Source organism: Sarcophilus harrisii, chromosome 1 (assembly GCF_902635505.1).
Source record: "Sarcophilus harrisii chromosome 1, mSarHar1.11, whole genome shotgun sequence".
NCBI lineage: Eukaryota > Metazoa > Chordata > Mammalia > Dasyuromorphia > Dasyuridae > Sarcophilus > Sarcophilus harrisii.
The window spans coordinates 268914842-269197967 of record NC_045426.1 but is presented as its reverse complement, the minus strand read 5'-3'; the positions used below and the strand labels follow the sequence as shown (position 1 = coordinate 269197967).

General features: G+C 35.2%; 2 protein-coding genes across 2 annotated transcripts; one reads left to right on the top strand and one right to left on the bottom strand.

The window, feature by feature from the left end:
• Window positions 1-49305: 49305 nt before the first annotated feature.
• BRI3 (brain protein I3) lies at window positions 49306-87169 on the top strand. Its single transcript, XM_031941666.1, has 3 exons — window positions 49306-49523; window positions 52146-52245; window positions 86668-87169. The coding sequence occupies exons 1-3, from the start codon at window positions 49328-49330 to the stop codon at window positions 86798-86800; spliced, it is 429 nt and encodes a 142-aa protein (XP_031797526.1). The 5' UTR covers window positions 49306-49327; the 3' UTR covers window positions 86801-87169.
• A 773-nt stretch (window positions 87170-87942) lies between these two features.
• BAIAP2L1 (BAR/IMD domain containing adaptor protein 2 like 1) lies at window positions 87943-210669 on the bottom strand. Its single transcript, XM_003761491.4, has 14 exons — window positions 210302-210669; window positions 185230-185305; window positions 170367-170453; window positions 122878-122939; window positions 122697-122768; window positions 119311-119448; window positions 118700-118852; window positions 117134-117301; window positions 116326-116473; window positions 114151-114358; window positions 111766-111843; window positions 110804-110984; window positions 92060-92100; window positions 87943-90059 (listed from the first exon to the last, which is right to left on the bottom strand). The coding sequence occupies exons 1-14, from the start codon at window positions 210350-210352 to the stop codon at window positions 89984-89986; spliced, it is 1539 nt and encodes a 512-aa protein (XP_003761539.2). The 5' UTR covers window positions 210353-210669; the 3' UTR covers window positions 87943-89983.
• Window positions 210670-283126: the final 72457 nt, after the last annotated feature.

Below are 283126 nucleotides of genomic sequence, written 5' to 3'. Positions count from 1 at the left end.
TAGTTAATTGTAAGTTCCACAAGGAAACTTATCTTTTCCATCATTAATTCTTAAAATCCCTTTCCTTACTAACAATATGCTCTCCCAATTCTATTTCATATTTACTCTTCCAGATGTCTATTGTTAATTCTTCACATGACCAAATCCCAATATGTGGTGCCTACATCAATCTCAACATTTGGTGCCAAACCCCAAGCACCTCATTTAGAATTAGGAATTGCTGCCCTGAACACATCAACGTTGTCTTTTTCTTTCTTGTAACTAAAATTCTTTGAGGGGGCTAAATCCCTTTTAGGATTTAGTCTGCCTGTCAATGGAGTATTCCCACCAGTTCCATAGGGAACTTGTCTTTAACATCATTAATTGTTAAAACCCTCTCCCAACTCTATTTCATATGCACTATTCCTGGTATCTATTTGCCTATTCATTTTGTCTGTAATCTCTTCTCATAAATAAAGATACTTCTGCCAAAGAGAAAGGCCATTGAGAATTTGTCACATAACCAAACCTCAACATTCTGTGTCTACACACAGTCTCATCATTTGATACTTTCCTAAATCTCATCAGTATGACCCTCTCATTTTATAAGGAAGAAAGAAACAAGCATTTATTAAGCATCTATGTGCCAGGCACCATACTAATCACTTTACAAAAATTATCTCATTTGATCCTCACAACAACTCTGGAAGGAGAGCACTAATATCTCATTTTATAGTAAAGAAAACTGTAATAGACTCAGTAATTTGCTCAGGGTGACATTGCTAGCATATATCTCAAGCTAGATTTGTATTCAGGTCCTCCTGACAGGCCCAGAATCTTATCCATTGCATAGCATAATGTTGAGGACTCTTGTTCTGGGACTGTTTCTTTTTTGAAGAATTAAGAGCTCTGGAATTACTTGACTCCTTTTTGCTTTGAGAAGACACTTCTGAAAAATCCCAGAGATGAGAAAGAAAGGAGATGCTGGTCTGCTTAATGGCTGTCTCTCTTATTTAATTCTTTTTTGTTGTTGTAAGTTTGCTTTCTGCCTTTTACTGATCTTATTTCTGAAGGCAAGGAGAATTTGGATTGTTGCTAGATTCCTAGATTCTTGAAACAGGAATAAACTTTTGTCCATTTTTAAAGCCTTTTTGTTGTTATCTCATAAATTGTCTTTGGCAAATGTGAGTTATGAGTCAGAGTTCTCTGGAAATGTAAAATGTCTGCTCCTAAAAGACTTCTGATTGATACTGTGAGATATTTAAAGGGATTAATGTATACATAAGTTATCTATCTTTTTTTGAAAATAGATAGATTTTGAAAATAAAGAGACAATATAAATTCAAGGAAAAGAAAGGGATTAATCCAAAAAATATGGAAGCAGCAGGATCAAGTATAGTTTTGGAAGAGGAGGGCAAAGGGAAGAGAAGACAGAATTAAAAAAACCAACAACCACCTAAATAATTTTAAAATTGTAAGCCCAGGGGAATAGAAGAATTATAGCACTAGGCAAGGTCCACAAATTTTTTAGATTGAGCAGCAATTAAATTCAGTTCAATTTCCAACATAGATAAGTCTTGGAATCATAAACTGAGATGTAAACATAGATATCATCAACTTAAGTGAAAATCTCCTTCCTCAAAGGGCTTTTTTATAATCATAATTATGTTTACAAATGTTTAACAACCTGCTCCCTCCAAAAAAAGAACATATGTTCAACATACTTTAAAGCTTAATGTGTTGATATTTAACAACATGCTTCCTCCCAAAAAAGAATGCATGCTCAACACACCTAAAAGTTTAATTTTAATTTTCGACAGTGGAAACTAAAGAACTGATCCCTGAGGGTAGCAGAGAGAAGGCTCTAATAGAGATCAGTTTAGCTCCATGGTCTGGCCCTCTGGGGAGGTTGTCCAGTCAGAAATTCAAGTTAGGTCAAACCTCTAAAACCTCTGGGCAGCCTCACTTTGCCATATCCTGTCAGAAATCAAATCTGAGGTTAAATTTTCCCTATAAAATCTATTTATGGGCTATCCCAAGAGCCTACCCAATGCAGCAAGCTGTCTACCCTTCTTCTGTTCCCCTTCCTCCCTGACCAGAAAAAGGTGCCCTCCAGAGGTGTCCACTCCATTTTAAACTGGAAAATTAATCTATTCAGCTTTTGTATTCAACTTGAGACTGAGCTCTCTTGATTAGTGGGTAAGTGAAAACTGACTTAATCCTCTATCTCTTGCTGGCCCCAGGCTATGTATGCTTCAGATCCAACACAGCTGTCTACCAGCAAAGCAAGACCTACTGCATTCTTGTATTTTACCAGTTTCCCTTTCAACAACCCCCACATCCCCAATCCCTTTCCACTTCATGTTTTTACTCTGGGAAAGGAAATAAAATTAATTCAACAGTTGCTTCTGGTAAAAGTGTTACACTGTGACTTCTCAGACCAAAATAAAATTATTTTACACACACACACACACACACACACACACACACACACAGTATGTTATAGTATTCATATAATCTCATATATATATTTGGTATATATGTGTACACATATACATGTGTGTAGATTCACGTCTGCATGTACATATATACATACATATATGGCATTTCCATTCAAATGTAATTTCCTTTTTTGACAAGAGCAGTCTCACTTTTTTTGTATTTGTATCTCCAGTGTTTAGTACTTGTCTGGTATGTAGTAGGTGTTTAATAAATGCTTATCCATTCATTCATTATTTGGAAATGTTAAAAGTCTGTTTATTCCCCTACTCATATAAAAATGTGAATAGCTAAATAACAGGATCAGAAGATGGGGTCAGCTAACCATGGGGTCACTCCTACTCTTAAATGGAAACCCATAAATACAAGATGAGTCATTTGAAATTAGAAATTAAAAATTTATTTCTAAATGTGTACTCAAGAATTTCTGTATTCAAGTTAAGATACTAAGAATTAACATAATGAACTTCTCTTAAGCAACCAAAATTTTGTAGTTCCTTCTCTTTGTGGAAATTAGAAATATGATCATTTCATTAGTCTTAATGAGGAGACTCAAAATCCTCTTCAAATATCTCTTCAAAAAGGGAAAAGTTCACATTAAAAAAAAAAAAAAAAAAACTTATCAAGAGCCTTATAAAGTTCTGAAGAAAATTGGCAGCTTTCTAAGGAAAGATAGTTCAATTGTCTACTTGGACTGTCTAGCCGAAATAAGACATTATCAAGGACTGGTCCAATGAAATTGGACCAATTTATTCCATACTGATTTCTTGCTATAATTTCCCTATCTAGGTTGTGAACTCTTTTAGATCAGAGACATCTTATTGAACTCCTTTGTGTTTCCCTCAGTGCATATCAGAATAATTGTAATTGTAATTATACTCCATCCCACCCCCCCCCCCCCCCCACACACACCTATCCAATCAGGTGTTAAGTCTTATTGATACTCCCTCCATATTCCTCAGATACTTCCTTCCCCACCTCTCCTAATTACTTGGCCACCACCCTAGTTCAGGTCTTCTTACTTCTCACCTGAACTATTGTAATTGGTCTTTTTTCTCTCTATTTCCAATTTATTCTACACATAATGAACAAGTAAGTCCTAATGCATGTCTAACTATTTCATTCACTTGTCAATAAAGTCCAGTGGTTCCCTATTACTTCTAGGATCAAATACAGACTCATCTGTTTGGAATTTAAAATCATTTACAACCTGGCTTGAACGTACATCTCTAGTCCTATTATATAGAATGTCCCAAAAGTCTTAGTGTAGTTTTAAGCTTTAATAGTTTAATTATCACCACGACTTAAACCTGCACCAAGTCTTTTGCCTCCTCCCCCTTACTCTCCATCACTGCCTCCTCCTGATGGAGGGAGTTTTGTATCTCAGTGAAACTATGAGCAAGTTTATCAAGACAGACAGGTGATAGTGAAGGTTTCTGACAAAAGGTAATCCACTAAAGGAAATACCAAAGCACTCCAGTATCTTTGCCAAGAAAACCTCATGGACAGTACTAACGTGGTAGAACATTAGAACATGAGCCTCTCAGGTCAGAAGGTGTTCTATACACTAGTAGGGAAAAATGGAATTCAGCTACAAGTAGCTCTAGCACTAATGAAATGGCTGACCCAAAATCTTAAGCTTCAAATGTATCTGGTGATGAAAGGAAAGTCCTATGCTGTAAAGATCAATATTTCACAGGCAATTGGAATGTATGATGTGTGAACCAAGCTTGGGAAGACAGATGTGATCAAACAGGAGGTGGAAAAATTAAATGTCAATATCAGTGAATTTAAACAGATGAGTGGCTGATTTTAATTTATATGATCACTGCATATACTATTCTGAGGAAGAATCATTTGGAAGAAATGGAAGATCCCTCATAGTTAATAAAAAGGGGGAGAAAAGTTGTAAAGGGCTGAAACTCTTGAGTTAATGCACTGAGGCCAGACAACTGAACACTTAAGGCTAATTACTAATTGGACAATATAAGCATATGCTTAGAAAATGGCCTTTCCCACTATTCTGTGCTGTCTCGATACAGAGAATTGTAGGAAGGACTAGGGGGTGGAGTAAGACTAGCCAGGGTCACTTCTGGGCGGGAGACTAAGAGGAGAAATTCTCGTGGAAATTCTGCGTCCATCCAATTCACTCCTACCTCTAAAGACTAAGAATAAAGACCAAGGACTTTTGCTTATCCTGACTCCGGCTGATTCTAAGGTATCCAGGTTGCTAACTCAGTCTTCACAAAAAAGCAGTATTGAGCTAATATCTCAAAAATAACAATGATATCTGTTCAAATCCAAGGCAAACTTCTAGGAATAATAACCAAAAAAAGATATCACATTCATCACTGTGGCTTGGAATACTAAAGTAGAAAATCAAAAGATAAATGGAATTACAGGCAAGCTTGGCCTTGGAGTGCAAAATGAAGCAGGGCAAAAAAAAAAAAGTGTCCGCTATGACCAAAAAGTGTCAAGATAACTTTTTAGTGATAGCAAACACTTTTTCTTTCTTTCTTTCTTTTTTAATTAAAGCTTTTATTTTTCAAAACACATGCATGGATAATTCTTCAACATTAACCCTTGCAAAACCTTGTGTTCCAATTTCCCCCTTCTTCCCTTACCCCCTCTCCTAGAAGGCAAGTAGTCCAATACATCTTAAACATGGTAAAAATATATGTTAAATCCAATACATCTATACATATTTATACCATTATCTTGCTGTACAAGAAAAACCAAATCAAACTGGAAAAAAATGAGAAGAAAATAAAATGCAAATAAACGATAACAAAAAGAAGGGAAATGCTATGTTGTGAACCACACTCAACAGAAGACCATTGGAACTGGTCTGAATCATCTCATTGTTGAAGAGAGCCATGTCCATCAGAACTGATCATCATATACTCTTGTTGTTGCCATGTACAATGATCTCCTGGTTCTGCTCATTTTATTTAGCATTAGTTCATGTAAGTCTCTCCAGTTGTCTTTAAATTATCCTGCTGGTTGTTTCTTATAAAACAACAATATTCAATAACATTCATATACCATAATTTATTCAGCCATTCTCCAATTGATGGACATCCACTCACTTTCCAGTTTCTAGCCACTACAAAAAGGGCTGCCACAAATATTTTCGCTCATGTCAGTCCCTTTTCTTCCTTTAAGATCTCTTTGACCTGTAAGCCCAGTAGTAACACTGCTGGGTCAAAGGGTATGCACAGTTTAATAACTCTTTGGGCATAGTTGCAAATTGCTTTCCAGAATGGCTGGATCCATTCACAATTCCATCAACAATGTATCAGTGTCCCTGTTATCCCCTCCAACATTCATCATTATTTTTTCCTGTCATCTTAGCCAATCTGAGATGTGGGTAGTGCTATCTCAGAGTTGTCTTAATTTGCATTTCTCTGATTAGTAATGATTTAGAGCACCTTTTCATATAACTAGAAATGGTTTCAATTTCTGCATCGGAAAATTGTTCATATCCTTTGATCATTTATCAATTGGAGAATGGCTTGAATTCTTATAAATTTGAGTTAATTCTCTATATATTTTAGAAATGAGAAATTATCAGAATCCTTGAATGTAAAAATGTTTTCCTAGTTTATTGCTCCCCTTGTAGTTTTGTCTGCATTAGTTTTGTTTGCACAAAAATTTTTTTTACTTAATCAAAATTAGCTATGTTGTGATCAATAATGATCTCCAGCTCTTCTTTGGTCACAAATTCCTTCCTCCTTCACAGATCTGAGAGGTAAATTATCCTATGTTCTTCTAATTTAGCAAATATTTTTTTCAACAACCCAAATAACAACTCTACACATGGATATTATCAGATCATCAAAGATTTGTGCAATCAGTTAAAACAAGACCTAGAGCTGACTGTGATTCAGATCATGAATTTCTTATTAAAAAATTCAGACAAATTGAATAAAATAGAGAAAACTATTTAGGAATGACTTAAATAACATCCCTTTTGACTATGATGTGAAGGTCATAAATAAATTAAAGGGATTAGCTCTGGTAGATAGAATGCCTGAAGAATTATTAACAGAAGTTTTGAATATTGTACAGGATAGAGTAATCAAAAAAAAATTCCAAGAACAAGAAAATAACATGATTGTTTGATGAAGCTTAACAAATAGCAGAGCAAAAATGGAAAGAAAAACAGAAAGAGATATACAACTGGATGCAAGGAGAGATAAAAAGGTTTTCTTAAATGAGTAATACCAAGAAACAGAAGAAAACAATAGAATGGGAAAGACAAGAGATCTTTTGAAGAAAATTAGGAATGTCAAGGGAAAGTTTCATGAAGAATGGACATGATAGGAACTTAAGAGAAGGAGTGTAATGTCAAAAGAAACTGAGCAAGACAGAGATTAGAGACCAATTCAATAGTTTATTAAATGGAGAGAAATACTGGGACCAATGGATCCCAGGGCTAGACAAGAGTATCATCTCAAAGAGTCTAACCCCAAGTATCGGGACAGCAAGCCTTTTATGGAACAATGACATAATGCAGAGACCTAGGTGGGGATAGCCTCATAGATGGAGGTTACTGATATTCTAATGACATTAAGGAATGTCTATAACACCTTTATCTCTCTCTTTTTTTTTTTTTTTTAAATTTAATAGCCTTTTATTTACAGGATATATACATGGGTAACTTTACAGGATTAACAATTGCCAAACCTCTTGTTCCAATTTTTCACCTCTTCCCCCCCCCCCCCACCCCCTCCCCTAGATGGCAGGATGACCAGTAGATTATAACACCTTTATCTCAACCATTAAGAGGGGACGGTCATAACCTTAAGGCAGAATGCGAAATAGGACAAATGGAGGAACTGGTCACCCCATTAAAAGTGACCTTCGGCATTACAGGAGAAGAGATTTAAAAAAAAAAAAGCTGTCAAGAATACACAAAATACACATATATGGGTTGATGGAATCTTAGCTAGGCCCAATCCCAATATCCTGACTCTACAAAAATCTCTTACCTTTTTCCTTCCAGATCTAGCTTGGCTTAGCCCCAATATCCTGTTCACTATGCATATCTTATCTAAGATATTCCTAATCACAGAGATTTTTCCCATGAGGTTGTCCAAATATATCTAAGATATTTCTGATTTTACTACTATGCCCAATTCTCCTGTTCTTTCTTATTTTCCCTTTTCTAATAATCCCTTGCTTTTACTCTGCTAACTTGTATGCAGAATTCATCATGCTAAATGCCAGGCTGGATGTATCAAAAAATGGAATTAAAGTTTCCAGGAGAAATATCAATGATCTCAGAGATGCAGATGATACCACTTTGATGGCAGAAGATAAAGAGGAATTAAAAAGCCTCTTGATAAGAGTGAAGAACTATAGTGTAAAAATGGCTTGAATCTTAACATCAAAAAACCAAAACAAACCTAAACCTAAATTCTTGGCAACTGCTTCCTTTACTTTCTGGCAAATAGGGGGAGAAGAAAGTAATGTCAGATTTTATATTCTTAGGGCTTAAAGATAGTGTAGATGGAAACTATAACCATGAAATTAAGACTCTTGCTCCTTAGAAGGAAAACTATGGAAATCTGGATGGGATACTTAAAGGCAGAGACATCACCTTACTGACAAAGATCTTTGTAGAAAAAGCAATATTTTTTCCAGGAGTAATGTATGATTGTGAGAGTTGGAAAACTGCGCAGTATGTAGTACACACTTTCAAATTATGGTTCAGGAAAAGATATTTGAGAGTCCCTTGGACACAAAGGAGATCAAATCAGTCAGTACTTAAATTAATTCAGGCTATTCACTGGAAGGTCAAAAACTAAAGCTGAAGCTTCAATAATTCATAATGAGAAGACAGGACTCATTGAAAAAGACCCTGATATTGGGAAAGATTGAAGCCAAAAGGAAAAGGGAATGACAGAAGATAAGATAGAATCATTAAAACAATGAACATGCACTTGGACAGACTTTGAGAGATAGTGAGGAATAAAAAAGTCTGGCATCCAGTGGTCCAAGAAGAGTCAGACATGATTAAATGACTGAACAGGAACAATAATAAGACTTTTGAGATATCCTGTGTTTTACCCTAATCCACAAATTGTAAATTCAAGACAAGCTGGCCTTCTTACTGTTATGCCAAAGTCCCCTTTTAATGGGGTGACCCAGTTGCTCCAATTGTCCTATTTCATTATTCTGCCTTAGGTTATAACCGTCCCCTCTTAATGTTTGAGATAAAGGTTTTATAGACATTCCTTAATGTTTGACAAGATAAAGGTTTATCCATTTCAGATGTCATTAGAATATCAGTAATGTCATTGTTCTTGTTATTCCATAAAAAGCTTGCTGTCCCGATACTTGGGGCTAGACTCTTTGAGATGATAGTCTGGTCTAGCCCTGGGGTCAACATGGATCCATTGGTCCCAGTATTTCTCTCTATTTAATAAATTATTGAATTGGTCTCTAATCTCTGTCTTGCTCAGTTTCTTCGGCATTACATTACCTTTCTTAATACCTGATAATACACCTCCTGTCTCCATGCTTTTGCATAAATTGCCCTCTGTGCCTAAAATGCACTCTTTCCTTACCTCCTCATCCCTTTAAGAATCCTTCATTTTCCTTAAACCTGAGCTCAAGTGCTATCTCACAAGTAAGGAAAAGAAGGAAGGAAGAGAGGGAGAAAGGAAGGAAATGAGGAAAAAAGGGAGGAAGAAAAGGAGAAGAAAGCAAGGAGTGAAAGGAAGAATAAAAGGAGGAATGAAGAAAGGAAGAAATAAATACTTATTAATTGCATACTACCTGTGAAGTACTGTGCTAAGTGCTTGGGATATAAGTAAAAAGAAAAATAGTCCTGGCTCTTCCTGATTCCCCCGGTTACTAGTTTATCCCACCAAAAATTACCTTGTATTTATTTGGTATATATTTATACAGAACAATTTTCTTTTATTAGAAGCTTAAAACTACACTGACTTTAGGAACACCATTCTGTGTGTATACATGTTGTCCTAAAGTAGAACTTTGAAAATGATATAACTATTTCATTTTAGTCCTTAATATTTAATCCTTAACATTTAATAAAGTAGCTTGCACATACAAGTAGCTAATAAATATTTCTTGGTTGATTGATTACACCCAAACCCTGTGCTAAATAAATATGATTGTGAATGATTTAAAAAAAGTAGCCATACCTCAGACACTTAATACTTCCTAGCTAAAAGGAAATACTTCCATTTCCTTACCACTGTGAAAAGGGCTGCTATAAACATTTTTGCACATGTGGGTCCCTTTTTTTCCTTTTTGATCTTTTTAAGATACCGGCCCAGTAGAGATACTGATGGATCAAAGGATATGCACAGTTTGATAGTCCTTTGGGCATAGTTCCACATTGCTCTCCAGAATGGTTGGATCCGTTCACAACTCCACCAACAATGCATCAGTGTCCCAGTTTTCCCATATCCTCTCCAACTTTTATCATTATCTTTTCCTGTCATCTTAGCCAGTCTGAGAGGTGTGAAGTGGGTATGAGATCAGATTTGAACTAGTCTTTGAACTCATCTTCCTGACTCTAGTACCAACACTGTGTCTGTTTGAGGCAGTAAAGTGTGATGGAAAAAATGCTGAAAGGCATCAAGATTTGAATCTTAGTTTCCCATTTATTGGAGGGGAATCATAGGAAATGATTTCAAGTCTCTGATCTTCACTTTTCTTATTTGCAAAGTGAGGGTGGTATTTATTTTACCTTAAAAGTTTGTTGTGAAGATTAAATAGGTTAATGGAGTGAAAATAATTTTGCAAATTGTAAAGCATTCTATCCAATGCACCAATTATTGGTGTATGTTAAAAAAAAATATATGGTGATGTAAAATCAGGAAGATTCATCTTTCTGAGTTCAAATTTAGTCTCAGATACTTAATAACTGTGTGATTCTGTTTCCTTATCTATAAAATGAGCTGGAGAAAGAAATGACAAACCACTCTAGTATCTTTGCCAAGACAACTCCAAATGGATTCTGTCTGACATTACAGACATGACTGAAAAACAACAAAACACTTATAAATGTAAAATTATTTTTTTCATTCTCTGTGCCTAAGCACTTAGACACACAAGCTCTTTCCAGCAGGTCTATTAACAGCATATAGGCCCCTGAAAGATAATACAAGATTAAAATATTCCCTAACTAATCTGCCATGAACCTTGAACATGTTTTCTATATAATATCCTGGCTTCCCTTATAGTTTTTGCCAATATTTGAACAGAAGATAGATTATGGGGGTGGTTAACAAGGGTAGAAGAGGAAACAGGATAAGTGGAATACATATATGTGACAGCATGACATTTTAAATTATTCTGTACTATCAGTGAATTAGCTGGATTTCCAAGCAATTGAAATTTAACACTTTACCAAATCTTTCCATTTTAAACTTTTTTTGGAGAAGAAAATAAATCTAAAGTATATTCCTATCTTCTTAAAATATGTATACTAATCATAATTCAACTTTTTGTTGATGATTCAGGATTTTTGAGCATTAATTTCAATAATTTATATTTGGAAAGCACTTTATTTTTTCTTTTTCTCCTTATTAAATTTGTGTCAAATTATTAACAATAAAAACACATGTAGCATAACAAAAATGAGATCACATGTAAAGCCATAAGTTTCAGTTTAGTTTATTTACAAAATATCCCTATTCAATTTAGCAAAATAATAACAATGCATCCAGATTGCTTTCGGATCCTTTTTTTGGAACATATTTATTTAAAAAATTCTTTATATAATCATAGTCTACTTTCTGATTCTTTATATTGTTTTATATCAATCCATTAATATTTATTTATAGTCTACATATTTGTCATTTCCTTTAGTGCAATCATATATCATAATGTAAATATTTCATAATTTATTCAGCTGTTCACTATCCTTTGGATATATTTGTTGTTTCTGGATTTTTGCTATTGCAAATAAATCTCCTTTTTTTCCCTGAATCCTTTAAAAAAAAACAAACAAACTTGTATTTTTATACTTGTATCTTTATTTTCTCTTTTTTATACTTGTATTAAAAAAAAGTCTTAGTATATAACTCTACCAGAACAGGACTTATTGACCTTTATTGCATGTCACAAATCTCTTGAGCAATGGTATAATCTATGGATCCTTCTTAGAAGAATGTTTTTAAGTGTGTAAAATAAAATGCATAGAGTTATAAAGGAAACAAATTATATTGAAATACAGTTATTAAAATGCACATATTTTTAAAAAGTCTATGGACTTCAGGTTAAGAACTGCTGCATTAGAAGGATCACAGGGTCTAAGGCAGGATTTCTTAAACTTTTTCTACTAGTGACCTCTTTCTTTTCGATTGAAGTTCTACACAGGGGCAGCTAGGTGGTGCAGTGGATAGAGTGTCAGTCCTGAAGTCAGAAGGACCTCAGTTCAAGTGTGACCTCAAACACATAATACTTCCTAGCTGTGTGACTTTGGGCAAGTCACTTAACTTTAATTGCCTCAGCAAAAAAAAAAAAAAAAAAAAAAAAAAAGAAAGAAAAGAAAATTTTATATAACCCCCAGGTACATAAGTGTATACAATAGTTATACAAATCAAATATGTACTAATAATAAATCATAATTTTGTGACCTCCACATTCAGTTATACAACCCCATATAAAGTGATCAAAATCCATACTTCAAGAAACTTTGGTCTAAAGGATCACTTTTAGAACTCTTATTATTAAAATAAGAGACATTACTAATTCACAATTCCAGCAGCAATGTAATATTGTATACTTGTTTCCCCATAGTCCCATTAACTTTTGAATTTTATTCTTTTTAACCATCTTTGCCAATTGAAAGAATTCTTTTAATTTGCATTTCTCTGGTTATTAATGACTTTGAATAGTCTTCGAGGTGATTATTGACATTGAGAACTACCTATCATATCCTTTGAGTCTTTCTCCTTTAGGAAATAGAACTTATTTTAATAAATTTGCATCAATTTCTTATATATTTTGGATGACAGATCTTTGTTAAATATATTTGTTATAAGTTTTTTTCCCATTTCTTTACTATACCCTTGTGGGGTTTGGGTTTTGAAGGTGGGCCAGAGAGAAGAATGCTAATATGTCAAAAGCTTGGAAGAACTCTGTGGTCCTCATGGCAACACAGGTTAGTGAAAAATTATGTGAGATAGTGGCCAGCATTAGAAAGAAGGGCCCTACCTAGAGAGGAAGTGTTAACAACAAATGGGCATAGCCCATTAACCTCAGATAATGGTTTTGCTGAAGTGTCTTTTGAGTACAAGCTGTCCCATGTCCTTCTTAGCTGGAAATATTCTGAATTCAGATCCAAGAATTGACTAAACATCTCTTTAGGTAATGGGATATGATTCACTGCCAATTCATTTTTCAGGGTCCCTTTCATGTATAATGCAGCACGGTAATATAATTTCTCCCCCATGTGCCATAGAGAAGTTATTATTATTTAATTGTTTTGATGCGGTTCAGTAGTAATTTGGCACCAAATGATGGGGTTTGGCTAGCAATCCCTAATTCAGAATACAAGACACAAGGGGCAAAGCACATGTGAAGAATTCACAATGGCTTTCTTTTTGCCAAAAGATACCTTTATTTACAAGAAAAGTTACAGACAAAATGAAGAGGTAAAATAGACACCATAAGTGGGACATATGAAATAGAATTGGGAGAGCATATAGCTATCAAGAAAAGGGGATTTAACAATTAATCACTGAAAAGATAAGTTCCTGGAGAAAGAGAATACACCATGAGGTGGGAGTATCCCATTGACTTATAGGATAAATCCACTGAGGACTTTAGCATCCTAAAGAGTTTGTTAGCTTCAACAAGGAGAAAGGCACCATAAGGAGGGGGTGGAAGAACACCAGGAGTGATGGGCCAATCCCAATAGGGTTTCAGCCAAGTTGTCTTAGGCCTTTGACAGATTTATAGGGGGAATGTAACCTTGAGGGGTTTGACATCATAACTTGGCTTTCTGATTGGAATCAGTAAGGTGGGATTTCTCAAAACCTCCAAAGGGCTGGGCCTTCAGACTGAACTAATCCCCATCAGTGCCCTTCCCTGCTTGCCTCAGGGATTATTATAATCTTAATTATTTTATTTACTTTTTTTATTTGCTGAGGCAATTGGGGTTAAATATAATCTTAATTATTACGAATAACTTATCATTACTTTGGGCTTTTTCTGCCAAATCCCATCTAGTAACCAAGACCTCATCAGTTTTAGTTGCATTTGACTCCTTGGGGTTTCCTTGACAGAGATACAGGAATGATTTGCCATTTCCTTCTCCAGCTCAGGAAACTGAGGCAAACAGGGTGCAGTGACTTGTCCAGGGTCACACAGCTGATAAGTGTGAGGCCAGATTTCTGACTTCAAGCCTGAGACTCTTTGCACAGGGCCATCTTCACTCACTGTGTCCCATCATTGCTTCTAAACTTTATGCCCTCTTTTGCTACTGCTTCCTTCTTTCATCATTTTTTTCTTCTTTCCTAGTCATTTTCTCCCATCCTTCCTGACCATGCCCAGGAGTTTAACTTTTGTAATCTTTGTTAATCAGTGAGAGTATTCTTCCTGTTCTGGAAGTTGTCTGCTGACCTCTAAGATATTCCCCTTTCAGGTTCACACTCTTTCTCTTCTGGCCAACTGCTGTCCTCATACTAGGAAGCTTCAGTCAGTCAATCAACAAACATTTATTAAGCACCTATTATTTCCAGACACGCCTAATATTGATATTCCCTAATCTCCACAACCATTTCATTTTCCATGAGCTTTTCTTCCATCTAACCTCAGCCATTCGCAAATTCATTCACACTCTTGACCTTGCCATCACCCACAAATCCACCACTTCCATTTTCATGAACTTCCTCTATTTGATCACAATATGTTGTCATTCTACCTTAACCTCTGCCTTGCAACCCCAAACTGGGTTCTTTGTCTACACTGGGGCATTTCTTTCTCAGGACATCCATCTTGCAGGAGTGATGGGCCAATCCCTACAGGGTTTCAGCCAAGTTGTCTTGGGCCTTTGACAGATTTATAGGGGGAATGTAACCTTGGGGGGTTTGACATCATAACTTGGCTTTCTGATTGGAATCAGTAAAGTGGGATTTCCCAAAACCTCCAAAGGGTTGGGACTTCAGACTGAATTGATCCCCATCAGTGCCCTTCCCTGCTTGCATCCTTTCTTCCCCATCTTGACTCCCAAGTGAGCCAGTTCAGCTTTGCACTATCCACTTTTCATGAGTCCCCTGCCCTCTTATCATGTTTCCGATCTTGACCAGTAAAGGCTCAGCCTGGATCACTCCCATCATCTGCTGCCTTTGCTGCTGAATGAATCTGGAAAACACAAAACGTGTTACGGGGTTCACTACAGATGTATTTTATACAACCAAAACTAGGTCCTCATGATTACAATGCAATCCTCTTATATCTCTTTAATTACCTCACTGTCCCCCTCATACAATGATTCTTCCAAACCTTTCTATCCCTCCTGGAACTTCCCATGTTTCCACTTCCCTCTTCTTTCCCTGTCCCTCCTCATCTCACATCCCCAAGATGCCTCCTGCTGATGGCTCCTCCTTTATTCCTGTCTCACCTGAAAACGTGGTCTGTCAAGTTCACAAGTACAGGTACCGCTGTAGCTAAATCTAGATAAGGGCAGCTAAGTGCTACAGAGGGCAGAGCCCTAGACCAGGAATCAGGAAAGCTCAGCTTCCCGAGTTCAAATAAATTTTTTTGGGGGTGGTTGTTGTTTTGGTTAAGTGACTTCTCCAGGATCACACAGCTAGTAAGTGTTAGGTAATTTGAGGCCAGATGGGAACTCAGGTCCTCCTAACTCCAAGGCTGGTGCTCTATCCACCGGCCCTCCCTGAGTTCAAATCTAGCCTCAGACACTTGTTAGCTGTGTGACCTCTGGGCAAGTCACTTAACCTGTTTGCAAATGAGCTGGAGAAGAAAAATGGAAAACCACTCCAGGATCTTTGTCAAGAAAACCCCAAAGGGGTATATGAATGTTATGGAATATTATTATTTTATAAGAAACAATCAGCAGGATGATTTCAGAGGGGCCTGGAGAGTCTTACATGAACTGATGCTCAGTGAAATGAGCAGAACCAGGAGATCATTGTCCACAGCAACAAGAATATTATATATTGATCAATTCTGATGGACATGAGATGATTCAGGCCAGTTCCAATGGTTTTGTCATAAAGAGAGCCATCCGCACCCAGAGAGAAGTCTGTGGAGATTGAGTGTGGATCATAACATAATATTTTCATTCTTTTTGTTGTTGTTTGCTTGCATTTTATTTTCTTTCTCATTTTTTCCATTTTTGATCTGATTTTTCTTGTGCAGCATATTTGTGGAAATGTGTATAGAAAAATTGCATATGTTTAACGTATATTGAATCACTTGCTGTCTGGGGAAGGGGGTGGGGAAAAGGGAGGGAAAAATTAGAACACAAGGTTTTTGTAAGAGTGAATGTTGAAAATAAAAAGCTTTAATTAAAAAAAAAAAAAAGAAAAACAAAAAAAAAAATCCCAAAAGGAGTTATGAAGAGTTGGACATGACTGAAACAATAGAACAATAACCCTAGATATATAGATTAATAATGGTACATATATGTGTATATATATGTGTGTATGTAAATATGCAGATATCTATGTATTTGTATCTATATATTTATGTGTATATGTATATACACACTTTTTTCTGTTTTTTTATCTCTCATATGGTTTTTCCTTTTTGCTCTGATTTTTCTCTCCCAGCATGATTCATAAAGCAATGTATATTAAAAATAAATAAACTTACTACAATAAAAAAAGGATATATATGCATAAAGACACATGGAGGTATATTTGTGTGTGTGTCCAGAGTCAGGCCCTAAGCAATGCTTGACCCAGCATAAAGTCAGAGGCAAGTCCCAGCAGTGTCAGTGCCTGACACAGAGATAGTAAGCAGCTTTTTTGGTGATTGTGTTCATGTTCAGGGAGTGCAACTCAGACCCCAGAGGCAACAGAATGGTTCCTTATATCAGAGACACTGATATCAGCAGAACTGGCATTAGCATAGCACTTTAGTTATTAGAATCTGGAACTGATGGGGTGCCTTCATATTACTACCAGTGGTCATTAGACATCTCACTAGGGATATTTAGAGGAATATTAGGTTCATATTTCTACATGGTAGCTTGCTTTCTTGTGATAGAAAGGAGGGGAAATGATCTGTGAAGGAAAAGGAAGAATTCCCTTAGAAGGAGCTTCTAGAGGAGCAAGGATATGATATTAAAATATTGACTGGTGGACTTAAGAACACTAAATAGATGATCATACAGGGTAACTGGGACAGATTTCATACAAGTCAATAAAGATTTCTCAATACCACACTACAGATGACCTTGACTCATGATGATGAGTGGTGACTTTGCATAAGTGTAATCATCTGAGCTATATTTTTGACATACAAGCTTTATTCCTGCTCATGATCTTTTTACATTGAGAAACCCACTATGAATTACAAATTTTGATATTAGTCACAGGACAGATTGTTAAGATTCAAGACTCTGACCCTTCAAAAGGGGAATGGTTAGCCTGAGATTTCTAGTTTTTATTCCTCCATATTTGGTCATTTCCTTTTTAAAGATCTCCTAATGATTTGTTTTGATCATCTTTATTTTAGCTTTTTTTCCCTTCTTCAGTGCTGCCTGTGTTAGGTTTCTTATATTTCTGGGTCAAATTTGTCCAGTAATCCCTCTAAAGTCATTTATATGGTAGAAGATCCTCTAGAAGACTTTTAGGACTTTACCACCTAGGAGTGGGATGTGATGGGAATAATATCCTATGGCCTTACTCCATGAAGGAAAGGCTAGTTTTTACTTAAAAATATTGAAACAGTCAAGATTTATTTGGCTAAGTCTGTTGATATAGCTTCCTGGTCATCCGAGTACAAAAACATCCAGAAGGGGAATGCTCCTCCCTTAGGATTTGAACCACATACCACTAAAATGAGCAATCATGCTAGAACTTGAGTTATGACTAGATGAATCAAGGCTATATTCTTAGTGACTGTCGCTTCCCTGTTCTCAAAGTCTGTCCTCTGCTATGGCTAATTAAACTTTCTTTTGCTAATTGTTGAATGACTTATGAGTGTCTCATTTCATTCCAGTCTTGGAGATGAACCCACCAGATTGGCCTGGATAGCTCTAGCTTGTTACATTTCCCAACGTTTATTAAGACAATTTAAAGCACAACTTTCTCTCTAATCAAAATTTTTTATTTGCCATTTTGAAATTCTTTTCACCTTTTGGTTTTTCTTTCTATGTTTAAACCTATATTGGTTATCATATTATTCTTTTGGGAGCAAACACTTTATCATGAATGATTCATAACATTTTCATTTTCATACTGCTTATGGTTAGCACTGTCTTTATAAAGTTAAAAAGAATATTGTTTAATAGTAAGGAGATTTTTCTATGTGCCGGGGCTGAACCTAGCATCTTATGACATGATTATGTTATGATTCTGAGCTTATAACACGATTATTCTTTTTTTTCCATTTTAAAAAAATAATTTTTTATTTTAAAAATATATATAAAGATGGTTTTCAACATTCACCCTTGCAAAACCTTCTAAAATCTAAATTTTTCTCCTCCCTAGATAGTCAGTAATCCAAAATAACAGATTATTATTATTTTTTTAAATTAAAGCTTTTTATTTACAAAACATATGCACGGGTAATTTTTCAACATTGACCCTTGCAAAATCTTTTGTTCCAAATTTTCCCCTCCTCCCTCCCATCCTCTCTCCTAGCTGGCAGATAGTCCAATACGTGTTAGATATGTTAAAAAAAATATATGTTAAATCCAATATAAGTATACATATTTATACGTTATCTTGCTGCACAAGAAAAATCAGATCAAGAAGAAGAAAAAAAAAAAACCTGAGAAAGAAAACAAAATGCAAGCAAACAACAACAGAGAGAGTGAGAATGCTATAACATGATTATTCTTTACACTATTCCTTATTGCCCTCATTTCCCCCCCAACTTGCTTTCATATTACTGTCCCCCCAGGGGCACTTAACACTTAACAGCTCTGTGTTCATTGCCCATTATGCAGTGTTAACTAATTTAATCAAACAATTTCACTTTTTCTCTAGTGTAGCACCTCAAGTGCTGACTCAAAATGACTAAAAAAACTTTTCTTACAGGGAAGGAAAAAAAAAACTTATTCACTGAAGAAACTTGCAAATCATTTAAGGACTGAAAAATCATCATAGTTCCTGTACCCAGGATTCACACATCTCAGTCTGGATCAATGCAAGAAAATAATTCACTTTGTTTCTAAGGGAAGAAAATAAAAATGAAGCCACAAACTTCTAACACCTAAAATTTTGTGTTAATATTTACAAATTCTGAGCTAGACATAGAAGTTAAAACCAGAAGTACATGTATAGAAAGATTCAGGTATTTTAAGTTTGTGATCCAGACACCAAAAATCTATTGACAAAAAGATTTATGCTGGATATCTGGCAAAATGAGACTGTTTATGAACATTCAAATATTTCAATCAAATAAATACATTCAAAATATTTTAAAGCATCTATACAATATTATGTACTGTGTGTGTGTGTGTGTGTGTGTGTGTGTGTGTGTGTGTGTGTTAGTAGGGCAAAAACAAAGAGGAATGATAATACTTGTCCTCAAAGAGCTTACAATAGATTAATTAGTAATTAATGCAGGGATATGGGGGTTGTGGGAGAGATGAAAATTATTATAAGACAGAAAGAGTTATAAATAATCAGAATAAAGGTTATTAAACAGGAGTTAAGCAGGTAAAACCATGATATCAATGAGAAAGTGTTTTGAGAAGAGGGTCAGAGTTTATACAAATTTACCTCTTATTCTTCCCTATAAAAATACCACTTATGTCAACATTTGTGCATAAAGTGAGTATACTTTAATTTGTAGGAATGCTGGGATGGTCCTTTATGTCCAGTATACATTAGTGTTTGCTAAAACAGTGAGCTTCTGGCTAAAGAGTATAGTGTTTATTTTATCTGTGTTATGTATTATCTAGCACAATTCTATGTAAGTATGCTTTTTTTTTTTTAATTATAGCTTTTTATTTACAAGTTATATACACAGGTAATTTTTCAGCATTGACAGTTGTAAAACCTTTTGTTCCAATTTTTCCCCTCCTTCCCCTGACCCTTCCCCAAGATGGCAGGTTGACCAATACATGTTAAATATGTTAGAGTATAAGTTAAATACAATATATGTATACATGTCCATACAGTTATTTTGCTGTACAAAAAGAATCAGACTTTGAAATATTGTACAATTAACCTGTGAAGGAAATCAAAAATGCAGGTGGGCAAAAATATAGGGATTGGGAATTCAATGTAATGGTTTTTAGTCATCACCCAGAGTTCTTTCCCTGGACGTAGCTGATTCAATTCATTACTGCTCTATTGGAACTGATTTGGTTGATCTCATTGCTGGGGATGGCCAGGTCCATCAGAACTGGTCATCATATAGTATTGTTGTTGAAGTATATAATGATCTCCTGGTTCTGCTCATTTCACTCAGCATCAGTTCATGTAATTCTCTCCAAGCTTCTCTGTATTCATCCTGCTGGTCATTTCTTACAGAACAATAATATTCCATAACATTCATATACCACAATTTATTCAGCCATTCTCCAATTGATGGGCATCCACTCAGGTTCCAGCTTCTGGCCACTACAAACAGGGCTGCCACAAACATTTTGGCACGTACAGGTCCCTTTCCCTTCTTTAGTATCTCTTTGGGGTATAAGCCCAGTAGTAGCACTGCTGGATCAAAGGTTATGCACTAACTATGCTTTCTTAATAAATATTTTTTGAAATCTGTTATGAAATTAAGAACATTCAGAAAGGATTAAAAGTCCTGCTTGACTTTTGAGTGTTATGTAGAATAGATAACTTGTTGATGGCTATTTCTTAAAGAAGCGTAGTTACAGAGATGCAATTTATCAGAGAAGCTCATTGTAGCAATAAGATTGTAAAGGGCTGAAATTCTTGAGTCGATGCACTGAGGTTGGACAACTGAGCCCTTAAGGCTAATTACCAATTAGACAATACTCTATGGGCATATGCTTGGGGAATGGCCCTTCCCACTATCCTGTGCTGGCTTGATAATTGGTGTATACAGAGAATTGTAGGAGGGACTAGGGGGTGGAGTAAGACTAGCCAGGGTCACTTCAGGGCAGGAGACGAAGTGAAGAAGTCATGAAGATCCTGCATCCATCCAATTCACTCCTACCCCTAAAGACCAAGAATAAAAACCAAGGACTTTTGCTTATCCTGCTTATCCTTATCTCTGGCTGATTCTAAGGTGTCCTGGGTGCTAGCTCAGTCTTCACATTAGACCTCACATGACATATTTACATCCATCATTTTCGTTTAGGAGCATGATATAATTGCTTATGTAAGTTAGTTGTATTCAGTAATATTATCCTACTTCAGAAGAATGTATACTCTTTTTTTTCCTTTCTAAATCTTATAGCTAATGTCTCTTGCTATGATCAAAAATGAAATCATGAATACTTCCTAGTTGTGTGACCCTGGGCAAGTCACTTAATCCCAGTTGCCTCAGCAAAAAAAAAAAGAAAGAAAGAAAGAAAACAATTATGAATCTGTAGTGCAACAATAATGATGAGAATACAAATGCACATTAAGAAGCTAACCTTTAGATTTAGAAAAATTAGAAGTGGCCAAAAAGTGTTACTAAATTCTATAGCAATAGAATATTTACATTAAAGCAAATAAAGAACTGACCTAGTCAGGAAGATCTAGCTTCAAGATCTTCTCTGACACTTTGTAATCACTGCAGTCAGTCACCTTCTAAGAGCTCCAGGTACCTATTGCTAAGACTATTAAGTTCCAATCAGTTGTTAAACTGTATTGGAGGAGGGAGTTTCCATGTCTGACCTCCAATCTTCCCACCTCTGATCCTGAATTCAAGTTTCCACCCCTGAAATCCCAGACTTCTGATTGATCAGTATTCATTTTTTCTTATTTGGACCTAGTCCCACCATACCACTTATGGGTTGTTTTCTTTCTTTCTTTTTGTTTTCATTCTCTTCATTTTTATTAGTTATCTACTATATCCAAGAAATTATAATACAAAGATAAAAATAAAAAATATGTCTATTTATGTCCATTTTTATGGATTTTAAAAAATAATAGCTTTTTATTTTATATATATATATATATATATATATAGTTTTCAACATTCATCTTGCATATGTGTATGTCTACATATGTCCATCTCTTCTTCATTTTTTAAAATAGTAACTTTATATTTTCAAAATATATGTGAAGATAGTTTTCAACATTTGCCCTTTGCAAAACCTTGTGTTTCAAATTTTTTCTCCCTCCCTTCCTCCTTCCTTATACATCAAGTAATCCAATATATGTTAAACATGTGCAATTCTTCTATACATATTTCCACAATTAACATGCTGCACAAGAAAAATCAGATCAATATTAGGTTCACAAGACACAATAGTCAATGACTACAGTAATCTAGTGTTTGATAAACCCAAAGACTCGAGCTTCTGGGATAAGAACTCGCTATTTGACAAAAATTGTTGAGAATATTGGAAATTAGTATGGCAGAAATTAGGTATCGACACATGCCTAATACCCTATATCAAGATAAGATTGAAATGGGTTCATGATTTAGACATGAAGATTGATACTATAAGCAAATTAGAAGAACAAAGGATGGTCTATCTCTCAGATCTGTGGAGAAGGAAGAAATTTGTGGCCAAAGAAGAACAAGAAGAACATTATGGAATGCAAAATGGATCATTTTAATTATGTTAGATTAAAAAGTTTTTGTAGGGGCAGCTAAGTGGTACAGTGGATAGAGCACCAACCCTGAAGTCAGGAAGATCTGAGTTCAAATCTGACCTCAGACACTTAATACTTCCTAGCTGTATCACCCTAGGCAAGTTACTTAACCCCCATTGCCTCAGCGAAAAAATTAAAAGTTTTTATATAAACAAAATCAATACAGACAAGATCGGAAAGAAAGCAGTAAACGGGGGGGGGGGGGGAATTTTTACATTTAAGAGTTTTCATAAAGTCCTCATTTCTAAAATAGAGAAGTGACTCAAATTTATAAGAATATAAGCCATTCTCCCATTGATAAATGGTCAAAGGATATAAACAGACAATTTTCAGATGAAGAAATTAAAACTATTTCCAATCATATGAAAAAATGCTCTAAGTCACTATTGATTAAAGAAATACAAATTAAGATAACTCTGAGGTATAACTAGACTTTCTTCAGATTGCTTAAAATGACAGGAAAAGATAATGATGAATGTTGGAGGGGATGTGGGAAAACTGGGACACTGAAGCATTGTTGGTGGAGTTGTGAACAGATCCAACCACTCTGGAAAATGAAATGGAACTGTTCCCAAAGGGTTATCAAACTATACATACCCTTTGATCTTGCTGTGTTTCTACTGGGTTTATATTCCAAAGAGATCTTAAAGTTGGGAAACGGACCCACATGTGCAAAAATGTTTATAGCAGCCTTTTTTATAATGGCAAAGAACTGGAAACTGAGTAGATGCCCATCTATTGGGGAATAAGTTATGGTGTATGAATGTGATGGAATATTATTGTTCTGTAAGAAAAAAACAGCAGGATGATTGGATGATTTCATAAAAGTCTGGAGAGACTTACATGAACTGATGCTAAGTGAAGTGAGTAGAATCAAGAGAACATTGTACATAGCAACAACAAGATTACACGATGATCAATTCTGATGGACACGATACTTTTCAACAATGAAGTGATTTAGGCCAGTTCCAATGGACTTATGATGAAGAAAGCCATCTACAACCAGAGAGAGAACTGTGGGAACTGAGCATGGATATCACCACATAACATTTTCATTCTTTTAGTTGTTGTTTGCTTGCATTTTGTTTTCTTTCTCATTTTTTCCCTTTTTAATCTGATTTTTCTTGTGCAGCATGATAATTGAGGAAATATGTATAGAAGAATTGCATATGTTTAACATATGTTGGATTATTTGCTTCTAGGGGAGGGCATGGGGAGAAGGGAGAGAGAAAAAAATTTGGAACAAGATTTTGCAAGGGTGAATGATGAAAATTGCATATATTTTGAAAATAAAAAGCTTTTAAAAAAGAAAAATCAGATCAAAAAGAAAAGAAAAATGCAAGTAAATAATAACAAAAAAGGTGAAAATATTATGTTGTGATCCACATTCAGTCCTGACAATCCTCTTTCTGGATGCAGATTGTTCTATCACAAGTCTATTGGAATTAGCTTAAATCACCTCATTGTTGAATCTGGGCTATTTTCTATATCAAGGTTGTATATGGATTCTACTTCTCATTCTTGCTTTCCACAGTATTTGGAATATCTCCATGGTGTAATGAATAGAGTATTGGAATTGGGGTCCAAAAGACACAGACTGGAATCTTGCCTTGGATACTAGCTAGTGATCCTAGACAAGTCACTTAATGTCTCTCTGCCTTAGTTTCCTCAAAGGGTTGTTGTGAGGGTCAAAAGAGAGAATATGAGTGTTCCAAAAGTCTTACTTAGGTTTTAAACTTTAACAGCAAAACTAAGACTTTTGGGGATACCCTGTAATCAAGAGCTTTGCATTTAAGTCACACACACACACACACACACACACACACTATTATTAAATCAAAAATGCTATTTTTCAAAAAGGACATATCAATCACTTGTCTATGACTTTAATCATCATTCCCTCTGGTTTTCTCACCCAAAATACTCTTTCTTGGCACACACTACTTTATAGTCATTGTCTTCCTTGCTCCTTGAGGTCAGGTACTTCATTACCTGTTTGTATTTGTATCCCCACTGTGTCTAGCATGATGACTGGCACAGAGTAAGTGCTTAATAAATGCATTTTCATTCATTCATTTATTGAACAAGTCTGATGTTGTGGATGAATGATTCTTTAGAGAGCAATCTCTCTGACCCATTGTGATTTGTATAGCTTGTTGAAATTTTTAAAAATCCTTATCCTGTTAGTCTTTAAGCATTGATGTCAACCACATTAGATGCCTCTTTTTCTTTTGGACTCCGGTAATGATATAGTTCAAGAAGAAATAAAAGGGACCATTTAAAAATTACTTATCATTTTTATTATAATTGCTAAAAATAACATTTCAATAGATTAGCAGTCTTATTCCTGTGGGTATTTTCTTCACATATAAAATCACAACCCATACATACCATATACCATACATTCTGAGCAATGCTTGTGTTTATCTTCCCATATTTATTCCATATGGTATCTTCACAATGTGCTGAAGGTTTTCCTCTTTAATGTGTATTATATGTTACATATATAGCAATGTAGCCCTAGAAACTATCTTTCAAGGAGTCTCAGCTACTTGAGAGAGGAGCTATCTTTGGTCAGATTCTCGCACTCTTTGGTATCACTTTGTTTTGCTAATTTTAAGAATGCCTACTCTTAATTTTTTTTACCCAAACAAATCAAAGAAGGAAAAAAAAGATCTAAAAATGTATAGTAGCTCATTTTGTGATGGCTAAAAAATGGAAATCAGAGGGAACTTTTCCACCTATTGAGTAAGAACTAAGCAAATTATGGAATGTAATGGAATATTATCACACAATAAGAAATTATGAAATGTACAATTTCAGAAGAAACTGGGAAAACCTTTATGTATTGATGCTGAGCAAAACGAGCAGAACTAGATGAGCAATTTATACAATAATTATATTATAAAGAGGGGGCAGTTAGACGGCACAGTGGATAGAATCTGGCAACAGGAAAATTCATCTTCCTGAGTTCAAATCTGGTGTCAGACACTTACTAGATGTGTGACCCTGGGTAAATCACTTAATCCTGTTTGCCTTGGTTCCTCATATATAAAATGAATTGGAGAAAGAAATGGCAAATCATTTTATTAATTTTGCTAAGAAAATCCAAAATGAGATCATAAAGAGTCAGACATGACTGAAAACAACTAAACAATAACATCATGTTCTAGAGAAAACATTTTGAAAGATTGTAGTAGTCTAAAAAATGCAAAGATAAGCCACTAGTCAAAAAAAAAAAATGAAGATGAAACAGACCATTGATTTTCTACTAGAGAGGAGATGAATTTATAATACAGAAAGAGACAGGCATACATTTTTGAACTTTGGTAATTATTGGAATTTGTTTTGCCAGTTGATATGTAATGAGGTATTTGTTTTTCAATGTGTTTTCGTCCCTTAAAACACAAGGGGAATGTGGAAGATACAAATTAATTTTATCTTATTTTATTTTTTGGGGGGCCAATTTAATAGTTTCATTAACAAGTCCAACAGATTATTAAAAAGAATTATAAATTAATAAAAAAAATTTGTGACGTGAAAAATAAAAATAATAAGCTATTATTTGTGGGGAAAAAAAGGCCTTGTGTAAAAACAGAATTTGAACTCCGTCACAAGAAGCCAGTATTTATAGAAGAGTTCAGGAAATGACACTGGTCCCTCCATCCCATTATTATTTCTGATAGTGATAAGGGTTGCTTTAAGGGAAAGCAAAATGATTGTCCTACATGATCAAAAAAGATTAGAGAAACAATATTTTTTATGGTTTTCCTCCCATTAAATTGTTTATTCTTGTGCTGAGATGGGAAGAGAAAATATAAATAACAGCAGTTTCCACACCCCTTACTTTGTTAGTGAAGTGAATGTCTTATTACACTGAAACCACTTCCTTTGGTTATCAGATCTTTTTTTCTGCTTAACCCCTTGAAGCTTTAAGGTTAAAGGCTGGATTTACCATGGTTGCCTCAAATGAATATAAAATGGAGAAAGTGAATATATAACAGAGAAATAGCTATAACAGAGAAATAGATCTATGGAGAGAAATATCAGTTGGTTGAATTTTTGGACAAAGAATAGCAGCTGCACATCTTGACTTCATCTCAGTTCACATAAGATTGTTAATACCTTTCTTGTGCTCCTAAATATTTACAAATATATTCCCCTGTTTTTTTGGGGGAAGGAAATAGTCCAAGAAATGCTCCCATTGAGCAGTAATGAACTGAACTAGCTATGCCCAGATAAAGAACTCTGGGAGATGACTAAAAACCATTACATTGAATTCCCAATCCCTATATTTATGCACACATGCATTTTTGATTTCCTTCACAAGCTAATTGTACAATAATTCAGAGTCTGATTCTTTTTGTAGAGCAAAATAATGTTTTGGTCATGTATACTTATTGTGTATCTAAGTTATATTTTAATATATTTAACATCTACTGGTCATCCTGCCATCTAGGGGGGGGGGGTAAGAGGTGAAAAATTGGAACAAGAGGTTTGGCAATTGTTAATCCTGTAAAGTTACCCATGTATATATCCTGTAAATAAAAGGCTATTAAATAAAAAAAAAAAAAAGAAATGCTCCCATTTTCTGATTTATACTGTGTATTTATTATCAGTGCTATTTTTCTCTAGACAGCAAAAATTAGTAAATATAAAGCTGGGTTTTAGAAATGGGAACATTATGACTGACATTCACCAAACTTAACTGTCTTTTACATAGTGAATACAATAAATGTTTGTAGAAAAGATGTCTATTGAATGGATTATTAATTTATGAAATTATGAAACAGGGACAGACATCCTAATTTTTTGGGTACTTGCTGGGAAAGACCATGACTGGCAATGGGAAACAGGGCAGCAATCACACTTAAGTTGAACATAGAAAATATGGAAGCATAAATCTCTTAAAGACAGAGGCAAGCATCAAAAAGTGGTATAAAGGAAGACAGCAGCATGAGGACAGGGAATGAATGGTTAAAGAAGGCAAGCAGCATGGGGAAGGGGAGGGGGAGAAGGAGAGGCAGAGGATATTGCTCATAGTTGTCATGGATTAGAGTTCAAAGTACTTGTTGGAATGGGTCTGATGTCTTAGGCCATTGGTCTGATGGTTTGGATCTGTTGTGGTGGAGATGGAGGAATGCTGGAAAGCAAGAGCTGGAAGTCTTATTTTCATAGGATTTTTTTTTTTTTGGGGGGGGGAAAGAATACAAAGCTCTTATTTGTACCCACCTTGAGGTTATTTCATTAACACATCCAAATCACCTTTCAGAGGTTTCAGTAAAACTTTGTCATTACAAAGTTATCACTACACTTTTGATGTTCTGCTGATCTGGAGCTGTGGAGGTCTGGATTAAATATTATGGGATCAGAAGCTTGACAAGCAGCATCTAGGTAGTTTCCCCTGATTCAGCATAAGTTGTCTGTATGATACAATGGAAATTTTGGTTAATATTAGTTAATATATGATGCAGTTTATAAATTTTGCTAGTTTGATTTTTGGGAAAGTTTGTTTATTACTTCCAGGTTCCTCTTGGTAATCTTATTTCCAGCTGTTGCTCAAACTATCTATACTGACTAGAGAGGGAAAGGATGGTAAGGGGAACAAGAACAAGGTATATATTTAACACAACTATCCATGGGAACTGGGGACAGGGATGAAGAAAAAAAGAGGCATGTGTTTAAAAAAGGACTCCCCAGGCCAAATCTCCTTTGTATTTACCTGACTCTTGGTTAATAGAAAAGAGGGAGAGAAGGGGAGAAAAAGAGAGAGAGACAGAGAGACAGAGACAGAGTCAAAGAGAGAGACCAAGAGAAAGACAGAGAGACAGAGAGAGACGGGGATGGGGAGGGGGCGGGGGGAGAGAAACAGAGACAGAGACAGAGAGAAGGAGAGAGAGAAGGAGAAAGAGAGGGAGGGAGAGACAGAGACAGAGACAGAGACAGAGAAAGGGAGAGAAGAGATGTGAATGATTGGATCTAAGTTGCTGTCATGTACAACTAGAAAGAACTACATTACCTGACCCAAAGCAAGGTAATTTAGGGAAAAACAAGATTGGGAGCAAGTATCTTGTGAAATTAGGGAAGGGATGCTCCAGGGTGAGAAAGGAGCTGAGTCATGGTGGTAAAGCCCAGAGTCAGAAACACTCCCACAAAGGGAATAAAGGAGTGCTTATAACTTTCCTACATATATGTTTGTTTCCTGTGACATTTTCTTACATTGTAGAAAGGAGTTTTTTGCTCTTAATATAAGCTGTTGTTGGGCCTTCGTTTTTTCAAGAAGATTCAGGAAATGACAGTGGTTCCTTCATCTCAGTATTGTCTCTGATAGTGATGCCAAGGGAAATGAGGGTGATCTTGACTTTCAGGTAAATTGGATTTCAGTGATCTAGAGGAGAGAATGAGACTGCCAACTTTGCAAAACATGAAATGTAGCGCTATTATGAAGGAGGGCTGCTAAGAAAAGAAGAAAAGAAAGGCATTGATTTTAAAGATGTGGTCTAAGAAACAGTAGCCTTTGATCACGAGTGTTGGGAGTGAAGAGTTACCAGCAATAATCCCCGAGGAGCAGGACTGTTTATGAACAAAATTATGAAGGGGAAGAAATTTGTCTTTGGAGATGCTGGGTTCCTGTTTCTATAGACTCTCAGCAATTAATGATTTCTCTTCCCATTCTTCAGTTGTCCAATGTTGTTAGTATTATTAGCTTCCTTCTTCCAACCCAACAGCCAGTCCAAACCTGTTCTCAATAAATGAGAATCTGTCCCATGGCTTCATGTGAATTGTTGTTATTTTTATATTGCCTTATATTTATAAAAATGCTTTTATCAAAATACTTTATGAAACAAGTAGTACACATATCAATAAACAGGTAGCTCAGGGACTAAGTAGTAGAGTCAGGCAATCCCTAAATTCAAATCTTCCCTCAGACACTGGCTGTGTGATTCTGGGCAAGTCATTTAACCTCTCAGTTTATCCCTTTGTCTGCAACATGGGATTAATGATAACATCTACCTCACAGAGTGGTTGTGAGGATTAAAGGAGACAACATAAACACATCATTTTGCAAGCCTTAATGTGATATATAAATATATTATTGTCATATCATCATCATCATTAATATTACACTATTACAAGAGAGCCTCTTAATGTTTTCCTCTGATGCCCTATTGTGGTGTGGAGATGACCTTTCCTTCTCAATGGATATGCCAGGGGAACTCCGATCTTGGTAGATTTTACCTAACTGCAAAGACTTTGCAATGGATAGATTTAATCCATCCTGTCATCCTCAATCTAACATGTTCAAAGAGTTGACCACCAGGGGATAAATATTTTTGGCCACAGCAACTTATGAAGATGTCTACAAAGGCACAAAGCATGTTTCTTCTTCACTGATGGAGAAAGTACTCATATAAATAAAATCCAAAAACTCTGAATTATTGAAATAAATTTAATGTAAGGAAGCTGATTGAAGTCAAAGTACCAACTGTCCTAAGGGCATTTGTATTTCAAAATCTTAACTCAGTTGTCAATTTAAAAGGTTTTAGTCCCTGAAAAGTAGTAGTTCTTAAGCCTTTTTTTTTTTTTTTTTTTTTTTTTTAATAAATGTCATCGGCTCCTTTGTCAGTTTGTGGAAGCCCGTGGATTTTTCAGAATAATATATTTAAATGTATCAGATGAAGTAGGCATCTTCAGATAAGATGTGAAAAATATTTTTTTAAGAGACTAGAAAAATATATTTTTTATTATAGAGACTATAATTTTATATTATTGAGAATATATATTATATATTATTTTTATTATATTATATATTATATTTCTATATATCTATATATATTATAGAGAATATATATAAATATATATTTATATAATATAATATATATTATATTATATAGACTATAAATTTATATTATAGAGACTATATTATTATAGAGACTATAAAAATATATTTTAAGAGACTAACTGTACTTGAAATCATATTATGTGGTTATATTATGAATAAAAGTTAGTTCTGTTTGGGGATCCTTTTATTTGGAGTACTCTGGGTTTTTTAAATAATATTCTGCTTTAAAAAAAACAAAGAATATTCTGCCCTTTTAAATCTTATCCTTCCATCACCAAACTATAGAGGGGAAGAAATGCCATTGGTTGGTGCCCTCTTCTTTTGTTCCTTTAGTATCCCATGTCCCCATACTCTCTTTTGTCCTTTCTATCCTCTGGGAATGTCTTTGAGCTCTCTTTCCCTCTCATCCTTTGTGGAATGGAACAGGCCCATGTTTAACTCTATATTTACTTTAATTTCTATCTACTTTTCCTAGTCTCTTGGAGATTAAAGACATTAATAATAGTCCTTTATTATATTGACCCAAAATATTTCCTACTCTGTTTCATTATCATTTGTGTAGGCATACATGAAATAAAATAGGAAAAACACTGTTTCATTAGCCCCAACCATTCCCTTCCCCCAACAATCCTGAAATTTATAAATTAATAATTATGGCATATGGCTGACAAAAGTTCTAATATAGGCTGTGTTCCAACATCAGGATTATAGTACAAATCCCAAAAGCTTCCTTAGAATAGTCTATTTTTCAGATAAGCTAATTTCCAGGAATTACTCATTCAACAAATATTTATTGAACATTCACTGTGAGCAAGATACTGTGTCAGGTGCTAGCTTCAGGAGATAGAAAGAAGTCCAACATAATCTCTAACCTCCAGGACCTTATCATCTAGTTGGGAGATAAGACAAGTACACAGTGACCAGGAACAAGGATAGTAAATAAGTGTCACATGAGTGGTACAAAAAATCAGTAAAATAGAGTTCAGAGAAAGTAGTTTTTTCCAAGAAATATTTCTTTGAGCGGGGGAAGAAAGAAGGAAAAGGAAGTGCACATACACATATACACACACACTTATCTCTCATGTGATACTCAAAAAAGAAGGAATAAATGTGTGAATAATACATTAAACATTAACCTAAAATGAAATTATATTTACATATACATATATATATATAGTCTTATTTGATACTCACAATAACCCCACAAGATAGATGACTTGTCCAGGGTCACAAAGCTGGTAAGATCCTGGCTACTAACTATTTTTGTACATGGTAACGACAGGATTAGATATACACATAAGAAATATTGTTACTGTAACAGTATGAAGGATAAATTTTATTTTTATATTTTTATCATGGCTTTTTGTTTTCCAAATATATGCAAAAATAGTTTTCAACATTCACCCTTGCAAAACCTTGAATTCCAAATTTTTCTCTCTCCTTCTCTCTCCTTCCCCCTCCCCTAAACAGCAAACAATCCGATATAGGTTAAACATGTGTAATTCTTCTAAACGTATTTCCACATTTATCATGCTGTACAAGAAAAATCAAATCAAAAGAAAAAAAAAAACACGAGAAGGAAAAAAATAGCAACAAACAAACATCACAAGACTACTTAAAAAATGGTGAAAACATGCTTGATTCACATTCAGTAGTTCTCTCTGGAGGAGGATAGCTCTTTTCATCACAAGTTTATTGGAAATGCCTTGAATCACCTCATTGCTGAAAACAGCCAAGTCTATCACAGTTGATCATCACATAATCTTGTTGTGTACAACGCTCTCACTTCACTCAGCATCAGTTCATGTAAGTCTTTCCAGGCTTTTCTGAAATCATCCTGCTCATCATTTCTTATAGAAAAATAATGTTTCATTACATTCATATACTGTAATTCATTCAGCCATTCCCCAGTTGATGGGCATCCAATTCAGTTTCCAGTTATTGCCACTACAAAAAGAGCTGCTACAAACATTTTTGCCCATGTGGGTCTTTTCTCCTCTTTTATGATCTTTTTGGGATATAGACCCAGGAGAGAAACTGCTAGTATGCACAGTTTGATAGCCCTTTGGATATAGTTCCAAATTGCTCTCCAGAATGGTTGGATCAATTCACAACTCCACCAACAATATATTAGTGTCCCAGTTTTCCCACATCCCCTCCAACATTTATCATTATCTTTTTTTGTCATCTTATGCAATCTGAAAGATGTGAAATGGTATCACAGAGTTATCTTAGTTTACATTTCTCTTATCAAGAGTCCTTTAGAGCATTTCTTTCATATGACTAGAAAAGTCTTTAAATTATTTGCCTAAAAATTGTTGGTTCATATCTTTTGACCATTTTGGTGAATGGCTTGTATTCTTAAGAATTTAAGTCAATTCTCTATATATTTTAGAAATGAAACCTCTAACAGAAACACTGGATATAAATTTTCCCTCCAGCTTTCTGCTTCCCTTCTAAATCTAGGCTGCATTGGGTTTTGCTTATATAAAAACTTTTAAATTTAATATAATCAAAATTATTCATTTTACATTTCATAATGTTCTCTAGTTCTTCTTTGGCCATAAACTCCTCCCTGAAGGATAAATTTTATTTATTTATTTATTTATTTTTATTTAATAGCCTTTTATTTACAGGTTATATGCATGGGTAACTTTATAGCATTAACAATTGCCAAACCTCTTGTTCCAATTTTTCACCTCTTACCCCCCCACCTCCTCCCCTATTTGGCAGGATGACCAGTAGATGTTAAATACATTAAAATATAAATTAGATACACAATAAGTATACATGAGCAAAACGTTATTTTGCTGTACAAAAAGAATCAGACTTTGAAATATTGTACAATTAGCTTGTGAAGGAAATCAAAAATGCAGGTGGGCATGAAGGATAAATTTTAGAGGAGCAAAGAGTACAATTTGTTAGCAATATATTGCAATAATATGGGGGAAGAGGAAGAGGCAATAAAAGTATATAGATAGGATGGATGGTGTCAATGGGAATTGAGAGGAGGGCAAGAATTCAGAAAACATTGCAGAGGTTAAATTAGCAATTTGGGATACTGGCAGGACATCTACATGGTAATGTTCTATAGGCAGCTGGATATTAGGATCTGGAGGTTACAAGGGAAGTCTGGAGAGAAGTCATCTTCACAGACTTCATGTTTGAAGCCATAGGAATGAATAAGCCTCCAAAGACAGAGAATGAGGAAAAAGAAGTGGGAAAAGAAAATATCTTTGATGATTAGTACTCACTTTCTCAAAGGTGGGTTAAAAAAAAAAAAAAAAGCCAGTGAAAGAAGAAACACATAAGATGTTGAGTTGCTAAAGATTAGACTAAACTAACTAAACTAAGTTTTTACTTGGAAAAACTGAGAGAAATCTTTAGATGTATTGCAACCTAGAATGAACGTATTATTTGGCTGACTATATATATTCTCTGTAGTGAATCTGAAGCTTCTAAGAAGGAGAACGATATAATAGAAAGAACTTTGGATTTATCATCAGAAAATATGGATCCAAATTCTGGGTGATATTGTGTAAATGGTTTCATCTTTCCTCCCTCAACTATAAAAGATAATGGGTTTAGTTTAGATGATATTTTGACTAGTTACCAAGTTATGAAATATAAACTTTAAGGCTAAGGTTTAACAAATTCTTTCTCTCCTCCCCACCCTTTTTAAGAGGCAGATGGGGGTTAAGACTTGCCCAGGTAGTATTAAGTATCTGAGAGCAGATCTGAACTCAGGATCTCTTCATTCCAGGACTGGGTCTCTCTCCACTGTGCTATCTATCTGTCCCTGACAAGTTCTCTAAAATATTTTTTCTTCTACCATGACGATTTCATTTTTTTAATGTAAAAAAAAATTTGACTTTATAGTTTCAAAAATAGGGGATTTGAAAAGTTGTTATTTTTAGGGAGAGTATTTAGTTAACCTCCTGGGGGTAAGGAAAACAGAACATTTGTCTGAATTTTAGAATACACTTGAAAAGACAATGTTCTGAACTAGTGTGTGAGAAATGTTATGGTATACTATCTTCTCCCCGCCCCCCAAAAAAATCTGCTGGAGAGAGTATAACTAAGTAAGAATGAGTCAGATGGAGCTGAGAGGGAGTTACCCAAGAAGAAGCAGGAAGATAGAAGAAGGGGAGGGAAATTAATTGATGGGCTTTCATGCCTAGCCTGACTGATCTCTAAGGGTCATTTCCTAGGGAACAAGAAAGTGTTGATAAGTCAGTTACACTCAACAGCTGATTGTTATTGTTTAATTGTGTCTGACTCTTCCTGACTCCATTTGGAGTTTTCTTGGCAAAAATATTACAGTGATTTATTTCCTTCTCTATCTCATTTTACAGATGAAGAAACTGAGGCAAAACTAACTGATTTAGTGGGTGTCTGAGACTGCATTTGAATTCAGGTTTTCCTGGCACCAGGTCCGGTGCTCTATCAGCTCTGCCATCTGGCTGTCCAAGCTGATGGTGATAGAAGGAGGAAGAAAAGAAGAGAAAAAAAAATAAAAGAAAAAAGGATGTCAGATAGAACGGGATGTAGAGGGAGTAATTGTGATGGTGTGGTTTGCTTGTGTTGGTGAGCATATATATCCTGGTAGAGTCTCGGTCCTATTCCTCCTGGATAATAGTCATTATCCATGTCCTTCTGTATATGAGCCAGGGCTTGAATTGAGCAGGTGATTGATATATATGTCAAAGGTCCCCCAAGTTATTTTCAGAATAGGGACTTTTAGCTTTCTCTGTTTTACACCTAGTTTCCAAGGATCTTCAGGTTGACAGAAAAGACTTTTCAGGTTCAGTTGGATTATGAGGCAATATTGTGTGCACTGCTGGCCCCTCCTCCAGCCTTTCCTTAGTCTCTTATCTGCCATGGGCTTCTCATTAGTCCTCTAATTTATTGCTTTCCTTTCTGACCTTCATATATGTCACAGCCTGCCTTCTGCTGGATCTTAAGGGAGCTTTTCGCCCAGTAACATTATTTTGCTCCTTTCCACAGTGGGTAAGAGTCATCACATCTGAAGTTATAAATGTCCACAGTGCAAGGTAGGCTAGGAAAGAGAGGTAGGGGAGGAGAGAAAGGGATTGAGGGACAAAAAAAGGGTTTTAAGAAACTTGACATGGGAGAAGGAAATTAGGGAAGGAGAAAAAAAAGAGATGATGACCATTCTGTCAAGATAGAGCAGTACAGAAAAGAGTAAATTTGGAAGTTTCTGGGGGTCCTAATTATTCTCTAGTCCTTTCAATCCCTTGCTCTCCTGCTTCCTTCTTTTTTTGGGTTATTTTCTCTGAAGGCTCTTCCCACAGTTCTACTCTAACCCTAATTCCAAGCTTTCTAAATTTTTTGTTTATAAAATAAAAGTATGATGAGACCATGTTGTTGTCCATATTTTGATGTTGGGGTCAAAGTACAGTGTGCTCCATTGTGGTTGATCAGTTCAATAGGAGCATCTAAAAAGTGGGGTATCAATAGTCAGTTTGAATATTTGGTTTGGAGATATTTTGAGATTTGCATATTCCTAATTCTGCTTTGCCCTTAGAACACAGAGCCTTCTTTGATGAGAGTGCACTACGCTTGATAGTAATGTGCCATCTTCTGCCATGTCTCACAATCAGTACCAAAGTTCTTTAGTGAGATCTTGAGTGTCTTTGTACTGCTTTTGATCTTGTGTAAGCGCTTGCCTTCCCCCAATTTCCCTAAAAGTCTTGTAGGTAAATGTATGTTTGTCATTCTGGCTATGTGACCAGCCCATTGGAGTTATACTCTCTGCAGGAGAGTCAGAATGCTTGGCAGTTCGGCTCAGGAAAGGACCTCAGTGTCTGCTACCTTATCTTGCTAGGTAATCTTCAGACTCTCCCTCAGACAATTCAAATAAAAACAGTAAAGTTTTCTGACGTCGAACTGGCAGACTGTCTGGATTTCACAAATATACAATGACAAAGTCAGGCACAGAGATTCAGTAGAGCTTTAGCTTGGTAGGCAGCCTAATACCTCTTTTCTCCCACACTTTCTTTTGGCTGAGCTAGCTCTGTCAATGAGTATGTCAACCTCATTATCTATGAGCATATCCTTAGAAAGTAAAATGTCAAAATAAGTGAACTTATTCACAGTATTTAAAATTTTTCCATTTACTGTAACCAAGGTTTACTATATAACATTTTGGTTAATGGAAATTTTGGTTAATACTAGTAAACATATGATGCAGTTTATAAATTATGCTCCTTTGATCTTTGGGAAAATTTGTATATGACTTCCAGGTTCCCCTTTGTTATCTTATTCCCAGCTATTGCCCGAACTCTCTATATTGACTAGAGGGGGAGAAGATATTAAAGGAGATCAGAACAAAATATACTTTTAAAAAATAATTATTTTTCCTTAAAGCTTTTTATTTTTAAAGCATATGCATGGATAATTTTTCAACATTAACCCTTACAAAACCTGCTGTTCCAATTTCCCCCTCTTCTCCTCACCCCTTCCCCAGTTCTTTTTGATGATTTCCTGTAAAATAGTATCTAGGCTCTTTTTTTTCACCATAATTTTCAGGAAGTCCAGTGATTCTCAGGTTATCTCTCCTCGATCTATTTTCCAGGTCTGTTATTTTTCCAAGTAAATATTTGATGTTTTTTTTCTAATTTTTCATTTTTTTGGTTTTGCTTGACTGATTCTTGATATCTCAATGAATCAATCATTTCTATTTGTTCAGTTCTGATTTTTAGTGAGTTGTTTTCTTCATTAGCTTTTCTTTACTTCTTTTTGTATATGTCCAATTGAGTTTTTAATTGAGTTGTTTTGCTCTATGGAATTTTTTTCCATTTCACTATTTTTTTTTTTTTTTTAGTGAGTTATTTTCTTTCCAATTCACAAATCCTACTTTCTTGGGAATTCTTTACCTTTTCCAATTCATAAATTCTGTTTCCCTGCACTTCTTGGGAGTTTTTTTTTTTTTTACCTTTTCCAATTCACATTTCAGGAAGTTGTTGCTCTCTTGCATAACTTTTCTTTCCTTTCCCCATTTTTCTTCTAATTCTCTTTTAAGGTTTTTAATAGTCTCTTCTAGGAGAACCTTTTGTGTTGGGGACCAATAGTTGTCTGGAGACTGTCTGCTATTAGTCTCCTTGGGGTTGAAAACCTGCTCTCTCTTTCTGTATAGAAGCTATCAATAGTCCTTTTGATTTTTTTACTCATTTCTTTAAAAGCCTGTAGGGTCTGCCTTCAGGGTCAGGAGGTTACCAGCTTCCTCTGCAGAACAGGGATAGGTGTATGGATGGGTAGCTGTCCTGCCAACCGGCTACAAAGAGCAGCGAGGTATGGGAGTGCTCTGGGAAAGAGTTCCCCACCGGAAATAACTCAGGCTCAAGTGCTCTGCAAAGAATCCTGCTGTGCAGCTTAACAACTGCCCTGGGGCTAGAAGCTGAGCAGTGAAAGTGTCACTATCCCAAGGCCAAAGAGCACTGTGGGGCTGTGGGTTTTAGGGCTGAGCAGTGAATAGTCCAGCAGGGACCAGAAGTGTCCCTGCCCAGGGAAGCAGGGTCGTGCTGTGAAAGTTCTATTGCCCCAGGCCGAGCCCTCCACTGTGCAGATTAGAGGCTGCCCCGAGCTGTGCCCTGCTGCCATGCAGATTTGAAACTGCCCCCGGAAAAGCTCCATACTGCAGGATGTGGCTGCAGGGATGTGTTATGGTTTGAGCTGAGTCACTTCTGGTTTTGGGTGGTATATATATACCACCAGATTTTGTTAGGTTCTAGCGTTTTTTAAGAGAGTACCTTCTATCTTTGGCTTTAATTTCTCTGCCGGTTTACTGCTTTATAATTAAGGCAGAGCAGTTAGCCTATGGGAGAGTCATCTTTAGCCGCAGAGGTCACCTCCACATCTGGTCTGCTCCAGAATAGTGTCTCCCTGCCTGCGCTGGTCTGTTCCTGGCCCCTCAGGACAAACTTTCCTGGCAATCTTCCAGATTATCTTCAACTGGTGAATTGTTGTGCTTCTAATCTTCTTGAATTTTAGCAGTCAAGCTATCTTTGAGGCTGAATTTAATAGTTGGTCATGAGGGCATGAGAGCTCCTTAGAAAGCCGTGTGTGCCGTCTCTGCCATCTTGGCTCCACCTACACAATATATACTTTTAATGCAAGTATGTCCTAACTGAGAGAAAACCTCTGTTTTCTCAGTGTGGATTGTCATGCCAAAATTATCACAAATGGTAGAGAATTAATCCATACTTTGTTACATCTCATTCTCAGAGACTGTGGTGAGTGTATCCTTGAATAAAAATTAGCACACCAGCTCTCCCTCCACTTTAGCCTTGGCAGGTAGTCTTTTTCAAGTTATCATCAGTGAGGTAGCTGACCTTGAGGCTGTTTTCTTTTTTATTCTATTTTATTATAGCTTTTTATTTACAAGATATTTGACCCTTGCAAAACCTTCTGTTCCAACTTTTGCCCTCCTTCCCCTCATCCCCTCCCTTTGATGGCAGGTAATCCCATACTTGTTAAATATGTTAAAGTATATGTTAAATACAATATATGTATACATATCCATACAATTATTTTGCTGCACAAGAAAAATTGGACTTAGAAATAAGGTAAAATTAACCTGAGAAGGAAATAAAAAATGCAAGTGGACAAAAACAGAGGGAGTGGAAATGCTATGTTGTGATTTTCACCTTGAGGCTGTTTTCATCCTTTTTGAAGGCATCTGACAACATTGAGGAAACTATCAATCTAAAAAGCATGAGAGCAAACTCAAGACCTGCTTCACTCCATTAGAAACTGGAAAAGGGTGAGATGAAAGCTTCTCCTGGCATTTCTCCTTGAGTTATCAAATAGCAAATACCATGTTGACTGTTCCTTTGCCCCTTCCAAAGCCACACTGACTCTCAGGTAGATGATCATCTTACAGGTGAAGGATCAACTAATTAAGGAAGACTTTGGCAAGAATCTTGCCAGCAATGACTAAGAGAGGCCCCCATTACCTTTCCTTTATAGAAATAGACAATGAAAGCATCCTTGATACCCTCCCCTTGCCATATAACCAGGAGATTTTAGTTAGTCTCTGTATGAATAATGGACCCTCTGTCTTATAGATATCATCTGGAATGGAGTCAGTGCCAAGCTCATAGATAAAGAGTTAGAAAGGACCTTTGAGATCATCTAATGCACTCTTTCTTTTTTTTTTTTAAACAGATAATAAAACTAAGGCCCAAAGTAACATGCCCAAAGTTGCTCAAGTAGGTCTCTGTGAAATAATTTGACCAAAAAGGCTTTAAGTTTTTGTTATTTCATACTGTTATATGAAATGCTTGAGAGAAATCCTAAATATTATTACAAATGAATACCTTAAAAAGAAAGGAAATAAGGACTGAATACACAAGTACACATTGTATTAGCTAACATAACTAAGAAGTAGTTTATTACACATCTCTCAGATTGGCTAAGATGACAGGAAAAGATAAATGACAAATGTTGGAGGGGATGTGGGAAAACTGGGACACTGATACATTGTTGGTGGAACTGTGAACAAATCCAACCATTTTGGAGAGCAGTTTGGAACTATGCCCAGTTATCAAACTAGGCATACCCTTTGACCCAGCAGTGTTTCTGCTGGGATTATATCCCAAAGCCTTAAAGGAAGGAAAGGTACCCACATGTGCACAAATGGTTGTAGCAGCCCTCTTTGTAGTGGCCAAAAACTGGAAACTGAGTGGATGCCCATCAATTGGAGAATGGCCGAGTAAACTGTGGTATATAAATGTTATGGAATTTTATTGTTCCATAAGAAACAACCAGCAAGATGATTTCAGAGAGGTTCAGAGACTTACATGAACTGATGCTGAGTGAAATCAGTAGAACTAGGAGATCATCATACATGGCAACAAGAAGACTATACAAGGATCAATTCTAATGGATATGGCTCTCCTCAACAAGAAGATGATTCAAATCAGTTACAATTGTTCACTGACAAAGAGAGCCATCTACACCCAGAGAGAAGACTATGGGAACTGAGTGTGGATCACAACATAACATTTTCACTCTTTCTATTGTTGTTTGCTTGCATCTTGTTTTCTTTCTCAGCTTTTTTCCCCTTTTTCATCAGATTTTTCTTGTGCAGATAATTGTATAAATATATATGCATATATTGGATTTGATATATATTTTAACATATTTAACATATATTGGACTACCTGCCATGCAGGGGAGGAGGTGGAGAAAGAGAGGTGGAGAAAATTTGCAACAGAAGGTTTTGTAAGGGTCAAGTGTTGAAAAATTACCTTTGCATATGTTTTATAAATAAAAAGTATTAATAAAATTAAAAAAAATTTTTAAAGTAGTTTATTAAACCAAAGGAAATGAAGGCTCTTTCCTTTTGGCATTTTATTTTGGTCTGGTGGCTCCTGAAAATTCCATAAGAACTTTGAAAGCTGACTTTGATGCTATTAATGGAAAACAAGATATACATCAGGTTTGATTTGTTTTTAGCCTGACCATCTTGGGACAGGTGGAGACTGATAAAAGGTTTAAAATCAGAGTATCTTCTGTAATTTAAAATAAATTTCAATGAAATTCTGCCTATGAGTAGGGTTTACAGAGGTATTAGAATGATGCATTAATGAGGACTTTAGTTCATGGTGTGAGAAATGCTGAAAAGTTGGATTTCCACAGTGTTACAAGTCTCAAGGTAGTTTGGGATAGTGGGTCCCACTGACCAAAAGGTTTTCAGAATGTGAGAGGGTAAGGAAGGTTAGGATTCACAGAACAATTAAGTGATCAATAGAAGCCTTGAGCCAACACGGAATTGGGGAGCTAGGAAGGGCACAGGTGAATTCAGCCAATCAGAAAGAGTCTTGTGGTTTTGAGAAAACCATAAACTTAAGATAATAGCCCATCCAGCCCAAATTAGTTGAGGTCAATGACAGGACTTGACCAAATCATTATTATACCTGCTTTATAGGCTAATTAAATATTAAATAACACACTCCGGAGGAGGAATTTTTTTTGCCATTTGTTTGGGGGACATGTTTTATACATATTGAGGGGAAACATGTAGTGGGCATATCAGAAAGATTGTAACCTTGATAAAACAGACCATGTTTGGGTCTTTGAAGGGAGGGGCTGCACCACTCCAAGTACAAAGGTTCTCCCACTTCTGTGCTCAAGACTCCCTTTTCCAGAAGAGAAGTGGGGCCTGCTTCTGGCCAGAAACATTAAGATGATTCCTTAAGATCCTTCTTTAATACATTTTCCTTGATATCTGATTTTCAGTGTCAAGAGTGTTATTTCTAACAATAGCCAAATCTGTGGACTTTTCTTCCCAAGTACAGAGATTCACTCTTTCAATTTCAATTCACTCTTTCAAAATAAAGCCTTAGATACATACTTGGATTACACTGATTTTATCAGGATCTTTTTCCTGTGACAGTTTAGGAGTATTTCAAACCCCCAAACAGAAGCATATTTAGAGATCACTTGAAGTTCCAATTCCATGACTCTTTGATTTTGGGACCAAATGGGAGATAAGGGAACTAGTGGAAAGAAGAAGGATGTGTCTTCCCTAAAAGAAAAGTTATTTTAAAGAGTTTTCTTTCCGTTTACATTCCCTGCTTTATAATCTCCTGAGTCTATAGAGAGCTCTATATTCTTGTTATGGTGGGGATGGGGAAGGGAGGTCTGAGATAACAAGACTGAAGTATTTAGAAATGAGGAGCATAGGTAAAATGTACTATTTCAATTCTATTCACAAATAACACAAAGCCCATTTATTTCCTTGGTTCAACATACTGAGTTGAGAGTAATTGGTCATCATTGGAATATCTCAACGTATTCCTTTTAGGATAGAGACAGTGCAGCTGCTTGAAAATGTATTTGTCCCGAAACTTAGTATTCAAAGATTTATTCTTCTAAGATTAGCTGTGTTTTGGAAAGTGTTGCCTAAGATCAATGCTTATTATGTTGAGGTATGGGCAAATGCTTTGTAGTTTATATAGACGAGTTTGTTGGGTTCACATATTGTATATCAACAGGATTTCATTTGGAATGCTCTGGACCAAAACAGAAAACTATAAAGCAAAACACAAGTCATGATTGATAAGCTTTATCATGTATCTATTTCACTTGGCATAAAGATGGATTTTTTTTTCTTTGTAAGCATATGACCAATTCACAAAATTTTTACATAAAATGCCTAATAAATACATTGTTATTGTTTGGTCATTTTTAGTTGTATCCAATACTTTGTGACCCTATTTGGGGTTTTCTTGGCAAAGATACTAGAGTGGTTTGCCATTTCTTTCTCTAGTTTATTTTATAGATGAGGAAACTGAAGCAAACAAGAATAAGTAACATTTTTCAGGGTCACATAACTTGAAAGTGTCTGAAACTAGATTTGAAAATGAGTCTTCCTGACTTCAGGCTTTGGCTAGAGTACCACAAAAATCAATAATATAAAACATGAACAATAATTAGATTAGCACTGATATGTGTAAAGCAGACTCTTAAGAACCCCTGTGTCCTTTAGTATTTTGCAAATATCTCCTTGTGTAATAATTGTAATTTAGTACGTTGGTAAAAAGCACTGATTTGGGAGTCAGAGGACCTGAGTTCAAATCCAATTTCTGTTATTACCTGTGGGGCCAATAATTTAACTTCTCTAGGTCTCTCCTCTATAAAAAAGAAGTTAGACCACACATGCCCCCAAATTCTAAATCTTGTGATCCTAGATTGCATTTCCTCTGCAGCTATTACAATCACATTCATGTGATGCTAACTTCTTGATTTGTGCCCAAGAAATTCACATGATGGGTCACCAGCAATTCACAGAAGTAGGCAAAAGAAGAAATGATCCCTTTTACTTTCCCCTGGCTGAACTTGAGAAGATTCAAAACCTGTTATTGTTATCTAGAACTTGAGAATAATGTCAAACCATTTTCCCCATAGTTTTCATAGTTTGAATGCAAATTGGCTGGATGTGACCAATGTCAAAATTCTCTATAATATCCTTATCAAGCTGCTGGGAATTATATATAAGTATTTCTTCCCCCCCCTCTCCTCCCCTTATTAAAGCTTTTTATTTTTCAAAACACATGCATGGACAATTTTTACAAGACTAAAATCTAAAATTTAAAATGGCAATGGGCCCATGATTGAAAATATCTGTGTGTTGCTGGAAAAATAGGAAAAAAGAAAAAAGATTCTCTAACTGTGGGGGTAGATAAGGTAGACCTTAGGCCCAAACTCCTTATTTTCTCAGTTAAGGGAATATGTACCTCAAGCAATTTCCTGATCAATGTGTTTCCCATTCAAAGGATGGGATTACATAGATTTAGATTTAGAATGGATCTTAAGAGTTCATCTAGTCTACTTTCCTTTAGAAAAATAAAGCTCAGAGAAATTCGGGAAATTGCCTTATGAGATTGGAAAGGGAGGGTGACTTCAAATGCCACATTCTTTCTATTATACTGTCGACCAACAATCGAGCATCAATCATTTATTATTTGCTTACCAATATGCTAGCCATTGTTCTAGATGCTGAGGATAGAAAGATCCAAATGAAAATTCCAAATGAAAAACAAAGTTCTCAAAACAGGGAAACCATATGTACATAAATAAATATATATGAAATAAATACAAATTAAATGTAGCAGTGATGGGGAGGACACCAAAATTTGGGGAAGATCAGAAATAGTGTCATGCAAGAGACACTCCAGCAGTTTTAAAGGAAACAAAGTATTCTTAGAGGGAGAAGAGAGGTGGGAGTGACTGCATGGCCAGGCAAAATGGGAGATGATGTTTTAAAAAATTTTTTTTTTCAATAGCATTTTATTTTTCCAAATATATGTCGAGACAATTTTCTTTTTTTTTAATTAAAAAATTTATTTCCCCAAATTTCATGTAGAAATAATATATATATATATATATATATATATATATTTTTGTTATACATGTACATTCATTTTTTTCTACATATTTCCTTATGAAAATCATGTTGGGAGAGAAAAGTCAGAACAAAAGGGAAAAACTATTTGAGGGAAAAAACCCTCAAGAAAAAAGAAAAAATAAGTGAACATAGCATATGTTAATTTACATTCAATCTCTTTAGTTCTCTCTTTGGATTTGGATGACATTTTCCATCTAAATTTTATTGGGATTGTCTTGGGTCACTGAACTGCTGAGAAGCAAGTCCATCATAGTTGATCTCTAAACAATCTTGCCATTGCTATGTATAATGTTTTCTTGGTTCTGCTTGTTTTGGTCAGCCTTAGTTCATGTAAATCTTTCCAGGTCTTTCTAAAATCAGCCTGTTCATCTTTTTTTATAGAACAATAATATTCTATTACTTTCACAAACCACAATTTATTCAATTATTCCCCAATTGATGAACATCTACTCATTTTCCAATTCCTTGCCACCATGAAAAGAGCTGCTATGAACATTTTGCACATGTGGGTCCTTTTCCTTCTTTTACAATTTCTTTGGGATACAAGCCCAAGTAGAGTCACTGCTGAATCAAAGGGCACACACAGTTTTATAACTCTTTGGGCATAGTTCCAAATTGCTCTCCAGAATGCTTGCATCTAAAGATAGTTTTAAACATTCATTTTTGTAACACAAAGTGTTTCAAATTTTTCTCCTTCCATTCCTTACCTCCCCCTTCCCCAAGACAGCAAGTAATCTGATTTAGGTTAAATATATGCAATTCTTTTTTTTTCTTTTTTAAATTAAAGCTTTTTATTTTTCAAAATATATGTATAGATAATTCTGCAACATTAGCCCTTGCAAAACCTTGTGTTCCAGTGTTTCCCCTCTTCTCCCACCCTCCTCCCCTATATGGCAAGTAGTCCAATATATATTTAAAAAAATTTTTTTTTATTATAGCTTTTCATTTACAAGATATATGCATGGGTAATTTTTCAGCAATGACAATTGCAAAACCTTTTGTTCCAATTTTTCCCCTCCTTCCTCCCACCCCCTCCCCCAGATGGCAGGTTGACCAATACATATTAAATATATTAAAGTATAAGTTAAATACAATATATGTATACATGTCCATACAGTTATTTTGTTGTACAAAAAGAATCAGTCCAACATATGTTAAACACGGTAGAAAAATAAGCAATTTTTAAAAATGTATTTCCATATTTGTCATGTTGTGCAAGATAAATCAGACCAAAAGGGGAAAAACCACAAGAAAGAAAAACAAGCAAATAAACAAGCAAAAAAAAAAAATCCATATTTAATCTCTATAATACTCTCTGGATATGTATCACATTTTCCAATTGAGAAATGAAATAGGAAGAAGACCAGTTTGATTGGGCTATACAGTATGGAAAGGGAAATAATGCATAATGAAGTTGAAAAGATATGTTGGAGTGAGGTGGTGGAGGGCTTACCAAAGAAGAGAAACATATTTGATTCTGTAGGCAATAGAGAACCACTGGAGTTTACTGATTAGAGGACTAACAAGGTCAAATTTGTACTTTAGGAAAATCATTGGCAAATCTCTGTAGGATATAATGAAGAGGAAAAGGTCTTGAGGAAGAGACATTGATTAGAAGATTATTGCAATGGTCCAGGAAAGGGGTGATACTTGAACAAGGGTGATGACTATATAGGGGATGATTTGAGGGAATGGATTTGAGAGGTATTATAGAGATAGGAAAGGTAAAATTTGACAACTGCTAAAATATGTAATATCAAAGAGTGAAAAGTCAGAGAGATGCTGAGGTCATGCACCTGGGTGTTTGGAGGGATGCTAATGCTTTTTTTATACGGAAGTCCTCAGGGTGCCAGGTTTTAGCTCTGGTAGTTCTGTAACTATAATAGTGCACATTTTTTTAAAAAAAGCATCAAAATCTGGAAGAAAGTTTAGTATAACAGACATTACACTGGTGCTGCATTCAGAGAAGCTGGGTTCAAGGCGCTCCTCTGACACTACTTATGTGATCTTGGGTAAATTATTTCATTTTCTTGGGCTTCACTTTTCTCATCTATAAAACAAGGGAGTTGGACTATGTGACCTTAGCAAAATTTGATGCACCAAAAGGGAAGGTGGCTTGCATAGGAGCTGAGATCTAGTGACAGAAGGAACATTACCCTTCATCTAGTCTAACTCCCTAATTATATGGAAGATTAAATTGGAGAGGTTAAATTGCAATTTCCCATTTGGGACTGGCAATGCTAGGTGACAGGCAATTACCCTGCAAAGGGACAAACCAGCTTTCGTGATCATGATGATGAATTATCTTCATAGTTTATATCTGTCTACTTCACATCAGCCTAAGATTCTTTGGGGGGCAGCTCCGGAAGTCAGGTTCCTCAGTCACTTTAATTATGTCTAACTCTTTGTGACCCCATCTGGGATTTTCTTGGCAAAGATACTTGAGTGATTTACCCTTTTCTTTTCTAGCTCATTTTACAGATGAGGAACTGAAGCAGAGTAATAATTGTCTGAGGTCAAATTTGAACTCAGTTCTTCCTGTACTCCAGTGTCACTGAAGCTACTGGTGTGCAAACCAATCAATAAGCTTTTATTAGGCACCTCACTATGCGCTTAATAAATGTGCTAGTTCCTGAGCAGATCAATAAAAAGAATAAAACCCCCCATTCTCAAGTAGCTTATGTTCTAACCGAAGAATCAACAAGGACATATATGAATTTATATAGAATAAATATAAAGAGGCAGGCTACAAAGTAGTTAAATGCTAAGTCCTTTGGGAGAGAGGACACTTTACATTTGGGAAGGATCAGGGAAGGCTTTCAGTAGAAGGTGGTGTTTGAGCTGCTTCTTGTGAGTAACATAGAACAGACCAGTTTGGAGTAAGTGTTCAGCTATGTTCCAGATAGGCTGGGGCCAGATTGTGAAAGTCTTTAAAAACTAAACAGAAGATAAACCCGGAGGACAGTATAAAGTAGGGGGAAATAGTTGGAAGGAAGGAAACACACTCAGTGTCTAGCGTCGGCAGGAGTTCCAGGACTGGCTGGATTGCAGTCTGGCCTCCCCATTCAGGGCCTCAGTGCAGGGGAAGCCTGGGGAAAAGTACTGCCCCTACCTCCAACCTGGGAACTAGAGACCTCCCCTCCCTCCTCTCAAGTTAATGTGCTTTTGGGCCAGGAAGAGCTGTGCTGAACTCCAACCTCGGAGGCCCTGGAGCTCACAGCAGGCCCAGATCTGAGCGGCCCCTTCTGCGAGGAGCTTCCCTCACCTACCCTTAATCCCGGGAGAGGGATGGTCACGTATCTATTTTTGCATGGGAGAGTGGACCCTTAGAAAAGGAGTCTGGCCCTGCCTATGGGATAGGAGATGTGGGCCATATGGGTGCATGGGGCTTGGATTAGGTGAACCTTTTTACACGTGGCCCCAGGCCCTTTGCGTGATTGTGCATGGAGTATGTGTGCGCCCCTGGGGAAATCACAAATTATGTGAGTCACAGATTTAGAGTTGGAAGAGAGCGCGTGGTTCCTCTCAGATAAGTCCCTTCATTTTTATACAGGGTGCAACTGAGGTAAAACCATTTGCCCAAGATTACACATTTAAAGACATCTAGGGGGACTTGAACAAAGATCCTCTGACAAGGGCTGGCCGTCTTAATGCGGGATTGGGGATCCTAGGAAAGCAAGACCGCGCGAGCCTAGGCTTGAGGTTTGGAGTTTGTAGGGTGTGGAGCATCCTCGTCACGTGTGTGTGTACTTGGGGACTCTGAGGGTGTGTAGTTTTGTGCACTGTGAGTTGTTGTGTGTGTAGGTCTCCTGGTCGCGGGGGGTGACTACCGGCACCCCGGGCATCTTCGCCAAGGGTCTAGAAATGATATTGTGGGGGGCGGAAAAGGAACCCCTCAGGGAGCCAGCCAGCACGGGGCTTGTTTGTATCCGTCCGTGAATGGGGGTGTGGCCGTATGGGGGGGGGGTGTGTGTGTGCGCGCGCGCGCCCCTGTTAAGGTGGGAACCTTCCAGGGGACAGGTTCCCCGCGGGGTGGGGGCTGATTGGGAGAAGTGTGAGGGAGGCAGCCGTGCTCCAGCCTTGGGGACGCCCTCACGGATTTGTGGGGAGAGCCCTCTGGGAGTGGGGAGGCACGTGGGCCGCGCGGGGACCGGAATGGGGGGGGGGGCAGCTTCTCCGCGGGGCTGGGGGTGCATGTGACTGCGGTGGCGGATGCCAGTCCCTGGGAGCAGCCGGGGGCGTGCCCCGGGGACATCACCTGCCTCGGGGGGCGTGCCCCGGGGACATCACCTGCCTCGGGCCGGGGGGGGGGGGGTGGGGGCTTGAATTGAATCAAGGGTCCCGCGGGAGAAGGTGAGTGAGAGGGTGTTCCCATGGCTTGGGGTCGGCTGCTTTCGGTCGGGAGCGGAGCGGAGGGAGAGAAGACCGACTCTTACTCCCCCCCCCAATCCCACCCTCACTCCCGTCACTGGCGGGGGCCGGGGGAGGGAGGAGCCAACAGGTGGAGGGGAAGAAGAGCAAGTGGCCGGCCGACGGCGCGGCTCCTTTAAGACTCTCCTCGTTTGCTCCCGCCCCCTTTTCCCCTTCCCCCAGCTTAGGCGGGCGAGTCGCCGCGGCGGGGAGCCGCGCCACGTGACCCCCAGTCTTGTGACCCGCCTGGGAAGCGGGAGCTGTAGAGCAGCCGGAGCGCTTGGGCTTGGGGGTGGGAGCGAGCACCTCTCGCGCGCTCCCGCTTTCTCTGCCCAGCCCCGCCCCGCCCGGAGAGGGAAAGCTCGCGCGCGCGCCACTCCTCCCTGCCCCGTCTCTGGAGTTGGGAGGGCTCCCCAGCCCCCGCGCGCCACGCCTGCCCCTGCGCGCGTGCCTGCCGGCCGCGCGGCTCGGCTTCTGGCACTGCCCCTTCGCCGCGGGGAGGGCGGCGGAAGAGCCGGAGCAGGGAATCCCCCTCGGGTCCGGGCTCGGGGGGCGGGCAGCGGCGTTCGGGCTTTCCCTTTGCTGCAGCCTCGGGCCGCCGCCGCGAAGTTGGGAGTTCCGAAGCCCGGAGGAGGACGAGGAGGAAGCGGCGGCAGCGGCGGCAGCGGCGGCAGCCCGGGACTCGCTGGCCGCTGCTCACTTCTTCCCCTCCCTCCCCCTTCATTCCGCGCCCCCTCCCTTTGCCCCACCATGGATAACAAGCCTCTGCTGCAAGAGCGACCACCTGCCTACAACCTGGAGGCCGGCCAGGGCGACTACGCTTACGGGCGGCACAACTACGGGGCCATCCCGGGCGCCCCTGCCCAGCCCGGGCTGCAGCCGGGCTTCCAGCCGGGCTACCAGCCCGCGTTCCAGCCCCCGCCGCCTTACTCTTACAACGCTGCAGGTGGGTCGCCCTCCCTGCCGAGCCGGGGATGCCGCCGCCGCCGCCGCCGCCGCGGGTTCTGGGTGCGGGGCAGCCGCGAAGTTTGCGAGCCTCTATCCCCTCCCCCCACTAAGCTAGAGTGGGTGGGGTCTCAGTTGGTGGGTGTCGGGCTGCGCGTCGGGGGGGGGGGGGGGGGGGGGGGCCCGGGAGAAGAAGAACGTGATGGTCGGGGGACGGACGCTTGCTGGTGCGCATGGGGGCGAAGGGAAAGTCGGAAACTTGTTCATTTTTTAGACTAACTTCAGCCCTTCTCTTCTTCCTCTCTTCGGGGATACTCGGGCTTCAAAGTTCCCTGTTTTGGTGCATCTGGAGTTGCTAGACCTTTCTGCCCCCGAGCTGCGTTTGTCCCTTCTATTTGCAAGAACCGCAGGCGGCCCGGGTGCCTGAGGCCAGAACTCCTTGTCTGGAAGCTTTCCCGGACGCCGGGGCTCTGGCTGCTTAGGGAAGAAACTTTGAAACCTTTTGGGGGTGGTAGAAGCAGATCCTTGGAATGATGCCCCCTGTTACTGAATAGTAGCTGCTTCTCAGTCTCCAATACGCTCCAGTCTCTCGCCCTTATGTCTAGTTTGCCGGCGAGACAATTTAAGCTGGTTAAGGATTGCAGACCTCATTCTGGGCTAAATAAGAATACTTCTGGATTGCTGACGTCACTTGCTTCAAATGGGAATTATTTATTAGCAAAAGGGTGAATAACACTGCTGGCTGGGAGAAGATCTGCTTCAGGTGCCGGCGAAGGAATTACTCCTAACAGTCCTAAAGCAATATTGAGAAACCAATGTGGGTGCTTGGGCCTAGGTGAGGTGTCTCACTTTGGAAGCACTTGGAGTAAGATTAGAGTTAACAAGTATTTCCTTACTGGGGCTTTTTGGCCTGTTTTCCTCCCCTCTTTGTCTCTGAGACTGGGAGTTAATATTCTCCGGAGCTCTTGGAAGAAAGAACTCCTCCTGGGCAGTGAACTCTCTAAGGGGCAGATCCAGATTGTCCCTGTTAGTTGTTCTCACCGTTACCAACTTACTCCCACTTCGCTCCTAAGAAAAGGAGGGAATCTCAAGATCAGCTCTTGGCAACTCATCTTCCTTTTCAACCCTGGAAGTCTATTTGGTGGAGAGGGGGATGAAATTGTTTGGAGTCGTTTTTATCTGCTTCTGGGGATTTTAGTTAGTATTTGTGTTGTTTCTGATCTGCCCTGGTTTATTGAGAACTGGCACTTGCCAAGTACAAGAATCCCTTATGTCTTTCATCTGGGTTGTTCCACTGACAGCAAATTTCGTCTTTATGTCTACATGGAGTTGATGGCCTCTATAAGTTGGTGTAGTTGGAAAAAAAATTCACCTGGTGGCCAACCTTGTAGTGACAAGGCTTTCCAAACTTAGCTGGGCTGTTCCTTCGAGGACAGCCTGTTAACCCAGCCTTAACAGCTTGAAAGGCCCTGCCAGACAGGGCTTGTGCTCTCCTGGCAGCCTTTGATAAGACAAGGTCACTCTCCGTGCCACCCTCAGAGTAGGGCTTTAGTAGAGGCTTTGCTTAATATGGTAACTATTTTAAAGGATTACAAAATGTGCAAACTTCATTTGAGTCCTGGGTTTGTAGTTTCAACATATTTACATCCTTGAATCCAGGGTTTGTGCATTTTGGTCCTCTCTCTCTGATGATGGGGAAATAAATACTTGTGCTTTTCTGGCACATATGTGCTCTATGAGACTAACTTTCTAATTTCCTTAATTTTGCTTGGAGATTTTAATTGTATATATGGTTTCCTTTTTAAGTCCTTTAAGGAGAGAGTTAGATTGTGAAATTATTAAGAGTTATCTCAGTCGTTGGCTTGAAAGAATGCACTTTTGGAGGTGGCTGTCTTCCTCCTTCTTCACCTTGTTTTTAGTACTCAGGTTACTGTTTAACTTGAAAAGTGAACCTGAAGTCAAACTGGTAAGCTTTACTGACACATCCTCTCACCATTTGAATGCAAATGTAAGATAAACTTTAGGCTACTGGTTAAAATTGTGATAAATGGTCTTTGAATCTAGCTAAAGTGAATTTTTTAAAGGTAATTCCTCTTGTACTGTTGTACTAAACCTGAATATGCCTTAAAAAGTAAGTTAACCAGTTCAGTGAAACCTGTTAAACTAGCTCAAATGTATGTGTTGGAGTGCATTTGAAATTTAGATAATACTTTTTTTGCTAATATGTGATAATTAGTGTAATGGTGTTTGTACCATCTACCCCAGAATTGTGAGGAAAGTGGCTTCATACATCTTAAATCAAGATTCACATCTAAGTTGTTACCATTGTGATTTAAATGTTTCACTTTGAAATTAAGTGTTCATTATTACAGACTTAAATAACTATCTTTAGACCTGGTGATAAATATTATACAAACCCAGGTGATTTCCCCCTATTGTCCTGTTTTTTGCTATTGAGATACTGTACAATATGCATATTGTGAGACATCTTTCTTTAGGAAACTGCCATTTTTGCTTTTTATTTACTTTCTCAACTAAGGGTCAGGGAACTTACAATTGAGTTTTATGAAATTTTTTTTCTTTCCTCTTTCCTTCTCTTGGATATGATGCTTGTTCCTGACAGGTCGGCCTGCATATGCACCTGGATCCTACAATATTCAACCACAAGGTGTGTTCCAGCCTTCCAGTGCCATAGTAGTTGTTGGAGGTTGTCCAGCCTGCAGGTATGGTAACTCTATCTACATTGAATTATTATTATTTTTTAAATTTTATATACATCTGGACCCTTTCTACTTTCCCAGTTTTCTTAGTTACTTCCTTTTGTGCACTTTGTGATGTGGTAACACTGGCTGCCTTCCTATTCTTTGAAAATGATGCTCCATTTCCAGACTGCAAAGTGTCCTCCATATTTGAAACGCATTTCTTGCTTACCTCCTTGCTCTTTGCTTCCTTTGGAACTCAGATCAAATCTCACCTTCTTGAGACATTTCTCAGTGTTGTTTTCCCACCTCTTCCTTAACCTCCCCACCCCATGTGTCTTTTCTCTGAGATTATCTACCATATGTTTCTTCTTCTGTCTTCCCCCCTCCTTCCCCCCGCTTCCTCCCCCCCTCAAGAATTGTCTTCTCCCTCCTCCAACTATGAGCTTCTTGAAGGCAGGGATCATGATTTTGCCTTTATATTCTCAATCCTTGATATTATGTCTGGCACATAGTTAACACTTAACAAATATATATTGGTTGACGGTTGGCTAAAACCAATTTAAACACATTCACACAAAATCTAACAGACCAGATTATTTGGGATATAGGAAGACAAAGGTATAACTATAATTTCAGTTGGTGGATGATCTGACTCCTTGTTTTGAGAATATGCAAACCATTTAATGTAAGCTACTTCAACTTCTTTCTCTGTCTCAACATTACATTTTCTTCGTCTTAGTGTCACTCTTCCTTTCTAAGGTTTACTTATCTGTATATGTTTGTAAATCCGTTTTTTTCCTCTTTTAAGCAATTCCAGTCCATTAATTTATCCATCCTCTTTCTTGTAAAATGATTCTACCTCCACTGATTCTTCTGCCTAAAAATAGGCTCAGGTGTTCCTTATTTTCTTCCCTCTCCAAACTTTCTTCTTGACTCTCTTTCCATTTATTGCCTAGCTTATGTACACTTCCTGCTGTTGCTTCCTCAACACCTGATCCTTCCACTGCTTGCATTCTTTCTTCTGCTTTCATCAATCAACTGAAATAGCTCGCTCAGAAATAGCCATTATTATCCCTACTACCAAAGCTAATAGGATTTTCCTAGGCTTCATTCTTTTTGATTTCTCTGCAACATTTGATACTTACTATCTCTTCCTTTGAATTTTTATTCCTTGGTCTCCATGACACCCTTTGGATTTTTCTCTTTTTGCCTTTCTATTACTGTAGTCTCTCTTCAATGACTCCTTATACTTCCTTTAATTCTGTTTTCTATCTTTTTGTCTCTTTACTTTTTCCTCTTAGACAAATTCATCTATTCAGCTATTGACTCCTAAATTGATAGTTCTGAATATTAGTCCTTCACATTTTCATGGATGGTTAGCAAGAAAACCAGGTAGAAATAGCCTTGGGCAACTCTCTACCTCTGTAAATCTCTTCAGGAAATTCCTATGTTTATTAATGGCACCACTATTTTCCAAATGATTTTGCTCATGAAACATCTCTTTCTTCCTTTCTATTCTCATTGGTAGCTTAAATGAATCTTATGCTAATTTCTTGGAAGTGTATCATTATCTTAACTAGTCTTCCTGACTTCCAGTCTTTACCCTACATAATCTACCCTCTATGCTAACTTTTCTGGTTTTGTTACTCCTTTAGTCAAAAATCTTCAATTATTTCCTTTCTTTAGAGATTCAAGTCCAACTCTTTAGTATTACATTCTAGGCTTGCTACAACAGTCTCTTGTTGTATATAATATCTCTTACATTGACAGCTTTATCTTTTATTATTTTCTTAAACATATGAAATCTATGTGCTAGCCAATTAATAGTCACTCTTTCTTCAACGTGCTTGCATTGTTCTGCCTTGATTCATCTGTGTGCTTTTTCCTTTCTCTGGATTGCCTTTCTTCCTCTCTTCTGATGCTGTCTCAACCATCTATCTAGTTTAGATGCCACTTTACTCTCTGAAGGCTTTTGAACACCACATGGAGGTTAAGCCATAACTTCTTTCAACACTTTTTTTCTCTTTTAAAATTTTTCAGTTAAGAAAGCATTTTTCCCCCCAACTCTCATCCCTTTTCTGTCTCTTCCTCTCCCCATAGGTAGTGAAGAAAAAGAAAACAAAATCCTTATGGCAGATATTCATATTTAAGCAAAATAAGTTCTGATATTGGCCACATCCCAAAATAAGAATCTAAGAATCTTTCTTAAGTGCATCTTAGAATCTATTACCTCACTGTCAGGAGATGGAAAAGAAGTATCCTCATTAGTCCCCTGGACCAATATTAGGTCATTTCATTATTTTTCTAAGTGGTTTGGCTTTACCATGTTATTTTTATAGAAATTGTTTATTTGGTTCTGTTTGTTTTGCTTTGCATTGATTTATATAAGTTTTCCCCAGTTTTTTTGGGGGGACTTTTAGAATTTCTTATGATTTAATAGTATTCTATTATAGTCATATATCTTAATCTGTTCAACCATTACCAAATGGTGGACACCATGTTGGTTTTCAAGTTTTTTGTTAACACCAAAAAAAAAAATTTTTTTAAAAATATTTTTGTATATGTGGGTTCTTTTTTTTTTTTTTTTAAATCTCTTTGGAATATGGACTGATAGTGGTATAACTGGCTCAGTATACAGTATACAGACTTGTGAGGCAGAGTTCCAAATTGTTTTCCAAAAATGGCTGAACCATAGTGACTCTCCCAACAGTACATTAATTTGTCTATTTTTATGCAGGTTCTCTTAACATTTGTCATTTTCCTTTTATGTTAACTTTGCCAGTCAGATAGGTATGTAAAGATTTTTTTATTATTATTATTTTTTATTTTTGATTCACCTAGATACCTCAGAAAACTTAAAAAAGCTCATAAGCTTTTTTTTAAATTAAAATTTTTTCATAAAAATGAAGAAATATATTCAGGTGAGATATGTTTAGGAAATAAATATTCTGACTCATTTTTAATTAAATTCAGAGGGAGAATTAAATATGATTGTAACATATGATATGTTACATCATAGGAGGTGTCAGTGACTTTTGGAAATTATTCCTTTCTTTGGAGAAATGTAGGAAACCCCACTTTACTGTGATATATTTGTTTTGAACAAAATCCTAAAAAAAATTTTTTTTTAAATGATTAGAAATACATACCTGCTGGCTCCTTTTTGCAATATTAATACTAACATTACTCAAGCAAGGAATTAGATGCAACATTGGAAGCACCCTTTCCCCCAATAAGGTTATATTATTCAGTGAAGTTATATTAGTAAACACAGATATAGAGGTTTAAAAAAAGTTTATGGTAACACCCACTATTTAAGGGAAGTAGGTGAATTGTTTTTTATTACGGTGATTGTGTGGGTTAAGAAGTTGTCTTTGTAGACCCAGGAGACTTAATGTAGAGGATGGGTGAAATGAGGTAGACCACAGTGTGGTTCTGTTATGTGATAAGATACTTCTTTGAATTTTCTATAGATCTGAGTCAAATGGAGGCATTGAACTATTGGTATTTATATTTTAATGGATCTGTAAATCTCATCAATTCAGTTACTCTCTCAATTGATGCAAACCCCCACCTATGCACACCTATGTGGATTTAGAAGGAGCTGGTAGCACAGTGGGTACTACTCTAGACCTGGAGACAAGAAGACCTGAATTCAAATGTAGCCTCAGACACTTGTTAGCTGGTTATCCTACACAATTACTTGGCTTCTGTCTGCCTCAGTTTCCTCAGGCTCACAAGCTAGGTGTTCTTGATTCCTTACTACCTTCTTCCCACCTCCAGTATCTATTCTGTCCCTCAGATCTGACGATTTCACCCTTGCAGCATCTCTAGTTGGCCTTCCCCCTATCTCCCAGACTGATACTGCTCTGGGGTAGGCCTAATCTCACAACTAGGCTGACAGTACTTTGCTAGTGGATCTTCCTAGTTCAGGTCTCTCCCCATTCCTTCGTTCCGTTAACCAGAATGATTTTGCTAAAATGCAGGTCCAACCTTGTAATCCTTCCTACTAAATAAACTAGTGGCTCCCTTATGGACTCATTTGACAGATGAGGACACTGAGGCAAACAGGGTTGTTGCTCAGGGTCACACAGCTAGTAAGTGTCGAAGGACAGATTTGAACTCAGGGAGAGGAGTCTTTTTGAGCCATGGCACTGCTTCATCTAGCTGCCCAAGGCTTCCTTTAAGTCTCTTAAAACACATCTTCTATAGGAAGCCTTTCCCAACCCTTCTTAATTCTTTTTTTTTTTTTTAATTTAACTTGTTTGTATATATAGTTTTAATTTGTTGTCTCCATTAGATTATAAGCTCCATGAGAACAGGGATTGGCTTTTGCCTCTTTTTTTGTATCTCTAGCACATAATAAGTGTTTATTGATTGACAGCTACTCTCAAAGTTGATGTGAGAATCAGATGAGATAATAATTATAAAATGTAGTTTTTTAGCACGAAGTAGGGATTTAATAAATATTTTTTTTCCCATATGTCTTTCAAAGAGGAACTGCCTAATGTCCTGGAAGTCATTCTCTAGGACTTGTAACATAAGGAGGCCATTGTAGCAGTCAGACTGTCCATCTATTCACTACAAGATTGGGCTACTTCCTTTTTCAAACCAACATTTCCAATAAAATATTTTTTATAAGTTAGTATAATTGGGAACTATACCTCTGCATTATGTACTTACAGGTTAATTCTGACTGTTCTATTGAGATAGAAAAGTTTGAGAATGAAGTTCAACAGAAAGAGAAATACTCAGGTGAATGAATAGTATCGGGGAAAGGACACCTCTTGTTCTAGAAAGCTTTTTGGGGAATGCTTGTAGGACATATGATGATGAATGAATTGAGGGTTTATATTAAAGACCTGGCGTTTTCCCTAAGGGAGAATACATTCTAATATAAAGTAGGATAAAGTTGAACAGTATACAGTCATTCTGGGTATATATGATTACATTAAGATAGTCAAATCATTCATATACAGTAATGGACTTGATCTAAGGTGAGGGCAATTTGAAATTGCATAATCCAATTAAATTCTTGTTTGGCTTTGAAATAGTTAGAATTCTATCAAGTACTCATCCATTTTTAATTTAGACCCTGCCTGAGGTTAGTGCTGGTCTACAAATCCCTGAGATTGAGGTGTTGGTGGTAACCTTCCATGGTACATTTCAGAAGCTCAGAAGAGGGTATACGGAAACATAATGAACTGTTGTGGATCCATTGCATATGAGATGTTTATGCTACATTCAGTTCAAGAGATCTAAGAGGCATTTAGTAGACTAACTCTGGAAAGAAGAGCACAGGGCTATGGGAGCTGATAAGGTAATCAAGTGTCACTATATAAAGTGCAGGAAAAGAAGGGCCAGGATGGAATGATGCAAATAAAGAACTGGGGAGAGGGAGAGAAGTTTGATAGAGAGTCTCTAACCTTAAGAGTCAGGAAGAGTTCTTTAGACTTTTCCTTTTAGAAGGAAATATGTCAGAGGTCAAAAACCAAAGCCAAGATCTCTGGGTCACTAGTTGCTTGCTTAGTTAAGAAAGTTGCCTTCCCTCATGTTCTGAAGGGATGAGAATGAGTTCTGGCTCTCCTAAGTTTGTCTAGTGATTAACCTTACCTGTAGGGATCCCATTCTGTAGGAATTAGTGTATTGATCACTGGCAAGTCCCTTTGACTGATTACTCCTGAAATTTGTTGGGACTGGTCTTGAGAAAGAATTCTTGAGTAGCTTTTGGAGATTTGGTGAGTCCTATTAAGTCAAATGTCAACTCAAATGTTGTTTTTAACTTATTTTGACCTTTTTCTTGTTTAAGATTCTTGAAGTTCAGACCAGCTTTCAAAATTTCCCTGCTTGTTTGTGTTTGTTTCTGGCCCTCCTGTTCTCTTTTCTTCGTTTAAAAAAAAAAAAAAAAGCCTTAATGATCACTCTCTACTCCCCCGTTTTTTTTTTTTTTGTTATCACATCTTCCTAACAGTCCTTCCTCATTGAAGAGGAAAGAGAGAATGCCCTTAAAACAAGCATGCATAGTCCGGGGGGAATGATCCCCACATTGGCTCTGACCAAAAATGTGTCTTTTAGTCTGCACCTTGTCAAGAGATGAGGTAGCATGCTTCTCTCTTAGTCCTCTGGTACTGTGGTCCCTCCATTGATCAGAGTTATGAAGTCTTTCAAAATTTTTTTTCTTTATACTTCTTATTATTGCATAAAGTATTTCTTGGTTCAGTTGATATGTTTTCCCATGTTTCTCTGAAATTGTCTCTTGCCATTTCTCTTTTTTTTTTTAATTTAATAGCCTTTTATTTACAGGTTATATGCATGGGTAACTTTACAGCATTAACAATTGCCAAACCTCTTGTTCCAATTTTTCACCTCTTACCCCCTTCCTCCCTCCCCCAGATGGCAGGATGACCAGTAGATGTTAAATATATTAATATATAAATTAGATACACAATAAGTATACATGACCAAACCGTTATTTTGCTGTACAAAAAGAATCAGACTCTGAAATATTGTACAATTAGCTTGTGAAGGAAATAAAAAATGCAGGTGGGCATAAATATAGGGATTGGGAATTCAATGTAATGGTTTTTAGTTATCACCCAGAGTTCTTTCTCTGGGCGTAGCTGGTTCAGTTCATTACTGCTCCATTGGAAATGATTTGTTTGATCTCCTTGCTGAGGATGGCCAGGTCCATCAGAACTGGTCATCGTATAGTATTGTTGTTGAAGTATATAATGATCTTCTGGTCCTGCTCGTTTCATTCAGCATCAGTTCGTGTAAGTCTCTCCAGGCCTTGCTGAAATCATCCTGTTCTTGCCATTTCTCATAGTGCAGTTATATTGCATTATATTCATATAGCACAATTATCCCAATTAATGGACACCTTTGCTAATATGAAATGAGCTGCTAAACATATTTTTTTGTACATTTGGGCACTTTTCCTCATTGATCTCTTTTGGGACATCGAGCTCTAATAATGATATTAGCTGGGTTAAGGGTTATGCATATAGTTAAGTTTTGGGGCATAGTTCCAAATTGCTTTTAGAATGAGTGGAGCATTTTACAACTTCAGCAATGGTGGTTTAGTGTTTCTGTTTTCCCAAAACCTCTCCAACAGTTGTGATTTTCCTTTTTTGATAAATTTTGTCAGTCTAATGGGTGTGAGGTGGAAGCTCATTTTCTTTAATTTGCATTTTTCTAATTGTCTGATTTGGAACACTTTTTTCCCCTTTAGTATGGTTCTTGATAGCTTGCATTTGAAATTGTCTGTTCACATCCTTTTCCTGGAGAATGACTCATATTCTTATAAATTTGATTCAGGTCTTGAACTCTTGGATATTAGACTGTTATGAAAGAAACTTGTTGCAACATAATTTTTTTTTTTTTTTTACCTCAGTTACCTGTTTTTTTTTTTTTTTTCTTCTAATTTTAACTGTAGTAGTTTGAATAGTTTCTTAAAGAATTTTGAAAGCTTTGGTGGGAGGTTTGTATTGGTTAGCTCCTATATTGTTGGAGATAGAAAGCATTTCTTGTACTTTTCCTTCATATGCATTGGATTATATAATCTTAGAATAATGAGGGTTTGTTAAGAATCTGATTTTATTTGATGAGGGTATGATAGTTCTGTTGATTCTGAGGGAAGGTATAATCTATGCATACATTTTAGACTGATAGCTTTTAGGAAGGCATCTCAAATCCTTATACAGGTCTCGTGCAATTCACAAAATATGTGTTCTTTTAGTCAGATGATTATGTAATTGTATTAAGAGATTCTTATGAAGAAAAAATTTTATATTGACATGAAAATAAGTGATACATATTTAAAACAAACATTTGAATCTTATGTTCTAGGTAATCAGACTGAGTTGCTCTGTATCCTAATCTTAGATAATTAATTAGCCCAAAGGTCATTTTGACATGAAAGAGGAAAAGTTACTCATTCCCCTCATTTTAACCCCTTTCCTTATTTCCTTTCACTTTTAGCATATTTCAGTATGGTTAGCTTTTCATTGAAATATGAGTGTGTATGTGGAGGAGGAGACTACTATAGGAAAGTGAGGGTTGGTGTCCCCTCAGAGAACCTAAAGTAATTAGGTGAGCAGAAGATAATTGGTTGTTTTTGGTTTTATTGTATCCCTTTTCCCATTCTGAATAGTCTTTATTTTTATGGTTTGAAGATGGTATTCCTAAAGTTGTGTTACAAATACTTAGATTATTATATTTCCTTTTTTTAAAAAATCTGAAATGAATCTTAGTTGACAGACAAGTCATTTTCCCTGTCAATAAATAATTTTTTCCTAATCATCTTTGTTAAGTTGAAAGTAATTCTAGTATAACTTCTTACTGTAGTAATGGGGTTGAATAATAGTATTTTTGTTATTGATCAGCCCTTTTAGTTGTGTCTGACTCTTCATGACCCCATTTGAGGTTGTTTGGGATTTATTGGTTTTCTTTTTATTAGTGAAGATGCTGGAATAATGATTTGCCATTTCCATCTCCAGCTTGCCTAGAGTCACCCAGCTAATGAGTGTCTGTGGCCACATTTTGAGCTCAGAAAGGAGTTAGACTCTCCTAGGCCTAGTACTCTCTCCCAATAGCATTTTGTGTAGGGCTTTGCTGTGAAGTTAAACAATATCATCTGTTCTTGGACTTGCTGCCACTTGGAAAATGTGATTGGTGGTGGGAGGGTGACAGCAGTATTGGGTGGCCTCTTTCCTAATCCAATAATAAGCAAGATCAATTTTGGTTCATGTTAACTGCCTGCTCACACTTTCTCAGAGGTCTCCTGGCCAGACTTTGGTCACTAGATGCAATTCAGCCTTTTTAGTTCTCCCTGAATGCAGAGAGAGGGATAATTGGGAATCACCCAGCTTCTGAAACTAGCAGAACCAATAGAATCTTTTCAGTTGAGAGGCTTTGCAAGAACAAGTTACTTATTCTAGAGATCTGAACTTCTAAGTTAGATGTGGTATTGCTCTTTTTGAGGTCATAGCATCATCAACTCTTAAAAGGTCAGATGACCCTTTTCAACTACAAAGTGATTCAGGCCAATTCCAATAGATTTGTGACGAAGAGAGCCATCTGCACCCAGAGAGAGGACTATGGGGATGAGGGTGGATCACAGTATAGTATTTTTACTTTTTTTAATTGTTATTTGCTTGCTTTTTGTTTTTTTTCCTCTTTTCCCTTTTAGATTTAATTTTTCTTGTGCAGCATGATAATTGCTGAAATAGATATAAAAGAATTGCACATGTTTAACATATATTAGATTATTTGCCCTCTAGGGGAAGGGAAAAATTTGGAACACAAGGTTTTGCAAGGATGAATGTTGAAAATTGTGTCTATGTTTTGAAAGTAAAAAGTTTTAATCATAAATAAAAAATTGGGAAAATATTTTTACACTGTCAGATGAGGTCATATGGGGGGAACTCCTTTTTTTTTAATTAGTAGGTAGGGTTCACTTATCCAAATGTAGCATATTAAAGCATATTAAATAAAGCATATGTAAAGCATATAAAGAAAGCAAATAAATCAATAAAACTTTTTTTAAAGTAACATCTACAATATTAATAACTAGTAGCATATGACTACTTTAGTATTTATATGAAAATCATTTAAGAGAATGAAGTAATCACATATTTAGTGATGTGTTAAATGAAAATATGTAAAGGAAATAGGAAAGCTTTCATTATCATGATATTCAACAGGAAATATCTTCACAGATATATAATCAGGTAAAAATGTGGAAAAATTTTTAAAAATTGTCATCTGACCTAATATTTGTCTGAATCTAGGTTTATAAATAAGTATTTTATTTGGCTTGGGTATGATTTTACATATGGGTTATTACTGAGTTATTTGTGTTCGGGGTTTGAGAACATCCTCTGTACTTTATTACTTTTAATCTATTTGGTCTGTCTACATCTTTCATTACTGTGCTAGTATTTTGTGAGGAAAATTTCATTCGCTAGGACCACATCCTTGACAATTACATCCTAAGCAAGACCCTGCTCCTATCTGCCCAAGCTTGGTTTTTACTAAGGTAATACTATACTAAAAACAGCTTATTGATTAAAATCCAAGTGATTTGATTTGTATGCTAATTCATTCATATGGTGCTTTATGTTTGTATTTTAAGCAAAATTTTTGAAATTAAATAGCATAATACAGCAGTTTTTATTTGCTTATTTTATGTGCATGTGTAAAAGATATATGTATACATACACATATATAATACATAAGTATTAACAAGTATGAATTTTGTTTTACTTTAGGTTTTTTAGCATACATTTATATCTAAATTACTTTATTGTGTTTTTAAATTACAAAGTTCTTTATAAGTAAAGGTTTTAAAACATAATTAGAATATTTCACTAATTTTGACATTATTTCCTTTTACCTTTCCAAATTGAGTGATGCTTTTACTATAACATGTTTCTTTGTTTCTTTTCTTTTTTTCTTTTTTGGCTGCTGGAGGCAGTTGGGGTTGAGGCACTTGCCCAGGGTCACACAGCTAGGAAGTGTTTAATGTCTGAGGCCAAATTTGAACTCAGGTCCTCCTGACTTCAGACACCAACTAGCTGTCCTTAATGTAACATTTGTTGTGGGTTTTTTCTGGCCTTCACAAAAACAGATTGTTAGTGTGCTAAGGAATAAAGAATCTATGTTAAGATAATAGGCTTTATTATGTCAGATGTAGGTAAACAGGGAAGATTTCTAAATTTTTTTCTTTCAAGTCTTCTATTAATTTTTTTAGCCTGGTATTGATAAAAAATTTTTTCCTCTGCATTTGTTAAATAAAATTATAAAGAACTTAATATACAATAAGATAAAAGTTTTAGTACTGAAGGGGACCTCAGATCTTGTCAGTCTACTCTGCCTTTCTCTTCCATTTTACAGTTGAGGATATTAAGGTCCAGAGTCTAGCCTACACTGTAAATGTCAAAGGTTGGGTTCCAACTAATTTTAATGACTTCCAAATCAGTCTTTATTCACTGCAGTATGTAATTTTCCATTTTTTAGTTGACCACTTGTTAACAGAAGGGAAGAAGGTATATTTTAATTATTGTCAATGTTGTCAAAGTACTGAATTTAGATGACCAAAGTGTTATATAGCCTCTATTCTCTTGATTGGAATTTCATTAATATAGAGATGTGTTTATTTGGTATTTAAATTTGTTTCCTTTCAAAGCTCTTAGGAAGTAGCAGCTTAATTTTTATCACTATCCTATGAAGTAGGTGAATTGGTGAGAAGTCTTGAAGTCTCTTCTTTCTCTTTTTTTCTGTTTGTTTCTCTCTCTTTCTTACTTCTCTTCTCCCCCCTTTCCAGTCCCTTCCCTTCCTCTTGCTCTCTCCTTAACTGAGCAAAGGTACCTTGTGGTTTTGAGGGTATTTAATGTTATCCTCAAAAGGTATACTTAGAGCAATCTTTTGGGATCAATTTGTGCTCTTTCAAGCCTCAAGCAAACATGGGTGTTTTCTTTTGCCAAATGAATTTGTGATACTTAGAGATTGTACTTTTATCTGTACATCAGTAGCTTTCAAAGATATCTTTGGGGAAAATGAAGGATATTTTACCAGATTAGCCCTCATATAAGCCATTGGATTTGTGAAAATGTAGCTCTTGTGGCTGCAATGTAATGTCATTATTTCCTTACATGAAAGCTAATTCATTATATTGTAATATATATCAATGTGTGTAGCCTTATTATTATTATTGCAGTCCTTCATTTATAAGTACTCTGCAAATGACTGGGTCTCTTATGCCCCAAATTGGAAGAAAAAGTTTCTGTTGGAATATATATTTTTGCAGATAGAACAGAACTAAACTCATTCCTACTGTCTCCTTTTGACCTATTCAACTCAAGATCAGGTTTTGTACTTGGTTAATAAGTTTTGTACTCAGTTAATAAGTTATCCCATTTACTTTTTTAAGTTCACCCATTTTTTTTTTTTCCTTTTCTGTATCCCATTTTCACTAGTTCATTTGGCTCCCGCTTCTGAGAAAATGAGAAACATAGAAATTCTTTCTTTAATAAGATTTTGATACTTGAAATCTCCTAGGGATGTTTTAGTTCATATAGATAAAAAAAGGTTAAAGTTTATTTTATGTTCATAGAAGATCTGCCCTTTCTCCCTAGAATGTCTTTCTCCCCTCTACTCCCAATCAATTTCCTATTCTGTAAAATTGGGGATAATAATAGCATCTCTCTAATAAGCTTGTTGTGAGGATCAGATGAGATATTTGTGCTTGTCAGAGAATCTGGCATATAAAGTTGTATAACTCATTTCTTCCTCCTTCCCTCCCTTTCTTTTTCTCTTCTTTCCTCTCTTCCTCCCCTTCCCTCTTTCTTTCTCTCCTCCAGAAGCCTTTTTTCTAATGTTCTTGGGTCTCATTTTATGCATCTTTTACTTGTAAACCTTAGATCTAACGGAAACATAATTCATCACCTGAATTAGACAACTGTCAAATTATTGTCTTGAGTCATTTCACAACTCTCCCTTTATTTCTCAGAGACCACCTTAAAAATGATCCAACCTGTTAATTGAAGGAAAACAAAATCAATTTAATAAAGAAACTCCTATATTCTTTTTATTCAGTGACTCCCTAGTTTAAAATAACAAAATGATAAAAAAAATCTATATTCCAAGATAACAGTTTAATAAGTTGAAAAGGAATTTTTTTTTCATGTAACCCCTCTCTTAATAAGTTCATGATAAAACTGTTGATTTGAAGACCAGTGAACAATTCATATGGAAGGCCTGTCATAACTATTTCTAAATGGGCATACCTGCCAATGTGGCCAAAATAATGGTCTCCAAATCTGGGGGAAGGAGGGGTAATGAGTCCAATTGCTTGCTGGGCATTTCTTTCTGATGGGTAGTGGGGTAAGGGGGAAGTGAGAAAGAGAGTCTGTGTTTGTAAATAATAGCTTCCCCAGACTTCCTCTTTTCTTTAGTCTTCTTGACAGAAAAATATCATCTCAAGTTCAAGTGTGGTTTGATGGAGAAGCTTTCTATGTTAACCAATCAAATGGAACTTCTTCCGTTTCCTAACAAGGCTATAGACTGAAAACCAAAGCAAAAAAATCATATCCCTTACTGTTGGCCTTGGCAAACTTGACTCTTCACTTCCTAGGAGGTTAGAGACTGAAGGACTTTGAAAGGGAGATTAGAGAGAGGAGGATGGGAGACATTTTGTCCTTGATGATTGCTTACACAGTTGTCTATTTATGACTGATAATGAGGGGCAAAGGGCCAGTTGTGCCTGTGGCTTTCCTCTGGAACAAAAAGCTCAGACCAATTCTCAAAACTTGGCCCCTTTAAGCCCTCCAAGACATTTAGTGCTTTATAGAAATACAAGGATCAGCTCATCTAGATAGGCTTTTTTCTTGGAGATTGTAGCTAAGACTTTAATTATGAAAGATATTATCTTTAGATGATTGGCCGCCCTTTGAAAACTTTCTAGTTGTTAATTCCATGCAGAGAAAATTATATATATGTGTGTATGTACATACATATATATTAATGATATGTTAATGAGAGTGATATGATAATATCACAATACAACATAGAGACCAGACTAGGGATTTCATTGCTTTAGGATACTCCCTGGAAACTTTTACTAGTGAATCTACAGTTTTACAAGTTTTTAAGAGCTGCCTATGATAATATAGATTTTAAAAATCTATACAAAAGTATATTAAAATTCAAATGGTTGCAAGAAAAAAAGTAATCCAGGGTGATTGACCTATTTGGCCTTAGGATATAAATTACAAATTCTAAATTTGCTCTTGTAGTGAAGAAAGCATTGATTTATGTTAAACCCTATAGAGGCTGTATTCTTGTTAATGAAGAACAACCAATAATAATATATTGCTGAGGGGGGAGGGGGGAGTTCTTTAGTGGTTTGACACTCTTTGTTAAATAGCTCCTGCTTCTTCCCCCCTGTTTACTTTTCAGAATAAACATAAACTCTACCTTCCTGATATATGCTGCCTTCTAGAACACAAATCATTCCTGGTATTCTTTCTAGGGAAGTTCAGCCAAGAAACTCAATAGGAAAATAAAAATTTCCAAGAGTAGATTCAAGCTGACAATTATATCCCAAAATGACTCCTGGGGAATGGAGGGATGATTTTTGTATATGATCATCTCATGAATCTTTGTACTACTTGATATTTTTACATTATTTTAGCTGTTGCTACAATCTCTGAATAAAGTTTAGTTTAAAGGACTTGGGCAGATTTGCAAACTCAGGTTAGGGAGAAAGTAGCTTTTGATTTCTGCTCTGCCTCTGAGTTTGGATGACCTCAATCATCCAATGTTTAAGTTAGTAAACTTAAAAATTTTTTTTTTATTATTATAGTTTTTTATTTACAAGATATATGCATAGGTAATTTTTCAGCATTGACAGTTGCAAATCCTTTTGTTCCAACTTTTTCCCTCCTTCCCCCCACCCCTTCTCCCAGATGGCAGGTTGACCAATACATGTTAAATATGTTAAAGTATAAGTTAAATTAAATTAGTAAACTTTTAAGTTAGATTTGGGAAAAGATAGAGCCAAGTCTTTTAGGTACCAATAAGAAAGGCTATCATTTTTTAAAATTTTATTTATTTTTTAAATTAAAGCTTTTTATTTTCAAAACATATGCATGGATAATTTTTCAACATTGACCCTTGCAAAACCTTGTGTTCCAGATTTCCCCCCTTCCACTCCCTCGCCAGATGGCAAGTAATTCAATATATGTTAAATATGTTTTTAAAAATGTTAAATCCAATATATGTATACATATTTATACAGTTATCTTACTGTACAAGAAAAACCAGATCAAAATGAAAAAAAAAATGAGAAAGAAAATAAAATGCAAGCCATCAACAACAAAAAAAAGTGAGAATGCTGTGTTGTGATTTACCCTCAGTTCCCACAGTCTTCTCTCTGGGTGTAGATGGCTCTCTTCATCATAAGATCATTGGAACTGGCCTTAATTATCTCATTGTTGGAGAGTCACATCCATCAGAATTGATCATCTTATAATCTTGTTGTGAATAATGATCTCCTGGTTCTACTCATTTCACTTAGCATCACTTCATATAAGTCTCTCCAGGCCTCTTTGTAACATTTTTATTTTTATTATTTTTGATGATATTTTATTTTTTCAAATAACATGAAAAGATAGTTTTCGGCATTTAACTTTGCAAAACCTTGTGTTCCAATTTTTTCTCCTCTCTTTCTTCCTCCTCAAGACAGCAAACAATCTGATATGGGTTAAATGTGTGCAATTCTTCTAAATATATTTCCGTTTCATCATGCTGACCCAAAAAAAAAAAAAAAAAAAAAAAATCAGATCAAAAGGGAAAAAAATATGAGAAAGAAAAAAACAAACAACAACAAAAAAGTGGAAATCCTATGCTTTAATCCACATTCAGTCTCCATAGTTCTCTCTCTGGATTCGGATGGTTCTTTCTATCACAAGTCTATTAGAATTGCCTTGAATTACCTCATTGTTGGAAAGAACGAAGTCCATCAGAGTTGATCATCATATAATCTTGTTACTGTGTACAATGTTCTCTTGGTTCTGTTCACTTAGCATTAGTACATGTAAGTCTTTCCAAGGCCTGTAATTTGTAAAGCTCTGCCACGGGTGTCCTGTGATTAATTGGTTGAATTCAGATTAGATTATCAGCTTTTACTTCTTAATATTTTTTGAGGAAAAAATGACTGAATCACCAATTGGGCATATATATGAAAATAACCATATTTGTTTGGAAGAAATTGATGCAAAAGGCAAAGTGCTTTGGAGGGAACATTACAAAAACAAACCAGAATGCTTTTATATAGCCTGGTAATCTAGCTCTATAAACGTTAAAAAAACAAAACAAAACCAAAACTATATGTTATGGGAAACCTGACACCTAGGAATTTTTATTTTTAGGGAGAGATGTGATTTATTTTGATGTTTGGGTGAGTGAATGACCTAAAGTTAAATAGAGGGCCAAATATTGACTTAGAAAAGGACAAATGAAATTTCCCAATTACATTTTAATGAGATAGTGGGGAACCATCAGAGTTTGACACCTATGATCTAAAGAACTTCAGCTCTTCCTTAGGCCCTTATGATCTTTTAGTCAGATACTTGGATGTATTTTTACTTAATTTCTCCTAGTGGGCTCTAAAATCAAGTGGTTCTTAACTTTTTTTTATGTACTCCTTTGGTAGTCTGGTGAAATTCATTTCACCAGATTTCAGAAATCAGTGATTTCAGAAAAATGTTTTAAATCCCTAAAATAAAATATTATAAAGGAAACCAATTATATTGAAATCTACTTATCAAAATTTTGAAGGAGTTGGGAGCAGGGGAAGGAGCAAGTGCATGGACTCCAGGCTTAGAATCTTTGCTCCCAGGAAAAGTTAACATTAGATGTGATAATTCTGCTTTTTATGTTCTGACTCAGGGAAAGAGAGGGATATGGTAGGGATGTATGTGTTTTTTGTGTGGGAGAATCCCTATTTTTAGCCCTCCTCTTGGGGAATAGTAGCAGCAACATAGACTTGGTAAGAAGATTGTAAAGTAATAGAAATACTATTCTTATTTTCTAAATGCTTACAGAGTATTAGGTAAGATTGAGGAAGCTCAGTAGAGTGGAAAGGAGACTTTCCATATTTCTGCCTTGTGAAATTTTTGTTAATCCTTCAGTGCAAAATTGAGATGGCACTTTATGAAGCTGTTTCTGATCCAGTTAGAAGACCTGTTCTTTCTCTAAACTTTTCTTATAATCTTTTTATATGTACTCTTTTAATATTTGAAGTTATTAATTTCTTTCTTAATTGTATCCTGTTGATTTCTATAGATGTGCTCCCATTTTAAAAAATTTGGATCAGTTAATATTTTGTTAATTTTATTTAATTTTTTTCCATTATTATGAACATTTAACAAACTTGAAAATTTCATGAATAAACATGGACATTTCATTAAATGGGGGAAAATTGTCTGTAAAACTTGAGTTCTGTTATATACAGGTCCCGAAAATCTTTTGGGTTTTCCCATCCTTAGTCCATACCTCCTCAGGCCATACCACATTATTAGTTAATTAAAAAGAGAAAAGTATGTTAAATATGACATTGTAATAACAGTATGGGCAGCTATGGGGCAGGGTACACAGAGTGCCAGGTCTGAAGTCAGGAAGACTCATCTTCCTGAGTTTACATCTGGCTTCAACACTGCCTACTAACTAAATAGAAGTATTCCTGTTTAGAAAATGTGCCTCATTCTAGTCTGTCATTTCTGCCAAAAGGGGCGGGGAATGCTTTACCATTAGCCTGTGCTGAGCAGGAATTCTCCCATCTTTCCCTTGGTTTTCTTTAGAGTTGTCATTGTATAATCAGGGGTCCTCAAACTTTTAAAATAGGGGGCCAGTTCACTGTCCCTCAGACTGTTGGAGGGCCGGACTATAGTGAAAACAAAAACTTTCTTTTGTGGGCCTTTAAATAAAGAAACTTCATAGCCCTGGGTGAGGGGGATAATCATCCTCAGCTACTGCATCTGGCCTAGAGGCCGTAGTTTGAGGACCCCTGGTATAAGTTGTTCTCCTCACACTTGCTTACTGTATTCTCTGTTATCAATTAGTATAATTTTTCCCCAGGCTTTTTAGATTCTTTTTCTTATTATTCTATTTCTTATTAGATTATTAAATCATTTCTTATAGTACAATAATATTCAGTTATATTTATGTACTTGTGTCCATCCCTTCCCAATTTTAGTTCCCACTTTTCATGCAACCTTTTTTGTTTCCAGTTGTTTGTTCCAGTGAAAGTTCTGTTGCATTTTTGTACACATAAGTCCTTTCCTGTTGTCTTTGACATCTTTGGAATATATATACTTTGTGAGTAATACTTGGATTAAGGGGGTAGGTAGGTAGTACTGTGAATATAACTAGATCTGGAGTTAGGAATGCTCAAGTTCATATTCTCAGACATTTGTTATGTCTGATTTTAAATAAGCCACTGTTTGCTTCATTTTCCTCATTGTAAAATGGGGATAATAGTATCTACTTCTAGGAATGTTCTGAGAATAAATTGAGATAATTTTTGTAAAGGTAAAAAACCTTAGAGCACTATATGAATCTTTAGCTCTATTGTCCTCATCCTGGGAGTATTATAGTGGTTTAGTGAATTTTGGGGATACTTTGGAGATTTTAGTCTCAAGTCACGTGATCATGTCTGACTTTACTCTGAACTTTTTGAAATGTGAATTTTTTAAAAGTTTCAGGTAATGTCCTCTTTAGCTATAAAAAGCCCTAGTATGATTATAAGCATTTTCTTTTAAGATTAGTTACTTATCAACAAGATCTTCTGTGTTGACTGAAATCAGATCCAAAGGAGCATTTCTCCTGATCACTTCCTCTTCTTTCTAAGAGATGAATTTGTCAGATTTTCCACTTGTAGCAGAATGAGGCTTGTAGTAATTGTTTGATAGTTGAAGTTCCTCATCACTGATATATTTTGCTTCTTTCAGTTTTGTGATATCTGAGAACTCATCAGCTATTTTCTCCATTGGTTGTAATGCATTCCCACATTATATCAGTTTGGTTTCTTTCTCTTTGGAATCTCATCCAAAAAGTCTCCATATTTCTTATCAAGTTAATAGATTTCCACCTAAGTATATATGTATGTATATGTATGTGTGTGTGTGTGTGTGTGTGTGTATATATATATATATATATATATACTTCTTATTCTGCATCTGTAGACCATGATCATTTCTAGACCAAGAAGTGGGAGAGCTATTTTATCATTAGTCTTCTGAAGTTATTAGTTGTTGTTTTTCTTCAGTGTTGTTACTCTAAAAATAGTTCTTTTGGTAGTGGTCATTTTACTCTCCCCATCAGTTTGTTCATATCTTCCCAGGGTTCTTCAAATTTTTCTATTTTGTCATTTATATATCTTCTTGATCTTGATATATATATATATATATATATATATATATATATATATATATATATATATACACATACAATGTTGGGTTGGTCACATATAATCCCTTTATTTTACAAATTAGGAAATTAAAGTGCTTTTCCCTTCTGTCAATTGTTTAAAAAAAAAAAAACTTGTAAAAGATTTTTGTTGTTGATTTTTGGATTGGATCTGTAACCTAATTGTTTCTTTGGTTTGATTTCTTTTTTGACTGATTCTTGATTTTACTGGTATAAGGAGCTCTCTGTTAAAAATTTCCTCTATTCTGCAGATGAGAATACCTACTCTTAAGTTATAGCTTTTCTTGGGACACTGAGAGATTTTGACTTGCTAAGAGTAACAAATATTGTGGGAGTCAAAAATTGAAAATTAGATCAAAGAAAACTTTGAATATTACAAATAGAGAAAAAGCTTTATGGAAAAAGTGGGACTGGAGTTGGGTAAGATTTTTATTTGTGAAAAGGAATAGAAAAAAGGTGCTGTTGTAGGAGTGACAGCAATAGAACAATCTTAGTGCTTAAAACTGAGTGTGGTGTGCATGGACATTGAGATGATCTAGAGCAAAAAAGATTTTTGTTGGGGAGTAAAATTAGATAATTTAAATTTAAGCTTTAAGGTTTCAAGGATTCTTTCATTAGGATAGTTTATTACAGGATGATGATATTGTTTTAGTCAAGTCTTTGGGACAGTCTTTTTGGAATATTGGACATGGTTTTAGAATACTTGGACAGCATCTGGTGGGCCTGGGGAAAGAATTAGTTCTTTGAGGAAGCCTTTTTAATGTTATGTTCTTGTTATAGAACTGAAAGTACCTAGTCCTATTATATACTACTTCTCATTCTGCTGAATCTTACAAATTTATAATTAGAAGTCTTTAGTTAGGAGAAATAATGTCTAAATTTTAATTGAGAAATAGCTAATAATTTAGGGGGTTGGCCAATTCTTTGGCTCACATTGCAGGGCGGATTGATTGTATATACTTTAACTGATTGCATTATAGACACTCAAATATTTATTGAACATATGCTGGTTAAATCATTGCTGACAGATGGTAAAACTAAAGTGATGACATTGGGTATCCTGTTGTTTTCACTTAACTTTAACTACTTTGTCCTTCAAAAGTAGTTTCTACTCTAATTGAATTTTTACCTTTTGCTCATATTTATATCAAGCATTTGTAAAGCTTGCTGACCATTTTTAGTTAATAAGTACAAATTCCTTGTTATTTATTAAAAGTACTAAACTAAATAAAGTGCACAGAAAATTTAGTTAATATCTTCAGTTCCCTGCCCCCCCCCCAAAAAAAAAAGCCCAAAGTATCCAAGACCCAATATCTTTGATTTAAAAGAATTAAAGAAGAAAAAGAAGATTTGAAGGAATAATTTTTTTAAATAGCCTTTTATTTACAGGATATATACATGGGTAACTTTACAGCATTAACAATTGCCAAACCTCTTGTTCCAATTTTTCACCTCTTACCCCCACCCCCTCCCCCAGATGGCAGGATGACCAGTAGATGTTAAATATATTAAAATATAAATTAGATACACAATAAGTATACATGACCAAAACGTTATTTTGCTGTACAAAAAGAATCAGACTCTGAAATATTGTACAATTAGCTTGTGAAGGAAATCAAAAATGCAGGTGTGCATAAATATAGGGATTGGGAATTCAATGTAATGGTTTTTAGTCATTACCCAGAGTTCTTTCTCTAGGCATAGCTGGTTCAGTTCATTACTGCTCCATTGGAAATGATTTGGTTGATCTCGTTGCTGAGGATGGTCTGGTCCATCAGAACTGGTCATCATATAGTATTGTTGTTGAAGTATATAATGATCTCCTGGTCCTGCTCATTTCACTCAGCATCAGTTCGTGTAAGTCTCTCCAGGCCTTTCTGAAATCATCCTGTTGGTCATTTCTTACAGAACAGTAATATTCCATAATATTCATATACCACAATTTATTCAGCCATTCTCCAACTGATGGACATCCATTCAGTTTCCAGTTTTTAGCCACTACAAAAAGGGCTGCCACAAACATTCGTGCACATACAGGTCCCTTTCCTGAAGGAATAATTTTTAAGGAAAGGAGAAAAAAATGCTAAACAGATTATTGAAAAAGCTTTTCAAAGAAGAACTTCATGTTAAGATTGTCTTCTTAGCCAAGGAATAAATAGTTAGGACTTGTCCTGTCTTGACTTAGAATTTGTCTTGTATTATAGGGGACAAAGAAATAAGGCTTGTAAGAACAGGTTGAGATGGAGATCAGTAGTTGCTTCTTCAGGGCAAAGGTATTCTCTACATGCTCTGATACTTTTGAATACTGTCTCAAGGTTTTTAGTTGGTAATAAATAAAAGGGAATTGACTGAATTATTCTCAAGTTTTCATTCCAGTTTTAAAATTCTGATTCTCTAAAGAGAACAGTATTTAAAGTTTAAATCTATAGGTTGTAAGGATGCTAAATGGCAAAATTCATATTCTTTTGGCTATGTCCTTTTCCACCTGTTTACTAGTACCATTAGAGAATTTTGTTTTAATTTGTTGTAACTGTATTGGACCTGAGAACTCAAAACATTTAACTCTTTGCTGTAGGGAGTTAAATGTTTTTCTTGGACATGTTTTGCCTTTGCCTTTAATTTCTGCAATTATTTTGTTGTGTCATTTCAGTCCATGACCCTGTTTGGGTTTTCTTGTCAAAGATACTGGAGTGATTTGCCATTATTCCAGTTCATTTTACAGATGATGACACTGAAGCAGACATGGTGAAGTGATTTGCTCAGAATTATACAGCTAGTGTCTAAGGTCACATTTGAACTCAGGTCTTCCTGATTCTATCAACTGCCCTTTCTGAAGTTATAGGGGATTAGTAAAATTTTTTTTTGAGTGGAAATAATTTCGATGATCTCTAAGGTTTATTCCAACTTTAAAATTCTATGATGCTATTATCTATCCTCAAGTCAAAAAATAAAAATTCTGATGTTATAGTATATGAGTATTTTTTTTTTTTATTTTGGATGTTGAAGGTTATGTGGGAAAATTGGGACACTAATGCACTATTGGTAGAATTGTAATCCATCTCTTCTGGAGAGCAATTTGGAACCATGACCAAAGGGCTGTAAAACTGGGAAGAGAGAGAAAAGGATTGAATTGGGAACTCAAAACTTTAATAAAAAATGTTTTTTTAAAAATTGAGGAAAAAAGAATCCAATATGGAAGAGTGTCATAGATTTGGATCTGAAAGGAACCTTAGAGGCTCATTGTACAGATGATGAAATTGAAGCCCAGGCTATTGATTTGTCTTTCCCTTACTTTGTAGTGACAAAGGTCAGATCAGAACTCAGGTTCTATGAATCCAGATTTCTTTTTGATGGCCTATGCTGCTTTCAGTTCAGTCCAGCAGCATTTATTTTTTATTTTATTTTATTTTACATGACCAAACTGTTATTTTGCTGTACAAAAAGAATCAGACTCTGAAATATTGTACAATTAGCTTGTGAAGGAAATAAAAAATGCAGGTGGGCATGAAAATAAGGATTGGGAATTCAATGTAATGGTTTTTAGTCATCTCCCAGAGTTCTTTCTCTGGGCGTAGCTGGTTCAGTTCATTACTGCTCCATTGGAAATGATTTGGTTGATCTCGTTGCTGAGGATGGCCAGGTCCATCAGAAGTGGTCACCATATAGTATTGTTGTTGAAGTATATAATAATCTCCTGGTTCTGCTCGTTTCACTCAGCATCAGTTCGTGTAAGTCTCTCCAGGCCTTTCTGAAATCATCCTGTTGGTCATTTCTTACAGAACAGTAATATTCCATAATATTCATATACCACAATTTATTCAGCCATTCTCCAACTGATGGACATCCATTCAGTTTCCAGTTTCTAGCCACTACAAAAAGGGCTGCCACAAACATTCGTGCACATACAGGTCCCTTTCCCTTCTTTATAATCTCTTTGGGATATAAGCCCAGTAGTAACACTGCTGGATCAAAGGGTATGCACAGTTTGATAACTTTTTGAGCATAGTTCCAAACTGCTCTCCAGAATGGTTGGATTCGTTCACAACTCCACCAACAAGCATTTATTTAAAAATTTTTTTTTTAAATAACTTTTTATTGACAGAACCCGTGCCAGGGTAATTTTTTACAACATCCCTTGCACTCACTTCTGTTCTGATTTTTCCCCTCCCTCCCTTCACCTCCTCCCCTAGATGGCAAGCTGTCTTATACATGTTAAATAGGTTACAGTATATCCTAGATACAATATATGTGTGCAGAACCGAATAGTTCTCTTGTTGCTCAGGGAGAATTGGATTCAGAAGGTATAGATAACCTGGGAAGAAAAACAAAAATGCAAGCAGTTTACATTCATTTCCCAGTGTTTTTTCTTTGGGTGTATCTGCTTCTGTCCATCATTGATCAATTGAAACTGAGTTAGATCTTCTCTGTTGAAGAAGTCCACTTCCATCAGAATACATCCTCATACAGTATTGTTGTTGAGGTATATAATGATCTCCTGGTTCTGCTCATTTCATTTAGCATCAGTTCATGTAAATCTCGCCAATCTTTTCTGTATTCATCCTGCTGGTCTTTTCTTACAGAACAATAATATTCCATAACATTCATATACCACAATTTATTCAGCCATTCTCCAATTGATGGGCATCCACTCAGTTTCCAGTTTCTGGCCACTACAAAGAGGGCTGCCACAAACATTTTGGCACATACAGGTCCCTTTCCCTTTTTTAGTATCTCTTTGGGATATAAGCCCAGTAGTAGCACTGCTGGATCAAAGGGTATGCACAGTTTGATAACTTTTTGAGCATAATTCCAAATCGCTCTCCAGAATGGCTGGATGTGTTCACAACTCCACCAACAATGCATCAGTGTCCCTGTTTTCCCACATCCCCTCCAACATTCCCCATTATCTTTTCCTGTCATTCTAGCCAATCTGACAAGTGTGTAGTGGTATCTCAGAGTTGTCTTAATTTGCATTTCTCTGATTAATAATGATTTGGAGCATATTTTCATATAGCTAGAAATGTTTCAATTTCTTCGTCTGAGAATTGTCTGTTCATATCCTTTGACCATTTATCAATTGGAGAATGGCTTGATTTCTTATAAATTAGTCAATTCTCTATATATTTTGGAAATGAGGCCTTTATCAGAAAATTTGACTGTAAAAATGTTTTCCCAGTTTATTGCTTCCCTTCTAATCTTGTCTGCATTAGTTTTGTTCGTACAAAAACTTTTCAATTTGATATAATGAAAATTTTCTATTTTGTAGTCAATAGTGATCTCTAGTTCTTCTTTGGTCATAAATACCTTCTTCTTCCACAGGTCTGAGAGGTAAACTATCCTCTGCTCTTCCAATGTATTTATAATCTCATTCTTTATGCCTAGATCATGAACCCATTTTGACCTTATCTTGGTGTACGGTGTTAAGTGTGGGTCAATGCCTAGTTTCTCCAGCAGCATTTATTAAGCACTTATTAAGCCAAACAAGCAGGTGTGGTGCTAGAGATACATAGAAGGAAAAAAAAAAGAAATAGTTCTTTCCCTCTAGGAGCTTACATTCTGTTGTGAAGATTGCAAAGGAAAAGCTTGTCAGAATACTGTACAGGAGAAAATGTTGTTAGAAAAATCCTGCTTGATTATATGATTTGTGTTTCAGTCATCCTGTGAAAATCCCCAATCATCATTTTATAAAGATGGCATAATGACTTGCTTCTTTGGGGGATTTTAAGTAATGTATATGGGGCAGCTAGGTGATACAGTGAATAGAATGCCAGCCCTGGAGTTGGGAATACTCATTCTTCTGAGTTCAAATCTGGCCTCAGACATTTCCTAGTTGTGTGACCCTGGCTGGGCAAGTCACTTCACTCTGTCAGTTTTCTCATCTGTTGTAGGAGCTTGAGAAGGAAATGACAAACCAATTCAATATCTCTGCCAAGAAAACCCCAAATGGGGTCGTGAAGATTTGGTCTGAACAAAGAGAAGTAGTGTTTATGTCAATTAGTGGTAAAACTTGTAGTGTAGGGTGCAACTAGAGGCTAACCTGTGATTACTTAAAATAATCCTCAAAGCACTCGGTGTTGGGAACATAGAAGTAGACTAATTATAAGCTGTTTTTTGGTGTTAGGATTGGACCAGGGTGTTATGTCCCCTCTCCCCTCCATAAACGTGGGTTAATTTTTAAAAAATGCACGTTATAAACCTACTTCAGGGAGAACTTATAAAAAAGGAGCCAGATTTAGCATCCCCACCCGTCTTTTTTTTTTCTTTTTCTTTTTTTTTTTTTTTGGTGGCTAGTTTGTGCCCTAATTTCTGGTGGCCTCTTTTAGGAAAAGAACTAGAATGGTTGGCATTAATTGAAATTGGTATTGATGAAGTTCTGGATTTATAGGGGAAAATATCCTTGTAGCTTTAACTTAGAGTGATTAGGTGTCCTAAGCAATCTTTTTTTTTTTTTTTTTTTTTTTTTTTTTGGACAACCTGGGATATTTTCCAGGGGGACCCTTTGTGAGTCATCATATTTTAGCTAAGACAGTTTTTATAGTATCCTTCTTCATTAAATTAAGACTTTTTTCTGGAGGAGGCTTGGGAAGAAGCAGCACCTCTCCTTGAACATGTGTGGGGTTATATTGTCCTACTTGCTTGGTTTTCTTTTTATTGTTGCATTTCTAGTGCCTTGAAGAATGTAGTAAGAAACACATTATAAGTAGTACTGGATAAATGTTTGCTGTAGGAAAAAGCTTATATTTCTCTAGTCTTTAATGTTTGTAAAGCTCATTATATGCATTATTTTACTTGATCCTCAAAATAATTGTGCAGTTGTTATTCCCATTTTACAAATGGAGAGCTGAGACTCATAGGTTAAGTGGTTTGTCCGAGAAGGTTGCATAGCTATTTAGTGTCTGAAGAAAGATTCAAACCCATTATTTCCATACTCTGTATTCTGCTCCACACATCTTCTGCTGCTGAGAAAGGAAAGAGTCCTGGTTTGGAATTTGGAGATGTAGATTTGAATTCTGGCTTTTATTACTTGGGAGCTTTGTGACTTTGTAGAAGTCACGGAACATCTCTTTAGTCTTCAGTTTTCCTGTCTGTTGACCATTTTTATTGTAAACCTCAGAATGATGAAAAGGTGAGAAACTCCTCAATCCCAGCAGATTCCACCCTTGAGTCCAAATTGTCTCGTTAATAAATAGTTATTTATTAAAATGTGCTCATAGGACAAGGAGTACTCAGTGCAGAGGATGCCTTACCTGGATAGATTAAGTGCTAGGTAGAGTAAAGAGAGGGAAGGGGGAGTCCCTTTGGTTTGCCTGAATCTTTGCTAAGTAAAGAGGTACTTTGAACTTCTGTTCTGAGAGGTGCTACGTTGATGTGAATGGATGATATGAGGTTTAAAATTTTAAACTGAAATGTAGTTCTTGTGTCTGGTAAGATAAAACTGAATTGTTTCAGTTTTCTTTCAGTAGCTATTTTGAGACCTAGCTTATGGTATTAAGTTTTTAAGGCTCTTGTCAGATCATGGCTGAATTTGTTTTCACATTAATGAATGAGTGAGTCAGTAAAAGTTATTAAGCTCTTACTATATGGTAGGTCTTGGGCTGAGCACTGGGGATACAAAAAGAGGCAAAAAACTGCCCTGATGTAATGGTTTGTTACTTACATTTTATTGTAAGGAATATTCCTGAGTCACCATTGGTAGAATGTGTTTGACGTATTTTTCCTGATGGGGAAATGAGAGGGGGCTAGATTTGTGCTGACACACACTTTCTCAAAAGTACCCCTTATAGTGTCTTCCCTCAAACCATGGGCTGTTTGGAATGTGGTATATTGCAATGAGACAAATTCTAAAGCTGATTGATCTTTTTTGGGGGTGGAACTCATGAAATTTTGGTTGGCCAGTTTAATGTTTAGACCAGTAGTCTATTATTGAGTAGTCAGATGTGTAACTTCCTTTATGAATTGTATAGAATAGTACATAGAGAAGTCTGAGTCACTGCCCTTGCTGTCATGTGATTTTTCATAATAGTTCTGCCGAGCAAGATGTACACATCCTCCTCTTTTCTGTCACCCAGCCAAATGACTGGTTTCTGTAGGCAATGGTAGAGGTCAGAAATTGTGGTTGTACAGCATTTCACAAGTGAAATTAGGGAGGTATGAGAAGTGCTTTTTGCTCTTGGGCTTATCCAACCTAACTCTCTCTCCCTACTCAAGGGAACATTAGATTTTTGAAGTTGCCTCTTTGTAGTATTTTAGTTGAGATAAAGTGTTGGTACTCTGAGTTTCCATTTAGAAGTTATTCCTTGCTAAGTTTGTCACAGCTACTTGGGGAAAAGCTGAATGATTGTGTTAAATGCAAACATTGGATTTTGGATAAGAGAGGTTTGGGTTGAGTCTTACCTCTGCTACTAATTTTATTTCCTTAGGCTTGTGGCATGGCCTCTGGAGTCCATCCCCCTTGTTTTATAGACAGGGAAACAGGCTTATATAGCCTTAGTGAGTTGCTTGTGATTTCATAGCTAGTGGCCTGAGACTAGCACCCAGATTTCTACCAATAGAATCCAACCTAAGCATATTTCATACGCATGTAAACCATCCTTAGTATGTTAGGTAGAATGTCTCTATGACTTGTCATGTAGATTAGGGTTCTTCATCTGGAATCCAGACTTCTAAAGCTTCTATGGATAGGATTTTTTTTGGGGGGGGAGGGAATGTCTGAATTTGGATGGGAAAAAAGAACATTTCTAAATAATTGATTTCCTCAGAAATCTTGGTATTTTAAGTTTATGCAGCGTTATTTTGAGAAGGTCTTTGGCTTCACCAGAATGCCAAAGAAGGGGGGCACTTGATACACAGAAGGTTAATACAGAGGTTAAGATTTGAGCAGAGTCTCCAGTGGCAGACCTGAAGCCTTTCCAATTAGGTAGAACCTGCCCATACTTGGCTCTAGAATGGGGTATCAGAAAAACTCCTGTTTTTGTCTTTGTAGAAGAAATGAGGTTTAGTGCAGAAAGGGACTTATTAGTGGGTCACTTGAAATCCAGTGTTCTTTTCATTTCACTGTTGATAATTAAAAGTCCATACGGAACAGTCAAGATGGTGTCAGTGGATTTGGCCATATAGGGTGCCTGGTGACCAGAAGTGCATTTAACTGAGGCAGAGTAGACATTGTGGCCATTTATGACCCATTCATTGACCTCAAATGGTTCATGTGTTCCATTATGATTCCACCCATGGCACATTCAAGGATACCTCCAAGGCTGAGAGTTGAAGATTAGTGATCAGTGGAAAAGCCATTACCATCTTACTGGTGGGAGTAGGATCCCACCAGTATTAAATGGGGCAAAGTAGAGGCTGATTATGTAGTAGAGTCCACTGCCACCATGGAAGAGACCAGCCTTCAGCTTTGAAGGGTAGAGTCTCTTCCATTGATGGCTTTTTTATAATAGGAGTGAACCAGTAATGCCCCTGCACTACCTACCTTCTGCTTGACTCCCTTAGCCACATCATTCAGGACAACTTTTCCTTTGTGGAAAGGCATGACCAGTCCCTGCCATTATTGCTGCCCAGAAGGCAGCGGCTGGCCCCTCTTGCAGAGCTATGGTGTGGTGGGTGTAGTGCTTCCGAAAGCATTGTCCCTACTTCCATCAAAGCTGAATGGAAGCTCATAGGTATGACCTTCCATGTTCCTATTCCTAGTTATATGTGTTGTGGATCTGCCCCAATTCCTGGAAAAAGTGGTGAAGCAGGAAGGCCCCTTGAAAAGGAGCATCTTGAGCTGTTCGGAAGACCAGATTGTGCTGGGTATTACCCTCAATGACCATTTTGTCAAGCTCATTTTCTAGTATGACAGTGAATATAGTTATAACAACTGTGTAGTAGACCTCATGGTCTATATGGTCTCTAAGGAGTAAAGTGGAAAGCTGTGGATGTTCATTCCCAGCCTAAAAAGGTGTTCTACCACTGGAGATCCACATCTCTAATCCATCTCTTCTTACTGGGGATCTCATGCTCCATTCACAAGCATTACTCCAAAATGCCCCTTTAGTAGGGAGGAGAAACACATTGAGTACTATCAATAAAATCACCACAATTACTACTCCTTCCAAAAAAAGAAAAAAAAAAGCTTAAAAAATATCAAGAATGTAAAGCCATTCAGTCTCTTCCCCTCTCACTCTTGCATTTTCTTCTTTACACAATTTGGAAGGAACTTTACAATAGTCCAAAAGGGAAGTGGGGAGGGGGGAAATGGCAAGGAGATGATGTAAAAGGAGTGGATATTTTATACTCTAAAACACCCCTTGTTTCCTAGAGGATCACTATCCAGAAAGGTTTCTGAAGAAGCAAAAGTCTTTCTCTAGTACATATGAATTCGTCAAAACATTGTTTGACTGTTAAATAACTCCCCTTCATTCTGCTCTTAAAATTTTAACATGATTCAGAAAATGAATGATTATAGTTTTCCCTTTTAGAGAGGACATAGTGAAGATAGTACATTTATCTTCAAGTAGATAGTGACATTTTGAGGGTCTATTTTTATTGAGGCAATTGGGTTAAGTGACTTGCCACATGTCTAGTGTCTAAGACTAGATTTGAACTCAGGTCCTCCTGACTTCAGGGCCAGTGCTCTATCTACTGTATCACCTGATTGCCTCTTGTTGAGTTTTAAACATGAACTTTTGAGGTAAAATGGAGGGCTGGCTTCCTAGCTTCTTGAATTATGTTTGTGCTTAGCCGTATAGATTTTGTAAAGCCATCTAGCCAGATCCTGGATTCTGCCCCCAGTTTCTTCTGATTCTTAGATTGCTCTATCAATTCTATGGGTCTTACATAAATAAAGGATCATTGCTTTGTCATTGTACAGATGAGGAAACTGAGACGCAGAGAGATAATGTGAAGTGACTTTTCCATGGTTATCTTTTAGAAGAAATGCATCATGGTGTGGTGAGGAAAATGGGGAAATCTTGGTTTTGAACTAGATTCTTTCTCAGATTCCTTTTCAGCTCTGTTGTTGATAGTGACTTTCATGTTGCTTTCATAAGTAGTGATAATGTTTCAAAAACTGAATGAGTTGGAAGTTTCCAGATCGATTGTATTACAGTTAGAAGTCTCATGGCAAAATAGTGTAAGTTAACATCATCTTTAGGAGTTCATTGTCCTCCAGGGCTTGAGAAAACTTTAGTAATTATCCTTATCAAGTTGGCAGGCTACTCAACTTGGCATTATTGTAGGCTATATCTTTAGTTAAATTCAGTAGTAGAAAAGCTCCTTGAGGGCAAAAACAGCTCATTTTTGTATTCCAGCACATAGGCATAAATATCTTGCACATAATTTGTGTTTGATACTTGTTGAATGAAATCCAAATTGAGTTTTACTATTGGGTGTGAAGGTAAAACTATGGAGCCATTTATGGACAAACTTTTGACTGGTTTAAGCACTTTGCGAATTAGGATGACATTTTATATTCTCAGTATTATAAATATGACATGACAGTAGAAGAAAATTATCTTTTAAATTGTCCCTTCAGATAATGTATAGCATTTTTTCCTTTTTTCAATCTATTCCTTTTTATTTTATTGGAATGCTTAATCCATTATTAAACTATTGAAAGTTAAGTTTTAATTTTGCTCCATTTCCCTTTTTTTTCAATTAAAAAATTTAAATTTTAAATTCTCTCCCCCTTTTTGAGAAAATGAGCAATTAAATTCTTTTTAATATTTTATTTTTCCAGTTATGTGTAAAAATAATTTTTTAACATGTTTTTAAAAGAAAGATTGAAAAAAGTGTCCTGTAGAATATGGGAAGCCAGGAGGCAGAGATTAATGGGAGACAGGCAGAGAGCATCCTATACATAAGAATGCCAATGAAAATAACCTTAGGCAAGAAATTGACCATGTCTCATTGGATAGAAGAGTCCTGGAAAGATTGGGGAATTTGGGGGCGTGGGGGAGGTGTTTGAGGCAGGGAGGCTAATTTATGAAAGGATTTTTTTATTAGATTCTGGATTGAGTTTATTGAATGTATTGGTTTGGGATATGTTTGTGACTGACATGGTCAGAACTTTAAAATCACTTTGACAGAAAAGGATGGATTGGAGTGGGGAAAGATTTGGGGGCAATGAGGCCCACCGAAAGGCTGTTATAGTTCAGGAGGGAGATAATAAGAGCTTGAACCAGGATGTCCTATTAGAGAAGGTGAATAGATGAGATGTTAGCTAAAATGGATAGTGCTTGGCGACAGATTGTATATGAGAGATTGAGAGTTGAGGGTTAAAGTTTTAAGTGTGGGAGACTGGGAAGATGATGGTGTTCTCCAGTTAGCTCTGTTTGTTGAATTTAAGACATACATAGGATAGTCAGTTTGAGATGCCTGATGAAACTGGAGGTAGAGAAGTGAGGTCTGGATAAGTGTACTTTAGAATCATCAGCTTTGAGAGAAATCTCTAGGGACATCACCAAGTGAAATAAAGGAGGGAGAGAAGAGAAGATGAGGGCTTAAGACAGAGCCTCATGGGACACCCTTGGGTGCATGGTCTGGATAGAGAAGAATCTTGCAGAGGACACTTGGAGACTAAGGAGAGGTCTGACAAATAGGAGGAGAGTAGTGTGCTAAGAACCCACAGAGAAGAGGGAGACGAACAGTATCAAAGGGTTCAGGGATCAAAAAGGAGGACTAAGACAGAGCCACTGGATTGAGACCATTGGGAACTTTGGAGAGAGCAGTTTGGGCTGGATGGTGAGGAAAATGACTACAAGGAATTATGCCACAAAAGGCAGGAGATATTTATGATGTGAGGTGAGGATGGATGGATGGATGGATGAATGAAGTAAAGCTTTTTTGAGGAAGGGGAGACATGGGCAAGTTTGATATTTTGACCCAGATTAGGGAAGTGTTTTTTTTTTTTTTTTTTAAATAATAGCTTTTTATTTTCAAAATATATGCAAAGTGCATACTTATTGTGTATCTAATTTATATTTAAATATATTTAACATCTACTGGTCATCCTGCCATCTGGGGGGGGGGGGGGGGGGGGGGGGTAAAAGGTGAAAAATTGGAACAAGAGGTTTGGCAATTGTTAATGCTGTAAAGTTACTCATACATATTACCTGTAAATAAAAGGCTATTAAATAAAATATCTTTAAAAAAATATATGCAAAGATAATTTTCATCATTCACCCTAGCATAACCTTGTGTTCCACATTTTTTTCTCCTTCTTTTCCCCATTTATCCCCTTCCCCTAAATACAAGTAATCCAATATAGGTTAAACATGTGTAATTCTTCTATACATATTTCCACATTTATCATGCTGCACAAGAAAAATCAGATCAAAAAGGAAAAAAAAAGAAAACAAAAAAAGCAAACAAAAAATAAACAACAAAAGGTAAAAATACTATGTTGTGATCTACATTCAGTCCCCATAATCCTCTTTCTGGGTGCAAATGACTCTCCATCACAAGATCATTGGAACTGGTCTGAATCATCTCATTGTTGAAAAGAGCCACGTCCAACAGAGATGATCATTACATAATCTTGTTGCCATGTACAATGATCTCCTGGTTTTACACACTTCATGTAAGTCTCTCCAGGCCTCTCTGAAATCATCCTGCTGTTCATTTCTTACAGAACAATAATGTCCCATGACATTCATATATCAAAACTTATTCATCCATTCCCTAATTGATGGGCATCACTCAGTTTCCAGTTTCTAGCCACTACAAAGAAGGCTGCCACAAACATTTTTGCACATGTGGGTCCTTTCCCCTTTTTAAAGATCTCTTCTACATATAGGCCCAGTAGAAATACTACTGGAACAAAGGGTATGCAGTTTGATAGCCCTTTGGGCATAGTTCCATTTGCTCTCCAAAATGATTGAATCCATTCACAAATTCCACCAATTATTATTAGTGTCCTAGTTTTCCCACATCCCCTCCAACATTTGTCATGATCTTTTCCTGTCATCTTAGCCAATCTGAAAAATTTGAAGTGGTACCTCAGAGTTGTTTTGATTTGCATTTTGGGAGAGTTCTTTTGCATAATTTTACCATTTTAGTACTGGAAGGATCTAGATAACTCATAGAGTGAAAGATTGACCTGGTTTCCTGACTTTGTCTTGCTTGCCTTGGAATTTGGGGAATCAAGTAAAAATGTGAGTGATAAATTAGGAAAGGGTGGGGAGATGAATGTGATGTGAAATAACCAATTTATTTCTCCAGAGATTTAAATTTCATTTTTACGTATAATTTTTTTGCTTTCTTGTTTATTAATTCACAATTCTTCTTCCCACAGTTGGTTCTCATAGCAAAAACTGTAATAGAAATGGTTCGTTCACTGGCTGAGGATGTCAGTGAATCTTGTTTCTCACTTTAGCTTCTTTGTGTTGCCTTTGTCCAAGAAATCTGGTTGGCCCCTATTGAATATTAATTAACTTGGAACTCATTTTTAACAGTTGTTTTCAAATTTGAATCTCTTCAGAAATAGTTTGAATAACAGCAGCAAAGTCAGTGGCATTAACCTACTTTTAGTCTACAAATAGAGGTGACTCTTTTGTATAGATAATTCCAACATTTCACCACAGATCTACAAACAGTTGCTCATTATTTACGTGAAATTCTTGCAGGAAATTTCAGGCCAATATACTCTTTAACAATGGAGTTAAATTTTCTCATGAAACTGGCCTTCTAGTTACTGATTCTGTAATATTTGGTAGTGGGAAGCCATGTAAAATTTTTTCAAGAAACACAGTTTATAGTTGCAAAAGACTTATTAGAGGGAAAGATTTTAAAGGTTTCTTCACTGTCTCTTCCCTCTTAGAATGAAGATTTGTTTTTGTATGTATATCTTGAGTGGGATCTTTGTGAAATCGAATGTACTCCATTCTGACTTAATCGGTAGTCTGTAGATTTTGCAGAAGGGTCAACTTTATTTTAATACAAAAGTACCCAGAAAATAGTAATGCCATTTACTTCATGTCCAAAGGGTTTTCCTGTTCCCTGTTTCTTCTGGGTCTCTGTTTATACAGAGAAATGAGATGATTTTTATGGCAAGTGAATAAAAATTTGAGTCAGTTGTCCTGACTCTAACTCTATCCTCCCCCCATTATGAAGTCGCTGCTGTCTTTTCAGATGATTTTTCTTTTGACTGAAACATGGCTATAGATATAGCCTACAGTATGGTACTATAATGTGAAATGATGCCTTTTGACTAAATGAATTATTCTTAAAGGTAAAGGCTCCCTTTAGTGAAATGTTTTTATTTCTTTCTTTGAATATGTGGTATTTGTTAAATCATAATCAAATGTCTATTTACTGTGGCAAATAAGTGAATTGAGGCTTTCACCTGTAAAATGGCTATTTTTATGCTGGAAGAACTTATAGCAAGTTGCTCATAAGATTCTTAAATCAAAATGTCTTACAATGTATGTATAACCTTTTTTTTTTTTCTCTCTCCTCCTTCCATAGAGTTGGTGTTTTGGAAGAGTCCTTTACCTGCCTAGGTATCCTCTTGGCCATACTTTTCTTTCCCATTGGACTTATCTGCTGTTTTGCATTGAGAAGGCAAAAATGTCCTAACTGCGGAGTAGTTTATCTTTAAATGGAACTATACATCCCAGCTTTCCTATCCCCACTTTTCTTTTTCTAATGTAAATGTATTGTAAAATAGCTTTATTTGATCAAGTATCAGAACTGTTTTGTAAAATGTGATGAGATAGCCAGTGTTTCTTGGGCTTGTGGCTTGCAAAATATGGGGAAAAAAAGTAAATTTGCTTTCAAGGTTAATGACAACTTTGATTTAAAACACAGCTGCTGCTTTTTTTTTGTTTTGCAATTTTCACTTTGTGCAAATTGAGAAATGCTGTTTTTATAAATGAGGTTCATACTATTTTAACTGGCCCTGTTTAATTTGATGTTTGCACATTGTCACTTCTGTATATTTTTAAAAAATAAAGTTAACTCATCTCCACTCTGACTTCAATCATTGTTTTGCAATCAGATGTAGTACTCCATGGTAAAACTAGTGTATAGCCCATATATTGTAACATATTTTATTATGAAAAATGATCTTGTAAATGCCTTTATGTCTAAAATATATGTAACATGGTAAAGTGCAGAGAAGTATACTACTTTGGTCACTTGGTTTGGCTTTCCAAAAACAAAAACTAACTTTCATTAAGTTATTTCTCTTATCCAAAAGTAGTCTACTGGCCCACTTTTACATTTTAAGTACATATGTAGTTATCTTTAGCAGCACATGAATTATGCTTTTTATACATTGTTTTTTTAAATACATTGTATTGTTTTAAAAATATGCATAACTCTGGTGAGGTGAGGTATGTTCCAGTTTTACTGTGTAGATGAGAAAATGAGGCTCAGAGAGGTTGGTTTTATCAGTGTGATATTGGGCAAGTAAATGACAGGATTTGAATCCCATCCTAACTCCCAGGCATAGCTTATATAACATGCATTCAAAATTGTTTCTTAAAGTAATAATTCAGAAAGTCAGCTGAACAGAAATGAATGTTTCAATTGAACTTTTTATTAAACTATATCATCTTGAAATTTATGTGGTATATAACCTCACTCACAACTTAACTTTATAGATTTTTAAAATCCAAATCAAGCAAATTCCTCACAACATCCTTGTGAGGTAGGTAGGTAGTAAAGGTGACAGGCAGCCAGGACAGTAGTAGACTGAAACCACCAAGGACCTCGACTTCTAGATCTTTTTAAAGGCAAATCTGTTTCGTTTCTTAAATGCACTTTGATTTCTTTTTATCTTGTACAGAGTGGATATCTTCCAGAGAGTTCCATGAAGCCTTAATAATTACCCTTGCTTATTTGTGTGACAATCAGTTAATTTATATTTAAAGTAATTGCTCAAGGGAGAACTAAAGCTTCCATTCCTGAGTGACAAACTGGGGGGTTCTAAAACTATGCCAATAAATTTAAAACATGAAATTCTTCTGTTTGAAGATAATTGTAGGTAGGGAGGGGGAAGAGGGGAGACAAAACTAGCTATTCTTTGGTTAAGAGCCATGCTTAACTGTCCTGAAGCAGCTTTTTTAAAGCTAGGTTACCAGAAGTACAAGATCTTATATTATATAAACTATGGATAGGAAGATGACTTTTCATAAACACATATAAGATACTGGAATAGCTTATTTATCTACTGACTAAAATTTTTTACCTTTGTATTTGACCTCTAATAATTGAGCTTAAGAAAAGGAAGGTTACATTTTCTTTTTTCCTACGATGCAAAAAAACAAATTTAGAAAAGCATAAACAGAACAGAACAAGAGTTAATTTTGAGCAACAACCAGGCGGGCAATAGGTTACATTTAAATAGTTTTGTTCTTTTTGCTGTGGGTCTGTTTCTTCTTTATCCTCCTCCCCACACTCCCTTACAAGGGGAGTGTCATTCCATAGTGGCTCCCAAAGACTTGGCTGGTTTTGGGAAGCTAGGGAAGAAATAAATAAACTTTGTCTAACTGCGCCAGGGCTATCAAACCCAGATAGAAATGGGGTGACTAACCTGTACATAAAGATCCCTATAGGCTATGCTGAGTTATGTTTTATTGTACTTTTAGTTACTTTGTCAAACATTTCCCAATTCATGTGGACCTAGTTTATCCTGTTGAGTTTTAGATGAAACTAATTGAAGTGTCATTTGACAAGCTTTCTAAGGCATAAGAATTCTGGAGTTTCTAATTATCTCAGATAAAGCACAGCAACACTCAACACAACAAGATAATCTCATTATTTGAGGACTGACCAAAGTGGCAATCTTTTCTTAATAAATGCCATTTGAGGCAAACAAATTGCTTCCTTTCAAAGATAGAGAAACATGTGTTCAAATCTTGAGTAAATTCATGGTGGGAGACCCAATAGAACAGAAGATAAATCATTAATGTATGTCTACATTTAGAAGTCAAACTGTGGTAATTGTTTTGTGTGTCATTGTAAGTTTATTTGACATGATATACAAGAATCCCAACATGCACCCTACATTATATTTTGAAATTTTATTTGTTAATTTGGAATACAATCCAATATTCAATAGTTTTTACAAGTCATTTCTTAAGAAGAAAGGTTCTAAAAATTTTATGTGTGATGAAGATGATTTCTCAATAAGACTTGAGTATGACTGTAAGGGAAGGGAGGTGGATTTCCCCTTTACAGTTCTGCTTTTGGGGTTTGTATATTTTGATTTTCAAAAATAAAAATTTAAGTTAAAAAAAAAAACTAACAAACTTTACAATTTGAAATGTTATCTTAACAATCTAAGCACAAATAACTTATGATTGGTGCATGATGCAAATCCATGAAATACTACAATGCTATTAACTCGTATAGAATAGCACAAATTTAACCTTAAAGCAAAAGAATAATTTTTTGCACTTGGATGCAGAGCATTTAAGCAAAGAAAATTGCTTATTTCTATAAAATTATGCATTAAAAAAAAATAGAATGCTACAACCCACAAAGAGAATCAATGGACTGGTTTGCCAAAAAGACGAACAAGAAAACATTTACATTACTAATTGTGGTTGTTATTACAGTATATTATGTTCACTTAAAGACAGAAGTGAGCTCACTTTCAAATCTTATGAGCAATTATGATTTCCTTAATTTAACAGATTCATTGAAAACTGGAAAACCTCTGTTATATTACATTCCTGCACAATGAAAGCAGATGTTAAACAAGATAATCATAATTATTGGACATGTAGTTTACATGAGGAATAATGATGGGTACAACTTTCTTGACTTGACTCATTCATCGAATTATTGGCGCTGACCTGTCATTTGTCACTGTTGGTCGGAGTTTCACAGTAGCAAAAGGATTTTCTCCACTGTGGACCAAGAAAAAAGCAACCAGTTAATGAAGAAAAGCTACAGAGATGTTTGCTAGCCCTGCCAAATTTGAACTAATATCTTCAATTTTAAGAAATTACATTTCAAATTCTCTTGCACTTAATGTAAATTCTGCATGTATAGTAATGGAAGTGGTACATCCTATCACATCTAATGATACATTTAATTTTAATCTTCCCCAAAGAAACCACAATTGAAATGAAAGTATATTTTGCTCTTTTTCATATGAAGATGGGGAAAACAGGATAAGAGGCAAATTGTGACACAGGGATACTGGAAGCAATCTTAAAAACAGTGATCAGAGTGTGCTGGGTATTAGTACTTAGTGTGAAGAACAAAGAGCTAGTTATTGCAAGCTTACTATCAGATTTTATTTCTTATGTCAGAAATTTAATGAAACTATACACACACCTTAGGCAATGAGGAGAATAATAGCCACTATTTAATATAACATTTTACTAGGAATTGCACAGCAGTCATTTAATGTCACTTAATTAAGTTTATTTTATTTTTAACAAAAATTGTTTTCTCTCCCCTCTTCTTGCCCATTGAAAAAAGGAAAAAACCCTTTGTGACATATTTAAAAGCCAAACAAAATTCCTGCATTGCCCATGTCCAAAAAAATCTCATTCTGTGCCTTGAGTCTATTATCTGAAAAACTTAAAACAAAACAAAACAAAACACCAAAACATCTCATAATCCAGATCTGTGATTTAATCATCCCATAGGATATATAAATAAATTCATCATAACATCCCATGTGTGGGAACTAACTCTTAATATAGATCAGCACCTGTAAATAGAGGGTTCTTAATTTAATTCATGGACACCATGATTATCAGTTTGGTGAAGTCTATGGACCTCTTAGAATATTTTAAATGCCTAAAATTAAAATGCAAAGGAACCAAATTCTGAAATTCAGTGATCAAAATATAGTTCATAGACACTAGGTTTCAAGAACTGCTATAAATTAACAGAAAATAATACTTGGGGACAATTTATTTAAGCCACTGACCCATACTCAGTAGATATCAGAGCAAGTCTTGAATATGGGTTTTCATGACACCAAAGCCAACTCCATCAGGCCATGCTGTCTTGCGGTAAATACAGCAGCATGATTTGGAATATAAAGCTGGCTTCAAATCCTGGTTCTGCTGGCTGTGTAAAACTGCCAGTCTCTTAATTCTCTGGTTCTTGTGGTTGTTTTTTTTTTTTTTTTTTAATTTGTAAAAAAGTGAGAGTTGGTCTAGAAGACCTTCTGCTTGAGGTTTTGATAACAAAATAAGACATTGCTGCAATTAGACATCAAGTGTCCAAGATGGGATTGAAATTTAGAATACCTTCCTGATTAATAGCAATATGCTAGAGCTGCCCTTGTCTTCATAGGACAAAAAAATAAGAAATATACTCTATAACAATCCTTTTAATGGTCCTGCTTTGAAGTTCTGAGATGGACCTACCTCTTCCTAAATTCTGCTCTATATTTCTATGGAACAATATTTTCATATTGTTGATGATGCTCATCCTTTGTTTTCAAAGAGGACCAAAGAAATCATGGAGGTGATATTTTGACATACAGGTAAAATAAATTTTAGTGAATCAGCGTTGGACAAAAGTCGAGGGCAAAAGTCGAGGACTGGGGATGGTAATGTGCTGCTGTTCTTGGATGCTACTTCAGTTAGAAAACATTTGTTGTGGTCTGTCATATTAGGTACAAAAGCAAAACAAGTCTTACGTTGAAGGAGTCTTCATATGGTGGGATAAAGCCATCAAGCAGGGCATTTGCTTTAGAGTTTTTCCAATAGCTGGGAATGAATAACTGTAGACTCAGCCATTCATACTTTTTAAAGTATGCCCCCTGGTGACTAATATCTGCAAGGCAGATGTCAGAGCTAGGGATAGTTTGTAATTACTAACTACAAGCTTATGAGCACAGTAGAAAAATAGCAGATTGGAGTGTTGAGATAAAATTAAATACCTTAAAAACAGAGGCTTTGCTATTCCATTTGTATCTGGCTTCTGCAAAGAAAGAAGATGAAAATTATTAATATCACAATAATTAAAAACATTCTGAATTTAACACACAAAAGGACACTTCGTGTATAAAGTAGAATAGAAAATGGATTATATATGGAACCATGAATCTCTAATATGTATATATCATTTAACACAGTTTCAGAGCTGTCTGAAATTTGTCTGTTTCTTTCTGAACTTGCTTCTGTTTTACGCATTTTCAAACATGCTTCAACTCCCCCTCCTCTTTTTGGCCACAATCATTAGTATCTCTCACTCCCCCTCAATTAAAAAGGGAAAACCATGATCCTTCTAACAAGTATAGTTAAACAAAACATACCCACATTTTCATGTCTAGAACATGTTCACATCCAACTACAACAATTTTAAGATAAAAAATATAAATATTAGGGGGGCAGCTAGATGGTACAGCGAATAGAGCACCTGCCCTAAGTCAGGAGGACCCGAATTCAAATCTGGCCTCAGATACTCAACTGCCTAGCTATGTGACCCTGGGCAAGTCACTTAACCCTAATTGCCTCAGAATTAAAAAAAAAATTTCCTTAAATGTAGACAAATATACACAGTTTAGAAACTTTAAGTGTTTAAAAATATATCTACTGAGGAGTATTCATAGCAAGATATATTTGCAATTTTAAATTAAGGTAATAGTTAACATACAGAACTGAGTTTGCAATGTTATTTACATAAAGTATTTTATTTGAGCCTCACAACATATCTTCAAAAGTAGTATTTTGCAAACAAGTCCCATATGACAATTTTTTTGACTTCTAGTTTACTAAGTGACTTGTACATGGCTGCATTTCTACTAACTATCAGAGATGGAATTTGAATCCAAGTCTCCCTGAGCAAAATTCTATGGTCACCAAAAGAACTGATTTTTTCAAAGGATAGAAAACAATTTTGTTATTGTAATAATAGGGTGATGAGGTTACTTCCTTCTGTGGTTCCTGATGAAGTTTTAATTCTGTGTGGATTGTAGAATTTGGAGACACCTGATCTAATCATAAACGCTGTACTGGTTTTTTCATGGTTCTGCTGCAGAAAAGATCTGACATTTGCAGATATATTGAAATTCTGGTATTTTAAAGAAAGAATTTTAACAAAATAAAATTTAAACTAACAAAAATGACAGCTTTGAAGAGATTATAACTTGTAGTGGCAGGTGGTTGATTGAGGTTCAGGAATAGCTTGATAAGGAGTTAGGAAGCTAGGAGACAGAACTAAATTGAGGATTTGTATTAATTCCACAGCAAGTACTGGGTATATTTTCAAGTCTTCCTTCCAAAGAGGAGCTGAATTTGAGACCAGCTTTGCTAATTGCTAATGGACAATTAGCTTCACTTTTATAGACCCAGATTTCTTATCTTTATTAAAATAAGGGGATTGTAAATAAATCTAACAGAACATTATGGAAGTGACTGAAGTAGTCAGAGAAAAATAAGACTGATATGAAATGGTTCAGGGTGAGTAATGCAAAATCAAGAGAATATAAAAAAATGACCACAAAAATAAGTTAAAAGAAGCCCTAAAAGGAGGAATTGCAATGAATAGTTTGGTTCCAGAGAATAGAGGATATAACACACATTCCTAGTTTCCATTTCTATCTTTTAAAACAGCTGGGTCATTTTGGGAACACCTATTCCCTAATCCCAATGACCTTGGCTTTTGGTTTCTTCCAGTGCCTCAAATCTTTGTGAGGTTTAGATCTTTGCATTTATATATACCACCCTGTAAAGGGAAGGAAAAGAGGGGAAACACTTCCCCTAGGCCTAGGAATTTTGCCTTGTTTGTCTTCAGGGTCTAATATGGCAGATTATGAGCCTGGATTGAAGGACATGACTTCCAAAAAATTCCTCAGTCCTCATCACCCAAGAGGATCAGCCTTCCCAGTTTTCATAAACTTTCCCAGAGGATGGGAAAAGATGATATAAAAAACCTAGAGGAACAGGTCTTGTTTAGTTGCAAGTTTTTAGACCTGGGCTACTGCTCTAAATTCCAGAAATTAGCTAGGAGAGATCCCTATTTTCTTAAATGAGTAATGCAAAGAAACAGAAGAAAACAACAATGGGAAAGAGGAGGTCTCTAGTAGAAAATTAGAGATATTTGATATTAGTTCCATGTAAAATGAACATGATAAGATAGTAAGGACTTAACCTAAGCAGAAGAGATAAAGGAAAGGAAATGAGAATTCAACAAAGATCTTAACATCTCTGCTAACCAAGAAGATGTATGATCTAGTCAGACTTTCTGGAGAAGTTAAGTGGTCTTAGGAAAACCATAAGGCTAGTGGATTCCAGCTGAGCTATTTAAAATTCTAAATAATGATGCTGTTAAAATGTTGCACTCAATATGCCAGCAAACGTGGAAAACTCACCAGTGGCCACTGGATTAGAAAAGATCAGTTTATGTTCCTAAAGGAGGGCAATACCAAGGAACACTCAAGTTACTGAACTGCACTCATTTCACATGCCAGCAAGGTTTTGCTTACGATTCTGCAAGCAAGATTTTAGCAATGGTGAACCGAGAATTAGCAGAAGAGCAGGCTAGTTTTTGAAGAGGCAGAGAAACTAGAGATGAAATTACCAACATTCACTGGAGAAAAGCAAGGGAATTACAGAAAAAACATTGTCTCAGTGATGACACTAAATAAAGCCTTTGTATGTATGGATCACAACAAAGTATGGCAAGTTCTCAAGGAGATGGGAGTACCAGATCATCTTACTTGTTTCCTGAGAAACCTGAATGCAGCTCCAAGAAACCAAACATGAAACCCGGACTGGTTTAAGATCGGAAAAGGAGTAAGACAAAGCTGTATATTGTCACTTTATTTAACTAATTCAGAGCACATCACAAGTAAAAATTCCAGGCTGGCTAAATCAAAAGCCAGAATTAAGGTTGCTGGGAGAAATATTAACAGTGTGAGATGTGCAGATGATACCATTCTGATGGGAAAAAGTGAGAATTAAGAAGTCTCTTGATGAAGGTGAAAGAGAGTGTGAAAGCTGACTTGTAGCTTAACATCAAAATCACCATATCTCCCGGCAAAGAGGGAGAAGAAATGGAAGCAGTGTCAGATTTTATATCCTTGGGGTCAAATCAAGGCATGCAGGATTGCAGTTTCTCGCAGCCATGAAATTAAGACACTTGCGCTTTGGAAGGAAAGCTATGGCAAATCTGGACAGCATATTAAAAAGCAGTCACCTTGCTGACAGGTCTCCGTAGTCAAAACTTTGGTTTTTCCAGTAGCATTATGTGGTTGCGAGAATTGGACTATAAGGAAAGCTGGAGTATAATGCAAACCACCTTGAGGAAACAGATGTATTTGTACAAGTATCACAAGTCTGGAGGACTAATGGGGAGGGGAGGATGGGGATAGGGTTTCAATTTATCTCAACTTATGCTGGAACCTTTCCTCTTATAAGGAAGGAACTTAATGAAGGGTAAAGTCAATTCTGTATTCAGTTCTCCCTAAAAGGGAAGAAATGATATAAACCCTGGCGGGGAAGTGGTTACTCCTCAAACTTGTGACAAAAGGGAAATCTGGGCATACCTGCAACCAGTACTAACTGGGAAATCAGATATTTTGACCCAACTATCCCACTTCTAGGCCTATACTCAAAAGGGAGAAAAAAGGTCTTTTATATACAAAAACATTTATAGTAATTCTTTTTGTTGGTTGCAAAAAACAAAAAAGTGGCTGAATAAACTGTGGTTATATGAATGTGGAGTACTATTGTGCTATAAGAAAAAGAGGTAATGATATGGGATTTGGAATGAGACATATTTTAGTGTATAGCTCCTGGGGGAAACTGTTTTGTTTGATCATGCATATTTGTTACAGGAAATAAGCATTTTTCCTTTTTCTTCTCTCTCTCATGGGGTGGGAGAAAGAGAAAATAGTTTTCTGTTAATTTTTAAAAAATGGGAATGGGGAAGATGGTGTAAATATGAAACATTACTGTAACATTCAGATAAGATCACTTATCACTAAGGTTTTATGTAACCGTTTTACTTCATTACACTAGACCACTCATTAAGCTGGAGTAATCTGTAAATATTTGTAACATTAAATACAAAATACATTGCTACAACTGAAAATGTTAAAAAAAAAAAAAGATAAAAAGAGAAACTGATGCATTGGAGGAGACTCACCAAACAATTTCGATTTTCAAACGCAATTCACACAGAAGACAGAAACAAGACCAGGTAAAGGGATGAATATTAAAAAAAGTGTCAATTGCTTATTTTGCATTCTCAAGAATAATTTTTGCACTGGGAATGACAGAATAGAAATGACCAATGGGAATTGATACCTAAGATAAATAAGGAGATTTTAAGAAAGACTTTCTTACTCTTAATGAATTCAAGTTACTATATCCTCTGGAATCAAATGGCAGATAGAATTGCTGAGCCACTGCTGGTCACATATGAAAGATTATGGAATATGGAAGCAGTACCACAAGATTGGAGAAGAATGAAAATGTCCTGCTTTTCAAGAATGGAAGAATTGTCAATAGTTGGCAAACTACTATTAGAGGCCAGAGAGCTTGACTTGGGATCCCCGGAAAATTGGTTAGAACAAATCTTTTAAAAGTTGGTGAAAACGGAGAAAACCAATGATTACAGAGACCTAGTATGGCTTCAGTAAGAACAGATTATACTAGAATACTGCCTCATTTTCTCTTTTGATGGGGCTACTGAATCTGCTGATGAGGGAAATGCCATGGAAAGAGTGGACCTAAATTTTAGTAAGATTTTTAATAAAGTATCCCATATTTTTGTAGAGTAGGTTGAGAAATATGGACTAGAAGATGTGAGTTCCCCAGCCTCAGCAGGGTCCTGGGATCTCTATTTTGTGGAAGATGGGAAGATGTTGGGGCTTCCCATCTCTCTCATACATTCCACTTCCAATTAAGGATTCTTTTTATTCCAATTAGAGTGGGTATATGATTCCCATTTATAGCCCCACTCTAGTGTGTGTGTGTGTGTGTGTGTATACACACTTCAGATTTTTTTAAGGGTACTAAAGAAATGAGGGGACAAATTTTTTCCCTCCCACCATCCAAGAAAACTAAAACGAAGAACCATCATTAAAATGGTCAAGCAAAGCAAATTTCTGCATTATATATATATATATATATATATATATGTATATATATATATATATATATATGTATATATATATATGTATGTGTGTGCACGCATGTGCATATAATATATACATATATGTCCAAATTACTTTTTTGCCTTTTTCTAATTAAATACCTAGGATTCGTCATGCTATTTAGATAACTGTCCAGGAGATGGCAGTGTTGTACTATCACACAGGACTCAGTATATATTTGGGGACAGGTTTATACTTTTAACTGACCGGAAAGTGGCTCTAATCCCATGTAAATCACTTAACTTGGAGCTTCCTATGATTTTATACGGTATAATTAACTAAAGTGAAATCATCAGTTCCTCTGACTGTGGATGGACAGATTATTCTGGAAAGACTCAATTTAGAAATTTTCTTCACTTTCCCTTTTTCTTTGGGTTGAATTCAATAAAATGACAACAAAATTAAATGAATCCAAATGCTAACCCTTCCATTATAAAGAGATGCTACTTCTATGAGTTAACATGAAAGCTTTGAGATCAGTAACTTTAAGACACTTATACAATATAACAGTGTGTTTCTTTACCTAAAAGTGGGGCAGGGACTGAGGGCAGCCTCACAGAGCAATTCTACAACTTCTCAGACTCAACATTCAGCCAAACTGTCATTCCATTTTCACTTTTGTCTCTGAACAGCTGTCACCACTAATCCCCAATGTACTTCCTTTTCCCCTCTTAGGCACTAACAAGCATTTACTAAGTGCACATAATAATTGCCAGGCAATGTACTAAGGGACAGAAAAACAAAAGAAAGGCAAAAATTAACCCCCGCCAGCTCCTGACCTAAGGGGAGCCAAAACACAACATGTGCCAAAAATTACATATAAACAAGGCATATGTGGGATAAATTGGAAGTAACCTCAGAGGGAAAGCACTAGCATGAGGGAGGACTTCTCTTTAGGGTTCAGTTCAAGTGCTGCTTCCTACAGAAGCCTTTTCCGATTCCCCTATTTGTTTATTCTTTATTCTATCCCCACTTTTGATGCTTAATGGTTCTGAGACAGTAGGCATTTAACCCCTTTGAACCTCAGTTTCCTCATCTATAAAACAGAACTAATATCTAACGCATACTAACCCACAGGACTGCTGTGAGCATTAAATAAGAATCCACATAAAGCTTTTTTTTTTTTTTTAAACAAACTTTAAAGTACTACATAAATGCCAGCAATTATGCTTACTACATGTTGCATCTTGAGTAAATGGGCCATTTCCTTTTTTGTCTTTGAATCCTGAGCAAATTATGTATGTGGTTAAACATTTGCTGAACTGAATACAAATGCAAGGTACAAGTTCAGAGGAGGGAAATTACCAATACCACTAAAAGTAAGGGGGAATTAAAGAAGGCAGGAGGGCACAGTTATATGCAAAGTGGTGAGAATTCGCCAAATGAGATGTGGGCAAAAGCTCAAAGGTAAGGGAAGCTCAGGACATTTCTATTACAGCCCAGGATTGTTTTACTTTGGCTGTAGTCTAAAGTACATAGCATGAGACAACACTGAGGACATGGATTGGAGCCAACCTTGAAAGTGCTTAGGAAGCCACCAATTAAGTCAGCCAGAGGACCTGACTAGGGTGGTGGTGACTGAAGAGTTAAGACAATGTCCTGGATTTTCTGATGGAGGAGCTCTCTCTTGACCAATACAAGTCATAACTACCTATGCCAAAATACATAAATGTTAAATAGTTGTTTAAGGAACAGAAAGATTAGATGACTTGTATAGGATCCAATAGCTCTCAAATGTTGCAAGTAGCATTTGAATTCAGTCTTCAAGTCCAGCACACAGTTCAGCTCAGTTGTTATTACTTTCTGGGGTTCCCAAATTTTTTAATTCATCCCTCCAAAAGCAGAGAGGGAAGAAGAAAAGTATTTCATTCAATTAACTGAGTAAAGTTTATATAACTGATAAACCAAATGAAGGAAGAAGGCCCACAATAGGTCATACTTTGTTCCAGTAACATTATAAACTCCCTAAGAACTTTCCTTCATTTCAGTCCTGATGAGTAGGAAGTTTGCTGTTGTACCTTGAGGTTTGAAAAAGTATGCTCCAAGCCAAATCAAACTTTTAAAGAGTAAAGAACTTTCAAGAAGGTATGTGGTTCAGGTCATGGCAAATTTTACATCATACTCAGTCCTTCAAATAAATAATGTATTTATTTCCGTTTGCTCTGCTCCCTACAAGGAACGAGATTCATTTCTTTTTGGAAGCCTTTCAACATAAAAAAAAAATCTTAAGCAATATTTCTATCCCCACATATTTACCTTAAATTTAAAGAAAGCCTAGGCTAGAAGTGCAGGGGACACTCATTGATCTGATCACAAATGTTGTTAGATGCAACCAAAGCTTTATTTAACCATTTGCATTTTTCCAACCAAAGGCTGGTTTGCTTCTTTTTAGGCAGCTTGGCAACCCCCTCTCCTTCCCCACTATCTTATTTCAAGGGGCTAATCAGGTGCTTCTGGCCTTACTGCAGATACCTGATGAAGTTTATTCTTCTAGCAGCTCAGAACTCCGGATCTCAATAGATCCACCAATCTTAAGACTCCTCATAACTGAGGACTAATATACCTTCTTCATATATAGCAAAAATCTAGATAAATATCTAGAACATAGCTGAAAAGTAGGAAGGGAAACAAACCAACAACAACAACAACAAAAAGCCCTCCAAGTAGCCAAAAAGAAAATGGCCCTCACTTGGAGCCAATTTACTTTAATTTTAGGTAGCAATCAAATAAATGGGCTATCTTGGTTTTTTAATCCATGGCTTATAAAAGTTTAACAAGTTAGAGGAAGTGGATATAAGGTATGAAATACTTAATGGCACAGAAAAATGAAGACTGATAGTGACCCTTGACTAAAAACCTATAAATTTATAAAGCACAGCAGATGGGGCCACTTATCTAGTACAAAGAAAGATGCATATACTTTGAAAGTCGTTTATGTTAACAACATTATTACTACACAACAAACAAATGATACTTATCATGATGACCCTTCATCATCTACATAGTTAAATTATATTCAATTTTCTGTTCATGAAGGCAGGGAGTTATGTAATTAGCATATTTCTATAATTATTTTGTATACAAAATGGCCTAAAAAAAGTTTAGCTATCTGGAAAATCTTATTTCCTATGTCAGATACTATATTATAATCTTTCCTGTATATCACTGTCTTACATTCTACCATGAATCTTTGGAGTATCACATAACTTGAGAGAGAGGCTTTAGTGGTTATCTTTAGAGATAGTTAGGTGGCACAGTGGACAATGGGGAGTCAGGACCTGACTTCAAATCCAGCTTCTGGCGCTTACTGGCTATGTGACCCTGAGCAAGTCATTTAACTGCTGCCTCAGTTTCTTCAAATATATAATGGGAATAAAAATAGCGCTACTTCAGGTCTGTGAGAATTAAATGAGATAAATACTTGACATGTGGTAAATAATTTAATATTTATTTCATTACCCATCTAGTCTAATCTAATTAGGAAAAGAATCCCAATTATAATGTATGGACAAATGCTTATCCAGCTTCCGTTCAAAGACCTCCAAGGAGATGGAAGCACTACCTCTGACACTGCCCATTCTACCTTAGGACAGTTCTGATTCCACCTCACTTCTTGTTTGGCCCTGACAGGCCTAAAATTCCTCTTTCCGTGGGGCAGTTCTTCAAATACTTGAGGAAAGCTATCACTTTCTCTCTGCAGCCCTCCAGTTTTCTCTAGTTTCTCCAACCAAACCCCATAACACATGAGCTTACAGCCCTGATCATCCTCCTCTGACCTTTCTCCAGGTGAACAATATCCTTCTTAAATCTCAGCACCAAAACCTGAACATTGTACTTCAGATAAGGTCAGAGTATGGCGGGTTATCACCAATATGGATATTCCATCCAATGAAGCATATATTATTGTATCTTCATCTCCCCTACCCCCTTCTTTTCTTTCAGCTTCCTTTTGTTTTCTATCTTCCCTCATTATAGCATAATCTCTGAAGGATAAATACTGCCATTTTTTTGTAGAGGGGGGCCTTGTATTTGTATTTCTCAGCATTTAGTCCAGTTCCTGACACCAAGTAAGCATTTAATAAATGCTTGTTTCTTTCCTTTCTTCCACAACCTATCCCATGGTACATCACCAGACCTCATTAACTAATAAATAATAATAATACTTTGCATTTATGGAGTGTCTTTCATCTGGGTAATCTCAAAGTACTTCATGCACATTCTCACAAAATTCCTTCAGAAGGGTATCATTATGTCTAAGTCTCTCAGGCTAGTCAACAAGAAGATCTGGTGATCTGCCCAGATTTGCATAGTCAGTGCCTGGAAACCAAACCTTTTTCCCTCTCTTTATGCCAGTTCCTTGCTCTTTCTATTGTGAAGTTACTAGTATATATGTTAGTGTGTGTGTGTGTGTGTGTGTGTATGTCTTGTATCCCAAGGAGCTCAATGATAAAAGAAATGCCCTATATACTAAAATATTTATAACAGTACTTTTTGTAGTAGCAAAAAACAAAGCAGGCGCCTTGGAATGGAGAATGATGAAAAAAATATGGTACATAAATATAAAGGAATATTACTAAGCTATAAGGAATGATAAATGCAAAGAATATTTTGAAACATGGGAAGAATTTTATGTGAATTGATGCAAAATGAAATAAGCAGAACCAGGAAAACAATTCACACAATATCTACAACAATGTGAATGGAAAACATAGCTGCAATGAGATGCAGTGACCCAAAAAAATAGATTGAGAAGGTATTTCCCCTTCTCCATCTCTATGGAGGTGGGAACCATAAGTATGGATTCCTGCATATAATGTTGGATTTGGGACAATATGTTTTTAGTTTTCTTGAATAGTTCCCCCACCTTCCCTGTTTACTTTATAGGGATGACTTTTTGGGAAGGAGGGTTGGGGGAATAGACTAGGATATGTAGGTGATGTCCAAACAAAACAGCAATTTTTAAAAAGTCTTATGCTTGTCTTCATACTTTTTAAAAATGCTATTTCCAGGGGATATTTGCTAGGGCTATAGAAACTGATTGATTCAAACAAGTATTCTTCTCAGCATTAAGTTGTGAACATCATGTGCTGGCTGTGTGTATATGGTACCAACTGATAATTTAAAAAACAAAACAAAACAACCCAAAGTCACTCACGGTCAAAGCAAACATATCCTTTGAAATACTGACCTTCTGTAGGAGTGGTGTCAGGATAATTTTTTTTCAAGGAAAAAATCCCCAAGAGATGGCTGTGTAGGACTCATCCAAATGTACTGATTAGAAGGCTTCTTTAAACTTTTTTCATTCCTGAACACTTTTTGCTCAAGGAAATTTTACTTGCCCCCAAGAAATATAAAATAGGTATTCAAATAATTTACTGACAATAAACCATCATTCTATGACCTCCCCATATTCAATTATGGAGGTCTAACCACAGCTTAAGAAGCTGGGGACCAGAAGTCAGAAGACCTGGGTTCAATGCCTAATGACATTGGACATGTCGCTAAACTATCCTGGATTCAGTTTCCTCATCTGTGAAACAAGGGAGTTAGACTAGAAAAACAGTTAGTTACCTGCCTACTTCCTTATCCCTGTTCTACTTCCGTGAGTGACTCCAATATCCCTCATTTTCATTCCTTACATCTAATTTGAGAGAGAGGGAGAAAGACAGAGTGAGAGAGAGACAGAGACTGAATATTTCTTCTAAGAACTTTTGAAATCGAGTCAGATTTTTAACCTTGGCAGCACAACTACCCTTAGGGGAGGTGACAATATTTTCCAGGTGAGTGGGTTCAAGAACAAACATTCTAACAAGTACAGTAGAAAGAATGCTAGATTTGGAGTTAGAAGACACTGGCTCTGCCTCTTCTTAATTGTATGAAGTTGGACAGGTTTCAATCTCTATGGGGTTCAATTTCCTCAACTATAATATAAGAGAGTTGGAATAAATGCCTTTTGAGACTTCTAGCTCTACTACTCATACTTGATAGTGGAAAATTCTAATTCCCTGAATATTTGTTTTTTTTTTTTATTCCTTCTACACAGTAACATTTTCTCTGAATTTAAGAATGTGGATGTTGCATGTATGTTCAAGAAGTAAATCTGTTAGATTCTTTTGGAGGATACAAGGCTTTGAAAGTTTCCCAGAGAACAGTAAACTATGCTCCAGTGCTCAGGCTGAATTCTGACCTATCTGTCCAACATCCTCAATTGATCAATAGGCTGTGGTTTAGGAAGGGGAAGATAATTATCTCTTGAGTAAATAAATGTTAGAACAACTTTCTTTTTTTATTTTGGTATTTCCCTCCTATCCCTCTCTTCTCCACCTCCTCGGAGTTGAATATTTTCCCTCTCCAATTCTATTGGCTTTGGAAGACTGTTCTCCAGGTAATTTATGTTTTGTCTTTAACTATACTAAGTGTTCCTTGACTGTTAAATTCTGGATCAAACATTTGAATGGCTCATTGTTCTACTCTGTATGATCTGTTCTCTCCCTGCTTTCATTTCTTTAAACACATCCAATTCTTCCCCAGGCTTCCAGAGACAAAGATAGCTTAGATCATGTGCCTCCTGCTGTTTTTGCCAGAGGCTGGTTATTATAAATAAAAGTAATTTCACCTGTAGGAGTTATTTCCTTTGGAGTAACTCTTGTTTTCTTTCTGTCCTCACTATGGGTGACCTATTTGTTTCTGACAGCCACATCCTTAGAATATTGCCTTTGAGTGGAGAGCAGTAAAATACTGTATTAAGAGTGACTGATACATAACTGGTTGCATTTCACAGGAAATTTTCCAATAGATGGATTTGGTTTTCTTTTCAGGAAAAGAAAGATTTAAAATTGTGCATTAAATGCACAAATTATTTTCTACATTAATGACAGAAGTTAGCTCCAAGTCATTTTTGTACCAAAAGGAATAATTTAACCAAAATGGCAAAGTACTTTTAGTTTCATGTAATTGTTTTCAATGTTTAAACACAATTAATGCTTTCCCCATCCCAGGGATAGATTAGTTATTTTCCTCCTTCTGCAGATGAAGAACAAGAGAAATATAAAAAGAATAAGTGGCCCTTAAGGAACAACATTCAGAAACCATGAAATCTTAAGAGTACTTCTTGGTCCTTCTGCTCAGAAAAGGGAATGATTGGTCATAGGCAGCTAAAACAAGCAAAGCTAGGAAAAGGAGAACAATGACGTTCATTCTTTAATGCTTAATTAAATGTGTATATTTTAAATGCCCTAAATTCTGTTTTCTATGCTAAATATGTATTATTTGTGATAAAAAAAAATGATGGCTCACATTTATAGACAGACAGCTTTAAGGTTTGCTAAGCACTTTATATGCTTTCTCTTGTTTGAGGCTCAGAGTAATTCTGTGAGGTAGGTATTATTATACCTATTTTACAGATGAAGAAACTTAGACTCAAAAAGATTTAGGTGACTTCTTTGGGGACAACACAGTTAATAAATTAGCTTACAGTGAAGCCCCAATTTTCAAACCTTGTCAAAGACACACAAATGTCTTACCTGTTTCCAGGTTATGTCTCTAGTCTGAAGGACCTATGCTTTCCCTCCCAAACCCTAAGACTCAGCTAATAGTTATTTGAACATAAGGTATTCCTCCCCCCAAAAAATTAATTATAGTCAGAAAAAATACTAATCATTCAATTTATGAATATGTACAAAGATAGCACATTTTCTGCTTGTCACTAGAAGAGTAAATGAATTTCATTAAACATAGAAAGAAATTAAGAAAGACACTTCATCTCCATAGTAGACAATATTTTGACTTTATACAACTTATTAACTGTATTCCATAATCCCTGGCATTTATTTTGATTCAGCACATCAATATATGTTAAAAATTTAAAAATTAAAAATGGCTTAAAGATGCTTCTGAAATTTTTCCAGGGGCAGGTAGGTGGCACAGTGGATAGAGCACCTGAGTTCAAATCTGGTCTCAGACACTTAACCATTCTGGAGAGCAATTTGGCACTATGCCCAAAGAACTATCAAACTGTGCATACCCTTTGATCCAGCAGTGGAAATTGAGAAATGGCTGAATAAACTGTTGCATATGAAAGTAATGGAACATTGTTGTTCTATAAGAAATGATGAAGAGGCTGAATTCAGAAAATCCTGGAAAGACTTACATGAACTGATGCTGAATGAAATGACTGGAACTAGAACAGTGAACATAGTAACAGCAAGATTATATGATGATCAACTATCTCAGCAATATAGTGATCCAAGAGAATTCCAATAGACTTGGGATGAAAAATGTCATCCACAATCCAGAGAAAGAACAATGGAGATTGAATGAGGATCAAAGCATACTATTTTCATCCTTTTTGTTTTTGTTGTTGTTTTTTTTTCCTTTCTTGTGGTTTTCCCCTTTTGTTCTAATTTTTCTTTCACAATATGATTCACAGGAAAAGTCCATGTATAATTACATATATGTATACATGTACACATACATGTTTATACATATGTAATTATATATGACCCATATCATATTGCTTGCTGTCTTGGAAGAGAAAAAAAATTGGAGTTCAAAATGTCATAAATATGTAATCGGAAAGAATAATTAAAATTCCAAAAAAAAAAAAAAAAAAAGATCGAAGAGGGAAGGATTCTAGGAAGATGGTAGAAAAGATCAGAAAATTAAGTTCTCCAGATTTCCCCTACAAACAGCATAAATTTGCACCTCAGGGTAAACATAGAAAGATGAAAAAAGGAAGACTTGGGACAGAAAAGGAGTTGTCTCCTAAAATAACTCCAGAAGACCCAAAGAAAGATTCAAGGCAGGAATTAATCAGTTTGAGTGCAAACACCTCCACGTTAACTCCACAGAAACAACAAATTGAGAATCCTGGGGGCTAGCCGATATGGACAGATTATTTATTTATTTTATTTTATTTTTTTTTTAACATGAAAACATATACCACATATCTAAGACATTAGTAATTAAGTAGTTCAAAAGAAAGACTAGGGCAGAGTTGAGTATGATCTGATTTTAAAAAACAAACCTTTCAAGGAAAAGGTAAAAATAGTAATTATGTTATACAAATGAGGAACTGATACAGAGGCTTGGGGGAGGAAGGCTCAGTTCTGAAAACCTACTCACATGTGGAATGGGTTAAATAAGGAACTGTCTGTCTGTCTGTCTGTCTATCTATCTATCTAATTATCTACCTACCTACCTACCTCCTCCAAAATCTATAAAGAAACAAGGGAGGAAGATAATATAAGATGGGATATAAAAGGATATGTAGATTTCTGGGAGTGGAACAAGGTGTGTAGATTAATGGTCAAGGGATAAAAAGAAGGAAAGGGTGTCACAGGGTATAGAGGGATGCTTAGATTAACAAGAGTGGGTTAAGGTGTGTAGATTAATAGGAATGGGATAAAGAGGAAGAAAAGGATGGGGAGAGAAGATCCATGGCAAGTTAGGGAGCAAAATTAAAGTAGAAGAGCTAGCAGGAATAGGAAATAAGATATATACAAACACCATAACAAGGATTAGGAGTAGAATTTAATAGAAAAAAAGTAGGGCTAACAATCATTGCTCTTAGACAAAGTCAGACTTAAAAGATTCAATCAAGAGAGAAATCAACATCATATGTCAGTTATACTCACAATGCTTCAGATGCATGTTTATATATGGGTAAATGTGTATATGTATATATGTATCTGAGCATATGTGGATAGGGATGCATGTAGATCTATGTATGTGTGCATACAGATATATGTATATGGGTATGTGAATATTTGTGTGTGTGTGTATGTGTGTGTGTGTGTGTGTGTTTGTGTGTATGTATAAATATATCTCTACTTATAGCCTGCTTGGGGAAGGTGGGAAGGATGAAAGGGGAACAAAAGAATAAAGTAAAAAAGTGCACAGCAGAGAATAAAAGAATGACCTACAAGGAAGCAAAGAAAAGATGGATACTCATGACTATAATTTCTTCTATTATTATATATGCTTTCTTGAATAGTCAAAGCCATAAGAGAGAGCATGAGCTCTCTAAGGGTATATATGTAGGGAGACAAAAGCAAATCAGAGATTCAAATGCAGTGTCTGCTCACAATTAGGGGGTAGGGAGAGAAGAAAACACACCTTGAATTTTCCCTTTCATTTCCATACCTTTCTTATTCATGTTACATTTCAATAAAGTCCATACTTCTTTTCCTTGTAAGAACTTTTCCATTCAAAATACTTAGATACAAGGAAGCAGAGGGGGAAAAAGACACATATTTTTACAAGACTCAGTTCACTTACATATTATGTAATCTCAACACTTTTCATGATATCCATATCTACATAATACACGCAGAAATGAAGATGCAAATTTAGATGCTAGATCCCAAATAACGAATTTGTAATTACACATAATATATATCTATGTATATTTATACATGCACACATATGTATGTGTCCACGTGTATACACCCATGCATGTATATATAGAGAGGTGATACAATACAAAATATTCAGCTCAGAGTCAGGAAAACCTGTTGTTCAAATACTGCTTCAGATATTTATTATGTATTCTAGGTAAGTCACTTAACTTTTCTCAGATTCAGTTTCCTCATCTGTAAAATGGGGATAATAACATTTACCTCACAGGGAATAAGACAATATATGTAAACTGCTCTGCAAACTCCAAAGCACTATATAAACAATGCTGCCTTTTCCATTAATCAAACTCACTGAGATAAAAGAATTATACAAGAGACTTTCTTCATTATATCTTTAAATAAGTAAAAAACTAAGAAGGAACAATTTTTTTTTTTAAATTTTAAAACTAGATATCAATCTCTTTCTTAGCAAGATTATTATCTGGAATATGTCCCTCATCTCATAGAATCCATGTTCCTTTCAAGGTTCCCTCATACACGAGATCTCTTCCTATTCCTCCTCTACTGTAAATTATTTTGTGTGGCTAGGGGGCCATTATATTGTTTCCCATTTCTGAACTGAAATTCCTTGTCTGTGAAATGAGAGGTTTGGACTAAAAGGACTTCTAAGGTTTGGTACAACTCTGAACTATAATCCTTGAAGTCAGGGGGGCTGGTTTTTTTTTTTTTTTTTTTTTTTTTTTTTTTAAGCCCTAGTGTCTGTAGGTGTTTAATAAATGCTTGTTGAATGAATGTTTACCTTCTTCTTGAGATTTTTTTTTTCATTTTAAAACTTGCTGTTAGATTGACTAGCTATTTATTCTTTGAAAGGAATATGGTTTTTTTTAATCCTACCTTGAGTTTATTGTAAAATGTAATAACTTTTAGGAAGGCTATATAGCTTTATAAAATGCACTATTGAGGTTCTTTCATCATCTGAAAAAGTATTTTTATGCTCTAGGAAACATGTCAAGACGAGTCCCAAATTTGACAGTTGGTTACTGAACAGGACTAAAATAATTCCCTTTCCTTGCCCCAATTCAGAGAAATGACAGTTCTGTTTGCCTGAATTTCAATTTAGATTCTTGATGCAAGGAAGGTATAACTAAAATAATTTCAGTTTATTAAAAACCACATTCTCTCTCTCTCTCTCTCTTACACACACACACACAAATGATGGCCAATATACTAATATATATCAACTAAACAGTACATTGTGTAAAGCTTAGAATCAGGAAGAATTGAGTTCAAATCTGACCTTAGACCCTAGTTGTGTGACACTGGCTAAATCACTTAACCTTCTTTACCTCAGTTTCCTGAACTATAAAAACGAGTTGGAGAAGAAAATGGCAAATCACTCCAGTATCATTAGCAAGAAAACCCCAGATTGGGTCAAGAAAAGTTAGATATGTTTAAAAAATGACAAAACAATAAATATACCTTTAATTTTTCCCCCTTAACAAATAACTTTCTAATCAATTGCCATATGTATAATTGCATGCTCTTAAGAAAGCCCTACTTTTTTTTTTAAGTCCACATTCAGTACTGCATTAAATTCTTATGAAGAGCTGCTTTTAAAATTAGTTTTATACAGGGTATAAATATTCCAAAACATAGTCTACTCATCTAAAGGAACATATATAAGAGACATATATTTCTCAATGTGTACTTAAGAGTCTGAACTTTCAGGGACTGAAATACACCATAATATGGCTCAGCACTTAGAGATATACTTGTTTTGCCAACACTCCTCAAGGTTAACGCTCAAATGAAGGACAACTTATTTAGAATCAGAAGATTTAAAACTGGGAAGGGCTCCAGAAAGCATTTAAACAGAACCCCTTTATTTTTATAGATGAAGAAAATGAGATCTTCAGTTTTTACAAGTAATAAAGTAGAAGGCGGAGAGTTGAATTCAGACCTTAGGACACTGAGAACCTCTTTCCATTAAACCAGTCACTTCCTCATTTAATATAACAAACAGAATCAACCTTGTAAAAAGAAAAAAGGCTACAAACAGCAACAGAATAGAATTGTGAAGAAATCTACTCTCCCCCTCAAAAAGACTAACTGGCAGAGATGTTCCATATCCCCAAGACAGAAAGGAATCAATGGGATATTCTCATCCTCTTAAAAACTTTAGTTTTTTCTCACAATCAAATAAGAATAATAAAGCTACTTTAAAGAGTCAATATGAAGAATAGTAAAAATGACAATGTATATAGGCAGTTATGTGGTGCAGCAGACAGAGCTTCCTGGTTGGAGTTAGGATCTTCCTGTGTTCAACTCTGGCCTCAGACACTTACCTGGTTGTATGACCCTGAGCAAATCACTTAACCCTATTTGCCACATGAATTGGAGAAGGAAATGGCAAACCACTCCAATATGTTTGTCAAGAAAACTCCAAATGAGGTCATGGAGAATTGGACAAGAATAAAAATGACTAAACAACAGTAAGTGATATAGGTCAACCTAACTTTTAACAAAATGTACAAATAAATTAAGTAGTTCTGCTGAAAAATAAAATTTGTAAATGAAGAAAAGCCAAAGAAAGGTAACTAGACAAGGATTAGTGTGCATGCATGGCTTACAATAAGCAGAGATGGAAGAGTTTGATATGTTGATATGCACATGACAAATAAATAAATATATCTATGTGGCAAGCAGGAGAATAATGCAAACAACTGAAAGATAACACAAGAACAAAATGATTATTTATATTAAGGGCTATATAGAAGGTAAGCACTAAAGACACTACCTAAAATTCTTCAACATTATAAAAGTCTAGGTAGCAATGATTTCAGGGCAGCTGGATGGAATAGATTACTGATTGGGACTAGAAACAGAAGACCTAAAATAAAATCTGGCCATCAGCACTTATTGTCTATGTGGCCCTGGATAAGTCACTTAATCCTTTTTGCTTCAGTTTCCTCATCTGTCAAATGAACTAGGGAAGGAAATGGCAGGATCTATGCAAAAAAAATCCCAAATGGGATCACAGAGTCAGATATGACTAGAATGACTCGAACAACAAGAAATGACCTTATATCAAGAAGTAAAATGTTTCTGGCTTTAGGGAAGAAGATTTTGCTGTTCAAATTGGGTATTGGTCAGTTTTACTCACGGGAGATATGATTTCTGGTTTGGGTGCTGGTGGTTTAAATGTAGAATTTTTCAAAGAAGTATCTATTCTTCTATCTGCAGCAGCAACTCCAGACAAACATTCTAGATAATCAGGAGGCGGGATGACAACATTGCTTTTTTCTGCTAAGTTCACTGTACTGATGCTTCTAACAGGTGCAGGGCTATAAATCAAAAAGATGAAGGGGAAGGGAAGAAATGTATTAGATCAAAGTCTAAACTTCTAACATCTAGTGATCAGAATCTGCACTAAATTTATATGCAAAGTAAAAAAGAAAGGGTTATATATTAAAAGAACTTATAACAAGACACATGAGAAACCCTGAAAAAAGATTACAAATAAGAGAGAACAATTTATGACATCTGAGGGATTTCTAGATACACTGAATTTTAGAACAGATGACAAGAAATAAATGTCAGTTGTATTTACTACTGCTGGTATCAAATTGCCCTAATTTGCTTGTTTTTAAATCAATATACTGTCCTTTGAAATACAATAATTTTATTAGTTTCTATTATATTTGTTAACCATCTTATTTCTTTTGTTATGGGTATCTTCAGAACACATTAGGTACTGGAAAAAATATGTGAGGGAGGTCAATAATTAAGAGGAATTTTTTACTTTTCATACATGCTATGCATTATTACCATGTATCTTCCTCTTAACATCTCAATCTGTTATTGACTTCCTCTCTTAGGGAATCTGAGCTTGAAATACTATTTTCATGTTGTGGAAGATGAAAGGAAAAGAATTACATAAATGCAAGGCAAAAGATGAATAGTAATAACAACCTAGAAACTGTTTTTTATTACTATTCAACATGCAATGAGTCTCTAGAATGTTAATGAATAATGAATATACCTGGAGAAGTATTGGACAATAAAGCTTTCAGGCAAAGAGTGCATTCTGCATAGAGAAATACAATTCAGAACTCAAATTATTACCTGGGAGTTGGCACATTTAGAGTTTCTTCTTCATTTTCTTCTAGTGACTTTGTATATGATAATGGAAACCAGCCTCTCCTATAGTGAAGAAAAAATCCAACAACTTATATATTCATTTGAATTTTATTTATAATGAGTCTTGAATAGTAATAAAAAAAAAAAAAGGAGGAGGTTTATGTGAAAAATTTTGGTAACATTTCTCTTTGGCACATAAGTACAACAATGCCAGATTTTTAGGTAATGCTTTAAATTTTGCAAAGCACTTTACATACATTATCTTATTTGATTCTTACAATATTCCATACAATTACATATTGCAGTGATGATTACAAATGAGGAAAACTGAGACAGAGAGGCAAACCTGAGATAGAATTTGAACATTCCTCCTGAATCAAAATCTCACACTGTTGTGAGCAAGATTTTTGTCTCAAATGATGAGCACATACTCTGGCTCTTGTTGAAATGGTAAATATCTTATAGATAGATATACAAATCTAATCAATGGTCTACTAAAAAACTTGGCTGCTTATGAAATCCAAATTCCTCAATTTGGTATTCAACGTCTTCCATGATATGGCCCAATTTATTTTTTCAATTTTTATTTGTCACTGCTCCCTTGGCCTAATCTATTTTCTGGGACAACCTGAACTATATTCAATATGCACTGTCTTTTCCCACCTTTATGTCTCTTCTTGGGAAGTTTCTTTGTTTGCAATGCCTTCCTCCTACATCACTGTCAAAAAATCTACCTGTCCGTTCTTCAGGGCTCTTCCACGAAACTTCCTGATTCCCCTAACAATTCTTCCTTTTCTTAAGAAATTCTCAAGAACCTCTGCTTCTTTTTTTGGAACATATTTTGTCTTATACTATACTTAGAAGATAAAGTTATGTATGTAATTTTATAGATAAATAAAAATATGTGAGTATATATATGCATATGTCTATGTTTAAAATGCTTTATCAACCTTAAGTGCTAATTCATATGAACTATTATTGTTTTTCATTACTGTGGGCAGCTAGCCCTTGCAGTGGTTAAAGAGCCTGGAACCAGTAATTCAAGCCTGCGCTCAGACACTTACTGGGAGCCTGAGCAAGTGATGCTCTTTGACTCAGTCTCCTCATTGGTAAAGTGAGCTGGAGAAGGGAATGGCAAACCAGCCCAGTATCTTTGACAAGAAAATCCCAAATGGGGTCCCAAGAGTTAGACATAACTGAAATGAATGAATAACAACAACCACCAAAAAATTGTCTTACTTTGCAGATAGATTGTGTCATCAATGTTGTGAGTAGTCTGATGTCCTGAACACAGTAGGCCTCAATAAGTATTATCAATACAATTAAGTTGAGGTTACTTTGCATGTTGAACAAGGCAAAAAAGATATTGTTTTAATAAGAAGATACTAAGAGAAGTAAGATAGACTTAGAAGCTAGGGGTATATAAGATGTACCTAGTCTAATTCCTCTACTTTACAAGAGATTAAGTAATTTGCCCAGTCATACAGGCAGTAAATAACAAAGGTGGGATTTGAATTTAGGACCCTGTCTCCCAAACCAGCACACTTCCCATTGGACTACACTGTCTCCTACTCTGAATCTAGATTTATTCATTTATAAAACGGGAGATCATAATATTGCCACTATCTAGGAAGATCAAATCCCTAAATAATGACTCTCATGAACAAAGCTATTAAATCACCACTGTTGGCTATAAATGCTGTCTTTGTTCCACCAGGGCAGTTCATTGCTATAGAGGACACAATGACATTAGGAGAAGTAAAAGTTGTTATAATTGACATTCTCATGAAGAAAAAAGAGCTTCAGAATTTAAAGAGAAATCATCCCAAAGCAATGACTTTCTAACATTTTTTTGACCCTGTACTTTCTTAGATTAAAAAAAATTGGGGAACTGATTCTGGAGTTTACAGAGAATGATTTACACACTACTGTTATTAAAACCATTGCTTTGAACTATATGTTTTCTTTGTCAATTAACAATATTTTTATTAAATGATTGCTACATGCTAAGTGGGCAATTAGGTGGCGCAGTGGATAGAATGCTGGGTTTGAAGTCAGGAAAACTCATCTTTACGAGTTCAAACCCAGCCTCAGACATTAACTAGCTGTGTGACCCTGGGAAAATCACTTAATCCTGTTTGCCTCAGTTTCCTCATCTGGAAAATGATGGCAAACCACTCCAGTATCTTTGTCAAGAAAACCCCTAATAGGTTAGACATTGACTAAAATAACTCAACTACAAACCTTTATTTTTGATTGCTAAACTTAGTAGTAGTAATCTAATAGGCCTTTTCCAAATACCACAATTACTCTGGGTTACATTCATTCTAATTCCTGCGTCACCATGGTATGAACAACTCACTGACTTACACTTTGGTTTGGTCATGTTCTCCATAGAGCCAGCCATCTTTTTCCTCCGGGATGAGCAATGTGATGATGTCTCCTTGTGCAAAGCTAAGTAATGTCTTGTTACTTCCAGCAGTATGTGGGAAGATTGTTTTTACTTTCTGCCTTTTAATCATGTTTAATCCCGTTGCCACAGAAATAGATCGTTGTAAACTGGGATCCTCTGAGTTATCTGTTAAAATGAATGCAACATTGATGGCTAATCCATACAATAAAACATTAAATTGTTTTAAACAAAATATAGGTCAGGCTCAAATCTACTAGTAGAATCCTCAAGCCATTTACCATGATCCTTGCCAATAATCCTAGACTATCCAACTAAATTACTGGCTAGGTTTTCATGATAGTTCTGTTTAGGATCAGACTAAGGGCATGGGGGAAAGGAAGAATTATGACCAGAGGAATTTTTCTTTCCAGACCACAAACATTTCCCCCCAGATCATTAAAGCAAACCAAAACCTTGTTCAGTTTGCCAATCTGATTCTCTTCAGGGGTATTCTTTTTGTAACTCTGAAGGTACTTTACACTTCCAGATGGCAAAAAAGTACTTTCTTATGCCATGTTCTCTATATTTTAATCATATTCAAAGGATATACACACCAATTTTTAAAACTATAACCCAAATCCCAACGAAAAATTCTACTGTTCTTTTCTCTCTCTCTCTCTCAAAAAAAAGAGGAAATTTTTGATCTGGATGCAAAGTCTAAAAACGTTAAAGATTCCTCAACTTCACCTGATGGGCTTATCCAAAAAAATAAGTATATGAAAACATAAGAGTATAAAGAAAATACTCTGGACATTGCAATCAAGATATATTATGCCACATGCTTCTTGCTAGACTGATAGCTGTTATTCCAATTTTTAAGCTTGAGATGCACTTTGGGGTACTTTTTAAAAAATGTCTTTATTCCTCTTTAGTATTTGTATAGATGATAATACTTAAAATTTTAAATATAGCAAGCTTTCCAAACTCTTATTCTAGATAATATTGAAACGACTAGAAGTTTTCATTTAGCTTCCCCTAGTGATACTTTCCAAAACCTCAAAATCAAAGTCGCATGAATGTGAATCCTACATACAATATTTTAATTATACATTCTAAACTACTACTGTTGGTAGCATTTCCCAAAAGCAAGACTATAAAATACTCTTTCCATACAGATCTCTCTCAAAAGTCATTGTAAAGATTTCCTATACTCACTTTTGTCCTAACTACTTCAAAGCCCAAATATTGTGCCTTTTTTTTTTAAAAACATAAAATTGAATGTTGTCAATTTAATTGAAATGGAATTCAATAGCAGATTGAGGGCACAGAAAAAGGAAAGAAATCATGACCTCCTAAGGGGCACAGTAATCTTCATGTGATAATTAATCCTTCTATGCTTAGGGCTAAAAATGCAAGTTTACATTTTGATTTTTAATTTTCAGAACTGTTTAACAATCTTGGCTGCATGATGAATTTAATCATTTGGGAAAACCACCCAATAGTATTGATTCTACTCCTAAAGAATACATAATTCTTTGCTAGAAAAGATGAAAAATCTGAGCCTACTGGCAAGAGGAGTTGTAGTCTGGGAATTTATAATCTGAAACATGTCTCAGAATGTAAGTACAATTTCATGATAATGGTCATAGATATCACTGGTTCACATTCCTATAACGTGAGCCCTTCCAGTAGATTCTAAGTTCCTCAAGGGCTGGGATCTGTTTTGTTTCTGTCTTTCCAGACCATAACATAGTGCCTTGGATGTAGCATGTGCTTAATGAATGTTTGTTCAATGAACATAAAATAAAATTTTATAAATAAAATTACTGAATACAAGAGACACTGTGCAGAGAATTGTATAATACAGTATGATAGGTGGCACATAAGTATTTATTAAAATGGTTGTTCATTTCTTCCCAAATCCTAAACATGTATCAGTGCATAAATTCAGCATATATTACAAAACAATCAGCATGTCACTAATTAGGATGCTCTTATAAAAACGGACCTTTGTTTTGAAGGATTTCATTGTTGACACTAGTTATATTTGTTTTTCTCCGCAACTGGTACATGTTTGATTTTATTTGATACATTCACAGAGTGTAATTACAAATTAAGTATTGGTTCAAAAAGACTACAACCAAATTTCTTACCAGCTGTATTATTTAATTTTTCTGAAGTTTTTGGGATGGTTGCTGGGTTGTTGAACATATCAGCCAGAGGACTGGCATATGCTCTGGCTGAAGGAACTGGGGGCATCTTTGGTGAATACTTAGGGAAAGTGTCATAATCTTTCCCGACCTGTGGATAATAATTAATATTACATTAACAAACAAGAATAATGATACTGAATTAATTGCCTTAAGTTATAGCATGCATGACAATTCTGTGTTACTTAAGTTCTATTAAATTTAGACATGACCAGTTGCTTAAGGGGTGTCTAAGTATCACTATGGATTTAGTGTTGGGTCTGCAATCAGGAAGACTCATTTTCATGAGTTCAAATCCAGCCTCAGACACTTACTAGTTGTATGATCCTCAATAAGTTACTTAACCTTGTTTGCCTCAGTTTCCTCATCATCAAAATGAGCTGGAGAAGGAAATGGCAAACCACTCCAAAAGCTCTTCCAATAAAACCCCACAGATTATCAGGGAAGAAAACTGAGAGTTGGGAAAGACCTGAGAGGTCTCACTTTTTTTTAACCCCTCTTCCTACAACACTCTCCCTTAGGTAGCAAATAATCCAATATATCTCAAACATGGTACTCATTTTAAAAATGAGGAACCTGAGGTTAAGTGACTGGCTCAGCATCACATGACTAGTATGCAGAGAAGCAGGATTTGAATCCAGGTCTTTCTGATTCCAAGCCCAACACTGTATTCATTATATCAGGATATTTCTCAGTTGTTAAATTGGCTTCCAACATATAGTAACACAGAATTCGAAATAAAAGTACCCACCATACAGCTTCTTTCTATCATTGGTGAAGGTTGAGGAGTTCCTGATACTGGGGTGGAACCTGGTGTTTTTATTTCTTCTATCATATTCATGATTTTCTCTGGCACTTTGGTAGCATCACCACAAGTTTCCTGCCATTTAGGTAGTTTAGAATTGAGTAATTCTGCAGACTGTAAAGCCAAAAGAAATAAAAGAGTTAAAGAGGAACTTATTTTGTTTGGGAACTTGATGATAAATATGATGTCGCCTATAATGGTGAACTATGGAGCTGAAAGGGACTTTGGAAATCATCTAGTCCAAAACTATAGGCAAAGGCACTGAAGCTCAGAGAGGTAAGAGATTTGACCATTCTTGCATGGCTAATTAATGGCAGTCTTAGAACAGGAATGTTTGCCTTCTAGCTTCTGGCTCAGGATTCTTTTCTCCCTATGCCCCAGATGCTGCTGTTGCCATGCAGGATGATACCATCACTTATTCAAAAAGACAAAGTTTTGAACTGAATTGAATTCAACAAAATTTACTGATGGCAAAGTAGATATATCCCTGGACCTGAAGTCAGAAAGACTCATAAGTTCAGGCTCAGACTGAATAATATAATTCTTACTTACTCTTTAATAGTGGTATAATCCTAGGCAAGTCACTTAACCCTATTTGTCTCAGTTTCCTTATTTGTAAAATAAATTGGAGAAGGAAATGGTAGATAACTCCAAGATCTTTGCCAAGAAAATGTCAAATGGGGTCATGAAGAATCAGTCACAGTTAAAACAATCAAACAAAAAAAATATACTATGTGTCAGTACTATACCATAGGAAATTTAAAAAAATCTTCTAAATACGTTCAAGTTATCAAAATATGTATTAAGGAAAAAAAACCAAACTAATTTCATACTACGTGTATACACTCCCTCCCCAATATATACAAAAACAACCAAACAACAAACATGTGTCATAGGAAATAACAATCTTCTAAATTTGTTTAAATTACCAAAATATATATTAAGAGGGAAAAAAAAAGGACTAACCCAATTTCATACTGCATTTGTACACATACACACGATGCAATATATACATACATCAGAATCATTTAAAATATATTTATTACATAATATACCACATATATAGTCTTTTTCTACTATATTACCACATTACCCTCTTCAGAAATATATGTAGAAGTTTTGCAAAGGTGCATGTTGAAAACTATCTTTGCATGTGTTTGAAAAAAATAACATAAAAATCTGAATATTTTATATATTATGTGTTCTGCATGCAAGTATGTGTATGTGTGTAGAACGCAGTAAGAAGTTATAGCAGAAAGAGGTCTAGTTCTTGAACCAGAGCACTGAATTCAAATTCTACTTCTGCTGCCTAAGTACCTGTATTACTTGATGAAATCATTCAATCTTCCTAGGTCTTAGTTTCCACAGTTATAAAAAGGGGTTGAACCAGATGGCTTGACTTCTGAGGTCCCTTCCAACTCTAAATCTATGATGTTACAATCCTATGTAGGCGTGAATTATATTTGGAAGACCGCTACAATCCTCACAACCTTATTTTCCTTTTACACTTACCTGTAAGTGATAGTAATTTATGTGATTGGCAAAAGAACAGTGTTTGTCAACCAAAAAGCAGAATCGCCTTTTCTCTTCAAGGAGAGCTTCTTTGCAGCCATCGGCAATAAATTTTTGGATATCGCTCTGACGAGAAGTGACAGTTTCCACATACTAAGGGGAAAAAATGGCAATTATAAATGTAACAATGTTAATATTCAAGCTATTCAGATCATAGAATCCAAATTCACAGTACAAGTTCAACATTTACTAGCTGGATCAATTATCAAAAAGATCATTTAAGAGCCTAGTTTAAGACAATCCATTGTCAAACTGGGCAATTGGGTGCCTCATATCTTCAGTTTGATACAGAAATGCTAATGTTTTTAATGGTTAAGTGATGACTCTCTCCAACTATAGAAAACTCAATAGCCTCTAGGCTTTTGATTACTAATTGCTCTAAACTATATCAAATTAGTGTATCACTCATCCTATCAGATAGAATGTTAGTAGATAAAGATGCATCTGGGCAAACATACCATTTACCAGAAATCATTTGCAAGCAAAAAAAACCAAAATAAAACCAACCCAGAAACAAAATCGAAACAATCAGATAGAAAGCTTCTATTTACCTCAATTTCTTTGTGTTCATATTTTAGAGCATTTCTTCCACCTTGACTTTTCCTTCTAATCTTTTTCAACTCCGCCTGAGATTTCTCCAAAGAATCTAATTTACTTCTGTGTTCTGTTTGGTATCTCTTTAGAGTTGCCTGTAATTAAAACATTATGCCAAAATGCCATATAAACATTTATTCAATTATCACTACCAATTAGCATTTAATGAAGGGGCAGGTCCTTTACTTTGCAACTCTGAAGTAACTTATAATTATAGTGGGGAGGTGAAGAGTGGTTGCCTGTTGGAGTGGAAAAACTCTGCTTTGAGGAGATTTGGGCTCTGGCTCTAAAAGTAGTTAGATGGCCACAAGCAAGTCAATTAACCCTCATATGCCTCAACTTTCTCATCTATAAAATGGTAGAAAAATACTCCCCTGCAGAGTTGTGAAAAAAGCTTTTTGTATATTATAAAGTACTATATAAATATTGCATATAAATTATTCTGTATCTAAAGATTTGTTGGCATGTTTTAAAACTCCAGATAGATAGGAAACTCTGTGAAAGTGAGAACAAATATCTTTTTTTTTCACTTTTAATACCACCTTTAACACACAGGCACAGAAAGATTATATGTGAAATGGTAAATCTCCGTTTTATATTGCTCACTTTTTTTTTTTTTTGGAAAGTATGCAATATGTTTCACATTATTACTTTGAAAATTGTCATACTTGTCAGTTCGTTATGAACTCTGTATTTTAAAAAAACTCAATAGCCTCTTTTGTTTTTTTGGGGGGGGGCTTCATTATAGCTAACTGTCTCCTCTAACTCCAATTAAAACTAAGAAAAAAGGGGGGAGAAATTTATATTTTAAAGAAATAACAGGATCATGGTTTAGTCTAGTTATAATTTTGTCTTTATGTGAAGATTTATATGTGTGTTTTAGCATTTTTTTTTGTCTTTGTTTTAATGGAGCCCCGGTGGAAATTAATAGTTTTCATCGGTGAGTAGCCCTAACGTTGTTTTGGCTGGGATGGGAAAGTGATTTTTACAGCTTTCTTTACAGAAAGAAAATTTGAAAGATTCCTTAAATGAAGAAGTGGGAGGTGTCAAGTCAAGACAAGTTAAACACACAAGCATTTATTGAATACATATACATTTCAGGGACTGGGCCAAGTGCTGGAAATAAGTAAAAAAGCAAAGTAAAAAGCAAACAAGTAGTACCTGCCTTCAGAAATTTACTTCTGTTCTAATGAAATTATATCAGTATGAGACAATATGTAAACAATCTAGATAGATATAAGTTATATAGAGGGGAAATGGGAGGTACTCTATGAGGGAAAGATATTAACAGGTAGGGGAAATGAGAATGGCCTTGAGTATGGAGGATTTGGATTGAGAATTAGGGAAATTAAGAGGTTGAGTTAAGGATTAAGAACATTCCAGTTAGTTCAAAGGCACAGAGATGGGAGATGGAGTGCAGTGTTTGAGGAATTTTAAATAGGGCAATGTAGCCAAAACAGAGTTTATGGAAAAGAATAAGGGGGAAAAAGGTGTGGAAATGTAGAAAGGAGTCAAATTAAGAACAGTAAACTGCCTAAGGCATTTACATTAGGTTCCAAAGTTTTGCTCATAGAACAGAGTGTGACCATGGTCAGACCCATTCTTTAAAAAAAATCTCATGAGTGGAAGATGAGGGATCAGGAGAGATTTAGGGCAGGGAAACCAATTGGATTTGAAGAATGGAAGTGGAACTCTTGTATATGATGGTAAGAGTTGTGTGTGTAGCTGAGGTTGAGTGAAGGAATAAGTAATGGGAAGTGAGCAGACTGAAGAAAAAGTATTATAGGTTAAAGTTAGGTTTAGATTTAAAATATAGGTTAAAATAAGGAAGAAGTTACAAAAGAAGAGATTCAATAAAAGAAATTTAGGAAACAAAAGGAATGCAAAGTATTTTTAGCAAGACAATTGATTAGGATTTAAAAGTCTGGGTGGTAGATTAAGTGGGTGTAGGAAAAAGGTATCTAAGCATAAAGGTGGGAAGGGCTCTGATAATGTAATTGAGACCACAAAGGCTGTGTCAAAAGTGAAAGAAAATGATAGTAGCTTTTTATATTAACAGAAAAGGGGAAAGACTATAATATAATAGTAGAAACATAAAGGAAAGAGCTTTGGGAGAAATAAAAGTTCTAGGAAAACAGAAGAAAATTTTTATTGAAAGGATGAACATGTGACCCAAAGATAAAAGGCTAACTAGATTGGTGAAAGGGAAGGGGGAAAGAGAAAGGGAATAAGTGTTTAGGGAGTAAAAAAGTGCTAAAAGATTAGCACTGGGTTAAGCACTTAAACAAAAATCTCAATTGATTCTAACAATAATGATAATCTCTATTTTACACTTCAAAAAAGTAAAGCAAACTGAAGTAGAATGATTTGCCTAGAGCCTCAAAGTCAAGTGGTGAACTCAGATCTTCCAGATTTCAGGTTATGTGCTGTATCCACTCCACCAATCCTAGCTTCACCAGGAAAGGAAAGAAAGAATTGCCCTCCCTTCTCATTTCTGCCTCTTAGAATTTCAGAATTTCCTTCAAGTTTCAGCTCCCAGGATATCTCCTTTTCTAGTGTCTCTAATTGTCTGCAATTCCTTCTCCTGGGAATGAGTGTACGATCTCTTATAGTTAAGTAAACGTGCACTATGACATATTTCAGTACTTAAAAAAATACTAATTTGCAAAATTTAATATCTGCTTTATTAAAAAATACTACAGTCAACATAAACTCGTCTTTATTATTATTATCTCATTTAATTCTCATTACATCCTATGAGGCAGGTGCTATTATGTCCCTTTTTTACATGAGGAAATTGAGGCAAACTGGTTAAGTAACTTACCTTCGCTAGTGAGTATTGAACCCAAGTATGTCTGACTTCAGGTCCAGCACTCTATCCATAGTGTCACTTAGATGCCTTAATTAAATACTTAAATTAATCAAGGAAATTGTTTAAATGAGATAATATTTATTTATAAAAAGTGCTTAGCACAGTGCTTAGTGAGCTCTATGTAAATGTTAGATATTATTAAATTTGCAGAAAGCTTTAATGATTTCTTATATTTCTTCTATCCACTTTAAGCAACTGGCTGTGTGTTCTTTAAAAACAAGCCCAGAAGAAAGATAAGAGAGTAAAAAAGAATGCAAGAAAAAAGAAAAGAAAGAAATGAAGAAACTCCATCTAAGTTTTAAGGCTGGGGAAACTGGAAGCTGGTTGGGGAAAATCCCTGCACAGCTAGCAATAGGTCTTTGGGTTCAGGTTAAAGTGAAAAACTGACACAAAATTGAAAGCAGAAAGAATATTTCTTTGGTGATATTCACCAGTAGAAATCTGGTGACTGAAATAAAGTAGAGTACTCACATTCATGTATTTGACATCAAGTTCTGTCTTCTTCTCTAGTTCATGTATAATTTCTTTATGGAATTTTTTGAACTACCGGAAAGAAAAATAACACATGGCATATTTAAAAATAGTTGTTGGAAATTCTAAAAACAAAATTAAATAAATTTCAAAAAACGAAATATGAAAAAAGTTCACCTACATTTTCATCAAGACTGTCATTGAGTTTCTTGTGAGTATTTGAAATCTCTATAAGGACATGTCCTGAAAAAAAACCAAATATATTGAAAAAATAGCATCTCTATTTCAGAATTTGATATGTATCAAAAATTTACTGTCATTGCGAAACTATCTTATGCACACTTTATTTATTATCCTTTATTTTTTAACAGAAGCCTACTATACTTTGCTCCACATGTTGTGTCTGATAAATAACTACCTGGATGATTACAGTAACTAATTATAGGAGCAGATTATACTTTTTTTTTTTAAACTATAATCCTCAAAGATAATCTGATTATCTGTCAGGGTTAAAGGAAGAGATTACTTGCTTTTTCTAACATTTGCAATTTTCTCATCCCAGAACAAAGTAGTGTTGCTGTGATATGCAGCATGAACACTTTGAATATGTGTATCTCTTATAGGACATTAGGCTTGGCAAGTTACTGAAACAATTGCACAGATTCTGTCAGGATCCATTCACACAGAAAGAAATGAATGCTTAAAACAAAGTTCAGGGCATCTAGATGGCACAGTGGATAGAGCCCTGGCCCGAGTTCAAAAAAGCATTTACTTACTAGCAAATCACTTAACTCTCAAAAGAAAACAAAACAAACAAAAACCCCACCAAAAACAAAGTGCTGGGGAGGTCCAAATTAATATGAATAATGTATACAGTGAAATATATTTGAATTAAAACTACTTGAAGACGTGATTACATAAAATATACTAACTGGTTTCCATCTAAATCCATGTGACCCTTTCATGGGATTCATTATTTTCTATTCACTATTTTCACTAGTTCATTGAATGTAGAAACTGCAAAGAACTATAGATATTTTGGTATCATCCTTTCTCCAAAGATCTGACTATAAGTTTCTGATATCATGTTGAAAATATTCTGGTTTGCACAGCTCATATATCTGTTCTGTCACTAGGATGTATACCTTTTTTGCTGTATTATTCTAGCCCAGTTAAATATGACAAACTCTTCAACTGTCTTCAGAAGACAGTGGTGTGATGCTAGAAAAAATGACAGGAGCTTAAGTCAAAAGTAATTTAACTTACAGAGTAGAGAAGCAAACATATGTGCATAATATTTAAATGAAACAAAATAAAGGGGAGACAAAAGAGCAAAAGCATCATTGATTTCCAAAGATAGGATAGAATGTTGACCTAGTTTAGTTAACAAATGAACATTACAAAGAGACACTGTATATAGTCAACTTTGAACAAATAAGTTATTTTGACTATTATAAATAAATACATAATTTAAACAAATGACATGAAGATGCTATGTGTAACTACAGAAAGAAGTGATAAATAGATAAATATGTATAAAATAATTGTATGTATATATACACACACACACACAACAGTTCTACTTGTGTCTAATGGTAGCCATCTCTAGAGCAGGAGGTGAATAAGGAATAAAAAAAGAGGAAAAAATTTACAGAATAACTTTTTATATAAGATAAAATTTTTAAAAAGCAATAGAGCAGTGTTAAAAGAGCTCAAAGAGAAAGAACTATAAACTCAAGGATAAAAATTAAAGGTAGTAAAGTGGCAGAACCTAGATATAGATCTTTGATTTTAAAATTAGTGCTCTTCACACAGCCTAAATGATTACAAAGTGTTCTCCCTGCTTATAATTTCATTCTAGAACCTGAGAGTGGGAAGGGACTTCAGTGGCCAACTTGATATTAAAGGAATCCTTTCTATTATAAAGCCAAGAAGTGGATGTCCAGATTATTTTTGAAAATGATCATGAGATGTCCATCAGTTGGAGAATGGCTGAATAAATTGTGGTATATGAAAATTATGGAATATTACTGTTCTGTAAGAAATGACCAACAGGATGATTTCAGAAAGGCCTGGAGAGACTTGCACGAACTGATGCTGAGTGAAATGAGCAGGACCAGGAGATCATTATATACTTCTACAACAATACTATATGATGACCAGTTCTGATGGACCTGGCCATCCTCAGCAACGAGATCAACCAAATCATTTCTAATGGAGCAGTAATGAACTGAACTAGCTATACCCAGAAAAAGAACTCTGGGAGATGACTAAAAACCATTACATTGAATTCCCAATCCCTATATTTATGCACACCTGCATTTTTGATTTCCTTCACAAGCTAATTGTACAATATTTCAGAGTCTGATTCTTTTTGTACAGCAAAATAACGTTTTGGTCATGTATACTTATTGTGTATCTAATTTATATTTTAATATATTTAACATCTACTGGTCATCCTGCCATCTAGGGGAGGGGGTGGGGGGGTAAGAGGTGAAAAATTGGAACAAGAGGTTTGGCAATTGTTAATGCTGTAAAGTTACCCATGCATATATCCTGTAAATAAAAGGCTATTAAATAAAAAAAAAAAAGAAAAAAAAAAGAAAAAAAAAAAGAAAATGATCATGAAGAGGAAGGCAGCCCATTGCATTTTCAGATACTAATTGCCAGGAAATTCTTTTCCCCCTAGACATAAAGCCTAAATTTACTACCTTAAAATTTCCATTGTTCCTGGAACCTCTGGGGTTCCACAGAACAAATCTTATACACACAATAATTCTTCAACTGCTTAAAGACAGTTGTCAGTGTTCCTGGGTCTTTTCTTTTCCAAGCTAAAATGTGTAGTTTCTTCAAACAGATCCTCATGACACAGACTCAAGACCCTTCATGATACTATCTTGATAAATTTAAAATACCAATGAAAAGTCAGTCATTAAGTTTCATTAAATTTTTAGTAAATGAGTAACTTTATTTTCAAGCTTGGCATAGAGCCAGAAAGTTGAGTTAAAAATCTGTCTTAGATACTTATTAGCTGTGTGATCATAGACAAGTCCTTAAGATACCTGTGCTTGCTGGTAGGTTCCCTCATCTGGAAAATGAGAGGGCTGGATTCTATGGTTTTTAAAGTTCCTTCTAGCTCTATATCTATTTGTGAAATTAAATTTAGAGATATGATAGCTTTTAGAAGGGGTATAGTGAGAAAAGAGCTAGACGGGGGAGATGGGTTCAAATCTTGCTTGTCACACATGTATGACAAAGGGTAAATTATATAACTTCTCTAAAACTTGGACAACTTCCTAAGATGTATCAGAAACATATGTGCTAAGTTACAGAAACATTGCTCTATGTATTGATGCCCAAATCACAGATATATGCTAGATACAGCATATACATATATGTATATAGGTATATTATGTGCATAGTGAATGGTACACATAGTTCTGAGACCATGTGATGTATATGATCTTTGAAGTATGCTAAATATAGTAGATGCATGTTATACTCAGAATATATAGGCTATACGGGGACAGCTATGTGATGCAGTGGATAGAGCACCATCCCTGAAGTCAAGAGGACTTGAGTTCAAATCTGCCCTCAGACACTTAACACTTCCTAGGTGTGTGACCCTGGGCAAGTCACTTAACTCCAATTGCCTCAGCAAAAACAAACAAATAAATAAATGCCATACAAAGTAAGGAACATTTTTTGGACCAGATGGAGGGCTTTCTTTCAACTAGGTCTGGGAAAGAATAGCAGTCATAAAAACATAACATTTAAAAGATTATTTTGTAGGTCATACTTTAGTTCTTAAGATTTTATACCTCCATCAGAAGAAAAACCAGCATAGCTTATCAATACGTTGAAAAAGTTAAAAAACATGTGCAATATGCAACCTTTGTACCTCCCACTTCCATGAAGGAGTAGGTTGGAGGTGTCTTCTCATTTGAGTCATCATATTTATTTTTTTTAAATAGATTTTTTTCCCCTTCCTACCCAGCGAGCTATCCCTGGTTACAAGGAATAACAAAAAGAAACAAGCAACCTTTGTACCTCCCACTTCCATGAAGGAGTAGGTTGGAGGTGTCTTCTCATTTGAGTCATCATATTTATTTTTTTTAAATAGATTTCTTTCCCCTTCCTACCCAGCGAGCTATCCCTGGTTACAAGGAATAACAAAAAGAAACAAAAAAAAAGTGGAAAAAATAGCAGTTCAGCAAAATTAACCAAATACATTAACTGGTATCTATGATCAAGGCAAAAAGCATTAAGTCATTAGTATATAAACAAGCACAATGTCAGCAATCAATTTATTGAATCTTCTGGGAATGGTTAGCTGGTCCTTTACTCATTCCCTTTCTCCCAACATGGCTACAGATGCAAAAATACCAGAATCTATTTGTTCATTGAACTCCAGAACTGATATCCAAACAGTAGTAGCTTATTTACATAAGAATAGCTTGGAGTTGGGAAGATCTGAATTCAAAATCTGGCTTAAAATTTGCTAAGTGAGCCAGGAAAGTCACTTTAATTTATATTTGTCTCAGTTTCTTCAAATGTAACATGGGGATAATAATGGCACCTGTTTTCCAAAGTTGTGAGGATAAAATGAGGTATCTGCAAAGCCCAGAGCCTGGCACAGTAGGCATTCTACTAATGTCTGTTTCTTCCTTTCACAACATGTACCACAATCTTTGGCAGAAAGAAATAATTCTATTATTTAGAATACCCAGACAATCTTTGATAAAGTTTTCTTCAGTGTAGATGGCGTTCTATATAAACAGATTCATTTCTTATCCAATTTTAACAGAATTTGGAATCAGAAGGAAACTCTGAAGGCACCTAATAGATCTTTTAACAGAAGCTTCTCTACAACATTCTACATGGTGCAATGGAAACAAAATAGGCTAGGGCTCTCACAGGATCTAGGTTTAAACCTGACTCTGCAGGACAATTCATAAAAATACTTAAATTGTGATATTCCTGTAGCTCCCTATAACCTTCAGGATCAAATATAAAATTCTCTAGAGTCCCTTTATAACTTGTTCCCTTCTTTCCTTACTCACCTTCATGTACTTTATGATTCAGTGACCTTTGCTGTCCCTATCCCAGGAATACACTATTTCTGGCTCTGGGCATTTTCAATGGCTACCCCTCATATTCTGAATTCTCTTTGTTTTCCTTGGTTTCCTTCAAGCCCCAGCTAAAATCCCACTTTCTACATAAAGCTTTTCTCGATTGCCCTCAATATTAATGTCTTCCTCTGTTGATTATCTTCAATTGATGAAATATGTTTTTTTAAAGAACATAGTTATTTGCATGCTGACTCCCTTATTAGACACTAAATTCCTTGAGAAAAGAGACTGTTTTTAACTTTTCTTTGTATCTTTCACATCTAATATAATACTTGGCACCTAGCTGGTACCTAAATAAATGCTTGTTGATGAGATGATTCAAGGCAATTCCAACAGACTTGTAATGGGAAGGGCTAACTGCATCCAAAGACAGAACTATGGAGAATTAATATGGATAACAGCATAGTATTTTCATCTTTTTTTTCCTCTCATGTTTCTACCCCGCCCCCATCTGACTTTTCTTGTGCAGCATGATAAATATGGAAATAAATATGGCAGTTTAGAAGAACTGCCCACATTTAACCTATACTGGATTGGATTGCTTGTTGTCTAAGAGAGGGAGTAGGGAGAAGAAGAGAGAAAAATTTAGAACACAAATTTTTGCAAAGCCGAATGATGGGAAATATCTTTGCATGTATTGGAAAAAATAAAAAAGTATAAAAAAAAAAAGTAAAAAAGAAAAATAAAATAAATGCTTGTTGATTGCCTGTGGAGCGCCACTACTCCTCTAAGCTCATTTTACTTTTGAATAAACAATTCTAATGATTAGGAAGTTTCTCCCTATATCAAGCTGAAGTCTGTCTCCCTGCTGCTTCCATCCACTGCTCCAAGAGTTAGGCCCTATGAGGCCAAGCAGAACAAATGTAATCCTTCTAAAATGTCAACCTTCAATTCTCTCCTATAAGTTTTTCCTTTCCTTTTCCAGGATAAGTACCTCTAATTCCATCAAATGATCCTCACATGACAAGCTCTCCCCACACTGGTTGCATTCTTTTCGATGCTCTGTGGTAGGTCCTAAATATAGTGCTCAAATTTAAAATCATAATATTCCATGTTACACCCTTAGAACTTTTCCAGGCTTTTCAATCTAACAATTTAACTTTCTTTTTATTTGTTGACTTCTCAATTAGAAAGTAAGCTTCTTGATAGCAGAAATTGTCTAGCTTTTTATATTTGTATTCTTAGTACTTAGTACATAATAAAAACTTAGTATATGCTTCATAAGTATAGATTTGTGTCTATATTGTTCCTTCCATCCTAACAGTTTTCGCTGAAAGATGGTCCTAAGACTGGAGTAGAACAATTTTTGTAACATAGTATAAAAATTGGGTGGAAACTCTATACTTAAATTTATGGGAATACATAGGACAGGCAGGAAGGAATGGGTTGTGATAATAAGATAATAGTATCTAGGACATAATATTTTCATATATTATCTCAAAACTATATCCCTGAAAATAATAAATACCCACAATACAAATTCATATGAATGTAATACACACCATTTATGCTCCCTTCCTCAGTTGCCCTAATAGAAATATATATATATCACTTGTGACTGAAAAAACATACTACTCAATGTATGAACCGACTGACTTGTGAGCAGAGATGGTTCCATTTGTTTTGGATTTTAACCCCTGCACCTCCAGTAGTGTATTTGGTATATATCAAGTACTTAATAAATGCTTGCTACCTATGGGCAGGTAGGTAATGGAGTAGATAAAATGTCAGGTTTGGAGTTGGGTAGTTCAAATTCAGTCTCAGACACTAGTTACGTGACCCTGAGCAAGTCACTTAACCCTGTTTGCCTCAGTTTTCCCATCTGTAAAATGAGCTGTGTAAAAGGAAATGGCAAACCACTCATGTATTTCTGCCAAGAAAACTCCAAATGGGGTCAAAAAAGAGTTAGACACAATTAGAATGAGTGAACAACAATAAAATTTGATTTGTATCTTGCTGGATATTACTAAGCTAATGAACTCTAATGAAGAGTTTATCTGTGTAGCTACTTCTATCAGAGAGAACACATACATACTTTATTGTTTATTATTATTCTTTAATGTTAGGTAGAAGGAGGCCATTAACTGCCTTGCTTACAGTAGCATAAAAAATACCCAGCTGAGTAAGAATTTGTGTCAAGATGGTAGTGTTTTATTTTGATTCAGGATCCTTTTAATTTGATTCCTTTAATGTATCACTGGTAAAGTGGATCTTAGTTTCCTTTATGTACTGATACCTTATTGCCTACATTTTTTTTTTTTATTTAGAAGTTATATGCATGGGTAATTTTACAGCATTGACAATTGCCAAACCTTTTGTTCCAATTTTTCCCCTCCTTCCCCCCACCCCATCTCCCAGATGGCAGGTTGACCAATACATGTTAAATATGTTAAAGTATAAATTAAATACAAAATAAGTATACATGTCAAATCAGTTATTTTGCTGTACAAAAGAATCAGACTTTGAAATAGTGTACAATTAGCCTGTGAAGGAAATAAAAAATGCAGGCAGACAAAAATAGAGGGATTGGGAATTCTATGTAATGATTCTTAGTCATCTCCCAGAGTTCTTTCGCTGGGTGTAGCTGGTTCAGTTCATTTCTGCTCCACTGGAACTGATTTAGTTCATCTCATTGCTGAAGATGGCCATGTCCATCAGAATTGATCATCATATAGTATTATTGTTGAAGTATATAATAATCTCCTAGTTCTGCTCATTTCACTCAGCATCAGTTCATGTAAGTATCTCCAAGCCTTTCTGAAATCATCCAGGTCATTTCTTACCGAACAATAATATTCCATAACATTCATATGCCACAATTTATTAAGCCATTCTCCAATTGATGGGCATTCACTCAGTTTCCAGTTTCTGGCCACTACAAAGAGAACTGCCACAAACATTCTTGCACATACAAGACCCTTTCCCTTCTTTAAAATCTCTTTGGGTTATAAAGCCAGTAGTAACACTGATGGATCAAAGGGTATGCACAGTTTGATAACTTTTTGAGCATAGTTCCAAATTGATCTCCAGAATGGCTGGATGTATTCACAATGCCACCAACAAAAGTGTCCCTGTTTTCCCACATCCCCTCCAATATTCCGCGTTATCTTTCCCTGTCATTCTAGCCAATATGATAAGTGTGTAGTGGTATCTCAGAGTTGTCAATTGCATATCTCTGATTAATAATGACTTTGGAACATCTTTTCATATAGCTAGAAAAAGTTTCAATTTCTTCAGCTGAGAATTGTCTGTTCATATCCTTTGACCATTTATCAATTGGAGAATAGTTTGATTTCTTATAAATTTGAGTCAATTATCTATATATTTTGGAAATGAGGCCTTTATCAGAACCTTTGATTGTAAAAATGTTTTCCCAAATTATTGCTTCACTTCTAATCTTGTCTGCATTAGTTTTGTTTGTACAAAAACTTTTCAATTTGATATAATTAAAATTTTCTATTTTGTGATCAGTAATGATCTCTAGTTCTTCTTTGGTCATAAATTCCCTCCTCTTCCACAGGTCTAAGAGGTAAACTATCCTATGTTCCTCTAATTTATTTATAATCTCATTCTTTATGCCTAGGTCATGAATCCATTTTGACCTTATCTTGGTTGGTGTACAGTGTTAAGCATGGGTCAATGCCTAGTTTCTGCCATACTAGTTTCCAATTTTCCCAGCAATTTTTGTCAAACAGTGAGTTCTTATCCCAAAAGCTGGGGTCTTTGGGTTTGTCAAACACTAGAGTATTACAGTTATTGACTGTTTTGTCCTTTGAACCTAACCTATTCCACTGATCAACTAGTCTATTTTTTAGCCAATACCAAATGGTTTTGGTAATTGCTGCTTTATAATATAATTTTGGTAAGCCACCTTCTTTTGATTTTTTTTTTCATGAATTCCCTTGAAATTCTTGACCTTTTGTTTTTCCATATGAACTTTGTTGTTATTTTTTCTAGGTTATTAAAATAGTTTTTTGGGAGTCTGATTGGTAGTGCTAAATAAATAGATTAGTTTAGGTAGTATTGTCATCTTTATTATATGTGCTCACCCTATCCAAGAGCATTTAATATTTTTCCAATTGGTTAGATCAGACTTAATTTGTGTGGAAAGTGTTTTGTAGTTTTGCTCATAAAGTTTCTGATTTTCCCTTGGCAGATAGATTCCTAAGTATTTATACTATCAGTAGTTACTTTAAATGGAATTTCTCTTTGTAACTCTAACTGTTGGACTTTTGTTAGTGATATATAGGAATGCTGATGACTTATGTGGGTTTATTTTGTACCCTGCAACTTTGCTAAAGGTATGGATTATTTCTAAAAACTTTTTAGTAGAATCTCTGGGGTTCTCTAAATATACCATCATATCACCAGCAAAGAGTGATAATTTGGTTTCCTCATTACCTACTCTAATTCTTTTAACTCTTTCTAACTCTTATCGCCAAAGCTAGCATTTCTAATACAATATTGAATAGTAACGGTGATAGTGGGCAACCTTGTTTCACTCCTGATCTTACTGGAAATGGTTGCAGTTTGTCCCCATTGCATATGATGCTTACTGTTGGTTTTAAATAGATGTTACTGATTATTTTAAGGAAAAGTCCATTTATTCCTATACTTTCAAGTGTTTTTTAATAGGAATGGAAGTTGGATTTTATCAAATGCTTTTTCTGCATGTATTGAGATGATCATATGGTTTTTGTTAAATTGGTTATTAATATTATTGCCTACATTTTTAATTCTCAGGCTTGAATTCCGGGACTGATCTACTTTAGGCCTGCCCTACAATATGAGATCTTCAAAGCTGCATTTTGCCTTGAGTCAAACCCTTAAAAAAAATTACCAACAGATAATTAACAAATAAGAAATAGTGGGATTTTATATTTTATTATCTTTTAATCAGTTTCATTGCTGACAAGATATAGTCTGCTACAGAGAACCATTTCCAAAAGCTTGTCTGTTCCTTTATCATATTTGCATCAAAAATATTTTCAATTTAAGTCAGATTTAAGATTTCATAGAAGTTGCAAAATGTTTCTTATTAGAAGTATGTATTATGAATATATGGGCAACACCTTGGCAGAAATTATAAAGAGATTCTTCAAATATTTAAAATTAGGCACCTTTTCTTGGTAAAAAGTTTAGTTGAAAATTTGCTTAAATTACAATATTTTTACTTAAATAGTAAAATCCTTCTTTCCCATACCCCTCCACACCCAAAGGAACTATCTCTACTCCCAAGGAGTTTAATATTTAATGGCAACGGACATGCCACTCACATTTTTATGTTAAATATATTTCTCCAATTTTATATGCCTAAAAAAACTATCTGTTTAATGCCGGATGGCAGTGAGGCACAAGTCAGAAGAGAATATAGTTGTGTCTTTGAACTCTCTCATCACTAACACACCCTTTCCTATGGTTTCTTGTTCACACCCTGGTGCAAAAGCTTAATAAAATAAGCCATTCACTCTGTGGGTCAGGAATGGAAAACCTAACCTTACACAGCTTGTTATTCTTGTCCCTCACAGCGCATGGAATTTAAAAGTAGACCTCAAAGCATCAGACACTAAATCCTTAGTCAAGAAGATTTAGCGTAAACTAACAACAAAAACCCCCTCATCTTTACTATGATCCTGCCAAAGGTTTATCTTGAAATAGAAAATGAAAATATCTTGTGTGTTATTTTAAGTATTTAGAGTGGCTTAATATTAATATCAAAAGTTACTTTATGTTTGAAGTGTCCACACCACATGCCTATGTTTATTTTTATTTCTGTGACCTCCTCTTACATAAATTGTTTTGAAAGGGGAAAGAAAAAACTTGGAAAAGGAAGAAAAAGACTAGCTACAGATTATAAGTGTAGATCTAAAGGCATGTTTAAGCTTGAATTAACTTGACACTATCAGAACCTCAGAGGCACTATATGTAAAAACTTAATCATGTCTCTCTTAGATTTTGAGTCAGTATTTGGAAAACAAACCTACTGTGATTGTTAAGAATGAATTATATTGCTGTATGGACCTACTAATAAAATGGGATCCCATGCATTTAAAAAACTAAATAACTTAAAAATACTCTCTCCCCCCAATTTCTAACTTAAATTCATAAAAAAAAAAAAATGAAGTTGAGACATAAATGTTAAACTGAGGCTTTCAAGTAACAATTTGCTGAAGAGTTTGTTTAAGAGCCATCTACACCCAGAGAGAGGACTATGGGAGCTAAGTGTGGATCAAAACACAGCATTTTCACTCTTTTGTTCTTGATGGTTTGCATTTTATTTTCTTTCTCATTTTTTCCCCTTTGATCTGATTTTTCTTGTGCAGCATGATAACTGCATAAATGTATATACACATATTGGATTTAACATATTTTTAAAAACATTTAACATATATTGAATTACTTGCCATCTAGAGGGGGAGGGGAGAAATTTGAAATACAAGATTTTGCAAGGTTCAATGTTGAAAAATTATCCATTCATATGCTTTGAAAAGAAAAAGCTTTAATTTAAAAAGTATTAGAATTTTTTTTTAAAGAGAATAATTTCTGCATTTTTTTCCCTAAAAGAGTCTTACTATATACACTAGGACCTCTAAAACTCCACAAATTCTCCATTACTTGAGGGGTGGTAGTGTTATTTGGCCACTGATTACACTTAAGTTGTGAAGAAAAGACAACAACTATAATAGCTCCCATTTATATAGTGTTTTAAGGTTTGCATAGCGCTTCATACAAAAATTAGTGCACTTTAAAAATGTGACAATGATAAAGTCTGAAAGAGCACAAAGGCTTTTGAGAGATCTTATGCAGATTCTCTCAAATATATTATATAAGCTATCCTGAAAGTCTTAGTGGAGGTATAGAATAATAAAATTTAATTATAACTCAATTAAACTTTTGGGACAACCAGTGTTGAGGTATGCTAGTCGTTCATCACAAGTGAGTGGGGGCCCTAGTCCCAGTTGCAAAGCAGAGAAAGGCACTAGTGCTTGTGGCTATAGGTGAGAGGGGGCTTGGTCACAGTTCTATATACAGGAAGAATATCTGCATTTTCAACTGCAGGGAAGCAGGTCTCTACCTAAGTAAAGGCCAGATGTAGACCAGGAGAGCAGTGACCACACCTCTTCCTGGATCATCTTAGAAAAACTGCATAAAAAAGCCTCAAGGTTGGGATACTGTTTCCTCATCCATTCAAAGCCTACCTTTAACATAAAATTCAAAGTTTAAAAATAGACTGGAAAAATGATCAAACAAGGAAAAAAAGAATCTGACCATAAAAAGCCATTATAGTGGCAAGGAAGACCAAAATATAAACTGAAAACAGTTATAAGCAAGGCCTCAGAGAAAAATGCTAATTGGAAACAAACTCAACAACAACAAAACATTCTGGAAGTTTAAAAAAAAAAAAAAAAAGAGATGAGTAGTAGAGGTGAAAAATGGGGAAAGGAATGAGAGTGATTCAAGAAAACTATGAAAAGAGACAACACAAATACTGAAAGAAAAAACACCTCAAAAACATTTAGTCTTACATGAATTGATGCTAAGTGAAATGAGCAGAACCAAAGGATTATATGATTATATGAAGATCAATTCTGATGGACATGGCTCTTTCCAACAATGAGATGATTGAGGTCAGTTCCAATGATCTTATCGAGAGAGCCACCTGCACCCAGAGAAAGGACTGTGGGAACTAAATATGGAACACAACCATAGCATTTTCACTCTTTTTGTTGTTGTTTGCTTGCATTTTGTTTTCCTTTTGATCTGATTTTTCTTGTGCATGATACTTGTATAAACATGCAAACATATATTGGATTTAACATGTAGAGTAAGCCAAATGGAAAAGAAGGTCCACAAATTCATTGAAGGAAAAAAAAACTAAAAAAAACCCCAAAAAACAAAAATTGGTCTAAATGAAAAAAAAAAATTTCAAAAGCTCACTTAAGAAAATTAGAATTGGGCATGTGGAAACTAATGACTCCAGGAGAAAAAAAGAAACAAAGACAAAAAAAAGAATGACAAATAGAGGAAAATGTGAAATATTTCATTGGAAAAACAACTGGCCTGAAAAATATGTTGAAGAGAAATAATTTAAAAATCATTGGACTACCTGAAAGTCATGATAAAAAGAACCTAGATATCATATTTCAAGAAACTATAAAGGAAAACTGTCCCAATGTTTTAGGCACAGAGGGTAAAGTAGAAATTGAAAGAATTCACTGATCAACTCCTAAAAAATGATCCTCAAAGGAAAACTCCTAGAAACATTATAGCCAAATTCCAGCATTTCCAAGTTAAAAAGAAAATACTGCAAGAATTCAGAAAGAAACAATTTAGTTATTATGGAGCAACATTTAGGATCACAGATGATTCAGTTTCTTCCAGAGTAAAGGAACAGAGATTTGGCATATGATATTTTGGAAGTCAAAGAAGATAGGCTTATAACCAAGAATAACCTATGCAGTATAATACTTCGGGGTGGGGGGAAGAGGGAGGAGAGAGAATGGATATTTAATGAAACAGAAGAAGCATTCCTGAAAAGATCAAAGCTTAATAGAAAATTTGACAATGAAACACAAAACCCAAGAAAAGCATGGAAAAAATAAATATGAAAGATAAGGAATTCAATAAAATTAAACTGCTTATATTCCTATATGAGAAGATGATATACATAACTTCTAAGAATTTTATCATTAGTAAGGCATTTAGAAGGGATTTATAGAGAGGGCTTGAATATGCATCAATTATGTTGGATGATCTAAAAAAAATGAAGAGGTGAAAAAAAGATGAATTGGGATTAGGTAAAAAGGAGAAGAATGGGAAAAAATTTCTCAATTAAAGAAGTAATAAGGGAAGAGTTTTTATAGTGGAGAAGAAAATGGGATGGTGAGCAATGTTTTGATCTCATTCCCATTGGAACTGGTTAAAAGAGGGAAGAATATGCACATTCAATTGGACATAGAAATCTATCTAACCCAAAATGAGAAGAGATTAAGGGGTTAAGAGATATGGGAGGTAACAAAAAAGGGAGGGTGGATTAATAGAGGAAGTGATCAGAAGGAAAACAAGATTTTTTTTGAAGCAAGGAAGGGAGACACAGAGACAGAGGAAGAAAAAGAGGGAAGGAAAATTAATCATAACTGTGAATGTGAATGGGATGAGTTCACTCATAAAATGAAAGCAGATAACAGAATGAATTAGAAATCAGAATCCAACAATTTTTACCCTAAGCCACCAAGAAAACAAGTTCAAGAGAACTGAAATAACTTCACCCATGATAGCCCAAGGAATTTGGAACCAAACTTGGATCCTTTTGACTCTAGTCCTAGTACCCTTTCCTCAACTCCAAGCTACCTCATTTTATATTAACTCTTCACATGGGGAAGTATATAGAGTGCCAGGAGGATTGACAAATACTGTGGGCCCAAAAGAACTTTCCTTAATCTCTCAGTAAACTTTCATTTTTGGAATTGTAGATCTGGCAGTGGTACAGAGTGGTCCTTTACAGAGATGAAACCACAGGTCTGGATCAGCATCACTTCTCACCTTCGCATCCCATCTCCCAAGTTAGATTCATGTTAAGTAACCCTTGGATAGGGATATATACCTTAAGCAATTTTTGAGAACCTAGCTCTTTTAAATAGATAAATGTTGCTATTCAAATGGCAGAAAAGCCTAACTTCAGGGCAATCAGGACCTTGCACAAGCAGAAGTATGTATGGGTGTGAGGGTAGGGGTGGCAGGACGACATAGGGGACCACATTGCCCAGTCCTAATTCCCTAGCCTCTTAATTTGAAGAGATGTTTCTGGATTGTGACACAATTATGATGTTCTAAAGTTTCTTCTTAGTTTTCCACACTAGGGATATTGAGAAATTCAGAATAGATTTGACCTAAAATTTGATCCTAAAACAATCAAGGGCATTAAGGAGCTCCTGGTGCTTCCTAAACTTGTTTTGTTTCCTAAACTTGAGTTGCCATCTTCAGAAACATTGGACCCAGGAGTATGGAAGAGGCTCTGAATGCTACAAGGACAAACCTTCCCTAGAGCTGACAAAGTAAGAACAATTATCTCATCCTTTTTCCTCTACAATTTGGGTTTTATTAAAAAATAAACATATTACTAGATATTATAAGAATGTACTTTCTCTGACAAATTTTACTCATTTATTTATGAAAAAGAAAATAAAATGAAAAATTAATAGAAGGGATTTATAAAAATAACAAATGTAGAGTAATTTATTTCAAAATATAAACAAAAAACTCAATTAAATCCACTTTAAAAATAAACACATAAGTTTATGACTATAAATGTTGGATGATTATTGTGAATTTAGTATACTTCAAGATTGGAAAATATTTTGTTAGATATATTATCTCATTTGATTTTCACAAAATCCTATAAGGAAAATGTTAATGACACCCCTTTTTATATATGAGGAAGGTGAGGACAATGGAAGTTATGGCACTCTATCCATTATACTATCTAGATGCTTCAAGGAGAAAAAGGAGAGAAATTGATAAATGATAAAGTTGGGGGAGGGGGGAAAACCAGTATTCTAAGCTACACTAATCTTTAATTAGATACATCCTATGTATCATGCAGGTCTATATTTATTTATTTGTAGATAGATATATCTTACATTAGAATGTAAGACTCTGAGGTCACAATCTGCATTTATTTTATTTCTCTATCCTTAGCCCCTAGGCATAATGCTTTGAATATATACCAGTCATTCATCAAATAAGCATCTACATACATCTCTAAATGTTCATTAATGTGCTTGAATTTTTTTTTTAAGTGGCAAACTTTGTTAAGTCTATTCTATTAATAATGTACATGTAGGAAGGCAAAATTGATAAATAAAAAACAAAAGTTTAAAAGTAAATATTAAATGCAGCAAAGTAATAACAAAAATTTTTATAATATAAAGGGAAAAGATATTTTTACATAGAAACAATCCTATGAATCCTAGACTGACAGTTGGTAGTGGTTCACCTGGAAGCGAAGCAGGTAAAGTAGGTTTTCTGATCTTGCCAGGATTTAAATAGTTGCACTGCCAGACAAACTAGCCCTGTTGATGTTTTTCACAACTTCACACCTGGAACAAGTTCCTTCCTTACCTTTGCCTCTTAAAATCCCTAATTTCCTTCAGAGTTAAGCTATAGAGTTAACTTCTATACAAAGCCAATTGGTACAGTGGATAAAGCATTGGATATGGAGACAGGACAACCTGAATTTAAATCTTATCCCAAATATTGACCAGTTATCTGGCCCTGAGCAAGTTACTTAGCCTCAATTTTGCCTTAGTTTTCTCATCTATAAAGAGGAGATAATGATGATGATAATAATAATAGCATTTCACAGAGTTATTGTGAAGGATAAAATGACATTTACAAAGTGCTTTGTAAAGTTCAAAGTACACTTACACACATTCCTCCTCCTCCTCTTTCTCCCCATTATTATCACCCTCAGCTGCTAGCAACTGCCTCCAAATTTTTGTTGTTAGGCAGTCATTTCAGTTATGTCTGGCTCTGTGTAATCCCATTTGAGTTAGCCATTTCTTTCTCTAGCTCATTTTATAAATGAGCAAAAAGAGGCAAACAGGGTTAAGTAACTTTTCCAGGGTCCCATAGCTAGTGTTGGATTTGAACTCAGGTACTCTATCTAGCTACTAGCTGCCCTTCATATTCATATGTTTACATGTTATTTCTCCCGTACAATGTAAATTTCTTGAAGGCGGGGACTTGTATGGTCTTAATAAGAGTTTGTTGGCTGATTGAATTAAATTTACTAAAATAAACAAAAATAAAAGAACAAACTCAAAAAGCCACAAAACACCTTAATAATTGTTGACAGAAACTACTGAACATACAAGTGAAAATTCTTGCCCCAAATCCCTGATTTTTAATCAGACAAAACCAAATGAGTGATCAAATAAGTAAAAAAAACAAAACAACCCCCCCAAAACAAACAAAAACAAAAAACCACCACTCCTCTTCTGGCTTTAAAACATCCATTTTATCAACACATTTTCATCTAGCTAAGAAATCAGTACTCCTAAATTACTTCCACCCAGTTTGGCCAATCCCTAGTTCCCTCAATTATTTTCTCCTTTAGAAACCCTTTTTATCAATCCTCCCTTCCCCCCCTTTTTAACTTTTTTTATATCTGCAGGGATTCTCAGCATGCAATTACAGATTAATTGTTTTAAAAGCGCCTATTGAAATAAATAGGATTAGGTGATTTCTAGGCTCTTTCGGTCTGTCTTTTTGTGGTTTTATAACTGGTTAATTTTCTGCAAGAATTTCACTTTGTCCATTTTTAACTTGGGGGGAATCTTTGCCTATTTGCTCATTTCCTCTTTTGGGGGTAGCAACAACTTGTTTAAACAGATTAGATCGAAGGTATTTTATTTTTATACAGTATTATCTTCACATTCCCCCTCTTCTTCCCTGGTGCTGGCTTTGCCTTTTATACTTTACTCATAGACAGTTTGACTGCATAGACAGCTGATACTCTTATTTCCCTTTGCTATTCCCCTTGTGAATCATCCTTCCATTCAGTTGTATCCTTTATATGTCTTCTTGTTTCATCTATAGCAAGTATGCCACTCTTGATGTGGGATAACATATTAATTTGCTAGTCATTGAATAAGGACCTTGCACTTAGAATAGTAAGAGTTAAATTAATGTTTAAAGGTGGTCTAAAAAACTGATTCTTAAGCACCCTCTTCCTTATTTGCCACCACTATCCACCACAAAAATCCTATTACAAACCTCATTGTGGTATGGAGGTGGCCCTGGATTCTTGAAAGTTATGTCAGTGGAGAACAAGCTCTGATGGTTTCTACCAAACTGGAAAGGTTTTGACCACAATCCCAGTAACACTGTTTTCTATCCAAGGACTAGTCTAGGGACAGAGAAACTCATGAATAGATAGGCCCATAGTTAACAGATTCTTAGGTCTTGACCTAATAACAATATAAATAAATATTTATTTATTATAACATTATATTATAATAAATATAAAAAATAAATTAAAAATAAAATAAAACGGTTCTTGGTCCTATATAGTCTTTTTGAACCAGAAAGAGGAATGGATTTGGAAGTAGAGAACTTGGTTTCTAATTCTAGCTTTGTTGCTTATTACTTGTATGCATTTAGGCAAATCATTTTATCATCCTAGCCTCTGATTTCCTCAACTATAATGAGCATCTTGGACTCAAAAGTTCTCTAAGATTCCTTGTAGTTTTAAACCTATGGTTCTATGATTCTAAAATTCTAGGCCAGTTTTCTCAGCAAATCATAGGAGTTTCTTTAAGAAATATTTTTTACAAACAGAACACAATTATTTTACCACTGATTATTGATATCTTGTCCCCATTTTAAAAGGAAGATATGTAAGAAGATGATTATTCATAGAACATTGCATTCATAGATATACCATCAGATCTGGTAAACAAGAATTATCTATGGACCAAACTCTACAGTCTTATTATGGATTCTAATCCAGCAATGAATGGTTCTTTACAATGTTTCTTCAGAGTAAGAAAGTGTTCCTTTCTTATGTGAACAGTTTGAGTGCTGCAAGAAGAAAAAGAACTTTTGTGTAAGGAAAAAAGGATGCAATTAGCTTGTGAAGAACTACAGTCTCTCAGATAAAATGTGAAGGAGAGACAATACAAACTGTTGAAATGAGCAGAAAGAGCCCCTCAGGTAAATGTATTGAAAGGATAGGACTTATTTGAAAGAAATGACTGAGGTAATGATGGCTGCAGGGAATTTTTGTTTCATCAGGTCATTTACATGTGATTGTGTTTTAGAGTTTTAAATTTTATAACTGATAAAACTATAGGGCAAATAGTTGTGCAGGGTGTGGAAATATTCAATAAGAACTTCATACCTTGTAGAAATGCGGACTTTGTGAGTTTAACATTATAAGGTGAAAATAAGTCTCTGACTTTGGGAGACTGATTTGAGGCACAGTGAGTAGTACAGTGTTTTAAAAAATAAAAGGCAAGCCAACAGGGGAGGGAGTAAGCTGACAAGAAGACTTTAGCTGCTTTCCTGGGAGCTTACTATTAGGAAAGGTAGTATTGCTTTTTTAATTGGCTAGGGAAAAAAAAGGCATTGAACCTTGTTTGAAAGCCTATTGGAAGCTAGCCCTTTGCAATTTGGAACTATGCTCAAAAAGTTATCAAACTGTGCATACCCTTTGATCCAGCAGTGTTACTACTGGGCTTATATCCCAAAGAGATAATAAAGAAGGGAAAGGGACCTGTATGTGCCAAAATGTTTGTGGCAGCCCTGTTTGTAGTGGCCAGAAACTGGAAAGTGAGTGGATGCCCATCAGTTGGAGAATGGCTGAATAAATTGTGGTATATGAATATTATGGAATATTATTGTTCTGTAAGAAATGACTAACAGGATGATTTCAGAAAGGCCTGGAGAGACTTACACGAACTGATGCTGAGTGAAATGAGCAGGACCAGGAGATCATTATATACTTCAACAACAATACTAGATGATGACCAGTTCTGATGGATCTGGCCATCCTCAGCAATGAGATGAACCAAATCATTTCCAATGGAGCAGTAATGAACTGAACCAGCTACGCCCAGCGAAAGAACTCTGGGAGATGACTAAAAACCATTACATTGAATTCCCAATCTGTATATTTATGCCCACCTGCATTTTTGATTTCCTTCACAGGCTAACTGTACAATATTTCAGAGTCCGATTCTTTTTGTACAGCAAAATAACGGTTGGTCATGTATACTTATTGTGTATCTAATTTATATTTTAATATATTTAACATTTACTGGTCATCCTGCCATCTCGGGGAGGGGGTGGGAGGAAGGAGGGGAAAAATTGGAACAAGAGGTTTGGCAATTGTCAATGCTGTAAAGTTAACCATACATATAACCTGTAAATAAAAGGCTATTTAAAAAAAAAAAAAAAAAAAGCTAACTCTTTGAAGTTGTTGACTTCATGTATCCTTCACAGCTTGAGAGAAGGGAAACCTCTTAGGAGGTTTCTAGTGTTCTATACTAAGGGAGAGAAAGAATGCTATAGACTTAGTATATATGTGCTATATAGACTTTGCATCTGCAAAGATGAAGCTGAGAACTGATTGGCTAAGAACTAATTTGACAAAGCAAAAGTAGAATCTGTGTAGAGGAAAAGAGCTGGCAGAGAATAAGCTTCATGTGTATCTAGGCTTTCTTTCATGTGACATCCTTTCAAATTACTGAAGAGAATTTTATTCTCTACTTATCTGCCACTTCTCCTCACAAACAAAAAACAAATTATAACTTTTTTCCAAGTTAAACATTACTAGTTTTTTTAAAACCAATTCTCATATGGCACAGTCTGTCAAATGTGCTTTTACTTAGATTTCTGGTAACTTTCTAGAATATATGGCCCATTCACTAAGAGCCAGTCAGCAAGATTTGAAAGATAATTGGGCTTAACAGAGTAACTTTTGTTTTCTTTAAAAAAAAAAAAAAAATAGTATTAGTCATTGGGATAGAGAAGCATTGCCACTAAGGACATATACAAGGTGATATTTACTTCCAATAGTTTTATTTAATATGATACTGGAAATTCTAATAATTGTAATAAGAGGAAATTAGAGAGATTAATAATGGAAATGAATTACAAATATCATTTGTATCAGTATTGAGAAAATCTAGCTTTCAGCCAAAAAAAGGTAGTAGAAATAACTTAATTTTGCAAAAGTACAGTACAGAAATATTAATGCAAAAATATATTGCATTATTAATGTCAATTTATGAAGCATTTATTAAATACCCACTGTGTTAGGTACTGTGATAGGACTGGGGATGCAAATACGCTAAAAATAGTCTAGAATTCCAGAACCAAACCACATCATCTGTCTAATGGTTAGTAGACCTAGGCCCTAACCTCAAATCCAAAATCTGGATGTAGGCAGAATTACGAATGAAAAACAACAACAAAAATCCCACCAAGCTATTACCAAGACAGAGATGCTTAAGACAAACTTAGAAAAGAGAATAATTACAAAACATATATAAACTCATAGGAAAACATGGGTCAGGCACAAATTCAACTAGAATTTTTGGAAAATATGAATAATAATTAAGAAGTTTAAAATATTTTTAAAAATGAAATTAAAATACTAGGGGAAAAATTATAAAGAAAGGAGAATTATGAGAGAAAGAATTAGAAAAGAAATTAACAGTTTGGTGTAAGAGGTAGAAAACCTTGTCCATATAAGAAACTGAAAATTAAAAATGAACAAACTAGAAAGCAATTACTCCATTTAAGCAAAATCAAAAGACTGAAAAAAAAAAAAAAGAAAATGGCAAAACAACTTATATAGAAAATAGATCAAAGAGAGGGGAACCCCCCCCCCAAAATTAACAATCCTTAATTAAACTAGCTAAAAGCTATGACATCATATGTAAGAAATCCTGAAAACAAAACACAACTTGGAATGAGGGTAAAATTGAAATGAAAAGAATTCAAAATGAAAACTCCTAGTGAAGGGAGGGAGAAACTGTTCCCTTTACTGAAGCTGTGTTCCTTTTAAGATTATCACTCTTGAAACTGTGTTCCCTTTTGATCTGTGATCCCCTTTGGAGTCTCAGCCCCTCCTGGGAAAGGCATATTCCCCCAGAGAAGTTATCTTTCAGGGATGCTAAAGTCTTTGATTCAATTAGAAATCTTGGTCAAAAAGCACCCCTTTGAAGTGTTGTTAATTCCAATAGGAGATCTGAGCCAGATACCGATAAGCATCTAGGCCTGGGAACTTTGGCTTTCTGAAATCTGAAGCTTCAACACCCTTTTTAAAGGGCAATTTTCCTAATAGGACTTTGAAGAAGGCCTGAAGCAGCTTGCTCTACTGCAAGGACCCTCTGCCCGCTGAAAGGCATTCTCTTCTCAGCGTCAGCCTCCATTTATTTCCCTAACAGGACTTTGCCACTAAAGAAGTCAGTCTCTTAGCAGAACTAGCTTCCTATTCAACAATAAACTTTCATTTTTGCCAATTAATAATTTGGGGTTTCATGAATTCTTTCATAAATTTTAATAACTCTCTGGCTGCCACTAACCTCATCACTAGGAACATTATAGTCAAAATCTAGAGTTTATAGATCAAAGAAAAAAAATATTGCTAACAACCACTACTATGAAGGAGCAAAGAGCTTGGAATAAGAAGAGTGAATTTAGCAAAATCACCAAGAACAAACATGGCTCCACAGAAGAAATATGAGAAGATATCCTGATTCTATTCCTTTGCACTGTGTACCATTGTATAAGTTTTGATTTTTTTTGACATATTAGTTCTACCACTCTTTTTCTTTCTCTTCTCCCTTAAATATGCAAGAAAAATTGATATTATCAGTGAAAAAAAAAATTTTTTTTCAGATCTCCAACCATATGTCCCTTTGTTCTAGACAAGATATAAAAACATGTCAATTGCGGGTGAAGATAAGAGAAGGGTTGCTAATTCATCTGAGTAATGGCTTTATTCAATTAATTTTACATAAGCCAACTTGATGTGTTCATTTACTTGAACTGCTAACAGGAAGCACTTAATATTTTCTTTAAGGAATTATTGTTGATAAGATAAATACAAAATCATGGCATGAATACACAAGTTCTTTTAATAAACCAAACAGACCTTTAGTGGAGACATCATTTAAACAAAAATTGAACATTGTTATGCTGCTAGAATAACAGAAGTTTCTTTTATGCCTTGTTAATTGACTCCAGAAGCAAATTAATATACTTCACTCCTGAGTGGCAACTTAATTCACTTCTAGCTAGTCTACCCACTATGCTACAAATGTCAACAAATTAACCAATAAATGAGGTACACATTAAGAAAAAAGAAATTTTCTAAGTTTGAATCGGATGTATTAGTCTTATCTTTAAAATCTCAATGAAAAATGTTCATTTACACAAAGGTTTGTTCAAGTGTATTAATTATGTATATCAAAGAAACACTAACAATTTAAATCTATATATAAAGATTGTTTTTTCAGTCAAGAAAATTAAACAAAAACCTCATCATTAAAAGATCAAGATTTTGCTAAAGGCTCATTTTACCAAGCAATGCAAATTAACATTAAAAATTAATCTTGTTTTTTAAGCAACTGGTAAATTAAGGGGCAAGTACCACCATTTAATGTTATCAACAACAAAAACCCTAAACAGGTGTACTGTAAATAATGAATGAAGATGACAAAGCTTATCTTTTTCATTTCATAGCAGTAATGAACTTTAGGAGACCTGTAGAGATGTTGGTTAAGACTAAGAAATATAACTTTTAAAATGAAAACAGGGCCTTTTCATATACAAAGTAGCAGCTTTCAATCTAAATACTAATCAAAGAAAGCATTGTGAGACAAAAGTAGATTTCAATGAGAATGAAACAATTGTTAAAAGCAAAACAAAACCCAAGAGTTTTAAGGACCCTTCAGATATATAGATTTAGATTTAGATAGGATCCTCTATGTCTCCTCCCTTGCTTAGATGAGGCACCAAGACTGGGCAACTGCCCAGTCACAGAAATTAGTAAAGATACTAGAATTTGACTCCAGGTTCCCTGTTATACCATGTTGCTTGTTCTATTATCAGCTCACGCATTCCTGTATCATAAACCATATCATAATTATTGACAGATCTCTTGTCTAAGTTTAAAGAGATTTCACAACCTTATTGGTTTATTTCATTATCAAACAAATCTTATTCAACAACACCCTTCAGTTCCCTCTTTCCCTCCCATAGACCATAAAGAGTATCATAGATGATCTTAAAAGATTTTTTTGGGGGGGTGGGGTGGGGGTGGATCTCTGAACCCTTCCAAGATATCATGGGGTTTATTTACTAGCTAGATTGTTTTCTTTAGGACCAGGCCTTAAACCAAAACCATTCAGATTCCCATATATTGGGCACTAAAAGGTCACAGGTCAAGCCTCCTTTGGTTTTTGTTTGGGTCTTAATTGACTCACCCGAATTTGTGCTTCTTACAGAAACCCTGAGGGTCTTCCCCTCCCAGATTTATTTATTGAGTTTTTTTTTTTTTTTTTTTTTTTTAAGATTAAGTGAAAGAGGAGATTCTTTGCCTCAATTGCTCCTGACCTAAATCAGGGAGTGCTGTAGCCTTGGGTTAAACCTGTTGAAGACCTTAGCTTACAAAGGCCACTGGACTCAGATGGCTTTCAAGGGGAAAGTGAGGCAGGTGATCTTGCCTTCCCAGGAGAGAAGGAAAAACAAGCAGCATAAAAATGAACATTTTTTTTAATACATAAGAATAGGAAGCACTTCTATACACATATAAAGGAGAAAGTTTCTTTTTAAGCTACATAATAAATTTGTCATTATTTGGAATAGTACCTTATACAGAGAGCATAAATTTAAACTGGGGGCAGCTAGGTGGTAAAGTAGATAAGAGTGCCAGATAAGAGTGCCAGGTGTGGAGTTAGGAAAACCTAAATTCAAATATAGCCTCAGACATCACTTCATCCTGTTTGCCTCAGTTTCTTCATCTGTAAACTGAGCTGGAGAAGGAAATGGCAGTCCACTCTAGGATCTTTGCTAAGGAAACTCCAAATGGAGTCATAAGAAGCTAGACAAGACTGAAATAACTGAGCAACAATGAATGCCTAATTATGTAGCACACAGGTAATTTGTCAGAATCAGGCTTCAAATACAGGTTTCCTGACCTCCCAAATCTGGTACTTGTTCTATCATATCATGTTGATTCATTGTCACTGGTGTGTGGGACAGTAATGACCACAAAAATAATCAGAGACTCTCAAAGCAAAGCAAAAAGGGGTTTATTATGATCTTGAGAGAAAGGGCAACTCCCATCTGACAAGATGTTTGTCAAGCACAAACTGCAAAACACAAGATTATATTGACCAGAAGTGTCCCCCCCCCCCCTTTTCTCCCATTGTCTGGGAGTCCAGGCTTTCATTCTAAACAGAATTAAGTTGAAGATATAGCCTTATGAGAGGTCTTCACTCAGTTTATCCCATAGGCTGGTATGAAAGAACATCTTCCCTTCAAATCATACTCTGTTCGTTCTTCCTCTATTTCTCTCCCTGCTTCCAAAAAATAGTCCCAAAAGGAATCTGACAATTTTGGGGGTAGGGATATTATGTTCTTGGAGTTCCAACTTACATTATAATAAGCCTAACTTTTCTTATAAAATCAACATCCCAAGTGGTGTTATTTTATGGATGAATTAGAATTATTTTGTTGTTATTGTGTAGTCATTACAACTCTGTCTGACTATGACTCAATTTGAGGTTTTCTCAAATTGGTAAGATCCTAAAGTGGTTTACCATTTCCTATACTAGCTCATTTTATTGCTGAGGAAAGCAAGGTAAACAGGGTTAAGTGACTTGCCAAGGGTCACACAGCTAGTAAATATCTGAGGCCAGATTTGAATTGATGAGCTTCTTGATTCCAGGACCAGCATTCTATATATACCCTTACCACCTAATTACCCGTAAAATTATTAGTACAGTAATACAGGAAATTATTAATTAAAAAGATTGAGTTAACTTAAGAATCTAACTAATAGGGGCAGCTAGGTGGCATAGTGGATAGAATACCAGCCCTGAAGTCAGGAAGACCTGAGTTCAAATCTGGTCTCAGACATTTAACACTTCCTATCTGACTGATCCGGGGCAAGTCACTTAACTCCAATTGCCTCAGAGATGGGAAAAAAAAGGAATCTAACCAATATTTATAACATTTTTTTAAGGAAAAAATGTATTCAAATTTCCATATGACAGAGTTAGTAACAAATTTTTGGAACTGAACCCATTCATAAATTGGGAACTGATCATATTTTTAAAATTAAACAAAGAAAACCATTAAGAAAAAGACTGAATTGCTAAGTCTTAAGCAATGATACTGTGTTATTCATGGCATGGAAAAAAAAAAAAAAAACTTGTATTCCTTAACTAATAATAGTAGACAAGGTACTGCTTCCCAGAAGTTTGAAATCCAATGAAGAATGCTGCCAATTAAAACATTGTCTGTGTCTAGAATTCTTCTGATCACTCATCTTTTCCTTCATAACTTAGGTTAATTAAAAGTTAGGTGGTACAGAGGATAGAGTGCTGGGTCTGGAGTCAAAAAGACATCTTCCTGAGTTCAAATATGGCCTCAGACACTTACTAGCTATGGGGCTCTTGACAAGGCACTGCTAAGTGCCAACAGGTATCTATACATTTATTTATTTACATATGTTAGCTACTGCTATTAATTATTACCACTTTCACAAGTTTCTGTGTCTAGGAAAAAAGACCCAATGGTCAAACTCCTTGATAATGAGCCTTTCTGAAATACTATAGAGCCTTCCCCAAACCCCCTTTACCTTTTTAAACAAAGATTAAAAAAAAAGAAAAATCAGTTCAGCAAAACCAGTTGATGGATTGGATCCAGGAAAGATCATGTGTAACATTTTACAACTAAAGGATACCTCTTTAACCTTTCCATTAAAAAAGGAGGAAAGTACATTTGAAAGAGTTTTCCTTATAATACTTTGTAAGGTAAATAGCATAGACTGTACATCTATTTCACAGATAAGGAAACAGACTCAGATTGCTTAAGTAATTTTCCAAAAACCCTACTCTTAGTATTTGAAGTTAAATCTTGAACTTAGGACTTCTATCCCAATTCCAATGCTCTTTCTAACAAAAAAAATCTAGCCATTGTAACAGCCTATGTGCAAGGTACTATGCTGTGTACTTTATACAAAACCCATTTGATCCTTTTTATTTTTTAACATAATTTAATTTTTTCCAAATACATGTAAAGATAGTTTTTAACATTCACCTTTGCAAAACCTTGCATTCTAAAATGTTTTCCTTCTCCCTTGCTCCTCCCCCTTCCCAAGTCAGCAAGCTAATATACTTTAACCACACAGAATTCTTTTGAACACATTTCCAAATTTGTCATGCTGCATGCATGTGCACACGCGCACACACACACACATCCCAGATCAAAAGAGGGGGAAAAAACCCCAAGAGAAAGATTAAAAACAAAAACCAAGAAAGCAAACAACAACAAAAACAAAAAAACATTATACTTCGATCCACATTCAGTTTCCAATAGTTCTCTCTCTAGATGTTGCTGACACTTTTCCATTCCAAATCTATTGGAATTGCCTTGAATCCTTGCATTGCTGAAAAAAGTCAAGTCCATCACACTTGATAATTACATCATCTTATGTTACTGTGTACATTCTCTTGTTTCTGCTCATTTCACTTAGTATCAGTTCCTTTAAGTCTCTCCAGACATTTCTGAAATCAGTCTGCTTGTCATTTCTTATAGTATAATAGTATTTCATTGGCCATCTCTAGTCATCCTGATCCATATCTGGTCACTGGACCCATATAGCCCTGGAGGAGAAAGTGGGGCAGGTGGTCACCTGCCCAGCCCTCTTTCATTTAAATCCAATTCACTTACATGTCATGGCATCCCCTCCCTGATGTGATAATACTTTTTGATAATGAAGGACAAACAACAATATTGCTATTCCATAGCCATTCTCCAACTGATGGACATCTACTCAGTTTCCAGTTCCTTGCCACTACAAAAAAGGCTGCTACAAACAGTTTTGCATAGGTGAGTCCTTTTCTTTCTTTTATGATCTCTTTGGGATACAGACCCAATATTGACACTGCTGAATCATTTGATCCTTTTAACAAAATCTGGGAGATAGGAGCCATTGTTATTTTCAATTTACAGATGGAGAAACTGAGGCAACCAGAGATTGGCTGATTTGCTTAAGTTTTCATACACCCAGTAAAGTCTGAGATTGCATTTGAATTCAGGTCTTCCTTATTCTACCCAATGTGCACAGAGTACCATGAGATACATTTGTAAAGATGACCCTTTGGTGCTGAGAGTGACCTAATTCTATTCTATTTGTTTAGTTTACATCAGAAGAATGCAAAAATAAGGGACTTTAAATATTACCTATTCCAACCCTTTTATGTTACAAAAGAACTTTCCTAAAAGGTTAAGTATTTGCCCAAAGTTGTTCAGGTGAATAACTCAGGATTCAAACACAGACCTTGGTATCTCCTGAAGTCAAATCCTTCACTACTATCCTGTTATCTCAAAATTAGTCTGCAATGATCATATATTCATGGCAATTCCTTGAATTTAACTGCATTAAAGAAAATACCATTGAAAATTTAAATAGTCTGTCAGATATGCAACTATTATAATTATCCAAATACATACAAATTTTAAAAAACCCAATTACATTTTAAAGGAAGTACTTTTTGCAACACAAGCAATTAAGAATGACTTTATGGCAACTGAAATATTTATCTACTCTTGGATTCAAATAAACTAATTTACTGATGTTATTTTGTAACCATGGCTACAGCAGGTTAACAACCATCAGACAAAAGAGGTTTTTTTAAAAAGCACCTTCATGTTCACATGATAACATTGAAAATGTATGTGTGTTGTCTGTCATGAATGACTGTTAAAATTATAAAACATTAATTGGCTTCATAGGATAACAAAATTCCAAGCTACTATGAAAAAAAAAAACTATCAAGAATATCTTTGTGTGCTAACTACTTGGCCAGGATATATATTATAGTCAAGATTTTTATGGAAAAATTGATAGTATATAAAACGTGTCTAGCTCTTATATGTAGTAGCTAGATACAGTCCTAAGTGGCAGGATATTTGGTTTAATTTTCACTTAGTGATTACTATTTTGTTTCTGAACTATTTCTAAAATATCAGTCAGTTTTCAGGGAGCAGGGGAAAGAGGAGAGAAGAGAGGAGAATGTCCTTTTTATTCTATGTATATTCTCATAATTTTGAAATGACATTTTTTTCTTTTGCATTTCTCCCTCATTGAGAAACAAACCAAAACATGTTAAATTCACAGTGGAATCACTTATAGACAATTTTCAATTTAAAAACATAATGTATAGGAGGTAGACATGTAGATCACAAAGATTCAAACTTTACTTAAGATACATACTAGATCTGGGATTTTGGGCAAGTCAAAATTTCTCTGTATATCAGTCTGTAAAATAGTTGGTTGAACTTGATCTCTGAGATCCCTTTCTAACATTAGATCTATGATCCTATAATTTAATATTTATAAAAGTCAGTACTATATTGTCGATCAACCTTCATTTATCGAGAGCTTACTATGTGCCATACATTTTTGTTAGGTATTAAAAATACAAAAGCAAAAAGCAAAAAAACAATCCAAAACCCAAAACCAACCCTTAACTCTCAATGATCTTACATATCAATAGATGAAACAATGTATAAATAACAAAATACATACAGAATTAGAAAATAAGAAGAGAAAACAACTCCCTTCATTTTTAGAATCATTATCAACATTTTTATTAGTGATTTAAGAGCTGTCCAAGAGTCAAGAATGACCTGAAGCCAGCTTGGAAGACTCAATCTAAATCTACCATTTTGAGTCTGAAGTCACCATTATCTGCCCCTTAGTTTCTCTGACTTCCTTCAAGATTCAGCTCAAAGCCAACCTTCTGGAGAAGTCTTTTCTCCATTCTCCTATCTGCTGCATGATGGATGGCCAGCTAGTGCAAAGTCATGAAGATGGAATGTCACATTTAAAGAACAGAAAGCAAACCAGTGTATCTTGCTTGGGAGTTTGTGATGAGGAATGGGATGTGAGAAGACTGGAAATGTAAAAAGAAATCAAATTTGTAAAGACTTTTACATGTCAAATAGGAGTTTATATGATCCTCCAGGCAACAGGGAGCCAGTGGAATTTGTTGGGGGTGGTGATGACATGATCAGACGTGCATTAGGTGAATTACTTTGCCAGTTATGTTGGTATATTTAAGATATATTGAAGAGATCTGAGGCAGGAGAATCAAATAGGAGGTTATTGCAGTAGTCCAGCTGAGGCCAAGAGTGACTAAGGCTTAGACTATGGTTAAGGATGGCACTAGGAAGAGAGCAGAGTTTGGGATTTCCCTCAAAACTAGTTCTCAGCTGGAGGTTAGCAAGGGAGTTGTTTTTGTTATTTTAAAAATGGGTTTGGTGGACTGAATGCATACCCTGTTTCTGTGACCTTTCCCAACTCCTCATGACCAGACTACATGGGGTACAGTTAACTGGTACTGATTTCTGGGCAGAATCTTACTTGAAAAGCACCAAGGCTTAGCTGTGGATATTCACTGCCAGACCACTGTACAGGCCTGGGCAAGTCAATTTTGAGCAGGAGATTGGGGCACTCCAGCAGGTCTGGACAAATAAGTGCTCTGGGAATAATACGAGGGATAATGCCTGCTGCTCTATTTTGGAGGCAGAAGGTGCTGATATTATTACCTGTAAGGAGCTTTAAAATGAGCTTTTTAATATTTGGGATGGGTAAGATGAGTAGTGGTCAGATTGTTAGCTAGGTGCTGTAAATAAATCTGTGTTGGAAAATCTGGAACAAGAGTATGATACTTCTTAAAACCATTGGTCACCCTTTCATGTTCAAAGTTATTCAGGGTTTTGTGTATAGATCTGAGGGACACTTGGAATTAGGGTGAGGGCTAAGGTCTCCTCAAAACTCAAACTGTTTGAAACTTTTCTTTTTTTTATTATAGCTTTTTATTTACAAGATATATGCATGGGTAATTTTTCAGCATTGACAATTGCAAAACCTTCTGTTCCAACTTTTCCCCTCCTTCCCCCAACCCCTTCCCCAGATGGCAGGTAGACCAATACATGTTAAATATGTTAAAGTATATGTTAAATACAATATCTGTATACATGTCCACACAGTTGTTTTGCTGGACAAGAAGAATTAAACTTTGAAATAGTGTACAATTAGTCTGTGAAAGAAATAAAAAATGCAAACAGACAAAAACGGAGGGATTGGAAATGCTATGTAGTGGTTCACACTCATTTCCCAAACTATTTAAACTGTGGAACAATCAAAGGGGAAAATGGAAGGCCACACACGAAAGGTTCCCATTCTTTTTGTACTGGTACTCTGGTGAATCTAGGGGCTTCTCAGACCAATGTTTTTTAAATGCATAAACAAAATACATTGGATTACAGAGGAAAATGAATTTTATTGGAATATAGTTTCCAACTTCACACACACACACACACACACACACGGAGTTCATGGACCTAAGGTTAAGAATCCCTACCTTATAATAACCCTGCTCAGATGAAGCTGAATGGTATCTTTACTTGGAAAGTTATTCAGTATAATTTTATTATTTCCTTTTTCTTCCCCTCCCCCCCAAAAACCTACCAAACTTTTCTAGCTCCCCTTTTTATATGGTCTTCTCTCACTGAATGAATGTATGTTCTTGAAGGCAAGGATTTTCTTGTTTGTATTTTTATCCTCAGAACTTAGAACAATGTCTAGCACAAAGGAAATGTTTAAAAAATGCCTTATCTTGGGGAGAGATAGATTAGAGCTGGAACATTTTTTGGATGAGGAAACTAATGCACAGAAAATTAAGTGATTTGTCCAAAGCTAAATAAGTTATCTTATTCCAAATCCTATATACTTCTTAATTGCACTATAAATTGCTTTTACAAATTTTTCAAAGTATAAATGGCCAAATCAAAACATACTTTACATTGTTTACAGAAAAAAAAAAGAAATCAAAACGATTCTGAGTTTTTACCATATTCCATGCAAGTAGGCAAAAATGAAAAAAGAGGCAACAATTCTGTTTGAGATAGCAAGCATCCTGATACCTTGCCAGTGGAGCTGGGATGTACTCAGTCTGGATTTCTATTTGGGATTACACAAGAAAAGTGACTAAGCAATCCATTTCCTTCAAGATCCAGCAGTTTCCAAGGAAACCAAAGACAAAACTAAAAATCCAATATAAACCAAAATATTCATTGCAGGACAATGGTAGCAAAAACTTTGAAACAAATGTCCACTGATTATGGAATGGTTGGAAAACTATGGAATATGAATAAAATTGGCTACTTTGTACAGTAGGAAATGACAAATAGGAGGAATTTAGTGAAAATTAGGAAAACATGTATCAACATGTTTTTTTTTTTTTTTGCTCAACAGAGCAAAATAAGTAGAATCAAAGGACTTATGTTCATAATGACTAGATGAATAAAAAAAAATCCCTCAAAAGAAGTTGAATTCTGAATAATGGAAAAACCGCTTTTAAATTGAAGAACTGTAAGAACTCAAGGTGTTCTTTATATTCAACACTGAGGAAAAGTTCTTGTTACTTGATCACAGTAATTTAAAAAGTCAACTCTCTTGATGTGCCTATTTACCTGAATTGCTAATAGGAGGCACTGTGAACATTTTCTTTTCTTTTCTTTCTTTCTAATTAAAGCTTTTTATTTTCAAAACATGCATGGATAACGTTTCAATATTAACCCTTGCAAAATCTTATGTTCTAAATCCACCCCCAATTTTCCCCACCCTCTTTCCTAGATGCCAAGTAATCCATTATATGTTAAACATGGTAGAAATATATGTGAACTTTTTTTTTTAAGGTATTATTATTGGTATAAGGTAAATACAAAATTATGACTAGACTTGATAACTCTGGAAGAAAAAAATAAGTACAGCTGATGACTCTGCAATTCTGCCCCCTTAAATCAAATTCAATCAAGTCAAGACATCATCCTATAGTATTATCGGTCCTCTTGGAAAACAAAGGACAAACAATAACAACAGAAAAACTAATGAAGATCACAAAGAAGAGATATGGGTACATGCCTTCTTCCTTACAACATGGTGGGAGTAAAACATTAATGTCAGGATACTGTCTACTTTTTCTGTATCAGATATTTTTGCTTAAAGACAGAAGGAAGGCAGAAAGGATGGGTAGGAAAATTCTGAAATTTAAAAAGTGTTGAGGGAGTTCATATCACACAGAGTCAATCTCAGTAAAGTAAAAAAAAAATAGATTATCTGAGAGAGAGAGGTATTGTAAAGGACTGTAAAGGGACTTATACAACCCACCCAGACTTAGAAAACAACTCAAAGGACATCCAGTTCACCTTTTACTTAAATCATGAATCCCATCTCCGATATCTTCAACTAGTGGTCTTTTAATTGAAGACTTCCAGTCCCAAACAATTCTATACCTTTATAGACCTTTTAAGATAATTTATTCTATAGTTGAACAGCAATAACTGTCGAGCCAAAATGTTCTTTCCTGTAGTTTCTATTACTGCTCTTGATCATTAGATCAACAAGAATATATTTTAAAATAACATTTGTAGGCTACAACGGGAACCTATTTATTTCATATATATGTATACACACACATATAAGTAGCTAAACTATTATTTATTACAACCATTCATTTTGAAGACAGGTATCATATCAGTCAATAGTACTTTTTAAAGCACCCACCAAGGAGAACAAGAACAAGGTTAATCCTTCTTCCAAATGATAATCTTGAAATAAGAACTGAAGACTATAATATTATATCACATCTTTCTCCAGGAAACACTCCCAATTTTCATATGATAGCTTTCAGTTACACTCATCATCTGGGTCCTCAGACACTAAATCTCTTCTAAATCTTCCTAATTTCCACAAACCTCTGTTCTTAAACAAAACTTCATAGAAATACTAGGAAGAAAAAATTGCTTTTAGTACAGTAATAGATTTTTAAAAATCAAATTAGAAGTAAAAGTATTAATATCTTTAAGTTATGTAAAGCACTAAGAATAATATAGTTCAGTTGTTTTGATAATTAGAAGATAAACAGGTTAACAGGCTCAAAAATCTCTATTACTTATATCATAGTTTCTTTGGGGAAAAACAAAATTAATTTCAATGAGGGAAAAAATAAAACCACTTGTATGCTGCCTATTTTTCACTGAGGACAACTTCAAGTAAATAACAAAGTGCAACCTTGACCTCAACTAAGTAAGATCTAGATCTAGATATGTTGGAATGCACAATTCAGAGCTTTCTCCTTTTGTCTTGAATCAGATAGGTGCTGCAATATGGAGATATTGGTATTGTGTAAATTGACACAGTGTATAATGTATAAATCTCAAGGTGATTGGTACTCTTGTAAAGCTTACATATATTATTTCATCTGATTTTTTTTTTTTAGCATTTAAATTGATTTTAATGACAACCTATGAGTTGCTATTATCCTTATTTTTACAAATGAGAAAACAGACAAGGTGACTTGTTCAGAGTCACAAAGCTATCAAGTGTTTGATGGAAGAGTCAGGTATTCCTGACTCCAAGTCCAAAACCCTACCACTGTATCACCTAGCTGACTCATAAGATATCATTGCCAAGGTAGTAATCAGACACACATTTTTGTGAAGAGGTCATCAAAATATGGTCTGCAACTAGTCTGGTATAATATTAATGCTAATAAATACTTGTAAATACTGTCAAGGAAAAGTTCACAAGCTCTGTACTTGAAAAAATGTCAATATTTTAAAGAACATTCATATAGAAAGTAGGTGGCTAAGAGTTCAAAGTATTAAAACATTTGATTCTCATTTGCATTAGAAAAATTGTCAAATGTCAATGGAAAAAAAGAAAAGTTGTAATAAAGTTGTCAGCCACATGCTGTTGATGCTATATATGGTACACTGACCATTGAATATCCCTGAAAAATGTCAATTATAGGAGAAAATCAATTTAGATCCCCGAGATCTCAGATTTTTCAATTTTTTTAAAAAATAAAATCACTTATTAAATTAAAAAAGGAGCAAGTGAGCCTCGTCTGCAGACAGTATGTTCTACTGTTATCTCATTGTATTTGTAGAGGAGGATCTGGGTTGCAATCTAGCTGCTACTTATTCAATATGGAATATTAGTTAAGTGTCTATTTTTCTGGACCCCAGAAAATGGGAGGATGAACTTTTTATTTTGATAACTATTTCAATATAATTGGTTTTCTTTGTAGTTACTATGAGGAGTCCATAGGCTTCACTAGATTGCCAAAAGAGCCCATGATCTTTTCATGGTTAAGAACCTAGTCAAGGTAAGGTCTCTTTCAGTTTTACATCTCTGGTTCCTTCATAAATTACTGATCACGAAAAACACAGGCTGGATTTACAAATGAAATTTGACTTTTTAGTGCTGATAGAAAATTAAATTTTTCAGTAATTTTTCTGTTTCTGGGAAAGATTTTAATCTCTCTAAAGCACATGTAATTGTTTTTTACTCTCTAGCTGTGCATCCATGAGCAAGTCATTAAACCCCTAAAGCCTCAGTTTCCTTATCTGTAAAATAGGGATAATAAAAGTACCTCACAGGCTAGGTGTGAAGATTAAATGAGGAAACATGTGCAAATTGCTTTGCAAACCTTTAAGTGCTATGTGAATGCTATTATGGTTATTATTAATTACCTTGTTGTTATAATCTAGGGTCAAAATAGTGTATGAGGCCTTACAGAGCATTCCAAAAATGAGTGAATTGGAATTATGAGAAAGAAATCTAATCTAACCAAAGGTCAGATAACTAGCAAATGGAATAGTAGGGCTTTGAACTCACTTCCCAGCATCCCAAGTGGAGTACACTTTCTCCATTGTAGTACTCGTTTACTTCAGCATAAAAGCCTTTTCTATTTTATTCAAGTATAGTATGATGTACAATTCAAAAGTGATTCTGAAGTCTTTCATTACTAAGCAACCTTTCTTAGAAAGATTACCTTATAAAAATGTCCATTTTCATTTTCTCCATGAAAGAAAGGAACTTTGAAGATTAGTACTACAAAATACACACACAAACACAGAGAAAATTATCCAAAGAGTTCATTAGTTAAAATATTTAAGTGACCAACTCTTCTATGACTGTCCTTATGAATCTAATGAAAGTTAAGTATTGTTTTTTCCATTTCCCAGGGAGAAAAATTGATATTTAGAGGTACTTTACTTTGGAGAAAATTATTAAAAAAGCTTTTGCACTACAATTACTTTCTTAAAAAGGGAGGCTTTGGCGCCCCAGTTGATCTTTCCTTACAGTAAAGAATGATATAAGCAAAGCCATCAGATGCAGTGGTTGAATCTGATGGAGTAAATTTTCACTCATTGTGTATTGTACTTTCAGATAATAGTAATGATAATATGAAAACATGAGAATAAATAAGAAAGAGATGGCCATTTCTGTATGCTTTAAAAACTTAGAAAGGAAATTCTATAACAAGCTTAAATGAGTATTATAATTTAGTAATGATGCATTTCTTTTGGATCTATTCCAAAAATCTTAGTGCAAGGAAGGAAAGGGAATTAATTATGCCTACTCTGTGCCAATTAGTTCCAAGTGCTTTAAAAATATTAACTCATTTGATCCTCACAACTATCTTCCTACAAAAAAGGGGCTATTATTATCCCCATTTTATAGATGAGGAAATTGAGATAGATGTTAAGTAACTTGTCCAGGGACAGCTATAAAGTATTTAAGTCTGCATTTGAATCCAGTATACCATCTAATTGCCTAATATATCTGTGTAAGGTATCTTTTGTAGGTACTAAAACCAAGTATTTAAATAAACTAAACTCAGAATTAGAACTTTAACTCCCTGTATCACAAAATGTTAAACCAAGATTTTAATAATGAAGCATAATATTGCTTTTGCTAAAGTGAATAATTAAATATTTTGGTGAAAACAAGCTTTTTTGTTAGTACTAATTTTTTTTAAAGATGTTATTTCATCTTCATAGAATGAGATGGCATCTGAAATAGAATTTGGATTTCTACACCCAAAAGTTAAAATACAGGTAATGTAGTAAACCTAAATATGAAATAGAAACTTTTCTGAGATTTTGCAAATATAGAAGAATTTTAAAATGAACTATTGCTTTGCCCGATTTCAACCCCTTGGAACATGATGCTCCTCCCAGGATAAATTTACCATATCTTTCTACCATATGGCTAATTCAAGCCAAAGTGACTCTACATCTCTTAGCCCCTTTTTCCCCTTTGACTGAAAGCCTAGAGAGTAAAGTATGAAACTTCTCCTAATACCTTCCTTTACAGAGACAGAAGCTGGATTCTCAGTTCATACCACCCTGCACCTGCTACTCTGCCTGTTTTTAATTCCCCAAACAAAATGCCCCTGGAACTTTTTGGTGTCCTTTCCTTCCTCTCCTCCCTACTCCAGCTTTTCTGCCTCATTTTGTTTTCCCCTTGAGAGCAGTGTGAAGGTTTTCTGGAGGCAGTCTTAGTCTCAGTTGAAATAAATAATTACTCCAAAATGCAGCCAGCTGGTAAAAATGCAAACGTTTATTTCTCCTTCCAAAATAGCCCGGTTAGTTGAGACCTAACTCTCTGTTTGAGCGGCTTCTGCCTCTGCTTTCTTCAGCCTCCAGCCAGCACCAAGGTAGAAGATGCAATGAATCTCTTGCCTCGAAGATAGGGCTATACTTATATACAAAATCAGAAAGTGTGGATAACAAGATGAGAAGTAAAGTCCTTAACAGAATAGATAACGGAGTTTGGGTGGGAAGATAGTAGTATTTTAAAACTAAGAAGTTATTTTACTGTGAATGGATCCAGTCATTCTGGAGAGCAGTTTGGAACTAAGCTCAAAAAGTTATCCAACTGTGAATCCCTTTGGCCCAGCAGTGCTACTACTGGGCTTATATCCCAAAGAGATCTTAAATGAGGGAAAGGTACCTACATGTGCAAAAATGTTTGTGGCAGCCCTGTTTGTAGTGATTAGAAGCTGGAAAATGAATGGATGCCCATCAATTGGAGAATGGTTGGGTAAATTGTGGTATATGAATGTTACAGAATATTATTGTTCTATAAGAAATGACCAGCAGGATGATTTCAGAAAGGCCTGGAGAGACTTACACGAACTGATGCTGAGTGAAATGAGCAGAACCAGGAGCTCATTATATACTTCAACAACAAGACTATAGAATGATCAATTCTGATGAACACGGCTCTCTTCAACAATAAGGGGATTCAAACCAGTTCCAATTGTTCAGTGATGAAGAGAGCCATCTACACTCAGAGAGAGACTCATGGGAACAGAGTATGGATCACAACATAGCATTCTCACTCTCTCTGTTGTTATTTGCTTCATTTTATTTTCTTTCTCAGTTTTTCTTTTCCTTCCTTCTTGATCTGATTTTTCTTGTGCAACAAGATAACTGTATAAATATGTATACACATATTGAATCTAACATGTATTCCAACATATTTAACATATATTGAACTATCTGCCATCTAGGGGAGAGAGTGGGGAGGAAGGAAAATTTGGAACAAAAGGTTACACAAGGGTCAATGCTGGAAAAATTATCCATACATATGTTTTGTAAATAAAAAGCTTTAATAATAATAAAAAAAAATGCTGAACAACAACAACAAAAAGAACCTATTCTAATGTGAGGAAATGAAAGAACTAGAGTGAGGGATCATTCTGAGGAATTCTAAGGGGAACAAAACAGAAGTGATATTGATTTAAGAATATGCTACAGACCAATTATACAGGAGGAAGTAGATAAGGAAATACATACTAACTAAGAACCCTGGAGAGCAATGACCATTTCAACTCAAAATTTGTAAAATAAGAATGGAAAGCAAGGCATAGTCTAGACCTTTAGAAGAAAAACCTTTAGAGAAAGATTTCAAAGAATTCAGAGAAAGAACAGATCGTATTCCATGACCTAAGGTTCTATAGGGTCAATCTAGGCTGCAGGAAGACAGATATACCATTAACTTTTTGTGTATATTATTCAGTCTTCAAATCCACTAAGACAATGAAAAAACATTGAACATGAAACCAAATGCTATAATTATAGTGACCAATCTTGGCCTAGGAGAAGAAATGAGGAAATGCATTTCTCCCTTTTCAATTGAAAAAGATGAAGAATATAAGTGTGCAATATTGCAAATGCTATCAAATGTGGTCAGTTGATAGGTAGACAGACTACTTACTTCTTCCCCTTCCCCTTGCCTTGGTATAAGAGAATGCTCACAAAAGGGTTTGTAGGGAGTAAATACAGCAATGATTTTGGCGTAAAAACAAAAATTATCAATATAACTTAAAAAAAAAAAAAAAAGTCATTCCCAAAAGGATATGATAATTCTTAGCACCCAAACAGAAATGATTCAGGAAAAGATGGCTGGAATGAATGTATTAGGAATGCACAGGTCAACCTAAGTTTTAAAACAAAACAGAAAATAGAAGCAAAGACAAGTAGCTAAAGATGGAAAAAAAACATGGTGCTGTTATGTTATGATTAACGTAAGTACAATAATATGGTAGCTCTATTTTAGTTATTCACTAGGAAAAGAGAATGATCAAAAGAGGGAAGAGACTGGATAAAAATTAATGACTGGGAGAAAACATGTTAATCTTATTTTGCTCTTCTTTTCTCTTTAAGGGGAATGATCTTTAGACTAGAAAGGACAGAACAAAAAAAAAAAAGACTAATAAGTTAAACTAATTTTGACTTTAATCTTTGGTAAAAATAACTGTTTGTAGTCTCTTAAGTATTTTCCTCCATCCCCCACCCCCAATTCCCAGGTTGTACTTCAGAAAAATGAGATTAACAGTGAATTCATGAGTTACTCCCCATTGAACAATAGTATACAAATTGGTTCCCAAATCCAAAATGCCGAGAGAAGAATCCAAGGACTGATGTAGGGCCTGGGCATAACTGAGAAATAAGAACACTGTTTACCTTTTCCCAGCACACAAATCCAAATTATTAGAATTCCCTTTGTTTTTATTATTTGGGGAACACACTGGAATTAGTTTTTTCTTTATCATTACTGAGGAAATATTCACATGAAAATAGTTCACCTAGTTTCCAAAACTAAAAATTTCATTTTAAATTTCTGTTAATTTAAGAAAAGTTTCCTTAAGAGAACATTTTCTCTACTCCCAAATTATAAACAATTCAATAAAAATACTAAGGGATTCTAACATAAAATATGAAACAAGAAGAACTGAATTACAATGAAATAAACTTGGTTCTTCAGTACAACTCAGAGTAAAAAGTTCAAACAGATCTCTATTCTCCACCCTTTCCTCCCTACCCCCAACCCTCACCCCTGGAAAATCTTAAAACACAATCTTCTTATATATTTCTTTAGTTTTTCATTTAAAAATTCATTGAAATTCACTCCTCCTGGGAGAGATTTAATGTACATTCCAAAAGATCACAGAAAGCTAGACAATATATTAAAAACAATTCTAGAAAAAATACACTCAAAAAAGCAAAAGCAGACTTTCGAATTGTTTGTTCTTTTTTATTTACTGTTCTTTCCATAGGAACACAGAATGTGAAAAGTCACATGATGATGGTGTAGTTTAAGTTCAGAAAAGCCACGTAAGTAAAAGGGAATAAATATTAATCTTTCAAGGACAACTCCTATTTGCATGTTATTCTTCTGTAAAAAAAAAAAAAAAAAATGTTCTAGACTCTTGTAGGAAATCAGTTCTTTTTCTGTTTTAGTCAATATGGCATTTAGGGACTGTACTTCAAAGGGCAAGTTTGAAGGGGAAATAAAAGCAATACAGAATATTAACATTTATGTCATTTGTATTTATATAGAAGTAGGAAAGAAAGACTTCACCTTCCTTACACATTTTTTCTTAGTGGAACTGAAGTTTTAATCCAGTGTTTACAACAACGTTGTTGCTGTGGAAATAGCTGATTGAGTATTATGAACTTGCTTTTGTATAAAGTTAAGGTGTGGAAGAGAAAAAGTCTTATTCAAACAGTGGCAAGAACTATAAAATATAAAAATAGCAACTGATGACAGATGTTTAAGCATAAAACCATATGTTTCAATGGGAACATATTTCCTTTCTTCAGATACCAAAAAAATTAGACTTTTTATTCCAATTTAGTAACATTTTGGGAACATTATCAACTCAGTTTCTTGAATCCTCTAATGTTTGTAGTGGTGTCTCAAATTGTTACCCTTGCCTTCCCTTTATACTTCGGTATTGGCAACATGATAATGTTTAAAATATTCTAATTCAAACATTGTGAAAAACATGGAAAAACTCTGCTAAAGATAAACAAAGGGAACATAACATTTTGAATAACTTCCTGTAATGATTAACTCTATTAAATATGGTAATGTTTGTTATCCTGGTCTATACTTAAATTCTGTCTTTAATTTATATAGTTTAAGATTTCTTATACGTTAAATTAATGTTAATTACAACATAGTATATTACATATCCATCTAGTCCTTTTTCCAGGCTATTTGAACAATGAGGGTCATTTCAATTATCACGCTTGATAAACCATAAAATAATTTACTTGAAGTTTAAAAATGGTTTATACCTTAAATTTAAAATATTGTGATTTTCTCTCCCCTTGTTTTCTCATGTTCACCCTTTACAAATGTCTGTTTTTTTCTGCTGTGGCTCCTTCAGTTTTTCAGAAGATGGCATAGGTTTTTCTCTTTGAAATGTTTGCTACTTGTCATTTTTACTTCATCTAAGTTAAGTCACATTAAGTTTTTTTAAGTATCCATGAAGTAAGAAAATTGTTTAACAGGAGAACAGAAACAGAACTGTACTAGTAGAAATGGAAAAAAAAAAAAAAAAAAAACAACAACAACAACAACAACAAAAAAAAACCAAACCCTCTGGAGAGAACCAAATTCCTCTTAATTTATGGTGATCTAAGATTGCCTGTTACTATGAAAATGCATTGCTAAATTGGTTGTTTTCTTGACTCGGTAAAGTAGATCAATTTAAACAAAACTGATAAGATAAAATCTAAAAGCAACTCAGGGAAAAAGGGAGGGTCATAGAAAAGAACATAAAATGAGCTTCTGATTTTCAACTATGTGAGTCACAGGAAATGTTCATACCATAAGGTAAAATCTGGGGGCCCAGTTAGCCCATCCCTCTCAGATAAATACAGATCTTAACTCAATTAATTTCTGTTCTATGAATCAGGAGTTGTAAATCTGACATGAAAATCCTGCCTATATTACAACAGCATTTTTCACCAAATGGGAGTTGAAAATGAGGGATGTTTTTAATGCAGTGCTAAGAAGGCCAGTCAGACATAGTTATGCAGTCTTTTTCTGGTCTACTTGTCATTTCTGTTGCCAATTATTTCCTGTTAAGCAATTGTTCTCTTTAGTTTTTCTTAATCATCACCTCCTCTTCATCCTGTCTCACTTTAAGGATCAATGATTTAGAGCTGGAATGTATCTCAGAGGCCATTTAGTCCAATTCATTATATTTGTTTATCTTAAAACAAGAAATCAATCAATTAACAAGGAAGGAAGAAAGGAAACAAATTAAGAGACTATTACATGATAGGCACTGGGCTAGGAGATGTATAATATCTAATGCTCATAATCACTATGGAAAGAAGGTGCTCTCCCCATTTTACAATTAAAGAAACTGAGGCAGACAGAGATTAAACGATTATCTACACATCTAATAAATGTCTGGGAATGGATTTCAACTTAGGTCTTCCTCATCCAAGATCAGTACTATATTTCCTAATTAACAAGCATTTATTAAGTAATAATAACACTAGGTAATATTTATATAGAATTTATTATGTGCCAGGCAGGCACTATACTAAGCACTTGACAATTATTTTCTCATTTGATAAGCCTAGGAGGTAGATATTATTATCCCCATTTTATCATACAGGTAAAAATCTATAAAAATGAGGAAACTGAGGCAAACAAGTTAAGATACTTGCATAGGGTCATATAGATACTAAGTATCTAATAAGTCTGAATTTGAACTTACTCCAGATCTGGCACTCTATCCACTGAATTGTAAATGATTACTACATACCAAACACTCTTCTAGTACTTACAAAGAAAAAAACCCAAAGTTCCTACTCTCCAGGAGCTTGAATTCCAATGGGGGAGCCAATGAGTATATATATATACAAAGATTAAGGGAAAATGTAAATAGGAAATGTTTAACAAAATAAATGAAAATACAATGCAACACAGATAATATTTATAGTTTCCTAAGTCAATATGTATGTATGTATGTATGAATGTATGTCCCAGGAGAGAACTGTTTCTACTAGAATTTGACACCAATGATCTAGTCTATATGCCTCTATCCACCCATTCTCTCTCCTTCTCCCTTTCTCTTTCTCTCTGTTCCTGTCTCTATTCCTCCCTCCCTTCCCCCTCCTCTTCCCCCCACTGGTTTTCCCACCTTTCCCAAGCTGGAAGAGCAATAACCACTTGAGCCAACTTTTACTTGCTCTGTTTTTGACCTGTACCACATCACCTCTTCCCACCCCTGGGGTTTCACCATTTTCCTAGCCTTAGTTAGCAGCACCTGAATATAACTTACAACTCAGAACTCCTGAACTCAAACATAGTAACATGGATTATAGGTGTGTATCACCCATACCCGACACAACCTTCATTTTAAAAATAAGAAAGCAGATGCCCAGAGAAGTTAAGTAGCTCAAGGTTATATAACTAATAAATAATTTCATCATTTTATAGATGAAGAAACTAAGACCTGGAATGATAAACTCATTTGCCCAAGAACCAAAGGGAGCAGGAGAGCCAGGACATAGGAACCCTGACTACCAATTCCAGAGCCAGGGTTTGCTGGCTTCCTAAAGCAATCATTCTGCTATGCTCAGAGCATCCTTTCCAGGTACATTTATTTGCCTGGTATCCTGACTGAACTCTCCCTCTCATTTAACATTGTACCTTTCTTAGTTTTTGTTTTTTTCTTTTGGGAGAGGCAATTGGATATAAGTGACTTACCAGGGTCACACAGCCAGTGTGATAAGTGTCTGAAGTCAGATTTGAACTTAGATCTTCCTGCCTTTAGAACTGGTGCTCTATCCATTGCACCATCTAGCTGCCCTAATGTTGAATCTTTAATGGTTACTCTTTTCTTAAACCTTATTTACTTATTTTTTAAATGTGCATTGCTTTATGAATCATGTTGAGAGAGAAAATTCAGAAAAGGAAAAACCATGGGAGAGGGGAAAAAAACAACAAACAGAAAAAAGAAATGAATATATAGCTTATGCTGAATTGCATTTAATGCCCATAGTTCTTTTTCTGGATGCAGCTGGGGCTCTCTATCCAATGTTCATTGGGATTGCCTTGGATGGCTGAACATTTTTAGACAATGATAATTAGGGGGAAGCTAGGTGATACAGTCTGAGTTTGAAGTAAGGAATCTTTACCTCAGATACTTAAGTTGTGTAACCCTGGGAAAGTCACTTAACCCCATTTGCCTTAGTTCCTCATCTGTAAAAATAAAGTGGAAAAGGAAATGGCAAACCACTCTAATATATCTGTCAAGAAAGCTCCAAATAAGATCACAAAGAGTCAAGACATGACCAAAACTAGTGACTGAACAACCTATTTAAATTCATTCCTTGATCATTTAACACACTTTTACTCTATAGGTCTCTCCCCATCTCAGTGATTCTGAAGTACCTGCTCCCTTGTTTAAACTCTGTTCTCAACAATCCCTATTGACTATTCCCTTATTCCCATCAGCCTCAACCCAAACCTACCAGAATCCTACTTTTAAGCTACTTAGCCCTTTTTACTGTGTTCCCTACTCCATAGGTAACAAACTAATTTTCATCTTAAAACCTTTGCTGTTCAGAGATACAAAGAGAAATTCCACTTAAAATAACTGTTGATAGTATAAAATATTTGGGAATCTATCTGCCAAGGGAAAGTCAGGAACTAAATGAGCAAAACTACAAAACACTTTCCATATAAATAAAGTCAGATCTAAACAAATGGAAAAATATTAAGTGCTCTTGGATAGGGCAAGCAAATATAATAAAGAGGACAGTACTACCTAAACTAATCTATTTATTTAGTGCTATAGCAGACTCCCAAGAAACTATTTTAATGACCTAGAAAAAATAACAAAATTCATCTGGAAGAACAAAAGGTCAAGAATTTCAAGGGAACTAATGAAAAAAAAAATCAAATGAAGGTGGCCTAGATGGACCTGATCTAAAACTATATTATAAAGCAGCAGTCACCAAAACCATTTGATATTGGCTAAGAAATAGAGTATTTGATCAGTGGAATAGGCTAGGTTCAGAGGACAAAATAATCAATAACTATAGCAATCTAGTGTTTGACAAACTCAAAGACCCCAACTTTTGGGATAAGAATGCACTATTACTTGACAAAAACTGCTGGGAAAATTGGAAATTAGTATGGCAGAAACTAGGCATTGACCCATGCTTAACACTATACACCAAGATAAGATCAAAATGGATTCATGGTTTAGCCATAAAGAATATTATAAATAAATTAGAAGAACATAGGATAGTTTGTCTGAGATACCTCTCAGACCTGTGGAGGAGGAAGGAATTTGTGACCAAAGAAGAGCTAGAGACCATTATTGATCACAAAATGGAAAATTTTGATTGTATCAGGTTAAAAAGCTTTTGTACAAACAAAACTAATGCAGATAAGATTAGAAGGGAAGCAACAGTTAAAAGTTCTGATAAAGGCCTCATTTCCAAAATATATAGAGAACTGACTCAAATTTATAAGAAATCAAACCATTCTCCAATTGATAAATGGTCAAAGGATACGAACAGACAATTTTCAGATGATGAAATTGAAACTGTTTCTACCCATATGAAATAGTGTTCCAAATCACTATTGATCAGAGAAATGCAAATTAAGACAACTCTGAGATACCACTACGCACCTCTCAGATTGGCTAGAATGACAGGGAAATATAATGATGAATGTTGGAGGGGATGCAAGAAAATGGGGACATTGATGCGTTGTTGGTGGAGTTGTGAACAGATCCATCCATTCTGGAGATTCTGGAATTATGCCCAAAAAGTTATCAAACTTTTGGATTCCCTTTGATCCAGCAGTGTTACTGGATCTTAAGAGATCTTAAAGAAGGGAAAGGGCAAGAATGTTTGTGGCAGCCCTTTTTGTAGTAGCTAGAAGTTGGAAATTAAGTGGATGCCCATCAATTGGAGAATGGCTGAGTAAATTGTGGTATGTGAATGTTATGGAATATCATTGTTCTATAAGAAATGACCAGCAGGATGAATACAGAGAGGATTGGCGAGACTTACATGAATTGATGCTGAGTGAAATGAGCAGAACCAGGAAATCATTATACATTTCAACAATATTATATGAGGATCAATTCTGATGGAAGTGGCTCTCTTCAACAATGGGAGGATCCAAATCAGTTCTACTTGATCAGTAATGAACAGAACCAGCTACACCCAGTGAAAGAACACTGGAAAATGAGTGTGAACCACAACATAGCATTTATACTCTTTGTGTTATTGTAGTGCTTGCATTTTTGTTTTTCTTTCCAGGTTAGTTTTACCTTCTTTCTAAATCTGATTTTTCTTGTGTAGCAAAACAACTGTATAAATATGTATACATATGTTGTATTTAACATATACTTTAACATATTTAACATGTATGGGACTACCTGCCATCAAGGGGGTGGAGGGAAGGAGGGGAAAAGTTGGAACAGAAGTTTTTCCAAGGGTCAAAATTACCAGTGCACATGTTTTGTCAATAAAAAGCAATAATAAAAAAAATTTAAAAAACAAAACAAAACAAAAACCTTTGCTGTTTGTTTAACCCTTCATTTTCTGTACTTACCAACACCCGAGGACACAGCTCCTGTAGCCACCCTTTCCAATACTAATGATTATGGTGGGGAAGTTGGAATATCCCTTATTCCCCTAGGAATCCCTTATTCCTAGGTTCTCCCTCTGCTATGATCACTTGGTGACCTCTTCTCCCTTGAGGTTCAATCAATCCATATTTACAGTAGTTCTTTTACTGACAGGATTCACTGTCTTTAGTCTTTCTCTCACTCCAGTCCATCTGTCAAATTGATTTTTCCAAAATGAAAGCCTGACCACGTCAAATTCTTTCTTTAATCAATTCTAGTGGGTCCTTTTTGCCTCCAGAAACAAATATAAAATCTACTAGAGGTCTTTTAAGAACCTTCATAATTTGGTTTCTATCTTCTTTTTCCTTAGACTTTTTCCCCCCATGTACTATGATACAGTGACACTGTTCTCTGCTACTCCTCATGTAAGATCACTAACCCCCACCCAACTCTAGGCATTTTCGTTGGCTTTCCTCCTTTCTTATTTCTGCTTTGTTTCTCTGGTTTTCTACAAATTTTGGCTAAAATCTCCACCTTGTAAAAAAGTCTCTTGATTTCCTTTAATGCTAGTGTCTTCCTTTGTTTATTATCGATTATCACTAATTTATCACATACATATAGTTTGTGTATAATTGTTTATATGTTATTTCCCCCCCTTTTTTTTGTCTTTCTTTTAATCCCTAGTCTTTGAATAGTGCCTGGCATAATATGTGCTTAATAAATGCTTGTTGACTTGCCTTTTTACACTGTACCCTGTTGCCTCTCAAAATGAACTTAGTACTCTCATGTGGGCTGAAGGAAGATGGGGGGTCATTACTGTTTTCCTTTTTGGCAGTATGAAAACTGCGCCCCACATTTCATTTGGAGGAATTAGAAACAAAAGAGAGGATCAAATCAAAAACAACAACAACACTGGATGACCCCTGCTATGTCTGTAGGTGATTTGTTGTTTAACTTACCCAAATCTGTGGACACAGGAGAACCAGTAGCTATTTCTCCAATCTTTGCTACACCATCATAATATGCTCTTCCTGCCATTATCATAGCTAGAAGGGAAAGAAAAAAGTAATAATTAATAAAGTAATTAAAAAAAACAACAATGCAGATTTTCCCTTTAAAACATTTATCCTACTCACCATTTAAAGGGGGAAGGTGAGGAGAAAAATTTGGAACACAAGGTTTGCAGGGGTAGATGTTGAAAACTATCTTTGCATTACATGTATTTTGAAAAGTAAAAAGCTGCTATAAAAACAAACATATCCATTGCTTTTATCACAGAATAAATCAATCACTCTTTCAAAAGCAATTATGATTTGAATGCAGATTTTTTTTTATAATTCGGCTGACAGGCAGTCTGTGACTTGCTAGTATGTGACTTAGGCAGCATCCTTACGTGTTAACATAGTCCACTGGGTGGACTGGGAAAGTGAGCCACTATTGGCTCACCATTAATCATTGCTTCTATGAGGAAACAGATTCCAATTTCCAAACAATCAGTTTCAAACAATCAACTTTGTGGGAGTTGCCTGTGCCTTTAGAGTAGTGTTGTTTCTGAATCAGTGGATAAATTTGTGTTTGTCCCATGAAAAACCTAAGAAAGCTTTGAGAGAGTTTATCATTCCAAAAAAAGAGGCCTTAATAATCAAAATTCACAAAGGGAAGACAATATCGATTATGTACATTGTTTTCAAATTTCTTCAAATATAACTTTCTATTTTCATTCCAAAGTTTTGAGCCTAGACCTCTGTTTCTAGAGATTTAATTTGGAGGGGTAGAAATGGGAGTTTTTCCATAGAGAAGCTTTTATTTGAAATTCCTTTACTAGAAAATAAGGCTGACTTTGAGGACTTTAAGAGTGAATAACAGGTATTTTTTCTTCTAGATTGCTTATTTGCATTTGGTGATAATTACACAATTTACATTTTACTAATATTTTTGGTGTATATGTTATCCCCAAATTTAAAAAAAAATTGAAAAAGTTTATATTATGCTTTGGAGGCAAACATATTGGATATTAAGAATATGGTTGAGACATTTTAGGTATTAATAATAGGTACAGTAAGAATTCTGTATAGAGATAGTGATGAAGAAATTTAAGGGAAAAAAGTATTTCTCATTATATATTTTGGCACCTCTTGTTTATATATGATCCCTTGTTTTATCTTTTATTATCACACTTTTCCAGAAGCAGGTTCTCCAACTTCTTCCACGAAACCAGAAACAAGAAGAACAATCTGTGCATTCTATGAGAAAGAAGCTTCCAGGTGCATATGTAAACATTCCATAACAGCTTTCACTCTGTTTGACAGTTTGACTAAAAAGATAGATGATGGATAGAGAATAGAGCCTAGAGTCAAGAAGATCAGAGTTCAAATTTTATCTCAGACAATATCTGAGTGACCCTAGGCAAGTCCCTTAACCTCAGTTTACCTCAGTTTTTTCATATGTAAAATGGGGATTCTAATAATTGTCCTTACCACAGCACCTGACAAAGGAAGTGCTATTTAAATGTCCATTCTCCCTTTTTAGGGACTGAAGTGATAGGTAAGAAGAATGAGGCCATCTTCTCCAGTTGAGAAAAGGGTGGCCAAGTGGCCAATGGTGCTCCCTCCCTCTGTCCACTTGGATATCATATCCTTACCTACAGATGCTCTTAAAAATAATTTTTCTCTCTCTTGTACCTCTGAACCCTTCCAAGAAAACTTGAGATTTACTGGCAAGATTTCTTTCTTAAGGACCAGGCCTAAAACCAGAATCAATGTGATTCTAATTGGCCATCAATAGATCCTGGGCCAAGCCCCATTTGGTCATTGTTTGGGTCTTGTTTGACTCAAATTTAATGTAATTAGCAATCATTTTGCTTTGGCTAGAAACTCTGAGGATCTTTCCCGCTCAGATTCATTCATTCATTCAGATTTTTTTTTAGACTATGTGAAAGAGAAAGAAGAGATTCTTTGTCTCAATTACTACCTAGCCTTAATCACTGAATGGATGCCCGGCCTTAGTCAAATTGAGATTTGTTGAAAACCTTAGTTTAAAAAGGCTGTGTGGCACAGTGGTCCTTTCCCAAATTAAAATCAGACTCAAGGTTAAAAAACAAAAAAATGATTTATTATCATCTCTGGAGAAAGAGCAACTCCCAACAGGCAAGGTGTCAGTAGGAGTGCAAAACATAAAGGCAGAACCCTCGGCCCCCACCTTTTCTCCCAGAAAATCTACCCCAGAAACAAAAGAATGCTAGCAAATAACAAACACTTAATTTAAATTTCCCTACAGAACTGTTATACAGGAAGATAGTCTTGGATGAGTGAATTCTGTTACCTGAATTCCCAATGCCACCACAGCCTTTAAAAGAAGTACTTAAATGCTAAGTAAGAGGTGGGGGGAACCAAGAGGGTAAATGTTCATTCCAAGACAATTGAACCCCTGCACAGCTTTTTAGCTATATCTCCACTAGTTATGGCAAAGTCTCCAGTCAACAGTTAGGGCAGAGTTTAAGGGCACCAATCCCATGAGAGGTCCTCACTCAGTTTATCCCATTCAAGGTCAAAGTCTCCCACTGCACCCAGGGCCATCTCCAGTCATCCTGATCTATATCTGATGTCTCTGGAGGGGAAAGTGAGTCAGACTTTGCACAGCCCTCCCTCATTTCAATCCAATTAACTTGCTTGTTATGACATCACCTTTCCTGATGACATGGTCCTCTTTGAGACAAAGAACAAGCAACAGTTTTATATGTGATAAAACATGATTTTAACCCTGTGAAAAGGGATTATGTTAATTCTTCAGATTTATCTTTGATAAATGCAATGCTCTCAAAACAGTGCTATATAATTTTCAGATGTCAATAATATCATTCATATTTTACTAATGAACAAGAAGTTAGGAGAGAAGTGGTGGATACAGAGTTGATCTCAGAGTGAGGAAAACCTCAGTTCAAGTCCTGTCTCAAACATATTCTGGATCTAGGCAAATCAATTAATCTCTCCAAACCACTAGACCAGGGGTCCTCAAACTTTTTAAACAAGGGGCCAGTTCACTGTTCCTCAGATTGCTGGAGGACCGGACTATAGTAAAAACAAAAACTTTGTTTTGTGGGCCTTTAAATAAAGAAACTTCATAGTCCTGGGTGAGGGGGATAAACGTCCTCAGCTGCCGCATCTGGCCCGCGGGCCATAGTTGACTAGACAAACCTTTAAGACTAGGAAGTTGCAAAACATAATTGATGGAGAGAGTTCCCTCTTGGGGGCTTTTTTTATAGCATCAGAATCCCATATCTAAACTAAGAAAAGATGTAAATGGTTTAAGTGCCTAAGGTCATAGGATAGACAATGAGGTAGAAGAATCAGGGTAAGTAAATTACTCACAACAAGATCATTTCCAGTTTTAAAATGCTTTGACAATTTTGATCCCTTGGCTTGTAAAGATAAAAACCTTCCTTTGGAGAATCTATACATATAAACAGGGCTGTGCTAGAACCAACCTGAACTTGCTTAAGAGCCAATTGTTAAGCTTTCAGTGTGAGCATTTATCTCAGAAATTGACAAATACTACAAATCAGTGTTTGATTTAATAACTGTCTAAACTTAAGAAAATTATGGAAAAACAATAATTCAGAAGAAATCTACATTTTAAATGTAAATACATTTTAAAAATACATTTATATTATGTAAATTGTATACATCACACATACATATATTGAATCATGCATTATGTTGTATTGTATATTATATATACATGTATATGTAAGGTATATATGACATACATTGAAAATACATACAATTTTTCTGGAGAGATGGTTACTACACACTTAACAGTATATGCCCTGCACAGATGTGTATATGCATTTTAAATACATACACTTTTATGTATAGTCTTTGTTTATTCAAGTTCTATTTCTTCCTTCTTTTACTCCCTGAGAGGATAAGCAATCTGTTATAGGTTATACATGTGCAATCATTTTGCCTTTATTTTAAAAGTTTTTTTTTTTTTTTTTTTTTTTTAAATCTCTTTCATTTCTAAACTTATTCACCTTGTCTCTCACCCTGGAAGCCTTCCCCTCAATCAAACAACAAGCATTTGCTCAGCACAGTATTAAATGCTGGATATACAAAGACAAAAATGAATAGCTCTTCTAATGGAGGATACACCATATGTATCCAAGTGCATAAAGAACGAATGCAAAATGAATACAAGGCAGTATTGGAAGGAGGTTTATTAGCAGCTGGGAGTGGCAGTGCTGGAAATGCTTCATGAAGAAAATATCACTAGAACTTAGAATTCAGGGGTTCCAAAAGGCAGATGAGGATAGAGTGAATTCCAGGCAGGAATGGTGTGTGTGTATGTTAAGTATAAATTGCAAGGATAGGAGTAAAATGGGAAGAAAATTGGAAAGGCAGATAGGGGCCAAATTATGGAAAGATTTAAATATCAAATAGGAATTTACAGATAACCTTTCAGGCAAGAGGGAGCCACTGGAGTTTGCAAAGTTAGGAATTGCATTATGGGGGGGGGGGGAGGAAGAGGGAGAGGCGTGCTGAGGAAAGACTTGTACTTTAGAAAAATAATTGGCAGCTGTGTGGAGGACAATTGGGAAGGGGAGAGTCTTGATACTGGAAGATTTTATTAGGGTGATGGCTTTATGAATAAAGACAGAACATATACAAGAAATATTGTGGGGCAGCTAGGTGAGGCATTTACTTAGTTACTGTTTGTCTCGGTTTCTTCTCCTATAAAATAAGCTGGAAAAAGAAATGGCAAGCTACTCCAGTGTCTTTGCCAAGAAAACCCCAAATGGGGTTATGAAGAGTCAGACATGATTGAAATAACTACAACAACAGCAGTTCCAATACATGTTGGATATACAAAGGCAATAATCAATAGGCAATTGAAAATGTGTGATCGAAGTTCAAAAGAGATAAACTCCATACACAGATTTGGGAGTCTTCTGCAAAGTGGTGATAAATTGAATCTACAACATTTGATGACATTACCAGGTGAGATAGTACAGAGGATAGGTTTCAGGACATAGCTTTAGGATAGGGAGGAAGACAGACTATGAATCAGTAAAATAAAACTGAGAAGTTGCTGGACAGGGAGAGGATCAGGAGAAAGTAATATCTCTGAAAGGAGAAAATATCCAGGAAGAGAATGATTAATTGTGTCAAATGCAGCACCAAGGTGAAGGACTAAGAAGGAACCATTAGATTGGTGATAAAGAAATTATGGGTAATTTCAGAGGAAGCAATATCAGTTGAAATGGATAATGAGTATAGGTAATTTTTTTCAAGGTGTTTAGCTGAGAGAGCGAGGAAATGTAGGATGATAGCATGGTAGGATCTAGTGAGGATTTCTTAGGATGGAGACTTGGATGTGAGATGAAAAGAAGGGACTGTTAGATTAAAAAAGGGAGAAGAGGCAATTCTCAGTGGATAACCTCAATTTAAAAAAATAATAATAGCAATAATTAATATTTATATAGCACTTTAAGGCTTACAAAGCATTACCTTATTTGATCCTTACAACAAAAGATCAAATAAGGATCCTTGGAAAGAAGATATTAGTTTTTATTATTTCCATTTTACAGATGAAGACACTGGGGCAGAAATTGGTTACGTGGCTTGTCCAGAATTGCAATTATTAATTGTTTGAGGCAGAATTCCAACTTGGGTTTTTCTACATTAATAACAGTATTTTCTAGCTTGATTTGCCCCCTAGCTGCTTAATTACTGTCTAAATATAAGGCAACGGCAGAGGGTGCTTTAATTCCTGTATTTCTCTTAATTCTTTGTTTTCACTGTTTTTTAAAAAAGCAGTATAATTCCATCATATTTATGCATTTATATAATGCATTTAAGCATTATAATTTATTTATTTCAAATTCTTTGATAGTATGAAAAAAATCAAGGGAGTCTTTCAGCATACATAAGATCTTTATTTCTGTCTTTGACTTTCTTCAGGTCTAAGTCTTGCAGTGGGAAATCTAGGTCAAGGAATATAGATATTTTAGTATTTTTTTTTTAAAGTATGATTCCAAATTATATTCTAGGGTGTCTGTATCAACTCATAGCTCCACTAATAGTATAACAGTGTGCCCATCTTTCTGCAGCCTTCCAGCACTGACTAGTGCCATCTGTATTTTACCTTTAAAAGTGACCTACATGCTTTTTTAAAGTTGACCATACATTACTTTCCTAAAAATGCATTTTTCAAACTCCTGCCAGACCAAGCTTTCTTCTGTTCAGACTTAGGTGTGGCACTTTTTAACTAAAAACTTAAAACCTCTACTAAAAATCTACCTATAAAGCAGATTTCAAATTCCCTTGCCAGTCATTTGAGGCTCCTATAATCTGTTGCCATCATACTTCATCTATAACCTTCTCATCATTTACTCACAAGAATTTTTTTCAATATTTACTCAGAAGGAACTTAAAATAAAACAAACAAACCCAAATATCTCAAAAACCTCCTCAGTCTTTGTTCATACTGTTCACTTTGCCTGAAATGAGGGAACTTCCCTTATTTCCCTTTTACTTCCCTCCCCACAGCTATCTAAATTCCAAATTGTCCTTTAAAGCTAAAGCCAAATGTTAAATCTGCACAAAACCATCCCAAATTACTATTGGTAATGACTCTAAGGGAGCTTAGAAAACATTAAAGACCTAGAAAGGAGAAAAACCAAAGATCTATAGAAGTTGAATCACATCTTTCTTGGGGACTAGGTATAAAAGTTGTCTGTATGTCTCAGTAATTTGGCTTAAATTGTTTTGTTTTGTTTTGTTTTTTCTTTTTTTAGCTTGAATTATTTTCTCCTCACTTTGGTGAAGCAGTTTAATTGCAAAGACAGAACAATACAACAAGAAAAACATTACTACTTGGCAGGTCACTGTGACTTTTCAGCAGGGGAACTCTGAAGAAGTGACTTCAAGTTAAATAATCAAGAAGGGAAGAAGAGCCACATAAGGCTTCTAAATGGGAGTCTCTTGAAGGCTGGGGGAAAGTCCTGGATCTGGATTATAAAGAACCACAGCTCTATTGCTACTTGTGGGCCACTGGGCAATTATTTAACTTCTATGAGTTCCAGTTTCCTTTTTTGTAAAATGTAATATTCCAAACTACCTACCTTAGAGGGATATGAGAACGAAATGAGAATATGCAAAAAGCTTTTTGTAAACCATAAAAGATATTTTCCCGTCTCTCTGGCATATAAAAAATGCTACATAGATATGCTATATGAAAACCATATTACATATAAAATGTGCTAATATAGACATGTAGATGTACCATATTTTATTGTTTGTATTTTTATCTGTAAAATTAGGGAGTTAGACTAAATGATCTTTGCAAGTCCCTTTCAGCTATTAAATTCAATGGTCCTAGGACTTCCATCTGAGCCACTCTCTATATAATATAGCTGGTAATATGGTCCTGGTAGAACTCACAGAACCATTAACTTAATAACTGAAAAAAAGACCTTCAGAGCTCTTTCCGTAACTCTCTAATTTTACAGATGGAGCAACTGAAGTTCAGCTGAAATGAAACTAGAACCCAAATTTCTTGGCACTTTCAGTAAAGGGACTTGTTCACAACACAACCTTGATGGTTTTGTGATAGTCAGCCGAGACATTGAAAATTTCTGGCAAAGAACAATAGAAACCCAGAAGAAAAATTCAATTCAATTTAACAAACATTTTCCAATTACTTATCAGTTCGAGCAAGGCATAATGCTGAGTTACCTTATATTTATTCCGTATATTTACAAAGCAGGGTATTTAGGGTTTCCCACATTCATGTAGCCTAGGCAGGGGGCTCATTCAAATCCTCTCTCTCTCTTTTCCCCATTCTCTAATTTATTTTGTTTATTCATTCTTATTTTAAACCTTAAGGTAACAAAGGAATATGTTCTATTGTCCACATTAATTATTAAATTGCAACATCTTTCTCATTACATTTAGCTCTTAGTCTCCAACTCATAAAAGAGTAACCTCTTTCCCAGAAACATTTGCTCATCTCTGTATATCAAACCCCCAATTGCCTTGGCTTAAATAAACATCAAGGTTCCTGACTATACTATTTACTAACAGTGCTAGATACAGTTAAAACAAAGACAAAAATAATTATTTATAATATATCAGCTGTAAGAAAGATCACAGGAAAAGTTATTAACTATCATTAAAACTGCTGACTTCTCGATTCTGGGCACACAATCCTACCATTCAGTTTTCTCAGGATACAAATTAAAATTTTTTCTCAACAATACTAATCCAATTCTCCAGGAAATAAATTATCTCAAACTTTTTCCCTCAGTTCTCTCTCTCCAGTCATTACAGTTAACAATCTCTTCAGAACAACATTTAAACTCTCAATTGCCTCATAGACTCCATATAAATGATGGCTAAACTATTCTTGTCCAAGATTTTAATGCCTCTTAATGATACAGTAACAATATCTATAGTCTCTGTGGGAGAGAATATTGAATATAGTGTTCCCACATTTATACACATTGGTCTCCTCCAATACAATGTAAGAACAGGAATTGTTTCATTTTTCATCTTTGTCTAGTGCTTATATAATTTGGCATGCAGAAAGTACTTAATAAATGCTCATTGATTAATTGATAATCAGACATGGAGTGCACTTGTTCAAAGACAAAATGTCTCCTGTAGGGAATAGTGACTAGGCCAATTTGTTCCAACACAGAATGTATTAAAGGGAATAATGTGAAATATGTCTGGAAACAAAATCTGGAGTTAGTCAAAAAAAGGGATTCAATGCCAAATGACGATTTAAATTTTAGCTTGTAGACTACAGTTCAACTCCCTCATATTACAGAGAAGGAAACTGAGGCGAAGAGAAATGATTTGCCCAGGATCAGATATAATACACATCAGAGACTGTATTTGAAACTGGATCTTCTCACTCCAGAGTCAGTATTCTTTCTCAATGGGAGCTTTCAGAGTAACACAGTCAATTATATCAATTAAGCACATCACTTTGTCAGCTGTCTGGAGGTTGGATTAGAAAGGGCAGAAACTGGAGGCAGGGAGAACAATGAGGAGGCTATTACAAGGCTCTGAGATAAATAGTAGCTGTGTAAATGGAGAGGAGGGGATGGATACTGTAGAAGCAGATTAGACAAGGATTGGCAACTGAATAGATACAAATATATAAAAGTGAAGAGGGGAGAATTAAATTAGGACCTGACTATCTGGAAGGTTGATGATACCCTCCACAGAATTTAGGAAGTTAGGAGGAAGGGTTTGGAGGGGAAAGTCAATGACTTCTGTTTTGGATGATGAGATTGGGATGGAATGTCCAGGTAGAGATGCCATGCAAGCCATTGGAGGTGTGGATCCAGAGCTTAGGAGAAATAGATTTGGGAATTGTTTGTATAGACATGACTGAATTGAAGGTAACTGATGAGATCACTTAAAGCAAAGCAAGTGTAGAACAGTAGAACACATACAGCAATCCAATAAATGGGACTGAGAAGTCCTTCAGGAAAAGAACTCTGTAGAGATTAATGTCATGAAAGTCATGGAAAGAGAGTATCAAAGAAGAAGAGTGAAAAGTATGTTAGCAGTAACATGCCCTGCTGAGGAGTTAAGAAAGATTAGGGCTGAGAAAAGGTTATTGAACTTAGCTATTAAAAGATTATTAATAACTTTGGAAAGACCAGTTTCAAGTGCGAATTTATTAATAATTATCCAAGTTCTGAAGGTGAGAAGCCAGATTTTGATGGGTTGAGAAATGACTGTCAAGTGAAAAAGTAGAGATAACAAGAGTCGACAACTTTTTTAAAAAAAGGTTTTGATTGTAAAAGTCAAATTATGACTAGAGGATATAAAAGGGTTAAGTAAAATTTTTAAAAATCTCCATTAAAAATTTATTTAGTATTTTATTTTCCCCCAGTTATGTGTAAAAACAATTTTTAAAACTTTGAGTTTTAAATTCTCTGCCTTCTTTCCTTCTCTCTTCTCTCACTGAGAAGGCAAGCAATTCGATACAGGTTATGCATGTGTAGTCATGCAAAACTTTTCCATTATTAAGTCACATTGTGAAAGAAAACACTGACCAAACACAAACACACACCAAACATTTTCTCCCTCCCAACTCAAGAAAAATAAAAAAGTATTCAGACATCATCATTTCTTTCTCTGGGGATGGATAGCCTTTTTCATAATAAGTCCTTCAGAACTTGGATCGCTGTAATTACTGAGAATACCTAAGTCATACATAACTATGAATGCCATTATAATATTGCTACATATACATATACAATTATATTATAATAAATAATTTACACACATAAATACAATAAAATAAAACAAAAATACTATATAACAAAATAATATATAGCAATATAATATTGCTGTTCAAATAAAGATTTTTTTTTAAGGATGGGGATGTTCTGCACAGTGATCAAGGGATTCTGGGATAGAGAATAATACAAGGTTCAACTGATTACCCACAGAGTTAAGATGTCAAACGGAGGATTGATTTTCTGGGACAGAAGAGGGGCTTGGAGTGATTAGAAGTTAGGAAAGGGTGAAGAAGAATAATCACAGAAGTAAAGCAGAGATGTGGAAGAATGAGAGATTATAGTCTGAGAAAGGAATGGCAAAAGATGAAGGCTACACAATTATGAGTGAGATCAAAGGTATTTCTGTGTATGACTGATATAATTTGAAAGAATGAGGCTGAGGAGCTAGGAGGCCAAAGTGTGTTATGGAGACATCAAAATGCACAATTTAATTTCTTAAGTGTTAGGACTATGACTGAATTGGAGAAGAAAATAGGAGCCAGGTGATGAATTCCTTGACAAAGAAGGGAGAGCTTTGGGATCATGCGATTAGATAGGTAGATAACTAGAAATTTTCTTTGATCCTCACAATCACTCAGGTCTCCAAAACAGAAATTAAGTACCAAAGAAAAAGCAACTTCAGTTGTCTGCAAGGTCTAAGTCACTAGTACTCGAAAACAAGGTTGAAAACTTGAACTCATTCAACACATCCTCCCCTACCTCCCATCATGCTACTGGCAACAAAGCTGCAATAGCTGATCTAGTACACAGACTTGCAGCAAAACCAAATTCACTATACAACTGTGATGGTTTTGTGATAGTCTTCTGGGGTCAGTTTTGTCACTAGCCTAGATCTGATGAATTTGGAATTATCCATTATGGGAGGATACTGAGATGCTTTAAGGGCCAATACCCAGGGAAACCATCCCAAAGGGGAGGGAGTCATAAAATGAGCAATAGGGAAAAATAATAGGAAAAAAAATGGACTGAAGTTACCAAAGATTTGAGAAACCCAACCTTAAGTCAAAAGGAGATAAATCAACAGGGAAACACTAAGTACAGAAGGTAGTATGGTCTTCAATAAACAAGTTCAAATATCTATAAATAAACATAGTAAAACTAAGAGAAATGTCAATACATATTGAGACAGAAGACCCCATGGAATTTGAAGTGAATATGGAATCACAACATACTTTTCCTGAGCGGATTAAAAGAGAAATGAGGATTATGAGAACAGAATTTATAGTCTGAACAGCAGAAACAATTGGAAAATAAAAAACCTGAATTTGAATCAGCAAATCTCATCAAAGAAACAAAGGGCAACTGTTTGAGAATGCAAATATACAGAAGTGAAGGACAATCTAGAAGAAGAAAAGCAAAAAGCATGAACATTAAATGGAAACATGCTTTCTTTTTCTTTTTTTAAAATCTAATAATAGTTTATTTTCAAAATACATGCAAAAATAGTTTTCAACACACCCTTGCAAAGCCCTGTATTGCAATTTTTCTCCTACTCCTCTCCCTCTCCAAAACAGCAAGTAATCCATTGTTAAACATATGTAATTCTTTTATACATGCCTCTACACTTACATGCTGCACAAGAAAAGTCAGATCAAAAAGGGAAAAAAATGAGAAAAAAAAAGCAAGCAAACAACAAAAAAGGTGAAAATATTATGTTGTGAAACATATTCAGTCCCCACAGTCCTCTTTCTGAATGGAGATGGCTCTCTCCATCATAAGTCTATTGGAATTGGCCTGAATCACCTCACTGTTGAAAACATTATTGTCCATCAGAGTTTTGCATTTGCTATGTACAGTGTTCTCTTGGTTCTACTAAATTCACTTAGCATCAGTTCATCTAAGTCTTTCCAGGCCTTTCTGAAATAACCTTGCTGATTGTTTCTTATAGAACAATAATATTCTATAAAATTCAACTATTCCTCAACTGATGGGTATCCATTCAATTCTAGCTCTTTTTGCCACTATAAAAATGGCTGCTACAAATATTTTTGCAAATGTGGGTCTTTTCCCTTTTTTATGATCTCTTCAGGATACAGGCCCAATAGAGACACTGCTGGATCAAAAGACGTGCACAGTTTGATAGCCCTTCTAGCATAGTTCCAAATTACTCTCCAAAATGGTTGGATTAGTTCACAACTCCACCAACAATGTCTTAGTGTCCCAATAGGAAACATGCTTTCAAATTCAAGCAAAGTATATTGATGTGTAGGATGTGTAGAAACAAACTAAAAATTATAAGTCTTCCAGAAGAATATGACCAAAAAAACAAAAAAACCAAAAAAAAACCAGGAGAATAAGATGTATTCTGAAGAGCAATGGCACTGAGGATGTAGCTCAGGTAACCTGGACATCTGAGCTTATTCATAAGAGGAAAATGGTGGCTGTTCAATAACAAAGAGGCATTCAAAACATAGAAAGAAAAAACTAGACCTGAAGAGATTAATTACTTTTTAATTCCCTAGGCAAGAGAAACCGACATATCCAAAAACTCACTAACATGCCTCGAGTCACAACTTGTTTTCCTGATTTCCAACTCTGCCTGTGCCATACTGGTAAATAATCATTGGTAAATCTTTAGAAAGAAAGGAAATATGCATGTATATATGTGTGTGTGTGTGTGTGTGTGTGTGTGTGTGTTAAATACAAAATTTATTTATATGTTTGTGTGGGAGAAAAAGCTAATGACACAAAAAGTTCAAATCATACTATTTGGAAATGTGCCTTCTAGCCATCATTATAAAGTGTCTAATAAAAGGTAAGTGATGGGGAGGGGAAGAAGTAGCAAAAGTGGGTTTTGGACAGTTTGGGGATACATTATCCAGGGAAAAATTGCTTTGATAACATTTTAAATCAATATGATTTCAAACTGAAGTTTCCTTTATACATTTCTCATTAGAAAAATGCAAATTCATTCATTTATTTTATATATATTTATATATGTGTGTGTGTATACACACACACACACCACACAAATTATTTTTTTGCTGAGGCATTTGGGGTTAAAGTGACTTGCCCAGCATCACACAGCTAGGAAGTATTAAGTATCTGAGACCAGATTTAAACTCAGGTTCTCCTGACTTCAGGGCTGGTGCTCTGTCCACTGTACCATCTAGATGCGCCCCAAAAGTGTAATTTTTTAAAAGAAAGAATACAACTTCTTAGGAAGTTGTTGAATTCCTCAGTAAAGCCTTGTTAAGATACAGGATTCATGTGTAGCAAACTACTTTGTTCCATACAGATAAGTTATAAAACTCAAATTTATTTAACATTAAACTCACTTTGTTTTGATATGAAAACCTAGATTTTCTAAAATCTAGAAAACAATTTCAAGATAATGATATGACATTATATATGGCATCAAGATTATATGATGATCAATTCTGATGGACATGACTCTCTTCAACAATGAGATGATTTAAACCAGATGCAACTGTTCAGTGATGAAGAGAGCTATCTACACCCAGAGAGAGGACTAGGGGAACCGAGTTTGGTTCACAACATAGCATTTTTACTCTTTTTTGTTGTCGTTTGCTTGCATTTTGTTTTGTTTCTCTTTTTTTCTTATGTGTGTGTGCGCGCGATTTAACATATATTTCTACCATGATTAACATATATTGGAGTACTTGCCATCTAGGGAAGGGCATGGAGGAGGGAAAGGGGGAAATTGGAACACAGGGTTTTGCAAGGGCTAATGTTGAAAAACTGTCCATGTATGTATGTATGTATGTATGTATGTATATATATATATATTTTTTTTTATGCTGAGGCAATCAGGGTTAAGTGACTTGGCCAGGGTCACACAGCTAGTCTGTGTTTGAGGCTAGATTTGAATTCAGGTCTTCCTGACTTCAGGGCTGGTACTCTATCCACTGCACCACCTAGCTGCTCCTCATGCATATGTTTTGAAAAATAAAAAGCTTAAAAAAAAGAGAGATAATGATATGAAAATGACTAATTCACTTGTTTTGATTCAAGTTAAAAATAAAACTCAAATGAGGTTATTTCTAAAGACAAAAATTTGCTCGTATAATATTAAGAATAGCATTTTATAATTGAAAGACTACTGGACTGAGAACTAAGGCACTCGATACTAAATAGCTGTTTGAATAAAAGAGATAATCTCTGAGTCTCAGTTTCCTTATTTGTAAAAGGTGAGTGAACTAGATGTCTACTAAATTATCTTCGAGTTCCCTATGATCCTACAATTTTTATTCTCAGGTAGAATATAAGTTCTTAAGGGAAAAGAGCCATTTTGCATTTATCTTAGCATCCCCAATGTCTAAAACAGGGCTTTGCATTTAGTTGAGATTTCATTAATGGTGTCAGATTGAAAAACTTTAGTTCCATACCTGTGAAAAATCTATTAATTTCCAGAATGGGAAATTTTGGGAATATGCAAAGATTTAAAGTTAAAAACAACAAATATTTATTGTGCACCTGCTGTGTGCAAGGCACTGTGTATCTTAAATAAAAAAAATCAGATAGTAATTAACACTTACCATTAACAGCCTTCTCATAGTTTTTCCCTAGGTTTATTAAGTTCCGTAGCCCAGGATTGAACTGCTCCACTACATTCTGATAAACAAATAAAGAAAAACCAGTTAAAAAGTAAACCAAGTCCATCCACAGATTTCTATACATGAACTGACTGAATGTAACAGAAGAACTTATACCATGTAAATACAAGTATAACTACTACCAATTAGAAAGGGGTAATGGTTTAAAAATAATTAATAGCAGTTACTTCCTCTCATGGTTGAATAAGATCACTTATATTTGTCATGCTGTATGTAGCACTGGCATATTTCCAGGGGCCTAAGGGCTGGGTATGACCTACTACTATAAATGGTGTGCTTTGCAGACACTCAAGTCACTATTGTGAAAGTGCAACTCATATTGCATACAGGTCCCAGAGGTTAAGGCTCTATCTCGGTGTCTAAGCAAGTCAGGAGCTATAGTTCCAGTAAAAAAAAGAAAAAAGGCCAATCATTACCTAACTTGTTTGGTTGTTTTTAGTTCTACTGTCATAGAAACTGCTAAATCCTTTGGCTTTTTTTTTTTTTTTTTATTAGAGTGGAAAATCTTAAAAAAGAAAAAAAAAAATCCACCAAAAAACCCCTGTATCCTATTTCAAAGACATATGCCATCATGAAATGGTACCATTTTTTTCCTCTCCAGGCTGTCAATGGCATTTTCAGGCCTGTTTTTATAATTAACCCAGATGTTATAATCTCAAAAATATCCACATTTACCATACAAATGGATGTAATAATAATGACAAGTACAATGCTGATCTTATCTTAAATGACAATTAAATGACCTAAAAAGACAATATGAGGTCAGAAATATAGAAAATATGAACTTTTAAATGACATTTTTTTGGTATTCTACTTTTCTGATCAAAAACACTTTGTCATTAATATATGTAAACATATATTAAGTATTCTAAATTAAGTCATTCAATACTGTTTATTACTCTAGTTTAGATGTCCAGTCAGAGGGGAAAAATGTGCAGGTGGGAGATGAGTGAGAAACAATAGCCAACATTCATAAATCTAGATATATTATACATTTTCTTTTCAGAATGAGATGGATTGTTCAATGGGAGTTTGAATAAGATATAGTATAATGTTTTCATATATTACTTTAAAATACTATGTCAGTAGAATACAGTATAGCAGTATTATTTAATCTTATAATATTCTTAATAGGTAGCTAGGTGACTCAATGGATAAAGTGCTGTGCCTGGAGGAATTCCTGAGTTCAGATCTAGCCTCAGACTAGTTGTGTCACCCTAAGCAAGTCACTTAACCTGTTTGCTTAATCTACTGGAAAAGGAAATGGCAACCCCCTCCATTATCTTTGCTGGGAAACCCCCTTCAACAATATGGTTCATGGGAGTCAAAGAGGTGGACACAACTGAAAATAATATTCTAGATGGAACAATGATTTTCCTCAATTTATGTAACTATAGAAATAAGGCTTGGTTTAAGAAACATGTGCAACACAACATAATTAGAAGCAAAAAACTCTTTGGGGGTAGGAACTGTGTTCTTAATAAAGTTTTAGCTAGGAGTGATAGAACATTCCTATAATCCCTACTACTAGGGAGGCAGAGGCTGGGGGAACTGCTTGAACTTGCCAAGTTGGAGCTTCAGTAGGCTAAGGAAATGGTGAATCAACATAGTGAACAACAAGCAGAGCTATCAGGCTGCCTAAGGAGGGACAAGTCAACCAATGTCAGAAAACAGAGCAGGGCAGGTTCCTATGCCAATCAATAATGGAGTTGGCCAGTGAATGGTTTTGGGAAAAATAGGGAGACCTACTCTTAAAAATAAAGGCACTACCTCCACCACACTTTGAATCTCTCCTAGTATATATCTCAGTGTTCTGCATAATGCTTATTATATTACAGAAGTCTAATTTGTACTTTTTTATTTACACAATGCAGTCTCTTCAAATGACTTTCCAAGTGAAGGCGATTGTTACTTGAAGCTTTTAGGTTTTTGTGAAAATGGTACTTTGAGGCAGACTGATGCATTAGAAGAACATAGACTAGACTGGGAACTAGAAAACTTGAACTCTCTCCAACTCTACTACTAATTTTTGATGCAATCTTGGGCAAGCCAATTCATTTTACTGGGACTCAGTTTCTTCTTCATTTATGAGATGATACAAAATAATTCCTTCTACTACCAAGATTTTCAAGTTACACGAACTTTTGAGTTCAAGCTAAGAAAAAAAATCACTGAAAACTTGTTCAAGTAAAACAACTCAAATCAGCTAATTTTTAAAAAATTAGTCTCTAAATATAATTTTTTTGAGTAGAAACATGATGAGCTTGGGAGAAAGCAGTTCAAAAAGATCTGAAAGTTCAGTGTGTATACTTTAGGTTTTCACTATTTAAGGTCCAGTTATAGAATCAAATTAAAAAAAAAACTCAGTAATCCTGGCCTCTTTTGAGAGTGGAAAATCTACTTCTCCTGCTTCTCTTGGCTATTAATCCAATTATTTTGGCTGAGGCACATGCAGTTTGAAATTCAGCAACAAACAAGTGCTGCTACCTTCCTCTTGTAACCCATAGAATTCTATAGTCCTATTATACTTATGAATTAAATAGATATCCAAGTTGGAAGAGAAATAAATATAGGGAAAAACAGTATATAGAGTAGAATAGGAGTTCCTATTTCAGTGTTCAGCACCTAAGAAAAATTGGCAATGGTGGCTTACAAAACTTAAATTGTTGAAATCTTATAGTTCGGAGGTATATTAGTCATAGAGAACAAACTGATTTCAAGAAAGGAATATGGCTCAAAGATTAAAGCAATCGTGAGATATTGGGTAACTTTTAAAAGGATTATCATTATTATTATTTTAAAATAGAGGATGCTCAAATAATCATTTGGGTTTGACAATACTAATTGCTATACATGCCACTATCCACTGCTTGGTGAGGAATTCCATTTGCTGTGCCAGTTTAAGCCAGAATAGGTTACACACCCTCTTAGAGGGGAACATGGGCATGGTGTAGCTATGGTTACAAAACAACAAATTTGAGAGTTAGTTGATGGTGGGGAAAAGCAGGATATTCATGTATCGTACCTGGATCTTCTCCCTCTATTCACAGGATGTCTACCCCACCCCACAAAATTTAAGAGGATTTTTAAAAAATTAAGAGTGGTGGTAGAGAAACTGTTTCATTGCCTGAAATATTCCTTCCTATTTTGGTTTTCACTTTATATTTTAAGTTTCAAATTCTCCACATCATATTTGATTCACTCCAAAGTAAAATATTAGAATTGGTGGCCATCCTTTTCCCCCCTGTTATATACTTCAAAATAATGTTGATAAATGAAGACTATTAGGAAACTTTTTCTACTACATTTTTAGGCTGGCTAAATTTGACTCTTAAGTAGCAATAAATGTTATGCTATTCTCTGTAGGGCTTAGAGTCTTTTAAAGTAGAATAAATAATTTTTCTTAGTTTAACTCATCTTTAAAGTATAAGATTTTTGTTATCACAAATGAAATGATTGAAATACAAAATACATATTTTACCACTTGAAAGAGTTAAATTTAATAAGTATAGGGCTTGCTTCATTTGCCCTGTGGCAAGAATAACATATACTCAAGTCCCTGCCTTATACTCTAGGTTATACTACCGTTTCTCTTAAAAAAGGTATGTGGAAGAGAGTAGTAAAATTATCCTTTAGAGTTAAGTGGTTTAGGAAACCAAGGTTGTGCCCATTGATGTAGCTTTTGGTAGTCTAAGTACAAAAGCCATCCGGAATGGAGTCTGGAACTCCTTTTTCTGTTCTACCATACCAGCATGGCCAACACAAGCAGGGGCCTCTCTTCTTCTTTTCTTCTCCTTCTCTCTCTCTGTAATGGGAGCCAGAAGAGGAGTAAGCCCACATAATCAGTTACAACAAGACCTAAAGATGATTGTGGCTGAACTCAGGAGCTTCTTATACCAGGATTTTCATTAAACTTGAACAAGGTAAGGAAAGCCATCAAACTATATAAGTGCGACCTATGAATATGAAATAGAAGTGATGAACAGATTTCAGGGATTAGCTCTGGTATATAGTGTCTCAAGAACTTTAGAAAGAAGTTTAAAATACTGCACAGCAATTTTTGTTGCACAGCAAGAAAGCAAAATGGCTCTGATGACTTTTTAACAAATAGTTGAAGAAAGAAGGAAAGCAAAAGGTAAAGGAGAAAGGAAAATATATACCCAATTCCAGAGAGAAGCAAGAAAGGTTAAAGGGTTTTCTTCAATGAGCAATACAAAGAAATGGAAGAAAATAACAGAATGGGGAAAGACAGATCTCTTCAAGAAAATGAGAGATTTCAAAGTAAAGTTTCATATAAAAATGGGCATGATAAAAGACAAAAATGGTAGGAGTTTAACAGAAATAGAAGGGAGTAAAAAGAGGTGACAAAAATACACAAAAGAACTATACAAAAAAGATTTTAACATTACTGATAACCATGATGGTGTAGTTACTGATCCAGAACCAAATATCTTGGAGAATAAAGCTATTTAAAAATCCTAAAAGATGAGGCTGTTAAAGTGCTGCTTTTAATATATCAGCAAATTTGGAACATTCAACAGTGGCCACTGGATTGGAAAAGATCAAACTATATTACAATCCTAAAGGGTAATGCTAAGTAATTTTGAAATTATTGAATCAGCTGCACTCATTTTAAATGTCAACAAGATTATACTTAAGATTCTGCAAGGCAGATTTCGGCAATATGTCAACAGAGAACTACCAGAAGAGCAGGCTGATTTTCAGAGAGGTAGGGGATCTAGAACTGAAATTGCCAACATTCATTGGATTATGGAGAAAGCAAGGGAGTTGCAGGAAAGCATCTCTTTTGCTTCATTAACTACACTAAATACAGCCTTTGATTGTGTAGATCACAACAAAATGTATTAAGTCCTCAAAGAGATGGAAGTAACAGATCATCTTACTTATCTTCTGAAGAACCTGTATGCAAATAAAAAAGCAGATAAAATTGAACCAAACATGGAACAAAAAACTAGTTTAAGATTGGGGACTATGACAAAGCTGTATACTGTCACCTTATTTATTTAACTTATATGCAGAGTACATCATGTGAAATACCACTGAATGAATTAAAAACCAGAATTAAGAAATACCAACAACCTCAGATATTCATGTGATAACACTCTGATGGCAGTAAGTCAAAAAGAATTAAGAAGCGTCTTGATGAAAGTAAAAGAGGAGAGTAGAAAAGCTGACTTGAAGCTTAACATAGCAAAAACAAACACAAAATCACCCTCAGATCATGGCAAGTGATCCTATCATTTCCTGGCAAACTGAGGGAGGAGAAAGGGAAGCAATTTCAGATTTTATATTTTTGGGCTCAAAGTTCACTGTACATGCTGATTGTAGCCATGAAATTAAAAGATACCTTAGTCAAACTGACCTGGTTTTTCGTTTGCAGTAGCAGTGTATGGCTAGGAGAGTTGGACTATAAGGAATGCTGAGCATTGTAGAATCAATGCTTTTGAATTTTGGTGCTAGAGAGGATTTTTGAGAATTCTCTGAACAGAAGGAGATCAAATCAGTCAGTATTTAAAGAAATTAATTTCTGCTATTCATTGAAGAACAAATGCTAAAGCTGAAACTTAATTTGGCTACATAATGAGAAGGCAGGATTCACTGGAAAAGACCTTGATGTTGGGAAAGACTGAAGACAAAAGGAAAGAAGAGACAGAGAATGAATGCATAGATAGTATCATGGAAGCAATAAACATGAGGTTGGACAGACTTTGAAGATAATGGAAGACAGCCAAACCTGGTGTACATGATTCTTGGTTCAAAAAGAATCAGACAACTGAATGATTGATCAACAATTTTTCAGGCATAAGAAGCTACGGATTTTAAGAGAGAGAAGGGAGAATTGTCAAGTATGGAAGACCAAACTGGGTATAGATATGGAGATGCATGTCAGAATGACACATACAGGAAATAAAAAGTAGGCTGGTTTGGCTAGAATATAGAGGATTTGGGGTAATAGAGAAGTGATGTAAAATCAATCTAAAGATCAGTTGTAGCCAAACTGGCCTTAAGTGCTGAATAAGAGTCTGTATTTTATTCTAGAAGCAATAAATAGGTAGTATGGATAATGGAAAGAGGACGAATTTGGGGTTAGAAGTTTGAATCTTTATCACTTAACTTACCTGTGTTATCTTGGCCAAGTTATTTAATTTCTCTTGGTTTCACTTTCCTGATTTGTAAAATGAAGGAGTTGGACTATATGATTTTCTGAAATCCCTTTGAGCTCTAAATCTATGATTTTATAAAAATATACATTATTTTGATTCTATAGAGTAGGTTTTATTCTGAGTGAGAAAGCAAGCAGTTGATTATTTAGCAAGAGGGAACTAATAAATTTTTGTCAACAAAAGACTGACATAGACAAACTTTTCCTTTTATCTGTGTGGAAGATGTAATGAAAGAGGAGAGATTTGAGGCAAGAAGACCACAGTAAGGACACAGATAATAGTCCAATAAAGGGAGTCAGGCGAGGTGAACAATCTTTTGTGGTAGTAAGAACTGGAAACAAGAGCAGAAACTCATTATTTGGAGAATGAGTACACATATATTGTGGCACCTAACTAATGGAAATATGACTTAAGTAGGAGGACAATTAGGAAACAATGGTGTCAGAAGCTTAGAATAAGGAAGAACAAAGTTTAAGTTTTATCTCTGACTCATACTAAAATCGTGAATTTCTTTAGGGTAGGGGCTTGTCTTTTGACTCTGTATAACCAACACTTAGGACAATGCCTAGAATATAGCAGGTACTTAATAAATGTTTCTTTCTGGCTATGTGACTGGATAAAAGTTCTTTTATTTCTAAGTCCATTAATATACAGAAGAGTTACCATAATTGTACCGGGGGAGGAATTTCCACACTGGGAATTCTCTAAGTCAATGACACTACATGTCCAAGCCAAAGAAATCTATTTTAAAATGTCTATTAAGAATGCCAGATGTTTTAAAAATTGTTCCTCAGTTAATTTGCAATATGGCTATTTTCCTAAACAAATCTTGTCCCCATCTTTTTAATAAGTCAAATGTTTATTAAACTCTTACTATGTAAAAGATATTATGCTACTTATTGTTGTATTGCTGCGTCAAAGTATATTTGCAGTTTTCTAGCCCTCTGGGCAAAGTTCCAAATTGTTTTCCAGAATGGTTAGACTAGTTTACAATTGCACCAACAGTGTAGCTATTTTCCCACAACACCTCCAGCATCTGTCATGTTTTGTGCTTTTTCTTCTGTCATCTTTGTCAATGGGTGTGAGGTGCTATCAGAGTTGTTTAAAATTGTATTTCTCTAATTATTAGTGACTCAGTATTTTTTCATGAGTATTGATAGTTTTCAGAGGAAGAAATTGAAGCTATTTGTTTAAATTTTTTGACCATTTATCAATTGGGGAATGGTTCCTATTTTTACAAATTTGATTCTGTTCTCTTTTGGTTGAGGAGTGAGATATTTTTCAGGGAAATTAGCTACAATCCCCCAGGTTCCTACTTTTTTCTTCTAATTTTGGTTGCTTTGGTTTTCTTTGTGGAAAACCTTTTTAATTTTATGTGAACAGAATTACATGAATATTTAGAGAAAGTCTAGTCCAAAATCCTTATTTTACAGGGTAGCAACTGATCTCCTCCCATTCTTCTTTATTCACTCACTCTCCTAAAAATGACTGGTTTTGATTAATTGTATCTTATGGGATAAATGAAGGAATTTACAATTTCCCCCCCACTCTGTCTTAATATCTTATTATTTTTTTTTTTTCTTTTTCAAGGCAATTGGGGTTGACTTACTCAAGTCACACAGCTAGGAAGTATTAAATGTCTGAGGTCTCATTTGAACTCAGGTCCTCCTGACTTCAGGCTGAATGCTTTATCTACTTTACCACATAGCTTCCCCTACCCTACATTCTGGAAATCAATTTGAAATTCTGAAAACAAAGTGACCAAAATATCCATACTCTGATTCAGAAATACTACTCCTAGGGATCTACCCTAAGGAGATTGCTAATAAAAATAAAGACTCCCTATAAACCAAAATATTTAGGCACATAGACCATTTTTCATAGTAATAAAGTAACTAGAAACATTGATACCTATTGATAGGGAAATGGCTAAATTACAATCTTAAACGTAAGGGAAATGATTTTGTTTTAAGAAAAAAAGATCATGATGAATATTGAAAAGCATACAGAGAATGCACAAACTGATGAAAAATAAAGGCAGAGCCAAAAAATAATATATACACAATATAAATTGAAAGAATAATCATGAGTCAAAAGTGAATGTTGCAAAATTATAAAGAGCAAGCTTAGCACTAAAGAGCTCTTCCCCTCTACTTTGAAAAAATCTGATGGCATATGCATCTCTGCAATCTGCTGACTGATTTTGCTACATTAACTTTTATCTTCTTTCTCTCTCATAGGGATAGTTCTCTGGGAGAGATATAGGGGTAAAGGAGGATGATGTAAAAACAAAAACTAATCAATAAAAATCCACTAATAAAAAAGGTAAGTGAAAAAGGTGTCTAACCAGTTAAAGATAAAATATATTCTTGAAAGTCTGGGGATCATGAAGCAAAAATTAGATGATCATTTGTTAACATATGTTGTAGACTAAATACTCATTCCAATACAAATTGGATTAAATAGTCTCTGAGGAATCATCCAACCATGAGATTCTGATCTAAGGGACACTCATAATGTTATTAAAATCACAGGACTTAGAGCAGAAAGGAATCTCAGATCATCTATATTACTGTTTCTCTCTCTCTGTTTCTCTCTCTCTCTCTCTGTTTCTCTCTCTCTCTCTCTCTCTCTCTCTCTCTCTCTCTCTCTCTCTCTCGTTTAAACACATGAGAAAACTTAAGTAGTGAGGAGTGAATCAACTTGATCAAAGTCAGAGAGGCAAGATTGAGATTCAAAACCAGATCCCTTTGACTTCAAATCCAGCATACTTTCCCACTGCCCCTCCTTTACTGCTTGTTGATATCATTACTCTCTTTATATTCTTATCTTCTAATGAATGAGCAAATAAAGTAAATATTAAAATGCATTCCAAAGCAAAATATGATTTTGATCATCTCTTTGGATTACTTTATATCTTCTGATGGATAATGTGCTAGTTTTTACATTATACATTACCTAAAGATTAAAAACTAAAATAATGAAATATCTCTAATATCTATTTTTTCATAGACATCACAGAATGTAGAATCAGGAGGCATTCCTCAGATATTAGTTTAATCCCTTAATTGTCCAGATAGGAATTGAGAGTCTACCATTCATAAAATTAGATCTTTAACTCAAGATTATGTGAAGTTTCTCATGTGAACAAATTTTGATAAGATTGAAATATATTTAATAAATGAAACAATTTTACAAGTACATAAACTGATTCAGAGGAAAACACAGAACAAATTATTGCAATGTATTAAATCATATATTTGATAATTTGTATTTATTGATAGCTTATAAATTTATACCAATATAATTAATTCCCTGTTCAAAATTCCTAATATAATATATTAGAATTCACTCTACAGTCTTACTGTTCAGATAAGATGAGATGATATGGAAGTACTTTGAAAAGTTGAAAGTATTATATGCACATGAAAATACAAATGTTACAGAGAAAAGAGTTCTGTATTGATTTAATAATTAGGTATAATTGAGCAAACTAACTTTACTGAGCTTCAGTTTTCTCATGAATTGAGTGGAAATATTATGCACTGTGTAAAATCTTCGAACTATATAAATACAAACTTTTACTACTTGGTTGCTTGATATGTTTCTCTTTTCATTTGGAAGTTTTAAAATGTACACTTTAACTTCCTATATAATCTTACTTGGATAGAAAACATTTTTTATTTTTTAACAATATCACAAGAAATTCAGAAATCGATTTCTTTGAAGAATGAGGAGGAATTTTCCTTTATTTTCAGACAAGGCCATTCTCATTTAGACAGAGAGAAACAACTTTTTAAAAACTGTGTCAGCTTTTAAAAAGGCTGATAATCTCTCTAAGAATGGAAAAAATTTTTTTTTCAAGAACTAAATTGATGATTTAATCTTTAGTGATTCACTTACATTATAGATTAATGTCACCATAGGTAATTTTTCATCATTTAAGTCAGAGAAGTGTAGTCAAAATTTATGGTTAATGTAGAATACTATATGACACTATTAGTAATATTTTAAAATAATATATCTGGATCATCTTAGAAATGTGTCTTTACAGGTAAGCCAGCTGTATTTGGCTTCTATTTATCTTAATTAACACATATGAAAACACTACTGATAAATCCCATGGCCCAGTGGACCAATTAGGTAAGAAAATTGAGTGTGTGGCAACAAGGCCACTGCCTCCAGCTTCATTAGATCATATTAACAACTCTCCAACCCATAATCACTAGACTCAGCTTCTACCTAGTGAACCATAACAGGCCTTCAGAAAGAAATATCAGAGCTCTCCCTGAAGATTATGGATCACCAGGCTTATTTTTTTTCCATGAGGTCACTTTTTTAGATCCTGCCTTATGTATTAGATTAGGCATCCTTTCTTTCCATGAAAAATTCCAAGTATGGCCACCTTTCACTTCCTGGGCCATGGGAAACATGAGTTAACAGAAATAAGAAACAAAAACAAAGCTAAAACAACATCTACAGAAAAAGAGAAATTAGTGATGTTTCCCTTTCTGAACGCTGGAACCAGTCTAGAAAATCCAAGAAAGCATCCATAATCATTATTTTGGTGATTTTTTTTTCTATATTAATTAGAACTTAATGGAAAAGAAAAAGCCATTTATAAACCAGCAAATCCAATAGTTACACTGCCCAGTTTGAAACTGTCATAACAACTACTCTTAGGTAAAAATACAGGACCTCTTTCTTAGAAGTTTTTGTTAAAAAAATCCTCAGCTTAAAAAAAAAAGTAGGGTCTTCTTATTGGTCTGAACATCCTCTTGAACTCTTCTTCCTTTCATCTTTTTTTTTTTTTTTTTTTTTTAAATATATGGGGTTTCTGATTGTTAAGAAATTATTTCAGGAAAAGCTTTTCTCTTCAAGTGAATGAAGGCCACAGTAGGGAAGAAAACATTGATGGCAAATAATGTAAAGGGAAATAATGTCAGATGTGACTGGCTGGTGTGTTGGTTTCTTTTGTTGAAGTATACTTTTTGGGTATAACTGAGGATTTTATTGATGAATGATGGTGGTGGTGGGACTGAGGACACTGGCATTAACAAAAGGCATCAGTAAATTTGATGACATCAAACTATGATTATGAAACTCTTTATCAGACTCTATTGCCTTGACTTCTTTCAACAGCATGACACTGGAAGGTCTTTGTGTATTGGCAAAGAGGAGGTGTTGTACATATCTAACGAGTACTTGTATGCACAGCTGAGACCTAATGTCTCTTTTCCATTAAGTCCATTAGTGTGTCATCTGGACTGGTTCAAAACAGTCCTGGAAGGATTTATGCGGTTAGAATTTTTTTGGAATAGACTGGGGTTTTCAGACATAAATTCTAACCTTAAGCAACAACAAAGAAGGTAAAAAATGTAGGTGTTCATTTGTTATGAAAGAATTGTGTTCTAATTCTCTAACTCTTGAGTTAATGAATACTTGTTAAAACATCAAAATTAAGCCAGTTCAATATGCAGTCTTGATTTTAGAATACTTACTTTAGAATATTCACAAGTCAATAAATATAGCACTATGTTTAGCACAATAAACAAGCACTATGTGTCAGGGACTATGCAAAACTCTGGGGGTACAAAGAAATGCCCCAAACCAAATAAACCAAAGAAATAGATAACCTAGTTTCCTCCTATCTTTCCAGCCTTCTTAGACCTTACTGATCCCAATAAATTCTTTAATCTAGTGACAATGGCCTCCCTGCTGTCCCTTGCACAAAACAATGCATCCCCAGTCCCTGCTCCCGCATAGTTCACATTCCAGTATAGGAGACAATAAGTAATCAACTATGTACAATAAAGATATGCATAGGATAAATTGCAGAGAGTCTTAGAAGATGATAAGATTAAGAAAGGTAGAAAAATGCTTCTTGTTGGTAGGAATTTGGCTGAGGCTTTCAGAAAATCAGCAAGCTAGGCGACAAGAAATGAGAGCAGAAGAATTCCAAGTTGGGAAACAATCAGTGAAAATATCTAGAATGGGGAGATGGAGTGTTGTGCTTGAAGAAGATAATGCCATTGGAGTAAGTGGGTGCGGAATAAAGAATAAGAAAGATTGAAAGATAGAAAGAAATGAAAGGTTCTGAATGTCAAATAGAGAAAATTTCATATTTGATCCAACTGTAGAATATATCTTTTGTCAGTTACAATCAACATGCTAATTTATTTTTTCTTAATTGTTCTTTGTTACAAAAGAGTTCCAAGGTGTGGGGAAAGGGAGAAAGAAGGACAAAAGGGGTTATGAGGAAGTGACATTGATGGAAAAAAGCATCAATAAAACATTAAAAAATAAAGTAACTGAATCAAAGAAAATGCAATGGCAATTGAAGAGATCCAATTTCGCCACTGGATTGCAAAATGTGATTCTATTTTAAATACTTAAAAAAAAAAAAAAAGGTTTTACATTTGGTTATAGGATAAGATCATTAAATTTTTTTTACTTAGAGCTTAAAGGCAGAAAATTACACTGGTTCAAGGTCCATAGGGTGCTATAGTTATGGGACAATGCCAAAAAAGCTTTCAAGTGGTAGAAAGTAGGCATTTTTACTCTTGGCAGTTAGCAAGTTTTAGACTTTATAAGGATATCAGAGCTATACTAGTTCCTTACTTAGGCAATGATTTGGGGGTATTGTTCTTTTTTAGACTTTGAACTTTAATTGAGGAGGGCTAGCTATAAGTGACAAATATTTTTCATTCAATTTACCATATTAAAAAAAAGTTAAAAAACCCCCACAACACGCTGTAACTAGGGTTTTGTTGTTGTTTTAGCCAATTTTTTTTTTTTTTTAAATTCTGCTTCTGGAGCCTTAATTAATGTTCTCAAACAGAAAGCAATGTGTTAAATATAAGATAATCATAATACAAATTAGGATATAAATGAGTCAAAATGCAAAAAAAAAAAAATGTTGTTAGATCTAAATTGGAATTAAGTTTGAATTAGATTGGAAAGGATTTCATTAAGGAAGCAATGCCTAAATTGGGCCTTAAAGAATAAACATTTCAACACAGATTGGTGAGGATAGCAGGGGTAATGTGGGGTAGGGAGAGGGATAGGAAATATGGTAATGGGAATACTAGGTAAATGGGATGACATGATTGTAAATGCAAAATGGAGCAGGAGGAATTTTTGTAATCATGAAGGATCCCTGCAATCTTTGCAGAAGTATAGAGCACATGGAAGTATAATTTAAGATGGAGCTGGAAAGGTTTGTTAGAGCCTTGAATATAAGGCAAAAGTACATAATTCAAAAGCTGACAGAGAGGCTATGGAGAGCTTTTGAGCAGGGGAACAATAATTGGACCTGTGTCCAATATACTCTAGCATTAATAGATGGTGAGAGTAAAGTGATGATTCCAAGGTTTTGAGCCTGGATGATATGAATAAGGAGAGGTAATACTGGTACTGAGGATAGAGGGTTGGCTTTATGGTCTGGAGGACCTGAATTCAAGTTCTGCCTCTACTATATACTGGCTGCATGGTCCTGGGCAAATCTTTAATGTCTAATTGCACCGATCAAAGTGTAACATTCCAGAGTATATGTTGATCTGAATTACTAGAAGAAATTTGCTCACTAGGAATAATGTAAACCAATGAAATCACAGGTTTATACCATCTTTTTCTCCAAACAAAAATGAAAAAAGTACTGTATAAGGCAAAAGAGAAATGATCTAAAATAACCTGCTAGTTTATAGTCTTCCAGAATTACCTTCTTAATACAATTATAGTGTGGAAAATGTTACCAGTTCCATTATTAATTTTTGTTTTGTTTTGCTGAGGAATTGGGGTTAAGTGATTTGCCCAGGGTCACACAGCTAGGAAATGTTAAGTGTCTGAGGCCAGATTTGAAATCAGGTCCTCCTGACTTCAAGACTCACTAGTCTTGCTAGTGACTTGCTAGAAGACTTGCTCTATCCACTGCCCCACCTAGCTGCCCCTCTTCTATATTTATATATTTCTTAAAGCACAATAATATCTCTTTACATTCACATACCACAATTGGTTCAGTCATTCCCCAATTGAGGAGTACTCCCTTTAGTATCTAGTTCTTTAATATTACAAAAAGAGCTGCTATTAAAAAAAAATTGAGCACTTTTAATTAAAGATAGTGGGACCTAAAAGAAAGGAATAGATAGTCAGGTTTCAGAAGTAAAATCAACTGGTTGTGAGAGATATGGGATATAAAAATCAAAAATAATTTCAGGGTTTTAAACATAGGAGACTGGATGAATGTGATCCCAGAAAGAAATAGTGAAGTCAGAAAACAGGGTAGGAGTTAAGGAGAAAAATATCAGTTTGGGCTTCTATATTGAATTTGAGTTACTGAAAGCTCAATCAGTTGGAGATAATTTGTAAGCAGTAGGAGGTAGAGGTCTAGAGTTTAGAGGAGATATAGAATTGGAGATTCTATAAGATTTCAGAGTAATCTCTATGGTTGTTATAGTTGAACCTGTGGAAGTAAATACGACTGGCAAAGGAAGGATATACAGAGTTAAACAAGGACAGAAATTTGGGAAGTATTCTCATTAAGGAGTTATAAAGAAATCCTGATACAAGAGAAAGAAACAGATAAAAAAAAAAATCAAAGGAGAATCAGAAAGGTGGGGTGTTTCTGAAACCAAAGAGGAAAGAAAATCCCCCAAACTCTACTGTTACAAAAACTGAAGGGAATTCAATGAGGATGAGTTCTGATTTCTTGATTGGGGAGTTAGAGCTTACTTTGAGAGTCACGGTAGAGTGGTAAGGTAAGATTTGACTTCAAGGAATGGAAGAGATAATTGACAGTGAGGAAGCTGGAAGGAAGCTTCTTCAAGAACTTTAGAAATGATAGGAAAAAAAGATGAGCCGATTGATATGTAGATGGGGTAGAAGGATTGAGTGAAAGCTTAATTAAAAATAAGAGATCTGAGTATTATTATAGGCAAATGAAAAACTTTGAGTAGTAAGGAATGTTTACTAGATCAAGATCCAAGAGAAGGCAGGGAGGAATGGGATCAAGGGGGAGAAAATAGGATTAATTTTGATGAGAATCTTTCTTCTGTGACTGGAGGGAAGGAGTGAATCAATGAGCTTTCATTCAACATTTATTCTGGGCATTGTGCTGAGCTCTGGTGATACAAAGAAGTTTTTTTAAAAAAGTTCTGCTCTCAAGGAGTTAATGGATATAAAAGGGGAGATAACATGCAAGTAACTATATAAAACAGAATAAATTGGGAGTAGTCTAAAAGGGAAGGCACTAAGATTATGGAAGATTATGAAAGGCTTCTTGTAGAAGGTGGAGTATTAGCTGGGATTTGAAGGAAACTGGGGAAGCCAAAAAGTAGGAATTAATGAAGAAGGGAGAAAATTTCAGAATGCTAAGTAGAAAAATCCAAGTATGGGGGAACAGCCAATGAAAATGCTTGGGATTTGCAAGATGGAGTTTTTTTGATTTATTTTTTATTTATAGCTTTTTATATATAAAACATTTTGGGTTAATTTTTCAACATTGACCCTTGCAAGAACTTCTGTTCCAACTATTCTCCTCCTTTCCCCCACCCCCTTCCAGTCCCATACATATTAAATATGTTAAAATATGTGTTAAATATAATATATGTATGCATATTTATATAGTTACCTTGTTGCACAGGAAAGACTGGATTTAGAAAGAAGATAAAAATAACCTGAGAAGAAAAAAACAAAAATGCAAACAAACAGTAACAGAAAGAGTGGAAGTGTTATGGTGTGGTCCACATTCATTTCCCAGTGTGTTCTTTCTCTGAGTGGTTCTGTTCATTACAGATCAACTGGAACTGTTTTGGATCCGGAGATAAGAGTTTTGTATGAAGAACAAGGTTAGTGTCATGGAAGGGACTGGTATGGTAGGATCTATACTTTTAGGAGATCAGTTTGATAGAGCAGATAATGGATTGGAGTGGGAAAGAGATTTGAGGCAAGGAGGCTCAAGAAAGGTTACTTCAATGGACCAGCAGTGAAGTGATGAAGACCTACATTAGGATAGCTTAAGTGTCAGAATGGAGGAGGATGTACATAAGAAATATTTCAAAGACAGAAATGATAGGACTTGGAAACTGTTTGGATATGAGGTAGGGGGGTGTGGGATACTGAGGAGCATAAATCTGGGGGACTAAGAGAATCATAGTATTCTCAATAGTTAATAGAGAAGTTAGGAAGAGGGGAGGTTTCAGAATTGGGGTAGGGGCAGAGATGAGTTCAGTTTTACCTTTGTAACATCTCTTCAATATCCCTCTCTTCCCTCCTCTGACATTGTTAACCCCCTGGTGCAGGCTCTCATCATTTCATGTTTGAACTACTGAAATGTTCTCTTGCTTGGTCTCACTGCCTCAAGTCACTCCCCATATCAAGTCTATCCTTTACTTCTGACAATTACACCTTCTGCTTCTTTTTCTATTTCTTTGATAATTCCTTCTCAGATGATGGTACCTTCATCCCCTTTATTACCTAAGTTTGAAAAATTCAAGTTATCTTAGACTCTCCCTTGCATCCTATTCCAATATCTAACCAGTTGCCAAGTCTTATTGATTTTAACCTTTTTATGTCCAGCATCTATTTTATTTTTACTCCTATTGTAAGTTATTATTATTCAGCTTTTTATCATACATTTCTTGAACTATCAAAATAACTTTCTATCTGGTATCTCTTCTTTTTGTTCTAGCTTTTGAAGCTACCTAGCGTAAAATAACCTTCCTAATGCACAGAGAACTTGTGCTTAAAAATCTATCTTTTGCCCATTGGATAAAATATCAGTTCCTTAGCTTAAAATTCAAGACTATCCACAATCCAGCTTCAGCCTCAGGTCTTCCAAATTATTCCTTTCATATAGTCTATGCTCTGGGTAAATAGGTCTACTCAATATTTCAAAAAAAATTTGAAGGCATTCTGAGATAGCAAAAAAAAAAATCTATTTTTTGGTGTTTTTGTTTGCTCTCTTTTCTTTTCACTTCTACCTTTCTATAGTTTTTCCCTCTTTTCTTGGGATGCAATGGAAAAAATGATGGACTTGATTTGCAATCCTAGCTCTATCACTTGCTGTATAAACTTTGACCCAATGATGGCACTTCTTTCACGAAATCTTCATGTAAGTATACACTTGAAAAATTTCCCTTGCTTATCTAATAGTTCATCTTCAAGTTTCAGCTAAAATCACACTTTTGGCAAGAAGTCTTTCTCAGTCCCCCTTAATGCCAGCTCCTTTTCTCTGAGACTATCTCCAATTTATAAAGGGCAGAGAATAACTGGTGGCTATGGACTCATGTTTATGCCATTCTATTTCTCTGAATAAATGTCTAGAAGAGAGAGGTACATATATCACTGTCAACTGAGAACATATAAAAAAACAAGCTGAAAGGACAAAAATTTACAACCATGAACATGAGAGGTTTACCAAGTTCAGAAGATCGGGTGTGTGCTTATTTAATCTCTCAAGATTCCAAATAATTAATACTTATGATTTCAGTTGTAAATATAAAGCTTTAATAAAAAATTTAAAAAAAAAAATCAGAATAGATGTTGACCAGCATTGATAAATAGTGTGTTCATGAGGAATTCTCTGTACATATATGAAACTATGATTAGAGTAGAATTTCAAAGTTCTAAACCTCAAAAGTGACTCTAAGGGACAGGACATTAAAAAAAAAAAATAAAAAGCTATATACATTTGTTATAAAATGGTTGACAAAGATTGGATGGTGTTTTACGCATTGTATCAAGATTATACTCAGTAATAATATATTCCTAGAAACCACCTAGAGGTTATAGCCATATCTTTCTTCTAAACAGACTTATATTCTTATACTGAGCTTAGCAAAAAGTACCTTTTACTCCATATTTAAACCACAGTTGTAGTTAAAAAATTAAAAAAAAAACTTTTAATAGAGAATAATGTATGATGTGAAGAATTCAACTCAATGCTTCACCATCAATAAAAACTTATGGGTTAAAACAAAAGAATCATATCACATGAAACTTTTAAAATGCACAGTATTCAAAGGGATCCTACTGTAATCTACACAAGGTGTACAGACAAAGAAAATACAAGAGAATTATTCCAGAAATGATTATTAAGAGTAGCATTTGTGAAGAATTGGTGGAACTCAAAAGAAATATAGTTCACCTGAAATCACTGTCCTTTCTTTCATCTGTTAAAGCTAGTCTCCAGTTCCTGTTACTTGTTAAGTAGTCTCGGGCTTCCAAACAAATGAGGCCCATTTCAGGGAAAAAAAAGTACTTTCCTGTAAACTCCCCTGATTTTTATTTCATGACACACCTTTTCAAAACAATAGACAAGGCAGGTAAGGAACACCTAACCAAACAATATATATATGTTCTCGATGGCTTCAGGTTTTATGCCTTTCCAACAGTTTTTAACCCAAGAACTGGGAATATTATACACTTAAAAGTAGTAATTTATGATTAACTGTGAAATTTAACATTTAAAAAATGAATAGTGGCATAAAGATATTCATAGTTCTTATTTTCCTTAAGTCACACTGGGTAGTATAATATTTCAAGTTTTAAGTTAGTTTGCAGTTTATATTTTATGTTCAAAGGTACAAATGTGAAAGGGAACTTCTACGTGATATAATTAACCGTACTGTCTCCTAACTTTCATAACTTCTGGTATAAATGTGGAAAAACTTCCAATGAGGCACATTTTCCAAATATAAGTTAAAATATTACACAATAACATAAAATACCATGTAAGTATATTAGATATTAAATATGTTATTAAATTATATGTTAGCATTAAACACTGGCCATTAAAATATCACATGTTAATATTAAATTTTGGCTACTTTTAAAAATTCCTTTATTGAATAGTTATTTAATGAAAAGTACACTAAACTTAGAAGTAGATGACATAGGTTCTAATATTATGTAACATTTTGAGTTGTTTGATAGTTCTGTAGCTGTTTTTCCACTTGCCAAATAAATAGTATTAATCTATAAATGTCACAAAAACTTAATAGAAATTAATGTAGCATTATGAAGACAGAACTGGAAGTCAGCATATTTGGGTTCTAGTATTTATTTTTATTCCAAACTATGTCCCTTCCAGTTCTAAAGCATGAAAAGACCCTGGAAAAGATTCCCAACACAGGTGGATCCTGTGTGGAGAATTTATGAGAGAGCATAGACAAAAGTTAAAAAGGATAGGCAGTCATGGATGGGATAGATCACTGGAAGAATATCCATATTGAGGAAATCCTAGATCCACTGAAGCCAAATTATTATTTTTATCTTAGTGCTTCTAACAGAAAGCATGTCTTAGGCTTTTTCTTGATCAAAAGCCAGGAACCTACCTAGCTTTTCTTCTGATTAATTTAGGGCCAATTGAAATATGGAACGAAGCTACTGATACAAGTAATCTCTCTCAGAAGCTTTCCCTCCTTTCCCTTTACGGTCACCATGGGGCCCTAGAATGGGAGAGCCTTGGGCTGTTAAATCCTCTTTTATCTTATGACCCAAGTTCCTTTGAGTAAACCTGATGAAAGCACATATTTTTGGGAAAAACTGACTAGCTTAAAAAAAAAAAAAAAACTGAGAGAGGAATGTCAGATATTTTTTAGCTGATGTAATAAGCATTGCTAGTAACAGGGGAAGGAAGGTGGAGACAATTTGAAACTTCAAATAAATAACTTGCACCTGTGTATTACAGTACTTGATGTGTTTTATAAAGTAATAGAAATCTGGCATTGGCTTTCATTTACAAATCACAGAATAAGCTGCAAAAGAGAAAAAGAATCATAATAGGAAAACACTATAAAATCCAATTTAGTTAGGTGCAAAAAAAATGCAGTGCTAAGATTTAAAGGGATGAATGACACAAAATGTTGATGTCTTCATAAATTGCCAAAATGCAGCTAGTAGTTTAATTGAGTAATTAGTTAGAAGCAAGAAGTTAAAAGGTAAAAATGTGAAGAATAATCGATAGTTCTTCTTCACTGTCACCACTGAACATTTAAATACCCTCACTTAGATAGAAAAAATTTGTAAAGGAAAATGGCATTATCCTGCTCTTGGTCAAATTCTATAGTGTATGGGTGGGAAAGCATTAGAAAGGGTGGCTGGATGATGTCATAACCATGAATTATCAAAGACTTCCTCAACACCTAACTTCCAGGAAGGTTATGTAGCTCTATTTAATCATATGCTTGCACACCCTGAAGCTTAGTTTCCTCTAAGTGTCACTAAGATACATATATGCATCAGGAAACCATGCAATACAACAAGAGTGTGAGGGCAAATTCAGAATAGAGAATTTAACTCAAACTCCCCAAACAATCACAATCAAACTGACAAAATTTGCATTTGTTCCTAATATTACCCTTCTTCAACATTTTAGTGTTTATTAATTTCCATTTGTTTTTAAAGTATTATCACACAAATTCACGAGACTGAACATGCACCAAGGTGTAGTGGTTAAGTACTACAGTGAAAGACCTATGTCCAATTTCTTCCTCTGAAACTTATTAGCTATGGCCCTAGTAGAAGCAGCTAGGTCGAACAGTAGATAGAACCAGGGACTGAAATCAGAAAGACTCATCTTCCTAAATTCAACTCTAGCCTCAGACACTTACTAGCTAGGTGACCCTGGACAAGTCACTTGGCTCCGATTCAGTTTCTTCATTTAGTAAAATGAATTAGAATTAGGCAAACTTTTACCAAGAAAACTCTAAAATGGAGACAGTGTCAGACATGGCTGAAAACCAAAAACAAAGTGGCTATAGTCAAACCACTTTGTTTCCTCATCTGTAAAGAGAGGGCATTGAAATAGGTGACCTTTAACTCCTATTCTAACCTTAAACCTAACTTAAATTTGTGAGAATATCATCTTAAATATTTGCAAAGCCACATAAAAAAAACCAAACAAATAAACATTTAAAGATAAAGATACTTGATAGCTAGACAAACAAAGGGGCAATTTCTTCTTCCTCTTCAGCATTTGTTCCTTCAAAGTTAGAGATATGTGAGAACTTTAAAATATAAAGAAATTAAAACCTATTTCTGCAAACCACATACTCCTGGAGCTGGCTTTTGTAAATGCACCTGGTTATGCTATGTTTTGCATTATAAAGATAAAGCAGGTTGGCAGGTAATGCAAAAGACTCAGAAAAGAAAACACTTTAAAAAGAATTGTAGTAAGCACTCCAAGGGATGCCTGGCCATACAAATTTTCCTTTCAATAGGGTTTAGCTTTAGATTTGTTTATAGTGAATACAGAAGATAAGTAACTGAGGTTTTCAAGGCTTTCAATCTGAACACGCCAAAAAGTAAGGGACAGTCATGGTTTAATGAAACCATCCATGATCACCTTCAGTTTTATATTGCATAGATTAAATTGTTTTATTTTTTACATGGTAAATTTAGACTCCCATTCCCAAATGCTAAATAAAAATATAGATCTAAAATATTGAGGAAAAAAATGACTGAAATTAATCATCATCATCAAACATTTCTTAAGCTTAGATATGTGCAAGGTCTTTCAGAGATTACAGCTATATGGATAGAATGCTAGGCTAGGAGTCAGAAAGACCACAGTTCAAATTCTACCTCACACATTAAGTTGTGAGACTCCAGGAAAGTCACTTAACCTCTGCCTCAATTTTCTCAACTGTAAAATGGGGACAATAACAGTATTTACCCCTATGGATTGTTGTAAGGATCCAATGAGATAATATTTGTAAAATATTTAGCATAGTGTGTGCACATAATAAACATTTTGTAAGTGCTTATTCCTTTCCTTCGCTCCTTGTGCTCTTAGGGAGGTTTACAACTTAAAAAAATTAAGATGTTTTATTTATAGTCTATGTAGCTACTAAATGTTTAAAGTAAGATATGAACTCAGGTTTTCCAACTTTAGGCCCAGAGCTAACTAGCTGTCATTGGATGACAATGATGGAATGTCATAGAACTGGAGTTTGCGAAATTTTAAAATATATTTTTGTTTTTTGATATCTTTTATTTTTTACATCACTTGGATTTCCCTGTGAATGAAAAAAATTTAATTATTAAGTGTGTACTAGGAGCAAAGTATAGGGGATATAATGTATCCCTTATCTTCCCAGAAGGCTATTCCTTAAAACAAAGAATAAAAAGAGGGGGGAAAACACATAAAAAATATTAAATATGTAGATTTATATTCACAATTCCCCCCAACATGTGAGGTATATGGTTTACAATCAGTCATCAACCAGGCTGAGCCTCCAGAAAGGATTAATCTGGATAATTATATATATATTTCCCTTAAATACTATTTTATTTTTCCAAATTCACGCAAAGAAGTTTTCAACATTCACCTCTGCAAAATCTGATGTGTCAAATTTTTCTCTCTCACTCTCTTCCCTCCCTAAGACAGCAAGTAATCCCACATGGGTTAAATATGTGCAATTCTTCTTAACATATTCCTGTATTCATCATGGCTGCACAACAAAAATCAAATCAAAAGGGAAAAAAACCACAAGCAAACAAAACAAAAATGGTGAAAACACTATGCTTTGATCCATAGTCATTCTCTATAATTCTCTAGATGAGGATGGCACTTCCCATTTGTTTCAGAAAATCACAAATCAGAAACTGAAAAACTAGAAGGAACTTTTAGAACCTAATCCAATCCTCATTTTACAGACGAGGAAATTTATGCCCAAGTGGTTAAATGACTTGCCCAGGATGACACTAATAATTGCTTAAGGGGGCATTTGTATCTAAGCGCTTTCTGATACCAAGTCCAACATTATCCATTATACCAAATGTGTATGGCACACAGACACACATGTTCATATGTATCTACAAATCCTCAATATATTGACCTAACCCAAGATATCTTTTCAATTTTAAGTATAAAATATTAACATTCAAGTCTCTGGAAATTTAAAAACCTGCCAACTCTGAAAGGAAATATAAATATGACGGAAGCAATTTGGTCAAGGTTAATGGACCCCAAAGCATGACCTTGTTAAATCTATCAACCATGGTATTTCTCTCGTTCATACACAGACACACACACACAATTTTCTCAAACAAGGCCTTTAATTTGATACCAAGGTCAGGTAGGGGCAGAATCAATGTGTGCTTAAAGGTATGTTAAAAAATGAAACAATTTAAAATAAAGTGGAGGTGCATTTTGGGCACACATATGAAGAAACACTTTAAAAGTCTTTGGAATCCATGGGGTTAAACTATGGAAACATTTTTAATCTCCTACCCAGGAAACTCATTTTGAGAATTCACTGAGGCAACATAAACTAAATCTTGGGGTAAATAAAAAAAATAAAACTTAATGTAGGCCTCAAAAAAAATCTGGAGTTTAGGAGAGTCATATATCTGAGTCAAATATTTATTAAAAAGTTGTTATACATCCAACTAAAACAAAAGTTGCTCTGCAGTCTATAAATAATTAAGTATGTATCTTTTTTCAAAATTTTTCAAAATTCACTTACAAATACTTAAACTTAAAAGTATCTCATTACTGAATAGATCACTAGTCATAAGTCTGTTTCTGGAAAAAATGCTTGTACAAATGTAAAACACATTATTGAATATTTTAAAAAATCCTTAAGAAACATAAATGTTAATCATGACTTAAAAAAAGGAACATCCACTTTATTAAAACATTGAGTTTTTGTTGACTCAAAATGTTTCACAATCATAACCGGCATATATCAAAGACCAGTCTAACATGAGAGAAGGTATAAAAAGAAAAAGGTGTTTCAAGATCCACTGAAAAGTAGACTAACTGCCACTTTAGTAAAATCCAACAAGATGAGTGTACTACAATAAAGCCTTTTCAGCTGCAGGAACTACAAATGAGCTATTGCTCACCTGGTAATTCTTAATTAAATGGGGAGTTTCTCTTTCACATACTTGCAAGTATTATTATTATTTTTTAAGACGACACACTGAATGCCTTTTTTCGGCTTCTGGAAAACATGTAATAGTAATGCCACTGCTACTTTTATGTGTTTTAACTATAATTTTCATGTGGTTTGATGAAAAATGGAAAACTTTTCAAGGGAAGCTCCTTTTCCCAGGGTTTTAAATTTTTACAGCAAATTCATTATTATTATTATTATTTAAAAGACTAGTTTTATGTCCCTTAAATCCAAAGAGTTCTATATAAATGTCTATGCAGAAAAAAAATCTTGCTGGAAAGCACCATCCTTGCTTTGATCAACATTTGCCTCTTGGGACGATAAATCTGGCTATTTACTTCAATCCAAGTCAACCTCTGACTACTGGGACGAATGTAAATGGAGTTTGATTCTCTTGGATGGCGTCCCTTCAGGAATAAAAGTGGGAGAAATATCTGCCACAAAACCTAGCAATGGGAATTTAGGAGTGGAGTTTTTTTTTTTTTTTTTTTTTTTTTTAGCAGAGCTTACAGGAGATAGGTAAAGACTGTTTTCTTTCACCACGCAACAGCTCCTCTCACTCCTACTCCCTCCTCTCCCCTTTCTTGCTCCTTTAATTCTTATTCCCCCCAGCCCAGAGGCGAGAGAACCAAAGAACCAACACCTCCGCGCTGGGAGGGACTGTTTCTGTTCTTTCTCCCCTAACCAAGGACACAAGAGGTGGTCTAGCATCAATCTACCAATGCCAGGAAGATTCCCCGCCTTTCTCGCTCGCCCCCCGACCCCCATCTCCCAGCAAACTTCTGGGCATCGCTCCCGAGCTGCGGAACACGGAACCCCCAGGGTCTCTCCTCCGTCCCCCAGAAGAGCCCCCCTCAGTTCCCTCCCACAACTTCGCGGGTCCGTGCGGGCCCCCCACTCCCTTACTCTGTAGGTGTTTTCGGTGAGCTTGTTCACTTCCTCCGGACCCCGAGACATGGTGCCTCCGCGACTCGGCCGGGAGTCTCAGTGCCTGCCTCTGGGGCAGAGAGGAGGAAGGATGAGCGCCGGGGCCACACCGCCTTCCCGGGCAGCTTGGGCTGAAGCTGAGAACCCGGGGCGCTCCGGTCTCCGCGCCCAGGGAGGCGAGCCGGGGACCGCGGGAGGGTGCGGGCAGGAGGACGGACAAGCGAGGCTGGGTTCGCGTGTCCCGCCGCCCGGTACGGAGCGCCCCTCTCTCTCGCCCAGCCAAACTGTCAAAACTTGCGGACCTTCAGCTGCCGCGGCCGCCGCCAACCCCGGGGAGGAGGAGGAGAAGCAGGACCTGGAGCCGGACTCGGAGGAGGAGGGGGGGGGGCATAGAGGGCGGTGCAGTCTGACGCGGCAGCCCCAGCAAGGGAGGGGCGGGGCGGGGCGCGGCCTGGCCCTACCTGCGTCGGGGCTGGGGCTGAGCCCAGCGAGACCCGGGCGCCCTGGGCCGGGGAGAGGCACCGGATGCGCGGTGCTGAGGGCAGGGCGCCCTCTCCTGGGGCCTGCACCCGGACCCCCGGCGCAGGCCCGGGTCCCCCCTCCCGTCCCTGCCGCCTCTGGACCCTCGGGATCCCGAGGAGCACCTGGGGCAGGACGGCCGCGGGCAGGGACCCTCGGAGGGCGGCTGGCTGGTCTAGAGGGGAGTCCCTCGGTGCCTGGCCGTGCCAGAGTCTCCAAGTTTCCCAAACTGCGGCACGAGCTTCCTCCAGCCTCCTGCCCGGGAGAGCCGTCCTGCGAGGACTGAGCACGTTTTACATCTGTTATACTGTGGCCCGTGGTAGTGAGGAGGCTTGTAAGAGCATCCCGAGTGCCTCTTTCAGGGCTCCAAGTGCACAGAGGGGACACAGAAGCTAAGGCTAGGGAGATGGCTTTCTTTGTGTCGAAGCTATAAAAGAAAGGATTTAAAACGAGAATGCAGCGAGGCATGGCAATGCCAACCAGAGTCAGCGAGGCCGGGAGTTGCCCTGGCGATTGTTCTGTTTTGTTTTGGCTTTTTGGGTTGCTACTGAGGCAGAGAGGGGTTGTGATTCACATGGGTGGACTATGTACCCACACTGTCGCTTATTCTTTCAGGAGAGGCTCCGTAGGGCGTTGGAGAGAACTGGTTTAGAGTCAAACTTCACTTCCTCCATTCACGACTTGTGTGATAACAGGCACATTATTTGATTTGCTTTCTGGTCTTCTATTTCCTTATCTATAAAACACGGACTAGATCTCCACGGTTCCTATAATTTTCTAAGAGAACTTGTGACGGGACACTCTCACTAGGTGTATTTCTCTTATGTTTCAGTATCCATTTGCGTGGGTGTGTGGGCGTAGTCACAGACCATTTCCCCCCTTGCTTCTGGTGACTGGTTGAAGAAATTGAATACAGTAGCATTAAGGGCGATGAGCCTTTTCTGGTTTTCTCCCAAGGGTGAAATTGAAGGGAGAGGCATTTGTGAATAACATAACCTTGACTTGAGATTCGCAAAGAAATGTTTGGAGGTGGAGTGAAGAAGTAAGGGGAGGGATAAGGAGCTAAGGTGTTATGTTACAGTGGGACCTGGCGAGCGCTTACAGCCTAGGGCCGATGAGTCTAGATTTCGGGTTCCCCTCGTCAGGGCAGGTAGGTGCACAGTCATTCAAAAAAAATGTTTTAAACGAAAGGATTAAAAAAAAAAAAGCCATAGATAGTCTGCCTAGTCGGGGGAGAAAGCAAGCAAATACGTACAAACGAGCTATATATAGGATAAATAGGAAATAAGGGAAGACTGAAAATTAGAATTAAGAGCAGTGGGCAAAGGCTTCTGGTAAAGATGTAATATGAATGGATTAAAGGAAATCAGGGAAGTCAGTAGGCAGCAATAAGGAGAAAGAACATTCTAGGCATGAGATAGCGAGAGAAAATGGCTAAAATTGGGAGATATGGAACAGCAAGGAGGCCAGTTGCTGTTAGTGGAACTGCAAAGGAAGTCGGTTGTTACTGGATCCGAGAGTAAGGTACAAAAAGACTGGAAAGTAGGAGGGAGGGGGCTATGTTCAAAAGAGACTTTGGACGCTTGAGGATTTTGTATTTTATCTCGGAGGCAATAGGGAAGTATTCCTCAATTAGCAAAACAAAACCCATCAACGACTGGTTCTTTAAATAAAAATACAACACTTTAAGGTAAGGAAGATAAAGAATGGATGGAGTTCCTGTTGGAGACCCTTCTTTCTTAAAAATTTCCAGATATAACTGGTATTGAAATTGCACCTAGTATTTACAATTCACTAGGGAAAGCTACACAGTAACATTTCTGTGACTCCTTTATTTGCTCTTCTGAGGTCAGACTTTGAAAGGTGTCAGACAATGGACTTAGAACAGAAACCCGATTTGGACTCTTGCAAGGGAAGGACTCTTATCTGTTACTGGAAGCTGTAAAATGAATTAGCCTAGAAATGGAAAGGTATACCTAGCACCTAGAAATAGCATTTAGACAGTTAAGTAAAACACATTATATCTTAATGGAGAAGTGGTTTAAGTTGTTGATGTTACTTTTTTCTCTCTTCACCTGATTTATAGTATTAAAAAAAAAAAAACACCTCTGTGTTTATGATGTGGGGTTTAGCACCAAATTATGTGGTTCATGGACCAAAATGATGTGGGTGATATAGGCACCAGATGATCATTGCACCAAAAGTTGAGGTTAGGTCTTGTGAAAAATCCATAATGGCCATTCTCTTTGGCAAAAGGTAGATTTAAGGAAAGAGATTACAGACAAAATGAAGGGATACAATAGACACCAGGAATGATCAATATGAAACAGAGTTGGGAGAGCATAGAAGGGGGTTTTCCTGAAAGGGAAATAGCATCCCCAAAGAGTTAGCTAGCTATAAGGAGGAGAAAGGGATTTGGGAAGCATAATGGAATTAGGAGAGATACCACGTGGCATGGAGGAAGAAGAAGGAAAAAGACATCATGAGGCAGAATGCAGTGACAGACTGATCTAAAAGAGGGCAGCAGTCATGGGATGGCCCATAAGTAGATATAGGGAAAATTTAACCTAGAGATTTGCCTGGGATTTCTGACAGGGTATGTCAAAGTGACACTACTTGAGACCTCTACAGAGGATGGGTCTCAGGAATTTGACCTAACTTGGATTTCAGACTGGATGACCTCCCCAGAAGGTGGGACCATGGAGTTAAACTGATCTCTATCAGTGTTCTTCCTGTTTCCCTGAGGGATCAATTCTTTAATTTCTCATGGTCCAAAACACTATTCAGGGATCATCTATATATATACCATAGAATATAGTGGATTATGTGTATTATATACACAAGAAAAGCCATATAGCTTCTCTTCAATTAGGAAGACTGGGTTCAAATTATGCCTTTTTTATTATACTAGCTCTATGTACATCAACAAATCATTGAATCTCTCATTTTCCCCAGGCAACTTTCTAAGGCTACAAAGTACAAATTTTCAGATCTCATTCCCTACACTATTGAAATCACAGAAGCATTCCTTGATAGATATCAGATATCTCAAAAGTATTAGTCTCAGTTCAGTTTCAATCTCATAGTCTCTTTCTTCCTCTCTCCCTCCCCATTTCCCTCCTTTCCTTTCCCCTTCCTCTTCTCTATCTCTTTTTCTGTAGATCTCTGTCATCTATACATATGCAAATACCATATAGTATAATGCCATGTAATAAATAAAATATTCTAATTAATATATCTTTTTACTTAACATCTTAGTTGCATTTGTAATGTGTTATATACTTGTGACCTCATAATTACTATCACCATTACAACTAATGATAATAAAAAATGACATCCATTGTACATAAGTCTATAGCTTGTTCTCTCTCTCTCTCTCTCTCTCTCCCCCCCCCCCCCCATGTTTTTCTCATTTTATCTAGGAACATTCTACCATGCCTTATAAATGAAATAGGAATCATTTCACGCACCACTAAAATGTAGCCAACACAATTCACAATAAAACAATATTATTTATATCCAGAAATGATAAAGAATAACATACCCCAATTAAAAAAACAATATTATGGTAAGTTTTTTAGATAGTCACTATAATTACCCTAGTAGGAATTTGATTAGAGGATAAGGTTAACAAAATTACTTTGTACAGCTTTTCTTTTACCAGGATTCTGTCACTGTAAAACAGAAAGTGTTTCTGTATTTAACTATAAATATTGTTCTAGAAATTCACAGTACTTATTATAATAAAAATAACACTGTCAAGTACTAACTTTTATCACCTTTTACCTGGATAATTTCAGTAGCTTTCTCACTAGTCTTATTGTTTATAGTTCACATCTTCCTTCATTCTAACCTCCTACAGAGGTGGTATTGGTGTTGCTAAAGCTAAGATTTAATCAGATCACTCTTCTGCTCAAGAAGCTTCTGTGGTTCTTTAATTGCTGTTAGGACAAAATATAAACTCATCTGATTGGCATTTAAAGCCCTTCAAAATCTGACTCCAAACAATCTTTTCAGTTTTGATTATAGATTATTGCCCCTAACCCAGTTTGCTCCAGCCCAAAGGGCCTAATTGCTGTTTCCCCATAAAGCAAATTCCACCTCCTTGTTTTTAAATCTTTGCCCAGGTCATAACCCAATCCTGACATGCCTGCTTCCATTTCTTAGAATCCAAAGCTTCTTTCAAGATCCTTTTGCTTATTTATGTCCTCTCTTCCTCCATAGGAGCGCACGCACCTTGCTCCATTCCCTCCTTATCACCTTGTATAATTTTGAATATATCTATAAATGCATAGTATTTGTTATATTTCCTGATACAATTTAAACTCCTTAAGGATAAAGACCATTTCCCCCCTTTTGTGATCCCAATACATACAGTAGTTGCTTAATACATGCTTATTTTGTTTGTTCATTGATTTTGTACATATTCACAGCATTCACATATCTATCCACATGTTCTCTTTCCTGGCATAATGAAACCAGTGATTGACTAATTTGTTTTATATCACCAGTGCTTAGTGATGAGGTTATAGGCAACTAATGATTAGGAGATAGCCTGACTTATAGTAGGCACTTTATATACTAAGTTAGTGAATGATTTCCTTTACCTTTCTCTCTATGCTTGGGAATGGGCTGTATCACTTCTCAGATGTAAAACATAAGTCTAAAAAGAAAGAAATGTGGCTTCTTTTGTGTATTTGGCAGGTTGGAAAAGTTTCAGTTATTGAGTCCTGTCCAACTCTGGAGAAAGACCCCATTTAGGGTTTTCTTGGCAAAGATTAGTTTGCCATTTCCTTCTCATTTTACAGATGTGAAAATTGAGGCAAACAGAGTTAAGTGACCTGGCTAGGGTCACACAGCTAGCTTCTGAGACCAGATTTAAATTTAGGAAGATGAGTCTTCCTGATTCTAGGCCCCTCACTCTATCACCCAGCTACCTGGAATCAATAAGACATGAGTTCAAATATAGTTTTTCAGATACTTTACTGGGGATGTGACTCTGGGCAACTCACTTAACGCTGTTTGCTTCAGTTTCCTCATTTTTAAAATGGGAATACTAGTAGAACCTATCTGCCACATAGGTTTGTTGTCAAGATCAGAGGAAATAATATTTGTATAGCATCTGACATATAGTAATCACTTAATAAATACTTGTTTCCCTTTTAGACTTCTTGAGCACATGAACTTTATACAATGGCAAATAGTGTCCATTTTCTCTGCTCTCATTCATTTATAACAAAAATAGAAATCTTTGACATCTCCTCCTCTCCTATTAGACATTTACTAGCTATGTGATCCTGGGTAAATCATTTCACCTCTTCATGCTTCAGATTTTTGGTTTTTTCCAGATCTAAATTTGGGATTCCACGATCCTATAAAATGTTATTCACTCAATCAATTATTTATTAATCACCTAAATATTTGAGGCTCTTTGCTAGGTACTAGGGAAATGAAGACAAAAATAAGACAGTTCCTGTCCTTGAGGGGCTTATATTATATTAGAGGATAAATCTATATACATAACTATGCAAGGATGTTCTCGTATGTTCACATGACACACTTTTAAGTTTATTCTCTATTAACTCTCTCTACATCATTTTCCTCAATCTAAACAACCAGCAAAATAATAAATCAAGCCAATGTATAAATGCTCACACTAAAAAGTGAATGAACAACTCTGGCAGCCGGTGATAGCTGGCTTCAGCTCACTCCTTATCCTCTGCATAAAATATAAACAAAATAAATATAAGGAAACTTTTTGGTGGTGGCACTAGCACCTGGAGAGATTGCTTTAATCTTATAATGCAACTTTTTTTTTCTAAAATAAGAATTTTAATTTGTTTTGTGTTCCTAAAGACATTTAAATTTGTCCAAAATAACCAAACATGATGAAAGGATGTCACGCTTTTCAGTTGAGGCAGTTTAGTGAAGTAAAAGAGAAGAATCTTGGTATAATGGACTTCGAATCAAAAAGGGAATGAATTCTACCTCAGATATTTACTCTATGAGGGTAAAGCACTTAAATTTTGTGGACTTCAGTTTCTTCATTTGTAAAAAAGAGGGGAGTGGACTTGATAATCTTTAAGGTGCCTTTTAGTTCTTCATGAAAAGGAGACTATACCAGTATTAATTCATTGGATGTCATTGTATCACAGTTTCCTAATCTCTAAAACAGGGAAGTTGTATTAGATGATCTCTTATCCTTCCAATTCTCCTTCAAAGTTAAGATTCTTTTAACTTGGCAAATACTGATCTTCAAACTTTCTTTTACCTCAGTTTCTGTAATTATACTTTTGGCTTGAGGGTTCTTTATCAGTGGCTCTAGCAGGGACCAATACTAGATTTGTGAATTCAATGGCACAGGGAATTTCTAGGTTAAAAAAGCTGCCTCTACCAAGGCAAATTGGCACCTTTCCTTCAAGGGTGAGTAACTGACTTGCTTAAGTCACAATGCCAGTATGTGTCAGTGGCAAAACTTTTAAGACCAGCTTTATGTGGATTATACAAAGCTGCTTCTTAATGGCTCATGAAAGAAGGTAAATTTTTTTACTTTTCTGGAGAGTAAAAATAGTGGTCTGCGGGGGAAATGAAAAAACCCAGTTCTTTACCCTAACTTGATGGACATTTGTTTAATTAATTTCTGATGATTGAGCAGTCGTTCCTATTGTATTCATTTGTGTCGGGAGAAAAAAAAAACAAACACAACAATCTTTGGATTGAAGAAAGTAAGATTTTACTCTCTTCCCCAATAGGATAATTTTCTTCTCTTACTAAATAACAGTACTATAATCATATTTGCAAAGCTCTTCTCTCATCAAGGTTTTGTTTTTAAGACCTAATACTTTCCTTTTTTATGTGAAATTAGTCAAGATGGGAAAAAAGTTGTCTTTGTTTGGATTCAGTCTGGAACTGAAAGAGCTGGGAGGAGAGGTATGTATTCCTTTCATATTCATTCTGAACTTACTTTGCAGAGATGCATTGTGTTTGCTGACCACATCTTAAATTCCTTCTAACTGATCATGTTGCTGTCACTGAATTGAAAATCTGAGAACTCTCTGGATTTCTAACCTCTTTCCCACAGTAAAGAGTATAGGAAGTTCATCTAGTAGAATACAGCAGGCTATTCCTTGGCATTAGGAAGACTCATGTCTCAACATTTTAATTCTTTTTCAATGTGACCCTTTCCTACTTCTTTCTTCAGTTTTCTAATACCTACCTCCCTTCTACATATTCTGAGATCCTGTGACTCTGGCTTCCTTTCTATTCCTCATTTAAGACCCTCTATCTCCCAACTCCATTTTCACTGTCTCCTCCATGCCTGGGACTCTCTTCTTCCTCATTTCCAATGAGTGGTTTCCTTACCTTCTTGCAAATCTCAGCTAAAATCCCTTCCCCTGCAAGAAACCTTTCCTAGGCCCTTTTAATCTCAGTGACTTCCCTTGGAAACTATCTCCAATTTGCTATCACACTGTAAATTCCTTAACAGTATGGATTCTTTCTTTCTCTTTCCTCCCTTTCTTCTTCCCCTCTCCCCCTCCAGTGCCTAATACTGTGGTTATCATATAACATGTACGTAATAAACACCTGTTAACTAAGACTCAAGATCATAACTCTGACAAATTCTTTTTGACCTTTAGCATACTTCAAGCACTTAATGTTAAGTTAATGTACTGATCCCTTTAATATTCTTTCCTGGTATTTTTTAAAGTGAATACCATAGTCTCCTTTGTTTCTAATACAGATATAAATGGGACATAAGAAAACCTTCCCATTACATCACTCATCACTGTTCTCCAGTTCTCATTTTTAAGTTCCATGAATTTATGAGTATAATGTAATGAATTATCAAAGAAAGTGATTGTTTCACTAGCACAGGAACTAATAGTCCCAAGGATTTAAAAAATAAACATAAAAGGACAATTTCCATTAAGGAAATGCATAAAATTATAAATAGTTCATCAATAACTTCCTGTTTATCAGTAGTAATTTTTTAAAAATTGTCCCCAACATATTGACTTTGACCAACAAGCAGAAGTCTGCTTAAGAATCAATGGGTCCTTTGCTGAGTAAGGAGGCCTGACTTTGCCTATTAAGCTTATTGTAATGTCCCATTAACTTTTTGATCACTATAAAACTTTTAGCATATGTTTTACCAAGCCAAATTGTCCTGTTGGCAATTTAAATTGCTCTTAAGCAGTGATAAATTCACTATAGAGCTGGCCTTGCTATTTAAAGTGCATTTATCAATTAAAAACATGTATTCTATGCATTATTTGACATAACTATTTAGGAATATTTAAAATCTGAATTTACTCTAGCACAACTTTTTTTTGATTTGGCAATACAACTGAATAGAACATTGGCAAGGAAGTCAGTATGAGCTTTATCACTATCTTGCTGTGTGACCTTGGACAATTGATGTTCAGTTTCCTTATGTGTAAAATGAAGCAATTGGACTAAATAAGCTCTGCTTTCTCTTCCAAATCTAAGATTCTTTAACAGGATTAAACTGAAGAATTATCACAACAGTATTAAAATGTTGGACAAATGATGTTAAGTTCTTAAACGAAGATACAGAAACAAGAAAAAAGTACTAGATGATGAAGATGCATGTTTTGAAAATTTTATTCCTCTGTAGTTATTGGATTATGTTGTTACATTTCAAAATTCCAATTTCGATTGTAAAGCATAATTATATAGTCTCTCATGTTGAGGTGGGGATTGAGGACCTCTGGTCAGCTATCAATCTTGTTTCACTTTACTATGAGCAAACTAGTGACCAGCTGAGGATTTAGCTCTTTAATTGCTGAACTCCTGCCCTGGGACTCCAGTATCCAGATTGGTGAACCTCGAATGGCTCATTTAACTTAGACTGGTCCTAAACCATGTTTCGTTTTAACCCTCCAGCTACCTTCTTGTCATCTGTCCTGCCACAACTTGAAGTATGCTCCCTACCTCTCTTCCTCACTGCTTTCTATTTTTGCAACCATAATAAAATATCAATACTGCCACTTCTACCAGAAAAGATATCAACCTGCTCCCCTATAGATTTGCTCATCATCCTTGTAACTTTCTAAGTAAAATATTCTTCCCTGGACACCATTCCCTTGTATGTGTTGTCTTTCCTATTAAAATAAAAGTTCTTTGAAGGTTATATTGTGTTAGATTTTGTATTTGTATCTCCAGAGCTTGGCACAATATATAGGCATTTATAAATGCTTTTTTTCACTTATTCATTCATTACTTTTTCCAATAAATAATTGTTTCTGAATGATTTTCAGAGATGAAAAATAAATTAATGTCTTAACTAAATGATTCATTAAACTTTTTAAGCTATTAATAATTATTTGTGCAACACAATGAGCACAAAAATGAGACTAACAAAAATATTCTTTGATTAGAATGAGTCCTTAAAAGAAAAAAAAATAAGTTATGCATACATTTTGAAAACTTAATAAATATATATTTGAAAATTCATGCAATTCTTCATACAATTACACAGAGCAGTGGATTTTTCTATAATGTAGGATATTTTGGCATAATTCACAAAAATTCACAAAAATAATTAGTTGACTAAAATAATCTGATGTTTAGAAATGTGGATACTTGGCAAAAAGGCAAACAAAACAGCTATATGAATGCAGATTTTTGTATTTTGGCATTGCATGGAGTTTTGACTCAATAGATTTTCCTTTCATTTTGGTACATAGTCCAATACTTATTGTCTTTAATCTTTCTAGGATGAGGTAAATTTCTTTTTATATGCAGTCTAGTGAATCCCCTCATCTGAAGTAATCTTTGGGTTTATTATACAATTGCACAAGTACAAAAAGTATAAAATAAGCATTTTTATACAACTATAAAGACTATAAATGAGCTATAATTTTCTACTGGTTCCAGGGCAACATCTTTAAAAATACAATTTTTATTGATTTTTTGGGTTGTATTTTAACATTATTTTTAATTTCTTCCATTATCTTTTCCTCTTTCTTTCCAAAAAGCCATTCCATTTAATATTTAATATTTTTAAAGACAAAAAATAAAAAGCCAAAAACCCACCTGATCAACATATCAAAAAAACCCCCAAAATATATCTAATATTTAACATTTGTGGATATCTTCTGCTAAGAAGTGGGGTGAAGAGTCTCTTTTTATATTTCTTCCTTTGAATCATGCTTTTTCTTTATAATTTTCCAGTGTGAGATTATTACTTTTCAGGTGATTCATTTGGTCATTCACTCACAAGCATTAAGTGTCTACATACTGGGGATACAAAAACAAATAAAAAGGTAGTCCTTTTCCTCAAGAAGTTTACATTCTACTTGAAGGGATTACATGATATTTAAACAGATAAGTAAGTGCAAGGTAATTTGAGGAGGGAGACAGCATGATAACTATAATGTTCTATAAAGCTCTATGAGAGAGTACCTGATTTAGGCATTGAAGAACCCTGGATTCATTCTCTCTCTCTCTCTCTCTCTCTCTCTCTCTCTCTCTCTCTCTCTCTTTATATATATATATATATATATATATATATATTCACACACACATATATATATGTATATGTATTCTGATAAACAGCAAAGGAGAGGAAGAAATGCATTCCAGGAATAAGGTGTAAAGGCAACAAAAGCCAGATGTGGAATGCTGAATTTGGGGAATAACAAATAGGCCAATTAGTCTAGATCACAGAGTACATGCAGGTGAATGATGTGAAAATGGAAAGCAAAGTGGGAACCAGTCTTTAAATGCCAAGCTGAGGAGTTTGTGATTTATGAAAGATTCTTAGTCAGATCCATGCTTTTTAGGGGCAGTTACAGAGATGAAGAACTACAGAAGGAATACAGTACAAGCAGGAAGACCTAATAATTATGATGCTAATAATAATAATTATCATTTTTAATGGTTTGAAAAGTGCTCTACAAAAACTATCTCAGTTTATCTTTGTAGCAACCCTGGAAATTTGTTACTATTTTTATCTCTATCTTTTTTTAATAGATGAGGAAACTGAGGCAGATAGAGGTTTTTTTTTACAGTAGTTCATATATTTATTCCTTTAATCTCAAAGCTACTGTTCTAGTTTATTGTGTACCACTAGAATTTTACTAAGGGACATATTAAAACATATGCAATAGTTAACTTGAGTGCCTCTTTACAGTATAGCAATTTTCCCAACTCTAATCTCAGCGCCCAATGGAACTATGCTTTTGTGTTATATAATGCATTGAAGTGGTTAAGATTTCTTTCTTTCTTTTTTTTTCTTCTGTGTTTTCCCTGTTACTCATTTTAAGCCTTTTTTTGTACTTGCATAAAAATAATGAAGTCAGAAAGCCTTTACAGGGAATGAAGAATGCAATTTGCCAGTGGTTTGTATTTCCCCAGAGATTTTGAATTAAAACCCAGGCATGTATATTAAAATTATATATATATATATATATATATAGAGAGAGAGAGAGAGAGAGAGAGAGAGCACAGTAGACACTTAATAAATGCTTTCCCACTCATTCAGTCATCTTTTCATTCATCTATCACAGGCTACATAGTCAATTTTCAGGGAAATACAAGATGTAGTGTTAAAATGATATAAGGTATAATTTTCAGACTTTCTCCTTGTAAGATCAATCTAGGTTCAGAATTCGTATTCAACCAGCTCAGACTTAGTAGAGATGAGTCCTAGTTTATTACTGCTCAGAGCCTTGATTTAAACAAGACATACAGGAAGAAGAAACTTATAATAGAGAAACAATGCACCACTTAACGGAGGCTGTTATCACAATTATAACAAAAACAGACAAACAGGGAACATATATCATCACCAATTTGGGAAACATCAACTCCTGAGGTTTCTGGCTGGAGGACCCCCAAACCTACAGAGCTGGCCTGAGTCAATTCCAGAGAGGAAAACAAATCTCAGGCAAGGTATCCCTTTGTGAGTGAAGCTCCCAAGTCTTATATAGGCTGAGACCAAAGAAGGCACTCTGCCAGTATTATTATGTGATATATAACCCCCCTGGACAGAACAGCTTCTCAGATATGGGGGCTTCCACCAAGGGGAGTAGTTCATTCATTCCCTTAAACCAGCTGGTTTCACTCAGGGAATTGCCCAAGTTTGGCAAAGCTCAAAGGAAGGTCTTAAATCAAGCCCAAGGAAAAGTGGCCGGCTCTTCCTGTGTCTCCCAGTGTCTTATCAAATAATTGCAAGCACATTCTCATGTTCTCAGTACAAGGTTATACAAAGGGACTTGGCTGATATTCACTGAGATTCCTTACAATCATAGAAAATACTCCAAGGACATGGCTGAGACTTACTAAGATTTCTTACACTCACCCTTTATTTTATTTTATTTTTTAGATATTATATTGGTTCAAATCTTCTAATTAGAAGTAATGGTCAAGAAGAATCAGATGGTTTCTGAAGACTCTTAGAAATTTTTTAGTCAACACATTTTTACCTTAGCATAGAATTTGGTATAAAATAATTTTGTTTAAGGCCCAGAAAGTCTTTAGTTACTAGAAAGACTTCATTTTATAATATCCTATCACCTATGTTATAGCCTAAAATATTGCCTATGCTATATAGCACCAACCTATAATAAGCACTTAATAAAGGCTTGATGAGTCCTTGCCTACCAAGGAGACTTACTGTCTTGTCAACTAGGATAAGTTGGGATTGTTTAAGAATATCTAGGGTAGCGATGGGTAGAATTGATAGGGCACTTAGTTTAAGTCAGTAAATCTGGGCTTAGATACTTATTAGTTGTATGATCTCTAGCAAATCACTTAATCCTGTTTGCCTCATTGGTAAAGTGAACTGGAGAAAAAAAAGGCTAAGGACTTCAGTATCTTGCCAAGAAAACCCCTAATGATGTCATGAAGAACTTGAGGAGACTGAAATGACAGAACAATGACAATTTTTGAAATGAGTTAGAGGCTGTAGAGTGGTATCTGTATGACCAAATGTGGTTCCAAAAAACCATACCAATTGGTAGAATCAGATGAAGTACTAATGGGTATATGAATCCGGAAGCCCCTGGTTTTTGATCTTTGAGACACAGGGCTGAGGACTGTGAGAAAAGCTCATACTCCTTTTAGGAGAATAAGAATTGTGATACTTAGTAAATATAATAGAATAAGTGGAATAAGATGCTCTTTTTCAGGGTTGTCACTTCAGTTTTTCTTTTTTTAAATTTTTACAAAGGACCAAGTCCTTTCTCTTGTACTATTTGCTTTATTTTCTTTTGTTACAGGATCATAAGACTGATTGAGTCTAAGGTTTTATCATCAGCAGCTTAACTTGAGTTAGAATGGAAAATTGAGTATAATAATTCCTGACTTTTATATGGCACTTTAAAGTGTGCAAAACACTTTATTTTTGACCATAGTGACTCATAAGACCATTTATAATATATTTCCTATTTGAGTCTTATCATAATCCTGTTGCTTAGGTGCTATTATTTTTCCCATTTTACATGAGGAAAGGGAAAGAGCACTGACTCTGAAGTTAGAAAACTTGGGTTCAAATCTTATTTCTATGCTAATTATTAATGTGTGACTGTGGGTAAATGATTTAATCTCTCTGGGCTTCAAGGTTTCTTCATCTTTTAATATGGGATGATTGGATTAGATGGTAGCAGAATTTCCTTCCAGTCCTCTTTTATGATTTTGCGAAGCTTGAAACTTGCTCATAGTTAGAAAATATTTGAAACAGGATTTAAATTCAGGCCTCTCTTGTCTCCGAGTTGGTTGTTCTTTTCCGTCTTTCAGAATGCAGCCTCTATCATTAACAAATACAAAAAGTAAGAAGAGTTAAGTAATAAATACTTAAATGCCTATGTCTACTAAGACAAGGCAAAGCTTTTTTTTTTTTTTAATTTCCACTTGATAGTATTGTATTTTTTTCCAGTTACATGTGGAAGTTTTCAACATTTACAAGATATGAGTTCCATTTATTTTTCTTCTTTCCCCTCCCTCTTCCCCATGATGGCAAGCAATATTATATAGATTATCCTATTAACATTTCCCCATATTAGTCATGTTGTAAAAGAAAAATCAGAATAAAAAGGAATAACCACAAAAAAAAAAAAAGCAAAAACGTCAATCTGATAGGTGTTTGGTGGTACCTCAGGATTGTTTTAATTTGTATTTCTCTAATCAACAGTGATTTAGAGCGTTTTTTCACATTATTATACACAGCTTTAATTTCTTCATTCATTCTTCAACCATAAAAGCAAAGCTCCTTTATTCTCATTAGTACTTTTGATGTATGAGATGGGAGTGTGAAATTCATCATCAAAACTAGGGAGGTTATTACTGCATCAATATATATTTTAGGTACTATATAGTTTAGTAGGAAAAATGCTTTACTTGGACTCAGGGAGATGGGTTCAAATTCCAATTCTGATACTGGTTATGTAGCCTAGGACAAGTTGATTAATGTTTTAGAGCTGTAATTTTCCTCATCTTTTCCCGTATGAACTAACTGAACTCTGAAGTAACTATTATAGAATTAAATAAGTTAGCATACATAAAATGCTTTGTGAACCTCAAAGTGCTGTAGAGGAAGTTCCAAAAGTCTTAGTTCAGTTTAGAGTCACAATAGCTTAAAACTGCACTGATTTGGGACACTCAGTATATATTCTCATCACTCTCATTACTTCACAAGGCTTTTGTGAATTTCAAATGAGAATGTATGTAAATTGTGTGGTAAGCCTTAAAGTGCTCACAAGGTGATCAGAAAAAGTGATTCAAGGATACTCCCAAAGCCTCTCCTAAGAACTTTGGAATTGATTGTGTGACATGGGAGACACTGGCACAGGACTGCCCAGCATAGTGTGCTCTAATCAGAAAAGGTGCTGTGCTCTGTGAGCAAAGCAGAATTGCAATAGCTCAAAAAAAAAAAAAAAAAAAAAAAAAAATGGGACATGCACAAATTTAGACAATCCACCCCAAAATTCACATGGATTTTTTATGCTGACCTGTGGTAAAACCTTCTGAACTCATATTGATCTGATCAGCCACAGTCGAACACACTGTAACTTGATTCTAGCATAGTTATGTCATTTTGGTCCTCTTCAAAAATGAAGGACAATAAATATATAAATTTCTCTTCCCCAGAATCAAACCTTATTAAAAGTGAAGAACATGTTCTAGTTAATCTGAAATAAAATAGAAAAAAAATGATTCTTTCCTTCTGAAAGGAATAAGATAATTTATTCATTCATTTCAGTTATGTGCAGCTCTTTGTGAGCCCATTTGGGGTTTTCTTGGCAAAAATACTGGAGTGGTTTGCCATTTCTTTCTCCAACTTATTTTTTACAGATGAGGAAACTGAGGCAAATGGATTAAATGACTTGTGCAGCGTCATGTAATTAGTGAATGAGATGAGATTTGAAATTAGGTCTTTTTGACTTCAGACCTGGCACTTTATCCATTATGCCATGTAGCTGCCCAGGATATTATGAAAAAGAATAGTTCATTAACTTACTATTCTGAGATCATATTAATATTTCCCCAAACAACTGATTGTAAACTTTAATCAGTGATCTAATTAAAAAAAAAAAAAACCACCTCTTAATCACAGCAGCACAACAGCAACAAACAACAAATAATAATAATGATAATTGTAATAATGGTAATAATAATAAGCTTTTATATAGCATCTAATACATGATAGAAACTGTGCTGGGCACTTTTCAAATATTATTTAATTTGATCCTCACAATACTCCTAGGAGGGAGGTGCTGTTATTACCCCTATTTTATAATTGAGGAAACTGAGGCAAACAAATGTGAAAGGATTTGACTCAAGTTACACAGCTATAGGTACAGTATACAGTAAGTATTTGAGGTGGAATTTGAACACAGGTCTCCCTGATTCCAGAGCCAATATCCATTCCATTACCTAGTGGCCATTTGTATGTTTGGGATTATATAAACTAGATACCCAGATTCTAAAATAAAATTTTCAATTTTTTTCATCTAGTTTGGGTATTACTTGTTTAATCCCCACCCCCACCCTCAATCCCTCCCCCAAACATTGTACAATGACATTCATTTCTTTGATAATTACTGAACAGGGATTTCCTAGCCCATTTTCATACTGGGACCAAACTGGTGATCCTGATACATTTTTATTATACAGTTCCTTTGAGATCTCCTTAAGCTTTATTATTTCTTGAACACAGATCATTACTGCAGCTTACTTTCACCCAACAAGTATCTCTCCATTATTTTCTGGGATATTCATAACTTTGAATCATTGAAGACTGTGGTGGACCTAAATTCATAAGCATCTATGATTTGAAATATTGGAAAAGAAAGTGAGAGCAGAATAACAGAGGACAGTCTATGTACCCACAAAATCAATTAACCAAAAAACCCCCAAACATTTATTAGAGGAAAACAGGACTGTGGAACAAACTAGTTCAAGCTTACTATACTTCATTAAATTATTAGTGTGAACATTTACACCTTGAAAATCAAGAAATACTACAAATCACAGTCTTATTATTTTGATTGTCTGGAATCAAGAAAGCATTAGAGAAATGTTAATAGCAATACAGATTGAACTTAAAAGTGCATTTTTATTAGAGTTTGTTATTAAAAATTTATTAGCATACCACTGGGAAAAGACCTCTAATATCCTGGAAGATCCTTTAAAGAATATTGGGTTTAGAGAATGCCCCAGAATAGAAAAACATGGATGGGTTCTGCATTAATAAAGGGAAGATATAGACTGATGAGATCACAGTTCCATTGGTGTATTAGAATGCTTGTGATCCTGAGTATTTTCTAGATGAATTTTAAATTTTGTTGGTAAATTAAGGAGTAAAAAATATTCAGTAAAAATAAGACTGGTATGAAATAACACTATAGAGATTTTTCCTTTAGCAAGAAAAATATGAGATGAAGGGATTGACTGGGAATCCCGACTTTAATGTTCCTTGCTCTTCCTTAGTTTTCATGAATTTCAGATGGTCTTATTGCTTTCCTAACTTTATATATTTATTTGTGGGATTATAAAATGTATCATTAAAAATTGAAATAAAAATTTTAATATATTTAACATCTACTGGTCATCCTGCCATTTAGGGGAGGGGGTGGGGGGGTCAGAGGTGAAAAATTGGAACAAGAGGTTTGGCAATTGTTAATGCTGTAAAGTTACCCATGTATATATCCTGTAAATAAAAGGCTATTAAATTAAAAAAAAAAATTGAAATAAAATCATCTATCTATCCATCTAAGACTTGCTTGGATTTCACTACTCATTTTTTTCAGTTACATAAAATTTAGAATGGATAATGAAATTACACATATAAAATGCTTTGAGATTTTTGGAATAAAAGTAAAAGAAATAAAAATTGTCATCCCAATAGTTTTTAAAGATCTATTTTGCCTATTTTGGCCACTAGATGGCAAGCATGTTATGTAGAATTAGACCTAGTAGGCTCAGATTTATTTAAAAATGTTTATTAAAAAATAGTTCCTTAATATAGGTGGTAGCTCTGGAGAGTTATCAAGTTGTAGGTCAATTATTTTGTGTATTAGTAGCTGTATGATATGTGTAATGTTTAACAGTGTGAGATTATATTAGTCAGGACCATGTTGGAATCCAGTGTGATGCATAAAAAGGACTATTAGACCTAGTCAAAAGATCTCAGTTTGAGCTTTTGCTCTACCACATCTGGTTGATTTCTATTGGATATATTATTTAATTTTACTTAATTTCCTTACCTGCAAAATGAGGAAGTTAGATTAAAATGATCTCTGGATCCTATCAAGCTCTAAACCTACAATTCTATGATCTAGCAAGTCATTTTATTTTTCTGACTCAGTTTTCCTACATGGGATCCAAAAAAAAGTAATGCATAGATAGTGCTTTATGACTGGAAAGTACCATATACATATAAGCTATTATCATAATTATTCCTCTATGAAATACCTAGTCTGATGCCTTATTATAATGTGGAGGTAATCTTGGCCAGTAGATCAGAAGTTGAAGCAGACCCTCCCAAATTTCATAGGCTTTATGTATGGTCTTGACAATGAACAGTGTCTGTTTCCTTGAGATCAATCTAGGACCAGAGTAGAGAGTGGTCTATGAAGTGAGAAGTATTTTTGTTCACAGTGCCTAACAACACTAGCTGTTAAAGAGTGGAGAGTCTCTGATCTTTGTCAGCGTATATATTGCCCACATGAATGAAATGACAGTTATTTTTATTGTTATCAAATTTCTAGGTGCTCAATTTAACGGAACAAAACTTACTTAGGGTTACACAGATATATAAAACGTGTACCAGGGGAATACTATTGATATGAAGGGCCCAAGATTATTTTGGAGATATTTAAATTTTTCTAGATATCTAATTCCTTTACAGGAGAAATCTGGGAATGCTATGATTTGACACTCCCAAATGATAACTTTAGTTCCCCTTATAAGCTCTCATCCTTACAAGGCTTTAAGCATAGAATAGGTTTTGTTTACACAGTAAAGGACACACAAAAAAATTTCCCTTGAGTTTGTAAGGACTTGGCAATGCTCTTATATTGTTGCTCAGAAACCTATGATGAACTGGTAAATTGCAACATTGCTATGAGTGCACTTCTATTAAGGAGGAGAGATTGAGTGATTTCTTTCATCACTCATCATGGTTGCTCTGCCTTGTGCTCAGCAGTGGCTCTGCTTCTGGCCAATGTCCATTGCTTCTTTATTCATTGTTCTCCTCTTCTAGACAGTGTTATGTTTTTTCTCACTGTTCCATTGTGAAATTCTGTTTCTCAAACTTCACTGTCCTTTAAAGGCTGACATTATGGATTCTTTTTCCCACTTGCTGGTTCTCCTTTTGCAGGTGTTTTCCAGCAGACATTCCCCTTTCTTGGAGTTGGTATCAGTCCTTGAATAGTTGGACTATGGTAGTCTTAGTTGGAATCCTTCTGGATGATATTATAGCAACAGGATTTTCCTTGTAAAAAGATAAAAATTAAGGGACATAGAGATAAGGAAGGAATGGATTCTAGGCTTGTGGGATTATTAGCCCCATGATCCTGGGCAAGTCAATTAACCTCTTTCAGCCTCAGTTTCTCAACCTGTAAAATGAGGACAATAATAGCACTTTTGTCACAGAGTTGTTGAGAAGATGAAATAAGATAATATATGTAAGCTTTGAAAATCTTCAATTGCCATGTAAATGCTAGTTTAGTATAGAGTAATATGATGACATGATCAGATCTTATTTCAGATGAAGAAAGACTCTAAGGAAAAGCATCATGGCTTATTGCACGAGGTTAGAGGGTGGAAGAATGTGACAGAAAGAAAAAAAAGAGAGAAATATAACTAAACTAATTGAGACTAAGCAACAGATATGAGACTTCCTGAAGAGGGGAGAACTACCCTCTGAATAGGAAAATGCTTTTTGTCCTTTAAGAGAAGATGATGTGAATCCCCAGGTGCTGTCATCAAGTGAGAGATCATCTCATAAAGGTCATAAGAATAAGAAGTTCATAAAATGGTGATTGTTGACTCTCTGCTGAGGGATATGAAGGCTTTTCTTTGTTGACCATATTACAACAATATGCTTCTGCCCAAAGCATAGCAGCTTAAAATGTCTTAACGGTATGCCTTAACAGTAATTTTATTCTTCAAAAGCTTGAAGGAACTAACTACTCTCTTAGACTTGGCTCTACTTTTTCAAATCATTAAGCATTTATTAAGCAACCACTATGTGTTAGGCTCAATGCCAAGTTCTTTTTTTTTTTTTTTTTGATTAAAGCCTTTTATTTTCAAAACATACGCATAGATAATTTTGAGCATTTGCCTTGCAAACTTTGTGTTCCAAATATTTTTCCCTTCTCTTCCTCCCACCCCCTTCCCTAGACAGCAAGTCATTCAATATGCTAAACATGTATAATTCTTCTCTACATATTTCCACATTTATGATGTTGCACAAGAAAAATCAGATCAAAAAGGAAGAAAATGAAAAAAAGAAAACAAAATGAAGCAAAAATACAATAAAAAGGTGAACATACTATGTTGTGATACATATTTAATTCCCATAGTCCTCTTTCTGGGTGCAGATGGTTCTCTTCATCACAAGATCATTGAAATTGGCCAGAATCACTTCGCTGCTTAAAAAAGCCACATCCATCAGAGTTGATCATCATATAATTTTGTTGTTGCTGTGTACAATTTTCTCTCTGTTCTACTCCACTTCACATCAGTTCATATAAGTCTCTCCAGGCCTCTCTGAAATCATCCTGCTGATTGTTTCTTATAGAACAATAAAAAGGAACTGATTGCTGAGAAGTAGAATTAATGGGACTCTTGGGAAGAAGGGACCAGATAGAGTATATAGATGATGATAAGAACTGATGGAGAGAAAGTACAAATATAAAACTTTTATTTTGCTTCTACTTTTTTCTATTATAGAGAATGATCTTTGGAATGGAAAGAACAGAATGATCATAGTTAATGGGGAGGTAATACCCAAGTTATAAAAGAAAGCCCCTGATAGCTAGAGCCCATCTAACTGCTCTCAGTCCACCAGATGCAGAATGAATTCTATCTTGCATGGAGAAAGACCTGGCAAATGCGATTGCTTTGTGATCTTTGAAAGATCATGGAAATAATTTTTCACCAGGCTGCAATTCTGGTGAATACTCTTCCATTTTGCCCTAGAAAACATTCACTTCACTTCACTTCAGCCCTAGAATTCACATATTGGAAGTACCATCTGTCCTTATGACCCTTTCTTTTGATTGGATGGCTTCTTCAAGAATTTCCATTTAAAGAGGGCACCCCAGCTAGCCATCTCTTCCTTTCTCACTAGGCTCACTAGGACTCATTAGAGTTTTCCTCATGTCCAGTACTTTACTCCTTCCCCATCCTTTTCATTTTCCTTATGTTGTTTTATTCTTTAGAACATAACGCTTTCTTTCCTTCCTCCCTTTCCCCTTTCCCTTCCCTCCCCAATGTCTTTCTGCCTGTATTTGGATTTACACTGCTTAGCATAGTGCCAGCATATTGTAAGCATTTCATAAATATACTTATTGACTGACTGCCTGAATGGGAGAAGTGCCACAAGACTCGGGAGAGGTAAATGTCCCAGTTTTCAAAAGAAGACAGGGAATAGAGTCTACAACATATAGGCTAAGGAACGTATCTTTTATTCCTGGAAAGATTATAGATATTCACTCTCTTTTCAATAATACCATCCTTTTAATAATATATTCAAGATTTTTTAAAATGTGAGATGTGTAAATTTAGAGATATCTCTGCCAACCTATGGTGGAGCCTTCCAAGTTTATATTAGTTTGATCAGTCTCAGCTGACACATTGTACATCGATTGCAAGATAGTGATATCATATTGGTTCTCTTTGAGCACTAAGAATAACACCCAATCTAGAATTTTACTACTAGGAAAAGGAGTTCCTTCCTGACCCTTTTTTTTTTTCTTTTTAAAGCATCATTTCATATTGCTGTTCATCCCTTCATTGTCTTTTTACTTTAATTTTAAAAGATTTTATTATTTAATTAATAACCATTTATGTTCTGTCCTCACATAATCCTACTCCAATCAAAAGGAAAACGAGGAGGCAGGCAGCTAGGTGGATAGAGAGTGAATAGAAAACTGACCATTGGAGATAGAAGGACTTGAGTTCTAATTGAATTTCAGATAAGTGTCTAGCTGTGTGACTCAGGCAAGTCACTTAGCACCAATTGCTCTACCAAAAAAAAGGAAAATAAAACTCTTGAAACAAATATATGTTGTCAAGCAAAATGATTGCTATATTGTTCACTTACAAAATATAAGTCTGATTTTGTATACTCATATTTAGTTCTTTACCTTTTTTTCAGAAGGAAGGTAGCGTGTTTCATTGTTGGTCCTCTGGCATTGTGATTGATCATTGAGTTAATTAGAGATCATCGGTTTTTCCATATTTGTTTCTACAATGTTGCTGTTATAGTCTAAATTATTCTTCTGGTGCTGTTTACTTCTCTTTACATTAATTCATCCAAATCTTCCAATGGTTTTCTGAAATTGTAATCTTTTATCATTTCTTACAGCATAATAGTATTTCATTACCCACATATATCACAATTTGTTCAGTCATCCCTTAATTGATAAAGATGTTTTAGTTTCTAGCTCTTTCTAGCTTTAGTCTTCTAGCTCTTCTAACTATAAAAAATGGACTTCTATGAATATATACATATATATATATATATACATATATAATTATTTTGCTGAGGCATTTGGGGTTAAATGACTTGCCCAGGGTCACATAGCTAGGAAGTGTCTGAGGCCAGATTTGAACTAAAGTCTTCCTGACTACAGGGATGGTGCTCTATCCACCTAGCTGCCCCTGCTATAAATATTTTAGCACATAAAGAAACTTCTTTTTTTGTCCTCTCTGTATTATAGGCCTAATAGTGGGTCAGAAGGGGAGGAACAGTTTAGTACAAAATTGCTTTCCAGAATGATTGGACCATATCATAGTTCCAACAACACCACATTAATATTCCTGTTTTCTTGTAGCCAATCCAATATTTGTCATTTTCTTTTATGTCAACTTTGCTCATCTGAGACAAAACTTCAGTTTTTTAAATGAGTATTTCTCTAGTTATTAGATTTCTGTTCTTTCTTAATACTTACCTTGATTTCTAGGAATAATTCCACTATTCTAATTTATGCCTTTATCCAGAATATGGTAAACTTATTTGCAAAAGACCATTGTTGATTATATTTCTAGATCATATCATTTTGAAGAGTTGTTTTACACACACACATACATCTTGTATACAGTGTATGTATGTATGTTTTCAAATAATGTCAGAGGGTTATCATGCTAACTTGTACCTTTTAATCATTTTACTTTATAGAAATAACAAACTAATACAATATAATTGAAACATAAAAATATTAATGTATTAGCTCTAGAAGATTCTTTTATAATTCATATATGTGACTTAGGAATGAAAGTGTATACTCTAGGAACTTTTGTAACACTTTGGCTCTGCTCTACTTCCCTTTTCACTTCCCAAGTTGTCAATTTAGTTATATGAATAAATCCAGACAGTTAGTCAGCAATTATTTATTAAGCACTTACTGTGTGCTAGGTACTTTGCTAATCCAGCCAAATATATTTAAATAAAGGCTGAATGCAATATCTGACATAGTCACCAGTTGGTGCTCAAAACCCATAAACACCTGAGCTTTCCCCTCTGCCTATCTATACCCTGACAAGTTGCTTTCTAGTGGGGTGGCAACTTCAGTCAACTGGAAGCCATCTGTATCCTTAAGACTGAAGCTCAGAAACAGCCTTTTTGAGCCTTAGGGCGTTAAATTTCAATTTAGTCTGGGAAATGAAAAGAGATGTTATTCATATGAGTGTTAAAATATAAAATCTACTGTTTTTTTCTTAAATAAGAGCCCCCATATTTCTTAGGAATTTTCAATTATCTTAGGTCACTTCCTACAAAATCCACACATTCAAACAGTATATCATGTTCACATAATTTTTAACAATATATAAAAGATTGCAAAATCATGTATATAAACCATTTCTATTGTGCTTGAAACCTCTCAGAACCTACGAGATATATCAGTGTAGATGAGAAAATCCTGGATACCCATACTTCTGGTTCATGGAAAAGAAATGGAGAGATGGCATAGACAAGAAAGAAAATAATCCTGGGGAATAAATAGAAGATGGGGAAAAAGAAGAAATGTGATCGATATTGGTGTTCTATAAATAAAAGTGATCTGTTGTCCCTCTATTGCTTCTCTTCACTTTACTTTGCCTAGATCTGGGTCACTGTTTCTTACATTTTTTTCCTTTTCATTCTCTTAAGATTCACCCTCAGAAGTTGACATTTGTTTTATTTGTGACTCTTTTTTTCCTTTGCCTCTTCTTTTTCTCTTTAAACTTTCTCTCTCTTCTTTCTTTTCCTGCCTGTGTTCTTTTTGGGTTTATTATTTTTCTAAACTGGAGTATTTCTGGGTGGGTATAAAATATAGGAGTCCGTTCAACCATACTTTGTTTAGTTCACATCAGAGTGAAGTTTATCTGCTCCTTATTCTTTTGATGTTTTGTATACTTTTCCTTTCATGCACCTTCTTCCTCATTTCGTTTTTGTTGTACTCCTCTGTCCCTTTTCTTTCATTTTTTAAAACCACAAAAAAATAGAACTAATTTATTCCCAGATTCATGTTTTTCTGATTTAACTTTCTCTGTGATTCTGGAAGACATTGGGATTCTGAAGGGATACTATCTCTTCTCTTCCCATTAGGATGGAACTAGATCATCACTGTATAATAATAATAATAATATTAACAACGAACATTTATATACTGTGCTATACATTTTACAAATGTCATATCATTTGATCTTTATAACATCACTGTGAGGTTAGTGCTATTTTTATCTCTATTTTGCAGATGCAGAAACTGAGGTTAAGTGAGCTTAAGGCTAGTAAAGTATCTGAGTCCAGATTTGCACCTGCAGGTCATTATGATTCTAGGCCCAGTATTTGATCTACTGTAACACCTAATTACCTCTTTAAATTTTAGCCCTTTTCAAATGCTTAAATGTATTTACCTTTCTAGTTTTCCCTGGATTCCAGTGTTTGCATTTCAGAAATTCTATTCATCTCTGGACTCTTCATCAGGAATACTTGAAAGTCCTCTATTTCTATTAAAGGTCTATTCCTCCAATGGATTACTTTACAATTAAATTTGCAGGGTAAATTAGTCTTATGTAAGCTTTTAATTTTTGACCTTTGGAATATTGTATTTTAAGATTTTACCACTTATGGTTGTTTCAACATAAACTTTTGTGATGCTGATTAGGTTTCTTGGAGTTTGAACTCTTTCTGACTATTTGCAGTATTTTTCTTTGACGTGAAAATTCTGGATTTGGGTTTTGACATATTGAGGAATTTTCAATTTGGGATTTGTTTCAGGAGATGATTAGTGGCTTCTTTCTTTTTTCACTTTGTTTTTGGTTTCTGATAGATCTGGGTAGTTTTATGACCTTAGAACATATAGCATTCACTTTTTTTGGGGTTACAATGGAGACAGTTTAGTGATTTTTAAATTATCTCTTCTTGACATGATTTATATTGGTTTTTGATACTAAATACTATACATGTTCTTACATTTAAAAAAATCTTTAAAATTTGTTTTATTATTTCTGGTTTCCTGTAGTCACTGAGTTCTGTTTGTTCCATTCTATTTTTTTTTTTTAAGTAATCTGCTACTTGGGTAAGTTTTTTCATGTTTCATTTTAAGCTAATCCTTCCATTTTTTTCTCCAGAGGTCTTGTTGTATTTTCTAGTCTTTTGCTTCATTTCACCCAGATAACTCTTATGCCCAGGCCTATTTTTTTCTTTCTGAGCCTCTGCTTGTAGCCGTGGAATTAATTTCTTTTTGGGTCACTCTTGATTGATTTTATTATTTCATTTCCTTCCCTTATCTTCTATTTATGTATATTTCTAGCTTCTGTTCCTAGTTTGAGACTTTGTATCAGGGATACTCTTGCTCCCTTGGATAAGGTGGTCAGGCTCTGTTTTGTCCTGATTTCTATTTTCTGAGTTCTATTAATGACTACAATCCTCCTGCCCCCTTCTGCCTACCAGTGTATCTTTCATTGAGAGCACTGGCAAGTTTTAGGTTTTCCCTTGATTATCTTGAGAGAAAAACTTCATGATCTTTAAGATCTCCTATATCATCCTGGTCAAAATATGCTGGCTTTTCACTCCAGAAAAGAATTCTGTGAACTTCTGCTACCCCTGGAGCCTTCTTGATCAGAGAGCTGGCTGGCTTTCCTATTGTTTGGCTATATTTGTACTGGCTTCTCTAATGGGATCCTACTCCTAAAGTCTGCAAATCATGGCTGTCTTTTTGTGTAGTTCTGAGATGGATGAAGGTAATTATTGTTGGTTCCTTTGGATTGCTTGACCATTATTTAATTTATCTCCCTTTTTAGACCTTTCTAGGCTATATGTGGAGGAACTGTGTTCTTCTGAGACCCTTCATGTTGTTATCTTGACTAGATATCCCTATCTTACTTATTTTTCTGTTATCCCCCAGTGCCTAGCACTGAATTAAATTCTAGTTCAATATTTACACAAAGACATATACATATATATGTATGTATACACGTATGTATATATATCATATATAACTTGAAGGTCCTTCTGTCTCAAAATATCTTACCAGTTTCTTTAAATTCTTTATAGTCATCAATACTTTTTAAAAAAATTATTGAACTAAATACAAAATAAGAAAAAAATAGAATAGAAAAAAGACAGAAAATAAAAAAATGAAGCATTGCCATGTGTCCAGCAGACCATCAGAGAGAATTCAATGTATAAAATAGTAAATTTCCATTTCAAAAAAGCATATATCGTAATAGAAGAAATTATATTCATGAATGTCCCTCTTTTCTTTGCTTCCTTGTAGGTTATTCTCTGCTGAGCACTTTTAACTTTCAATTCTTTTTTCCCCTTTCATTTCCCGCCATCTTCCCTAATCCAAATTAAGGACAAGTATATTTATATATACATATGTATATTCATATGCATATATATGTTTATATACACATTTATACCCCCATAACCCCTCCCCACAGATCTATATGCATATATATCTAGATAGATACATATATATGCATATTCATTTACTTATATGTAAACATACTTCTAAAACAATAAGAATATAGCTGATATATAATGTAGATTTCTCCTTTGATTGAATCTTTAAATTTGACTTTGCCTAAGTGATAACTAGCTATACTTTTTTTTTCCCTAGTAAATTCTACTCCTGATCCTTGTTGTAGTGTTTCTGTATATCTCTTCTTTCTTATCCTTGCTAACTGTTCTACTTTAATTCTGTTCCTTAACTTGCCTTGCTATACTTAACCTCCCCCAGCCCATGGATCTCTTCCTTATTTTTTCCTCCCCTTTTCTCTCTTTATTCCATTTCTATTAATCTACATACCTTATCCTACTCCTGTTAATCTAAACACTCTTTTGGACCCTCACTTTATCTTATACTATCCTTTCCTCCCCTTCTTTATTCTTTTCTATACACCTTGTCTCACTACCATTACTCTACACACCCTTCTGTACCCCACTTTATCTTTTATCCTTTGCCCATTAATTTACCCCTTGTCCCACTGCCCAGAAATCTACACATTCTTCTGTACCCCACTTTATCCTATTCCTTCCTCCCATCTCTCCTCCCCTTCTTTCTTTTTTTTTTTAATTATAGCTTTTTATTTACAACCCTTATTTCTTTATAAATTTTGGAGAGTGTTAAACTCTAAATGGTGTATATGTAGTGTTCCTTATTTAACCTATTCCCAATGTGAATAGGTTTTCAGAATTATAAACCCTTCTCTCCCCTCCAAAGCCTATTTCTATTCTTCATCTGCATCTCATTGTCTAACACAATTACTATTTTTACCTTTTCTTAGACAGTTTTTCTTTTTGGAGTCAGAGCATAATCAACTCTGCCCCTTTTTCTTTCTTTCTTTCTTTCTTTCTTTCTTTCTTTCTTTCTTTCTTTCTTTCTTTCTTTCTTTCTTTCTTTCTTTCTCTTTCTTCCTCCCTTCCTTTCTTTCTTTTCCTTCCTCCCCTCCTTCTTTCCTCCTTCCTCCCTCCCTCCTTCTCTCTCTCTCTCTCTCTCTCTCTCTCTTTCCAGTTTGGGGATTTTTTTTCTTTCTTTTCTTTTCTTTTTTTTTTTTTATTATAGCTTTTTATTTACAAGATATATGCATGGATAATTTTTCAGCATTGAACCCTAGCAAAACCTTCTGTTCCAACTTTTCCCCTCCTTCCCCCCACCCCTCCCCCAGATGGCAGGTAGATCAATACATGTTAAATATATTAAAATATATGTTAAATACAATATATGTATACATATTTAAACAGTTATTTTGCTGCACAAGAAAAATCGGACTTAGAAATAAGGTAAAATTAACTTGAGAAGGAAATCAAAAATGCAAGCAGACAAAAACAGAGGGAATGGAAATGTTATGTTGTGGTTCACACTCATTTCCCAGAGTTTTTTCGCTGGGTGTAGTTGGTTCTCTTCATTATTGAACAAATCTCATTGTTGAAGAGAGCCATGTCCATGAGAATACATCCTCATACAGTATTGTTGTTGAAGTATATAATGATCTCCTGGTCTTGCTCATTTCACTCAGTATCAGTTCATGTAAGTCTCTCCAGGCCTTCAGAATGGCTGGATCTGTTCATAATTCTACCAACAATGTATTCATGTCCCAGTCTTTCTTTTAAGCTCCCCAATTACTGATGTCCATCTTAAACATATGGTATACATCTCCACATAAAAACCATAAACAATTTGTCCATGTTAAGTTCCTTGAAATTAATCTTTGATATTGGCTCTTATATGTTGAGTTTTCTATTAAGTTTGCATTTGGTTGAGAGAAAGTCCTGAAAATCTGCAAGTTCATTCAATGTCCATTTTTAAAATTCAATATTATGGATAATGTTGTTGAATGTAATATTTTTGGCTGCAGGCCTATTTCTTTTGATTGCCAATATATATTATACCAGGTTAAATTGCTCTTTTCTTTGTTCTTACAAAATTTTCTCTTTGATCTGAAGGTTTCAGAATTTGGCAATAATATTCCTATATATTTTCCACAAAGGATCTCTTTGAAGTAGTGATTAGTGGATTTTTTTTCTATTTCTACTTTCTCTGGATGTTCTACCACTCCAGGACAATTTTTTTGGATTATTTTTTGCATTCTTGTGTCAAGATTCATTTTTTGGTCACAGCTTTCAAGTAGTCCAATTTTTCTTATATTTTCTCTTCTTGATATGTTCTCCAGATCTATTATTTTTCTTATGTTTCACATCATGTTCTATTTTTTTCATTCTTTATATTTTGTCTTGTTATTTCTTGATCTTTCATAACTTCATTGGCTTTTCCTTGCCTAATTTTGATTTTTAAAGAATTATTTTCTTCTTTAATACTATCTCCTTTTCTAGTTGGTTAATTTTTTTTCATAATCTTTTTGTTTTTCTTAAGTGGTTTTTAATTAATTTAATTTTTAGTTTTCTCAATCTCTCATTTGATTTGTAAAGTCTTTTTTGAGTTTTTCTATAAATTTTCTCTGGGTAGGGAGCCATAACTATTACTTTTTGGGGTAGAAGCTTTTTCTTAATTCAGTGTTCTTCTCTGAAAATGAACCCTGGCTTTCCCTATTCCCATAGTAAATTTCTATAATTGGGTTCTTTCTTCTTTGCCAGTTCATTTTTTTTTTTTTTTTTTTTTTAATGAGAAGTATTATTGTAAGTACCTCTAATCCTGGGGTGGGAGGGGGATGGTGCCTCTAGCTTCAGTTCAGCCCTCCCTTCCGACCTAGAACCCCCAACCAAAAACTCTCTTCCCCTTCTGCAAGTACCCATAGCCAGTAGCATTCCTGCTCTACTGCTTCTGCATTCACCCACTACACTGGTTTCTTCTCACCCAGGGCTATGTCTCAGCAGCACAGCTGGGCCTGGTGTTCCTAATCAGAAAAAAAAAAAAAAAAAAATCAAGTATTCCTGTACTCAGACCCCCAAATCAGAATGCTATTCAGGAGACAAAAGTTTCTATGATTCCATCTGAGGTTCCAGCCAAACCCATGAGGAGTCCCCACTTGCTGTTTCTTTGGGGCTATCCTGGAGGTGTTTGGACTTCACATTGCTTAATCCCTGGTCTCAAGTCTTTCTTTTTGGGTTGTTCCAGGAGAATCTCTGTTCCATCCGAGATTTCTTGGTTTTTCACTAGTTTATGTTTGCTCTATTTGTTGTGTTTGGAGGGGAAATTTGGAGAATCTGAAATTAACTGATCTATTCCACCATCTTCCCAGAATCTTTTTTAGTTATCCTCTTTACTGCATCCGAATATTCTATTACATTCATATACCATAATTTGTTCTGCACTCTCTAGTCACTATGTACTTATATGTTTCTAGTTTTTGTTATCACAAATAATGCTACTATGAACATAAGTACACACATATGAATATATAGATACTACACATATGAATGTATGTATTATGTGTGTATTATGTGTGTATATATATGTGTGTGTGTATGTATATTATTTCTTTGCCTTTTTTTCTTCCTCCTTCTCTTCTGCCTCATGATTTATTAACTTTTCTTGTATAATTCCAAATTGTTTTCAGAACTGGTTGAACCAATTCATAACTCCATTATGGAGGCAAACTCAATGAGAGACAGTATGGTATGGTTAGAGAGACCACTTCAGTCAGCAAGACCTGTGTTCAAGTTTAGTCTTTGTCACATACTAGGGGCAAGACCTTGGGAAAATTATTTAACCTCTCTGAAACGATGTGTTATAACAGAATAGGTGTTGATTTGTATTTTGAACATTTTTGGGAGGTATGTGGTTATTATAGCTTACATTTTTTTCTTTGAAAAACTGTTTATGTCTCTTGCCTTTAAAAAAACTTAATAGTATTTTTTCTAATTACATATAAAGATAGTTTTCAACATTTACTTTTCTAAAACTTTTGAGCTTCAGTTTTTCCTCTTCTTTACTTTCCTCTCCCATCTCCAAGATAACAATCAATCTGATATAGGTTATACATGTACAATCATGTTAAACATGTTTCCACATTGGTCATGTTGTGCAAGAATTGTGAAACAAAAGGGAAAAACCATGAAAAAGAAAAAAATAAAATAAAACATAAAGGTGAAAATAATATACTTCAATTTGCATTCATAATCCATTATTTTTTCTCTGGATTGTTCAGCATTTTCCATTGCTAGTCTCTTGAAATTGTCTTGGATCATTGTATTGCTGAAAAGAGTAAAATCCATCATAGTTGATCATTATACAATGTTGCCTTTATGATAGATGATGTTATCCTTGTTCTGCTCACTTCACTCAGCATCAGTTTATGTAAATCTTTCTAAGTTTTTCTGAAATCTGTCTGCTCATTATTTCTTTTTCTTTTCTTTCTTTCTTTTTTTTTTTTTAATAGCTTTTTATTTACAAGATCTATGCATGGGTAATTTTTCAGTATTGACAATTGCAAATCCTTTTGTTCCAACTTTTTCCTTCCTTCCCCTCACCCCTTCCCCCAGATGGCAGGTTGACTAATTACATGTTAAATATGTTGAAGTATAAGTTAAATACAATATATGTATTCATGTTCAAATAGTTATTTTGCTGTATAAAAAGAGTCAGACTTTAAAATAGTGTATAATTCTGCTCATTATTTCTTTTGAAACAATAGTATTCCATTGCATTCATATACCACAACTTGTTTAACCATTTCCTAATTGATTGGCATCCCTTCAATTTCTAGTTCTTTGTCACCACAAAAAGAACTGCTATAAATATTTTTATACATGCAGATTATTTCTCATTTTTGATGATCTCTTTGTGATACAAACCTAGTAATGATATTACTTTATCATTTTTTTTCATAATGGAGTATTATAGTGAAAAGTATGTTGAATTTGGAGTGAAAGGACCTGGGTTCAAAACATGATTCTGCTACTTACTACTTGTGTCATTTAACCATTCTGACCCTAAGTTTCTCATTTGTAAAATGAGGACGTTAGACTCTATGACTTCTAATCTTTTCCCCAGCAGCAAATATATCATCTTGTGGTTACTGTACATTTTAAATGTTAATATTTTATTGGTGATAATTATTTACTGTTTTTTTTTTTTCAAATCCAAATCTTTTCTTTTGATTCCACTGTAATGGTCTTGTTTTTATTTCTGTAAAATCATAATTATTTGTAGTCAAAAGTGGTCTATTGTATCTTTTATGATCTTTCTATCCTTTTTTTTAATTTAGAATTTTCCTTCCAGCTATAATAGCAAGAGATATAAATGTCCATTCTTCTGTATATATTTTTTAAATGCTGAGGCAATACAGCACAATAAGTAGAGACTTAGACTTGGAGTCAGGAACACTAAGGTTCAGCTCTTCCCTCAGGCATTTTCTAGCTAGGTGGTTCTGATAAAACTCTTAAGTTTTCTAAACCTTGGTTTCCTCATCTGTACAATGGACATAATAGCACCCATTTGACAAGGTTGTTGGAAGGATCAAATAAGTTCATTTGTGTAAAGGGCTTTGCAAAATTTGAAGTACTACATAAGTGTGAGCTCTTATTATCATAATATGACTTTTAATGAGTAATAAATTTATCAATTTAATGTGTAGACCATTTTTCCATTAGGAATTTTTTGTAGGATACAATGTGAGTGGCCAATATAAGCAAGTTACACCATCATGTTCATAATTATTTTTTAACAAGCTATTTCTCAGTTCTTCATGTAATTTGCCAAAAAAGGGAATTTCTCAATAGGTTATATTTTGTGGCAACAAATGCTAGACTGCTGTGTCCATTTATGTTATGCTTTACTCGCTTGTTCTAGTCTAGTACCAGAAAACATCAATAATTTAGTTTTATAATGTAGATTGAAATCTGGGAGTGCCATAGTCCTTTGTTACTTTTTTAAAAAAATGTTCCCCTTTTTACTTTTTAGTCCTTAAATTATTATTGTTATTTTTTTCCTAATGGTATGAAACATACCTTTGGTAATTCAGCTACATAGAACAAAATCTCAAAAATAATTTGGATGACGTTGTCATTTTTGTTGGGATAGTATAACCCAACTGTGAACATTGAATATTTACTTAATTATTTAGGTCAGCTATCTCTATAAATTAAACATATATATATATATATATATATATACCCATACACATATATACATACATATGTATATTTACATAAGTCCTGTGTGTATCTTGGTAGTTTAAGTGATAGATCTTTAACAAAATTTGTTGCTATCCTAAACAGAATCTCTCTTTCTATATTTTTCTCTTCTATTTTATTTAGAAATATATAGAAAGGTCAGATGTTTGTACTTTAATTTTTTTAATCCAGGTTCTTTATTAAACTATTTTTAATATGAATAACTTTTTAAATTTATTTTTTAGGGTTTTTAAAGAAGCAGCTAGGTGATGCAGGACTCAGAGTCAGGAATATTTGAGTTCAAATGTGACCTTAGATACTTAGGAGCTATGTGACTTTGGGCAAATCACTTAATCTCTATTTGCCTCAGTTTCTTTGTGGAAAATGGATAAAATAATATCATTTCTCTCATATGGCTGTTGTAAAGATTAAATGAGATAATATTTGTAAAAAAAAAAAACCCACAGTACTTGCCATTTGGTAGGTGTTATATAAATGCAAATTCTCTTACCATACCATAATTTTATTTCTTTGTTTTCAAATAGACATTATTTTGCCAAATCTGTTCCCTTAATTTCTTTTTCTGATTTTATTACTATAAATAGCATTTCTAGTTACATGTGGTGAAGGGATTAGAAATCCTTACTTTATTCCTGATCTTACTTCTAAAGTTTGTATCTTTTACCCATTAACCTAATATTCATTTTTCCTTTTTAGATAAAAGCTTTTTGATTACATTAAAAAGGGTCCTTTATTTTTATTTATTTTTTTCCTAAGGCAATTGGGGTTAAGTGACTTACCCAGGGTCACAAAGCTAGGAAGTGTTAAATGTCTGAGGTCAGATTTGAACTCAGGTCCTCTTGACTTCAGGTCTGATGTTCTATCTGCAACACCACCTAGCTGTCCCTCCTTTATTCTTTTAAAAAAAGTATTTCAATATATATGAGTATAATTTCATGTCAAAAGATTTTTCTGCATTTATTTTCATAATTTCTGATTTTTACTATTTTTGTTCTTAATATGACTTATAATATTTACGATTTTTCTAATTGTTGTATTCCTGGTAAAACTTTCAACTGGTTGTGGTAAATAATGAAAACATATATTTGCAAAGCCTTTTAAAGAGTGTTTTATTTAATATTTTTTGGTCCCTGTTCATTAGGAATATAGTTTTATAGCTTCTTTCTCTAATTTTCCCTCATTTCAGTATCTTGACTGTGTTAGCCTTATAGAAGGAATTCGTAAGATGTCTTATTTCATGATTGTGATGACCACGTATTTTAAAATCAGCCAAAGTCAGGAATTCAAGTTAAGGGAAAATCCTCCATCTTTATTCTTTGTGGAGGTGAAGGGGGATGGCAATAGGAAGTGAGAGCAGCCGTGACACGAACCGACCAGCAGTCTCTCTGCCTCTTTCTCTCTATCCCCCCCAAGTCATCTCTATGTTATTTCCTATACAACACATCAAAACCTGCAGAGAGTGGGCGGGGCCATTCTTTCTCCAAGCATATATTAATAGAGTATGGTCCAATTACTATTTAGCCTCACGTGCTTGGACCTCAGTGCATCAATTCGAGCTTCAGTCCATTACATCTCCCGCTTTCTTTTGTTTTAGAACACAGGTGGTCATGCCATCCCTGACTTCTCAGGGAGGTCAGAGCCCCCAAGGGGAGGTCATCACACCCTCCCTGACTTCTCAGGAAAGGAGGTGAAAGCACTAAAAAGGAGATGATCACGCCCTCCCTGACATCTCAGGAAGGGAGATGAAAAGCACCAAAGGGAAGTGGGGATTGCTAGTGGGTTTCTGGGCTGAAAGGTCTTATTAGAAACAGGTATGCACAAACCCATCAGCATGGGAGGTGATTACACAAGCACATAGCAATAATGCAGAGGCTATTAGTAGATGACTCTCCCTACAGTCAGTGCAGGCTCAATGTGGTGTAACAAACATGAATTGTACACGCAAGTAGCGGTATAAGAAACAATATAAATCAACGTGGTGTTATAAAAAATTTCCAGAAATCCTAGAAGGAGAGTATGTAAACAACAGTCACACATACGCCTTCTTTAGCAGTCAAGAGATGGTCCAAAACTAATCTATTGTCCATTGCTTCACCTGTCAGGGAATCCAATGATCCCCCCCAAGTTTTTGAAATCCTGAAACAATCCTTTTATGTGTTAATTCCAGCAGATTTTGAAGTCCTGTAATAGTCTTATCATTTCTCAGAAAATCCAATGATTCCTGAGGGCTTTCAAGTCCTACAACAATCTTATGTCTCAGAGAATCCAATGATTCCTGAGGGTTTTCAAGTCCTACAACAATCTTATCATGTCTCAGAGAATCCAATGGTTCCTGAGGGTTTTCAAGTCCAACAATTTTCTTTTTCTTTTTTCTTTTCTTTCTTTCTTTCTTTCTTTTTAATTTTAATGGCCTTTTATTTTAATAGCCTTATATGTATGGGTAACTTTACAGCATTGACAATTGCCAAACCTCTTGTTCCAATTTTTCCCCTCATTCCCCCCACCCCCTCCCCCAGATGGCAGGATGACCAGTACATGTTAAATATATTAAAAATATAAATTAGATACACAATAAGTATACATGACCAAACCGTAATTTTGCTGCACAAAAAGAATCGGACTCTGAAATATTGTACAATTAGCCTGTGAAGGAAATAAAAAATGCAGGTGGTAAAAATATAGGGATTGGGAATTCAATGTAATGGTTTTTAGTCATCTCCCAGAGTTCTTTCGCTGGGCGTAGCTAGTTCAGTTCATTACTGCTCCATTGGAACTGGTTTGGTTCATCTCATTGCTGAGGATGGCCAGGTCCATCAGAATTGGTCATCATATAGTATTGTTGTTGAAGTATATAATGATCTCTTGGCCCTGCTCGTTTCACTCAGCATCAGTTCATGTAAGTCTCTCCAGGCCTTTCTGAAATTATCCTGTTGGTCATTTCTTACAGAACAATAATATTCCATAATATTCATATACCACAATTTATTCAGCCATTCTCCAATTGATGGGCATTCACTCAATTTCCAGTTTCTAGCCACTACAAACAGGGCTGCCACAAACATTTTGGCACATACAGGTCCCTTTCCCTTCTTTATAATCTCTTTGGGATATAAGCCCAGTAGTAACACTGCTGGATCAAAGGGTATACACAGTTTGATAACTTTTTGAGCATAGTTCCAAATTGCTCTCCAGAATGGTTGGATGTATTCACAATTCCACCAACAATGTATTAGAGTCCCTGTTTTCCCACATCCCCTCCAACATTCCACATTATCTTTCCCTGTCATTTTAGCCAGTTTGACAGGTGTGTAGTGGTATCTCAGAGTTGTCTTAATTTGCATTTCTCTGATTACTAATGGAAATCCAACAATTTTCAATGTCCATGAGTCAAACGCCATAACTGCCATGCTCTTTCAGTGGTGAGCACAATCAGCAACAGAACCACCCGATATTTCTTGGGTCTTCTCCTTCATTTCAAGGGTCTGCTCCATCTCTCTGTGATGGACAAGGCAAATATGGCACCCATCTGATTCCTTCTCCACCTGTAGAGATGCAAGCAAACCCTCTCCCCCAAGCAATTAACCTATCTGATCCCTTCCATTCACCACTTTCTGGGTCTCTCCACATCACCTGGTGATTATCTAAAGATAGTGGAGCCACTTTCACTGGACACTGCCCTTCTGGTGGGTTATAAAACCTGTCTGCCAGCTCTAGTGCATCTTTGTCAAAAATCAAGAAGTTAATAGTATAAAGGGTTAGATTTAGAAGTTCTCTAGGGTTACCTGTGGCTCCCCCTTTCTTTTGTTTTTGGAGGAGCGTCTTAATGTCTCTTTCTCCTCGCTACTATTGCCTGTCCTTGAGGATTAAAAGGTATACCAGTGGTGTATAAAATCTTATACTGTGCACACAAGTGTGCAAAATGTTTGGAAGTATATGCAGGACCATTGTCTGTTTTTATTGCTTGTGGCACACCCATAATTGCAAATGCTTGTATGAGGAATTCAGTGACCACTCGGGCTGTCTCTTTTGCTGCTGGTATTGCAAAAGTGAATCCTGAAAAGGTGTCTACCACAACATGGATAAAAGATAGACGACCAAAAGATTTATAATGGGTCACATCCATTTGACAAATTTCATTGGGTCTCAAACCACGAGGATTCTTCCCTGGAGGCAGTGTAGGAGTGTGGAAAGGAAGGCAAGCCATACAGGTTTTTACTATGCTCCTAGCTTCCTCTCTTGTTATTCCAAATTGTAAATGTAAAGCTCTAGCAGCCTGATGATATTTAGAATGAGATTCCTGGGCTTCTTGGAATAAAGGAATATTGACCAACATAGAAGGCTATCTGCCTTTGAATTACCATCAAAAACGGGACCTGGAAGTCCACTATGAGAGTGGACATGCAAAATATAAATCTTACCTGTATGCTTTCTCACTTGCTCTTGAAGTTTCTTAAAGAGCTGATATATATTAGAGGCTACAAATTTTATTTGGGCTGTGGCAATTCTTTCTACCACACCTATTGAATAAGCCTAATTAGATATTATATTTATGTCTCCTGGATAATAAGTAAGAGCTAGAATGATTGCATACAGTTCATTCTGCTGAGTGGACTGAAAAGGAATTCTGACTACTCTCTTTATAGTTAGGTTATGAGAGTATACAGCACAAAAATTATGTTTGGATGCATCTGTAAAGATAGTTGGTTCTTTAAGAGGAACTTTAGAAACTTTTTCTTCAAGAATCCATTACCAATTATGTAATAGTCTGGTTATCTTTAATGGAGAACCATGTGTAAAATTTGGAGCCATGGCTAATAAAACTTGCCATTTTGGGATGGTCTCATAGCACACATTAATTTGTGTATTAGTATAAAAGGTGTATATCTTGTCAGGTCTTGTCCCAGATAATTGTACTGCTCGCTTAATGGCCTTTAATAAAATTCTAGCCAAGCACTGAGTAAGAAGTAAGGCTTTGTTCTAGTTGTGCTGGGAGGTTCACCTACTCCATCACACTGTCTCCTTGATGAAGGACTGCTATGGGTGCCTCTTGTGTAGCAAAAACTGGTATTTCCAAGGATTTTTGAGTGACTCTTTCAACCACATTGGATAAAGCCAGTTCAACTTCTCTCAAAGCTTCTTGAGCTTCTTTTGTAGTCCTAGTATAATTCTTCTGCAAACCTCATTAGCCTTTTCCTTAGCAAGTTGCCTCATCAAAATGTCTGTTACTGCATTTTCACCATTAATTCTTGTGATAGCTGTTTGCAAACATCCCACAAAGTCGGCAAAGGGTTCATTTGGCTCTTGTGTTATTTTTGTGAAGGCCTCACTCTTGTCGTCTTAATTGTAGAGAGAAGCCCATGCTTTAATAGCATTAGCAGCAATTTGCTCATATGCTTATAGTAGGTCACAGGTGATTGCAGTATGAACTCCACTTTGACTGTTTTGTTGGGCTTGTATCCTACAGAGCTCAGTATATTAAAAAAGCCACAACAAGTTTTGTCCAGTTTCTAGGAATACCCTTGCTATATATTTCCAGTCATTAGGGGGTTAAGATTTCAAAAGCCAAATTTTGAAGTTATTACAAACTTCATAACATAAAGCTGATGTAGCCCCATAAAGAGGGCAAGCCTTTCCCAGGTCTTTGAGGATTTCTATATCAAAAGAAGTGTATTTTCTACTTTCTTGACCTGAAGAGTTTAACTGTTGAATCACAGGAAAAATGTGAGGTTGGCGCTCAGTTATATCTCTTCCTTCCGCCTTGGCTTTAAGTAGTCCCTTTTGCAATCTAGTCATAGGAGTGGTTGGATGCTGGGGCGGGGGGAGGTGCTGGTGCTGTCACTGCCTCCCCCACTACCCCTCCTCCCTCCATCCGGGAAGGTGGAATTGATGGAGGAGAGACAATTACCTGCTCCTTAGGTGGGGCTGAAGCTGCTTCTGGGGTGGAATGTCACCACATCCTTGAGCCTCACTTAAATCTCCATGCCCTGTGAGGATATGGTCATTAATCTGTTCATTGTCTTCCTCCTTTATCTCAGATTCCTCATCTGGCTATGCCTAGAGATTTTCTTTTTTCTATAACTTATAGGATTTTTTAAGGCCAACTGTATTATATTGTATACATAGAATGCCTCAATGGAAATTGAACGAGGACCTTTTTCGTTGTAATATTCAGAGAGGTGGTGCCCTATCAATGTCCAATTATCTGGAGAGATTTGCTCTTCCTCTAAGAACCAAGGGGAGGTGCATTTTACCCAGAAGTCTAGCTATCTGTTCCCAAGTTATGATTAACCCTTGTCCTTCAATCAACTTAAGCATGCTTTCTATTGCGCCACTTCGGGGCAGGGGTTGGGGTGGGGATGGAGGAGAATCTTTTCCTAACATCTGTCCCATTTCAGCCAGAAAAGGTTACTAGTTTAATCCTTAAGAAAATAAGTTCCCTGTTTGTCTATTAAAATACTCACCTAAGTTCCTGGTCACCAGAGACTTCTTCAGTGAAAGTAGGGTCCTTGGTTCCCACACTTGGGTGCCAAATGTGATGACCATGTATTTTAAAATCAGCTAGAGTCAGGAATTCAGGTTAAGGGAAAATCCTTGATCTTTATTCTTTGTGGAGGTGAAGGGGGATGGCGATAGGAAGTGAGAGCAGCCGCAACATGAACCCGACCAGCAGTCTCTCTGCCTCTCTCTCCACCCCTCTCTCTCCACCCACCAAAATCATCTCTACGTCATTTCCTATACAACACATCAAAACCTGCAGAGAGTGGGCGGGGCCATTCTTTCTCCAAGCATATATTAATAGAGTATGGTCCAATTACTATTTAGCCTCACATGCTTGGGACCTCAGTGCATCAATTTGAGCTTCAGCCCATTACACATGATTTTGTGAACATTTTGTTATGTTAGAAGAATTATTTATTCTTTAATTATTTGATATAATTTACTGAACTTAGAGTGCTCTTTTATTTTGGTTTTCATTAATGACTTGTTGATTTACTCTTTTTAAAATTAGGTTATTTTGATCATTTCTGCTATTTCATTAAATTGGGCATTTGTATATTTTAAAATATCCATTCCCTTTAATTTTTTCTTTTTTAGTTTTGGTGGAATATAAGTTGGCTTTAGTAGTTTCTAATGTTTCTATTTCTTCTTCTTTTGAGGCAAATTCTCTACTTTCTAATTTTTATTTTGAAAATATAGTTTTCCTCTCTTTTATGTCATACTCCCATTACATCTTCCCAGTTATCATTCATAAGTTGGGTTTCTCAGGAGACAGCCACTTTGGATTCAAAGTACACTGTGAGTCAACAATCCTGACACTATGGTTCATGGAGTGAAGTGGTTCATGAATCCCTATAAATATATTACTTTTAATAGTGAGCCAGAGGATATGATTAACTTAAAGCAAAGGCATTCACCACAATGGAATTATAAGAATAATTGCTACCAAACATTCTTCTAGGTGTACTTTCCCATAAATACATGTAACATCAGTGAGAATTTTGAATATATACATAAGTACATTAGTAAAATGGCTCACACATTTAGAATATATTAGTGGCTAAAGCAATTCAACCCTTTAGTATTACAAGATCCTGATGTTCTTTTTCTTTCAAATTATTCTTCTGATGCTTCTCCCTGATTGTAGCATCTCTGCTGGGCAGGCAACTTAACTGGTCTCTTTGGGCTTTTCTGCTCTTCAGTTCAACTCCTGATGACCAGGGCTGACTCTTATTGATTAATAGAAGTCACACTCCTCAAAGCTCTCCCCTGCCTCAATGCCCTGACCCTACTTTTTCCTCAGTGTAGAGTCTCCTATTGAAAAAGCAGCTTCATTAGAAGATACTATGGCTAAAAGTCAATTGACAAATGTTCAAAGGATATGAACAAGCAGTTTTCTAGTGAAGAAATCAAACCAATATATAGTCATATGAAAGAAATGTTCTAAATCTCTATTGATTAAAGAAATACAAATTAAAACAACTTTGAAATATCATTTTATAACTACCAGAGTAGCCAAAATAATTGAAGGAGAAAGCAAAAAATGTTGGCAGGGAGGTGGAAAAATTGGAACATTAATTCATTTTTGTTGGAATCGTGAACTGATCCACAGTTTTGGAAAGCAATCTGGAGCTATGACCAAAGGAGAAAGGAAAAGAACATCTATATTCTAAAATGTTTAGAGTAACTCTCTTTGTGATGGCAAAGAAATGGAAATTGCAGGGATGCACTTCAATTGGAGAATAGCTGAACAAATTAGAGTTTATGATTGTGATGGAATATTATTGTGCTATAAGAAACGATGAGCTCAATGATCTTAGAAAAACAGGAAAAGACGTACAAAATAATAAAGAGCAAAATGAGTAGAACAAAGACAATATTATATACAGTAATAGCAATGTTTTTTAACAACTTTGAGCAAATAAGTTATTTTGACTAATAAAAATACCTAAATTAACTATACAGGTTATACAAAGAAAGATGCTACTTCCATCCAGAGAAAGATCTGATGAAAATATGTATAGAATAATTTTACACCCCCCAACAGAAACACCCTCACACACTCTCATACACACACACACACATATACATATACACACTCCTTATATGTCTAATAGTAGTCATCCTTAGGATGGGAAGGAAGAGGGAAGAAAAAAAAAGGGAAAAAAAGAAAGTCACATGATGATTGCTTTGTATGTTTGAAAGGAATAGTAAGCTTTGCATAGTAGTTTTGCAGTTTCATATGCAATCATCTTTTTTATTTTATTAAGTTATGGAAATGCTTGTTTTATTCCAGAAACCAAAAACAAACCAAAAGCTAAATAGAAACAAGAATCACAGCTAATAGGAGTGGGAAGCATAAACAAATCTCTTCCCTAACCCCTAAGAGGGGAAGAGCAATTCTCTTTCAAGAACTGGGTTCTTTATTAGGTGAAAATCCTCTCTTATGCATTCTCAGAGCTCTCTTCTACCTTACTTTATTGCTTAGAGATTGGATCTAAATTTTTTAAGTGATGTGTAGCTGATTCTTGGCCAACTAATAGCCAGATGCCCTTGTATTCGTTAATTTTGATCAGGCTGTTAAATTTTGATTGGAGAACTTCTTGATATATTGTAAAATTTATCACAGTGTTGACAAATATTTGTACTTAATTCAAGATCTCAATTAAGACTTCATATCAAGACCTGATATCTCTATAATTGGCCCCTTATCTTTTGCAATTACTTCATTTGAACAGGGGAAAGGAAAATAAATTGGTTAGGAATATACTGATCATTTCTTCTCCCATTGGAAAATGGATTATCTATCTTATTGTGCTTCTTTTAGAAAACAGATTTTAAGATTTTTGAAGAATCTATTTCATAGTATTTTTTTTCAAGAAGTGAGCTTTTTAATCACTAAGCAGCTTGGGATCATTGAAAACACTGTACAATTTTACAAATGCAATGCAGGGCAGCCTTGTTGATTTTTGGGCCTACATCATTATCCATCTGCATTTCTTGACATATGTGCATGTGTGTACACATGCATACATGGATGAATTAATTTAGTGAACTATACATCTAGTGTTATGTTGAAATTTGGTTCATGTGTTTTTCACTTGCTTTTTTTTTTCTTTTTAAAAAAACGAAATTAATTTTTTTTCAGTTAAAAAGCATCTGCCTTCTCTTTCCCCCACCTTTATCCCTTTTACCTTAGAGAAAAAAAAAATCAAAACAAATGCACATGATCAAGCAAAACGCATTCTTATATTAAGTACGTTAATATAAGTAAGTAATATAATAAGTAATATAAGCTTGAGTTCATGGAGGACTTTTCAGGATTTTTTTTTCCCTAAAAGCATCCTGCTCATCATTTCCCATAGAACAATAATATTCTATCACAAACACATATTACAGTTTTTTTTTTTTTTGGTAGATCCAATTTTTTTCTTGCAGTTTATTATATTTTAACTTTTTTTTTTTTTTTTTTTTTAGAATTTTGAATTAAAAATTCTTTCTTTAACACCCAATGAGAAGGCAAGCACTATGACATCAGTTGTACATGTGAAATCATACAAACCATATTTTCACATTAATTATATAGTAGGAAAAAAAGCAAGAAAAAAGGCAAAACACAACTATACTTCCATTTGCACTTAGAATTCATCACTGTTTTCTGTGAACAAGGATAACATTTGTTTATTTTCCTTTCCCCTTTTCCCATACGTCGCTTTTTCTCAACTCTTAATTTTCTTTTGAGATCATTCCAACATAATTGACAAAAACTCATATCTTCTGTCCATGTAGATTGCTTGTAACTCTTCTAATAATAAAAAAATTCTTAGGAGTTACATGCATCATCTTTCTACATGGGAAAGCAAAGAGTTTAACCTTATTAAGTCCTTTATGATTTCTCTTTCATTTTTACATTTTAATGCTTCTCTTGAGTCTTGTGTCTGTATATAAAGTTTTTTGTTCAGCTCTGATCTTTTTACCAAGAATGTTTAGAATTACTCTATTTAATGAAATATCCATTTTTTCCTAAACAATTATATCTAGTTTTTCTGGGTAGGTATTATTTGTTGTAATCCTAGGGGATTTGTCTTCTAAAATCAAAACCCTTACTTCTTAAACATGGAAGCTACTGTATTGTAAGATCCTGATTGTGACTCCATGGTATTTGAATTGTTTCTTTCTGGATATTTGCAACATCTTCTTCTTGGCCTGGGGGACCTGGAATTTGCCTTTTATATTCCTGGGTGTTTTCATTTTGGGATCTCTTTTAGGAAATGAAGAGTGGATTCTTTCAATTTCCACTTTACCCTCTGATTCTACAGTATTGGGATGGTTTTCCTTGATAATTTCTTGAAAGATGATGTCCAGATTCTTTTTTTGATCATGATTTTCAGATAGACCAATAATTTTTAAATTATCTCTTCTGGATCTATTTTTTAGATCAGTTGTTTTTCCAATGAGATATTTCACTTTTTTTTTTCCTATTTTAAAAATATTTTTGGTTTTGCTTTATTTTATCTTGATTTCTCATAAAGTCATTAGCTTCCATTTGCTCAGTTCTATTTTTTAAGGATTATTTTCCTCAGTTACTTTTTGTACCTCCTTTCTCAACTTTCTCAACATTTTGCTTTTTAGGTCATTCTTCTCCTCATTAACTTTTTGTATTTACTTTTGTACGACTCTCAATTATTTTCCTAATTTTTCCTCTATCACTCTTACTTGCTTTTCAAAATCCCTTTTGAGCTCTTCCATAGCCTAAGCCCAATTCTCATTTTTCTTGGAGAGTTTGGAGAAGTAGGAGCTTCAACTTTGTTATCATCTTCCAAGTGTTTCAATCTTCCTTGTCATCATAGGAATTTTCTATGGTCAGAAACTTTTTTTTTAATGGTCTACTCATTTTCCTAGCCTATTATTCAGCTTTTATGGCTCTGTTTCCAGGATGGAGGGTATGCTCTCCCAAACTTTTGTGCAGCTGTTTTCAGAAATCCTTCTAGGAATTTGACCACAAGCACTCTTTTCTGCCTTGGAGTTGTTAGGAATGTTCTGTTCCCCAGGACTATACAATCCAGCGTGTTAAAGCAACAGAGTCCTGCTTTGCTTACACTGGAATTGCTGGGTTTGGGGTAAGGACTATTCTGCCTCGACTGCTCTGGGACCGCACACCAGACTCTTACCCTTGCTATAGACCCTCTCTACTGACCTTCCAAGTCCTTGTTGATGTCCCCAGACTGCTAGGACAGGGCTGGGGCTGCAGCGCTAGGATTGCATGCTAAGCTCCCACTCTAGTGACATAGACTTTTTATGCTGACCTTCTAAATTGCCTTTGGCTGGAAAATGTTCTACTTCTTTTTTTGTGGGTGTTCTGATGCTTTAACATTTGTTTAGAGTTATTATATAAAAGAATTTGAAGTGGTTTGGGGGAGAAGTTGGGCAAGTTCTTGACTTTAGCCCACCATTTTCTTTCTCTTTTTAGTTGATTTTTTTTTTTTTATGAAACATTTTTGTAGCAATCAGCAAATGCAGATGAGACATCAAAGTCTTGAAGTTCTGGAAAAGTGGGGGAAGAAACTAATAGAAAGTAGAAGAAAAAAAAGAAGGAAGGAGGAAAGAGAAAAAAGGAGATAAAAAGGAAAGTAAGAGGAGAAAGGAATTCTTGAATGTCTAACATATTTTTTGATGATTCTTAAGATGTCATTTTCCAATAATTATTTTCCAAGAGAAAAGGATAGTTATATATTTTAAAGATCAAACTATTAGTACATTAAAGACCTTCATAATTAACATTTCATCCATACTCACAAAAAGCCTGGCAGACTCATCCCACTTACAAAGTAATTATTTAATGACAAGATGCAGAGATGAGGACTCATATTACTAAGACTTCATTACTGTCACAAAGTATATCCTCACAGTAATATTTACTAGTTTATAGTGAAGTGCTAGTATTAATAATTAAAACCAAATAACACCATAATAATCAACAGAGTATATTTGCTACAGTAACAGACTTTGGTCTATTTAGGTCAGTTTTTTCATTAATTCTCAAAGTTTAGTTCTGTTCAGAGAGGTTTTTTTGAGGTATAAATTTTACCTTTGGAGATAGACAGTGATGTGGTGTCAAGAATATTGGATTTGTATATTGCTTACTGTCTCAGGGAGGAAGAAGGAAAGAGGGAGGAAGAGATTTTGGCACTTCAAAATTAAAAAATGTTAAAAATTGTTTTTTTTATATAATTGAAAAATACTCCAATTATTTAAATAAACAAACAGACAAAGAATACTGGATTTGGCATTAGATGACCTGGATTAGAATCCTAAGTGGACATTTTATTATGTTATATTGGTCATGTCACTTTATCATTCTAGATCACAGATTTTTCATATATTAAACAAGAGAGTTGAATTAGATGATCTCCAAGTGTTCTTCCAGTTCTAAATCTTCTGGCCATATGTAATTTAGCATTTATTCCTATTATATCATTAAATCAGACTTGTTATTCTATCCAGTTTAGAGGTTTTCAGATCTTGATTCAATCATGTTGAACTGTCTCCCTCCCAGCTTTGAGTCATTTACACATCTGAAAAAGTGTGCCATCTATTTCTTCATCCAAGTAACTGATAAAAGTGTGAAACAGAACAGAGCCAAAACAGAGCCCTTGGACATTCTATGGGAGCTCTCCCTTCAGGCTAACATTGATCCATTAATCACTACTCTTTTGGTCCAGTCATTCAACCAGATCTAAATCCACTTATCATTCAGCCCATGTTTTTTCATTTTGTCTGACAGAATATTATGAGATAGAGGCATACAAAAGTATTTTTACATTGGGGCAAGAAGCAGTAAAGACATATTCATTTGACAGAATGAATAGTAAATTTGGGTTCCTGTCTGTTATCTGTTAGCTCTTAATTTGATCTAATCCAATAACTTTTTATTAAGTGCCTACTATATACAAAATACTGTCACAAATTTTACTTTCTATTCTACATAAGCCTTTCCTGGTTCCTCTCTTCCTTCTTTCAGCCAAGCCCATGCCTTCCCTCTGAGATTACCTCCAATTATGTTGTGAAATTTTTATATTTACCAAGTTGTTTGCATAGTGTCTCTCCCTCTAGAATGTGATCTCCTTCAGGGCAGGGACTGTATTATTGCTTTTGTTTCCTCAAAATTTAGCATAGTGCCTATAGCAAGCACTTAATAAATGCTCATTGACTGACTGATATAGACAAATTGATACAAATAAGCAAACAAACAAAGGTCCCTACTTTCAAGAAGGTGACATTCTACTAGGGATATACACATTAACACTGATTATGCCTTTGCATCATACAAGATAGTTTGAGGAGGGGAAAACAGCATGAACAATAAAGAAGACCAGGAAAGGCTTCCTGTAGGACAATGATGTCAAACCCAAATAGAAATGGAGGCCACTAAAATGTGCATAAAACCCCTGCCAGCCTCATGTGACTTAGAAAACCACACATTAATATTGTTTATATTATTTTTATTTATTTTGTTAAATATTTTCCAACTATATTTTTGTGTGTTTAGATTTATACATTACATACATGGGCAACTAGGTGGTACAGCGGATAAAATGCAGTGCCTGGAATTAAGAAGACCTGAGTTCAAATCCAGCCTCACTCAGACTCTTATTAGCTGTGTGATTCTGAGCAAATCACTTAACCCTGTTTGCCTTCATTTCCTCATCTGTAAAATAGGCTGAAGAAGAAAATGGCAAATCACTCCAGTATTTTTGCCAAATGGGGTCACAAAGAATCAGACATATTGAACAACAATACATATGTCTAGCAGTCTGTTTGACACTTCTGCTACAGGTTTCACCTCGCTAGGAACTGAAGGAAACTAGGGCTACTAGGAGATGGAGGTGAGGAGACATTCTCGATGTTCCTATACTCTAGACATGGTTTACTTCACCCATGCAAAGTCACAAGATGATACAAGATACTCAGCTTCTTAAACTGTGGGTCACAACCCTATATAGCATCTCATACTGAATGTGGGGGGCACAAAATTATGATTTATTATCAGTAAATGTTGGATTTGTATGCCTTACATATGTATTTACCTGTGGTTATATAAAAATTTCTTGGACAAAAAGCAAGTGGAAAAAGTTTAAGAAGTTCTGATATAGAATGCTGATTTCAGGGAACAGCAAGAAGCTAGTTTAGACAAAAATACAAAGTATATGAGGGGAAGTGATGGGAAATAAAGTTGTTAAAGTAATTGGATCCACAGTGTGAAATGCCAAGCAAAGAAGGTTACATTTCATCTTAGCGGTAACAGGGAGCTACCAAAATTTTTTGAACAAGGAGCATAGGTTTAGAGTTGGAAGGAATCTCAGAAGCCCTCTAGGATAATTCCTCATTCTATAGGTGACAAAATTGAAACCCCAAAACATTTAAGGGCCTTGCCAGGATTACAAAGGTAGTAAATATTACAGAACCTAGATAGTCTCTGCTTCCAGGATCAATGCTTTTCCTACCCTAATATGCAGGGGAATGACATAGATTTAGGATCCAGAAACATTCTTTTGGCAACTCCGTTTAAGATTGACATAATTGGGGAGAAATTAAAATCTGAGAGTCAGGTAGGAGGTAAAGAGGGTCTTTGTTAGGATGATAGTCACAAGAGTAATGAGAAGAAGTGAAATGAAGAGATGTGGAGGCCACAAATGACAAAAATCAACAGCAGATGGGATATGATAGGAGGTGGGGGGAAAAAGGATGACTGAATTTGTGATCATGGGTGACTGGAAAGGTGGTGAAGTCCTTAACAGGATTTTGGAAGTTTGGAGGAATGAAGGCTTTTTGAGGGAAGATAATGAGTTTCATTTTGGATATGTTGACTTTGAGATGCTTGTGGTTCAATCTATTGGTGGTAAGGGACTAAAGCTCAGGAGAGAATTTAATGTTAGATATATAGAAGTGGGAGTTATCTTCAAAGAGATAATTAAACCCATGCTAGTTATATCAGAAGAGAGGAAGTAGAGAGAGAAGAGCATCTAGTATAGTCCCTTAGGAAACATCCATATTTATGGAACCTGATTGATAATTTTACAAAGATTTAGTGGGAATGTTTAGCTAAGGTAGAAAGAGCATAAGAAAGGAGCAGTTTCAAAAAAGAAAAAAAAAAGAAGGAAGGAAGGAGATGAGAATATCTAGGAACAAGGAATGATCAACAGAATCAAAAACTGCAGAGAGATCAAGAAGGATGAAAACTAAGAAAAGTCTATCAGATTTAATAATTAAGAGATTGATGGTAACCTTCCAGAAAAAAGTCTTAGTTGGTAGGGTCAATGATAAGGGTTTGAGGAAAGAGTGGTAGGAGAGGAACTCCCATCTTTTTATGGGGTTTGACTGTCAAAAGGAGAGATTTAGGATGAATAGTATTTATTTTAATTATTATTTTAAATTAGATATTAGTTAGGTCATGCTACAAGTTCCAAGGAAGAAGATGAAGTCAGACAACATCCTGCCTCTTTCACTTGCCTATCCTTGTTCATTTTCCTGACATTCCTGTTGATATTTGGATGTGATTCCAGTAGTATATAATATGATCCCTTTGATAATGCATGAGGTCAGTCCTTAGTCGAGGGTGGCAAAAAGGTAAGACATAAAAGTGGTGGGAACTTAAGCTTACCAGTTAGAATAGTCTTATCTTCCCCTATCCCTTTGTGCGAGAAGAGGTTTGCAGAGGGAGTATGTCTTTTGGGAATGGAATGCTTATTTCTACCCTTTTCTACTAGCATTCAGGTACCAGGATGCCTCTGCAACTAGGATCCTCAGTTCCTGTTCCTTAATGCTGCACTTTATTCTTCTGTACATTATTGGGTGAATAGATGAGGGAGGATGGTTTAGTTTTGCTTTCAAGATTGAAGTAAAGTAACTTTTACTCATCTCTTTAAAGACTGTGGTAATCTAGCATTCTGATCCTTATTCCTTCTCATTTGGCTTCTGATGGTTTGGCCTTCAGTTTCCAATGCACTGAAACTGAAGAGACCTATTTATTTCCACAGATCCTAGTGGGGGTGTTAGTGGTGGATGGAAGAGAAGAAACACCTGTAATGGTCAACTTTCACTCTCCTTTTTTTCTCTTTTTCTGACCTGTGTGGGTGTTCTCCCCTCACTCCCTCAATCTTATAGGTACCAGTTTGCAGTATCAGTTTTGGGCCTTTTGGGCAAAATCCTATCCACACTTCCCTGGCTATGATTCTGTTGCATGAGACTTTATCTAATAATGCTTTACTGAAATTCAGGTCCACCAATGACTGCAGTATTACTGTGACTGGATCCATTCAAATAGATCTGTCAAAAAAGGAAATAAAATTAGTCTATTATTATGATCTCTTTTTGAATTTATTTTAGTTCTTTTTGATTACTGCTTCCTTTTCTATCTGTCCACAAAGGATATTTTTAATAATATGTCCTAGAATTTTGCTAGGAATCCAAATCAAGTTCACTAGACTGTAGTATGAAGAATTCACCTTCTTTCCTTCTCTACCTCCTCTCCCTTCCCTCACTCCAAACTTTTTTTTTGAAAATTGGAACTTCTGGGGCAGCTAGATGGCACCTGCACTGAAGTCAGGAGGACATGAATTCAAATCTGGCCTCAGACACTTAATACTTTCTAATTGTGTGACCCTGGGCAAGTCACTTAACCTTAATTGCCTCAGCAAAAAAAAAAAATAAATTTTTTTTGGGGAACGTCTTATACCTTGTTATCCATAGCTAGGTGGCACAATGGATAGAGTGTAGAGCCTATAAACAGAGAGACCTGAGTTCAAATCTGACCTCAGACATATTACTTTGTGACCCCAGGCACTCACACAAATTCTGCCTGCCTTAGTTTCCTCAATTATAAAATTGAGCACCTACCTCCCAGGGTTTTTATGAAGATCAAATGAGATAATATTTGTAAAGCACATATATAGTACATTTGGGCTTGCAGAATTGCATGCACTGAATGCTGCTAGATACTATATTATTAACTTCTTAACTTGAGTTTCAATTCCTGGTTAATAGGAATGCAAAAAAAAAAAAAAAACAAAAAAAAAACCAGGCTCTTTGAAAATCTTACCAAGTTTCTTATGTAGCTTCAGGCAATCATGAAGAAAACTACTGATTCATGCACTAAATGTTTGAAAATGAGGAAATTTATTGCAGTTTTCAAAGGTATCTAACTTCCTCCTATAGTATAGTTTAACTTTATGGAAAAGAAAAGTAAAATCCATTTCAGGGGCATTCAAAATCATAGAATTGATGGGTCTTTAGAGATCATCAAGTTTCCATCACCATGGGAAAACTAAAGGCTAGAGAATCAGGGCAGTTAGATGATACAAAGGATAGAAAGCTGGACCAGGTCAGAAAGACTCATCTTCCTGATTTCAAATCTGTCTCAGACACTTATTAGCTACATTACTCTGGGCAATCCATTTTATCCTGTTTGCCTCAGTTTCCTCAATTGTAAAATGAGCTGGAGAAAAAATGGGCAAACTACTTGGTATCTTTGTCAAGAAAACTCCAAATGAGGTCATGAAGAGTTGAGAACAACTGAACAAGAAAATCAGATCCAGAGTGGGAAGAGGCTATTAGTGCAAGCCTCTCATTTTACATCTGAGAAAGCTTGGATACCTTGAGCATTTTTTTGCAAGCTGTCATAGATAGTAAGTCTCAGAGACAAGATTTGATTTGAAGTTCTTTGATTGTAGTCCCCCCCCCCCCAAAAAAAAAGGCAATTGGGGTTAAGTGACTTGCCCAGAGTCACACAGCTAGGAAGTGTTAAGAATCTGAGACCAGATTTGAAGTCAGGTTCTCCTGACTTCAGGGCTGGTGCTCTACCCATAGTGCCACCTAGCTCCCCCAGAAACAGTGCTTTTTGAGGCATTTTGGGTAGTGTGAGTCAAGTGCTGTCTTTGGAATCATAGAGACTTTAGTTCAAATCTTGCCTCCTGCCTATCTGACTGGGCAAGTCATTTAAGCTCTTTTAGTTTCAGTTTCCTCATCTATAAAATGAGGGTAATAATAGCATCTATCTCACTTGATTGTGGTGATGATCAAATGTGACAGTGCATGTAATATGTTTTGCAACCTTTACAAACTTATATAAATGCTAATTATTATTCTGTTCTACTATACTTTCCTAAAATTAAGTGACCCACCCAAGAGTGTATGGTTGATTGGTTAGAAAACTAAGAAGAGAACCCTAGTCTCTTGAGTCACAGTTTGATTATTTCCCCACTACTCCATGCTACCTTTCAGTGAACTACTCTATAATTTAAAAATGAAAGGAATTTATTTTTCCATCCAAAAGTTCTCACAATCTTCTATGATGCTAATGCTCATATGCCCATGTTTCAGAGTGAAATTAGAATCATTAGGATATATGAGTGTACAAAGTAACATAGCTTTCTGTTTTTCTAAGATGTTAAGCACCAAATATAAATACTGAATGAGTCAGGGTTGTTTTGGTTACTGTAATCTATATTCTTTATTTGCAGCAATTCATCTGATTTAGGTTGCATCCTGCAGTCTTTATGCCGGCAGATTTCCCTAAAATCAGCCCCTCTTGTACCTGCTATAAATGTTAGGAAATGAAAGAAGTTCATCAGTAAGGGAATATATCTTGGTCTCTGTCTCTCATACTCATAGGAAACTATTCTCATGACTCTAACTATTTTCCTAGTATAGCAATTTCCATTTAAATCAGTTTTGAGGGGGGGAACAAAAATGGAAGAGAGAGTAGTATTAATTCCCCTGCAAAAGCTTCAGTTTTTCTTTAATATTATAGTGAAAACCTGGGGATTCATTGAACTAAACAACTAAAATGTTGTTTACATAGCAGGAAAAAACTTTGGTTAACTATTTGATACTTTAACTTTAGTGGTTCTAGTCAGCAAATTAATCATACTTTCTCCTTGCTGAATTAAACTGAAATTTGATTATTTTATTTGAGAAAAATAAGGGTATTCTGTCCAGCTAAACTTTAGTTCTTCTTTCTTCTTTCTTCTTCTTCTTTCTTCTTCTTCTTTCTTCTTCTTCTTTCTTTTTCTTTCTTCTTCTTTCTTCTTCTTCTTCTTTCTTCTTCTTCTTCTTCTTCTTCTTCTTCTTCTTCTTCTTCTTCTTCTTCTTCTTCTTCTTCTTTTAAAAAGTTCTTGCGAGATATTATCTCTTACATGTGAGCTAATTGCCTTTTTTTTTTTTACCATGCAATATTTACCATCCAATATTTTTGGAGAGGGGAAAAACATCACATAGAAGGAAGAGTGTGAAAAGATTCCTACATATGTCAATTGAAAGAAAACAAAACAAAAGAAAACAATCCCCAAACTCCTGTTTTTGAAACTAAGGATGGTAGATGAAAAATGTCTCAAACTCATTTAATTGGTCCCAGGTGATTCATATGGTTCTTTGTGGTACCTAAGCCCTGCTGCTATGTCATCATTCGATCCACAATTCATGGATATATTTGAAAAATAGTAGCACGGTCACAGAAAGTCCCTAAACACAATGTCCCCAAAGAAAGATTGTGTGAATTGATTTTTTAATTGCTCTGCTTGTTGAACAGCATTATTCAAATTCATGTTGCTCAGTGACTCTGTGGAAGAAACATTATTTCATTCCTTTGCTTGTTAAAAGAATTCAGATAAGCTCTGGGACTAAGCTAGTCATCTACTCATAGACTATGTAAAATAGAAGACTATGAAATGGGGCTGGAAAAGTAGCCTGGGACCAAATTGTACTTTTTTTCCTAGGAGACAAAAGGGCATCTCTGAAGATTTTTGAACAGAGGAAGGACTTAGTTAAAATTGGGCCTTAGGAAGATAATTTTGGAAGCTGTGTGGAAGATGAATTGGAGAAAAGAGAGATTGGAAATATGGAGAACAATTACAAAGCTGTTATAATAATCCAGTAGAGAAGTAATTAAGACTTCCAATCCCTAGGGCTTTGGTATTCATGTTGATGGGTTCAGTTAAATTCAGCATTTATTAAGCACCAACTATGAGCATCTTTATTATTCCTGTCCAACTCCTCTACTTTGCCAATCTCAACTCCATATTCTGTTGCTTTAAAGTTCATTAGTGATGACCTTAGATTCTCTTGCTCTTTGCAGTCATGAAAATGAGTTGATTTCGCCCATGATAAATTCATAGTACATAATCTCATTGCTGCTCAATGATCCTTCTATTCTACTTTTATTGACTCTTTACTTAATTTCTCAACCTTTTCTTTTTAACTCTTCCCTTCTACTCTTTTCTCCCCCCAACTATGGCAGATGAAAACCTAACTTCCCACTTAATTAAAAAGATTGAGACTATATAGGTTTCTTGATCTCCCTTTGTTCTTCAAACAGCTATTTAGTTATTGGAAAGATGAAATACAAAGCATCTTTTCTGTAAGTGTGTATCCATTCTTTTGTGGTGGAAGAGTGTCTCAGGTTTATGTGTGGATTATATTTATTTTCCTGGATTTTCTTTATTATTATCATTACTGGATTTGTTTTGCTTATGATGATATTATTTGCTTTATTACTATAGAAGTGTCTAAGATCCCAAAGTGCCATTACTGTGAATGGCTGATTTTATGTAAATGGAAGCATATTGATGGGGCTTGAGAGCTCAAGTGGTAAGAAGGAGAACAATCGCTATAACAATGTGACTCTTAGGAATTTGAGAGAATTTGAATATAATTGTACTTTTTTTTTCTGAGAACCTACTCTAGTCGACATGAAGGCACATTGAGTAAGTAAGCAAACTCAGAGTGAGCAAGTTATCTACATGCCTTGTATAAAGGGTGCTCACTTCCCATTCATTTATTACACTTATAATTTGTAGATGTAGGTTCCTTGAGGACAAAAACTATTTCATTTTTGTCTTTGTATTATCCATTCTTAGCACAGTGCCTGATGCATAGTAACTATTTGATAAATGGGGAACATGGGGTATCCAGAGAGGACTACCAGTATTTAGTGTGTAGGACTTGCCAAGCCCTTTCCAGAACTGTTCATCTACCTTTAGTGTCTACCTGGCATTAACTCTCATCTATGGCTCCAAAGAAGCTGTAGCATATATAGTGGCCATGCTCCAGTAAAAGCATCTTGGCAGATGGGTTAACCCAGTTTGAGTATAATTGATAGAACTCATCAATCATTCAGGAGATGGTTACTTCAAATAATATGGCTGATGGGGATACTAGATAATGCTAGAGACCAAATGATGGGGTCTGGTCATGTGAAGAATTCACAGTGGCCATTCTCTTTGGCAAAAGGCAGGTTTATTTAGGGAAGAGGTTACAAACAAAATGAAGGGATTCAATAGACACTGGGAATGGTCAATACAAAATAGAATTGGGAGAGCATAGAAAGAGGTTTTAATAATTATTGATGGAAAGGCAAATTCCCTTATGGAACTTGCCATTTACCAGGAGAAAGGAAATACCTCATGAGGTTGGGGCATACCCTTGGCTAGCAGGCTAAATCCTGAAAGGGACTTAGCACCCCCAAAAAGTTTGTTAGCTGTAAGGAGGAGAAATGAAGTTAGGAGAGATACCACAAGGCATGGTGGGGTTAGGAGAGAAACCAAGAAGACATGGTGGAGTTCGGAGATACCACATGGCATGAAGAAGGGTAAGGAAAAGGATTCTATGAGGCAGAGTGCAGTGGCAGATTGAGGGAGAATTTGGCCTCAGGGATTTGACATAACATAACTTGGTTTCAGACTGGATTACTTCTAGAGAGTGGGACCATTGAACTAAACTGATTATCAAAGCCTTATTTCTTCCTGCCTGCCTCAGGGAATGATTTTTATCAGTTCTTCAGTTTCTTTCTCCCAACCATACACCATTCAGGACCTCATCACAAGCATTGTGAAAACTTATCCTGGTGGAATGGGTGGATGAGAACAATTTGTTCCAGTGACCACAAAGGTGGCTAAAATAGGTGTTGTGGAGTGCTTAGAGCTTAGTCAGATATTGAAGATGTATCCTAGGCCATCACTAGTAGTCCTGACTTTTGTCTTGCCACCAGACTCCTGATAAGATGTGATTTGGGAGTCCCCTGACCTTGGGGGACTTCTGTTCTAATGGGTCAGTGGTCCTGGGTCTTCTGGCTTTGGAATCTGCCTCAGGAAACTTGCACACTCAATCTATCTGATTCTGACTACTCCTTAGCCAGCTAGCTTCTGGCTTCAAAAAACTCCCACAGATCAAACTCCTGAAATAATAGTAAATAAGACCATTCCAATTCATGTCTGACTGGTAATCTTATCATTAATAATCTGATCAACCAAGAGCCACTCCTTCCAGAGACCACTCCTCCCTACCTTGAGCCACAGAATTAGCATATCTATGGTAGAAGCTGGATAAAATAACTCTCCTTGATTCTGTTTCTTTACTGGATTCTCTTAGAATTCAGTCCACTTTGTGATGGTGTACCATTATTTTCATTAGCCCTTGACTAAGAGATGGGTTCAAGCCTGCAAATTCTTTTGAGATATCTCATGATGACAGTCTGGGACTTTTGGTACCCCCTCCCCTTCCCAACCTCAACACTTCTATGGCTCAGGAAGAGAGACTGAAGACAAAAACTTTGTGCAACCCTCTCACTTAAATCCAAATCATATGCAAGTCCAGCCATCTTCCATGGTGTTTTCTTGGAAAATGAAGGATGAGCAATAATAACTTAATAACTGTTTATTGATGGGTAGAATGTGTGGTCAAAATAGTACTTATTCAAAATTGTAGGAAAAATGAATATGGGAGAAGATACAGTTTTATAGCCACCCATTTTGGTTTTGAGTTTCCTTGTATTGATTAGCATTGTGTTGTGTGAAGGAATGATCATGTATATCTGTATTGGTTTAGGTTCATAAATTGTCTGCTTCAGCGATTTCCCAGATTTTGCTACAGTACAAATTGCAAATGATGAAGCTGTGACATCAGAACCAGCCCACTTATCAGAATTTTATCAGTTGTGCTTATTCCTAGTCATTGCTCATAGACAAGAACTCTTGCAGGGTATTGGGCAATCCAATTAGTTTTACACATTCTTTTAAGACAAATAGCAGAGAATAATAATACCTCATATATAGAGATTCACAATTTATAAAGCTCTTTCCTCAAAACAACATTGTTGCGTAAATAAAATAAGTGTTATAATTGTACTTAACACATGAGGAAATGGTCAGAGAGATTAAGTGATAGTAAGTAGCAATGTCACAATTTGAATCTAGGTCAAGTTCAATTCTAGTGAATTTTCTATTTATTATGTCATTATCTTTTATAACTAGAAAATGCTATTGTATTTTTTGGTTATCTTGGCTCATCCTTTGGGTTGGTATGGGATAGAAATTTCCCCTTTCCCTCTCTTTAAAGGGATCTAGATTGTAAGGTTTTCCATGGAGATAACAAAAGGATTTTTTCCCCCTTAACTATAGAATTCTGAAAGTATGTAATGAGACCTAACATACAATTCTTGATTATCTAGAAGTCATTATTCAGACCACTAATTTTATATTCTTTTTTCTTTTTATTATTTTGGGGTTCATTAGCACCTTTCTTAAAAGGGTGAGTTGGAGAAATACAAAGAAATGAAATGAGAACTTGATATTTAAAAAAAAAAAACCTAATTATTAGCATCTCTGACAAAAGGCATTACTTTAACTTCTCACTATATTGAGACTTAGGTATTATCAGTAGTTTTCAATTCATGCTATTCTTGTCTTGAATAAGCTCAGATAATTATGACAGCAACTTCCCATTTCCTTGGATGATAGATTGGTAAAGTAAATATGAGGAGCAATTCAGAGTTGCAATCTCAGATAAGTGGCAATTGGTCTGGAATGTATCTAATATCATTTTTAATGACTCTCTCCTACTTGAGGACAACTCCCCATTTTTTGGCTATTTTTTTTTTTTTAACCAAAGAACTCTTAATTCTGAGGAAATGCAAAGTTAAGAGTTGCAGGAGAAACCTTGGGGTATTTTTGAATAGGAGGAATAGTTTTCCCAATACTATAGACATTGATGTTCTGAAGTTACTTGATGCTAGAAATGTTTCTGTGGAGAAAATTCTTTTATTTTTTCTTTTAAAAAATCTTTTCTTTCCTTCTTTCTTTTCTTTTTTTTCCTTTGGGGAAGGAAACTATTTGTTTTTACATCAAACTTGTTTCTTAATATTTCCTTTTACTTTCCCCTACCCAGAGTGTTGTCCTTTGTAATAAAGAACAAAAAAAAAGGGGGGGGGAAACAGTTAATCAAAATTAACTAACTTTTTCTAAAAGTAACCATTCCAATCAAGTGCTGATTCTGTACCTTGTTTACTTGCATGAGGGCTACATATGCTGGCTCATACTGAAAGATGTGAAACTCTGGGATAAAGCAACAACCTCTGGATAGTATCTTTCTCTCCATAATGACAGCAGGTAGAAGTGGATACTTTAGAAAGGATTAGTCACTAAGCTAGGAAAATCTGTCTATTAAGTAGACAGACCTTAAAGTAAATGATCCTGTCCTTTAGATTTCCATGTCTTCTCTCTTTTTACTTTTTATATTTTATATTTTTTGAGGTTTTGACAAAGAATTTATTAAAGTTTCTTTTGTGATATCTCTGGATAAGACAGAAGTAGGCTGGGTCAAAGTACAAATAAATGTATTTGAAAATAGTTGAATGACTGGACCCAAAGAGTACTCATTTCTATACTAATGTCAGATTTGATGGAAATCTCTAGATTGAATGAGAGGCATTATGGCATTATGGAAGGAAAGTCTGCAAAGCTGATCTCAAAAGCAGGTTCAAATTCAACCTAGGATATGAATTATCTATTTGACCTTAATCAAGGTTTTTAACTTCACAGTTGCTCAAGGCAACTCTCTAAGACAAAGATATTTACAGAGAAGATTCTTATTGGTATTGATAGGAATATCCTCATCTGGGAGTTTCCCCATTCCAGTGAAATGACTGTTGCCCTTTATCTTTTATAAAATCCCAATGAGAGTCTGCCATATATTTGGAGTACTTCCTTAATTTCTCTTGAGATCATGAAGTTTATTAGGGTATCCCCCTAGCTTTTCCTTGATATCTATAGTCTCTCTATATATAACCAGTCCACATTTCTTAAATAAAATGCTTTAAATCATTTATTCTTAATAATTCTTTGTTTTTAATGTTTTACAGCATGATGACATCAATCATGTAGCTAATTCTTCAATGTTCTTTGAGTCATCCTCAAATTTCATTTCTTTGCAGGTTATAGTATTCATTATGTCTTCTCTCTTATCAATCATATTAGGACTTTTGGACACTCCCAGGAAGTGTAAAGGAGTAGCATGATCTCTAGTTCATTATTTAGCTTTCAAATAAAAATATTGGGTTTCCCTAGCAAAATTGCCAGTAATTTAGCTATTCATATCAATGCAACATCAATAGGAAGCCTTTAATGGGATTTGATGCAATGTCAAATCATAACTGCATATTCTTTCCTGGTAATGATGTTACTCTCTGTTTGCTAAAAACACACATTTATAGGTATGTAGGACATTATATAACAAATTGAGACACATTATAAGATCTAGTGAATTTACATATATAATTTTTAGTTGGTGATCTAACTTTTCAATAATAATTTTGGATTTCTCCAGCTAAATTTCCAGTATTCTGATTTCTTTCATTATTTAAAAATCCACAGGGAGCTCCTATTGGGAATAGGTGCAATGTCTATCCATATGTGATTGACACACAAGTGTATTTTTCCTAGTGATATTGTTACCTCCTATTATTAGCTAGAAACAAACTCTTTTAGCAATTTCAAGCAAAACTTGCCAGCTATATGACCTTGAGGAAGAAATTTAATCCTGTTTGCCTCGGTTTCCTCATCTGCAAAATGAACTGGAGAAAGAAATGGCAAACCATTCTAATATCTTTGCCAAAGAAACCCCAAATAGGGTCACAAAGAATTGAACATGACTGAAATGACTAAACAACAAAACCTCTCTTCCATACAAAGTATAGGACTTTCCTTCTGCAAAAGTACCTCAAAACCATGTAGATTTTTGTCTCTACTTAAGTTATCTATTTCATTTCTAGTTTGCAGTTTGGTTTACTAATTACAATATTAGGTTTATCCACAATTTTTAAATATTCTAGCAATTTGCATCATTTAGCATGAAGAAGTTGCTAAGAGGACTTGGTAAAATGTTAGTTCATAACTGTGCTCTATTCTAGATTCTTTTTTCTTGGAAATAACATTACCCTCCACCTCATAGGTAAAAAGAACTTTATTGCAATATGGATCACAACACAACAAGTTTCAACATATTCTATGGACAACTGATCACATTATTGTCCTATGGCTCCACTCATGATCTTTGTGCTGTTTCAGATCAAAATTACTTTCCCTGGTGACCACTCCTTTATATGTGTTATCTTCCTCCATGGATTTTTTTTTTTTTAAGTGTGCTTTTCAAGAGCAGAGACTGTTTTACTTTTGTATGCATATCTCTAGTTCTTAGCATAGTTCTACTTCTGTCTAATACATAGACATTTAATAAATGCTTTTATTTTATTCATTCATTCATTCTTCAAGAATTTCTTTCACTAAAATGCTATAGGGTTTAAAATTCTAACATTAGAAATTTACTCATTCATTTTGGGTACCATCCCATTAGTTACACTATTTGAAAATACACATACTAAAACCTTAGAGAGAATTATTTATCAGATTGATTTGGTGACAGAAGGAATATAGGACTGACTGATAACAATAAGAGAGTACAGGGAGTAAGAAAAAGGTAAGAAAGAGGGGGAAAGGGATAATTGTGAAGGTTTTCTGGAGGCAGCCTTAGTTTCAGTTACAATCAATAATTACTCCAAAATGCAGCCAGCTGGTAAAAATGCAAACGTTTATTTCTCCTTCCAAATTAGCCCGGTTAGCCCAGAGACCTATCTCTCTACTTGAGCTCTTGCAGCTTTGTCCTTGGCTTCTGCCTCTGCTTTCTTCAGCCTCCAGCCAGCACCAGGGTAGAAGATGCAATGATTCTCTTGCCTCAAAGATAGGGCTTGTAGGCTTTCTTCCAGAGTGCTCTGTTTCCGACCCCAGTCGATGTTCCCCCAAAACTCCCTTGAGTGGCTCACTGGAACTGTATTTATGCTACTTTTCTGAGAGTGGGATTGTGGGATATCTCCCAGCATGCTCTCTGAAATCTCCCAAACATGTGAACTCCATTGAGTACTTAGATACTTATGAGCTCTCTAAAGGTGTGAACACAAGCATTGTTTCCATCAGTTGTACTTAGTACCTAGTTTCAAGTTCTGGCCCAAAATATCTTCTTCTAAGATCAAATCAACTCCAATGGCTTAACAGTTTGTAAAGATTCCAACAGATAATGAATCAAGAAAGAAGAAATAGGAGAGGAAGACATGGAATTTGTGACTTTTACAATTCTATTTTGGGCCAATACTGAGGAAAAATATTAAGTTCTTTTCTGTAAGATTAGTATAACTTTGTTTCTGTCTAAATGTCTACCTGAGTTTTACATCTGTCCCTGAAATCTTTGTAACAAAGTGAAGTAAGTCTCTTATTCAGATACACAATATTGTGTCCACAATTTTCTTAGCCCATCAAGTCTCATTTCCTTTCCTCCCTTTCTTCCATAGGTAGTCAGTGCAGCAGATGTAGATGTAATAGAGTACCATCCTAGAGACAGGAAGACTTCATCTTCCTGAGGTCAAATCTGAACTTAGACACTTAACTAGTCACTTAACCTTGTTTGCCTCAGTTTTCCCCTGTGTAAAATGAGCTGGAGAAGGAAATGGCAAACCTCTCTAGTATTTTTGCTAAGAAAACCCCAAATAGTGTTACAAAAGATTGAATGTGATTGAAATGATTGAACAACTAAACTTCCCTTCCATACAAAATGCAATACTCTCATTCCACAAAACTACCTCAGCCTGACTAGGAGTAGGGTTGCATGGAAGAGGAAAAATCTGAAGCTTCTCAGGAAGATGTTCTGTTACAATTTTGCTTCCTTCTCCCTCCCATTCTTTCTAACATCAGTTTTCTTGAAAGAATGTCTTTGTAAGTGCAACAATAACACATTTAATCTTTAATGGAGGGAAAAAGAATTTAAGAGATTAGGCAGTTTAAATGTTGTAGTGGATAGAACTTAGACCTAGAGTCTGGAAAACCTGAGTTCCTATCCAGCCTCAAACATTCATTAGCTAGGTGACCCTGAGTAAGTCTGTTTATATCAGTTTCAATTGTAAAATAGGAATAATAATAGATAAAATAATAGGGGATAACAATGAAGATAAATAATAGTGGTGATAATACCACCCCTAAAATGAGAAAAATATTTGTAAAGTACTTTGTAAATATTGACTATATAGATGCCAGCTGTTATTATTATTATTATTTTAAATATTTATTTATTTTTGCTGAGGTAATTGGGGTTAAGTGACTTACCCAGAGCCACACAGCTAGGAAATGTTAAGTGTCTGAAGTCACATTTGAACTCAAGTCCTCCTGACTTCATGGCTGGTGTTCTATCCACTGAACCGCCTAACTGTCCCTTATTATTTTTTAAGAAGTTGTTTTCTTCAGTATATTTTTTTCATTTTTGTCAATTTTATTTTTTAAGGAGTTGTTTTCTTCAGTAAATCTCTGTGTTCCTTTTCCAAGCTGTTGACTTTTTTCTCCAAAGTTTCACAACTCTTCTGCTCTTATTTCTTTTCCCTGTTTTTTCCTATTTCTCTTTTTAAGATCTTTTTGAACTCTTTGAAGAGAACCATTTTAGTTGGAGAACAGTTCATATCCCCTTTGAGGCTTCATCTGAAGGTATTTTGCCTTTGCTATTTTCTTCTGAGTTTGTGTTCTGATCTTCCCTGTCTCCATAGTAGCTTTCTATAGTCAGAGCTCTTTTTGCTTTTTTGCTTATTTTAAAAAGTTAAGCTCTGCTCCCAGAGGATAGGGGAGCTTGTCCCAAACTTCTTGTGCAGGTGAACAGGGGCTTCTCACTGACTAAGCTGGACAGCTACAGGCTTTCTCACTGTGCTGATGGGCCTGGTTAAGTCCTGGTGGTTTTGCTAGGGTTTGGGGATTCACACCTGCTTTCTGTAGTTGCCTTGGAGGTCTCACAGCTGGTCAGCTGATCCACTGGCCTTCTGAACCAGGACATTTGTATTTTGTATTCTGGCTACATTTTGCTGTATTTTTGGCTTAGAGCCTCTTACTAGGTTCCTAATCCTGATTGTCTCCACATTGGGCTTCTCTGTGCCATGCCTGCACTGGGCCGAATTATCCCCTGTCCAATTGAGACAGACTTTTCCTGAAGTTCTTCCAAGATATCTTAAGCTGGAAAATTATTATACTCCAAATGTTTGTGAGTTCTGTCATTCCAAATTCCATTCAGAGGCTTAATCTAGTGTTGACATATTCTATTTACTCTTTGCCATCTAGGCTCTGCTGTTATTATTTTTATGATTAATGGTAATAGTAGTATGTGAAGGATTACACACTCCTATGATCTACTGCTCTAATTCCAAATGGATACACATAGCACAAACTCTTTTTAGTTCTCTGAATGAAATTTGTACCAAATAGGTAAAATAAACTTTAATATTTTTTTTCTCCCCAAATCACCCTCTAAATTGAGAAATGGAAGCTTTTTTATAATTGTTTTTACGTCTTATAATTTGTTAGAGATGGCATAGTGGACTGAGAGTTGGTCCTAAAACAGGAAGATCCAAGTTCAAGTTCAGTCTCTGACATACACAGACTATATGATCTTAGCAAGTCTCTTAACTTTGTGCTTTAGATAAGCCACCTGAAATAGTTTCCTCATCTGGCAATTCCCTATCCCAGAGGAATCACAGGTCCAGTTCTATATTTGTAAATTGCACAATGTGTGGTATAAAGTAGATGCTTAATTAATGATTGTTGTTTTCCCCTTGTCTTATTCTTATAATTTGGTAATACTTCGTGTGGATATGATGATTCAGATTCAGAATCTAACAGTAAGAGGAGAGATATTAACACACACCAAGGAATATCTCTGCCTAGATTTGAAAGACCTCAGGAGTCACATGAGGCACTTGGTTAATTTCTTTGGTAAAGTGATAGTTTGTTTAAGACAATCAAAATGTAGAATATATTTTGAAAGATATCTTGCTTTCCTCAAAATTGAAATCTGGTGTCTGGAAAGCACATTGCTATTAAGTCCATAAAAATGATACAGTAGGAGAGAAAAAAAGGCAAAGGTTAAGGCTTATTCTAGTGCACTATTTGCTAGCTGATTTTTGACATTCATAGATAATTACAATTCAAGTGCTTCAGGTTCTATTTGCCCAGGGAAAGATAAAAGAAAGGTCAGGTCTTCTAAAACCAGCATTGGATAGTTCTAAGTGTTCCTACTTATAATGTCACACCTCAGAGATATAAAATTTTAAAGATAGAAATTAGAAATTTTCTTTGATTTTTTTGTTTCATTATGTAATATGAGTATCTTAGAAATACAATGACTAAAAATACAAACTGTGAATTTAACTGTGTTAAATTCTGTTCACTTAACATTAAATTTTTTTTTATTTAAGTAAAAAATTTATTCATTTATGTTGAGAGAAAAACAAATCAGAGGAAGTATTTATAGGAGAATATATATCAGACAATACAGAATGAAGGAGCTCTTCCTTTGGGAGTGAGGTAACTCAGAGAGAGAGAGAGAGAGAGAGAGAGTGAAAGAGAGAGAGAGAGAGAGTGAAAGAGAGAGAGAATGAGAGAGAGAGAGAGAGAGAGAGAGAGAGAGAGAGAGAGAGAGAGAGAGAGAATGAGAATAAATTCCGGCTTTTACCTAAGGAAAGTTCCCTGAAATTTCTAAAGCAGTAAACTGGGGATTAGAGCATGACGGAGACTGCCAGTTCTTCTCATGTTGTCTTCTTCTCAGAGTTATTTATTTTTTTTTTTCTATTTCAGCAGCCTGAGGTGGGGTTGGCATTTTCCATTTTTTTCTCTCAAAACCATAAGCCAGAAATACCCTAAGTGACTGCAGGTTCCAAAGAAAGCTGATCAAAGTGGAAAAAGGGCTGAAAAGAGCAAAGCTCTTATTTCTCTTACTTTCACTAGCTCTACCTCACCCTCATTGCAGGCACTGGTTTTCATCAAAGAGCTTTGAAACTCAGATTACATTCCTTCCCTGGACTGAAAATCTTTGCAATCCCTTGCAAAGATCAGCTGGGGAAAGTCCCAAACCTGGTTATATACTATAAACACAAACATCAGCACTTGAAAACAATAATTCCCACTCATTGCCAAGATTGGTAAAATCACTAACAGTCATATTTGATCAAGGGACTGCATTGAAATATATTTTAGTAGCAAGACTGTGCAGTGTACTTTTGTCATGTCTCTCTGCATTTATCATTTTTCTGTTAGGAGAAGAGTAGAATGTATCATATTCCTTCTCGTGGACACTGGTTTATCATTGCATTGCACAGTGCTCTAAAATCTTTCAAAGTTGTTTCTCTTCATAATTTTAAGAAGAGATTTTTTTTTTGAATATTTTGTAAATAATAGCTCCTAAGTGTCTTCTACAAATATGTTCCTTTAACATAGAATCAACTTATCTAACATTGAAATTGTTTCACTAAAAAACCTTTTATAATGAATGAACATGAGCTACTGAGTAAGATTCTTTCATACTTTTTCTGAAGCAGAAATAAACCAGGAAGGCATTAATCAATCTATTATTCATTATCATAAGTACTGAATATATGATTTCAACAAATCTATCAATTCTTGGACTACTGAACTTGAAGTCCATAAAAACTGTTATATAGGAAAATAATTTATAAAAATACTATTCAAGAACTGAGATTTTTTTTCTCTCTCTCTTCTTGGATTGTGACCAAGTTGAAACATTTTTCCCCCCCAGGATATGGTTTTCTTCAAGACAACAGGTCTTTTGACATAAAACAGACTGAGTCTGAAGTTGACTACTCTTTATCATCTTGATATTTTGGGATGGATGAAGCATATCCTTTGTAAAAGGAGGAGAAAGAAATTCTATATTTTGTAAAGTGAATGGCTATTAAACATATATTTAGCTCTTTGATTTTTTATTTTTGTGACTTTGGGTCACATCCCTTCCTCTGGGGGCTCACTTTTTTTTACTTCTAAAAGAAGTGGTTTGGAACAGATGTTATCTTCCAATTTTAAATCTAAGCTCCTATGATTTATAATCTCATTTTAGGGTTTTTGTTTATTTGAATTGCCTTATTAGAACAAAAGTAAAACTCAATACTACATTAAAAGAGATAATAAAAATGAGAATTTTAGTTTTAGTAGGTTACAACTTATTAAAACAAGCTATTAATACTGAAAGGAGGGAAACAGATAAACGGGGGGAAAAAATCATGTCTAGTCTTAAGGAATTGCTGCTGGGCCTGAAGGAATTGTGGTATTATTCCTTCTTTATCCTATCATCATTTACTCACTAGGCTCAGTTCAAAGGGAACCTCTAATTAGGGGGATTAGATTCCCCTTTTCACACTCTTCAGTTTGTTAATTCCCTCATTCTGTCATTCCAGGGCTGCTTTTATTTATGACTAGCATCTAGGACCAAAGAGAGAAAATAGAAAAATATGTACTCAATCCAAAATCCAAAAAGTGCAGTTAATTTATTTATACATACAAAAAGAATGCTAAATATCCACAAGCATGCATTAACAGAACAATTAAACAGGATTCAGGAACTTATATCAAAACCATTAAAATAATTTATTGGGAGGCTAATACTTACACTTATCAGAACTTGTAGTACTGATAATTTGGTATTTTCCATTTTACTTTAGTCTGACATCGTCCAAACAGCTGTGCTCGTAAAATAGCCAGACTTTGGCCAATTTTTTTTCTTATTGGTGATTGACTTCTTTAATGCAGAAGCATTTTTGCCACCAACTAGTTCTAACCTCATGAGTTGCAGCCATCAGCCTACTCTAACTCACCAGGTTGTTTCTAACCCTGGCTACATCCATTTTGTGGTTGATCACTCATTCACCCAAGATCAGGAAATAATAAATTGAAAAAAGGCAGAGGAATCCAGGGATGTAGGGGAAAGCTCACCTAATTGCATCCCCTGGTACTGGCTGCTAGGTGGGTGAAGTTAAAATGATGTGGGGTAAAAAAGGATGCATACTTCTTCTCTCCTTGCTTGAATCACATCACATCACCTGGAGAATCATAGCTGAGAGAAATCTGCTAGAAACTGTCTCCATTTTTAACATGTCCAGTGAGTCACTTGCTACTCTAGCTCTGCAGTCAATTAGAGAACTCATCATCTGAATGTGTGAGCTCATTATTTCTGAGTCAGATGTGGCCAGAAGCTGTCTCCAAAGCTCCTCCATAGTTGATCAGAGCCAGAAAGAACAACGATATTAAGCATGTTCTAAGGAATGGCCCTGTAGGCTCATTCCATCTCTTCTCTATATGAATATAGAATATGATCACATCCTAATGCAAGTAAATTAACATAAAGGAGAGACCAAACAAGCCTAGAAATTACCTTTGTCAAAAAGTATGCTCTTGCAAGGGGAAGAGATATGGTATTCAAAAGCAATGTCAACTTAAGTATATGTATTATATATTTAGTATATAATTTATTTGGAAAATATTATTGAGGATATTGGTGGAAGATTATTAACAATATCATTTCTTTTCTTTTTTGAAAAAAAAGTTTATTAGCATGCTGAGGAATATTATTTGGACAAATAGCAGCATCTACTTCCTAATTTATAGATTAGACTTACAGAATTTTTTTTCAGGCAACAGTATCATTTCAAAAAGATAAAGAATCAGTCTAGGAAAGCTTATTGAGGGATCTAGTTAAGCCAGGTAACTCTAAGAGTATTTAAGTATACTATTGGAAAGAGAATTATAATCAGAGTATATATATATATATATATATGGAAAATAATATAATAACCAGAGGATATATATATATATACATATATATATGTATATATATATACATATATATATATATATATATACATATATATGTATATATATATATATATATATGTATATATATATATATAAAGGTCTCTACAATAGACTATTTTCTTCATTAAGGTCAGTGAGGGTACCATATTTGGACTCCAAAACAATGCCCAGTGTTTGGAGAAAGTAGAAAACAGATAGGAAATGCATTTGAAGTGGATCAAATGTTCATAGAAGTCTATATTTAAGGTCACTCAGAAGTATTGATTGGATGTTATAATTACTGGAAAAGGTGGCTATGGAACTATTAGCCATATGCCTATTTTTTCATCTTTACAAATTATTTATAGAAAAACAGTTCACTTCATGTATTAGGGATATTCTTGATGAAGATTTGAGAAGGAAATCATAGATGATATTCTATGGCAGATGAGATCTTTCTAATCACATTAAAAAATCCCACTGCATTTTTTTTGATAATAGAAAAAAAGCCATTTAATTTACCAAAGGATAGAGAAAATTACAAAAGATAAAATAGATAATTTAATGACATAAAATGACAAATTTTTACATCAACAAAATTAGTACAATTAGGATAAGAAGGGAATACTTGATTGGGAAAACTCTTCCTATTACATATATTGATAAGAGTTAGATAATAGGAAATCAACAAATACAAGTATACAAGATAGTCATTACTCAATGAATGGATCAGTAGTCAAAGGATATGGGCAAATAGTTCTCAAAAGAACAATAACAAGGTATTTTTAAAAAACAGGAAAGATTGCTCCTAATCAGTAAAGATAAGAAAAATATAAATAAAAGCAACTGTAAAGTTTAAATTCATGCTCAGAAAATTGGCAAAGATGACAAAATATGACAATAGTCAACAGGAGGATTGTGGGGAAAAAGGCATCAAAGACATTCATCTGTGAATTGTTCTCAATATTCTGGATAATAATTTCTTAAGAAAATGATTAAAATGTTCATATTTTGACCCAGGATCCCACTATTAGTCATATATTCCCAAGAAAGTCAAATATAGAAATAAGAGTATGATATATACCAAAATATTAGAGCAATACTTTCAGTAGAAGCAAAGAACTGAAATCTAAGTAAGTACCCCTTAATTTTGGAATCTATGCACCTTTTGGACTTCTCTCAAATCTAATCTTTCTTAATCTTTCTGCTACACGTGACACTGTTGATACTGTCCTCCGAGATATTCTTTCCTTTCTTGGAGTTTCATGACATGTCCTTCTCCTTGATCACCTCCTATCAGTCTAATTGCATCTTCTGAGTCTTTTTCCAACATTATCCAGTTAATGACCCCAACTTTTCTTCTCCAGTGTTCCATCTTGGGTTCTCTTCTCCTTCTCTAATTTTTCTTGATAGCTGTATCAGTCCCATGGATTTAACTATCAGATCTATATCCAGTCTCAGTATATACCTTGAGCTTCAGGTTTAGATAACCAGTTGCCTATTAGACATTTCAAATTGGATGTCCAAGATACAAAGAAAACATGGCTAAAACCAAAGCATTTGCATTTTCCCTTGAATAGTCTTTTTTCCCCTCAAATTCCCTGTCTCTTTTAAAGGCACCAGAATTTTTTCTTTTGTCTTTTTGCTTAGTATTTTATTTCCCCCCAATTACACATGTTAACCAAACTTTATTGTCTTGTTCTCGAAACTGTGTATAGCTGCACAAAGCAGATAGGCTTTTTAGAGATTAAATAGCAGTTTAATGAATCACTTTCAGAGTAAGGAACGCAATTTGCAAACTGGAAGTTCTCCTGAGCAGGAGCTGTCCTGAGCTCCAGGAGCAAGTTTTCCTGAGAAACAGGTAGAGATTTTATACACAAATCCTAAATAGAAAGGGAGGGGGAAGATGGATTATAGTACAATCATTTTCAGGGCCTAAGTGGTTTCCCATGACAAGCTCACAAATGCAGGACAATATGGGTGCTCTCCAGTCCTGTAAAAACAGTTCATAAATGATTGTGTCATATCCTGGGGTTTGTTATTTGGTGGGAGGACAAGACCAGAGTTCTGTCATGGGAACAGATTCTACAATTTTTGATTTACTTCACCTAAAATACGTAGGAAAGCTTTGTCAAGAATTGATTGATCATTTCAAGCTGCATTGTAAGATTCTTACTCCCAAGCTAGAAGTTGCAGCTCTGAGAAATCTAAATTATTAGTATATTCATTAAACATAACATCTTGATAATTATGGAAATCATATTAATTTTTCCTCACATGTAAAATTTTTTTAACATCTGTATTTAAAGCTTTTAGTTCCAAATTTTCTCTCTTCCTCCCTCTTTATCCTCTTCCTTGAGAAGGCAAGCAATTTGATATAGGTTATACATGTATAGTCATAAAAAACCTATTTCTATTTTAATCATGTTATAAAAGAAAATACAGATAAAAAACACTTCAAGAAAAATAAAGTATGCTTCAATCTGTATTCAGTCACCATCAGTTCTTTCTCTGGCAATGGATAGCATTTTTCATCCTAAATCCTTCAGAGTTTTCTTGGATCATTGTATTGCTGAGAATAGCTAAGTCATTGACAGCTGATCACCTTACTATATTGCTGTTACTTGGTACACAGTACATGTCAGTTTGCATCAGCTCATGGAAATTTTTTCAGGTTTTTTTGAGAGTATCTTGCTTATCATTTCTTATAGCACAATATTCTATCACAATCACATATCATAATTTGTTCAATCATTACCCAATTGACAGACATGGACACATTTTCTAATTCTTTGCCACCAGAATAGAGTAGCTAAAAACATTTTTGTTCATAAATGTCCTTTCCCTTTTAAAAAAAAATCTCTTTTGGGCTACAAATCTAGTAGTAGTATTGCTAGGTCAAAGGGTATGCATAGTTTTATAGTTAATTTTATATTTTATTTAATATTTTTATTTTTATTTTTATAATTTATTTAATTTTATAGTTAATTGGGCGTAGTTTCACCCCTCTCAACTCCTCCATCTTCCTCCACTGTAAAAGCTTTTTCTTGCCTCTTTTATATGAAATAATATTCCTCATTTGATCTTTTCCTTTCCTTTTCACTCAGTGCATTCTACTCTCATCCTTTAATTTTAATTTTTTTAGATATTATTCCTTCATATTTAACTCACACCTGTGCACTTTCTAACTGCCCTAAGAATGAGAAAGTTCTTTTGAGTTACAAGTATCATCTTCCCATATAGAAATGTAAAAAAAAAAAAAAAAAAGTAATCTTATTATTATTCTTTATGATTTTTTGTATCTATTTACCTTTTAAGGCTTCTTTTGAGCTTGTATTTGAATGTCAGATTCTCTGTTTAGTTTTGCTCTTTTCATCAAGAATATTTGAAAGTCTTCTATTTCTTTGAATGAATGGCTTGAATTCCTTTCAAAATAAACCTTATATTTAATTATCTTGTATATATTTGTCTTTTTTTAAACTTTATATAATATAACTCTTCCCCATTATGTCAAGTGTCTGAGGGGAGATTTGAATTCAGGTTTTGACTCCAGGATGGTGCTCTACCTACTGTGCCACTTAGCTGCCCCTCTGTTAAGTATTGATGTTTATTTTGATGCTAGAATGTTTAATTCCAGATGTCAAGCATTATATAGCTGATTTTGGAAGGGACTGCAAAATTCCTAACTCTGAGGATCATGTAACAATAGGTATCTCTTTAACATGGAGAAGTTTCAAGTTGTAAGAGAGTTACGTGACTATATGGAGTCTCTTAGTTCTCTTATGGGAGAAATTCATGGATATGGATGAGTTCTTATATCCTGGGAGTTCTTGAACTGACCCATGGAGTGGCAATGTGAGCAACTGTAGTTTGAAATGTATTTTACTTACAGTTTGGCAAATGTGTGATGGGTGGAGATGATATTGAGTAAAATTGAGTAAATATTGATAGGAGAGATATTGAGTAAGAAAGGAATAGAGAGGATTCTGGGAAGATGACAGAGTAGGTCTGAAAACTTTTGGTTCTCCAAATTTCCTACACACACACACACACACAAACAAACAAACAAAAAATCCCCCCAAAAGATAGATCACCTCAGAGTGAATGTAGAATAGCATAAATAAATAGAAGTCAGAGGAGAATAGTTGTCCTCCTAAGACAATTTGACAAGATCCTGGGAAAAACTGGATCTTCAAGGGTGGAAGTTTGGCCTGAGTGAAATGCAAACACCTCTGGACCAATTCTGTAGAATTAACAATAGAAAGCCTTGAGAACAGCTGCTTTGGGAGGCAGCCTTAGTTTCAGGAATTTTCCCCTCAGGGACAGCGTGAGTGTCCGACAACTCTGTAGAAGACTGAAGGACTTTGCACTGTTGAGGGAAGCCAAGCATAGTGGTATGTGACTAGTTGTATGTAACTTGGTTCTGTGATATAATTGTGGGAGAAAAGGAGTTAACATACAACTGGTGAGTGTGATAGCAGAAAGCCAGAGACCCATTCTGCCTGTGGGCACGGACTGGAGAGCAAAGGCCGTGGTTGCAGTTCTAGAGCAGAAAGGACACCTGAAGTTTGCATTCAGTAGAAGAATCCCAGGAAGCAAGAGTGTTTATGACTGCATGACTGGGTCCCTAACTGTGGTTTAGGGGTAAAAATGAGTTTTCAATTTTGGACCCAGAGACAGAGCTTAGAAAATAACAATAAGGAGGACCTGAGGCTTGGGGTATCATTCCCCATACCTCAGGATTAGAACTTGATTATACTAATAGCTGCTAAAAACAAAATTAAAATAATAATAATAAAAAAAAACAAACAAACAAATAAGCAAAGGAAAAAGAACACAATTATAAATGGCTACTCTGGAGACAGAGAAGGTTTTGGTGCATATTCTGAGGAAGATAGCTGAGTTAAAAAAGTCACTCTTTTCTTAGTGAAAAGCATCAAATGGTTCCAAGCCCAAAAAATGTTTTTGGAAGAACCTATAAAAGACTTTAAAAACCAGGTAAGAGATGTCAAAGAAAAA

What these genes read in the sequence shown, in the direction of transcription:
- BRI3 (XM_031941666.1), top strand. Translation starts at nt 49,328, where the DNA reads ATGGATAACAAGCCTCTGCTGCAAGAGCGACCACCTGCCTACAACCTG. An exon ending in TTACTCTTACAACGCTGCAG is followed by an intron (nt 49,524 to 52,145) that starts GTGGGTCGCCCT and finishes TGTTCCTGACAG; the next exon opens with GTCGGCCTGCATATGCACCT. An exon ending in GGAGGTTGTCCAGCCTGCAG is followed by an intron (nt 52,246 to 86,667) that starts GTATGGTAACTC and finishes CTCCTTCCATAG; the next exon opens with AGTTGGTGTTTTGGAAGAGT.
- BAIAP2L1 (XM_003761491.4), bottom strand. Translation starts at nt 210,352, where the DNA reads ATGTCTCGGGGTCCGGAGGAAGTGAACAAGCTCACCGAAAACACCTAC. An exon ending in ATGACAGTCTTGATGAAAAT is followed by an intron (nt 122,769 to 122,877) that starts GTAGGTGAACTT and finishes TCTTTCCGGTAG; the next exon opens with TTCAAAAAATTCCATAAAGA. An exon ending in GCAAAGCCTCTGTTTTTAAG is followed by an intron (nt 90,060 to 92,059) that starts GTATTTAATTTT and finishes CTTGGTCCACAG; the next exon opens with TGGAGAAAATCCTTTTGCTA.